The sequence below is a fragment of the Maylandia zebra genome, linkage group LG17 (genome assembly GCF_041146795.1).
Source record: "Maylandia zebra isolate NMK-2024a linkage group LG17, Mzebra_GT3a, whole genome shotgun sequence".
NCBI lineage: Eukaryota > Metazoa > Chordata > Actinopteri > Cichliformes > Cichlidae > Maylandia > Maylandia zebra.
In genome coordinates, this window is record NC_135183.1 from 30,455,117 (window position 1) to 30,704,186 (window position 249,070).

At 40.1% G+C, this 249,070-nt stretch overlaps 6 protein-coding genes and 3 long non-coding RNA genes across 12 annotated transcripts; 3 read left to right on the forward strand and 6 right to left on the reverse strand.

The window, feature by feature from the left end:
- Positions 1 to 1,196: 1,196 nt before the first annotated feature.
- Positions 1,197 to 29,260, forward strand: adipor2 (adiponectin receptor 2). The gene is made up of 8 exons (XM_004548193.6): positions 1,197 to 1,338; positions 14,552 to 14,855; positions 24,418 to 24,597; positions 25,315 to 25,486; positions 26,162 to 26,348; positions 26,430 to 26,617; positions 27,079 to 27,272; positions 27,357 to 29,260. The coding sequence occupies exons 2-8, from the start codon at positions 14,769 to 14,771 to the stop codon at positions 27,483 to 27,485; spliced, it is 1,137 nt and encodes a 378-aa protein (XP_004548250.1). The 5' UTR covers positions 1,197 to 1,338; positions 14,552 to 14,768; the 3' UTR covers positions 27,486 to 29,260.
- A 585-nt stretch (positions 29,261 to 29,845) lies between these two features.
- On the reverse strand, positions 29,846 to 88,392 carry LOC101479985 (protein PHTF2). 4 transcript variants are annotated; one of them, XM_014409600.4, is made up of 22 exons: positions 88,225 to 88,392; positions 77,174 to 77,221; positions 63,927 to 64,007; positions 50,811 to 50,867; positions 50,523 to 50,534; positions 47,046 to 47,115; positions 46,381 to 46,539; positions 44,459 to 44,624; positions 43,003 to 43,164; positions 41,815 to 42,043; positions 41,586 to 41,732; positions 41,331 to 41,487; positions 40,219 to 40,286; positions 39,329 to 39,457; positions 39,168 to 39,253; positions 37,946 to 38,138; positions 37,730 to 37,861; positions 37,557 to 37,643; positions 35,475 to 35,630; positions 35,290 to 35,385; positions 35,060 to 35,185; positions 29,846 to 33,354 (listed from the first exon to the last, which is right to left on the reverse strand). In XM_014409600.4, the coding sequence occupies exons 3-22, from the start codon at positions 63,969 to 63,971 to the stop codon at positions 33,334 to 33,336; spliced, it is 2,298 nt and encodes a 765-aa protein (XP_014265086.2). In that variant the 5' UTR covers positions 63,972 to 64,007; positions 77,174 to 77,221; positions 88,225 to 88,392; the 3' UTR covers positions 29,846 to 33,333. The 4 variants fall into 4 exon arrangements, with proteins under 4 accessions (XP_014265086.2, XP_014265087.2, XP_014265089.1 ...); XM_014409601.4 differs by lacking the exon at positions 77,174 to 77,221; XM_014409603.4 differs by lacking the exon at positions 43,003 to 43,164.
- Positions 88,393 to 88,774: 382 nt separating this feature from the next.
- LOC101486292 (transmembrane protein 60) lies at positions 88,775 to 91,567 on the forward strand. The gene is made up of 3 exons (XM_004548192.4): positions 88,775 to 88,940; positions 89,247 to 89,368; positions 89,477 to 91,567. Exons 2-3 carry the CDS (start codon positions 89,285 to 89,287, stop codon positions 89,792 to 89,794), a joined length of 402 nt encoding a protein of 133 aa, XP_004548249.1. The 5' UTR covers positions 88,775 to 88,940; positions 89,247 to 89,284; the 3' UTR covers positions 89,795 to 91,567.
- A 3,512-nt stretch (positions 91,568 to 95,079) lies between these two features.
- Positions 95,080 to 135,228, reverse strand: LOC101485987 (uncharacterized). The gene is made up of 9 exons (XM_004548191.3): positions 134,481 to 135,228; positions 126,526 to 126,678; positions 119,254 to 119,828; positions 118,279 to 118,437; positions 107,985 to 108,122; positions 106,735 to 106,877; positions 99,818 to 99,988; positions 99,550 to 99,658; positions 95,080 to 97,991 (listed from the first exon to the last, which is right to left on the reverse strand). Exons 1-9 carry the CDS (start codon positions 135,127 to 135,129, stop codon positions 96,165 to 96,167), a joined length of 3,924 nt encoding a protein of 1,307 aa, XP_004548248.3. The 5' UTR covers positions 135,130 to 135,228; the 3' UTR covers positions 95,080 to 96,164.
- A 2,351-nt stretch (positions 135,229 to 137,579) lies between these two features.
- On the reverse strand, positions 137,580 to 196,769 carry LOC101485157 (protein tyrosine phosphatase non-receptor type 12). Its single transcript, XM_004548187.3, is given in 19 exon segments — positions 137,580 to 140,855; positions 140,857 to 140,894; positions 141,210 to 141,293; positions 143,104 to 143,154; positions 144,106 to 144,177; positions 147,498 to 148,455; positions 149,575 to 149,764; positions 158,186 to 158,271; positions 160,897 to 160,995; positions 162,694 to 162,771; positions 162,857 to 162,923; positions 163,701 to 163,843; positions 164,666 to 164,725; positions 164,868 to 164,939; positions 165,240 to 165,278; positions 166,836 to 166,931; positions 167,078 to 167,154; positions 168,683 to 168,791; positions 196,174 to 196,769. Coding segments are annotated over 19 exon segments (2,445 nt in total). The 5' UTR covers positions 196,276 to 196,769; the 3' UTR covers positions 137,580 to 140,831.
- Positions 196,770 to 204,972: 8,203 nt separating this feature from the next.
- zgc:113263 (uncharacterized) lies at positions 204,973 to 226,366 on the reverse strand. Its single transcript, XM_004548186.4, has 24 exons — positions 226,137 to 226,366; positions 224,991 to 225,193; positions 224,801 to 224,905; positions 223,516 to 223,611; positions 219,624 to 219,734; positions 218,810 to 218,933; positions 217,677 to 218,133; positions 215,885 to 215,952; positions 215,552 to 215,795; positions 215,280 to 215,446; positions 212,873 to 213,095; positions 212,635 to 212,783; positions 210,939 to 211,030; positions 210,637 to 210,794; positions 210,417 to 210,562; positions 209,229 to 209,481; positions 209,025 to 209,140; positions 208,715 to 208,946; positions 208,483 to 208,616; positions 208,132 to 208,381; positions 207,740 to 207,870; positions 207,294 to 207,546; positions 207,020 to 207,126; positions 204,973 to 205,751 (listed from the first exon to the last, which is right to left on the reverse strand). Exons 1-24 carry the CDS (start codon positions 226,174 to 226,176, stop codon positions 205,744 to 205,746), a joined length of 3,867 nt encoding a protein of 1,288 aa, XP_004548243.1. The 5' UTR covers positions 226,177 to 226,366; the 3' UTR covers positions 204,973 to 205,743.
- A 5,108-nt stretch (positions 226,367 to 231,474) lies between these two features.
- LOC101484669 (uncharacterized) lies at positions 231,475 to 233,127 on the reverse strand. The gene is made up of 4 exons (XR_191106.2): positions 232,993 to 233,127; positions 232,541 to 232,618; positions 232,286 to 232,415; positions 231,475 to 232,139 (listed from the first exon to the last, which is right to left on the reverse strand). It is a non-coding gene; the product is annotated as an uncharacterized LOC101484669 (long non-coding RNA).
- Positions 233,128 to 234,966: 1,839 nt separating this feature from the next.
- LOC143413211 (uncharacterized) lies at positions 234,967 to 237,054 on the reverse strand. The gene is made up of 3 exons (XR_013093833.1): positions 236,476 to 237,054; positions 235,463 to 235,843; positions 234,967 to 235,266 (listed from the first exon to the last, which is right to left on the reverse strand). It is a non-coding gene; the product is annotated as an uncharacterized LOC143413211 (long non-coding RNA).
- On the forward strand, positions 236,300 to 239,374 carry LOC143413212 (uncharacterized). Its single transcript, XR_013093834.1, has 3 exons — positions 236,300 to 236,364; positions 238,488 to 238,657; positions 238,749 to 239,374. It is a non-coding gene; the product is annotated as an uncharacterized LOC143413212 (long non-coding RNA).
- The last annotated feature ends 9,696 nt before the right edge of the window (positions 239,375 to 249,070 follow it).

Here is a 249,070-nt window from a genome sequence, read left to right on the forward strand (position 1 = left end):
GCAGAGAGTTGGTGTAACAGAAGAGACAACCAATAACTGAATAGTTTATTGGTATATCAACATAACAATTTGCCTGTAGTTAGCAACTGTGATCAGTAATACACTGTTTAAGTCCTATAATCTGCAAAAGCAAACCAAAGAAACTCGCATGTAAACATGTTTTTATTGATTTATTGATTAGCATTCAAATATCTCAGTGAATACAGAATAAAGATTACCACAAAGCACGAGACAAGGCTAATCAAAAGGTATTGGCTGAAGCATTTGCTTATTACGCCAACCCTTTTAACAAAAGATCTTTTGCATGCAGCTCCTGTACACAGGGCTCGAAGCAAAGAATAAAGCAAAGCAAAGCAAAAACAAACAAACAAACAAAAGAAAAGAAAAAAACTTTCCACCTTAGATAAGTAACTACATCAAAGCAAAACCATCAAGAGTTTCAGTATTATTATTTTTGCTCTTTTCATTCTTGATTTATATATTTCTCTATTTTTAAACATGTTTTTAAACAAGGAAAATGAACTACACCTTTTTAAATCACTGTCATAACTATTCCACAGGTTAACTCCTCTAACAGAAACACATCTCTGCTTTATATATATATTTGTCCTTATCTTGTTTTTTTTAAAAAAAGAAATCTGTTCCCCTTAAGTCATATTGACTCTCTCTGACTTTAAACAGCTTCTGAGTACTTGTTTTAGATCAGAGACTGACACTTTCATAAAATAAACAAAATGATGTCTCAAAAATACTTGATAGCTTAATCAATATTTTAATTAATGATTAGTTGCAGACCAAATACACGAACACTGGATTGTTTAGCTAATGTGGTTTGGCAGGTGATTGCTCAATTTCCACATAGCAGCTGCTTGCCAAACAAGTTTTGGCAAAGATGAACTGCTGGTTTAGGGCATTGAAGAACACTGTAGTGCACAGATACCTAGCTCACATTATATAAATCTAACTATAACATATATTCGTCTCAAGTGCGGAATATGGTTATAATGTGATTTAATTCTTGATCATTTACGATTATAAACTCGGCCTATGAATAAAAACTACAAAAACGCTTCTTCGTTTATGGAATGTACCTTTCTGTTCCTGATAGTCTCTGATTGGTGAGTTTTCATAAAGTGCGATGTGATTGGCTAATGCAAGCTCATGCGAGCGGCGTCACTCAGTGAATGCCTGCCTCCCGTCGTTTCTGGGTCCAGTCTAGTCCAGAGACTGTGAGAAGCTGCTTATAGTGGAGAGAGCAGAGCAGAGTACCCACCACAACTCTCCCTCAGCTGTAGTATCTATAGCCAGACTACGGACAGACCAGGTCATCCGGAGCAGGTGAGTACTACAATTCTCATTTGTTTCTGTTAATTCTTATTGTTGTTGTTCTGTCTTGTTTAGAGCTGTTTTATTTCTTGTCGGACTTTCCTGGCGTAACGTTAGCGCCACCCTGAATGTAACCTGCCAGCTAGCAGCTTTGCTATTCAGCTAATTCTGGGCTGTCAAAACAACGGCATAGTCTGCTAGCCAGCTAGAAAGCACAGCTTTGCTTTCTTTTTCCAAGTCATTTTTATTCTTGTGAGAGCATATTTGGCATATTTGGAGGTAGATAGGTGGCTCTGGGAGGCTGTCAAAAGAAAAAGAAGCTTTCTTAAAGAGTTATCTGGGTTCTTTCGGAGGTGTCAGCTCTTGTTAGCGGACTAGCCAGCCCGCTAGCTCGGTGTAAACAAACCATCATCGCTGCCTGTCGCTGAGCAGCAGTCTGCTTCTTATTACAGCTCGTGTCAAACGTAAGAAATATTTTTTCGTCAACGTAATGTTATACAAATAAAAACGCCCCTTGGTGTATGTCTTGTAGTAAAAGTAAACGAATTGTCGCTGTCAACAAAAACGTAGTGCAGCTAGAGTTTTAGGTTTCTTTGTCTTGCTTGCTCCCGTGTTGTGTTGACTCCGGGTACTGTGAGTTTACTCTGAGTGGCTCTTCAGTGTATTCGAAGCTTGTCATCTAAAATAAAAGAAGCGGGAAGCTGCTGTTTAGGCTGATTCATTTAATCACTTGACAGTCTTTTGTAGAGTCAGTTTTGTTCATCTTAAATGCATACTGTGCTTTCCACCTTCTTCCTTTGTTAGTCATTGATGACTTGTTAAATCTGATAAACTGCCTGGAAATGGCATCATATTTTTTTTTCTGATTCTTTAGCTCAAAACATTCATGTTATTTCATGAACAAATTGTGTTCCTATTTTTTTTTAAATTTTTTTTTTAAAAAAGGTGTAAGCTGAGCTCCTGTTAACAATCCTAAAAGAGGTGATTTTGTGTAAGTCAGTGTGACCTGTAACTTTTTTTTTTTCAGAAAGCTATAGTCATTTCTTTCATGTGTGAGGAATAGTTGATTCATCTTATCTGCTAACATTCATTAAAAATACTTAACTTTATGGAAATATGATTGTTACATTATGACACTCATCACCAGGAGACAACACTGAAGGCCGGTTCAAAATGGTCACTGTACTTCCTCAGCTAAATTTTCTGTACATTTACAACTGTAAGTAAATTATGATATTTGATAATAATAGTCTTGAATGCCTACAAGTTATTGTAGTAACAACCAAGCCTGTGTTAATTATTGGGTTAATATTAGTTAAGAGCATTTGCACCAATCAGAGATGAGGTAAATGCTGATTTTGGAGCACATTGGCCCATGATGCCTTATGTATACCTCTTTGGAACTAAAAAAGCCCATCATCAGCTTGTGAGATTGTTTTTAAAGAATGATCTCACTTAAAACTTCCAAAAAAAAGTTGAGCATACCAGTACCCCGTGTTAACGTTTGTTGCCCACTCAATCCATCAGTCCTGGTGCTGACCCTGATTAGCAAACTGTAAGTCAGGAGATCTCAATCTCAATAAAACCTGTGGGAGATCTTGGACTTTGCATCTTGTACAACACACTCTATAGAAGAATATCTTCTGGACATCCCTTTAGAAGTTGTCTGGAAACTTGTAGAAATAGCACAAAGACACTTTTTTTTTTTTTTTTTTTCCGCTGAACACCCTATGAGGGCACTTAGTTGTGTTCTTTCACTAATTTCCCACCCTTGTGTATGTACTCTTTGGATTGTTATGCTACCTAATATTTCCTTTTAGCTGAATATTATATGAATGCCCATCCCATTTCAGTATTTTAACAGTTCGGTTTGCCACAAAACATGAAGTCATCTCATACATTTTTTATTGGCTGGGGTAGCTTATAACACATTTGTCCTGAATCCAAACTTTATATGCACAGAAACACTTCCAGCTCTGCCCTAAATTGAGATTAGCTTATGGATATTTCATGGAGCATCTTTTTTTTTTAAATTGGATATTTTATGCATTTCTTTATGTTTGAATTTCTTTTATTCTTGTCTTTCCAGTAGGGCCCTGCCCTTACTTTGCTCTGTCATTATTTCCAAGTTCAAGTTTAGCTTTTGTTGACCTTAACAGCACCAGAAAGAACCTTAAAACCGTTGCCTGTAAACAGAATTACATACACCCACACTACCTACTTCAATTCTCAAGTACCTGTATGTGTCTTCTATTTGAAAATCCACACAAGGATGCAAAGCAGATGCATGCATTGGGTTTTACATAAAGTCCATGGCCTGTAGAAAAGTCAAGTTGTGCATAGAGCAGGGTTCTCACAGGACCACGCCATAAGTTTTTGTAGTAATTTCTTGTTGGAGGATATTGATTTGTTGTTATAGAAAAACTGAATCTGTTGCGTAGGTTATGTTTGTACCACACCAGCTAGACATGGTTATTGAGCAATACGTCATATTTCTCCAGGAAGTTCAACTCTCTGGAGAACTTAATGTATAATGAAGTCAGCCTTTGACAGCGTGCCAGGCAGGAGAGCAGCTAAACATAGCTTCTAAGAATAGTAGAGATCTGTCATTGCTAAGTTGATTGATCATAACACAGAGTAGCTGATCTCTCTTTCTCTTATATTTCCCTTCTCTTTAGTCCTTTTTTTCTTTTTCATGCACAACAGGGGTGTGTGTGTGTTTGTCTCTGTTTGTGTTGTTGTGTGCCAAACAAAACAAAAAAACTCAGGCCTTTGTTTAAAATGGTTTGTTCAAATGCTGTTGCCTAAATAGGCCTGGAGAGACACACAATACTCCCAGCTTGTACTCTAAACAGTGTAAACTATGTTAAAATGTGTCTGCATGTGTGTGAGTTTGTACTTTGAAGACTAGCAGATGAGTCACTAGATTTGCAGTAAAACTAATTTCAGTCGTAAAGTTCAATTGTGTATAACCAAAACAATTAATTGATTAGTAGATCAACAGAAAGTAAATTAGCAAAGAATCAGTTGATTAGCAGTGCTAAAAGTGTACTCCTTCTAGTCTCTCATATCTGTATTTGTGGTATTGTCTGTGAGTCACAAAACCCCCCAAAAAACAAGTTTTTCTGACATTTCATTGGATAACATGGCAAGTGGTCTGAAAGAAATCAGCAGTGGTAATTTTAACTGTTTAACTATTATTTTTAAAACCTTTAGTTATCTTCATGCACATGCCTTGTGTAAAGAACACGTGTTGCAGAATCTGAAAAAGATTTTTAATTACAAAAAAACATAACCTGAGCTAATCAGTCAACTTTATTGCTTGACTCCCCATTAAAATATCTTACTGTAATCCTTAGAAAACAAAAAGTAAACTTGTGTTTTATCCAGTCTGCTCCACATGACACAGAATAACAAGTTTGTGTTTAGTGGCTTTAGGTTCCCTCTTTCATTTTCAGGTCTCATTTCTGTTCATTTGACCTACTTTTAGATTACCACCTAGTGTCTGAAAACATTTGGTTGTGCTGTTTCTCCAGCAGAGCCAGCAGCACAGTGACCTTGATGTGGTCACGTGGTTGATGGGTTATGGGCTTTTTTCTTTGGTTCCAGTTAGAGACTAAAAGCTTCATCTTCTAATATTTTCCCTCCACTAGTAATTTGCTCAGGATGTGGTCTCAGTATTGTTTACTTCGGGCCTTGAGATGTTTATGTAATTTCAAGGACAGTTTGTTAAGTGATTTTTCTGTATCATGTTCGATATTTTAGCCTTCATCACCAGTCTGCGACTCAAAGTAACAGGCAGAACCATGTGGCTGTTTCATGTTATTTTCTCCATCTGGAGCACGTGCTCCAAACCCTTTCAGCGTATTGAATTACTTCCACACAAATCACAGGTGATGAGCTCTTCAGCTATAGAGAAGATTTCCCCTTTAGACTGCATCATTTGAAGGATATTAAGAGTATTACAATAAAACCAGCATGGCGTCTGGTGCCTGGACCCACCAGTTTATAGCACAACTCTGTGTTTACTGGTCTGACCACAGGGTTCTCCTTTGGTAATCAGGTCAATGCATTATTGGTTAGTGAAAATGTTTTTGTACATGCTGTCCTCAGTAAATGTCATTTTACAATATCTTTAATATATAATATCTTTTTGGGGGGAGGTCACTATTTGAGCAAAAACTGTGGCGCGGCATATTCACCTACAACCATGTCTGTCAAGCATGGGGGGGAACTGTACTGTGTGTGTGCTGCAAAGCTGAGAACAAAAGTGTGTGTGTGTGTGTGTGTGTGTAGATTACATCACACTGGTTGCCTTTGTTTAGCTTTCCATCATAAGACTCCAGCATCAGAAAGTCACTGTTTCATCAGGACTTATCAGGTCACCAGTAGAGACACGCTCAGCAACTGTTTTAGAACAAAAGCTCTAAAACTGGGATTGTGTTTGATGTAGAAAAACATGCTAAACTGGCTGTCAAGTAGTCTGACGTGTGCTAATTTACTCCAGAAGCTGACCCCACCCGTGTGAAGCTGCAAGTAGGTAAAAGCAAACACTTATTCACTCTATCCAATCTCTTAACTTTAGGTGTGTGGATAAAGAGTGTAGGAGGGTGTGTATAGGTTTGTTAAATTTAAAGGATGTCTCAGGGGAGCCATATAGTCCCCGAGAACAGTAAAGGCAGCCATGTGGTCTCTAAACATCAGGTTTAAATCACTACGAGGCAGCTACACATACAAAGAGTGGCTTGTTCGATGCGTGTAGGAACATGCACATGTTATAAAGCACAATTAGGTAAATGCAGTTTTGAGGACAGCGTAAAACTGCGTAGGACCTTACCTAAGTTTAACTTTCTCAAACATAGCTGATAAATGCACACGAATAATTGCTTTGTAGGAACAGAACCAAAGGTGCACAGAAAGCAAAAAATAGATGTAAGGTATTGACGTCAAAACCATTTTTCTCAGTGTCTGCATAAACAAGGTCAGGGGCTTAAGATATTGACAGTTTAATGAGACAAGAGTCTTCACCAACAATGGAAAATTCCTGCACTAATTAAAATACTCCCACATAAACCTAACTGCATTCACTGTTATCTCACAATTCCCTGCCTTTCCGAGGCAAAGATTTTTTTGTTTTTGTTTGTTTTGACTGGTACTAATATATGCATAGTGAAAGGAGATAGCCAAAATCTGACAAAACATGACAGCAGGTCTGTAGTAAATTTTATGACGTTGTTGAAATGTCACTGAACAAAGTGTGTTGTTGCGCAGTTTTTATCTTATGCAACAAGTTTGTGGCTCTTAAATTTATGTCAATTTAAAAAGAGCTTACACATATCAGAGGCCAGTGTCTGTTTTAATCTCCATTTAAATCAGTTGGTTTTTTGTTTTTTGTTTATAAAAAAAGCTGACATAGAAGATCTAAATGGCGGTATTAAATAACAGTCCTTATGTAAACATACTGCGACCTACTTTCTGTTCATTGGCTATTTTTACATTAAGAAAGTCTGCTAATGTACTTTGATATAGACTTAGCAAGTTTAGATGCTCAATAAGTGGACTTATTTGTTTCACCTTTATTTTGTGTTAAAACTTCTATATTATGTGTATATTTACAAGAAGGGAGAAAATTCAGATCTGTGTAAACCTGTTCTGCTTGACATAAGACAGACAAACTTGTGCAACCTGTTTGGTCATGAAAAAATTGATTGTCATGCCCAGGCTGGATATTAAGCAACATTGGGTAGATTATTTTACTTCAATGATCCCTGCTTTGGGCCTGTGTCATGCTAAATGTGTGTTATTGCTTTGGTTAAAAAATGCGTTATGTTGATTAAGTAGCAGTCCAGAAGGTGACTAAAAAGTGACTCGAGCAGCTTGACTTTTGTTCCTTTAGAATGTACTTCCTTCTGACAACATTAACAACTTAACAGTCAGTACCTGTAGAGATAAAGCAGGGACGCAGTTATTAAAGTTTTCCGGTTGCAATACAACACCATTAAACTAGGTTTGAGTGTCTTCTTTTACAGAACACTCTGAGAATCAGACTTCAGACATTATCCCATCTCAACTTAGAAGGAAAAAGAATAGTAAATAGGAAAAACAGTGCAAAAATATGTTCGACATAGGCTTGACTTAAAGATTGCCAAGTTAAAAAATATATATATATTTACCACAATTATTTGCTCTAGTTTTTGCAAGCCATTGTATTGCTGTCCCTCCCAGTCAAGCTGGTTCCTCCTTTTCCTCTCAGTTTCACTGTGAGTCACACACAAGAGACACACACAAGTAAAATAATATTAATCGATTTGATGAAAACACCTTATGTTACAGTAGGTGCAATAAAAGATTCACAACAGCTGCTGTACCACGGTGACAAAAGCTACGTTCACACTGCAGGTGAAAGCGCATCAAATCTGACTTTTTTGACCCTATGCGACCCAATCCGATCATGGTCTGACAGTGTGACTGGCACAAATCCGATATTTTCAAATCCGATCTGGGTCACTTTCGTATGATGTTTTAGAAAGCGACTGCTGTTTGAATGGTCATGTCGCATTAAATCCGTCTTTTACATCACTGACACAAGACAGACGCCAATTATCAGCGCCGGAGAAGCGCCTGAGAATGCATCGCGAACGCTTCCTGGCCATCCAGCGTAGATGTTAGTGAAACTTTTGGGAAGACAGCATTGGAGAAACGTGAACATTTTATTTGTACTGTATAATCTGCAGATTCTGACAGAAATCTGCAACTATTCTTTGAAGCACTGCTCCTCTCTAAAAAAGCAATAAGGATAATTATTAGGCCATATGTAAATAACAAAATAACTTTATAACTTAAAGCAAAATTGGGAAACGTAAAGTCCGAAACAAGTCTTTATATTATACCCATTGTTTGGTCTGGGTCTAAACAGAGCGCGTTGTGTGTGACGTCTTTTTTTGTGCATACAGGCCGCTTTGAGGGTTCACACTAGAGCGTGTTTGCTGTTACATTTTATTTGTAGTGTGAACAAGCAGACAAAAAAAATCAGATTTGATCAAAAAATCAGAATTGAGCATTAAGACCTGCAGTGTGAACGTAGCCTAAGTGAAGGAGGCCAATGGAGGATGCGTCATGCATTAGAGCTCTTCAGTCATGTCAACTGGTAGAAAAACCTTTAGACTGCTTACCTTTTGCTGCTATTATCCTCCGTCCTACAGTATGTTACCCACTGACACCCAATCCAGGCAGTGGTTAGATATTGGTTTATCATGATTTTTAGATTTTAGTTGGTTACATTTATTTTTATTTATTTTTATTTTTTTATTTTTTACAGCATCTTAAGTGAATATGTATTATCTCCCCCAAAATTTGCAAGGTAAAGCACTACTAAGTACCAGTAACACAAGAGTACCGCAGACACACAAATGTTGAATCTGTAAATTATTTTAATAATAACAGAACCAATAATAATATATAAACTCATAATCAGTCAATACAAGAGAACATTTTTGCACCAAAGGGGGAGCAGGAAAAAAGACATCTTTTCCTGGTCTCTCTCTGGAATTTGAAACGGTTATCCGTCTCTATGTTTGAACACAGTTTTTTTTTTTTTTTGTTTTATTTCTGCAGCAGGAAGAGCAACACTACTTGTACTATGCTGACCTTTGTCCTACATTTGCTTTTCACTAAATCAAAGTAAAGCAAACTCTGTTTAATTTGCACTAGTCTATGACCTACAACTGTGTGTCATTACACAAACACCCACACACTGATGCAGTCCACAGGCATAGTTGCCTGTCTGCCAAGCAGATGATGCTGCAAAGGATGAGTTTAATGAGTCATACTTTCTGCCCTTCACTCACATTTATTTCTTGCATCTCTCTATTCTCTCTGTCTGCTTTATTTTGCAGAAGTGAGGTTTTCACCTGCTTCTGTCCACTGCTTTCACCTATAATGAAGGTCCTCACATTTTTTTCCCCTCGGCTATCTGGAGAGACATTAAGGCACCCACCACACCTATGTCCTCTATTACAGGTCATTTGTACATATTGCTTGGCAATAAAATGATAACGGTCATTATTGTGAAACTATCTTTCCGTGATGGAAATATAAGACATGGTTAATATAACCTCAGTAGAACTATTTGGATTCATGTGTTTAAATGAAATTTAACAGCACAGCTCCAAATAGGAGTAAAAAACAGAAATTTTAAGCATGAGCCATTTGATCTGTTTTGTATCTATTTATCATGATGAGATATTATTTTTATAATATTTTCCAGCTTTATTTTTACATATGATAATTGTGGCAGCTGTGATTTAGAGCAAAAATGGTCACAGCCATCATGAGCGATCGTCCTGTCGACCTAAAATCGTTGTCAGTGCACGTTTTAAGAAGCAGAAATGGGTAATTCTGCTTTTTGGCTTTTTCCCCCGCTATACTTCCACTTTCTGCAGCTGCCAGATGTTCACCACTCCTAGTTTTCCTTCAGGAGGAATAAAGAAATCGAGAGCAAATCAATCCGCATTGATGTTTCCGCTCAGCCTTCAGTTGTTCTTATTGTCTTTCTTTCCTCGGTGGCTTTCTTTCCCCACTTTTATCCGAGTTTGCTGTTAGTGTCCTGGATTGATTTCTTGGGTTTTTGAAGCCTCTTCTATACTCCTGACGGACTACTGCTTGTGGCTTCATACCCCTGACACACACGTCTTATCAGTCTTTATATTTATTGCCAAAAATATCCAGCTATTGTTCTAAAATATTATCTATAAGATGGAGAAGAGTAAATATGTGTTTGTCGTCCATGTGCCTTTGATTTTGAGGGTTTAGTGAGCGAATGCAATGACTTGGAAAACTGCACAATGTGAAGCAAGAGATACTGATTTGGAGGGCACAGTGAACTCTGTGTGACAATCTGAACACTTTACTTCTGGATAAAAGCAAACCAACCAGCCTTCTGTCTGCTGTTTTGTAAAGTGATTTTAAATTGGTGCCTTTGGATTTAGTACATCAGACAGAACATGCAGCGGGAGGCGGTGCAGATAAGATGTGCTCGGTGATGATATACTAAAAATAAACACTCTTAAGCAGTAAGTCAGAGCTGTGGAGGTTTTTTTTTTTGTTTTTTTTTGTTTTTTTTTCCATCTTCGATGTAGTGGTTTTAACAAAAATATGTGCACCTCGTCCTTTCACCGCAACTTGTTTTCTTTCATTTTCAAGGCTGGTAAGCACTTTTAAACTTGTTTTCATTCTTTCAAACTGAAGACCGGAGCTGAGTGACATCAGTAATGTAATCTTTAAACATGCGTGCTCATACCATGCTATCACAGCCTGCATGAAGTGGATACATGCACTCATTGTACTGTGGATATTGACCTTTGAGTCGGATCAATAGCATCAATGTTAAAAGCTCAATAGTGTCCATCATTAAAGTAATGTGTAATAATGTGACCTCAAGGTTGTTGTGATATCAATACATTTTTAGTGATTTTTTTTTTTTAAACTGATATTAAGGTTTAGTGAGGTGGGGGTTTTTTGTTTGTTTGTTTTTCTTTCCATATATGGTGCAAAATACTGTGCAACTTCCTAAAATGAAAACTAAACAGTCCCCCAGAAAATTTCAATAAAGGTTAAGCTCGTGCACATGAAAGGAGGTGCACCCAATATTTCAAAATATGGATTGCTTTCTATTTTAAAATATTGCTGACAGCATGCATTCTGGATTGCTTGCGCTGTTGTATTTTTTTTCAATTCTTTTTAGGACATAGTTGAAAAGCACTAGAGGAGTTTATTTTCAGTAAAGGGAAGCATTACTCAGGGGCTCTCCAGGAGAGATTTTGAGTGGGAGCGTCAGTTAATTCCAGTTAGTTCCAGCGGGTCATCCACCTGGCTCCTTTTTGTCCAGCCCTCTGTCTCTCCCCGAGTACCACTCAGGGTTAGGTAAATGGCATTTAGTGAGTGGCTATAATTAGCAGAAGAACAGAGCAGATGGTAAAGTTGTCTGTGTTATTGGTTTGTTTCATAGGTGATGAGTGTGGAAAATTATTGGACGTCACAGCAGGACGTTAATAGGGAACAATAAGCGTGTACATGACATTCACAAGCCTTTTATGAGCCAAGAAAATTGTGATCATAGATTTACCCAGCATGAAGCATCTTGATGGTGAGTCATTTCACATCCTGTCGACAGACATTGTGTGTCAGCTGGTCTCTCAGAAATGAAACCTCTTTGGGCTTTGGCTCAGACCCTGGGAAGCCCCATTTGGTTTGGTGTCTAAAAATGATAATTTTTTTTCTCTCTTTTTATCTCATGTTCCCTGATAGCGTGCCTTTTTATCTCAGTATGGGGTCAGAACTGTGGCGCTTGTGTCTTTCCCTTTAAGTAGTGCCAATCATTGTGTTTTGACTTTGACTTCCCAGGCAGCTGGACACAGACAAGTGAAAAGACTCAACTTTGTAAAGCTTTTTAGTGAGTCTGTTCTCAAACCTGCAAATTTATTGTTTTGCTTTACAGAGTTGAAGCTTTCTGTTGTTTCTTCTTCTTCTTCTTCTTCTTCCTCCTTCCTCTTATTTTTCTTATTGGTTTTTATTTCATTTTATGATTTTTTTTATTTTTTAATTTTTTAATTTTTTCCAGTTCAGTTTCAGTTAGTTTCTGGAGTGGGTTTGCACATCTCAGTTTTGTTTCTATTAGCTCATCTGGCTGAAGGACCGATGAGCTCATGCCGTGGCCAGACGTCCATCGTCTGTCTGTCCACAGGTCATAAGAATCTCTACTCCTCCCAGAGTATTTGTCCAATTTCAGTGGAACTTGGACACAATGATCACCTAATGGGAATGTGGGACTTCACCCAAACTGTGGTCAAGGTCAAGTTCATATTTATCATTCTCGGTGATTTTAATTCACATTAGTTTGTGCAATATAGCCAGTCAGCTTGTTTCTGACCTGACATATATCGTGACACATGTTTTATAATGTTTACTTCGAGTTGTTTTAATAGCATGTGTGGTGTTTGTCAGGGGTAATTTACTAGTTGTTTAAGTTATTTGACTAACCAGGGGAAAGATTAAAGACTTTCTGAGCATAAATCACAATATATTTGACTTACAATCATGTAAACATCCCAGTCTCAAAAAACAAACGCACCAAAACTTCCTCATAATTATTGTATTTGATCAGCATAAGGCTAAAGACCTTTCCTTCCTATTTTCTATTTTGTTACACTGTAATGCTTTTTCACATCTATTTTTTGGTGTTATTTACATGTATAACTTTGTGGTTATTCTCATAATATTGTTGTTTTTGTCACAACCACACAGAACAAAACTTGTCTGCGACTTGAATCATCTGGAGAGCTGTTTGCGCCTGTGTAGCAATCAGACCACAAGACTATTGTCCTGGGAATCCACTATTATAGCTGCCAAAATACCCTTCAAGAATACTTTATTCCCCTTTTTTTCTAGTTAATAGGGACCCTCCATGAAATCTAACTTTTCATCATGACAGAAAATAACAGCGCAACTAGAGTGGGAAAGAGTGTAATTTTCGTAAATGGTCGATTGGGGAGAAGCTGAAAGGAAAGGGGGAGAGATTGATTGGACAGTCTTTAGATGTAGAAGTGCTTCGATTTGGGAACTTGCCCACTGGCCAGTCATCTCAGTTCAGCTAAAATAGTCGCCATCATCTTCTCTGCGTATAATAGAGCGTGCTGGTCAATGTCACAGGGTTTGACGCTCAGCATTTTTCCTGCGGCTCTAAGGATTTTCTTTGTTCTTAGCTTTGGATAGTTTTTTCCTTTCTTGTTTACTTTCTTTTTACCCTTCGCCGCCACACTTATGGGAGTATGTAACAATTGCTTTACATACATACTTGCATCACCCTAATACAAATGGTACGTTAAGTGGTTCGTGTTTGTACGCACATGCTTTGTGTTCCTCTTTTACCCTTGAGTGTACAGAATCCCCTAATGCTTGTTTGGTAGCACAGAGAGATGGTTTAAATGAAGTGGTCCAATGCTCGAGGGCGTACTCACATCAACTTGGCCTCTCGGGAGCAAATGTGTGTGTGCTGGAGAGGCACAGTGAATAAACAGTATGCCGATATGTGTGTGTAGGTGTATTTCTCATTATGTACAGAGCATTAAAGCTTCAGTGAATGTTTAAAAACATGCTGCAGACAGTATAAACATACAAATATGAGCATGCTGTACTGCTGTTGATATTGTGAGGCTACCTTATGAATTTTGTTCATTAGCTACATTATGAATGTCTCTTTGCATTGCGATTGAATTGTTCAACCATGCTGCCCACACTGTTTATCTAACTTAAACAACGTGATATATTTGCCTGTAAAATCCAACGAAGAACTGTTCTGAGAAATAGTGACGTATTTTGTGAACGATAAAGGAAATTGATTGTAAGTTCTGAACCTCCGTGTCTTTTTCCTGTGTGTGTGAAACACTTGTCTCTGTCCTTGACACTTCTTGTCACTAAGCAACTCAACATGACAGCAATTTGGCAGCGCCTAGCTGGCTTTGAGTGTTTGTAGGTGCAGTAGTTTAAGGCCTCGATGCCATGAGCAACTTTTTTTGAAGTGACAGAGAATGCAGTAATCAATGGTAGCTGTTTGGCTGTGGTGATATTTCTGCAGGACACTTTGTGTGTCAGGAGAACACAAACGTGTGACCTTTTCAGGCCATGCTGCCACTGAATTTATTTTTAGTCTGGGCGGCCAAGCCAAAAACCAAACACGAAGCCTCACTAATGCACTGGCTGTTACGGGTGTGTGCAGGATCATGTATTTATTTTATAATATATATTTTGTTTCTTATTGCATTCTGTTTTTCAGTTACTTGGAGACTGTTATTGTGAATGATTGTATTAGGTTAATGTTATAAACTTGTGGTTTCAGGGTTTTTTCTGCTTAAAATGGTCCTTTGGAGTTTGTCACATAATCATTGGTCCAGATTTAGTTTGCCAAAGAATCTGTGGTACTCTTTGTAGCACAAGTTCATATATTTTGCTGTTATTTCTGGCCTTCTAATACACCAAAATGTATTTTATGTTTGAATAAATGAAACCCCACTTAGAAAAAAATTGTTTCTTTTGAAAGATCCTGGACATTTTAACAGTTGTGAAGTAGATTTGTTTTGATCACATGTTATGACTATGTATTTAAATTTGAGAATAAACAAATAACTTTGGTTTTTCCTGTTTGTTTCTTTGTCTTCCTCAAAAAATGTAGTTGGTTGGTCACCCATCTCACCAACCAGATTTCATCAACATCTGCAAGTCTGTCCGCTGCCCGCTGAGTTCACCTCAGTCTTCGTTGGAGGCCAGTCCAGCACTTCAAGCTGGACGGAGGAGAGAAGAGTGGGGCCGAGGGCCCAACATTTGTGTTGCGACATAGAACTTCAAATCTCATAGCACAACACACCACAGAGTCTACGCCTACAGGTCCCATGAGTCCACGGGAGAAAGCAGACTTGCCCACCTCAGGTTCTTCAACCAGTCACCTCAGCACCGCAGAGTGCCCCTCGCACAGTGGGGTAAGTATCACACGCACACACACACAATTTGCTGTGGTTGGTTCAGAGCAGTGAGGCGTGATGTGGGTCAGCTGGTTACACTGTAAAAGTATCCCACCAAAACACACACCCTCAAGTTCATAAATAAACAGGTGTTGTTAACAGGAAAGTATAATATAGTGTAACTGATGCTGACCAGTCTGTTGACCTAATAATAAAATAAAAAAACATGAGCTGGAGGATTTTTTTTAAGTTTAATTAAAGAAATGAATGTCAATTTTCTTTTATATTTTATATCAGTTTATTAGCAAAGTGCAAACTCGCTGGGGGCTCTTGTGTACATAAATACAAAGTAGATTTGAAGCACACACACCACACACATCGATTAAAAACAGTAATTGGCACTGAGGGTTAATCACTTGGTCATAGTCTGGCCTCAGTTTGTGTCCTTTGGAGTTTATTGAACGGCATATTTAATTTAACATAAAAAGGCTGCGAGGCTTTTCTTTATTAATGAGCATTATAAAGTTAGAAATGCCAATAACTGTTTAGGAACATTTTGGACCTACTTTGTTGTTAGTTCTGCGAGTGAGCTTTTGTTAGGGAATTATCCTTTAATCATTTAACATTAAACCATTAAAAATAAAACAAATAAAGCACAGTACATAAAACATGAGTTGAAGTAACACATTAACACTCTTCTCAGTGGGAAGTTTCCTGGAGACAGAAAAGTTGTGAAGTATTTTACATAAAGCATATCCAGTACAAAAAGCACAATCTATGCCATTAGCAGTTTGACAAAGCTGTGCGTATAAAACTTCAAATGCAGTCTGCTGCTATACCTGAGCAGCTTAGAAAGAGTTGCTGGAGAATTAAATTTTGCACGTTTTCATCACGAACCTCCTCCTCAGCTTTTCCAACCTCAACTTATTATTGACACCCTCACCACCTTCTAGGCTGCTCAGACTCAATGATGAGTCATTCTGGGGTGTAGTAATTAGCAGTGCATTTTGATGAGGTTGCCTCAGGGACTGCCTGATGTTCACTTTTGGTTCCTCTCTAAAATCTCAAGCAATGTGGATAGTGAATAAGGCCAAAACTCACAGCTCCTGAAATAAGCCTGTTAGTACTATATAGAGTTGTCTTCGTGGAAGGAAAGCAAATGTTACTAAAAATCAGTGTGTTTAGCACCATATGAAGGTAACCTATCACACAAATGTGCCAGACACTCACCCTCAGAGGCACCATTTGTCCTTTTTCAGACTGAACGTGTGTGTGTATACAGTCGGAGCTGCTGTTCTATTGTTCGCTGTGAAAGACGATCAGCAGTGGGACACTGAGCTGAAACACAATAGTATTTGTGTGTCTGCTTGTGTTTGGCCTTTTTACCCGCTGTAACAGAACACAGACACCTGAGACAGCATCGGGGCTCCCTGCCCCAGTCAGCAGGGACACGCTGTGTTAACACCCCACAGGCCACATTTGAATTTTTAAGTGTTTTGCTCAGGTGTTAGCTTCTCTCAGATGTGTTGTTTGTGCTTGTGCGGTTTGGTTTTGGGGGTGGTATTACACTTCCTGTTTTCCGTGAAACTGGAACTTTTTTTTTTTCTTTGTCAGTGTGACCTATATATTTCATATGTTTGATTTACATTTGATTTTATGGTAGGGAGATGATCTCCTGTTCAGAAAAATGTACACGTGTCTGTTTTTCTGATAGTTTTGAACTTGTCCCTGTGGGATTCTGGCATTTGAGTGCTTTCCTGGTCACACCCCTCTGTTGCAGAGCCGAATTTTGAAACAATAGTTTCACATCCCAAAGTCATCAGCCTGCTATCTTTGCATGAACTATGTGTTATAGGGAATTTGGTGCTCATAACTGTTTTAGAAATAGCATAAAAGTTAGAGATTGTCATGAAAGATGCCTGTAAGGGCTAAAAACACAACATCATTAAAGTCAAATTATGGGTCTTTTTACAGGTCATTTAATTTACTGAAAGTAATTAAGATGTTGAAGAATTTAAGGTGGTAATATCTGTTACATGAGTCCAGTCCAGTTTAAAGTTTTTCATAATGGAGATAATGGAAAATAATTTGAGTAGGAATAAGAAAATATCCCACATAGGAACAAAAATATCCGCAGAACCCAATAAACTCAGTCAACATTATGTCCTCTGTTTTGTTTTTTTTGTTTGTTTTTTAAAAAAAAAAAAAGCTGTTTATCCTAAGATAACAAATAATGACAAACTCTCATAACACATGTAGTACACACAGCGCTGAATGAGACACAGCTAAGGAATTTGTTTTCAGTCACGTACACACAACAACGTAAAAGGAAAATGCCAACAGACGAATGACGTCTTCAAACATCCTGACTTCGTCAGGGTGTTTTTTTTAATTTTTTTTTTATTAAACTTTTATCCATCTCAGGTTAATGTAACATCACTTTTTACTTCCTTTTCTTGTACCTGTCATCCACAATCACAGTCATTAAGTAATTCTAGCATCCTTCTTAGTCATTATTCATTAAACCCTCAAACATTGTGGGGAACAAATTAGCACTTACAGTCACCAGTTAGTATATTGGTTATACCTTGCCGGTGCCAGGTTGGGCCTCCTTTTTCCTTCAGATCCACTTTAACTCTTTGTTACACAGATTCAACCAGATGCTGGAAACATTGCTCAGAGATTTTGGTCCATGTTGACACGAAAGCATCACAGTGGCTGCACATCCATGATGTGAATCTTTTCTTCTGCATACTTTGGTTGTAGCCATTTTTCTCTGACCTCTGACATCAATAAGGCATTTTGTCACAGAAACTTCAGTTCACTGGATGTTTTTATCTATTTTAGACCATTTCTGTAAAGCTTAGAGATAATAAATCCCAGTTGATCAGCAGTTTCTGAAATGCCAACAATGTAATTTCGAAGTTTCCCTAAATGTTTCCCTAAATGCCTTAAGTTGCTGCCATTTGATTGGCTGATTGAGTATTTGAACAAAGTGGCCAGTGAGGGTTTTCTATTTTGAAGTAACCCACCAGCATTGTTTGTGAAAATATCAGCAAGAAGGCAAATAAAATCCCCTGCTTTTAAAAATCTCCCAGCTTGGTAAGGCTTTCAGAGCTTCCATTCTTTATCCAGTGAAGCAAGGAAGGAAAAAAACTTGCTTCAAGGTCTTTAACTGTGAACAGCTTGATAAAAATCTAGGACTTTGTTGCTGGACTTGCAAATTCATGCCTACTTGCGTTCATTTGCACAAACAGTTTGTCTTGTGACCACTGGAGGGGTGTGTGTGTGTGTGTGTGTGTTTACCCTTACTGCCCCAAGAGAGCAGCTGTACATGTGTGAGTCACATGTCTGTTGTGCTGTGCAAGGGTTAGCGTGTATAAGTGTGAGCACTTCCCTCCAACACCAGTTCAAGTTCCAACTCTTGTGTCATTGGTCCTCAGAGTTGGACCATGTAGTTTAAAGTTCACTGGAGGATGTTGAACCTCTTTTGCTCACCCCTGACCAAGCTAGAGAAGCTAATCATTCATTACAAACAGTATGTGTATGTAGGTGTGTGTAAGTGCATGTGCGCCATCATTAGTCAGGAGAAAGTCATTAGCCAGGTATACATATAGGGTAGTTAATGAGCCTGAGGGGAGCTGGATATGTTTCTTTTTTTGTGTGTGTGTGTGTGTGTGTGTGTGTGTGTGTGTGTGTGTGTGTGTGTGTGTGTGTGTGTGTGTGTGTGTGTGTGTGTGTGTGTGTGTGTGTGTGTGTGTGTGTGAGGCATTGGGCAATATTGCTGTTTTGGGACTTTTGAGAAAAAGTGCCTCATTTAATCTTGAGCAGACCGATACCTTGAGGGATTTCCTCTTCTTGTGTCTATATATCATCCAAGACCAACTTTTTAGCTCATGCTCAGAGGAAAAGTGTTGCGAGTCTTTCTGCTGTCATGCTCTGACATTCATTTTTCTTTCTTTCTTTTTTTAGGTTTTATTCAGTATCTTAAGAGATCCCAGATACAGCACATTTTGATTCATTTTCACAAACGTTCTTGCAATAAATAACTGTGCAATCCCTTCATCTCTTTGTTTAGTCTTTAAAAAATGTAACACATCCAAAATGAACAACCACTCCCACTTTAATCATGCCATATTATAACAGACTGATAAATTGAAATCACAACAGAATATATAACCTTTTTATTTCACTCTTAAACTACTGCCACGTTAAAAAAAGAATAATTAAAATGGCTTAAGGCAGAACTTCCCAAAGTGTGGGGCTCGCCAAACCAACTTCATTCTAAGCCAAAGACTAGAAAATATGGTGAAGCATATCTTCCCTTTGGTTTCACCTGCACAAGTGCCAAGGTAGGTCTCGCCTGCATAATTGATTTTCCCTGTGTCGGGAGCAGCGCTGGGCTCTCCAAGTCACGACAAACAGTATCCCACAGCTGTTTATGTTGTCAAACCCATTTTGCACAGAGAGGCATTTTTTGAAAAATGTATTGATAGCAATGTTGAATATTATTACACAGGAAAAAAACAACTACAGTAAAATAATCACACCGTGACGCCTCTGCCTTTCTAAATGGAGGGACAGTAACTGCGTGTGTATCTGCAAGCATTTAAAAACTGAAGGTAGAGGCAAAATACTGTTAATCTGACTATCTGCCATTCTGCAATTCATCTCATGTAAACAATAACGTGGCGCACAGCATGACGTGAAAAAAGGCACATACCTTTGACGTTGCGTGACCAACTTTGTATTCCTCGTCCACGCGTAAACGGAAAAAAGGAGTTTTAAAAAATCTCAGTTTTCGGTGATTCAAAACGCCGTTTACATGTGGACGAAACAGCTGCGTTTTCAAAAATGCCCGTGTAGGTGCGGACGTAGCGTAAAAGAGTTAGTAGAGTATTTTATTACTACCTGTAATTTATTGCAGATTACTTGTATTTGCTTAATTGTTTACTAAATGTTTGAGGTGTGAAAGAAACCGCAATGGAGCAAAATATGGGTGTGTGTGGCTGGAGGATGTGTTTGCATGCACGCATCAGAAGGGGGGTGGGGCGCGAACATTTTTCTTATAAAACAAAGGGGGGCCTAGCAAAAAAAGTTTGGGAACCACTGACTTAAGGCATTAAAACAACCCATCACTTAACAAAGCTGGTGAAAGTCAGCGTGCCTGCACTGCACTGATAAGGTTATTTACCTTGTGTGTCAGATACAGATGCATTTTGCTACAATATGAGATAAAAAAAAAAATTTTTTTAAAATGTATATTTGTGGTATTTCTATTTTCAGTAAACACATGTACCAGGCTTAGCTTTGCAAATGTGAACACTGTGTTTGCTGTTTCCGGCTAATCTTTGAGTTTTGGACTGTTGGGCAGGAAGAATGAGCCATATGAATAAGTCCGTTTCAGCTTTGGGCTGCAAGTTGAACATGCTATCAATTCTTTTTAATTCAGTGTTTGGGAAGAGGCTCCCAACTGTCCTTCGGGAATTTGTTTTCCACCCCCCAAAAAATGGAGAGGAGAAGTGTTCAGCTTATACATGACACCAACTGTGACACGTTTACACAAAATACACGTGACTGTGCCAGACGAGCAACGATCTGGGCCTCGCTGACCTCCGGACTGCGTTGTTACTCATACACGATGAGCTGGTGCATGGTGACCTCACCGAGATAAGAATGAATGGTTTTTGGATAGATGGGATCATATCAGTAGACATGCACTCTCTCCTATACAGAGCGAAATCTGACTCTGTAACCTCTGCCATAATACCTTGTTGACAACCATGCAGCTGAGTCACATGTTCAGGCTTTTTCACAGGCGTGTTTATCTCTGAATGTAAGCACAAGTGTGTGAGGGGTAGCCCAGAGTTCCAGGAAAATTGTCCTGCTTCGCTGTGACAGACCACCTCCTGTCCTCTCAGTTTTTAGGTCTGATTACAGCAGCTTCAGCTGAGCAGCTGGCAGCTCGGCTATTTGCGTCGCCTGCTGCTAAACCTCAGCACTGTGGCTGATTTCAAATGAACTGATGTTTCACAAGAAAAGCAAAAAAAAAGTTTCTGTGCCTGCATCACTGGCAGTCGGTCATTTTCAGTTTCTCTGTATTTTTCTTCCTGAGAATATGCGCAGACACCCATAGCTTCCTCTTTGCAATCAGCCTCTTTCATCAGCTTTTACGTGGCAGAGAAAGACGAAAGCTGCTAACTACCAGCTACAGAATACCCATATTAAACCCGCTTCTCACGATCAGAGCAGGAAAGCACTCTGGCAGGATTTAACAGCTGTTTTTGCAGATTTTAATAACAACATCTCTACGGTCGTGTGAAAACAGCCTCCAAAATGTCAGCTTCACACCAGGTAACAGAAACGGCCTTTTCAGTCATTTATTATTTGTAATCAAACCTTTTGTGTAGGGGGAAAAAAAGTTTACTAAGCTAGCATACTGTAGCTCAGAGCAGGAGAGCAGGTTGTCTACTAATCGGAAGGTTCGTGGTTTGATCTCTGGCTGCTCCAGTCTGTATGCAGAATATCCTTGGGCAAGATAGTAACCCAAGTTGCTCTCTAATGCATCCATCGAAGTGTGAATGTGTGGATGTTGGATAGAAAGCACTAGAGCATAGAAAAAGTGCTTGTATTAATGGGTGTGACTAGGAGAACAAGGCATGTTTTATAAAGCAAGTATGTGACTGTGACTTGTCACAGTGCATGTACTATTATTTTTAGCTGGTAGCCATATACTTGAATACTATTCCACTCATGCACATCAAAGAACTTTTTACCTGCTATTGTCTTAACATACTTGGTCTGCAACTTGCAGTTTTCATTTCTGATTATTTTTCAAGAGGCTAATTTTGGTTTATTTAAAAAAAAAAAAAGTGTTAAAAATGAGGTCAATTGTACTAAATCACTATTTTTCTGACAAACACACTAACAGATTATGTCCCACGGTGTTATGTGCGGGCGTTACTTCAGGGCTTCAGCGTTGTCGTACATATAGATTGTTTGGTGAAGTTTTGTTGATAAAACTCAGTCACAAGATTCAGTCTTGTTTTCACATGATGTTAGCATAATTTTATTCTGATATTCACATGGATTCAAATTACAGCAAGACAGGTTAGGCGAGTAGCTTGTTGCTAGGATAAATTATAAATAAACTGTGCGCTTTGCATCCAAAACTAATCGGGGATTTTAGTCTGGTCGTGAGATGACAGTAGTTGTATTGATAACTGCAGTAGATGCTGTGCTGCTTATGTGTCATACACTTTCTACATCAGCGAAGAGCACCACACGTGTCTCAAAAGCCGACGAGGATATAATATCGCAAGAACAGCTACTCGTCCGTCTGTGCATCTGCAACCGAGCATAATCCTGACCTTAGAGGACATGCTGTTGTTCCTGCTGTGCACAGACACGTGTGCACACACAGAGTTACTCAAGAATCTCACAATCCACAACCAGACTGGCAGCACCTGAAGTTAAGGCCACACCTGTATTACTTGCATGCATGGACACACATGAGAGGTTATCCATGAGAGATGCAAAGACCGGAGGGCACACGTGATTGTTTGGCAGTCACCCAGATACCCTCTGCTGACATAGTGCACTAGGTCCTTTGCACATAAGTACACCGAGAATCATCGTTAGGTGAAACAGCAGATTCATGAAAATATTGCCCTCAAGTGTGATGGAAGCTTTTGTCCCTTCCTTGCATTTTTGCGGCCTCTGATTTGTTCTCATGTGTGGTTAAACACTGTGTGCACACAGATTCAAGGAAAAATAAACTTCGGAGACGTTCACTTTCAGTTCCTAAACGGCATGTCATGGTCAGTAGGCACACGTGCACGAGCAGAGACCTTGCTGTTGCAGTGTATTTTGCTGGTGGGTCTTTAAAAACGGGGTTAGTCATGCATTATATATAAAACAGGACTCTCATTCTCCCTCTTTCTGCAACCCACTTGTTCTCGTGTCCCTCTCTGTCTTGCCACTTTTCCCCTAATTTCCTCACTTGGCCTTTTCCTGTTCCTCTGGAGTATTAAAAAGAACAAGAGGGATGCCATTTCTAATCATCTCCTATTAAACATAAATAAATCTGTGGCTTGTTAAGAGGAATAAAAAATAACAATAATCATCAGTGTATGTGTTTTGATGCATGTGTGGCCTTAATACTTATCAGCTTTCCCACCTGAAACCGCACACATCATCGGTGTGTCGGCGAGCGCTTAACTGTGTGCGACTGTTTGTTTGCGTGTCAGTAATGATGAATGACTGTGTATTTATCACAAAGCGCTAGCCATATTAATTCTGCCACAGACTACCCAGCGGTGACAGCTATTGTGTTGGATTGAATTCACACTGTCTGTTTAAGCCTCTATTTATAAATGATAGCTCAGACAAACAGGGACTGCAGCGATTTAATAATAAAATGGCTTTGTTTTCTTTACACAATAGCTTTAATTTTCTTCCTTTTACAGTTTTGTTAATCTGATTTGTTTGTGTATGCAGTCAGATAGGGATGATAAAATGTGTATTTTTACATGCGCGTATTCTCTTATAGTTTTTGTGCACCACATGCTGGGATATGGGACAGTTTAAAAGCTTTGCACGGACTGTCTGAGGAGTTGTCAGTAACAGCGTTAAAGGTAGAACGAAAAGAAAAACGATGGAGCTAAATTCTCGAGTTGTAAATTTATGAATGTAAATAAGTTGTTATGTTTCCTGGTTTGAATAGTGAAGTAGATTAAAGGGAGGTCAGTTTATTTTACATTTTGGCTTATTTTTAAACACTTCATCGTCTTGCTTCAGTAGACTTGTCTCGCGTGCTGACAGCGTATGAATCAGCGCGGCGCCTCAGCTGCACGGGCACAAATCTGCAAGGAGGCTTTCAGCTGTTTGAGTCTGACAGCAGCTGGAAGTGTCGAAACCCTGTTTTTATTTACTTTGTTTGAACTAATATTAGCTTTTATTGCTGGTTTATTCATCTGGATTTTTACTTACCACTACAATATTTTATTATATATTAATAATTATATACCTTGAACTGCAATACTTGCACAAAAGGTGCTATATAAAAAAAATAGTTTTGTTTTTTTTTTTTAACATAGCACATTTAAACACAGTTATGAGTTTGACATTGACTGAAGTGTTGCACATGAAGCCACTCATGTATATAAGATTTGAACAAGTTACAACTTTTAGAAAATAAGAAACTTAAAATATTTAATTAAAAAGCTGTTCACTGGTAAAAAAAAAACAAAAAAACAAACACTCTAATTTGCTACAGTTAGCTTCAGATGAAAGTGGTCTTAAATATCCTCAGTGTATGATCACATTGTACAGTGTGTGCTCTTCCAGTCACTGGTCAGCAGTAGGTTTAAGAAAGGATCTATGATGAGTCTTGTCACTCATGTTGAATGTAATTTGCATGTGAGAGGAGGATTGCACAAGCTTAGATCGATGATAGCTCCCACATGTTTGAACTGGGTAGCATGCAGCCAGAGCAGGTTCATGGTAAAGGTGTCAGAAAACAGCTGGTCCTCTTCGACTAAGTGTGTGTGTGTGTGTGTGTGTGTGTGTTTCTTTGCAGAGCGTCCCAGAGTGCGACGACAAGAAAAGGGTAAGCGAAGAGGATGACAGAGGAAGAAAAGAAGAGGAAACGGAGGAGGAGGAGGAGGATGAGAGGAACGGTGATGAAGGCTTCATGGGAATGACTCCACTCCTGCAAGCACACCACGCCATGGAGAGGATGGAGGAGTTTGTACACAAGGTGCAAAAAACAAAACAAAAAAAAACAACCCAACCCCCCCACACTCACAAACACACTTCAGACCTTCGTCTTAACTTATCTGAAAAGATTGTTGGGGAGCGCTCCACCTTTTAATTCCACCGCCCACTAAATTAGGTACTTCTCCCTTGGGGTATGTTTGCTTTACTGAGGAGGTTTTATAACAACACTCAATAAAGCCACATAGTAAACGACAGCAATAAACCCATAAAAACAGCTACGGTAGAGTTCTGTGTTTGCTTAGTTTTTTTTTATTTTTTTTATCGCTTATACAGAATGTGTTTCAAAAGACGGAGAGTTAAAAAAAAGAGTTCAGTAATTTAGTGCAGTTTAAGAGCATAAAGCTAAAAAAGGCCAGCACTGTTACGCCGCAGGAAGCTCTTCAGATGTGGTTCTTGATACATACAGATGCAAACAGTTATGACACTGTGATGTAAAGACGCGTCACTGTGTCGAAATAAAAATAATCACGCGACTATAAGAATTAGAGTGTGTGCTTTTGAAACAGCACAGCCTGGACGAGTGTCCTGTAGCTAAAAATAGCTGTATGTAAATTGGTGGAGTCAGTATATTTATTTACATAATAGTTGTCATTTGACACTCCTGATCTGCACTCCAGTCCAGTAAACTGCAGCAGTTTTCCATTCATACCAGATCATGATGTAGATGTTTCCTCTTTTTCCCTTATTAACCAATCAGATGTGGGAGGGTCGGTGGCGCGTCATTCCTCACGATGTACTCCCCGATTGGCTGAAGGACAACGACTTCCTGCTTCACGGCCACAGGCCTCCCATGCCTTCGTTTCGCGCCTGCTTCAAGAGCATCTTTAGAATCCACACAGAGACGGGAAACATCTGGACACACCTGCTAGGTAAGACACACACACACACACACGCGCACACACTGAGAGAGTTTTCTAAAACTCAATACTTTTGTGCATCTTTAACTTTCTGTATTCTTCATTTTAACCTTTTTATCCTAATCTTAAATTGTCTCTGCAAAAATGTTGAGGCATGATGAGATGGCAGATGTACTGGAGCACACATGCACACACGCACACACACCACGAGAACAGGATTAGGGTTAACGGCTGGAAATAACAGGAGTGGGATTGTTTTTTCCTGTGTGTATTTCTGAAATATATTACTCCACTCCTTATTTTATTCTTCAGCTAATCTGCATATTTATCCAGACTTCATTAGGTAACAGAGAATCTTGTGCAAACCTGCTAACTTGTTACGTTGCATAAAAACGTGTGTGTCGAAAGCCAAGCGACTGCCGTCAGTAGATGGGTCCAGGAAATCCAGTGTGTTATTTTTCTGCTTGAGTGGAAGAGTTGTAGTTGATCCCAGGTTTTTAAAACTCTTTATTTATCCTTCCTTCTACACCTCTATAAACAAGTTTTGTTCTTCTCTCTGCTGCCACCTTGTGGCGTGTGAGAGTGTGCACCTCGGCGTCATTGTAGTGGAGAAATTGTGAGTCCTGATACTTTTTCATTTTAATATCACTGATATCCATCTTACCCTGTCATCTCATCTCTCTGCAGGCTGTTTGTTTTTCCTCTGTCTGGGCCTGATGTACATGTTCAGACCCAACATGTCTTTTGTGGCTCCGGTCCAAGAGAAGGTGGTGATCGGGATGTTTTTCCTGGGAGCCATCCTCTGCCTTTCATTCTCCTGGCTCTTCCACACAGTCTACTGCCACTCTGAGGGCGTGTCCAGAGTCTTCTCCAAGTAAGAAATGTCTCGGTCTTCATGCTGTATTGGGGACGTCTTTTCTTCAGCAGTAAGCTCACGATGTTGTTGTGTCTCCAGGTTGGACTACAGTGGGATCGCCTTCCTGATCATGGGCTCCTTCGTCCCCTGGTTGTATTATTCCTTCTACTGCTCCCCTCAGCCCTGCTTCATCTACCTGATAGTGGTCTGTGTACTAGGACTGGCTGCCATCACCGTATCACAGTGCGACTTCTTTGCCACTCCGCAGTACAGAGGAGTCAGAGCAGGTAGATTGGGATAAGTGAGGATGGGTTGGGTTTGTGGTCATGTGGCTTCAGGCCTGTTATTTACAATAGAGGACACCATATTCGGTCCATAAACTGCATATTTCGCTGCTAAGGTGTGGCACTAAGTTTTGCCTCAACGTAACCCTGATTGATTTGGTGTAAAAATATTTAAAAATATATAAAAGCATTTTAATTTAAAATAAGGGGCAGCTGGAGTCTATGGCAGCTGTTGTAGCTAAGGAAGCTGGATTACCCATAGAGATCAAACTCAACACTGGTTAAAATCTTTTCAGTAAAAAAAATTAAGATTGGTGTTACTTGCTTGGTTGTCTAATCTAATAATCCATGAGTCAAAAAATCTGTTATTACAGGTTTAAGTTGGTTGACAGTCGATGTTCTTAAAGCGGCCCTTGCTATATCTGCTCACTCGTGTATTCACTTTGTGTCCATTCTTTGTTCAGGCGTGTTTGTGGGCCTTGGTCTGAGTGGTGTGGTTCCCACCCTGCACTTTGTCATCAGTGAGGGTCTGATCAAGGCGACCACCATTGGCCAGATGGGCTGGCTGTTCCTCATGGCCACGCTCTACATCACCGGAGCCTGTCTGTACGCCGCCCGAATCCCCGAGAGGTTCTTCCCCGGCAAGTGTGACATCTGGGTGAGTGTCTGTCGCCGGTAAGGAAACATGTTTGGATTAGAAACTCTTCACCGTGATTCTTATGTCCTGCTGTTCCCTCCGCAGTTTCACTCCCATCAGTTGTTCCACATCTTGGTGGTCGCCGGGGCTTTCGTTCACTTCCACGGCGTCTCCAACCTGCAGGAGTTTCGCTTCACGGCAGGAGGAGGCTGCACTGAGGATGGCAATCTCTAACACACATACAAACATACACTGACCCTTTCATCATTTACTGACACAGTGAAAACTGTGTCAGGCACTGGTTCTTACATCCACAGATATACACGAACAGACACATACACACTCACTTCACCCCCAAACTGAAGACCGAAGTGGCTTGTCCTTCTCATAGGACGCGATTAAATCCAACTCTGTCTGCCTGTCTGTCCCCATTTCCTCTGGCTCCGTTTGCTTTGACTATAAAACCACTTCTGTGACAGCGTGTTTTATAAAAGCAGTTTCTGAGACTCTTTCCAGGAAGTAATCCTTTTGTCCGGGAGGATACCAGACATTCAAACCTCCCTACGTTCTCTTCTTGGATTAATGGTTTGGTTTCCAGCAGAAGCGTGATTCATGCTTTAAAAAGGAAAAAAAACCAAACATTTTTTTTTTGTTTTGGTTTTTTTTTTTTACTACTTTTTTTTCTTTTTTGCTGAATGCTGTTTTCCAAGTTGCCTCTTTAGAGGATGCAAACAAATGAAAGTATGGGGGGGGGGAAAAGAATTGAGTGCAAAATTGATTCTTTCTCTCATTGTGAAGCTTTGCAAATGCGGACAAAAGGGTTAATAGTCACTTTTAAAATTTAAAAAACAACAAAAACCAAACAAAAATAACAACTTTTCCATGTAAATAAGATTTCTAAACTTTGGGTTATAGATTTGTAAGAAATATATATTTAAAAAATGACAAAAAATGATTGCAAGAATAAATATGATAGATGGTAAACCAATTAGAGCCGAGGGGGAGAGGTGTCAATTCTACACTTGTTCCAGTGTTCGGTGGGAGGCGCTTCAAGTAACTTTTTTTTGTGTAAGGACACAAGGTGGGGGAGGTTTTAGAGAAAATTTATTGGCACAACATCCAAATCCTATCAAAACATAGTACGCCGTCTCCAGTGGCGACACGGGAGTCACTTACAGGCGTGAAAACCTTACAAACGGCGAGCAACACAGATTTCGTCTTAACATCAAAAACTATGATTATATATTTATGAGTTATCTAAATATGTAGCATCTTCTTTCTCTGATTGAATTCAACCTAAAGCTTATTTTTGCTCCACCACTATATGTTTATTTTTTCTAATATTTCCTTAAATGATTTATTGAAACGCATAAATGATACTTTTCACAATATTTTTGTAAACACGGCCCCAGAATTAGATAAACTGGAATCATTAGTTTCTGCTCCTCCTACATGATTCTTGATGAGATTCATGTCCACAGACCACAAATATTTAAAACTAAAATTAAAACAATTTTCTTTCTTTCTTTTCTTTTTTTTGGATTGCATTTTCATTTGTTCACTGCTGTTATTGCATTTCAAGCTTTAATTTTACGTGTTTCTTTTCTTTCGTTTGCTTCGTTGTTTCGTTTCGTTTGGCGAGGGCCAAAACGTTCCTCCCTCCAAACGTTCCGACTTAAAGGGCTCATGATTAATTAACACGAGATGAACTTTCAAGTTTATACCAAAATCTTACAACTTGCACAATAAAACACTTCTGAGCTTGTGTTTCTGGGGATGTGTAAACTTTTTAGGTGTGCAAGTAAAATGAAAGTTGATCGATCGTCTTTGCATCGCAAGAAGAATTTTTTGTTTTCATCTCCATTTTTTTTCTTTTCTCTAGTTTATATTAAATTATTTCTCTCGGGGAGGGCATACTGTCTGAAGCACACAGTTCGCTCTGGTGGTGTTTGATTGCAATAGACCTTTATATCTGCTGTATTGTTCTAATAAAAAGGTTTTTGAAGCAGTCACTTTGTTTTGGAAGTGTTATTATATACACAACACTGAGATTGCATCACATAATCTCCTTGTTTTCTGTGTTAGTTAACACTTTACTTAAGCTGCAGCTGAGTTCCAAGTTTTAAAATATTAGGTTGTAGATGATTTACAATCCTTCTTCTACCCACACTTGGGTGTTGGGTATGAAAGATTCCATACATGTCAATACAAAGTAACTGCTCATGTAACCCTCTGCTCTGGGGTTCCTTGTCTAGTGGCATTCAACAACGTCCTATCACCTGATGCAGGCTTTGCTGACACCTTACTGGATAGAGATGCCAGCATGTGGGAATTGAACTTGAGACACCGTCTCCAGAGGCGTGTAGTTGTACCACTATGCTATCCAGCTTGCTCAGACAGAAAACCTGCAGTTGCAAATTTTTTCTTATTGATAATTTTCCTTATTTTTTTTTAATTTAATGTGTGTTTAAAATGCATTTTAAGTATAAAAGTGCAAAAGTCTTGATGGATCCATCATTTCTCTATATTTTGTTAGGAAAATAGGAAATGGGTGCTGTGATTTCTTGAAATGTGCAAAAATGGAATTGACAAGCTTGAAGGTGAATATTTGGTATGAGCACCTTTATTCTTCAACACCGTCTGAACTCTTAGGCAGTTTTTTTTCCTTGTAATTTCTTTAAGAGTCTGGAAACATTCAGAGATGACTGATCTGTTTGATTAGATATTTTTGCTGTAAGAAGCAGTTGATCAAGTGCAACTATAAATATTTAAACAACTGAAGGAAAAGGATAACACAAACAGTTAACAAAAGAATAAAGGATTTAACATCCATTTTTTTTAATTATTCATATAAAAACAGATCTTATTGAAAGACCAGTTCACAAGAAAAACCAGTAAATAGACTTTTGGAAAACAGCATCATAACACAGTCCTTTCCTCAGATTCACTATCATATACGTGATTCAAAAGTCTCGTTGCTAAAAAACAAAAACAGTCGAGCATGCCTTTTCTAAAGAGGTGAGGAACAAACATCCTGTACAAATAAATGATGAAAGAACAAAAAGGAAATATTCTTAAAACCAGAACGCTATAAATACATTCTTTAACCAGAAGAGACAAACAAATACAGTTAAATTAAAAGCACTTTGGTCTTCCTCCTCAAACACACTGAAGATGATTATGCTCGCATTTTTATGAATGAAGCTTGTTCCAGTGAACCGAGGCAACCATTTGTTTCTTTTCCGTGGGCATCATTACTTCACGTACCGTTTCGGATTTAATTCACACAAATCATCAGTACACACGCTGAACTAGCATTCGCTATAACACCAGACACACACAAACTGTATCACACAGAGTGATGTAAAAAATATTGTTGATACAAAGTAACTTTTCTTCCATTGAGAACGTGTTTTTAAAGTGCATGTCTTTGTTCACACACAAGAAAGACTTCACTGAAGTGTCGTGTACACCAACGTCTAAAGGAGCTCCGAGCGTTCAACAGCATTTTATGTGAAGTCCTGTCAGTTTATAAAATATCTGAGTTGATTGTGATTGCCTTTATTTAGGGTTCAGTTTTATTATTTGAATGAACTTCTAATTGAGATTTGACCTGGTGGAGTGAAGAGAGAGGCAGAGATCTCCAGTACGAGTTTCCGTTTCATTTATCCAACATTTTGCTTTTTGGGGATTGTCTCCTTCATGCTAGGACAGCTGAAACTGTTTGATCTGGGACTGGGAGTCGATAATGAAACCATCTGCTATGCAGGTGCGCTGCTTAACGAGCTGTTGGACACATTACATTTTGGCAACCTATTTTTATGCTGTTATATGACGTATCCAGAGAAGTTGCAGTTATCAGTTCACATTTTAACATTAAAACTTCAGTTTGAGATTTACCAAAAATCTTTGTCGGTCCAGTCATCTGTGTATTTAAAGGGCATCCACACAGGAAGCAGCTAGTGGTGGGGCCCAAGGTAAGCTTTCCTCAACTTAGAGATGAATTGATACTGGCTGTTGTTAATCGACACGTTAGCGGGTTGAAGATACATTAGAGCAGATGTGGGCATTATCTGACCATTGGTGGCCCATGATAATTAAAAAATTTTTTTACTCATGTGTGTGCAACTAAATACAGTGGTAATAAAATTATGTTTTATGAGATGTGGCTGTTTATCATTGTCTAAATATGAACTTAAGTCCGAGGTAAAGCTGTGTGGTCATTTGGTATGTTTGAATCGCTATTACAAGACTAATCATAAAGAGAAATACATTAAATGACTGAAATGAACCCAGACCTGAAAGTGGTATTTCTGTCAGTTATTTTTTGTTGATGTTGCAACTAAAATGGTTTGTTCTACTTTCAGAGGAGCGTGAGACTGAAGATGGTGACATAGCTACCACACAGCTGCCAGGTGGCTCAGTCTGGGCAAAGTGTTAAAATAAATATCAGATACTGAATCTGACTTTAATGCACTTGTTTAGGCCCAAAACCGACTGGATCTCTCTCACTGAACAAGAAACAAGAACTGAAAAGCTCCATTAAACTACCAGCAAAGTAGCAGTAGCACTTTGTATAACTTTAGACTTATTTTCAGTTTTGGGGAATGTTGAAATCAAACAACAATAAAATGTTGGCCTACTATCCCCAGTTCACATTTTTATTGCCTAATTGTAACATCTACTCTTATCAGTTGCAGCTTAAAGAGAGAAAATACTGAGCAGACTTGAGTTCAGCTTATTGGTGCAGCCCTCCACGACAGTGTTTCTCATGTGGCCCTTTGGGAAATAAAGCACACGTGGCTTTGCGTGTGTTCTGAACAAAGAAAGCTGACGGGTGACACCGTCGAGCCGTTTGAAACCAGTTTACCTGCAAATTTCATGGACACAGTAGATGCTGTGTCAGCTCTCTGAGGGAAGTGTTACCATCTACTCGCGTATTGCTGGAAATGCTCCTGAAACCACTGATGGGGCTCGTAATATTAAACTGGAGCAAAAATTGAAAGGTCTTGCTTCAGGTCACGCCGTCTAATAGTGAAGAATAACTGTAGACATGTTCAGTCTTCTTTCTGTTCACACGTGTCACTTTTCTCCCTTTTGGTTTTGGTAAATGTCATCTGCTCTCTAGTTTTGTTTTGCTTTTAAATACCTGGAGAATGGAACTGTTAACTTCCCTTAAGAGATATTTGCATGTGGCCTGAGTGTGAACAGGTGCAAGACACCAGCAATGTTTTTAACCAAACCAGTTAGCAGCTTGATCTAAAGGTGTCCGTGTGGAGCGTTTATCTATCTTAAAGAACATGTTACACCTTCAGTATTTGTTTGTAATAAAATTAAAAAATGTTTGACGAACTCAGTTTGTTTGAATAAAACCACTGGACTAACGTTTGCTTTTTTAAAATCTGTTTTGTTTTGAAACTCAACATATAAATAACATTCAGTTTAAGCAAAAAAAAAAAAGGGAAAAAATACAATAAAATATTTTTGCCTGCAAATGAGTTAAAATGAAAAGCTGCAGATCGAGCTGAGAACCTCAACCATCACTTAATAATAATTTATGTTCACACAGCGTTCCCCCTACCAACAACTCAGGGGGGGCGAGAGGGAAAAAAAGCACACTACTGTGTTTTTGTTTGTGAAGTGAAGATAACGTTACTCCTGTTGAAGCCAACTTCATGTGTGTAAATGCAAAAAGCATCCCAACAAGTCTTGATCCGTCTAAAACGACAGGGGAGATTTGCTTTAGAGCAGGGGGGAGGAAAAAACAAACAAGCGAGAAGTCTCCCCTCCAAAGCGGTAACCTAGGGGAAACACTCATAACACTTTTGTTGACAGGTAAAAACCGAACTTTGTGTCACAAAACACAAAAACATGAAAGAAACTAGAATTCAAATAAAGCCTAGGTATAAACACTGAATGGGTAAATAAATAGTCTGTGAATTGCACAAAGTGGAAACGTTGAAGGTCAAAGCACTCTGATATGTCGAGGCTGAGGCTCGGTCTCTCGGTGGGTCGGGCCAGTCGGACGAGCGTTCAGCCAGTCAGTGAGAGTGAAGTGTTGACGCCGTTTCTCAGTCCACTGTCATGATTTGATCTTCCACAGCTGTGAACGGGAACAAACGAACACACGTCAGACACTCGAATCGGAGAATTCAGCCAATGAGCAGCTACAGTTTAACAACAAAACGCAGGAAAGGTATCAAAGGTAAAATCAACAGTGCTGCAGGAGGAGCCAGATTAGGTGTCAGCTTATTAGACATTTGGTCTACTTCGTTTATATCTCTGCTAAATACTGGAAACTGTACCCAATAGTATGAAGCCAGGTAAATCCATTTTATTTAAATCTGCCTCGATCACCACGGTAACTTACAGTAGTGTGCAAAAGTCTTCATTTTTTATAGTTTGCTGGGGAAATGGGTGGAACAGTTTATTGAAATGTGCAAACATACATGGAAATACGGAAAACAGGCAAAGGCAAAAACAGAGTTTCTATAATTCTAATGAGCTTGAAAGTCTACATTTGCACACATTTATTCCTCAACACAACCTGAACTCTCTTAGGCAGCTTTCTTCTAATTTCTTTAAGCGGTGTCCAGGAATAGTTCTCCATGTTTCTCGAAGGACATTCGAAGCTCTTCTTTGGATGTTGACAGCATTTTGTTTTGTTCTCTGTCAAGTTGGGTTCATATCAAACTGTGTTATCTTTATCATTTTTGTAGATTCAGCTAAAGTGTTTTTCCAACATGGCGAAACACTTTTGCACAGTACTGTACGCCCTGCTAATACTGAGCTGGACCTTTTCTGTTGAAGGAAAACATTTTGCAAAAGAAACCTGGATCAGCTGTGTCTCACGAGTATCACAGGAGGCTGTGAAGTTACAGCAGTGAAAAATGCAAAAATGCATGATCACAGGAACTTTTCGTGCATTCAGCTGGCCATGCACATGTTTTCATGCCTAATCGTAATCTGCAACCACAGCTAATATATAACACAGAATAGAAAAGAGTAATTTTGCTTTAATTTGGGTAGAAACTAACATGATTTCAACATCTGTCATTAGGTTTAGAGACACGGTCAGTCCTGAATGCACCAGTGTTTAAATCCATCAGCTCTAATATGCTAGAATATGTGACAGACAAATGGCAGCACTAAGAGCCACTGAAAAAACAAATATTAAGTTATGAATTCACATTTTCTACAACACAGATCTCTTATTTGCAGCATCATTGGCTTTTACAATTAGAATTTTTATAGCCTGTCTTTTGTGAATATCTGTCACCTGTTTCCGTGATAATATCTCTAAAGTAGGCAGCAATTAATCCATTTTTGTGAGGAAGACGAGTGAAATCACACGCCAAGCACCCCCTGTTACACGAGCTCGTCCTGAGCTGCCTCAATCAGAAACGCTGCTGTGACACCCGTCATCTCTGCCTGGATTTCAGGTTTTTGTTGAACCAGCTAATGCAAAGAAAGCCTGTCTACGACTGCCTTTGATTTTAAATTAGTGCTCATCTGCTCCCTCATAGGTCAGAATTCAGCACACGTACTTCTCCATCACAAACTCATCTTCCAGGGATTTGATTTACACTGCAAGATTATGACGTGTTTTAACCCAACAAATCTTGAAAATTCATTTTTGGTGCTAAAAAAGGATTTTCAGTCCACATTGTCTGTTTTGCACCTTTACTGTTTTACTTCCTCAAAGGACAGAGGTTTTTTTTTGGGGGGGGGGGGGGGGGGGGGGTTTCCACCACAGGACAGACGTGAACAGATACATGTGACTAAAGAGCGTTCACGCATAAAATTACCTTCAGGTTAAATCCTAACAGGTCAGATATGACTCCCGACACAGCAGACAGGATGACCACCTGGGTGATGTTGTAGAGCAGAGGGTTCATCGTCAAACCGTACAACCTGAACGGAGTATCCAACTCCTGGAGAAAAGGAAAAGAAAAAAAAAAAAAGAGTCAGATTGTAAAAGCAGGGGCAGTTGGTGCCAGATGACCAACAAGAAAGGATATTGAGACAGTGTGTGTACCTTGAGTAGTTTGGTTGCCAGTTTTAAAACATTGTTGACCAGTGTCAGCTCCTCCTTCTTGTTTGGCTTCTTCTCCATCTTCAGATACAGGTTAATCTGTGAGAAACGCAGTGGATCAGGGTCAGAGTTTGGACACGACACTGATCATACTTGTATATTGTGTGTGTGTGTGTGTGTGTGTGTACCTGTTCAGTGAGCAGGATGGAGGTGTTGCTATACTTCTTGCTGGTCTCCGAGCCCAGAGTGACGAACCGGAGCAGGAACAGAGTCAGACTGGAGCACCAGATCACCAGCTCCCAGTTATAGTGACAGTCCAGGAACGTTTCATGGACATGGAGCAACTGGAGGAAGAGAGATAAACACACTGTTCAGTTTCTAAAACCAAAAATAAAACAGACTTGCTGATACTGTAATTACATTTTTTTTAATGTATATGAAACGCCACATTTGTAACAAGCTGCAGTGTCTTTCAACTCATTTTCCCTTTTTTTTACAGCACAAGTACTGTAAATGTCCCAAAATAATTATTCTGAAGGTCGATGCATTCACATATTTGCTCTTTATCAGTTTTACTTGAGCTGACTGTTCTGCTAATTGTATGACTGACCCCTGGTGGCAGAAACTGTGCAACACATGTAAGACTCGTCTGCATCATGTGCAGGTTTAGGCTCTGCAGCCAATAAAAACTTGTTTTACTGGCTAATGTGGAAAAAGCTGTTATGTAACATCTTGAGGCCTCACAGCTTTTCAGGTAAAGATAAAATCTTTTTGATTACAACATCTTTAAAGTGACTATAACGGGCACAGCCGGATTACCCTGCAGTGCTATCTGCTTGATCACTTTTATAAACAGAGCTGATGATGTCAAACACTCCTTCAGTTCCTAAGTGCAAACGAGCATGGCGGCGCCACTGAAAGTTAAAACACTAATTCTTTCAGTGCCAAAAAACAAACAAACAGTGAAAAGTAAAATAGCAGCAAAGTTTAGTGGGTTAGTGAAACTGGGCTACATGATATATACTGATGAGCTACCTGGTGGGTAGCTATAGTGTGATTAGGCTTATGCAGGCTGTTTTTTCCCCGGAAGTTCACATGAGGGTCCAGACTTCCCATGGACGAGAGGATTCTACACTTTGAATAGCAAGAATTGATGGTGCATAGTAGTTGCAAGCTGCTTTGATGAGACATATAGTCTCAGTCTCAGGAAGTGTGCTTCAGGTTACGCTGTAGAGCTGCAGGGGGGTTTGTGATTACGACGTAGCTACAGTGCAGGTGTCCTGCTGAAGCATAAATTCCTAGTTAGAAGGGATTTTTTTTCCCTTGAAGTGTTGAAATAATTAGTACCCAGGTCACTGTGAGTCCATGAGCTGTAGTTTAGAGTTTTTAAAAAAAAAAGTAGATTAAAGACAACTAACCGAAGAATGACAATTTAATATACTCTGAGAACCGTGTAGAGGAATCTTCCCATTGAACTTTTTGTGATTTCCTGCCTCTTTGGAGCAAAAAGAGCCCATACAAACACATGAGATATCAGTGAAAAACCCACGATGTTCTCTATTTAGTACATCAGGACTTGGTCAAAAGATAGACAGGGGTGCACATAAGTGGTCTGCAGGTGCGCATTCGCTGTCAAAATAAAAGACGTGCACCAGATAAGAAGTTGCAACGCGCGTTTGCGTACATACGATTTTCTGAAGGAGGACAGACATTTGTTTAGAACTCTTAAAGATGTCGAAGAAGCGAGCTCCTTTAAGCAATTACTTTGGTGTTCCTCCACCTCCAAAGAAATGTCAGAAGGAGTCCAAACCTCAAAAGAAGCGCGTATTCTCAGAAAAGTGGTTTCAGGAGGTGAGCTGGCTGCAAACAAATGATGAACGCACAGAGATGTGGTGCAGAATGTGCCGTGAAAATCCCACTCTAGCTGACAAAAACAGTGCCTTTTATATGTACGCAAACGCGCGTTGCAACTTCTTATCTGGTGCGCGTCTTTTATTTTGACAGCGAATGCACACCTGTGGACCACTTATGTGCACCCCTGGATATAGACCAAAAACAAATGTCCATCACAGAGGACATAAATGAATCGGCTGGTTCTCATTTTAGGAGACTTGAGTATTTAAAAAAACATAAACAAAAGAAAAAAACCTGCAGAAAGTTGAAAGGGCAAGAGCAACACTTTTTGTAACATTTCTCTCCATGATTTATCCACTTTGTAACTTAAAACAAAAACTTGTATATTTTGCTGATTTGACACCTTCAGAAGTTACCTGAGCACAACAGATGAAGACGACTGACAACGTGAGCAGGAAAGCAGACGATACAATGACATCCACCGAACGCTGAGGACCCCGTCTCTGCAAATGCAACAGTTTCTCCATTTGTGTCTTTACTTAACATTTAATTTTTTCCAGTTGTACATTTAAGACTTTTACTTTTGTACCTTGAGGTAGGAGCGTAGCGACAGCCACATCTTGATGTTCTGAACTTTCTTCAGCCTAAAATGTGGGACCTCAGACTTCCTCGCTCTGCGGGCCGAAGTCAGGTGACCAAAAAGTTTGGCAAACAGAAGTCTCTGAAACATCGACGTGATTGTAAGTACAGGGACCGTTTATCCGACTTGCAAACGATCAGCAGACAACAGTTTTTATCTGTGCACCTGTTTGTATGTCCTCTCTGCTACGCTGAGCAGGAAGAAGAAGAGCCAGATAAGGCAAACGCGCACCAGGAAGCTGAGCGTTACCATGGTGATTACCAGGACATCTGAACCAGACCCACACCCCAGCGCCACAGACAGAAGCTCATTGGCTGAGAGAGTGGTCAACTGATCCAAGTCACGGTACTGAGCCAGTCTGCATAGGAAAGAAGGATATAGGTCGGAAAATAATAAATCCACACATTTAAATTCTTAAGTTACTATATTTTTTTAAAAATGACACCTTGCCAAACTGTTTCAGATACATGTAACAATATTAAACACACAGGCATTAACATGATCATTCAAACTGAATTTTAACTTCAAAAAACACAGTTAAAAAAAATGAAAACTGCTATTATGACGAGTAAACATTACAGTTTTGCATAATCATGGTTAGAATTCCTACCAGTAACAATGCTGCTGTGGAAACTAGGGCTGCTCAATTAATCGAATTTTAATCACGATTACGATCTGGGCTTTCAACGATCATCAAAAATGACTAAGCCGATTATTAGCCCCTCCCTCGTGCTTTACTCTCGCGCTGCTCCGTGTGGCAAATCGAGCGTACCTCTCTGCATTTCGAACACGCGTCACAACAATTAAGAGGACACGAGGGAAGCTCAGAAAGCTAAGCAGAAGTTATTTGGAGAGGAGAGTGACTGCCGTTGGTTGAAAAGAGAGGTAAAAAAACTTCAGTGGTGTGGAAACATTATGGGTTCGCGGAGTCAGACGTGGATCAAGTAGACATAGTGTGTAAACTTTGCTACAGTGTCGTAGCTGCACCACAGAGCAACACTGCAAAGTTCACTAAACATAGATGTTTACATTTTTCATTTATTTTTTATATTTGCACACTATTTTATATTATTTTTTGACAATCTTTAAAGTCATTTTCAATACATTGTTATTGTTAAATAAATATCGTCAAATAATCGAGATCTCAATTTCAGTGAAAATAATCGTGATTATCATTTTTGCCATAATCGAGCAGCCCTAGTGGAAACCACCACATAGGTAGGCGAGTTGGCGTTCTCAAATAAAATTATTCACAGATATGTTCTGGATATTTACTTTTGTCCTGGTCAAAACCATTCTTAACATTCATAACAGCTGATTGTCACTGTTCAAAAGACTTCAGTTGGATCACTATTCAAATACTGACCACACGTGTAGTATGGATTACCTGTAAGCAAAGGGTGTGAGCCCAAGCGCTACTGAAACTAGGTTCCCAAAGACCTGGTAACCGATTCCAGGAGTGTAAAGATTCACCTGTGAAAACATACAAACTACATGAGTATGGTGCCCTCGTTAGTGTTTTTTGCTTGTATGGAAAGCGTCACTCACTCTGTTCATAATCATGCCGCTGATCTCCAGGACAGACATGTCTGCTTTCTTGCACTCGTTTCCCTCCCACACGATGGCGCTCACCCTTTCCAGGCCTGGGTTGGAGCTGTGCAGCCAGGGAAGGTGACCCTGCAGGGAAACCAAACACCATTAAATACTGACACCTCTCCTCACGGCAACTACTACTACTACTTCAGATCATCCCACCCCATCCCCATTATCCTCCTCTGTATGTCCTCTTCCACTATGTCCACAAAGCTTCTCTTTCTCTATCCCTTCTGTGTGACAGCTCCATATTCGACATCCTTTCTCCAATATATCCACCCTCTCTCCTCTTCGCATCTCTCTCATATAATCCTGTATAATCGTACTCAGGTCTCACTACCACCTTGTAAACCTTCCCCTTCACTCTTGCTGCCATCCTTTTGTCAGAAATCACCCCTGACACTCGTCTCCACCCATCGTCTTCTCTTTTGTGCACCGTCTGATGTTTTGGATTATTGACTCTAGTTGTTTCTACCTTCACCTTCTCTACTCTATTTAGTGAAACTACTCTGCTTTATTACTGCTAAAAGTGGAGGTAAAAGTAGGGTGACCAAAATTCCTGTTAAACTTCAAGTCATCCTAGTGACATATGTGACGTTTCCTCCCATGAATTTGTCATAACTGTTATGCACGTCGTGGCTCACTGTTTTCTTCTAATTGTGATATTGTAACGATTTGGTCTAAAGAATAGCAAACAGACAGAGTAGCAAGATTCCTCTATTCCCGTGTGAAATACAATAGAGTATGAATAACCTCCCTCAGTCATTGAAAAAGTTTGGTTACTCAAGTTTTAAGTACTTTAATCCACAAATCCTCAAACTCCAAGTGTGAGAGCATTTACAGACCTGATGGAAAGGGTCGTCTCTGTATTCCTTCTTGGCCGGACACACAGGCGTTCCTCCTCCTTCTCCCTCTGTGAGGAAGAGCAGCGATAGTGCTTATTTACACGCAGTCATCGGAAGGTATGCCAGGGTTCATATGCATTTTTCAGAGTCAACTTCAAGCACTCTTTAAGCACTTTCAAGCTTTTCCAGCACATTACCAAAAAAATCCCAAAACTATCGCCTCAGTAAGACCATGTAAAAATTAAAACAAATCATCTCAGGTCGACCTAAATGTCCTTTGTTCCCCTATTGTTAAAACAGAGAAAAATGCACCACACAAAAACACTGAAAAAGGAAATGGTTGCCATATACGCATATAGTGTACAAACTCAAAAAACACATTTCTCTTAAAATTTAAGATGCGCAAATGTAAACAAACCAACTTGTTAGAGACATTCCTCTCCACTTGAAAAAAAACAACAACCCCACAAAACAAGAAAACTTCACCAAACGCCACAATAATACACAGCAAGGCCAAATTAAGTTTTTTCATCAGATATTGATGATTCTTTCCTGTGTGACACAAAAATAGGAGACAGATGTTTGTTTGTTTTTAACTAGTTAAACACCCACGCCCAGAAAAATGGGGGCTAAATGGAGGAGATCACGTTTAATCGGTTCCTAAATATAAGTGCCGACATGAGTAGTGTCACAGGTAATATCCATATTTTGTTATATGATTTAAATATGAACCAAAGCATATTTTATGCTATAAAATACTTTAAAAAATTAGGTGAAGGAAATAAAAAAAATCAAATGTTTCTATGTTTGAGTCACAGTAACTTTGACATAGTAACATCTGCAGTAATATTTACACCTCTGATGACATCTCACAAGTGTTAGCTGTATTTTGTTACCAAGACTGTTTACACACAGTTTGTAGTGGGAGAGAAATGCTCCATTTATTTTGGTCAGAAAGCTCAGAAAACGCCCGCCTGAGGATCTAACAGCTTAAAGTTAATATTAAAACTCAAGATTTTTCAAGGATGTCAAGCACCCGTATGAACCCTGGTATGCGTCTGAGTTTAAATGACTTTAGTACCCAGCAGATGATTTCTACATCTTCCTCTCACCTGTCTCTGACGTGCAGGACGATCGGCACTCAGTGCAGTGCAGGAAGTCCTCCCACATCAGGTCCTCGGTCTCAGACTCGTGTCGAGTACTCTCTGAATCCTGAGTCCTCAGACTTGAACATCTGGAGCTGCAGCTGGTACCAGACTTGGGGACATCCTGACAGAAAGGAGAAAATGACTGTCATTTGTTTGAATTTGTCCAGTATAAATGAATGAATGAGCTTCCTGCGAAGGAGTTAATGTGTCCATGCTAACCTCCACAGTGTAGTGTTTCTTATAGTGGTGCGTATTCTTGCGATTTCGGAGTGCACAGTCACTGTTCATTCTTTCCACTCCCCTGCGGAGGGCGCTGTAGGACGCTTCAGGGTCCTCCTCACTGGAAGCCTCATCTGACGCCGGCTCCTTAAAAACAAAGTGACATGAGAGTCAAATCCAGGACAATATTAGGGTTAAAATATTGAAATAATGAACACTGATAGGTTACCTTATTACCACCGGCCAACAGCAGTCCATTGTTGCGGGCAGCGTGACCGTGTGCAGGCTGTGTGTGCGGGTTCCAGCACACCTCGTCAGCCCTATTTAACAAATCGCATCGCTGCTCGTGGAGCTGGAGCCCCTCCTCGCTACTGCGATTGGTCACGCGGCCATCCAGCGACACGTAGCCGTTGTCCGTTTCTGTGGATTTATCGATGGAAAGCTTGGACTTCTTGGACCTTTGGTAGGAAGCAAAGGAGAGGAAGAACAGAAAGAAAACCAGACCGGAGGTCGATGGGGGGGGGGGGGGAAAGTGCAGAAACAGACATATTTAGATAAGCAGAGAAGTGGCAGGGCTGTGATTATCTTAAACTAGTAAATAATTACAGTTAGAAAATTAGACATGCAATAGCAAACTCACAACAGGATGCATTCAACACAGTAATGTGGAACATTCACACAAAATAAACGCTTGTAATGGCAGCTAAGTCGACATCGAGTAAGATACCTGCATTTTAAAATACAGTGTTTTATCTGTAGTACAATTGGTGATACTGCTTTCTGATACTTTCTAAAACTATTTTTGGAATAAAAGAGCCTGAATCAGATAGAAGAAAGTGTTTTGGAGCTAAAGTGAGTGTGGCAGATAATCAGTGGATGGATTTCCCAAATAAAGAGCTACTTGGATCTCAAAAAGGTTCCACACTGTTGCGGTCTGCTGAAAGCTTGTTCAAGTAGAAGCATGGGGGTTAGGGCTTTACTCACCACAGACATGCACGCCTCTTGCCCCAGTGCTTCTTTTAAACATAGCTTTATCAGCAAATTACTGGCATAAAATTTAGCTGCAAAATCCACCTGCACCTCATTAATGAGGGAAAGATTTGGCACTACAGGAAGCAGAATTTACGCAGGCGTTAAACTGCAGAACTGACTTTACATTTCAGCACCAAGCTTGCCTGTTTAGTTGACCAATGAGGGGGACGGTGTTCTCCATCCCTTCCTAAATAAACGTTAGGTTATGATGTTGCAGCTAAAGAAGCCCAGGTTAGGCTCTGAGGCAAGGCTGGGTTTTTGTTTTCAAAAAACCCAACGTTTGAAATTCAGAGATCTCTTTGCAAATTAATGGATTCAAACTGTAGCCCAGCCCTGCCTATGTTCATCATCTCATTGTAGGAAGATGGAAAATGAAAATACACACCCAGCTTTACAGATATCATGCCAGAAATCGTGGAAGAAAGCGCCCAGGCTGTATGTGGTGCTGGCTGAGTGGGAGTGTGGCGCCCCCTCCTGTGTGTTATCGGTAGTGCTAGACCCGTCGCCTTCCCTATGCACCTCCATCTGAGATGCCTTCCTCAACTTCCTTCGGTTTGGAAAAAAGTGGAGAGACACTTAGAGCGGACCTGGAGACTCCTGACACCACAGCCGTGTGTCCACCGGGAGTCTGGCTGCACCTTCATCGCAACACTGATGATACGGTTCAACTAACACAGGAAGCTAAACTCAAAAAAGGTGCTGTGACTCAGCCGGCACCTGCTGGACACACAGGCTGAAACAGATCAAAGGCAAATTCTCCCAAAATCATCATCTAGGCTGTTACTCTGCAAAAGTAGATTCATGAAATAATACAACCTAAAATTTAACTATAATAGCATCAAAACAAAAAAATGATAAAATAGGGATTTAGGATGCTTCCAGTTTCACTGGTGTTCTTTGGGTTGTGAATGTGATAAACTGAAATTCTGTGTTTATTTTTGCAGGACATTAACATAAAAAATTATTATCAAGAACTTGATTATCATTATTTTAATATAGGACACACAGGAGAGGTGCAGGACAGAGCTTCTTAAAATTTAAAAGCAAAGAGTTCATTATGATGATCACTGGGTTAAAAAAAAAAAAAAAAAGTTAATTTAAATATTTTGCTGCTGTCAATTGATATGACGACATGTCTCCAAAGGTAGGATAAAGAAAAGAGAGAAAGGTCACAACAAACTCCTCTTTGATCAAATGTGATTGTTTTCTGTCGCCTGAAAATCACAAGAAGTACAAAGATTGATTCAGTATTGAGGCACACTATTTCTGTATCCCCAGAAAACCTTTCCAAAACAGTGGCATGGTCCAATTTTCTTCCCAGGAGTTTGAAAATTGTCTTTATGTTACTGTGAGCCAGAAAAGCAGCCACACACCAAAAAGCCTTGAACCAAAAACAAAAAACAAAAAACAAAACACAAAGGGAAACTCACAGACTGCAAATCTAAACACTACAAAACACAGCAGCAATAAGCAAACTACTCTACTTTCTCACACACACACAGAGCTCATTTCATCTTTAAGAAGTGACAGCACATTCATCCAGGGTGTGTTTTAGTACAGATTTGAGTGTTTTACGCTTTACATTAACTGAGGTCAGATACACCCCAGCAACAAAAGAGGTTTTCATTCATTTTTCTTTCCATCACTCTTTTGGTATCTCGTGGTTTGTATATCAACTAAATACTGCCTTTGTTATTTCACATCTTCCTCTTTATCTCTTCCTGACTCTCTCTTTTGTCCCTGAAGGGCTTTATCTCATGTGATGCCTTCACCTCCTCCCCATCTAGTCTTCCTAAAAGCTTTCACTCAGCAATACTTCTCAGCCCTTCTCCCTTCCTCACCTGCGTCTCTTCCCCCCACTGCTGGAGGCAGGTTTCGGGGTCCTGGTGGAGACAATCTGACAGTGGACGGTGCCCAGCAGCAACATGAGCAAGATGGCTTCAAACACCTCGGTGGCCGGTATCCCATGAGGCTGCGGGATGGTCACATACAGGAATGCTGCAGCGACTGTGAGAAATATGAACAAACAGGATTCATTAGAGCAGAAACAGACATTAAATTAAAGTAACAGTAGCAGCTTGAAGACAAAACTGCAGGTCTACACATTACATACAGCTTGTTTTAATCTACAAGTTTAACAAATGAGTAGAAAAGTCTGAATGTGACTCAAGTGAGTAAAAGCTCCTCTAATGTTAATGTTTTGCAACAGAAAAACACACCAACTCAAATATGCAAAAAGAACTGATGAGTTTTAATATCTTCCCCTGGATTGGCCAACTGCTCTCCATCCCATTCCTCCATGTTACTATTTTATTTGTTGCTTCTCTGCTTGTTTCTTCTTTTTTTTTTCTCCAGTGTATGCTCAACAATTTAAAAAAAAAAAAAAAAGCTTGACACTTCAAGTTATTTTCATTGTAGTGTCAGCAAGAAGGCGTGTGGTGTTTTATGTGGTCTGTAGACGAGGTCGGCAGGAAGGGTGGAGGGAGAGATGAAAAACAACAGTGTTTTCTTCAGGGTAGAAAAGGTCAACGTGATGTAGGTGGTGGAAAATACCGTTCAGTGCTCGTGAAAGTGTTTGTGCAGAGAGCGCGAGTGAGCGTGTGCATCTGTGGGTGCAACCTGGAGGTGCTTCTTATAGAAGTCTGTGCATTTTAGGAAAAACATTATTTTACAAGCGCTTTGGCAGCTGTTCAAGCAGTTTGTGAACCTCGTTTTAAACTGAAGACTAAAGAAGAGGAATAAATTACCCTTATAGTCAGCTCCATGTTTTTATTCTGGGAGTCTGCTGGAGTACCTTTGCATGATTCACAGTTCAGAACATTTGCGTCTTATAAGAGGCCTTGGTTTATCCTCCAGACTGTTGTAGCTCCTACCACTTTAAAACCACTTTCTTCTGATTGGCAACCCTTCAAAGGTTTTCAATAACAGAGAGCTGGGGCTTCTCTGTAGAAATGTGTGTGCCTATTCTCCTGAACCATAGGTGTCACCACTCAGACAAAACTAGAGGCAAAGACTTTGAAAACATGAGACTTGTGGAAAAACGCTCTGCAAACTATCGCAACTTCTCCCTCTCTATATCTGCATATCTCTGAGCCTCTGTCCCAGAATCTCTTTCAAATGGCAGTAAAAACCAATACAATCATACACGCGTGGCTTCAACCCAGCTGCGACATCAATGTTGCAACACGGCAGATCAGGAGCCGTAGAACCGATCAAAGCGGAACAATCTGCTAGACCAAAGTAATCATGAGGTTCTTGTGCAGCACCCTTTGTGACTGACAGCTGGCAACCACTTGCAAACCAATTGGAGAATACATTTTCTCTAGTAACAGCAGATTGCCAGGGAGTCGTCTAAGTCTGTGCGACTGATACATAAGATGACCATATAAGGAGACTTCTCCTCTGATGTTGTGCATATCCAAGAATAAAATAAAAAAAATAAATTAAAAAAAAATCAGGATTATTGTACATACACTAACCTCATTCTTTGAAAGTTTGGTCATGTTTAATATGATCAAATCTAAATGTAAAGAGCAAATATATGACAGGAGATAAAGACAAAGCAATAGGTCACTCACTCAACAAATAATCAGGATTTATTTATTTGTACACCCACTACAGATGTTGAGAGTGTTCACCCTGACATCTTACTAAACAAACAACTCGTCCCACAGTTTACTTAGGAGTTGCATTTCCACTCCACTGAGAGCACCAAGATTGTGGGTTGTGAGAAAAGAAAAAAGAAACACACTCTCACACCAACCTTGCAGCAGATAGAGTGCCAGCAGTAAGAGGAAAATGGCCCTGGAGGTGACTTGGATCCACCATCTGTAAAAAAACGGGAAGAAGACGACTCGAACGATGCCCTTCCGGGTCAGTGACGTCCATGGACTCTCAGGTTTGGCCTTGGCAAACGCAGACCCTGAGGATAAGAAAACAGAAACAAACACACACACATTCTCAAGTTTAATGAGAGCTAATTAAAGCAAATGACTCTGCTGTGAGCAGAAAGGCACATCAGTTAATACATCCAGGAGTCACATTAGAGCTCAGCTAATCTTTTAATCTTCGCTTCTTCCTTTTTAGGCTCCCTCTCCCTCCTCATCTATCTTTTTTATCTCACCAGATCCCTCCCCCCTCCCCCCGACTCAGTTTATCTTTTCCCTGCCTGCGTTTCTGCCTTGATTATGTCCCTAACCAAGGGGGATTAAACTGACTCTTCTGATGAATAATTGAAAATGTGATGAATATGAGACGGATGGATCGAGGCAGAAAGAAAGAGCGGACATTAACAGCGACGGGAGGTTGGCACGGCCATGCTGCCCGTCTCATGTTCACATGTGTATCTTTTATGCACATGTGGAAATGTTGCAGTCGGTCTATTGGATTTTCCTTAAGCAGAAAGCCCCCATTTTTTTACCCCCTCACCTCTAACCAAGTCCACATCGATGAGATCTGGTTTAACGTGTCCCGTCTTCTTTGGCTTGTTCCTCAAGCCCTGCAGGGGGAGAGAGACGCAGAGTGAGTGCAACACAAAGAGACATCATTAATATGCAAATACTCACAGGGATACACGCTGCTCGTGCACTTTATGCCTTCATAAACACACGTGTGGTCAGTGTCTGATGAGGCACACCGTGCACTCACACAGCTACGGCTTCTACTCTAAGAGTTTATGCATCTACACACATCAAGCAGATTTACATGTACAAGAATCCATTAATTCGTGGAGAACTGCATCTACACTTTAATGTTTATTTTGATTCTTGTGCTGTGGTGCAGCTTTTTTTGATGAATATACCCTCTCAGACCCTGAAGCCAGCCCTGTCATTACAAACTGTGTAATAGCGCTTACTCATTTTGACTGCTGTAGTTAAATACGGTGCTTTGTTCAGTTTATGACCCTGGGAATAACGCTCCCCTGTGGCATGCCAACTTCCTGTGCCAGCCTGTCACATCCTCCTATGATGCATACGCTCCATTTGTGTGTGTGTGTGTCTGTTTTTGTGTGTTATCTGTTAGCTCAGATAACAAACTGTACCGAAACATTATGAGCGACTATAAATTATAAAATTCGCATGAATCTCTTGTTTGACCTTTCTGTCACAGAGGCAGCAAATTAACACAGCTCAAAGCTCCCTGTGTGTGTGCGTGTGTGTGCGTGTGTGTGTGTGTGCGCGTGCGTGTGAGAGAGAAAGAGATTAAGTACAATGCCTGAATTAGTGTGTAAGCAGCCCGACAATAGTTTGGATTAAATTATTATGATCTATAAACACAGCCGAGGTCACAGTGCTGTGTACACATGTGTGCACCTCTGTGTGCACGGCCTTTTTCTTGGCTCACCGTTGGGCTCCTTATGGCTTTACTGCAGCAGTTCTGACTAATTTCATGGAAAGCCACTCATCTCACAGGACCAATAATTGCATTTCTGTCATGGTCTTTAGGAAAGTTGAGGCTTGTAGTTTTTCAAACTTAGGACTCCACAAGTTTATGAAATATCCTCAGGCCTGTCTGAGGTGACACTGAGGCTCCGATTTCCTGGGAAGAACCAGCCTGTTCACAGAAAAGGTGTCTGGAAACATGTTTGGAAACAGGTTCTTCAGCTCTTGAATACTCTTGCACGTTTCCACTTAACACTAGAGTTAAGTGGAAACGTGCAAGAGTATCTAGATTTACTGTATCCTTTTACATCTTTCCTGGCAAGCACTCGTCCGTTTGGTTTTTCAGGGCTAGATTGTGCACATCGCAAAATCTCTGGAAACATTTTTAGGAAGACGGCCGCAGAAGCTCCGATTACTCTACATCATAATTACTGCTGAAACATTAAACTTATTTTTAGTCAGTCACCAGATTCCTGCATCTTTTTCCACTTTTGTGGAGTCTCAGTTTTCTGGCAGCTCCTTTCCAAACGTAGCCATAATCCAGACATGCTGCTAGAAAAAGCCCATAAGTTTAAAAATAAGGGAGGTATGGTGTTGGTCTTTATATAACCATGTTCATGCAGTTCGGAAATCACAGGTAATCACTTCATACTGAATGTATTCCTCGTCTATACTTGCAGCTGGATCTAAGTTTGGGCTTTCTGAGAGTACAATTTTTAGTCTTGGTATCACCTGAAACCTGGTTTTCTATCAACACTAGTACTGTCCTTAAGTCCTTAAGTAAGTCCATTCAAATTCTGCACATTTCAATGTGAGACATATCCAAGAGTACTGTGAAATACCACATAAAGCGGTGCACCTGAATCTGCTCAGCTCATGCTAATATTTACATAGCAGCCAATCAAGTTCTGTTATCAGCGAATGGTCTGATATGGAGCCTCGGTGAAGGTTCTTATCTTTAAATAGCACTATTTACATGCTAATATAGTGTGTGTGTGCGCGCGCATGTGTGTAAGAGAGTAAAGTAGATGCAGGTAGAGTCTTTACTGCAGCAGTAAAGTCCTTCACGAGCATCTCGCCTGGCCTCAGCTCACTTATCTCCATGCTGTGAAAAGCCTTTTATCTTCACAAGCTAAACATTGCTTCTGTGACTGACTGTGAAATATGTACAAAACAAAAGTTTATTTAAATCTAACATTTACAAACACTCTTTGCATTCAGTAATCACCACTTCTCTCACTGCTTTTCATCTGTTCTTTTGTTGCTGATGCTTGGCTGCATTTCAAGTTGTTTTTAGCCCTCAAACAGTAGTAACAGTAGTTTCCTGCCTGCACAGCAGGGGGCAGCTTGGGTTCTTCTCCAGACATTTCTACTATTAACAAACTCACGCTAGGTTTGGTTAAGTTTAATAACCAACCCCAACTGAGACGTAAAGTCTTTCTAATCCTAATTTTATTTTGTTAATAAGAGTTTACATTGTTTAAAAAAAACAACAAAAACAAAAAAATTTCAGCTCCTGTATCTGATGTTTTATTGTGTATGAACAGATTGTGCTCATGAGTGACAAATGGCATTTATTGTTTGTGTTGTAACAATAAGGCTTAACACCAATTAAATAAAATGGCATTGGTCTTTAAATCATTAAGTAATCCAAAAATACACTTTCTTTCCAGTTTGTAAATAAACTGCAGCTATGATCAGGGTTGTGATAAGAATAAAAGTAGTTCTCCTCTCTAGTGAGATAAGCTGTCGTCTTCTGCTAAAAATAGAATGAAGAGACTCGTTTCTCTAGATTTATGATGCCGATTGGTTGAGTTTATATGAGCCAATAAACGGTATAATTAACACTTAGCAGGAGTTAGAGCATCTTGTGTCAGTACCACACTAAGATGCGCTCTGTACTTCCTGCTGCAGCTGCAGACTCTGGGAAACCATTGCTTAACAGACATAAACCAAGGTCAGTGGTGTGCATGTGCGCGCGTGTGTGCGCGTGCGTGCGTATGTGCGCGTACTGAGCTGATTAAAAAGTCTATTTCTCTAAGAAGTACTATATGAGGGATGGAGGGTGATAGAAGCACAGATCTGTCAGATAGCAAAACTCTCATCTGAGGCCGATTCAATGCATATGAAATTTTAATAACTCCTTCAATAAAAAAAAATAAAACTACAGGAAGTTTAAATGCAAGAAAACTTTTCTGATTTAAAAAAGGTCAAAAGATCAGAGGTTGAACTTGCTATGTTGGTATAGTAATTTCTGCACTAAGGTGTCATCTTTTGGTTGTTACGGTAACTGAGGTCACATGTGCACATTGCTACTGTGAACTAGATGTTGAGGATGCACATTGTTAGGTCTGTGATGAGAGAAACACACCACACTGACTGGTCACAGGAATGCAGCTGTGACCCTGAAAACTACGTGATAACAAACCAGTAACCAATAAGAGTCTATTTTGTCTACAGCGTACGATGAGCAGACATGCACTGTGGGAAAACAGGAGGAACATCCTCCCTGCTGTGTACTCACCAGAGAAATAAACTGAAGAGAGGAAGAGAAAAAGATGATAGGAGGAGGAGGATGGAGGTGAAGTGAGGACAAATGGGCAGATGACACACAGCCAGGAGGACAGAAAGGAAAGAGTGAAAAGAAAACATAGGAAAAGTGACGGCAGAATAAAAACTGAAGCGATAATGCAAAAGGAACCACAAGACATGAAGGATGAATAAGCAGAGACCAGAAGGAGAAAAACAGGAAAATGAAAATGGCAAAAAGCAAAAAACCAAACCAAAACATGGAAGTGTGGAGGAAACAGACCTTTATTTCTCTCTGCTCCACTGATTTCTCCCATATCTGTTGGTCATAGGCGCCAATCTGGAAAAATAAAAACAAACAAGGTATTAATTATGAAATCCAGTGAAGAAACCAGCAGTAAACACAAACCTAGTACAAGCTTTAATCTTACAAGATGCTCTGCAGACTTTACAGAAAAAAAGTAGTAATGATTGAAAACCACAACAGGTTTCTTTTACACACAACAAAGTTTCTGTTCTGATAAAGACTGCAGAGCAAATAAAAGGTTAGTGTCAGACCATCTGCCTCTGAACAATCAAACTTATGAATAAAGCTTGATCTACTTTCATTCTCTGCATGAAATCCGCCCTTCATCTGCTAGCTGCATCATCCCCATTACCTACAGCCTCATTATATCTCATAACAACAGGAAGCCTGCAGAGACACACGATTATGGTTAGAGCTTTGTTTTGTTTTGTGTGGGAGTTCAAGATTTCAGGCTCTTGCTTCACAACTGGAACTGTCACGGTCTCATAAAACTAGCTGGAATTTATTGAAAATACAACAGATATGGACGGATCTGAAAGTGAGCCATTAAAACACAGTAAATCAGACCCATAAGGAGAAATCCACTCCAGTAATGGGATTGTAAAGATGTCTGAACCTGGTGAATCGATGTTTTCTCCTCTAATGCTTTAAGAACTTTTGGTTTCAGCTGGTTGTATTTTAGTTATACTCCGATATAAAAGCAAGGTTGCCGAGCGCCTGTGTCATTTTGTGGTTAAATCTCCATCTTTCACAAATAGTAACTATGTCACTCAGTTGTTAATGTGAATTTCTGTTTAATATGGATTTCTGGGCATGTAGAGAAGAATAGATTTGCCATTTATAGCAATTTATCAGTTAATATTTGCAGTATAACAAACGTTTCCTTGGTATCTGAATGCACTGAAGTCACGTTCAAGACACCAAGTGACTGAATGGTCACAGAACTAGTCTCCATCTTTATAGCAACCACTTCAGTTTTCTTGGTGTTGCTGTAGCATAGAGTCCCAAACAGAGGAGCAGTTCAGCCATTATGTTGGAGGATAAATTATTGCACTGAGCAATCTACTTTAATAAAGTGCTGCTGTGCCCCGACTCTCAGTCTGCAGACTTTTTGGATGTTTTAATAACAGATAGAACTACAGCAAGTTAACAGGGATGTAAACACTTAATGCACTGAAATGTACAGATCACATAAAACCAGCAACAAGAACACATTACACCTACAGTACGTCCTGTCTGTTCTTTTCCTTGATTACCTCTTAACTGGAGTACAGCTAACAAAAACCCCTGATAGGATAATATGCACCAGCAGCTAGTATTTACCAATATTACACACAGGAGGAAGGGCAGGGCGAAATGAAGGGTGCACCACTTGTTACTGTCACAGGGATCAGAGGGATCAATAGACCTGCAGAGTGTTGGTGCGTGTCGAGGACTAATCGTGTTTATCAGGGTGTGCGTGAGGTCAGAGGAGTGGATAAGCCATTATATGCTATTATGTGCCAAGCAATGTGGTCTGTATGAGCCAAGCACAGCAGACACCAGAAAGAAAATATATCAGACAATGATAGAGAGTGCTGTTACTGTAAGAACAAGATATATTTGTATCTGATCTGGGAACACAGATCAAAACAAACGCACTCCAAGGTCAGACTGCACCAATTTCACAGGGTTGCTGGTTTCTTATGTCACCTGCTTTTAGATTTCACAATTAGAAGATACAATTCTACTAGAATTGCACTATTAAGCAGCTTCTTTAAAAAAACAAAACAAAAAAAACCCCATCTCCTGGTAGAGGTGTCAGCAGATCAGGTTTTTCTTGCGAGCTTATATGCCTCCATGGCATCGAGTCTGGGTCACCCCATGAGCACGCCAGTGGAAACTATGCATATTTAATGCAGTTTCATTAATGATGAATGGAGAGAGAGAGAGAGAAAGAGGTCAAAGACGACGAAGGAAGAGCACCAAGAGAGACTGAAACAGAGAGGAATCAAATTTAGGAACTCAAGAAGAGAAAGTGTGTGCCATGTAGTTACAAAAAAACCAAAAACAAACCCTGTCTTATTACTAATATCACTTTACAAGTCCTCTAAAGTTAATTTTATTAACAAAACAACGATCACATTAGTGAAATGATTTGTTCTTTTATGTGGTGCAGACAGCACCTCAGTCTGGTGACATCTCCATGTCAACGATCACATATAGCAGTAAAAGATGTGGGTCAGGCAAGGTGTCACATCGTGGCCGTCCCACATAACACACTTTGACACCAGCTTCAGCACGTGCCTGTTGTGACACCGCCCTCCCGCAGGTCACACTATGGTACAACTATTGAGTACACATCAATCCCAAATTCTAATCAATTGGTTTTGTCTGGAGGTAGCTGGGTACTGTGAGGTTAATCATGCGGTTTCATGGACAGTTTTCAAATTATATTGTCCGGAACTAGCAGTCAGATTGTGATGCACTTGTTTCCTCTTTATGAAGAAGCAACATTTGATAATATTCTGTGTATAGTGATACCAATCTTTAGAACCAGGGTGCTGCTCTGATCGCATCTATTCCAGAGGTTCCAGATGTGTTTAATGCTGTAAAGACTTGTTCAAATACAAACAAACTAATTCTTCTATCAAGAAGTCTGCTGTTTTGATTATTTCAATATAAAATTTGTCAGTAAAAGGTCATTTATTCGCTTTTCCAACCTTTGCTAATGAATAACCTTATAAAATGAATAAATCCTAATTACAAATGACAAATGTTTATTGATAATAAAGCAACAAGCCGGGCCAGACAACGCAGTCTCTGGAAAGGCCTCATTGAGGAGCAGTGGTTGTGAGCGTATTTTGAACAAAGTTTGTTGTTAATTTCTGATGTTTTCTTCGCCTTTACAACATCAGAGAGCTCATAACAGGTAGAAACAGCTAAGTGTGGAGGGAGGATGACAGTACACGACCGTACAGTGTTTTTATTTACCGGAGTAGCTCGGAATGGGAACTAAACAAATTTGGAAATGCATGCTGAAGCTGGAATGAAAGGAATTGTCTGCCTAGGTTCCAAGTCTTAAAGTTAAGATAAACAGTCTCCAAAATATCAGTTTATTGATATTTATAATGACCTGGCCTTCTGTTATTGTGCTAAAAGTAGACCATAGCAAAGCAAGTTCAGTATTTCTAGTTTTATGGGCTAGAGATACTGAACTTGAGCTGACAAGACACCAGGACTAACTGTAAACAGATACATTTTACAAGCAAGTTTAATGCATTACAAATAAGTATGGACAATAATAATAGAAAAACTTGAGAAATCTTTGGCTATGCAGCTATAATTATGTATTAACATACAAGTATGCAGATGTGAGAAGGGAAAAAGTCTTTAATTGCGTGTTTTAAAGGGTTTGGCTGCACGCGAGCAAAACACAAAAGAATGACTTTATTTGGTGAATTACAAACAATTCAGCTTTTTATAATTAAACTGCATTCATGAACAACAGCTGGCAGGCAAAAGGAAATCTTGACCTTGGCATTTTCTTTTTAAGCTGAAAGTCCAGGAAAACTGGCAGCTACCCACCGAGGCCAAATCGGTAAACATGGTGACAGATTAACAGACTGTACAGTGAGTGTCAAAATCTACCTGCTGCTGAAGATCATGCAATTAAAGCACCTCCAACAGCACTAAGTTATAAACAGAGATAAAGGCAGACTTAAGGCCACCTTAATTTTTTCCTTCCCTGTCTCATTATAAATCTAACTAACTATAGGAAGGGGGAAAAAAAAAAGACCATTTTTTCAACGGGTGCAACTTGAGACCTCCGTCTAATTTTAAACTCCTATTTAAACATTTATGACTTGGCAGACTCTTTGTCCGAGGCGACGTACAAATAAGGAAAGAATCCACGCTGGAGTGGACTGAGAAGCCTTTTAAGCAGGTGAATAAACACTCATCTCAGTGTTCAGCTTCATAAGCATATAACGAAGAACTTATACTTGAAGCTAGAATTGAATATTACCTTTTACCACTGCTTTAAAACATTATAGATGCTTTTCAAAATAAATCCTTCATGTGTTATATAGTAAAAGGGTTGTAACTTATCGACTAGGGACAGATGAGGATCTCGAGGCTCCACCAGTAAGGTAAAACCAGCCGAGTTCTGGACGTCTGACTGACTGCATGACATTTAGACTGACAGCTAATTTTCCACTCCACTCGGCCCATTAAAACACACACACTCACACGCGAGGATGTTTGACTGTCCTCCACATATGCTCCAGAGGACAAACATGACCAGACTACTAAGTAGGAAGATAAAAGTGGAAGGGGGATAGATAAGAGTGAAAGTTGGTATGGAAAGTGGAGGCACACGCACACACGCTCATCTGTTGTTACATCATAGAGTCGCGAGGTAACTGTGATTTGACAAAGAGGCATTTACAGCACTGTAAATCCTCTTATCACCACACTCACACACCGTTACATCACTATCTATTTACCTCATCAACCACTCATGATCAGCCAGCTGGTTTTGACCATTTTGCAAAAAACTGCTTTAATAAATCTCAAATACTTAAATTCTCAGTTTTAATGTAAGGATTTGGACCAGGGAAGAACAAAAAAAAAATTCAAAGTTCAGCAATTTGACAAGCAAATCAAGAGCTGAGAGCGAAGAGGCCGAGTGTGCCGCTGCAGCAATGCTGGAGTCGTCATGACAACAGAGAGGGACGATGCACCGAGGGGAGTCGGAGGAGGAGAAGAGCAGAGTTACATAACTGCCTCTGCAATTGAGGGGGTATCAGAGACAAAGACAGATGCTGACTTTCAGAGGAATGTTGTTGACGTGAAGTTTAACATATTAACAGAAACGTCAGCCGCGAATGATTTACACTCTTCAGTGCGCGATGTCGTCATTCATCCGTCGTCTGCTTGGGGTTTAGTCGGCTTAAAAATAACGAGTACTCAAATGTCAATCCTGGTCACAGACTTTACTGCATTGACTTTAAATCTGCTGTAATCAATATTTCTGCATTAACCATGCCTTCGAGGACTATCTCACATGATTTATCCCCTCATACCTATGAATCCTATAAAGGCCTTAATTACTGTTCAACCGTAAACTTCAACTCTAGCGTCCAGAAACCACAACATTTCCCTTGGGAATTAGTGTACACCAAAAACAGAACAACAAAAGAGCAAACACGATTCCACATAAATGGTAATGTTGCTCTATTTGTTGTGGGTTGCATGTGTAAACTGTTAACACGTTTGTCATATAAACTTTACAGGGGGACAACCTGTCAGTGGACATTATGTAACAATCCTGAACAGTGCAGCTTCAAACGAAATGGGCCGCTGAGGTTTAAGAGGGTTGGGTGAGTCCGCTACTAATGACAGGGCCGAGAGTTCAATTCCCTACTCAACTGCAGGTTTTGCAGAAGCCAGGTAAACAGTACTGTGCAAAAGACTTTAGCCTACCGCGTTTTCTTCATATTTTACCAGGAAAATGCAAAAATAGGTGCAGTGATTTATTGAATGGCAATGCAAAAACAGTTTGCACTATTCTAACGAGTTTCATTCAAGGGGTTTTCATAGAGTCAGCAAAAGGGCATTCAAAGCTCTTTTTTTTGGTTCTCCATCAAGATGATCAAACACTGCTTCAATAATGTTAAAGTCTGGGCTCTGGGGAGGCCAATCCATGGTGTGGTATGGTATGCTTTTACTGTATTGGCACTTTGCTTGAGATCAAATACAGGTGAATCAAAATCTGACATTACTTCTCTCTGGTCATACTTCCAGCATATTTGAAGATTTTCAACACCAATGGCTAAACCCCCCCCCCCCCAAAAAAACCCCAAAACCCCTCAAAACCATGGCCAAGCCTTCACCTCCACTGTTTACAGATAGCTTTATATACACTCACTGTTTAACCTCTCTGTATATACCGACAAGATCAATCAAATCTCAAATTTGGATTCATCACTCCACCAGACCTGTGGCCACTGAATTTCAGTCCAGTTGTGTAAACTGGCATCCCTCAGCTTTTTCTCCCCATTTCCTTTCCCCAAGAATGGCCTCTTGACAGCGAACTTTCTACTCAGACCATTTCTAAAGAGGCTTGCGTCAACAGTAGATTGATCACCTGAAGGCCTAGATGCATCTTTCAGTTCCTGTGCCAGGTTTTTACTGATTCCCCCCAGTTTCTTAAGGATATGACTTTCAGATACTGTTGATCTGCTGCAGACTACCCCCCCCCCTTTCTTTTAGGCCCCCACTACTTGTTTTATGCTCCACTTGTTCCAGTTTTCTCAAACTTCAAAGACATGCTTAAACACCATGCTGAGATATGCCAAGTTTTCAGTCAATTGCTCTTTATTTTATCAACAAGGTGATTCCCAAACAAACACTTATGCCTGTCAAACTGTTATACTGTTTTGGTTTGTTTTGTTTTTTCCACAAGCAAAAGAAATGCATATACTACCAGGTTATCACAAAAACACATATGCAACATAGTACCTAATGATACAATGTAAAACGGGTTCTTTGCTAATGTGCCTGTTATGTGTAAACAACACTGGGTCATCCTTTGAGTTGGGTCTATTTTTATGCTTGAATGATTCATAGGTCAGTACTAAGAGGCTCAAAAACATTCCTCTGAACATTTGTCAAAAAGTCACCATCCTGGAAAAGCATTAAAAAAAAAATCTTCTCTGAATAACCTACTATTATTAAGCACCCGATTGCCTGAGCTGTTGAGGGAAAATGATTTTATTTATTGTTTTTTGTTTTGTTTTTTTGTTTTTTTAAAATCAAGATTTGCACCAAGATTAGACAAAACAAGCAACAATGAGGATGTCACCTTTCCAGCAGTAGCTTCACAGACTAAACTATTAACACTGCAAAAAATAAATAAAAAATAAATATAATTGGCAAAGATTTAGTGATTACAATGTGTAGCAGTCAAATTTATACCAGGATTTTAACAATGTGTGAAGCTGCTGACAGTGTAGTTTGTCAGATGTTTGTGTCAACTTTTCATCCAGTTTTTCCTCGTTCCTTCCAGTTTGAAAACATCTCTTCTCTCTGAGCCAGACTTTGGTGGTTAATCAGCGCGTGAGAGCTAACCACACCCAGCGTCCCACAAAGAGGGGAGGGATTTTTCCATCAGTGTGTCTCTAGGGCATCACTACTGTGTAAATATAGGAATACATTCAACCCAGGTTCAAACACACAAAAGACTGCAGCTACCACTAATAATTATCAACTTAAAATTAGTCTAAATAAATAGTGAAATCCTACAATGCCACAGTCATAATAAAGTCTTAAAATTGTTCTGTGTATATTTAAGCTACAGTGATAAAAACATGAAGCTTCCACCTTCTAATAACCTCCAAGAATCTCTTAATAAATAAGTGACTTTGTACAAGAAGAAGAAATCCGTAAAGGGGCAAAAACAAAAGAAACAAACTAAAGAAAAGAATCAGCAAAAAAAAAAAAAATTAAAAAAAAAAACCCATTTAAAAAGAAGTTTTTCGTGGTGTCCACGAACCCCTGAGATGTGAGACTACAGCGACTCAGACTACAACAACAGCTCTCCCTGTAGTCTGTGTGTAAGGTTTATTTTCTGCTCAGACAGGTGTGTACGTGCATGCGTGTGTCAGATAAGAAAACTTTAATTTGGCTGCCAGAAACACATGAAGGACATCTCAAAAGAACAATATGCTTGTTAGATTTGTATAGTTGGATTGCCATTTATGCCTAGAAATATATATTTATATATGCTTAGAAGTATATAACCATTTGTAGATTGAAAGAATGTCTCATCCTAGGAGGTCTGTAACAACTCTGTAGCATGAAGAGGGGAGTGCGTTCACTCCTCTTCAGAGGGTTCTGGCATAGATCACACACCTAGGAGAGGTCGTGTCTTCTCTTGCTGATATATGGTATAGCAAACACACGTATATCTGTCTAAGTGTAAGAGCCTTTTGTTCAGATGGACCGCTAGACTCCTGGCACCAGCTTTGGGGAGTCTTCACACCCACACCCACACACACTATTCGTTGTCCACATGTATACCTATACGAAACGTCATATGTTAATGAACCTATGCATATTCATGTAACCACAATAAAAGGAGTGCTATGGGGAACCTGGCTGAGAGTCTGACGGAGGTCAAGTGGGTGGAACGACACTTGGCTCCAGGCAGGTCTCCCTCATGCATGAGTAACACAAAGAACTTTGCCTACTTGTGTCTTGCTTTCTGCTGTGTAGTAAATTGTCTTGAACGTTCCAGCGAATAGGTTTATGCTACAAACCTATCAATGCTTCTTTTTTTTTTTTTTGCTTTGGGGCAAATGAAGGAAAAGAAATGAAGATTATCATTACTTAAGCCAACCCAAAATAACAAATGCCGTTATTTATTTAGCAAAAACTAAGCCCAGAAGCAGTATGTGGAAAAACTAAGTACAATCTATGATGCAAAAACCAGTAGTATCACCTTCAGCAGTGATAACTTGAAGTCAATCTTTTCTGTATGACTTTTGATGAATTTTGGCCCGCTCTTCTTCACAGTCCGAACTTTAACTGAGTCATTGCGTTACCTTGCTTCTTTTCTCTTTCAGCTGTTCTTGGGATCATCGTCCTGTTGCAGGACCCAATTCTGACCCAAGCTTGTTAGACAGACGAATACTTTGGTATACAGAGGAGTTCATGGTCAACTCAAAGAGCAGCTGGTATGAGGTGTTTGTGCTGAAATGCTGGGTTTGGTTTTCCCCAAACATAGTGCTGTACATTATGGGCTCATCTGTTCAAAGGACATTGTTTCAGAAGTCTCATGATTTTTTCAGATGAAACTTTGCAAACCTAAGCTGTGCTATCATGTTCTTTTTACAGAGAACAAGCTTTTTTGCAGTAGCTGCCATTCCAAACTCAGTGACTTGTTCTTTTTTAAAATATTGTACTGTCATGAACTTCAATATTTAACCTCCTAACCGAGGCCTGCAGAGTCCAAGATGGAGCTCTTGGGTTTTAAACATTGCACAGTGTGACCTCAGGGTGAATCTGCTGGAACAAGCTGGAGTCTCGGATGTTTTCCACTTGTGAATAATCTTTCTCAATGCACAGTGATGGGCTTGGAATTGTTTTGGAAATGGCCTTATAACCACAGCAACAATCACTTTTGAGATCATTGCTGATGTCCTCCTCTGTGTTATGTTAACAGACAGCAGACAAACAATTAAAACTGCTTCTGCTTTTACAGATTTGCTGATGATAACTTAATCGGGTGTATTTGACTTAGCATAATAACGGCTACTTATCCTCTTAATTCCTACGCAAACAGTGAGGGTGAACTTAGTTTTTCACACACTTTCTGCATTTTGGCTCAATACACCATGCCATTATTTGCCAAGTCATGCCTCGTTTCAGAACCCAGTAAAGGTCAGATGATTTTTATTATATTCTGAGATGTAAACGTCCAAGGAGTTGCACCAAGAAACTACAACAGGGAAGCGACAAGATAATCCACAAAAATTCTCATCTCCTAAATTTAGACCTGTGACTGCTAAGTGTGGTCACAGTGAATCTTCACACGAGACTTTCTGATCTCAAGAAGTCAACAACAAACACCCTCCGAAAATACACACTGCGTCACATCTCAAAATACACACACGCAAGCTACAATTAAATTTGTTACAGTTAAACATTTTCAGCTCAAACATAAACCAACATGCATGGCACATTTAAAATGTTCAAGACATTAAAAGCTGAATAATTTCTACATGGAACCGCTTTCTATCTGGTAACAACAAACAAACTGTCAGAGAGAAAAAGTAAGTATGGCTGGCGCTGTGGCCGATATAGCCTGCTCCGGTGCATGTGCCTTCACTGTGATATGGGCTTGGCATGGCACGGCAGTGAGGAAAAAGAACAGACTCGACACAAACAAGGCACCGAGTCTATTTACAGCTGGTCTCCCAGCACAGCAGTCAGAAATACACTGCGACTCTGACATAAGCCTGAAGGGCTTAGAGGCCGAAGAGCCCGAGTTGTGAAACACACCTTAACAGACCGGTTTGACAATCTCGAACTTTCTCTGCAACATAAAATATAACTTCATGTGAATACACTGAATAAGCTTTGTGAGACTCAACAGTTACTGGACCCTGTCTTTTATTGCATTGTGAACCATTTTTTGCAGTTTTACACATTTAAAAGTAGGCAAAAATATAGCACAAAAAACTAAACCAAATAAAACAAAACACACCTGGAAAGCATAAATGTGCACTTTTATATCATCTCGGCTGAATTTAATCAGATTTATGGAGCTCACAGCATTAAAAAAGGAAACATTTAAAGAATTTAACACCAATGCAGGCTGAATACTAAATATCTCTCAGCGATTTCTTTAGAAGTAGCTCTACTGAAAACAGCCCAAACCTAAATCTGTGACTTGTTTGTTGACATTTTAACTATACTGTGACGGATCAGAAATGTCAAACATTTATAATGAAACTGCAGAATCTGCAGTGCTAAAAGCCATCAGAGGCAAGTGAACAAATACATTTTCTTTTCACTTGGAAACAACAAATTATTCAACTGTGTGAAGCTGGATCTGAGAAGTATGAATCTTCTCTGCCCTCAGGGAAGATATGATTAGCAAGATTGGTGGTTACATAATGCTGCTGATATCAAACCCTTTCCTGACAAGCTAGACATTATAATAAGGTGCAGTGGACCCTTCTATGCCTCTCAAGACTCATCTATCTGGTGTGCTGTTGTCCAATTTTACAGAACACTTAAGAGATTTAACCCTCTCAGGCTCAAATTAAACTTTTTGTTGCTAATGTACAACCAAGTCCTGCAGTGGTACTTCTGAGTAAAAAAAACTCACAAAATATGTATGCGGGGTAATCAGGTTGTTAGTTTTTATTAACTGTTGCAAATGGGCAACGCCTGCCTTGAGAGGGTTAATGCAGACGAATGAAACTGTCTCTTGTGAGACACTGAAATCCTGGTCACGGCTTGCAGAAAAGTTCAACCTAATCTCTTGTTTAATTTCTCAACTGAGTGAGAAAACGCACAACCACTTAACTTGTCTAAATGAGACACGCTAGATAAAGAAGTCCCCTGAGGACAGGTGTGAGGGCACTAAAAAAAAAAAAAAAGTTTAGTCATTCGTGACTCAGCGGCTGTCGTCACTGGTGTGCCTTTGCCCAGACAAGCTTTGCTAGACACACAAAACACAGACGTATGATGAACAAATACCCAAGAAATGCATCGAGCTTAATGCTTTTTTGAAGAAAACATTCTGCGTTTAACTCAGATTAATCAGCTAAAGCCAAGACAACGGTTTGAAAACAACCCAAGTAGGGTTTGTGCAAGCTTTACCGTTTCCTATATTTACGACACAAAAGAATTTAACTTAAAGTAATAAAACAACATTTTTAAAAATGCAGTTTTGATTGAAAATGTATATATTTACACATGCAAGTGTTTTCAATGTTGTTCTTTCATTAAAGTTACTTCTGATGGGTCATATTCTGTGAGCTCTCATTCCAGCTTCTGATCTCTACATCTGGAAGGTGTGAGCAGAAAGAGAAAAAGGCAAAAGAAAAAAAGGCCAGCAGTGAGGGCAGAGAAAAGAAAAACAGGCAGTCAGGTTTGTGAGAGCAGATGAGTGCGTAAGCTGAGAGCTGCAGGGGGACCGGGGCTGGAGTCCAACAGAGGATCTGATATCTGAGACTATGGAACAACAGGACACACAACACCAGCCGGGCTGAAGGCAGTGCTGAACGGCTCGACCCCGATGTCGCTGCTGACAGCAGCAAGGAAGTCATTATCAAAATGGTTTACTGAAGGAGTCTGCTCGCTTCAGTGTCAGAAGTCTTGTAAAACTATCTTTCTTTTTAAAAAAAAGAAATTAAATGATTTAGCGACTTCTCCCTCAGTGTGCCACAGAGCAAGAACAATGTATGATCACCTATTGAGTATATACATATACTGCAGTCTGTATATAAAGTAAGAAATCACTGCAGCAAAAGGAGCAAATATGTCTTAATTAACACTGTTACTGGGTCAGAGTCAGGATGACTGCAAATACAAGCAAAACTGGTCAGCGTTACCAGATCTCTGTGCATTTCTCTGTAAAAGATGATCAGTTTGCTCTTCTGTACTTGCTAAACTCAGAAAATCATGGACAAGATGCATCATTATCAATAAAAGCAAGTAAAGAAATAAAAAGGAGGGAACTACACTCATTTTTTGTGTTATTAACATTTACATTACTAATTCTAAACTACAAAATTTAGAATAGATGTCAAGTGATGAGAGTAGAATTAGAGGAAAGTGAATGAAACTGCATTTCCCAAGTGCAGTAAAAGCATGTAAGAGAAAAAAGAAAAAAGATGAAACCATGTGTAGGAGATTATTCAAAGTATAGAATAAAGCAAAGACTTTATAAAGAGTCTTACAGAAAAGGAGGTCCACCCGACAGATCATAATATTGAGCATTATAATCAGCTATGCCTCAGCTATGGTTTAAAGACCATAGCTGAGGCACACAAGTATAAAATATCAATACAATTTAATATGCACAGACGATGCCTTAATCAGACACTTCTACAATGCAAAGGGAAAGCATGATTGATGTCTATAAAATGCAAATTGCAACATAGTCCCCAATCATTACAATAATAGTAATCAAACTGGGCAAAAATTAGTCTTCTGTATAAGCTACAAAGTAGTGCAAAGATAATAGGAATCTTTAAAAAGTGTCATTTAGAGAAATAAAAGGAAAAAAAATTAATGTAATGGGCCTATAAAAGGTCAAAGCCTTTTTCTTCTCTTTTTTTTTTTTTTTTTATAAATAAGACGCTATGAAAAGCAGACTTGTAAAACTAGTATTAGTAAGAGTGCATAAAAAGGTTAATGGTGCTATCAAAGCATAGTTTCAGAGGTAGTCATAAGTCAAAATATCATATTAAATACACGTTTTCATTTTAATATTATAGTTAAATACTTAAAAACAAAAGCACAGCAATAGTGTGAAACCCACACAAATTTTTTTTTAAATTTTATAAAAGATTTTAAAATGCAGCGCCTTACCTTTTTCTGGTACCACACCACAGCATCTTTTACTTTGGAAGCCATTTACATTTCCTTCCTCACCGCCTAGGGCATCTTAGACTGAAAACACACAGCGAGAGAGAGAAGAGAGCGCAGCGTGAGTGACTGAGTACTGGGGACAGGGAGAGGAGGACTGGGGTCTATACCTGGTAGGCAGGTGTGTCGTGACAAATAAAAGAGGGAGGGGACTAAACACACCCCTCCCACAATCAATTTTTAAAGCAAATCTCACTGACACGTCTAATAGAACCAGGTCACTCTTAAAAAGCAGTGTTTTAATCTCAGTGAGGCTTTTAAGAGGGTAAATAAGGGATGGACAGTGATGTGATGGATTCTCCTTGTACACAAATCTGAACATGAAGTCTAACCTGTACTAATCAATGTGAAACGTGTCCAAACATAAGACATGTACGCACTGAACAACACACCTTAGTAATAAGCCTAGTCACTTTTATTTTTTTAATGTTGTTTCCCTTGACACCCATCTTACAATACAAACAAACACTTGTTTAGAGCTGGTTATTCCTTTTGAATCCTCACCTGAACCCCCCCCCCCCCCACACACACACACACACACACACAAAAAACAAGACTTCTGTGGAAGCGGTTTGGTTATGTCTGTCTGATTTCTTGCAGTGGTTTGGGTGTGTATGAAAGGAAAAATAGGCGCAAACACCCATTACACACACCCATATGCACAGGCATGCAATCCAATGGACACTTATGTCACCTTAACGCAATGCACGCACACATGAATACACACTGATGGTTACAAAATGTCAACATGTCATTAAGTTGGATTTATGAATGTGTTTGTCATTAATGTGCGTGTGAGTATTTGGACAAAGACACATCTTTGGTGTGGTTAACTTTGCCTGAACACAGCACCACACTGAATTTGAAATGAGTTTAAAGTCTTACTGGATACAGTGTGATGATTATTCTGTGCGCAGTAGAGTCAAAGCAAGTTGATAAAGCTTTACCCTTATGCGTCAGGGTGTTCCCTTCAGTTTCTCCTTCACTTGTCATGTCCAGTTTAAAACAAAAACAAAAAACACAACAACACAGATGGGAAACTGTGTTGAGGCTTTAATACAAGACTTCACAAACAATGGGTTACTATGTTCATCTTTTAACTACATCCATCCATCTTCTACCATCTCTCTGGTATGGATCACAGGGGAAAGCATCTCAGCAGAGATGCCCAGACTGTTCTCTCCCCAGCCACCTCCTTCTGCTCTTCCATGCGGAAACCATGTTCTAGGTCTTCACTGGGGTCTCCAACCCCCCCCCAGTAGGAAATGCCCAAAACACTTAGGAGGCGCCTGGGAGGGCTCCTAGTCAGATGCAAGAATCATCACAGCTGGTTCTGATTTTTGATACAGAGTGGCAGTTCTACTTTGAGCTCCTCACCTCATCCCTAAGGGACGCTGCATACGCTCTTCAGATGACTCATTTCCACCACTTTTATCTATGATGTCATTTTCTCGGATTGTACCCAAAGCTCATGGGCGGAGACCAAAATACAAACTATGGAACTGGACATTTTTCCTGCACAGCCCACCACTTTCAGAGGCACAAAGGAAACCTGACATCATGCCTTGTTATTTTTCTGACACGTTTGCACCCACAATCTTAATTAGCCGATGCAAAATGTGAAAGAAATCGCAAATCAGAAATCAGAGAAGGAACCGACAGCTCTGTTTTCAATAACACAATCCAATAAGCAACAAACTTTATCCTTGTGGAGGCAATGGAGAATTTTGGGGGGGCGGTTGCTGACAATTTATCCAGATAGGAAATTATGGATGTGTGATTTAAGTCCTCCTGTTCTGGGCTCCAGCCATTTTTTGTCTGAATAAATAAAGGGACAAAAAGAATGACATCAAAGTTTTAGCATTTAGTTGACTTTTTAAAATCAAGGTCCAAAGAAATTATATTATTATAGCCTGACGTTACTGTTTTTGTGATTTGGTGCTTTATGAAACTGCATTGACTGCTCTATTCAAGACACTCTACCTCAGCAACAAACCATTCATTTTACAACTCTGAGTTGATCATCAGTATTTGAGTCACTGATGGGAAGAGCATACAACCATGACAGTTTCCTGGCTGTAGTTTCACTGTGCACTCTGCCAATATTACAGGAAGCCGTCACTGAAACACGCTCCACAGATGGGTGGAGGTGATGAGAACATGCTAGCTGTGGTTAAAGCAGAGTAGTACTGGATCTGCTTCAATAAGCCTGAGCTTCAGAGTCATTTGACACTTGATATAACAAAAAGATGTAATTGCACATGCCGATGCATGCTGCACAAGATTACAGACACATTTTCATTAAAAGTTATTCCATTTTAAATCAGCTTACTGTGGGTTTCTGACTTCTCTCTATAAAGATTTGTTAATCAAATTTTCATGACGATTTTATTAATATGACAAGTGCAAGTGCTTTAATAATAAGTAAATAACTCATGGAGATGAAGGGGAAGACGAGGACAAAATGTGGTTAATGCAAAGCTGTCAAGCGGAAAACATGGAGGCATGCGGTTAGCCGCTCTCCTCTCTTTCTTGCCCTCTCTCTTTTAGCCTCTCTTCCTTCCTCTATCCTAAGTCTCCTTGTATCCCTTTTCTACTTCTCTGTTACATAAGCACAGCGTTGTCCTGCTGTGTGAGTGGGAGGGACAGAGGGCATCGGCTGCAGGCCAGGCTGACTCACAGGGTAGCAGTTGCTCTCAGCTTTTCTTAAGTCGTGGATTATATCATAATTCAATCAAACACGGCTGCAGACATATGCTTTTCAGCTTTTTGAGAAAGCTAACTAAGGGCTGCCATTTCTCCCGTTTTTCTAGCAAAAGCTTTTCTCACTCGTCTCAAGATTCGCACATGAGACGGAACGTTTAATTTCAACGCAGCCAAGTGAAAACATCCTGCTTTGCATGTGAAGGGTTGTCTGTGCTGTCAGCCTCAGTCAGCAGGGTAATCAATTCCTGACATTTTCCAGTGAGTGTTTTGGTCATCGTTTCCAGTGTGGTTATGTTCCGCGCATGTTCTGATGTGCACCTGCTTTTTAGAGATATAATGACAATTATAATACATGGAACTAATGATTCAATTTTGTGAGACATGCATGTTGGAGACCATAGTACATAGTGTTTGATAGCGCCATAGCCTATCTGTCATCTGCGAAACCACAACACAAATGCTGAATGCATGATAAAAGTGCCACTTTAAAGAGAAGAGTATTGGCTTGACTGTGTGCGTCAAAGTCTATGCCGTTCAAGCAGCCATTGTTAGGTGAACCCAGACTTGTGTGTGAAAATGTAAGCGTCCAAAGTTCAAAAGCAAGAAGGTGAGAAAATGTTATACTTGAGCCAACTGTGAAAGGTTTCAAGCTCACACAGAAATACTGCAAAACCACCAGCTGACTAATACTCAAAGCTAAACAAGTTCCTGCACCACAACTGCTGCATGCACACTGCTTATACTGTTGGAAAGATATGCGCGCATGTGTGTGTGCGTGCGTGCAGCAGAGGGCTGAAGACATTTTTAGACACAGGAAGAAAGGTTTCTGTTTTTGCAATGTCTATACTTACAATCTAGACTCCTCCCTCTTACTGCTGCACCAGACTGTATTTGATATAAATTGCATTTAATAAATAAATGCATGCTTTGCCTTTAACTTAAGCAGCAACAAAGCATGCTCTATGCTCATTTATCTATTTTATTCCCTGTGGTTACACATGACATTTCGATTAAAACTTAAATTAAAAGCAGAGAGATCGCGATAGAAGTGGTAAAAGGACAAATGAAACTAAGGATTTAAACAGAAGAGTAAGCTTGAAATTCGCACGTGCACATTTTAAAGTGAGCGTGAGGATTAAACAGAAAAAGCATCATGTCCAGTTTGGGAAAACTGCAGATCATTTTTGTATAAGTGAAATGACATTCAAAGGTTTAGCTAATAATAAATTAATTAATCAGAAGCAGAGATTTCCATTAGCAGCATTATAACTCTATCAACTGCATCAAAAATCACAACGTAAAATGAGATCTACAATAATAATACTGTATGTTGTTGGAATGTCTGTCTGTTGATTCTTTGGAACATCAAAGGTCTTCACACTTTAAATATTCTAGTTACACCAACATAAAAACAGACAAAACAGGAAATCCTTGCAGAAGCAGCAAATGTTTTTCAGTTTCTGCATGATAGGTATCGTCACAACTTGGAGTGAAAAACAAACAGGCTATACAGTAAAAAAAACCCAATAAGGTTCTTCTGCATGCAGAAGCTTCTTGGACGAGAGGTGAAATGTCTTCAAGCAACTTAAAGAAGTCCAGACTCTTTTCTTTCCAAGCTCCTTAGACCAGCGGTCCTCAACCTTTTTTGAGCCACGGACCGGTTTATGCCCGACAATATTTTCACAGACCGGCCTTTAAGGTGTCGCGGATAAATACAACAAAATAAAACTAATACCGGTACCGAAAAAAAAAGAAGATTTATTCATAACACACTTGAAAAGACCCAGGGACACCGAGTTAACGATAAAAACGATAACAAAATAACGCTGAAAACCGATAAAAACCATACATTTCACACCTGAGCCTCAACTCTCGCGGCCTGGTACCAAACGACTCACGAACCGGTCCGAGGCCCGGGGGTTGGGGACCCCTGCCTTAGACTACAATGACTTGGTTGACTGAGAACCTTCACAGTCAATAAGTTTGGGTTTCTGAAATCGAGCATGTCAGCTGTATATTCTGTTTAATTTTACCAGGAATACACTCAATTCAACTTTGCTCATACCAGGTTGACCTCCTTCTGCTTTTAAAAATGGCTTTATGCTTTGTGACAGAGATTCAACAAAGTGTTGGAAACAGTCCTTGGAGATTTGGTCCATATTAACATGACAGCATCACACAGGTGCTTGTTTGGCTACACATTCATGATATGAAACTCCCGTGTTCACTAGATGGAAAATAGCGAGCAAACCGTACACTGTAGCCATAAAGGGATGGACATTGTCAGCAATAATTAGACCACCACCACCAGCAGCCTGAATTGTCGATACAAGGACTTGGGAGTGCCCATTTTTCTGTTGATGTAGAGCAATGGGCACTGAAGGTTATTCAACTGATTTTTGCAGCACTACTTTTAAATGCACAAGCAAACTTCTGCAATTTGATGTTACATAATAAACGAATTTCTGAGACCACATCACTCAAGTATGCTATTAAAAAAACAAAACAAAAAATGCCTTGTTGCTGTGGTCTGGGTCAACAAGAACCACTAACAATTTCTGCGATGAGAAACTTTCAAAATGCACAACATAAAATGACGATGGTAAGCATGAGCAGAGAGACAAAAACAGACTAACCTAACGGGCAGACACCTGTCATTACTGGAGCTGGGCACAAACAGCGGTGTGACGGCTTTAACGCCACAAATCCTCCCCATGTTGAGGCAGCGATAAGAAAAGCAGGCACTTGAGGCCAGCACCAATCCACAAACAGCATCAGACAAAAAACACCAGCAGAGACGCATATTATTGCCTAACACAGCTTCATACAGAGGATTATGTGTGAGCTGCATGGTTGTTATTCTGGCTGGAAAACACAGCAAGAAGAAACAGTTCTTTCCTAACACGCTTTTTTCCAAACTACACATTAGCAGCGTTCCCAAAATACACTGTGGTTTCCTGAAGGGTATTTAGGGAACAGAGCCCAGACAACAGAAACACATGCAATCATTACACATATATGGTCACAAGAGGCTGCATTTGTAGATGTTCAAAAAAACCCAAAAACAAACAAAGAAACAAACAGGGCTTCGTTGGGTCGGGTAAACATCTTAGATATTTCAGGGTTTTAATTTTTCCTGATTGGAAATTTTAACAGTAAAGACACACAGTGCATGCAGCAGTGACTCTTGCGAAATCTGTCTGGGCACCAGTCTGTCTGAACTGACCCATTTAGAAAAAGAAAGAGGGAGAGTGCAGTCAAGTTAGAAAGAGTGCATTATGTAGGCCACGGTTTATAGGAGGCTCTTGTGCTGAGGACACGGCTGTGTGTGTGTTTGTGCATCTCTTTGTGAGCAGGAAATGGTTGAATGCAGTTTGATGTATGTTAAAGCGGAGCATCAGTGCCAGAGTGTGCATCTGTGTGCGTTTGTTTTGTTTGTTTGTGGTAGTATAACTGACCAACAAGGAAGTGACACCAGCTACTGTAATTTCACAGCGAGACTGTGTCTGTATATTTGGGTGTGATTTGGATTATGTTTGCCCTGCAAAGTTTCTACTTTTAATATTAACAACAGACAGTAATAGATAGTTAAATCATAAAGTTGATTTGTGGTCAGTAAGTCTCCATCCACACATCTGCTGCTTATCTGGGGCTGGGTCATGAAGGCAGCCATTTAAGCGAAGCCTAATCTTTCCTCTCTGCCGCCACATCCACTCCAGTGTGTTCTGACCTCCTCCTATTTGATCTCAGGAGGTATCATAGTCAGATCCCCAACTCACCTCTTTTTGAAGCAGAGGACTAGCAGCTCTACCTAGAATCCCTCCCAAATGACCAAACTCTTCACCCCCATCTCTGAGGGAGAGCTCAGACACCCTTCGGAGGAAGGTCATTTCCACTATTTGTATCCATGATCTCATTTTCTGTCACTACCCAGAACTTGTGAGGATGTGAATACAGATCTACCAGTAAATCAACAGCTTTGCTTTTACACTCAATTAAAACAATCAACGATTAATGCAAGCTGGCCAGATCAAAAATATGCAGACTTAAAAACGGGATGCAACCTACTAGTAAGCACAAACATAGTAGGCAATTGATTTAACTGTGTATAACTGTAGTTATCTGCTGGTTCTGCCATGTTATGACTCCACCTGCTACTAGCCCTACTACACGGCAGCACCCCGCTCTCTTTCTGTGATGGAAACTTGCAAACATGCAAGGTAAAAAAAGTAAGACAAGACTGCTGCACCATGCAGTACTCTTTGATGTAGAAGTGAGCAGGTGTATGTGTTCAGCGAACACTGGTATATAGCCACAAAAGCAAATGTGTAACCACGTTGTGCACAAGGCTGAGGACACTGGCCTGACAGGAAGGAAGGCTGCGGGTGATAGCGCTTCTAATGTTAGCCACACTGGGCAAAGTATGACATCATTTGTACGTATCAGCACAGTGCAAAGGGAAGCATTTCTCACAGACATTTAAAACATCATTTGGTTTTTAAATAATGGTAATCTTAAATACACAAGCACTATTTGTATGGCAAATGTTTAACCCTGACCATTGGTTGTTTAAATACTCATAAAACATTCAAAACCAATGTTAACTAGTCACCACTTGCAACAGAGAGCAGCGTCTCCAGTAACGTGCCTGTCGAAATGTGAAACAAAGTCACAATTTCTACTTCTAAGACCATGAAGTCACAATGAAAGTTGACCTTTGAGACAAAATGTTATGCATTCATCCAGTTAGCATGTGTGTTAAATTCCGTCCTAGCTGCTAATGGGGTTGCTAAATTATGGCCGAACATGTGTTTTATGGTGCAGACCTTTTATTACCAACTTGTAATCATGACATGGAAATATCATGACGTAAACCTAGATAATCTAATCAGTTCATTCTTGAGTCCAAGTTATATCTGAAATACTTAAAAGAAACTTCCTCAAGGTTTATATGATCAGGGTCAAAAAACAAACCCACCACCCACAGCTGTCTTTGACCCAGAGGCATAAAAACATCTCTCTCAAAACAATTTGTTTTTTGGCATTTTCCAAGAAAACATGAGCTCCATAAGTTCTGAGTGAGGGTGAGGGTGAGGTGACTACAAGTGGTGTGAGGCAGATTTTTTTTTAAATAATAGTTCTCATTACATTTTACATAATTGGTTACACAACCTGCCACCCTCTGACTTTTTAATCTGGCACCTCACAGTTACACTCATTTGCTCTGCAAGACACAGAGACAACCACACACAGAAAATTTCACATTATTGGAAGTAACTTATAATGTTCAAATTAAAAACAAAACATTATTCATCACATTTTTCTCAGTTAATAATTTAGCTAGAAATTTAGGTTCTTTCAATGCAACCCATTCATCTCATTTGTTGGGCAGCTCAGTGGAGCTGACGCTTACTGCAAATAATAATGCAAGTTGCGGGCTTTGGTTTGTGTAGGTAACCCTTTAATGTCTAATGTATCAGTCCGACAGATGTAAGTAAACGTAGAGTGAGAGAGTCCACATAAAAAGCAGGTTGTGAAAGGATCAAACACGAAACCTTCACCTACAAGAGTGTGGTTTGTGTCTCGTGTAAGTAAATGTGGTCCAGCAACTCTGTTACTGTCTATCACTGCCTATTACAGTAAATCAGCACTATTTAAGTCTGTTATTTTTAGACCGACTACACTATTTTCACATTTAAAAACACTGGTTAGGCTGAGGCAAAAAAACAAAACAACAAACAAGGCCCAGTCTTGCCTGAATTTTAGAGCACATCCTTTTATTTTTAAAGACATATACGATAAGCTTATGCCAAAAGAAGCAGTGACACTACAAGACTGAAAATAGAGGACTATTAACTCGTTTGAACTTTGAGCTCACAGCTTTATTTGAAACAGGATGCAACAGTGCAGCAGGTGCCTGGCAGCAATGACGCACACATGCACTTTTCTTATTCACAGTATTTGAAAGTGTTTAAACCAATGAAAGACACTTTTCAACACTGGGGGGAAAATAGCAAAGTAAAACTTTACCAACAGGCAATGGAAGCCAGATTCAAGAGTCCAATATTGGGCAAAACTGACATGCTGTTTAATGTTTTGTTCCCTAAATTTCCTCTAGAAAAAAAACAAAAAAAACAAAAAACAAAACAAAACACAGCTACGGTCAGTAAGTGCAGTGTATGCTTGCCTAATCCTTGTCATATACAAGTGTATACATTGTTTCACTTCCTCATCAAACCAAATTAACATCGGAGGTTTTGGATGCTGGCTGAAATGAGTCACTTTAGGTTTTACATTTGTAGCAGTAAGAGTTCACGAAACAGGTTTTATCTGCATATAAGGAAAGCTTACATAGCTAAAATGATGAGCTTAAAACGATGGGCTGTTAGACTAAACAGGTTAGAGGCCTTCAATGCTGTTCAAACTTCAAAAAGAGATGGAAAAGACAAGAAATTCCGCTTCTTTTTCCCCAATTTTGCTACTTGAAAACAAACCTACACATGACTGAAAGAGTCAGGTAGGGTTAGAAGAAGGTGCCTCATCATGGTGCGATCTTTAGCAAAGCAGTTCCCAGAGCTTGTTTTACAATATCATAACTAGACATGTCTTCAGTCAAGACAGAAAACTGCATTATAAAACAAACTTCTTCATTTTTCCATCCTACTCACTTCTAATACAAACTGACAGTCGGATCATGTGTCTTTGGGATCTCTAATGAAAACATGAGCACAGGAGGAGACCTCCTTCACAAGTCTCGTATCTTGTGATGTGTAACACTAGCTGCTCTCCTCCTATCTGGGTGCTTCATGTTTCATGATGGGAGTAGGTTACCTCTCTGGGCTGGGTGAGAGGGCACATGTGTGCATGCCTGCAGGAAACATGAGGCTGCACGGACGGCAATAGAGAGTCAAAGGTGTTCTAGGGTGATTTCCTGACTATCTCAAGTCACACCAAACAACCTTACAGTTGATCTACCGTAAACCCTTATAAACAGACAGCAAATTGGACATTTAACTGTGATGTTTGTTTAAGCTGAACAGTTTGTTAGACAAGACAAATCAAATGAGCAAGACTTTCCAAAAAAACAAAAAAAAACAAAAAACACAACAGCTTCTTGGTTGTCTGTAGCAGTTTCACTTAAATACAGGCTTTAAATGAAGTTATATTTACAACTCTAAACATAGAAAAGGGCCTTTGTGGTTGGAGGACGCAGCCAGTGTCATCTGTTTTTAAGTTTTACAACTAGGCTTCAACAACATGCAAAACACAAGTTAATTTTATCAAAACAACCACACGCTAAACTTCAGTCCCTTCATGTGAGAAAAACTCAAAACTGCAAGCCAGTCAATTCAGAAATCCATCCATCTGTCAAGCCTCACATCTCATTATTTGGACAAATAATTGAGTGTAATGATGCCCATTAAACTGATCAGAGCAATCAGGAATGCATTCAGATACTAAAAGCCATGAAGTTAAAATCTGGCTTAAACTGTGTCTGCCAAATTTGAGATCTGCCACAAAATATTCCATGTTTATGACACATCCATCTAGAGTAACTCATAAGCAGGAGTCAGGTTAATTTTCAGTAGTGGAAAGCCTTCAGTGCTGCTCTACATCCCAGTAAGTATTGAGGTATAAACTACAAATACCTCAATGAGAGACCAAAGCGAGCAATAATCATAAAACACACCTGTCTTCCATCTCATAGGCCTGATTCTACAGCCACAGGAAGAATGTAACGTGTGCATGTAGATCATTCGTGTGTTCATAATTTAGGACCAAGCATCTGCACGTTTCCCTTGTACAATTTTCACTGAGCATTATTATTACTACGCTTCAATAAATAAATATATTCATACAAAATGCCTCAGGTAAGCAGCTTTTCTGCCTTAGGCACAACTTGAAAGCAAACTCGAATCATCTCATATGCATGTCCAACATTTGGATGCTTCATCAAATTTGCACTGAAACAAACAAAAACAGAATATAACAATGCATACATACATCTACTACTACTACTAATAATAATAATAATAAATTCATAATGCCTATAAACAAAACAAAAATTGTAATGTTATTAGTTCACTTTGCCTTTTACGTGTCTTTTTGTGGACAGCGGGTTTCATTAAAATACAAGTGCAAAGAGCTGGAGAAACTATTCAAAGAAAGATTATGTCCATTGACTTAAGTTTGTACAGCAGTTGTAGCTACACTAGATAATTAGTTATTACTGCAGCTTGTTTTGATTGTATGATTGGTGGCTACTGGCATAGTTACTATACTGCACATAAAAAGGAAAAGTGTAGCCACTGTGATTTCATGCCTCTCTGTTGAGGCAGATGATGTTTCACTGTCAGCTGACACCATGTTTTGGACCCAGAGGAGACCATATTTGTACATGTGAGTGGAGACTGTACAGCTGAAATGCAGACCTGCATGTGTGGTACTTATTGCTAACAGGTTAACGTGTGTTTTATGGCATCATGTTTGTGTATTTGCAACCAATGCAAACGTACTAGCGTGCATTCTTCCAACAACTCAGCAGCATGTAGTTCGACATTTAAGCTGTAAAGTAAGCTTAAACAAGGAAGGGAGAGGCAGGGGAGTTTACCACAAAAGTGACAGGGGCTAAAAAACATCAAAGACTAGAAATAAAAACAAATAAAAATAAAATAAAACAGCATGAGAAGCACAGATACATTGCTCAAGTTCATCAGAAAGTAGACATGTCTGTGCAAACGATGCTCCGCCCCCTCCTCCCCCACTAACATGTAGCAGGTGAGAAAGACGACCATGTGTAGAGCTACTTTACAGCTGTAAATGAAAACACTGCTAACACTGACACGGGTTGGAAGGAGACTCTCTACCGTGGCAACAACTTAAATAAAGACATGAAAGACCACAAAAAAGAAAAACCCTTTATCCCAGAACAAACAGAAAAAGAAACGAAGCGAGGAGGAAGGAAATTAATCACACAGACCCAGACCCCAGCACAGACACAGCTCACCGTTACACTTCTTTCAGAGAGGCAATGAGTAACCAGGTACATAAGATCTTCAGCATTAGTTAATGTTAGTTTAGACTGATTACTACAGACTATATTCAGACATTAAAATAATAACAGTATGACAATATGTAAATTATTCGATTTTAAACAAAAAATGTATATATATTTTTACCTGAAACCTGATTTATGAAGAATGTCTGATTATAATAACCTTTAACTGTAACCTACAAGTCTTTAGGCACTACTGTCCTGTATTTACTTTTGGTATCGGATTGATACCGAAAGACTCAGACGGACTGCAAGTCACAGACACCAACATCCTTTGTCAGATAATTACAGTGAAAATATTTGAAATGGCACTGAAACAAACAAACATTGCTCACAGGTCCAGTTCAGTGCGTCGAATTAATAAAGGTGAGGCCTCGCAAGTAACTAAGGTTACAGCTCCTTTGTCACGGTAGCTGCCAATCAAAACAGGCACATCCCTAAATTTAAGCCTTCAGATGAGTGTTGCACAGGGTAGTATTCTAGAGAAAAATACTTTTGTTTAATTTGGGGTCTTACTCACTTTTGGAACCTGTGGCCATTAGAGGAACTGGAATTTTTGACACTACCATGATGGCTTTAATTTCATTTTTTTAAGTTGCTGATGGATATGAAAGCCCGTTTCCGCCACACAAAGAAAAAAATTTCGAGAAAATAACTCAAAATTTCAAGTTATTAACTACACATTTCGAGAAAAGTAGCTCGAAATTTTGACTTTTCTCCAAATTTTTAGTTAATGACTCAAAATTTCGAGTTAGCGCTGCCAATCAGTAATCTACGTGAATGACGTCATTTCCTTGTTACCCGGAAACTGAAGCCCTCAGCTACAAATGCTACAGCTAAGCTACCAATATTACAGCCAGTCATGAATGCACAAATTGCTGATTATTTTCAGCATGGCTTCACAAATGATGAAATCCTTGTGTTATTAGCTGAACAACATGGCGTTACTATCAGCAAACGTACTCTCAAAAGCGCCAATTTGTTGCGATCCAGTTTTGAGGGTGCATACCACGTAGATTACTGATTGGCAGAGCCAACTCGAAATTGCCCCAAAAATGTGTATTTTTTGGGCAATTTTGTGTCACCCCTAGTCAGTGGCAACTTGTTGGACTGGAAAACACAGTCCAACAAACACACACACCACGAATACCAACCACAGACTTTGTTCACTTGACGCGCGCACACACAAACACCAAGTGTTTGCTACTTGTCTGACCTTCTCAAAAGGGAAGTATTGCTTTTTTCACAGTCTCATTTTTCCATCTGTCTCTCTTTTTCAGACAGTGAACAGAACTCATGAACTGCTGTTGCCATCTGAGCAGAGCAGCTCTGTGTGTAAGCTTGACTAAAGACACCCTCATAACCGTCTGTGTGAGGTTTCAAGAATCTCCTCCATTTCATTCAGAGGGCACTCAGACACAGGACTCACCTCTGTTTGGGCCGTGTAGCTTGACTGGAGACTGTTGAAACCAGACGACTGTAAAACAGAAAGAGTGTCGTTTCAGACTACTTGCAATGAAACGATCGCATTTGAGGTTCAAAGCAACAGCAGGTGTTTGTGTGCATCTCAGGCTCTCACGTACTATACTGGCTTTCTGGTCACTAGGGTTGCAAAATTCCCGGAATTTTCAAAGATGGAATCTTTCCATGGGAATTAACGGGAATTAACGGGAATTTATGGGAATAAACGGGAATTAACGGGAATTTATGGGAATAAAGTGGGAATTTTCAAAATTGAAGGTTGGCTCTTCTTAGGGAACTTAAATATAGTTGAGGAAAGTATATTTTAGCATAATATTGACAAAAACAAACAAATGCAATTCAAATACACTTGAATATCCATGCCATTCCTTAATCACATGTACAGAGCACAAGCTTGCTGCATGGCTATTGAGACCACCTACTGGCACTGTGCATGCCTCCATCACATGTACACATGGACCACACTTTTGAGCCTGAAGGACAAAGAGTATTAAAGGCACACATTTGAGCCTATGGACTTAACAAGTGAGGTAAGTTTTGATGATATTATGGGAAAATATATTCATTAAATGTTTAAATTGTGAATATCACATAAAATGTATTAATCTGGTAGATAGCAATCTGATAAGATGCTAAATAAAATGCTAGCATCTGATCAGATGCTAAATAAAATGCTAGCATCTAATCAGATGCTAAATAAAATGCTAGCATCTAATCAGATGCTAAATAAAATGCTAGCATCTAATCAGATGCTAAATAAAATGCTAGCATCTAATCAGATGCTAAATAAAATGCTAGCATCTAATCAGATGCTAAATAAAATGCTAGCATCTAATCAGATGCTAAATAAAATGCTAGCATCTAATCAGATGCTAAATAAAATGCTAGCATCTAATCAGATGCTAAATAAAATGCTAGCATCTGTTAGATGCTAAATAAAATGCTAGCATCTGTTAGATGCTAAATAAAATGCTAGCATCTGTTAGATGCTAAATAAGCCATAGCTAGTATAACATAAAGAAGATGCTAGCTTCCTCATTTGGTTGTTTTGTTTTGAAGATCATTCCAGTTGTTTAGCTAGCCTTACTATTTATATCTGTTTATTATCATATTGCAATTGTATTATTACGATCTCTTGCATTGCATTAGCATTTTTACAAGCTCTTGTTTTATTTTACAGAAAAATGCCACGTGCGCTATCTGATGTGTGGAGACATTTTACACCAGCTAATGTACAAGGGAAATCTGTATATATGTGTAAGTATTGTGATAAGACGTACGTGAAGAATGCCACAAAAATGCAGCAGCACATTGCAAAGTGCAAAAAAATTCCTCAAGGCCCAACACATGCAGCAGCCAGGAGTTCCACTCAAGGGGAAAATGAATCTGTTTCAGCTGTATCAGAGTCAGATACCCACTCATCAGCTCCTGGTCCCTCTGGCATCAGAGGATTCTTTGATTTTATGGATGACACTAGCCAGAAAAACGCAGATGAGTGTTTCGCTCGTGCAATCTATGCAACTGGCTCACCCCTGATGCTGACATCCAATGTGTACTGGAAGAGATTTTTGAATGTTCTCCGACCAGCATACATTCCCCCAACCAGACATGCATTGTCTACTCATCTACTGGATGAAGAGTTCAGTCGAGTTCAAGCAAAGGTGAAACAGACCATTGACCAAGCTGACTGTATTTCAGTCATCTCTGATGGATGGTCCAATATCAGGGGACAAGGAATTATTAACTACATAATCACCACTCCTCAGCCTGTGTTCTACAAGAGTGTAGACATAAAGGAAAACAGACACACAGGCCAATACATTGCAGATGAGCTAAAAGTGATCATCAATGACCTTGGACCAGATAAGGTTTTTGCACTGGTCACTGACAATGCAGCCAACATGAAGGTTGCCTGGGCACATGTGGAGGAGACCTACCCTCATATAACTACTATTGGCTGTGCAGCCCATACACTAAACCTTCTCCTAAAAGACATAATGGCACTAAAAACAATGGACACTCTGAATAAGAGAGTGAAGCAAGTTCTGAAATATGTTAAAGGCAAACAAGTAACTTCCGCTACATTTCTGTCAAAGCAAAAGGAAAAGAACAAGAGTACTACACTGAAGCTTCCCAGCATAACGCGATGGGGTGGTGTTGTTATCATGTTTGACAGCCTTCTGGAGGGAAAGGAGTCTCTGCAAGAGATGGCCATATCCCAGTCTGTAGGCATCGACAGTGACATCAAGAAGGTCATCTTGGATGATGTGTTCTGGGAAAGAGTATCTAGCAGTCAGAAAATCCTCAAACCTATTGCAGCAGCAATAGCGAAGATAGAGGGGGATGGTGCCATCTTGTCAGATGTCCAGTGCCTTTTTGCAGAACTCAAAGAAGAAATCCAGACAATTCTGCCCACTTCCCTACTACTGAAAGCAGAGGAAACGGCTGTGGTCAAGTCATTGGAACAGCGGAGGGAGTTCTGCATGAAGCCAGTGCATGCAGCAGCATACATGCTGGACCCCAAATATGACAAGGGCATACTTTCCGGGGAAGAGATCAACGGTGCCTATGCGGTCATTACAGCCATGTCTGACCACCTGGGTCTCGATAAAGGCAAAGTTCTAGGCAGTTTGGCAAAGTATCGAACAAAGCAAGGCCTTTGGAAAGGGGATGGAATATGGCAGTCATGCCAGCACATATCTGCAGCCACCTGGTGGAAGGGACTATGTGAATCTGAGGCCCTTGCACCTGTAGCCTCCATCCTCCTCCAAATCCCACCATCATCAGCCGCCTCCGAGCGCAACTGGTCACTGTTTGGGAACACCCACACAAAGGTTCGCAACAGGCTCACAAATGTGAGAGTGGAAAAGCTGGTCGGCATTCGGGCAAACCTACGGCTCTTTGAGCCTGACACAGATCCATCCTCAACAAAGCTGGAAAGTGACACTGAAGAGGAAGACTCAGAGTTGGATGCTGAGGAAGTGGACATGTTGTTGGATGATGATGATGAGGTCCAGGAAGAGTCTATTGACTGAGCAAAAATGAGAAAAGAGGATTGCTTGAAGGAAGATTTGAATGTTTAATGGGACGTTTTGGAGGATAAGTGGCATTTTTCATTTAACCTTTTGAATGGGACTTTGTGGAGATTTTTGGACAGGGGGCATTTTTGAATGAGCGGGGTTAGGGGATGGTAATATTGAACTCAACATTTCTGTTTTTATTCATCCATAAAACAAGTTATTGAAACGTGTTCTATTCTACTGTACTTACAAATAAATCTGTTTAAATATCTGTTGAAAACATTTTGCATGGAGGTTTTCTTATGATTTCTGTTTATATTTATGCTTGGAAATAATATATTCCCAGTTAGTTCTCCTAAATTCCCATTAATTTCCATAATTCCCATTATTTCCATGGACAGTTTCCAATATGGAATATTTCCAAAATTCCCAAGCTTAACTTACCATGGAAATTTACCGGAAACTTTTCGGAAATTTACCGGAAATTTTCCGCCCCTTTGCAACCCTACTGGTCACTCACTAAAATGGGGCTCTAATGCATGTGCAAGTGCCTCCTGAGCACTGTGTAATTGGACTTTGGCATGGGTCCATGTCACGAGACTCCACAGGGGGGGTTAAAAAGCAGCGTGTATCATTTGCTGAACTTCAAATGAACACAAACACAGAAAGTCTGCCTGCAGACAGTATGAATTCTCAGAAACTGTAATGATTAACAACAGGCAGCAAGGGACCCAAATATTCAACCTAACAGGGCAGCTCTTGTTTAAAGTCAAGAGAAGGATTGGAATAATCACAATCATCCTCACAATTCTTCCTTCATCATCGACATGCTGTCGTTATTGCCATCAATTTACCCTCAACAATAACCTTCCAGGTAATAACAGGGCAGGCAGTCCCAGCATGTCCTGAAGTAATTCCTAAAACGCCACACTTTCCCCCTAGAATCAGAGTTTTACGACTCAGAAAATTATGAGAAAATTGCATTTACATTTAAACCAATCAGACTCAGATAAAAATAAACAAACAAACAAACTCAGGTAATTTGTGCTAGTAAATGATCAGATATGATTAGCATTATTACATTATTGTAATGTCATACTGAAGTGATGGACAACAGTAAAAACCCTTCGCAATTACCCAAGTTAAAGAATGACTTGTAACCTCAGGGAGTCATGAAATGATCTCCTTATCGCATTAAGAGAGATAAGACAGGATGCTTATTTAAAAAAAAAAGTTTGCAACACAGCTGAGACCTTATGACTTTAGATATGAGGCTTTGTGGTAAGTTTCACTTATAGTCCAGTATTTTGTTTCACAGTGATGAAGATGTATCCCAAATGGGGGAAGAAGAAGCACGAAACAATCACGCTGGTTGGTTACCTTAGCTTAGATGTGTAAAAGAGGGGAACCTGCCCTTTGCTGCCAAAAAGCCAATCTAAGATCTCAATCACTTTGAATTGCAAAACCTTGCAAGAGGCGTCCGATGCTCCTGTCAGTTTGGCTGCACTTCCTGTTCACAATAATATTCTTATCAGCTCGTGATGTGTGACCAGTTTGCAGAACTTTCATACAGAGAGCTCTTTTCTGAGAAAAATTATTAAAAGCACCTGTGTGTGTACATCAGCTGGCACCAGTAGGATAATGCACAGAGCTGTATCAATCCAAGCAGAACTACAGCGTTTAGCACGGATCCTCATCGGGTCCAGAGTCAAAATGCTCCCACTGGTAAAACCTGATGTACTGAAATGCCTACCAGCTCTCAGGACATAACCTCTTGATCCACCACTAAATATTAAACATTTGATTTTATTTCTTTTATGTAGGTGGATTTTCTTCCATTTAACATGTGCTCATTAGAGACCTCCAGCTGTCAAGAGGAGACTATATTGAGCTTTAATTACACACAGTTCTCATAAACTTTATAGAGTCTTTGACAAGTGGCATTTATAACCAGAGCATTAATGAGATCTAGCTCACAATTCACAAGCTACTGCCTGTAAAAACAGCAAATGTAACCTTGACCTTGAGCACAACTTGGGTAAAGATCCGTTTGATAAGGTCACTGGTCCTTCACCAAATTGAGGACAAGTCCTCAGACCCCATTAAGTCTTAGGGGAGATGGTTTTGCAGTGATTTGAGTTTGTGCCACACAGCAAGGAGCTGCTGGGCTCAAACACCTTTTCTGAGGAGTCTGGCTGCTCTGTTTGGCTTTCCTGTCCAACTACTGCTTAAACAGGTGAGTCTAAACTGGTTGACGGTCTATTAGCAGTCTGATGGACTGTTGACCTGTCCATGATGTAACCCACCTTTCACCCTATATCTAAAACTGCCCATTTTTCTTCTTTAATGTTGCTGTGCATTTTGACTGCTGATTTAGTATATCACAAAAAAAAGTTATCTTTTTACCCAGACTATTTTGTCCTCATAATCACTGAAAGCTATAATCGCCACTGAGATTAAGCTCAGAATAAATGGCCCAGTCCTAGTGGATTCGGGACGTTTATAGAACAAGAATTTCCAGAGGCATTACTAAGTGTTTCCTTGTTCTTATTTTGTATTAAAGCAGCATTCAGACTTAACAGGATGCGTGCATTTCTGTGACTTCCTGTGTAAACTGTTGGAGTCCCAACTGCAGCTTCTGGTCACTGCCACCTTGTTACTGACTGCTCTTTTAGCTGCAGTACAGCTAAGGTGATAACAAAGAAATGGTTAAGTGATTATGAGGTCAACTGACCTTTCTGCTCACAATCACCACTGCAGTGACTTTATTTCTACGCATGATATCACTTCCATGCAGGCCAAGCTGCAGCCGTAGCATAAAATAATATAGCAGATGAGTGTGTGATATAACCATGTTGCAGCTGATGATATAACAAGCTCTGCAGGCAGATTCACGCTCCACAAAACAAAATGCAATCCATCGTCTCAGAGCTCCTCAAAGAGACAAATAAATGAAGGGGGAATGCAACAAGGAGACAACTAAGGCGACTAGGTGAGGATGAGATTGAGATGCAGAGAATGCACTCTCACGTGTGCAAAAGTAGAAACTATTTACAGAAACACTGCTTTTATTTTAAATTACTTTAATTACTAAAGCTAGAAATAACAGCCCAGAGAACATATGCAAGAAGTGGGATCTCTCTTTAGCCAGCCTTGGGCATGCCTTCATCCACACTTTGTCAGGTGAAGACAAATGACAATTAAGGCCTTGCAGGACCAAGAGACTCTTGCAATGTCCAAAGGGTGTAAAAATATACAGAAGGCCACTCAACGAGGGAGTCACTCTCTACAAGTCACATTTGTGTGTGCACACAACGATGCGGTGCAGATACATGGTCTGACTTGTAGTAGTGGACCAGCAGATGATTAATCAGTGTTTTAAAGGCACACGAGCTGCCGAGTCCTACCCTGTTTGTGTGTCTGGGCATTAACAGGAATCCCATGTGTGTGCAACACCACAGTGAATATGCAACATAACACAAAAGTGAGCTATTTTCTGTCAGGAAGAAAACAAACAAACTGCACTTCTGAACCACAGCTTCCTGCAGCGAGGCAGGAAAACGAGCACTGATCTGCCTTGCTCAAAGGCACTTCATAATGGATTTAAGTGAGATCTCTGATATCATTCCCAGTTTTTTTCTTGTTAAACAGGTAGTTCCTAGTAGCTCCTTTTGGGGAAAACCCATTCCTGTTGATGATCATATGACTAACACAACCCTACTGAGTCTAAGAAAACTATATTTCTCTACCCCGAATACAAGGCCCTACAGTATAAGCTGTACATGGGGTTCACAGCAAGCGAGATTAAAGGTTTGCTTAGCTGTTGCACAAGTCACATACTTGCAGTTTGATTAAAAAAATAAAAATAAAAATAAAAATGTTCCACTCCTGGCTGAATTGCAAACACAGTCAGGTATAACTGCTCCAACAGCGGAAAAAACTCAGCAGCTGATCATTTTTACTGCTGTTGTCACCGTGTTTGTAAGGATAATCAGGATAATCTGATCTGCTTCTTCAGCGTGTACGGCTTAATAGGAAAAAGTGATTTTTAGGCTTAAAAGCAACTCAACCGGTGCGACACAGCGGACTAATTTAGAGGTCGAATTATGACTGCAGATAGAAATCTGGGTGAGCGATGACTTTGTTGGTCAGACATTGGAGCAGACAGACAGGCTCAACGATAAACTTGTTGGATAATCAGTAGGCCTGCCAAACTGAGAGCCTGACCCCCTGCAGAAGCCTGCAGCAGTTTCACTTCTCTGACACAGTCACTAACAGGTTTTAAAGCAGAGTAAAATAGAGTAGAAGAGACAGATAAAGATTTGAATAATGTAGATGAGCACGAGGCGAACTGCTGTTACTGGCCTATCACATATATTGGCACATCTGTTAGTCGAGATACACAGATATGAAGGACATGCACGGACATTTGTATTGTTGTTTTTTTTTAAATAGAGTGGCTGTAGCCCTCAGCAATATCTGCAGCACATGCAGCAGAGTACATCACAGCTTAGCAGACTATGGGCACCCTGATGGCTTCCGATTACCTGTATGCCTGCAAGCAGTTGGCTGGTTAAAAGAAATGCAATGTTTATGGACAGCCACAAAAAACAGACAAAATTATAGCTGCTTAGATGCATGTTTTAATTGATTTAAAAGACTGTGTAGGAGGGCACTAATATTTTTTGTGCCATTTTATGTCCTATACGCTACCTTTCACTGTATTTGCTGCTTTTTTAAATATTGTGTTTGTATAGCTTGAACCAGATTTGATATAAATGGGTCTTCGTAGTTAAATAAAGTGAAAAAGCATTTGCCTCCTTCTAGACTTCTTCCTGTTTTTGCTTGATACGTGTGCATGTTTCAGCTCAAATACATTTTACATATCAGGCAAAGATAAACCTAGTAAAGAAAAATCTGATTTTAAATCATTTGTTATGCGTTTCACGTTACTGTGGAGGAATTTTGGCTCATTCTTCTTTGCAGAGTTGTTTTAAATCAACCACACTGGAGAGTTTTCCCAAGTATGAACAGCCTGTTTAAGGTCAAAGCATCTCAATCAGATTCAAGTCTATTTGGAGGTGGACTTGGTGTGTTTTGGAAAATTTGCATAACCAAAGCGAGCTTGAGACACAAACTGATGGCCGGACATTCTCCTTCAGGATTTTCCAGTATAGAGCAGAATCCATAATTACATCAATCACGGGACGCTGTCCAGGTCCTGAAGAAGCAAAGCAGCCCCAGACCATCACAGTACCATGTTTGAATGTTGATCATGTTTACACAGGAAGTCACAGAAACACACATCATGACGTTCATTTTGTGAAATGCTGTGTTAGTTTTATGCTGGATGTAACAGGACTCAGACATTTCAAAGCGTTCAGCTGGTGTTCAACTGGTGCACTCTTGGAGTATTTTTTTTATTTTTTTTTTAAAATAGGCTGGCCACTCCTGGGAAGGGTCAACACCATTTCAGGTTCTCTCCATTTTTGGATAATGGTTCTCACTGTCCTTCGCTGAAGTCTCAAATCCTTAGAAATAACCTTTTCCAGACTGAAGATGTCAACAACTTTGCTTCGCATCAGTTCTTCAGTTTCACTTTAGATTGTGAGACGAAGAGTTTCTTTTTGAGATCTTTTAGCCTTCTTCATGTTGTCAGACAGGTTCTAGAGAAGCGATTTCACGAGTCAACAGACCTGGCAGTAGGGCTGGGCCATATTATACCGTTCACGGTAATACCGGTATAATGTTAGGCAACGATAGGAAAATGAAATATCGCGATAGAATGGGAGTAAAACGCGCATGCGCAGTGCCTTTGTTTTCATACGCACATGGCCGATTGTTGAGTGAAACAGATGAACCAGAATTGGTTTGTAAAAATGGTGCAACTTCCGTGATGTGGAACTGGTTTGGTTGTTGTCCGTCAGATACACGACAAAGCACATTTTTTTGCAGAACATGCAAGCGGCCGTCATTATTGTCGTATTTGTCGGACTAAGATGCTCTTATATGTGGGAGTAATCTGGGTCCTAAACTCCGTATGTTTCAGGTCAAACAACACTGCAGCATCACTGAGAGTTAAAAACTGTCAAAATTCTTTCATCTTTAATAAAACGATCAACATTGCTGCTTTACCAGGTGTAACTATAAAGTTTAACTTCCAGGCATCCATGAAAACAAGTTATTACATTTAACGGAGTTAGAAGTTAGCAGGAAGCTAGCGGAAGTTAGCTCGCTAGTTTCGCTAGTTACCTAAACATGATATAGCATGTTCTGACGGAGAGATTTCTGAAAAAAATCAAACGTACAGCTCTGCTATCACTTCCAACACAAATGAAGACAGGAAACTAAACAGCATTGACGTTTGTAGGGTTACTGAAGTTGGGCTAGCTGCTATATAATGATGTGCTACGTGATCGCTAGCGACACAGCTATGTTAGCATAACATAAACAGTGAAGCTGGAGGACGAACACTAACACTTTTCCACTTATAAAAGTTAACATGAAGGTTCCTCATGGTTAGAGACAAATGCAATCGCATGGCAGGATGCTGTACACGGACCAAACTTCAGTCAGGAGAACAACTGAGATAATCCATCCACAATACGAGGTTAGTCATTAATATACTGCAACAACATGGGAATAGAGCAGCTGCCAGAGAATTCAACATTAATGAATCAATGGTACAGAAGTGGAGGAAGCAAGAAGAATGAGTTTAATAAAGTTTGATTTATCTGACTGCTTTGTTTCGCTTAATGTGCCTTATAATCCCGTGCACCTTATGGTCCGAAAAATGCGTACTGCACACTGCAGTTTAATGTTGCAAAGCACCTCTTTTTAACTTCAGTGGATATTATACATGGTTATGCTCAGGATATGTCAGCCCATTTCTACTGGAAATGTCTTTTGGTTAAACTTTCAGCAAGGAATTTGCATTTGCACTGTTACATTTTTATAAAGCTTTAATGTACATAAAAACCAGCTTCTTGTTTAAGTGAAAATAAATGGAAGGTTGTCTTTTTGCGCTAGTAATGTTGTGGAGTTGTATTTTGTCTCGCATCAATTATATCGTCAGTTATATCGTTATCGCAAATTTTCAAATATATATCGTGATAAATATTTTTGGCCATATCGCCCTGCTCTACCTGACAGTAATTAGGCCTGGGTGTGGCTAGTTAAATTGAACTCAGCTGGCCAAAAAAAAAGTGGTTAATCACATGGGGGCAATTATTTTTTTACATAACTTCAGGTAGATTTGGATAGCTTTTTCTCTTAATAAATGATACCATGACTTAAAAACTGTATTTTGTTTTCACTCAGCTTATCACTGTCTAATATAAAAATTTGTTGACCTGAAACATGCAAGTGTGACAAATGTGCAAATAAATAAAATAAAATAAAAAAGCAGGCAAATACTTTCACACAGCAGTTTAGCTTGAATAGTAAATCAGTCAGAGCCTAACAAAATGCCATGCAATAAACGGTATTACTATAAAGGTGATAGTTAAGAGCAACCCTACTTGCCTATTTTATTTTTTATACAAGTTTGATTGCTTTCTCAGTTGATTTTTTATCTTTTTACTTGCTATAGAAATACTGTTAGAAAAGATTGTACTAAAAATCTTATTCTTAATAACATTGATGTGGAAGATTTAAAAATAGCAAAGAGGTAGAGGAAGTAAAACACAGGCTAAAAATGTCAACGTTTGCATTACTGTGAAGTAAAGCTCGGTCCACTATGAGTGGGGAAACACATGCAGCTAATTTTGATGCTAGCTGGCATGTAGCTGGAAGCAGCCACTGTGCTTTCGGGCAGTCTTCGTGGTTATCTTGGTTCATATACAGACAGTCCTCCTCCCTTCTGCCAGGCTATATGTTAGCTGAGCCACCGGCAGGCATAACAGCCCACACAGCTGTCTTTAACCCCGAAACCCTGATTACTGCCGTCTAAACGCGCCGTGCAGTCGCTCAGTCTTACCTCTTTGACTGCGAAGGCGGCTCCAAGTCCACAGACAGAGCTCAGGCGCGCTTTCTAAGCGTAGTTTATAATGAACTTGAGCTAGCCAGCCTTGTCCATTGTCTGGAGGAGATGCTGAGTATCTGCTCGCCAGTGTTTCAAGCATTAGCCTTTCCCTTTCTGTCTCTCACTGTAAAAATACTACTTCGGCCCCCTTACCGTAAACCGCCGCATAAAGGCGCAGTTATATTTTCAGCAAATAATCGCCATCGATGGTTGGCAAATAGGAAAGAAGACTAGGGTCACACATGAATACAATAAGTATTTCGAAAGTCAAAAAACGAAAAAATACAGGGTTAAAATTTTAAATACCATCACGACGAATAGGATATAATCAGAAACGCCGGGGGGGGGAATAAAAAGAACTTTACTTACCTCTAGTGGACGTGAAAACTCACTACAGGAAAACCCAACAACTGCTTTGCGCATTCGTGAACACTTTACGGTTACAACGCAGCGTGACGGACATTAAAACAAACGTGAGGAGCACCAATCGGCTCCCAGGAGAGGCGGGACCCGTATGGATAACGGACCTAAAAAAATCTCCCAGTCTATTTTTATTAACGGACACGTTTGCTGATAATTACATGACTGGCTATAAGAAACGATATGAGAATATGAATGCGTAGGACACATTGGAAGGAAGATGCTGTCTGCCGAGCTGGAAACACACTAAAGTAAGTCACAGCCAGCGATTAGCACAATGCTATTAGGCTGTAACAGCTAGCTCTAATTGCAGTGTTTTTAATCTGACAATGAATACAATTATGGCATTAAATTATTATTTCAAAGCGGCCATCAGCGAAATGTTGTTTGATGCTGCAACGGAGAGCATAGCTGACACCAAATAATCCAGTTAGTTCTGATTCCTGCCTTGCTGTCAGTTTTTAAATCCACGTTTTATGCTACAAAAGCATGCATTTATCATTATTTAACATATTTTCTGATTATAACACGTGCACATGTGGTCTGTCTGTGTGCAGCTTCTGTCTGTCTCCTCCTCTGGTCTCCACTGAGTGAGATGTCTCTGGCTCAGAGGGTTTTGTTGACCTGGGTCTTCACCCTGGTTTTCCTCATTATGCTGGTGCTCAAATTGGATGGAAAGGTAACAGTTTTCATAGCTTCATCAGCAATCTCCACCCAGTCTCCATCCAGTGACACATTCCTCCCAACAACCTCAACTATTAGCATCTTCTCCCTTTCCTCTCTACAGGTGCAGTGGAACTGGTTCCTCATCTTTCTCCCTGTCTGGGTTTTTGATGGCATCCTCATCCTCATGCTCGCCATCAAGATGGCAGGCCGCTGCAAGCCGGGATACGACCCGCGCAACGGCTCTCCAGACCTGCGCCTGCGTAGCTGGTACCTGACAGCCATGCTGCTGAAGCTCGGCTTCTGCCTGACGCTGTGCGCCAAGCTGGAAAGGCTGGCCGACGTGAAGCTGACGTTTGTGTGCATACCACTGTGGACCATGTTAATGGGGGCGCTGGTGGAACTGGGGTTGAATATCTTTCCTGAAAGGAGAGAGGCTTAGTAGCCGCCTAAGATCTCAGCGTGATTTGCATCACCCTCGACAAACCTGTGTAAAAACACGAAGGCAGACATTGGGAGGAGATTTGTGTTTATCTGGTCTCGGCTTTGTGAAATAGGAGCTTAGCCTGATTATGTTTCCAGAGAAGAATCAAATCTCCACATCAGCTATCAGTATTACTGTTAAGAACAAGAGACTTTGTGTAGGCAGATCACACAGTTGGAAGTGCACAGATTTCGTCATAACTTACTCGGAAAATGTGGCCTGACCTTCATCACACTCACAACTGCAGAGAAACACAATCTGGCTAAACTAATGAAGCACAAACTGGATTTTGCATGATGTTATAAAAGATGAAATAACTCCCATGCCCAGGCTGGAGAATGGACGTGAATCTGAAAAAGCACCTCAATGAGATCAGAGAGCAAACAAAGCCTGGTTCTTGATAAAAATCTGCCTTTTTAAAGAAAACCTGGAAGGGGTGAACCACGCTTTCGTTTCGGTGACTTTCCCAGGAACTTAGAAGCATTTGCAGGTTCACAAAACTGGAAAAATGTTTTTCGAGTCACACTAAGAAGAACTCTCAGAGGATATTCAGGAAAGCTGCCACCTTGCCAGGGAGGTGAAAAAGAAACCAAGGGTAATGACAAAAACACCTCCAAACAGCTGAATAAAGTTTACCATAAGAAAAACACTTAAGAATGATGTTATTGGAAGAACTTGAGGAAGAAAAGCACACTACAATACATGCCATATTTGGAAAAGACTATATCTGAGCACTCAGTCTTTTGGACAACAGTAAATAAAAGCTCACCCCAACAGCGAAGCACGGTGGAGGTACCATCATGGTTTGGAGCTGCTTTGCTACCTCACAGCCTGGACACCTGTCAGAATTTATCACCTTAACCCGAGTGGACATTGTTGGTGCTAAAGGAAGTGCAATGGGCCTGGACTGTGAGCGATCACGCTGTGTTTTTTATACAAATATATACATGCTAGTTTAGTCATATTATAATCTTAAACCTTTCTTGCAGCTGTGGGTGTTCAGGCCTCATCAGTGTTCATCAGTAGAGCTGGGACTCTACTGAGCTGCTACTAAGTCATGTAAACATGGCAAAAATAGCTGAAAGAGGGCCATATGGGAACAGCTGTATCTGTAAAACTACTGTGAAGCCAACACTGGAAGCAAAAAACCCAAAACATCCTCTGATGCTTTGGGTTTTTATGGATTGAAAATGTCCAGTATTGTTTTTCTAAAGTTTCTTTTTGCTGAATGTAAATGACGGCAGCTGCACAGGCAGGAACTGAATCTACTTCCTGTGTAACTATCACGCTCGCTACAAACTACGGTGTAAATTTTTGACTTGTTTTCCAGGTTTATTTTTTAAAACCTTTAAAAGACAGCAGCGAGCTTAGCTGCAAACACAGAAGTGGGGGATTTAAGAAGCATCTGATGTGCCATTTTCCACAGGCTGCCCTCTCTGCCTTATACAAGTTCTCTTTTGTACTTTCATCATCATGTGTTCTATTTAACTCAGTCTCTGCACTCAAGTCCAAAACTCTGATCACAAATAAACCTTTGTGTGGTTAAAAAAAAATTACAGTTTTAGCCACGAGAGCACCGAGCTGATTCCAGTTTCATAGTTTCATAGTCGGTTGACTCTGTGCATGGGTGAAAATGTATTTAGCGCCATCGGTTGTTTCCTTGTGTTATTTTGCATTGAAATTTTGAAATTGCATGCATGTGTTATAATAATAAACTAGTGATTTACACTACACTGTGTGTCTCAAAACGATGCTTAAAAAGTGGTTCCAAATTGAAGGTTGGCATCAGTTAGAGCTTGTTGAAAACAAAGTATTGTGGTTGGGAAAATCCCTCTGGGACGTAACCTGAAATGAACCGTGAGGCAGCCAATCAGCTAACAGCAGGGTGTGCGTGCACGCTCTTACACATTAGCTCCTCTGAAACGCGCGCACGAGTTTATCTGGCGTTACGTAACACTCTAATTTAATGGTTTATGACAGGATTTTAAAGTTTAGATGTATTTGTATTGTGAAAAAAAACTAACTATGAGAAACTATCCAAAAACACCTTTAAAGAAGATGGAAAAGGCAAGTATCTCATTTTATTTTATGCGACTAAATGTTATAGCACCTTTTTTTTTGCTTCACTTAATGAGCAGCTATGTTTGCAGGTTAATTTAGCTCTTGAATGCTTTATCTTCACAGCAGTTAAGCTCTGATTAAATAAAAGGTTATCTAAGAAACAAATGTATCCAAATGTATTTTGTTTGACATTAATCAGCACACAACTTCTCATCTTTATCTTGTAGGAGGGGGGCGCACATCAAAGCACTTGCTGCTGCGTGAGAAAGAACATTTTCACATGGCTCTCTGCAGTTCTCTGAAAAACGAAATACGCCCAGTAATAACTTGAAGTCATCATTTCCTGTATGACTTTATCAGTGTCTCACATCATTGTGGAGGAATTTCGGTCCAGTCTTCTTCAATCTCGCTGCAGTATTTTAGTTCGGTTGAGTTCTGGACTTTGACTTGCTCCGGTCCTGTGGATGCAAAAGGAGCTCAAATCAACATCCCTCCAATCTTGTGGTGTAATATGTAACAATATCACTCTTTAATGCCATTTGGCAGTTTTTGCTTTACTAGTTTTGTTGTTTTCACTTGTATTTGTGTATTATATTCAGCATTCTACATGCAGTTCTATTGAATTAAATCTATTTCTTGACTTATTGAGCTCCTTTAATGTATTTTTCCTATTGAATTAACTCATTTTAGTATCATTTGTGTTTTAACTGTTCCACTTTATTCTAATAAACCATTTATTTAGTTTATGTTTAATATTTTGGCTGTTACAACACAGGAAATTCCCAACTTTTGCAATAAATATAGTACATCTTATCCTATCTGCAGAGTACATAAGGATTATTTCACATTTCATGCTACATAAAAAAGCAATGAACAGAATAAAATTAATAGCACCCGCAGTAATTTACTAAATGAAAGAATACCATGTGCTCACTGACTGAGTGCATTCACAGTTGAGTGAGTTGGTTTATCATGAATGATCCAAAACTAATTTCACTGTCTCTGCAACAACTTCCTGCCTCGATCCTGCACTTTAAAGGTCAGCTGAGCTCCTCTGGCAGGAAAGGATGAAGAGAGGAGGGAGGAAAGGCTCTTCTTAGCTGGATTTGACCCGACACACAGCAGCCTTGAATCACAGAGCTACTGCATTGTGTATGTGTCGTCTACTCAAATCTGGACCGTTAAAAACTGCTGAGCTCACTGCCGTAGACTGCAGTGAGGGGGCGGCTTGCATAACAGGGAAACAGAAGCCGAAAACACAGGCAGGTGTATGCTGGACAGAGGTGGAGGAATGGCTTTGAAAATAAGAAAGATGCTTTCAGTAAATTTCAAAGTCAGATGAGTGTCTGTAGGTTTTAAGCACATTCACAAAGCCTTATAAAGGACTCGCATGGCTAAAGTGTAAAGTTACACTTAACACATGAGTGATGCTTTAAGTAGTATTTTTTTTCTTTACAGTGGCTGCTACTATTTGAAAAGAGTTGCAGATATTCTAAGGATGTGACTTCACTTCTAAGGAGCTTTAAAGTGTCTTTTGGGCCCGTTGAATTGATTATTTTTTAGCATCAGGCCTCCCACTGTTTGCAAACACTTTTAACATATCATCTTCAGAGTATGTCAGGGTAGTGTTGACGGTTTTATATTTCTGCCCCCAAGTGGACAAAAAAAAAAATTCAGTTAATGCAGGAAGTTTTGTGGAAGCTTACTAAAAAATGCAATTATTGACATAAACTGTATATAAAAGATGGTTGCACCTATAGTGAACACTCATTTAAAAGCTAAATTACAGATTCATAATATTTCACTCAAAACTGAAGAACAAATGGCTGTTAGTGAAATCATCCACACAGAAAGACATTAACTGTTAAAAATTCTTCAATACTGTCGGCGCACACCTGACGATTAAAGCGGCAACCTTTAATGGATCGACTCCCACCTGCACTAAAGTCTTGCAAGAGTGTCATGCACGGTGGAGAAAACACAACCAGACCAACGAGAATCAAGTCAAACATTGAACCTTTTATTAGCTAGGCTCATATTTAAAGTAGAAACCACACTACAAGTATTTCTTTCCCCTTTACAAAACTCATTATGTACACTACAGTGCTGACAGTTAAAAAGAACAGAAAACAAACAAACAAAGAAAAACTGGAGATAAATGAACTCTGTGAAAACAATTCTAGCCCCTGAAGACTTTTTGTTTTCAGCCATAACTTTTTTGTCACATTTCTACAAAAAAATAGAGAAGTTCCTGTCGTGTTTCTGTAACATCCAAAAGCCAAAAAGCGTATAAAGAGCGGCATAGCGCCTCACAACTGTTATCAAGTGCTTAATTATCACCTCGCTCTCCCCCAGAGCCATACAGTGAAGAGTTCTCACTGTGAACGTTGAGGAAAACTGACGACAAAAAGCTAAGGCGTTATCTGTCATTTTCCAAAATTTTTCAGGCTTGTGGTGAAACGAATCATTAAGGAAAAGAAACCCAAAAAACCTTCTGAACACTGCTGAACCCTCCGACCTCAGATGTTTGGAGAGCTTCCAGCGGCTTTAGACACCAATTTAAGGCTTTGCTCTGATTTTCCAGTTAAAACTAAGACCCCTTCACTGTATGTCTCTGGACCATCTAGTATTTCACAGTTAAGGACAGGCACTGGGGAAATGTGGGCTACATTAGCAATATCGATAGTAAAAAACAAAAAAGACAAAACAAAATCAAGACACCAACAAAGATACACAACTCTGTGACATGCACCGAGACAGACGAGTTTGACTCTCATGATCAGATATTTGGAGAAACATATATTCTTCATAGGCGCTGCTAAAAATTCCACATAAAATAATTTACTGTACTTTTAAACACTTCAGTCTGTGGTTCATAAATAAAACATTTCATAGACTCCACACTGTAGAGAAAGCAGACTTCAGGTAAATAGATAAATAGTGCTTTGGAAACGAGCTCTTGACAGCGTACCGTCTGTTTTCGAAGTGTAAATAAAAAAAATAAATAAAAAGTGAGCCTGAATGCACTGAAGTTACAGTCTTGGAAGAACCTGAAATTGCCCTGTGGATAATCTAATGGAATCTGCAAGTCTCGACTCAAAGTTTCCACAATAATACCAACTGCATTTTCACACGCACTAAAACTGCTGTGATGAGTCACGTTTGGGATGTCTTGGCTGTATGATATTGCTCTTTGAATCCTAGCTCACAGTGAGCTGTCATCGTAGCTGCTTGTTAATAAAACACAGATCCGGTTAAGGGGATAAAAATCGAGGTTCAGGATGTGCCCTGAATGCGTTTTCCTGAGACTTCTGGAGGCCCTGGGTCGAGTTTGTTCACAAAACTTGTTCTCAAAATTAAGAAACCCTGGCACACATCCAGGAGACGGGCGAAAAACAAAAAGAAAAGCAGCAAAATTACACAAAGAGCCCACTGTGGCGTTAAGGGCAGCCAGCACAGGACAACCTCAGTACTTTGAAAAATGTGACTCTTAGTGGCCTGACTGAATGCAGTTCTACTGCATGCTGGAGCTCAGATAATGTTGAGTAGCATTAAAAAACTACAGCAACATTATAGCATTATAGCTCTAAATACAATATTAGGGAAAAGTACTGTGATAGACTGTATAGTGCAGTACAGTAATGAAGTGTAGGAACATTAAATCAATACACCAGCGGTGATCCATCATTATTTCAGAAACAGTCTTGGGCACGGAGAACATACGAGAAAAAAAAAGCCACAAAAATGGAAGCATTAGCTGCAAGTTTCACAAAAAGGCCACACTTACAACCTTTATTCTATATTTATATAAATATCTGACACAAGTCTGGAGAAATCTTCACTTCCTACATCTGACAGGCTCACAGATAATCTGATGTTTGAAAGGACTTATGCTCACTTCACTTAAAAACAAAACAAAAAAAACAGAGCCAGACAGCAGTTTGGCAGACGACAGGGCTCATTTGAGCCTGAATAATCTCTCCTTCAGAGTTCAGATGGCTAAAGGCCAAAGCTACCTGTAAATGAAAGGAATTCTCCATCACACTTTTTAACCTGTGCACGACCAAAGCATCTGTACAATCTAAGCCAGTTCAGTCCAGAGGTCTGGGTTATATCGAGTCCAACGCTGCTTGATAAACTATGATACTGTGTCTGCTTTCTCCCTCTTTAGTTATTTATTTTACATTGTTTTACAACAGCACAACCAAAATGAAACCTTATACGTATACAGTCATTTAAAAAGAGTTTCATTACGTACAAAAAACTACTATAAAATCTGCTTCGGCTCCTCTTCGTGGTTTGGGGGTGGGGGGAAAACAGCAGGGCGAGGTTGAGGTGGTGGGTGAGGAGGAAGAGGGGGGGGAGGGGGGTGTGGGGAGGAGGATGGCGGTGGAGGAGGAGGTGGGTAAGGGAAAGACTGTGACAGGGAGAGCTGAACCTGCATGGATGCTGAGGTCTGGTATTGCGGTTGTAGGGGGTAAGCACCCGGCGGCTGCGAGAGGAAAGGCTGAGGGGGGAGGAAGGGGTGGGAGGTGAAGCCGGGATGCTGGGTGGGGAAGAAGGTTTTGGCGAACTGGTGTGGATGGGAAAGGTGAGGGGAGAGAGACTGGGTGTTAGTGAGGGGAGAGCTTAGAGGAGGGGAGGCCATTAGTGGGGGCTGGAAGTACGGCTGGGACTGTGTGGTGATATTTGGTTGGTGATGCAGGTGAAGCGGGCTCAGGTGGACCGAATGTGGCGGTGCTTTCTGGGTGAGAAAAGAGTTTAGCGTTTGAGGCTGTGTGGGAAGGGAAGGACTGGAGAGGGTGTTTTGGGGGAGCCCTGGAGGTCTGTGAGGGATGTGGGAATGCGGCAGGAGAGGGGAGAAAGAGAGGGGAAGCATCTGAGGGAGGGGAGGAGGTGGGAGATGCTGGGGTCTGTATTGCTGCATGTAGTTTCCTTGCCTCGAGGCGTCCTGTGGTGGATGTACTGGCAAATCCACGGATGTCCTGGAGTCTGAGTCTAAAGTGTGAGTCTGTGCCTCTGGGCGTGTTTGTGTCCGCATGTCGATCCCTGTGTAAGTCCATGTGTTGATTTCGGAGGGGTGTGTTTTTACATCCACAGTGGGCGACCCCTGTGACCACCCCTGTGTCTGTGTGTCTGTGACCGGGAGCGAGTCTTTGTCCTTCGGTTGATCTGACTCCGAGGAAGGAAGAGGCTGAGAAGAAGGAGGAAGCGTGGAGAGAAGAGATTCCACTGCAGGCTTGAGACTAGTCAGGGATGAAGAGGAAGCTGGCAGAGGGGAAGATGTGGACACCACAGCAGAGGAGGAGGAAGAAGAAGAGGTAGAAGATGGATGGGAAGCTGCAAAAGTCGAATGCAAGCTTGCGACAGGTGAAGGTGAAAACACTGACGAGGTGGAAGGCTTTGGGGATGATTTCGGAGAAGCTGAAGAGGAGGAACTTCTACTGGAAGACGTTGTTCTGCTGTCTAAGAGATGGTGGTGGTGGTGATGAGGTTTAGATAATATTTTGGGTTCTGTGTCCCGATCAAGAGGAAGGAAAGCAGGAGGGGACATAGTGCGAGGTGGAGGAGATTTATTCTTGCAGGCAGGGGCTGGAGATTCTGCCTTCACCTTTGCAGGAGGTGAATCCTGCCGTTTAGGCCCTCTTTCTTCAGCTGCCCTCTCCATCACCTCCTGTTTGTCTGAGTGTGCTGAGAGAGCAGGCTGGGACGGGGGAGGTGGATGCTGAAGGCAATCACTGTCCTCCTCCTTTCTGCCAGTTGGCAATGTCCTGCTTTCTGCCACCTCAACCTCAACATCCTCATCCTTTATCCTCTTCTTCTCATCCTCCTTTTCCCCCTCAAAAACCGATTCAGTCTCTTCCACTTTCAGCTCAACCTTCTCCTTCTGCTCCTCCTCCCCCCCTTCTCCCTTGTGGTACTGCAGGAGGCGGACATGCCATGCCAGGCTGCAGACAGCAGAAACTGTCTTGAACTGGTGGACCACATTGCGGGGGATGAAGTAGATGTCATCGTGGCACAGGCGGATGCGAGCATAACGAATGCCTTCCCGCCGCAGCTGGTTTAGTTTGGCGTCGTCCACCCACTGCACACACTGTACAGAGAGAGGGCGGGAAGACGGTTAAAAACGGAGGAGAGGAAGAAAATAGATGTCATAATACCATGAGAATAAGAATTTGAGCAGCAGAGGGCCATGCTGACTTAGATAAAGTAAACAAAAGGACATGCATCGCAAAACTGATTGAAAACACAGTTACACGTCAGAATGAAAGTATTACTAACATTAGAAAACAAATTTATTTAAATTCTTTATTAAGATTTAAATTAGCCTACATCCTTCCAGTTGTCTGATATGCACTGCTTCACAGGACACTGAGAAAACCGGCTGCATGAAGTTAAAAGGCAGCAGCCTCTTGCTAACAATTCGAGAGTTGTTTTGGTTTCCTTTAAGGATGCCGAGCTGCATTGAAATGGTCTGCAGGCTTGTTCCAATCCCCGGGGGGGACATTTTGCTGACGCACGATTCAAAACTCACAGATTAAATAAATTCAAAATAGAATTCCTTTGCATAACGAGTCAGAACAGCAGCAGCAAGACAAAATCTTGTTCTCTGAAGTTGCTTTTGATCTCCTTGAGTGCAGGTTGTACTTATGCAGTCTGCACAAGGGGAGCTGGAGTCTCTTTATCTCAAAAAGGAAAAGAAGCTACACAGACTGCAAAATCAAAGCTGGCAGAAAGGACTAGAGGAACTTTAATGTGTTTTTTTAAATAATTTGTATTTTTGTCATTTTTTAAAAATAGGTAAAAAAAAAAAAAAAAGAGCAGTGTGTTTGTTGTTTTTGGTGAAGTTAGATTGTTTTGGCAGTAATTCATTAACTATACTGCTCAAATATTTATTTCACTTTAAATAAACATTTATCTTATGGGGGATTTTTCTGAAATTTAAATAAAATTCACATGATACATAAATAAATATGAAAAAACAGTTGGTGATCACAGAGTACGTCTGGCAGGGACCTGGATCGAGACTAGTGATATTTAACATTTAATTCTTCCTCCACGGAAAGATGTCTGCGGGTGCAGATGGACACAACAAGAAGCCTGGTTATTAATCACTTGGTGTGAGTTTCCTTCATTGATTTTGAGAAAAACAAATACCAGCAGCCAAAAAACAATCTGCATTTACAAGCAGCTAACTGTGAGGTGCAAAAGATCAGCATGGAAACAAACTAATCGAAAACTTCAAATGGCATCTGTGAACAGACTGACTATTAAAGCTTGTTGCTCGTTACTCGTTACTTAATAATCTACGTAACAAGGATTGCTAAGCAGATTAACCCGGAGAAATAAACTAAACTACATAAGCAAAAAATAAATACAGAAGAACTATAACTATAATTATTTACTATAGTAACACTTGTCTTTTCTTGTCTTAAGACAAACCTCTAGCTGAGGTTAAAATTGTCCACCGGGTGGCAGCATCCATCATCAGGTTTACACTCAGTTGATATTTTGGTAACACTTTATCCAATATGAGTTATTATAAAGGTCAATTTACTGGGAGTAATAGGAGTGAGTGAGCACAGGTGTGTGTGTGTGTGTGTGTGTGTGTGTGTGTGTGTGTGTGTGTGTGTGTGTGTGTAATGTAACACCTGAGACAGCGGGGGTTCATGTAAGTCCAACTGCAGCCTCTGAACTACATAAGGGAAATCACCAGCGTGGAAACACACAACATCTTTGGTTACACGAGGAGGCTCCAAGCTGAAAACGAGCAAGGGGGGAGGGAAGAGAGAAGGATTATATGATATCCGTCAGTGACTAAGCTGTGTAAATACAGAGCGTGTGTCACTTCCACACAGACGGCTGCTTACCAAACTGTCTGACATTTACAGCGTGCGCTACTGTCGCTTCAACGCCTACCTTTCTACGGAGCATACGGCCTTCAGCACCCCCACGGCCGCCGTGGTTTGGCGCTCGAAACCCTGTCCGATGTGATCGGCGTGGGCTCGCGTCCGATCCTCGAACAGCATCTCTCTGGGCTCGCTGGTCCTGGGCAGGGACTGAAGCAGGTTCTTCACCTCATTTGCGGAGCTAAGAGAAAAAGCAGAGTGAAAAAGTAGAAAAACACAGCGTGCCCACACAGTTTGTGTTTCTCACCCGTCTGCTTCCCTGCTGTCTAAATAAAGAAGGAAATGACTAAAGGTGAGTGGGATGCTCACTCTCCTAGGCTCTTTCTTTCCCGTCTGCTTTATAACAGCACAAAGAGACCTGCTGCTGTTGCTGTTGTATTATCAGCATCAGCTAAGACAGAGACAGAAGCATCTACAATAACAAATCAATCAGCCATAGGGATACACAGAGCGATACTGCCTTTAAATGATTTGTAAATAAGATGGATTTTACCACAATCAGCAACCAGTATTTATCTCGTCTAGTCTAAATTTTAAATGTTCAAATCCTGCCTGTCAAAGCGTTTACAACATATAATAAAGTAATAAAGACTGCTTTGTTTTTGGCTTTAAGGGGAAATAAATACAACAAAAATAATGAAATAAATAGATAAACGATTCAAACATTGACATTGAACCACAATTTTGCAATTGCCGCCTCTGTAACAGCCAGCGCTGATGTCATGTTATACTTTGTTCCTTATTAGTTGGCAAAGCTATGACTTGGCCTAGATGCTTGCAGGTCAAATTTAAGACCTTTTTAATAACACTTAGAACAAAATTTTACACCAAGCTTCACATCAGAAGTGAAAAATATGTTCTCTCCAAGTAAACACATTAATGTCAGTTCAAACAATTGTTATTCGTGAGCCATTTGTCATGAAAGTCACATCTTCCCTTTTCTAATGAGCACGCTGGCTAACAAAGCCGTCATCATAGTCGTCCCCAGTGTTTCCATCAGTGTGTGCAAGACGGGCAGCAGGCCAGGCCTAAGCACTGGGGGAATTTTTGTTTATTTTGGTTTGCATTTATTTTCTGGGGAAAATCTTTAATTGGCATCAGCACAAACTGTCCGTACACATATAAAAATATTCTGAAAGCTTTAGGTGAACAGGTGATCAATTACATTATGCTATCTAATTCTTTAGAGACCAAATAAATACATAAATAAATAAATAAATAAATAAAAGTGAAATATTTAAGATCCAATCAAATTTAAGATATTTTAAGGACCCATAGACATCTTGTCTTTACTTTTCCCTCATCTTATCCAGTGTAGCTGGATCTAATCTAAAAATCCTTATCCTTGATCCACATGCTGGAATTTTTGTCATAAATGAAAAGGTCATTTGTGTACGAGTATGGACACTTTTGCACTCGGCTTATTATTTTTCATATTGTTTCCTGTTAGAGATTTGTTTGTTTTTCAATTGAACTATACAGGTTACAGGTCACATTAAATGTGGGACACATTTTGAAATGATTTATTGTAGTCTCATTTTTAATAATCACAAAAATCTGGCATTTTAACAGGGTTGTCTACACTTTTCACATCCACTGTATACCTCAACTATTAAGCCAGAACGTGGAAACTTCACAGCCTGAGGGTAAGCCGATGTAAACTTAACGAACAAGCAGGCATGTTTGTTTTAAAAAGACTTACAAGAACAAACAGATCCCTAAAAACTGCGCGTTATTTAATGAAAGTGTCAGCGCTCACAGTTAAGTAGTCGATACGTTTAATGTTTGATAGAAGCAGGATGAAAAAGGCGTGTTTCAGCCTGTGGCTTCAGTGAGAGTTTCTGAAACATTTGTGGGTGTAACCCTCATCAAAGCACCATTCATGCTCAGTCTGGTTTCCACACCACACAGAATTTACCCATGTATTAATAACTCCTCCACTTTGATACATAACACACATATTAACAGTATAAAATACTGCAGATAATTTACATATTTGAGGTCATTTTATAAATGTAAGAATTTATTGCACTTCTCTGATTCACATGCAAGATGTAGTATGAACCAAAAGATGAAAGATAAAACAACAAACCCACAATGCGTCTACACAATTACTGCAGGCCTTCAACAGATATGTCAGATTTTCTAGCTCCGGATGCCCCCCCCACTCCCAAATCTAATCATTTTATTCAATTCAGTTTTATTTATATAGCGCCAGATCACAACAATAGTTGCCTCATGGTGCTTTATGGTTCCGTGTTTGCTGCCGGCATAATGCGTGTTTACAAATAAGTGTGAACAATTGTAGATCTACAACATTCTCTCGCATTTTAAAAAAAAAAAAGAGAGAGAGAGAAAAAGCCCAAAAAACACAAGCTGCGTTTCAAGCAGTGTAACGGCAAAAGCTAGACGATGTACACATACGAAGTCTGCGCTTGGCTTCATGTGTGCAGACTGAAGAGCTGTGAAGGAAAAGCATAGGAATGAGCCGTGCTGCCAAACAATAGAAGTACTGCAGTCAGCTCACTGCTGGATCAGTGACTCACACTGGAGCTGCAGTCAAATTCAAACAAGAGTATAAACACACGCACAGAGTTTGCGAGAGAGTCCTTCGAGAGAGTAACACACACACACACACACACACACAGACAAGCTTCGAAACTACCCGTGCTGAATGCTGAATTGTGCGTTCATTCATTCAGAGATAAGAAGAGAGAGGCATGAGCTGGTGGAAGAGGAAGAAAGAAGCAGGGGAAAATAGTGCAGAGAGTGGATGGGGGTAGATGAAAAACACACACACACACACACACACACACACACACACACACACACACACACACACACACACACACACACACACACACACACACACACACACACACACACACAGAGCTCAGTGTGTCTGAGCTGACTGCAGGCTGACAGTAATAAATGTAAAACCAGGAAAGCTGGTAAGTGAAACTGTGAAAAGGGAGAGCGTAAAGGGAAGAGTGCTGAATGTGCACATCTTTGAAGCCTACCATCCGCTGCAAATCTTTAACTACATGTGAGGTCGTGTTATTCTCCCACCGTGTCTGCTGGTAGTGTGCACCAAAATGTCAGGAGAGATTCCTGCGCCTTTATTGCCAGTTAAAGCAGGACTGAGGGGTAGATGAGTAGAAGAGGGCGCAAGGAGATAATAGGGCTGGTGGGATAAAGAAGGAGGGAGGTGGGGAGTATGTGGATATAAAGGGAGAAAGCAATGGAGGAAAGCAATGCTCTCTGAACATACAAAAGCTGTTTTTTGTGTGTGTTAATTATATTGATTTTTGGCCAGGTTCTGCATTTAAAACTCAATTTAGCCCCAAAGTAATATGTGCCAAATGAAATTCATCAACAAAAGCACACAAATGTTGTTAATGGTTGTGTAACTCTATTCCGTAATATTTTGAAAAATGTAGATAATACCAGAATATATGATATATTAATAATTGGGATACCATTAGGGCTGAACGATATATCGCATTTGCGATAATATCGCGACATGATCAAGTGCAATTTTCTAACCGCAAAGGCTGCGATTATACTCTGGACATGTCCAAATTCATGGGCTGCATCCTCCTGAGGCCGCATTTGTAGACCGATTACGTCACAGCGACGCGCCGAAGGCTGTCCAAATTACTACCATATCCCAGAATTCATAGCGCGGCCCAGCCAAACTCCAGTTTCCAGCAATGGCGGCCGCTACTGAGTTTTAAAATTACTCATACTAATCTTTCAGGGTCACAAAATAAACTTTTAACATATTTTCAGGCGAGAAAGTAGTTGTGTAAACATCAAATATCTGCTCGGTTTATCAAGATATCCCATATTTGCAAAAGTGCTTCGACGTTTTCAGAGGCGTCTGCTACCCACCAGCTCGACAGCTAGCCGGGAGCTCGAGGGTTACTGATGCGGCCGAGAACGGCACAACTCCCGGCACATCATTTTCAGATCACCGCGGAGTTTCGCTGCTCAGGTTAAACGTAATATATAAGTCACTTAGACAACCTAAAAATGTTATTGTTGGGCTTTTTTCAGTGTTTTGTTTGTTCGTGAGTAAATCGGTTTGGCTGAGATTAAAGTTATTAGATTAGATAAAATAAAACTTTATTAATCCCCCGGGTGGGTTCCTCCTTGGTTTTCACACAGCTGACTAAACGTCAAACAGAAAACTTATTAAACAGAAGTATGAGACAGTCGAGAATTTACACCAGTGTCTGGTTATATTTTAGATAGCAAGAAGCAGACGGCCGAGTTTATTAAACTCCACCGAGACAGCGGTGACGCTAATCAGAAGGCTAGACCGTCCAATTTCACGCCTTTAAATTTTAAAGGCGTGTTTGTGTGTGTGTGTTTATACAATTGCTATTATGTTTGCACTTTATGTGTAATGTTACTGACTGCAGAGATCAGTAAGATGTGTGTATTTTTTATTTATTAGTTTTATTTATTTTATATTATTTTTTAATTGAATGACTGTCTAGTAGTTCACAGATGTCGAAAAACTGAGTGTGGTAAAGCCACTGATTTTTTTTATGTATATTTCTGCAATCTGCACATTGTACTGACTTTCATTTTAATGTTTACACCAGGGTTCCTTGTCAGCACTTTATGCTCAGATGTTTGTAAGCTAAAAATAAACTATTGTGTATGTTCAAATATACTGTTGTGATTGAAGAAGTTAAATAAAAATGTCAGTCATCAATTCATGCATCACCTCATGTCATCATAACAGAGGTCTGTCTTCCAGGAAAGAACAGTTTAAAATTAATGTAATATAGTATTGGCCATACTATATGATGTATTGCTTGTCTTTGTTTAATAATACAGAAGACAAAGACCTTAAAAAATAATCGCATATCGCATCGCAATCGCAATATTGGGGCAAAAAAATCGCAATTAGATTATTTTCCATAATCGTTCAGCCCTAGATACCATGTTTGAAAACTGATCATTTGTTATATTCTCTAGTGGTTTATTTATTTGGAGCATTTTAAGCCTTTATTTGACAGGAAAGTGAAGGGAAATGAAGGGACTGGTGGGTTGCCTTGTCAACCAGGTGAGGTTGACAAAGCAAAACCGATCAGGAACATGTATACAAAATCTAATAAAATATGAAAAAACAAAGGTAAAAGTTAATCTGGAGTAAAATGCAATTAAAAAAAAACTAATAAAACAATTTCAACTACACAACAAAAGCACAAATACAGATCAAAATGCAGTAAATGTGGTACTAAATGTAGTAAAAACAGCTCAGTAAATATCAGTGTAAGTATAGTAGACAGTGCAGAGCACATAAAGTGTGAAGTGCTTGAAATAAAAGGTTAACGTCACGTTAACATCCTTTTTTCTTTCAGAAGCGTTCCACCTCTGTCTCTTCGTTGCTAAGCTTTGCGGGTTTGATCAGCTCACGCTGGCTGTCACGCTCACATCACATTCTTCGTCAATCCTCTGTCTTTCTTCAAAATGGTGCTGGCCCCGGCTGCTGCTGCCGCTTCTACTATGCAATTACAGTAAATCTGTGTGAGCGTGGCGCCCTTTCACCAAGAGCTGAAATATTTTGGTTTATTTTCATCATCTGACCACTATAATCAAGCTGAATTCTCAGACTGAGAGTCTCAGCGCTGTCAGAAAGGCACAACAGTTTGACCTTTCCACTGAAACTACTGAGAAATAAAAAGCAGCGCCGCAAAGAGACAAGGACTCGCTGCAAACATCACGTCCTCCTCTCCTCCTCACTACTTCTCCATATTTCTTTTGACATGCTTTCTTTTTTGATGTCTCTTTTCTTATTCACACACTGACAGACATGAAAAACACCTGAGCTCCTGAGAACAGCAGCATGTGAAGTCCTCAATAAATCAACTTCAAGCAGAAAACAGAAGTCAAGAAGAAGCGGAAAACAGACTGTAATAGAAACTATCTGTGGAGGTAGCAAGGACAGAGAAATGAGGCCGGAGCTGCAAGGCGGGTGAAAGATTGAGAAATTTCCTACATGCAAGTCTGGTTTTATTTTTTATTTCCGTTAACTGAAAGGTTTCATTTGCCCCCCTCCAACATGTACTTTTAGTTTTACTAACTTTGGTCTAAACCCAGTGGACCATGAAAAGACAAAACACATTAATGTGTACCATAATATAGGAAATTTGGTGCACACAAATTGAAAAGCAGGCACACTTAACCTAATAATTAAAAATAGGACATCTCCTATGAACTAAAGGACTAAAGCTGCTAATAAAAGTGTGCTTAGTTGAAATCGGCGTGAAATCACAGACTTCTTCCAATAAAGAATCATCATCTTATCAACTGACTCATCTCTTAAGCTAAAAATCAACCAACCAACCGATGCCACCACTAATGACCTGAGACATGAGAGAGAAATAAATGAAGCGAGGCAGGAATGTGTGTGATGTGCATTGTCCCACGTTTGGCTGGCTGCCATGTGAAGTGGTGTCTGATGTAACGATGATCTCATCCTAGCGGTGAGCCACATACCGCTCCCATTCTCACACACACACACACACACACACACACACACACGTTCTCTCTCATGGTCTCGCTCGCAGACATCATGCATTATGAGGCAGAGGCCGTGTTTGAGCAGCAGCGGCACAGGCAAGCAGAGAGGAGGGTAATCGTCTCATCTGGAGCAGCTCGGCTTCAACAAAGCTGCACGCTGCTTCAGATTGGAACGCTTTTTTAGCCTATAATCAGTCCTCATGGGCAGAACGGAGGGTACAGAGGCAAGCTGGCTCAATAAGTTACACAAACACACACCACCGAGGCTTGTAAACAACATTCATAAAGAGCGAAATCCCTCCTAATTCCATCTGTCTCACTGAACTGGAAACGTGAGTTGGCCTTATTTGTGCGCATCTGCAGTCTGCCGTTCACCGTTGGACTCACCGTTTTCTTTTAAAAGGAGACTTTGGTATATCAGCTACAGGTATCATCTGCTCTCCTGGTCTGACCCACATTATAGGACCGTCGTCGCTCTCTGTGGGACTCATCAGCCTCAGACTGGAAAACGTTCCCCATGGAAGAGTCCTCTGGAGCCAGACAGACAAGGAGGAAAAGAAGGAGGAGGGAAAGTGAAGACACAAGGGAATAAAAATCAAAGCATCGCCTTTTTAGTCGGCAACCAATTCATCAAGTGTTTTATTTAGCTCGTGTGCAAAAACTGCTCCCCTGGCAAAACTTGTCACTGGCACCCAGGATGATTCGGAGGGTGCTGAATCTGAGCCAAAGCCGTTCATAGACAGGAAACGCCAGAGGATGTGCGTCTTTTGATATTCAGCGTGCGACACCACTCCTCCGCAGCGCGAGCAGGAGATTTGAAGTCTCAACATAGAACAGCAAACAGAAGACGAGCCTGTCACTCATGCATTTAAGGGACAGCAGTGAGTAAACGCAGCGTTTCGTGGTCTGCTCCTGCAGACAGAAACAACTTCCTGGACTAAAACAGGGAGCTGCGTCAATCGCTTGACATGCCTCTCATTTGCCAGCCACTGCTGAGAGTCTTAGGTGTTTTGTCTTGCAGTATTCTCCATCTGCTCGGTTTGGTGTTTCCAAATGATCAGCGGTGCAAATGCGTCAAAATAGTCTAGTTATTGAATGCAATATGAAACCATACATGTGGTACTAGGAAGTAAATAAGTAGAGTAAATAAATCCTACTTTAGAGTTCAGGGATGACACTATGTCAGCCAGCTGAACATCGTCACACAACAGCTTGACTAAGCGTGCACAATTTTACTAGAACAGATGATGTTTTCTTGGAACAAATAGTAGCACATTATGAAAATGAATGCTTTTAGAGCATGAGGCAATGAGCGATTAATAAGGATGTCTCAAGAGGATACTAAGGATGAGTATCTGGGCCGACCCAGCAAAGTTTTAATGGCTCTCTTCTGGCTAAAACAAAGAAGATTAAAATCCAGTTCCTAAGGTATTATTATTTTCTGTCGGCTACTTTTTTCTAAAAGGCATTTCACTGCATTCAGTTCAGGTCGGAGACAAACATTTTGCGGACTCACTTCCATATCCAGTTCAAGCTCAAATCTTATCTGTTTGTTTGAATCCTTCTGTCACGTTTTCCATTCAGTCATTCTGTCTTTGTCAGGATTACTGCCACGCTGCTGTCCCACCCAGACTCACCTTGAGGAAAGGTGACTCTTCCAGCATGCTGAGGAATTCTGGGAAATAATTGCCGACCTCCTCGTCCACAGCTCCCACCAGGCTAATCTGTCTCATGGCCCCAGCTCTGTATGTGCCATGACTGTAGGTTTTCTTCACCTGCAGCGGGAATATAACAAACACACGCACATACTCTGTGTTATGGTGAAGTGAGGTTGATTCCTGCTGCATAATTAATCATAAAGTGGGAGTTCAGTTCAGTGTTTAGCTAGAAGCATGCAAACGCTAATATTTAACATTCTCTTTCGTGTTGTGCACAGACACAGAGGTATTATAACGATAATCGAATTTTAAAACAAGTTTCCCTGGCAAACTGTAAATCACAGCTTTATTATTTCTCATCCAAAGGAGTGCAGTTCAAACAAACCATTTTCAATGTGATACACACCCACTGTTTATCATTTCACTCTCAAATCCAACTCAGAAGAAAACACATTCTCTCACTCTAACAATAAACATATCATGCAAAGTGATAAATGGAAACTAATAGTCAATAATCATCATCTGGGAAAGTTGTAGCACCTTCAACAAGCTCATTAAAGACCTCCCACTGTTGTAACAGGGGCTAGAGCAGCGTTCCCCAACCCCCGGATCACAGACCGGTACCGGTCCATGAGTCGTTTGGTACTGGGGCACGAGAGTTGAGGCTCGGGTGTGAAATTTATGGTTTTTAGGGTTTTTTTTTTTATCAGTTTTTATCTTTTTTTAAATCATTTTTATTATTAAATCTGTTTCCCTGCATCGTTTCCCGTGTGCTATTATTAAGTCCTTTTATTTTTGGTACAGGTTTGTCAGACATAAACCGGTCCATGGTGCAAAAAAGGTTGGGGACCGCTGGTCTAGAGGATCTGAGTTCCTTTTTAACATACAACAGTTACCTGGTGACCAGTCCTACTAAAGAGCATTTCACCCACTTGTTTTGTTTTAATACCTTTTTTTAACACCTAAAATCATCTAACAATTTTTATGGAGGGAATTAATTGTGGTTATTTCCAGCTTAGTATAGTTGCCTGCTGGACTCTACTAGAGTAACTCTGTATAGTCTATAGTTAAAACAAACATGAATGGGTGCCAGTTTAGCTCACAGGTGGAGCAGGTGACCATATGCCACAAGCCTAAATGCTTCAAATCCAAGGCCCTGTGCTACGTGTCTTCCCCCAGTCATCCTCTCTCCCTACTTTCCAGTCTGCTCTCCACTGCACTCTGATAAAAGCATAAAGCTCCAAAAACTACTTGTTCATCATAAACTGGGTATTAGTTCATCCACTACGTGAAATAAACAATTTAATTTCCTTTAAGCCAGCTTTTCCCTGATTGGTTGCCCCTTGCAAACAGAAGGTGTGAAGAACAGGTGGGTGGGATTTATGTGCTCAAAGACAGACCATTTGCCAGACACTATATTAGGCATTTAGTGTCTGGCAAAGACATCATAAACAGCTAAAAGTGATAAACAAATGACAGGAAGCAAAATAATATAATGGTCCCTTTCTCCCTCCTACAGCAAGTGTTATATGATGATATTATTTATATTAAATATAATATTATTCATGCCAATTTGGAAACACACGAAAATCTGAATTGGAGGCAGAGATCCGCATAGAAGCTGTGCATCATTACTGGGTATCAAAATAGACACTGTGTGTGTGTTGGTGCCTTCTTTTGATGTTTCTGCTCCAGTGATGTGACTCAACGCTGTTTGCTGCTTTTCACTTGGCTGACAGAGCATCGCGCCTGTGTGACTGTGTGTCTCTAACCCGCCTCTCATACCCTTGGCCCTCAGCAGTGCCTTTTGTGTGTGCATGTGCGCGCAGTACGTGCAGCATGTGGCCTGCATGCGGTACTCTTGGCTGATCGCGATGCATGTGTGTCTGTGCGCACGCCAAATCCTTGGCTGCACGCCTCCAGTGAGTCACCACTTGACAACGAGGCAGAGATAAAGGGAGAGAGAAGGGAAGAGAGGCAGACCAGAGGGAGGAAAGAGACCGAGAGAGAGCGAGAGAGGATACACAAGAGAGAAAGGATGAGGGGAAGAGAGACAGATGGAGAGAAAAATGTGTAAAGAAGAGGAAGAGAAAGTTTGGGAAGACAAGCTGTGAAATGCAAGTGAGACAAAAATGAGAAAAATATCTAACTGTGACTCAGATGAAGATCAGAGCACATTGTAGGATTAATAAATGCAGAAATCCTCGTAATTTCAAAGGGTCGAAGAAAAAAAAAAAGGAGGGAGGGGTGTTGATGAGGAGAGATGAGTGAAGGTTTGAAAAGATGGGAGGAGGGAAGTGAAGGGGAAGTAATGAAGATGTAAACACTAAATTGTAAAAGGACTGAAGGGGAGGGTGTTTAGCAGCTCCCAGGTGCCTTTTTATATGTAAGGTACCAGATCCCCAACAGTAGCTTAGAAGACTGTGAATGCTGGCAGCTTCAGTATGTAGAACATGTTTTTTACTCAGTAAAGGAAACAACATGTCTACCTTAATAATTCCTTGTAAATTGGTCCAAACACTTGATGAACAGATGTTTACAGCTTTTAATTCTATATTAAACTAGCAAAAATAAATCAGTGTATCATCCATAGTCATGCCGAGCCACGTGGCTGTTTGTTCACGGTTTAATATCCTCATAAGATGACACTGGCTAAAAGCTTGACATACTGACTCCATAAAGACATATAAAGACAACTTTAAATAGTCTCACTGAGTCAGTGACCTAGTTACACAGAGGGGGATGTGTTGATTCCAACACCATCGGGCTTACAAGTAATTCCTGGCTTCCACAATGTTTCTTAGCCACAGTGTGTGCATGTATTTTTGTAGTGTGTGTGTGTTCTTTTTTTCTACATGATTATAAGTGTTTGCGCTTATGAGTCTCTATTTTTGTGCGCGTGTGTTTACACGTGCGTAACTTAACACCTGACTAAACCCCCATGTTGTTTGCAAAGACAATATTCTCTCACTATCACAAGAGGATTATTAGGAAACGCGACCTGTGACTCAAATGAACGGATAAATTTAACACCCACTGGTACTGACACACACACACACACACACCTTTTCTATTTCAAGTGAAGGCAAACAGAAGGAAACAGGAAATTTGACAGACTTCCTCTGAGCTACAGTGTTCAAGATGCTCCATTCCTTTCTCTTCTCTGCGTACGTGCTTGTAAACACTGACTTCACTTGGTGTTTTACTCGCCTTACCCATTTTTTTCCCCCCTCTCATCTCCGTCAGCCTCTCCATCTCCTCCTCTGCCTCCTTCCTTCATAATGCTAACATCCCTGGTGGGAAGCCTATTAGATCAATCCTCTCTCCTTCCTGCTCTCCTTTCCGCCTCTGGTTCCCTCACTTGTTAATTCTGTAACAAGCTTCTCTTTCCTTCATCAACTCATCTTTGACCTTCTCCTGCTGAGTTCATGTCATACCATCATCTCACTAATCTGTCCAACCTCTCCCTCACCCCTGCATATCTCTTAAATTCTTTTCTCCCTCTCATCCAATTCTCTCGCTGATCATTATGTCCAGCCAGACTGCAGAGTGCTAAGTTTATTAGTCTATTTCCGTACATGCGTCACAACAAAGCTTCTGGCTGCTGACTGGTGCCTCAAACACAATTGGACATGCTTCTCTTTAACAATCTCCCACTTGGCTCGGCTACAAAGAGAGAGACGTGAATGAATGCACATCCACACTTCAATTAAAAATAATGTAATGGTCCCTTTCCGCCTCCTTTGTTATTGCTGATGAATTCTTGTAAGTTAAAGCGACACCACACTGATGCTAAGCCAACTTCTAGGTACACTGTGGAGGCTGAGCGTGGCAGCGTTTCCTTCAGGTCAGTGAGCGTCAAAAGCCTGGAGCAAGGTGCCTACACAGGATGAGGCTTTAGCTAGAATCAGATGAGCTACACATGCCGATAACCGGCATTCGATGTAGCTATAGGATTCTCAATTTAGAGATTTGAATAATCAGGGGTTTTTTGTTTTGTTTGTTTGTTATTTTTAATATGAGAAAAATTAACCATCTTAGCCTAGGGGCACAACATCTCTCAAAAAGAAAGCACCTAGAGAAATATCTATGTTAGTCTAAGCACAGCAGCTGGACTCAAAATTATAGGCAAAAATAACAAACAAAAAAATTTGTTTGTGGTGTTTTTTACGAGACTAAATGATCTCAGCTCGTTTGTTTACCATCCTTCTCACTCACAGCAGTTCTTATCGTGCTTCACCTATTTATTGCAGGTTTAGCAAATTTGTCACAACTTTTCATACTAAATTGTCACCTAATTTATTCACGCCAGTCTCAATTTCGCCTACTGTGGAGGTCAGAGGACTTCAGCAAATAGAGAGAAGAAAACGCACTGTCATCCTGTCTTTTCAGTTACGATGACTCATTTTACTGAAGTCTGTGGCTAAGTCAAGAAGCTATTGAAATATAGTAAAAAGATGATGGTGTAGTCAATGTGAAATACCTACAAACTGCTGTTAACCTCCTCTATGCAATATTGGGTCCCAGGCAGGTCCAGAGAGTCACATGGGAAAAATGTGCATTACCCAACTAGTTGGGAGCTACGGGCAGAGTGGTAGTAAAACTTCAAAAAGTGTGACATAAACCAGAAACAACTAAAAGTTGTGCCTTGACTCTACTCCCAGCACATATCAAAAGGAGCAATGTTTACTTTGAAAACAAACAGTTTCTGGTTTGTGTCATACTTTTCAGTTTTACTACAGCTCTGAGAGTACCTGGTGAGTAATAGCGGTAGAACAGAGACTACCAGCAGCCTCCTGCAACTACTCACCAGCGGGTTGGGGAATACGTCTTAGAGAGCCAGCTAAATGGTAGTATTGTCCTGAAAGACTGGGCTCGCCACTCAGACAAACCCTCAGCACTGATATAGGATTTTTGACCCCCCCACCACAAAGTCTCATCTTTTCAAACTGTTGCAACATCTTCCTCTGTACAATCGGAATTTCTGAGCTTTTGACCAGTATTTGCTTTGAACTATACAGTATTTGTTTGCATTAAGTTGTAAGCTGCCCTTACTTACTTACTGTACAGTCTCTTATTTTATATATTCTTTACTTTTGTGTGAATCTGCAAGCTCCATCTGCCTGTCACTTTGATGCTGAATTTCCCTAATGAAGGACAATAAAGGATATTTCTATTCTAGTCAATGAGTTTACACATTTATAAAGTACTGGGCTTCTTTTCCCCACACTCTGACCCATAAACCTGCTGGCTTTTACTTCATTTACATGAGGCATTGCTGTGAATGTTTTTCTGCAGTGATAAAGCATTAACACAAGCACATTATGAGCACAGAATAATAAAATATTAAAAAGCTGCATTGTGCTGTTTCGCCTCGTTTTAATCTTTTGACGACGTACCGACATCATTGCTCTCAGTGACTAAAAGGAGAAAGACCAAATTACCTCAGCGTCCTAGCACACCACGTATTGACTGTTGGGCTGTACTTGCCCTGAGAAAGTGGAGAGCTGTAATCTTCCATAATTCTTACCGGTACTGAAAATGGCTTTAGACAGGTGCTGAATACAAAATACAGGCACACAGCCTGAGCAGCAGCAAAGCAACTTCAGTGCCTGCGGTCACATTGTGAGCATAACAAACATCCTCTCTTACACGCTATTCATTATCAATTGCTATAGGTACGCAAGTAACTTCGTGGAGAAGTGTATGGGTGATTGTGTCTCATACTGTGGGAGATAAATTTGAGCACAAACAAAGAAGAAAAGATTGCAAGCGGTGGCAATTTGCTTTGCTCTCCTTTCTGCACACACCAAACAAAAAGCAGCGGTCCAGTCATTTATGGCTCGATAACAGAAACATGGAGGAGAGAGATAAAAGAGAGACAGACTAACACAGCGGGAGGGAGAGAAATGGGGATGATACAACATTAATCTCTGTATATATATATATATATATATATATATATATATATATATATATATATATATATATATATATATGTGTGTGTGTGTGTGTGTGTGTGTGTGTGTGTGTGTGTGTGTGTGTGTGTGTGTGTACTTGTTCCTGTGTATTTACTATCAGTATGCATGCTCACATCTGTCTGTCTGTGTGTGTGTGTGTGTGTGTGTGTGTGTGTGTGTGTGTGTGTGTGTGTGTGTGTGTGTGTGTGTGTGTGTGTGTGTGGGGACTGTAAGTGTACTTCCCAAGGTCACTGCCGAGAGCTTGGAGGGAGGGGGAAAAAAAAATTAACAAGACCAGTGGACAATGACGTTAGCCCTGCAAGGAACATTACTCTTAAAGGGACAGCACGGGACACATGTTTGCAGGGAAATTTAGACAAAAATTACACATTAAGGATGTTTCATGCTTTCATTTCAACTGGATTTAATTGATTCACAGTCATGCTGAGATCAAGGTGTTCCTGTGGAGGCAAAACTGTCCAAAAACAGAAGGAAATACAGGGAGAAAACATTATGAATATTCCACACAAAAGAAGAAAACAGCCAGAAGGAGAGCATTAGAACGCACAAACTGATCTACCCCCTGTAGTACACCACACACACTCTTTACAAGAGTATGGTAACCAATCCTGGCTGTACTCACATTGAAAAAGAGCAGGCGGTATCTCAGTACAAAGCCACTCAGGAGGTTTGAGGCAACAAAAAGCTTTTCATTAGTGAACTATAGAGATGGGACAACTTGAAATGAAAAGGTCTAGCTTTGTCACTGTGCCCAGAGGAGACAATCCATCCCAGCAACACACCTACATAAACAGTTCTAGTTTTTCCCGCTGTCCTCAAAAGTGTTGTGGGTCGAAAAGTGGTCAGGTGGTTTGAGAAGAAAAGCACCTTTTTGTTGATGGAGGTGAGTCTTCAACCTGCTTTACCGTGAAGCCACCACCTGGCTGACAGCAGTCATTTCTCAGAGTCTTTAACTCGACTTCTTCCCTCTCATCCCTTCGCTGCCATTTCTGTCACATTTCTTATATAAAATCCTCTCTTTCTCATCTATTTTAGACTATGCTTCATGCAGCCTCTTGTGTTATATGCTTTTAATAGTCTCTTCCCTCTCTAACAAGTATGTCCACTTGCTTTGAACGTTGATATCTCAAGATTAAGAAGCGTCAGAGTAACAGCCACGTCCAAACGTGTGCTGCACACAACGCTGATGTCGTTGATAATGTTGTCATTAAGTCTGCGAAATCAGACATCAGTTTAATGCCAAAAGCCGTTTTAATTCTGAACAGATGGAAGCAGATGACTCGACCAGATGGTTAAAGCCACAACAATACAACTTTTTCATGTTCACAGCAGCCATCCAGTCTTTTCATTTAATCATTACGTTTCCCTCCAAATCATCACATCACCTTCTTCCCTTACTTTCTATATTTACCACCAGGGAGAACTGGAACAAGTTGACGACAAATATCTGAAAACTTGGCAGTTTTTTTTTTTTTAATCGTTTTTTTTTTTTAAAGGTACTGGGAAACAATATGTGGAAACATAGCAGCAAGTGTAGCGGCATAATACTTAAAGACAATTAAAGCCAGCATTTTTTAAAAACAGATGCAATACTTCAAGCTTCTCTAAGCACCTCAAATCCAGTCAACTTACTCTTTACACTAAACTCAAGATGAATGAATTTCACTTGTCAACTCTGCATTGAAAATGTCTTCAGAATGTTAATTCTGAGCCTGAAAAGTTATCTTTGCAAATTGTGACAGCTGCCAACTGCTCTAGCAAAGCTAATCACCCAAAATCCACAAACGCTGACGCGTTCGTCTTTAGGCTAGCATTAGGGGTTGTTGATAAAAAGAGCTGGGAGCTGCCTGTAGCCTTAGTAGGCCATATTCTAAATGGGTGAAATGGTTAGCACCGTCATCCTGGTCGCAAGAAGGCTCTGGGTTCAGTCCACCTGGCATGCAATGGCCTTTCTGTGTGGAGTCACGTGTTTTCCAGGTACTCCAGCTCCCTTTCACAGTAAAGACATGCACGATAGGTTAATATCTGGTGATTCTAAACTGGCAGCAGGTTTGGATGTGTCTGTGTGTTTTTCCCAGTGACATCTGGGAGAGGCTCCAGTCCCCCGACCCATGACACCAAGGTGGATAAGGAGTTAGGAAAAATCAGTGGAATGTAAATAAATTTAATATTCATCTGAGGGGAAAAGAAAAGTGGAACTCTGCGCAGTTGATGCGTACAGCTGGGTTTCCACTAGGAAGGTTTTTAGTGCAGAGGGGTAGTGGATGTTAATAGAGAACTATGCATCTATAACTGTGCTGCCTGACTGATAAAAGCTTCATGCACCACAGGTCTCTGACAGTCTGATAATTCCCCATTTAAAGCTGAATAAGAGAGAAGTGTTGTTCCATTCTTTTCAAAGCAGCGCCCACTCAGTGTTAAATGTCCATTTTATACATCTCAACCTTAATATTTTATTTAAAAATTAAGGTGTACTGTGATTAAAGTGCAGACTTTCAGCTTTAATTAAAGGGGTTTAACAAAAATGTTCACATTAACAGCTTAAGGAATTACATTCATTTTTAAACACAGTATCCCATTTTCAAGAGAAGCTTCATGGCAAAGCAGGGCCAGTTCCTGTTCCCTTGTTATCATAAGCTGAATGCATAAAAGCTCTGGAGCTGATTCCAAGTGTTGAACTTGCATTCATGTCAGAAGGAGCCCATCATTGAGTTGCGGGGGGAAAAAAAACCCAAACTTGAGCAGCTGCCAAATCAACAATATGGTGCACTCTTAAAAAAAAATAAAACAAAACACTGCACCGGTCAGCTCAGCAACACCCAAAGGCCTGAACATACTGCACACCACAAGTGCTATCTGTCAACCTAGTAGACACACCGATGGTATCACTTTCAAAATCTTCCATTAGCTTGTTCTTGAGTTATCACAGTCAAGTTTTCATTTCAGTTTTCAATTTAAAAATCCCAGGTGATTTCCTTCTTGAATTATTGTATTCACAAGATTATAAATCTCTAAGTTTTGATCTCCCGAGATTTTAGTTGACACCCTTACTAACTGAACTTAGGTGCCCTAGCAGGGTGACAACAATACCCCATCAGCCTTTTTACAGCAAAGAAAAAAAATCAAGAGACAAAAAAGAATATGTTCTTTTTTCCCTGGTGTGGATGTGATATAACAGTAAAATGCTTTGGATCTGTGTTTTGTTTTGTTTTTCTTCAGGGTTTTTTTTGTTTTGTTTTTTTTCCAAAAATAATTTAATAATTTCCTTTTTTTTCAGTTTTCAGAGTCTAAGTTGGTTCAGAAATTTCTGGTATCATAACTTCTCTAATTCCTGTCTTCAAATCTTTAGATCAATAGAGGTACCTGTATAAAAAACCCCAACAACAACAACAACAACAAAAAATTGCTGCATTTGAGGACTGTAACACCAACTTGGTCCATTTCAGTTTCCTGAAGTTGGTATAAAGTGAACTAATGAATAATTCAGACTGAACTGCACACGGCATTACTTCTGAAAGCCATCTCGCTTAACTTTTAAGTGTAAAACTTCACACACTACCGTATATCTGTTAAAGACATTATACTAAAAATAATTCCTACAATTCTTATTGAATTTTACTCGCACTCGTGAAACAAAAAAGGTTGAGCCTTCATAAACAGCCCTTGTATTTACTTCTACAGTGACAGAAAAATTGCTATTACTGCTAAGAAAATGTTTTATGCAAACCTTGAGGAAAACAATATTTATACAAAAGTCACTTCAAGATTAACTCCGATTAAGAAAAGCAAAGCACTGAAGTGTAGAGGAAACACAGAGCTGCATATACAACATGACAAAAGGCCTCCACCTCTTCTTGCAACTGTTGCATGGACAGTCCTAGCATGACATCATCTATCCTGGCCTTCACATTGCATCCTCAATTTACCCTGCATCACACAACCTTCTAAGTGTATACTACATATCCCTTATTTCCTGTCTTCATAGACGGTTGTAACACCCAGACTGATGCAAACGACAGACAGTAACATGGAAGCATGTGGCCTTTTCCATTTGATGCTTTTGAGCTTTTATTTTTCATGTTTGAAAGCTTGACATTTGTTTTTTGCTCTCTGGGGAAACTGCTTCAAAACTGCACAAGCAGCAGCAAAAACGGTGTAAATCAGAAAAGCAACTAGTCAGCATGGTTGCAGAACTGTCTGTATCAGTTCCAATAATATCCAAGCCACAGCACACATACAGCACCACATCTATGACACCACTCTTCCCCTTTATGTGCCTGTGTTCGACTGACCTGAGAGTAGAAATTAGCCATAGTCGTGGTTTCTATGTCTTTCTTTCCAATTATTTCCATTTTCACCGGAGCCGACGGAAACTTGGTTGAGAAGTAGTCCAAAAAGTCCGGCAGGTACTTGGCTTCTCCGTGGACGATTCCCATGACATAACGAGCAGCCTGCAAAACAGTCAGCAGTTTTAATTTAGATCAAGATGATGGTTTAGGAAAAGGATTTTAAATTACTAGTCTAAGAGTTTAAGTATAAATGAGGGATGCACCAATCCAATTCATTTGATCACAGATATGCTACAAATACCCACAGTACTGATCTGATACCATTATGAAATTAATAATGTTGAGTCGTCACTATAGGAAAAGATTGCAATTTATTCTTTTATGGTTAAAGATATGGGAGTAGTTGGCAACCCCCTGGCAACTAAAAATCCTATAACAACCACTAAATGACTGAAAGTGGTATCAAGGATAACAGATTTTTCCCTAGCAACCAGTGGCTGTCAGGAGATAACTGACTGGTCTCTGAGCATCTGTGACGGTTTTAGGCAACAAGTCTAAACTACAAACTCACGAAAAAATAAATACATAAATTAATAAATCCAAGACTATATATTAACTGAACTGCTATTTATTAGTGAAATAACAGCTTTTCTGTCATGTGAAATCCCTTGACAAAGTTCAGTTTGTAGTCAAGTAAAAAAACTTTTGCAATCAAAGAAGAGAAAAGCTGTAAACACACAAAAAGGTCAAGCTTCAAGCTCTCACTTTTCATTCACATTATGAAAATATCTGACTGAATCCTGCCTAACCCATCTGAATAGCAGATCAGTGCATCCCCCGTCTACATAACTTAAAGGGTAAAGAAAAACAGTGTTTTTAATGAAACATAGTCAGCAGCAGGTGCTACACTGCAGCTGCAAACAACACTGCACTGAACTCAACATTCAAAGATCAATCTGATCAATACACATGCTGCACCTGGGACGCGTCCTCACTGAACACCAACGTGACAAACTCCTGAGCAAACCTTTCCCTCTGGTCCACTGAGAGAGAGGAGAGCTGCGACGTGTAGGCGTGAGCCACTAAGGCGCCTCCGTTAGGCTGGTTTTCTATGTGAATGTACGAGGCAAACTCCAGATCCGCCATACCGGGATACGAGCATTGCGGTTGGTGTTTGGTTGGGGAGGAAAGAGGTGACGTGGTGGACGACAACGGAGAGTTAAGTGAGTTGTGAAGAGAGTTCAGGTGAGATTTCGAAGGAGAGGAGGGCGGGAGATGGGAGCTTTTGTTGTTAGGTGGAGGATAAACAGGTAGAGGGGACTTAAATAAAGATAGGGAGGAGTCGTGTTTTATTTCAGAGGGGGAGGAAGACGAGGTGGGGGACGTGGAGGAGGGAGGGAGGAGAAGCAGGCCAGCACAGATGGTTTGGCAGGACCGGTGGTACATCTTCACATGCTTGTGCTTCTCCCCTTCTTTGTGTTTCTTCTTCTTTTTCTTCTTCACTTTTTTGATTTGCAGCTCCTCTGAGTTGATCTTGGCTTTCTCTTTGTCATCTGGACAGAGCAACAGAAAGAGAGAGAGAGAGAGGGGAGAAAGGCACTATTGAAGGATTTTTGTGCAATACCACAAAATAAGAAGAAACCCAGCTCTGAAGAGGCTTTCATGACAGATTTGTTAGAATCCATCATGTGTTATTTGATGCACAGTGGATCAACAAACTCTCTCAGCTCCCTGCTGTGAGAATAGATTTCTCCAAAGTCCTTCTAGAAGCAAGTCTTGCAAGTTAGCAGCAATCTTAAAATGCCAGGAGGCACGTTTATTGATGCATCATCTGAATTAACTTTAATTTCAGTGGTCACTGAGAAATAAATGCGCGAGTTATCAGTCAAACGTGATAAAACCCACATCAAAACTTGGCTGACTTTGCCCCAAAACCCCTTTCTCCTGAAGTTATACTTCTATTGCCATCTGCGCCATTGCAGAGTCCTCCTATAGTTTTCCTATCCAAGCTTTGAGTGCCGTGTGTCTCTTATGTCACTAAATAAGTGAAATCAGTCTTCTTGCAATAACTGCAGCTCTGAAAATGCAAGTAAAATAAAGTGAAGGGGTGGAAAAATGGAGGCTAGAAGGAGTGAGCTTCTGAAAACAGGTTAAAAAAAGAAAGACAGTAAAATTAAAAGCTTTACTCAGATTTTTGTTATTATTGATTTTAAAGTGTCTAATAATAAACACATTCAGGTACACATTTAATGCCCTACAAACAAAACAACTGAGAATAATGAGTACTAACTGTTTTAAGCAGATGACTCACTGCAAGTTTTCCCCCAGTTGGCATATCTCCTGAGGTGTATGCATAAAATAAAGTGAAGAACATTGAAACTAAATCCCTTGAGAAAAGCAGATATGACTAAGCCAGGAAGCACACTCTCCAGTGGCATATTTGCAAAGACATAATACCGTACATGGCAGTCCATCTCTTCAACGCCTCAGGCAGGACAACATGGAACATGCAAATTTATGCAAAGTGCTACTGTATCTGTTTGTCTATGTGTGTGTGTGTGTGTGTGTGTGTGTGTGTGTGTGTGTGTGTGTGTGTGTGTGTGTGTGTGTGCGTGTGTGTGTGTCAAAGCATGACAATTTGGATACATGTTGCTTTCTAGTTTCTGATTCCACAGTTATTGTGTAAACACATGGACACGTATGCATTTACAGTAAATATATACGTGCACTTCAGTCATGATGACAGTGGTGCTGCTGCCCTCACCTCACTAACGCACATGCACAAATACACAGCTTTAGTCTAGTGTGTACCCCACACAAGTTCAATGCCACACAAGAAAGGAGGGAGACAGAAGAAAGCACAGTGGGGGTGGGGGTATTTGCAGTACAATAGCTGAGCTACTAATCCAAAAGCGCTTTAACCCATAGTCACCCTCCCCCAATTCCCTGTACACCCAAACAGACGTTTATTCCTTCAACCTCCATCAAATCACAGATGAAGCAAGTTCAACATACCCAGGATCTCTTTCTGTGATCTGGCTTCACTTACCCCGATGTCAGGCTAAGCAGTCACACAAAGGCGGTTATCAACTGGATAACTGAACCCAGGGTTTCCCAATCTAGCTACACATGAACGAGGCGGTGTTGGCAGCGTGTGACCAATCACAAACATGGAGAGGCCAACCGGCAGCACAGCGGAATATTTTACCTATAACATTAAAACAAGTGTGAAGTGATTGCTGAAGGCAGCAAAGCTGCTATTACCTAAACAGCAGTGTGATTGATAGAAAAAGCACTGTACAGTAAGTGTAGTACTACAAAGCTCTGTCTGAATGTGTGCACTCTAAAAGCTTTAGTCAACAAGACTTAAAGTGCTATGCCAGCTATGTAAGTTTACCAGTTTCACTGGGTCTATCTTTAATACGCCAGAGAATGTGACAGTTATGATCATGTCATAACACTGTATACAAGGTTACAGTAATATGAAACCATTTTAAAATTGCTTACAGCCAATAGTAAGAAAAAAAGCAAAACTATATTAATGCTCTTTAGTGAGACACAAAAACGTCCACGGTCAAAAGGTCCCAGAGATCATCCAGGAAATAGCCTATTATTTTCCAGACAACTGATTGGTCATTAGGTGGTGATTTTGTACCTTTCAGTCTTTTATCTGGAATATAGCCTGCTTTGAAGCACATTCAGTGTGCTTCATTGTTTATCGTACCAACGCTGAAAGTGTCTATTAATGAATATAACCTATTTTTCTGAAAAATTATAATATATACTTGATTTAAATAAATAAATAAATAAAATAAGGCCTTAAAAAAATGAAAATCATAATAGACAAATGGAGTTGCTGCAACATGTTGCCACTTGAAAACATGTTTTGTCTGGTTTTAAATCTTCTCTGGATTATAAAACTCAATTCAATACTGTTTTATTTTACAACAGTTGCCTCAAGGTCCTCTGTATAACAAGGAAAGAGCCTACAAATTTTCCAAAGAAAAAAGCCCAACAATCACATTGGAGTAAACACTTGGCAATAATGGGAAGGAAAAAACTCCCTTTTAACAGGAAGAGCAACAAATATCTTGTTAAAGGAATACAGTTCACAGCATTTCTATTTGTGATCTGTAAAGGGGAACAAGGATCTACACTTCTATCAGAAACCAATAAAAAACTGTTTCAACTGTATAATGTTTACTTGATGGTACAAACAGTTGATGGCCTAACTGTCTTTTGTTCATTTTATGTGTACCCTGATGAAGGCTACAGGTCAAACACATTGGTAAAGTAATAAAGTTGTTCTTCAAACTACAAGTGTTGTTCGACCTTCAACCCAGAAAGTTGGAAGCAGGTGAATTTCTGCCATAAACATCTACTCTACACAACAGTCTATGTTACCAAGTCAGCCGCCTATTTCTGCAAATTTTACAAAGAACAAGTTATTGTGCTCCTTCTTTCTATTTGGCTTAAAACAAACATGCTCCCACTGGTGATGTTTTGGCTTAACAGCTAAATCCATGCTGTTAATTCTCAACAGCTGCTTATTGCAGTGCAGCCGGCGCAATAGTTTAACTTGATCACCTTGAAGTGCCATTAATAGAAGAGGGCAAAACTGGTGAAAAACAACATGAAAATAGTGATGTCATTTCATCCAGCTGTGTTTAAAGAGGTACAATTAGTCAGCTGAAATTATTATGATCAGGTGATTGTGAAGTAAATGTGACAGGCTTATTATTACGTGCCAAACATAAAAAAAAAATCTTGTATCAGTCAGGCTTGTTGCATTCATTACTGTAGAAAATCACATTATATCTAGGGTAAAATACATTTTCCTAAAATAACCAATGAACTAAATCATTAGACTTAATTTGATCTGCTAACAACCAGTTTTAATTATCCGTTATAATAGGTCTACTTGCTCAGCCATTGGCAGCTGCTCTAAAAAAATTAAAATTGTAACTTAATATTGCACATACATGTTCACTCTGCTGATGACTTTTCCTGGGCAAAAACTGCAACTTCCCTTTTGTTTATACACAAACAAATGCATAGTTGGACCATTTGGCTGGATGGTCATGATCAGTTTATGGTCAGATAAATTCCCACTCAAATAAACACACACACAGACCCACTATCAAACAGCCTCACTGGCAGTAAAGCAGACTTACTGTCAGAATGGTCATTTGCTGCTTATTGATTTCCTATACACGTTTCCACTGGCTGCCCCTCTCTCTCCTGGTCGTCCTTTTCAATTGTAAACTTAACACTCTCTCACTGATTAAATTTCTAACTTTCACTCCCGGTCTCTCTGTCACTGTAATACCCTCTGATTAAATGCCACACTCACTATTACAGAAAACCTTCTCTCTGGTGGGGAGAGCCCCCCCTGCCCCGCCTCAAAAATCTAATCGCAGGTTTCAGTGCGTCCCTTAAACAAGTGATTAAATAGCGGACTCTCTCACACGACGGCTGCAGGATTAACACATGCCTCTTGCTCTCAGTCCAGTCTTTTCTTAACTCTACCCTCATAATGAGGGAATGAACCAGCATTACTAGGAAGTGTGGCCTTTTGACAGAAAATGGGAAGATTGAAATAGTGCACCAATTTATCCGTCTGTAATTTCCATCTGCAGCCACTGGTCACACTATCTGCCCAAAGCACAGCTAACTCCTTGAAATGTCACAGCGGGGTCGTGACATACCATAACAAACTCCCCCAGAGCTCTCCAGCAAATCAAATCAATTGAAGTAAAATTGGCATTCACACGTGTCAATAAGTGGTTTGTGCGTATGAGCCTGTGTCACTCTTTATTAAAAAAAAAAAAAAAAGAGTGGGATGGGGTGGATCTTAAAAAGCAAAACATCCCTGTTGATAAACGGCTGAACTCAGATTACTCGCGCACAGTTAGGTGGAGATTATGATCACAGCGCTCTGCAAATAATTCACTACTGTCAAAAGGTTAACAATGAAAGTCGCCGCTGCACCGCATTGATAAGGTGTGCACGCACACGCACACAGGTGAGCCTGACTTCATCACCAGCAGGGTTGCATCAATAATGGATGCAGACAAGTGTTCAAAGAAAACCGCCATCTTAACGTATACAAAACTGAACAACAAAAGAAATGTGTTTAAGGGCAAAAATATATTTTTCTCATCATTCTAAGAAGATCTGTGACAAGAATATTTAAAAGTTTGATCTAGATAATCACCCATCAGTCACACTCTAATAAACAGGAAGTTAAAACCATGCCTGACAACAGAAACAAGCACAGAAAGGCAATTACATGAGAGAGTAACAAAGCTAAACATATTTAGGGTTGCAACTATTAATCATATTAAAATGAGTTGGGGGTTTTGTCAATTGTTTTAATTAACTATAATATAAAAAGACAACCACTTTAAGTTTTCTATTTCTGGGACAAGAAAACGGATTTTGAAGAGGGCCAATCACACTCAAGTTTTGCTTGAGCTGCTTATAATTTTTGCTTTGATCTTATACCAGGCCTGTGTGAGACCAATCAGTTCATCTACTGTCAGAAACTAACCATTTTGGCTCCCTTTCTTCCCCCTTTAAGCCATCTTTCTTTTCATTGGCTGCCTATCCCAAACTGAAATTTATATTGGCTATATATAATAATGATAATAGATTACATTTATATAGCGCTTTTCTAGACACTCAAAGCGCTATATATACACATCAAAATATGTTTACAGGAGATGGGATTTAATATAATCTGGTATTTAGCTGTGCTGATGCATCTAATCAAACAACTGTGTGACATGCGTATAGTAACGAATAGGTCATACACTCGCCTTCGTGATCACCATCTAATCCTTTATGACCATCTCCCTGAAGATGATCATCTTCAGACCATCTGCTGCTCAACACAGAAGCTACCATTAATGTGCTGCTCTTATTTCTTTGGTGTTTGTATTTTTTTTTTTAATTCAATATAAAATAAGGTCAATACAGCATGTAAGCTGCTGGCTTTGGGAACGTGGAAAAGCATTAAAAGTAGCATGAACACAGTCAGGTAATTGCATATTTAAAAAAAAACAACAACAAAGTGATTTTGGCCTTCCACAAAAGAACCAACATTTTTTTCAATATTTAATAAAGTTTAATCAAACTTGATATACATTTTTGTTTATCAAATGGGTAGTTAACAGGAAAATGTATGCAAAACTACATGAGGACTTGTGTTTACACACAGCCTTCCCCTCAAAGGCTCATTTAACCCAGGAAAAGCCCTGATCAATGACATTAAAAAAAAGAGGATTTTCAAACTGAAATTACAGTCAGGACCTTTATATGGAACAATATTTGGAGCATTTTTATTCTGTTTGGACTTTTAAAAACACAAAAATAAGACTGCACATAAACAGAGCTACTGTAAAACATGTACTCTAATGGTCAAACATTAAAGAATCCCATCAGAAATACTTATTTAAACCAACCTGAGAACAAGAGCAGGCAGAAATAAACACCAATAAAGCTACAAAGATTATAAAAGACGACGAACTAGCAGAGACAAAGGGAGCAAGAAATGGGAACAGGAGGGGATGACAGACTGTGAAGACTCTCAGCTTCTCCTATTACAACCACTGCTGCCTTAATTCAATAAACCATAAGGGCTAAATAAACCATAGGCACCAACTCTACATGTGAGGAGCAGCAAAGTGCAAAGGTCAACCTAACACCAGGGATCAAGTTCTCAGTGAAAATAAAAGGTTGTAACTCTGGTCACACTTGAAGAGTTCAGCCATGACAGCTAAAGTGCTAAACTGGACCTTTTCTAGCACACTGGTAGAATTCTTTTTCTGTTTTTACCCTAACACCCACTGGGATGCTGAGCAGTTGTGTATGCAGCTTGTACATTGGAAACATAATGATGATTTACTGTACAGCGCACTGTGGAAGTGGGTCATGTTTGGTTACCTTAGCAGCAGATCTGAGCTCCATTTGTATATGGAAAAAAACAGTATTTATGACTCAATGCTATGCTACTGCAACATGTGTGATGTGTTTTATTTGCATGGTTTTTGTTTCATTTATTGCACACAACACACTTACGTTTGTAGTTGTAGTTTACTTTTATTTTAGTAGTTATATTTTCTGCCAGCAGCAGCAAATTAAACGCTGATCCATTTTAATGTGCAACTTTCTCTAATAATAGAAAGAATCATTTAATTCATCTCTATAAAAGTCACTTAGTATGCATGTGTGCAAGTTTCCACCAACCTTTAATCGGCTGCTTGACTTCTCCATTCTCCCTCTTGATCTCATTCATAACTTTGTGCTTCTTCTTCTCCTTTTCTTTCTCTCGCTCTTTGACCTTCTTCTTCTCCCTCTCCTCTCGCTCCCTCTCCTTCGCCTTGTCCTTGGTGGAGTGATCTGTGGAAGCAGTGAGCAACGTTTCATGTCTCGATGGTGAAAGCACATTAGCATAAGATCTCAGATGTACCCCCACGCAAGCATGTACACAGATGTTTGAGTGCACTTTGCTCGCTCCGATTTGCTTCTCTAACAGCTCACCTGTTCTCTTGCCAAGCCCTTCACCTCTGCTATCACTCTTGACTTTTAATTTTGTTGATCTTTCCTCTACAAATGTTTTTTCCCTACTGCGAAAGGAAAAAAAAAAATCATCCCATCGCCAAACCCATACTTTTATCTAAGCCCTGCAATGACCTTCCCTTTGAGAATGCAGCAGCCGCTCTGCAACTTCACTCAAAACAGCACAGTTTCATCAAGACACACCTCATCCCCAAAAAACGTAACCCTCTACTATCATTAATATGTTCCCATTTAATTTTAAAAGTCCTAAAATCCTCTCTTTGCTTTTCAGCTTATTTTCTTTTCCTTTTCCTGCACGTCTCCATCCAAGTGTTGAGCAAGTGTAGCACATTGAGGAATTGGAGTGCGCTCTAATGCAACGCTCAGTGCAAATCGCTGCGGATGAGAGCATCAGTTTTAAAATGTCAGTATCACATGCACACACCTTTTCAGCTGGATTGTTGGAAAGCTTTCGGAAAGGTGTGTTTAAGTGTGAGGCACCCCGACAAACAGACATTTATTCTTTAAATCTGCACGTCTCCCCTCCAGCTGAGCTAAAAACCCTTACCCATCTTCAAATAACCCTCGTTTTATACATTTTTGTATTCCTTGATTTGCTTTATATTTTTTAATTTCCTCATGAAAAAAAATCCTTTGTGTTTTCCATAGTGTTATTTTGTCCATTCCTTCTTTTCCTTCCCAGAGAACTTTTTTCCCCCCTTTGAACTCAGTCGGATCCATCTTTGAAAGGAAGCCGTGTTTTCAGACTGTTCACTCTTCTGTGGATGTAGGGAGTGGGAAAGTGAACACAGTGTGGTTGCACTCCCTGTTTGTGGGATCAAAGGAGAAAAAAAGCTTTCAAAGTAAAAAGGCTTATAGGAGCATTAGGAGAATTAGATGTACATTGATACATTTTTCCATCATAGTACTTAAATACACTTCAGCAGACTGTTTTGCTTTTACTACTTAAGACGCAGGTGATCGTGCTCCTCATAGCTTGTGGTGAATAGTGGAATGCCAAGGATGTCAACGTTCCCTATGCAAAAGAAATGCTGCTAAATTACTAGACAGTGTAAGCTGCCTAGTGGAAAAAAACAGCACGTCTCAAAACGACAATTTAGCTCCACAGGAAACAGCCTACAAAGGAGCGCTCACTCAGATCTGTTGCCAGATTTATAAAAACATGTAAGGCCATGCCAGAGCAGTAACATTCATAAGCCTTAACTTTAGAGGAAATGGCAGTAAATTAGTCCAGGTGGCTGATGTGAACTGAAAATATACAGTGAAGCATGTTGATTTCTCTCACCTCGAGAGAAGGGGCTTTCCCGTGAAATAAAGAAAATAACAGGGTGAAACCAGGGTTTTAACTGATGACACGATCCGAGAAAAGATGTCAAGGCTTCGATGGTCACAAGTTCTAAAGCTAAGTTCATATTTCCAGGGCAAAACAGCACAAAACTAGAGATCTGAATGAATTTGAAATGAACGGTATCCATGTGACTGAAGCATGTTTTCTTCCCCCTCTTCATTCCGTTTTCTGATTTTCTAGCAGCAGCCAGTTAGGAAGGGAAACACAGCAGGTAGTTTTCACGGTTTGGATGATCACAGGAGAGATAAAACTTTGAAAGACAGAGAGCCAGAGGCCGGCAGTTAGTAAACTTCAACGACGCAACCACTCATCTATATCTCATTTCTTCTTATCAAGAAAAATTACGCCAAAATAAAAATTATCAGAAAATGTAAAAAATGTGCATTCTGACATTTTAAAGTTGTTACATTTCAAAGGGAACCCCAGATCCCTCCAATTGTCTGCCATTAAAAATTAAGTAGCAATAACAAAGCATAATTTATAGTTTCAACATCAAAAGTGCATCAGCTTAATGCCCATATTTACCCGCTAGCTGCTAATTCACATGATAAAAAGTGCATTTTGGGTAAATTTTAAACAGTCATATCACCATTAGTGATAGGTGGCTTATTATGTTAAAGGTCTGCTTTATACTGCCATTATGATACCAGGCTTATCCTCTAGCCAAGGTTTCTCTTGTGGCAAAATCATTTTCGAATACAGGCCAAAGTTTCATTTGAGGTTCTATTTACTTGGTAAAGGTGTCACAGTGGTCCAGTGGTAAGTAATGTCACTTCACAGCAAGAAGGTTCCACCCAGCTGCAGACTTTCCACGCATGCATGTTTTTTGCTCATTTGTCGGCTCGTCTCCCTGTGCCTGTGTGGGCTCCCTAAGGATACCCCAGCTTCCTTTCAGAGTCCAAAGACATGCTTGTTAGGTTAACTGGTGATTCTGGGATTGGATATCAGTGTAACAGTGAGGCTGCGTCCACACAAGAAACTATCGGCAGCAACCTGGCAACCCCAAGAAGTCAATGACTTCAACAACATATGGGAGGGGAAAAAAGAAAAAGAAAAAAAGAAGATCATTCTAGATATAAAACTTTTCTCAACAGAAACTACCAGTGAGACTGCAGGATACTGCTGATTGACATATGACATGGTAGTAAATACATTAGAGGCTTACCTAGGCAACGAGTGGCCATTGCCCAAGGATACGCTACCATTGGTGTCACTATCTAAAGCCTGGAATGTCTACATATCTACCAGCCGGTAACTTAGAGGGATGGGCTTCTTCTTCATCTGTTCATTGTGCTTTTTTCTTTGTTGGGGGGGGATGGGGGTGGTAATTAACAAGACCATGCAAATCTTGTTTTTTCTGGAAGAATCTGAGGCCTTCAAAGATTAGACACACTGAGCTCTCCACTGTGAACAACACAGTTTGAGCAGAATTTTCATGTGAAAATGTGCTGGATACTTGCAAGCTCACATTTTCAGCAGTAAACATGCTCTCTGTGAGATGCTGAGCATAATGGGAAGAAGAAAAAAACTTGCCCAAGGCCAAGCATGTGTTCATATTTTAAGGAGAAAAAAAATCAAAATGCAAAACACTGTAACAGGGAGCTCAGCATTTTATCAGTTTCCCATCAGTATATACATGTACTGCAACTGTAAATACGGTTGCAGTACATGTTAAAATGAAGGCGATTTTAATAGAAAAAATACATGATATGTGTGAAACTAGCTGTTAAATCTAAGCATGATCAAAAAACATTAAAGAAAAAAAATCACTGCAGGGCTGCAGGTACACTCGTCTCTCAGGAAAATCCTGCTACTCCAGATGGTCAGTCCACCCCTGCTGGTGTGGCAAATCCATGCTTCACCAACCAAAATGATTTAGCAATAGAACTCATACAGTGTTTGTCATTGTATTGGCAATGCACACGCTGTGCTAAGGATCTTGCCATTTTTTTCAGAGGAAAAAATACAAATTAAAAAAAAAATAGCCAAGAGAAACTTAATTGGGCGATAATGGTAGTTAAGCTTCATTTTCTCCTCAGTGTAATTCAGATGTGCAGCTCCAGACATATTTGGTGGTTCTTTAAGCATGGTAAATTTACATCCACACAATAAACTAATTATTGGCTTTTAACAGTAGATAGAAATGCAGAGAAGTCAAAGCTACAACACAAAACAACCGTAACACTTGCCAAAAACAGAACTGGTTACATGAATTTTAATCTCTGCATTATGCAGCACAAGTGTCTGAATGGGCATAATATTAGGCTTTTGCACAAACAGCTACACTTAAGGACTTGATAATATTCTTGCTTCTGCATATTAAAAATGGAAACAGACCGGAATTATGCTTTTAATATCACTATAAAATTGCAAAAGGTAATGACGAATTAATATCTACAGAATCTGCTCTCAAATTTGTTGACTGTAAGCATTGATGGTCTAAAGCTCCCACTAAATGAAGCTTCAATTATTCAATCAATAGAAAGAGAACAGCACTTTTGCTTTTTCCGTTAACAATGGTTAGTATTAACAAAGGCAAGTTTGGAGACTCTAGCTGGTAAAAAAAAACAAAAACAAAAAAACGAGTAAACAGCAACTACATGATCTGAGATAAGCAGCAAGCAAAGCCTGTCTGGTTATAAGCCCAATAAAACCAAGGTAAAACATCAGCTACTGCTACTTGAGAGAGGCTCGCTGACAAATCATGGCTGGTGGTAACATTTTGTGCAGCACTACAGTAAACTTCATTTATCAACAGTTCATGTCATCCTGTGATATAGCAGTGCAGAACAAGAATTTCAATTCAGTTAGTGGCGGGCAATGTACTCGATGATTAAATAACATACAAGTACCAGCTAATATACCTACTATAGCTTCTCAAAGGCTTCTTAATGTACAGTTTGTTTGGCTGCAAATACCTCCTGGCATAAAGTGCTGGAAAGATGAAGCCTTTCAACTTCTTATCCTCGTTGCTTGTGGTATTAATTATGTGACACAACAATTAATGAAAGTAACCCTCTATAGTAGGTCTTGGAACTGAGCAGAGAGACTGAGAATGAAGAGAGGAGACTGGAAGCACATCTGAAGAGGAGAGCTACGTCTGCTGTTTGGAGGTTTTTAAAAATAAAAATTGGTATTGACGTCATTTTTGTGCAACATTTTCTTTGTATACTGGAATGCTTTCACTGGAACTTGGTCTGAGAACCTCTGATTATGGCTAAATGTATTCGACAAACTGCATTTGCAATATCAAACTGTGTGTAAATATAACAACAGCTCAGAAGGCTGCATAAATACTTTACACAAGGTCAAACTTGATTTGCAACTAGCTCAACTTCCCAATTATACCTACAGCTTAAAAATTCCCTTTTCTTGGTCTACTGCTCACTGCACTTTGTCTGACTCATGTATCCTATTTCAGCATCAAATGTAACTGGCAGTCACAGCTCCCTGGCACTTGCTTTTGCCACTAATAATATTACCATGATGATGTGATACTCTTTGGATCCCTGTAGGAAAGATTCTTTCCTTGCAGGAAGATCAGAGCATAAATTTGCCTCAAATACATGTCCTTCCGCAGAACAGCAATCTTGTCAATTTTCTCATTTTGTTTAGAATTAATGTACATTTTGAGCTCCACATTCACATTCACACACTTCCTCATCTTCGACTTAATATAATTACAGTCTCCTACTGCTGGCCATTGAGCAACTCACTAAAGCAATTAGAGGTTCAGTGCTTTACTGAAGAGCACCTCAGTGAAACTGTTGCAGGAGCGGTTTTAGTTATCACTACTAAAGGCTGCATCTATATTTAGCCAGTCAGGTCCAGAAATGAAAATCATAAGCTGCACTAAGTGACTTTAAGTGTTATAACTGCCTAATGGAAAATATTCATTACAGAGTTTGGGGTGAAAATGACACATTATCTGCAAAGCAAATCATGTGATGTTTTGTGGGTAATCGTTAAAGCCACATCTATGTGTTTTAAATAAAACGCTGCCACCAGCCACATATTTACATGAACATATTAAAGTTGCACTCAGCGCAGCCTGTTTACAAGACTGCGTGTCTCAAAGTGTTTAGGGCTACAGGCCAACAACACGTTTCCTTCTGGTACCCTAATTGTTTGCGGTGACTGTTCAGAGTATGTCATGATCTCTTAAACTACCCAACTGGAAAAGGGTGACATCATGCAATCACATGTGCCCACCCTTTCTAGTGTCTAAACATTTAACAAGTGAATACATGTCCACACATTGGCAAGCACAAATGTGCATATGCATGGGTTTTGGCACGATGCTTTGGTGTGACAAAAGGACGCTGATAATAAGTATTTGCATCCTTACTGACTTCTTGGTGTTTTTTGCATATTTGTCAAACTTATGTTTGAGATCATTAAACAAATTTTAAATGTTAGACAATGATAACCTGAGAAAATACAAAATTAAGTTTTATAATAATTTCACTGATTAGAGGAAACCAACAACAATAAAAAAAATAAATTAAAAAGAAACAATCAAACACAAAAAAATGCCCAAAAAGCTAACAACTCTCCAAACCTACCTGTGGAAGAAAATAATGCCTTGTGAACTTAATAACGGGTTATGTCACCTGCCGCAGCAAGAACTGCGATCAAGTATTTACAATAACCAGCAATGAGTGTTTTACATCGCTGTGGGGAAATTTTGGCTCACTCTTTGCAGAATTTTTCTTTTTTTTAATTCAGCCACAATGGAGGGGTTTTTTGTTTTGTTTTTGTTTTTTTTATTTTTACCATGAACGACCTGTTTAAGGTCATTCCAAAGATTCTTAAACTGATTTTCTTTACAACTGAATGAGCTTATCACCGATCAATTATGGGATGTCACCCAGGTCCTGAAGCAACAAAGCAGCTCCAGACCATCACCATCATTTAAGTGATTTCTTGTTTTCAAAGCTCTGGAAGTGATCGAGCCTGCTTTTAATTATGATTTAACAAGGAGAGGCAGTTACTTTTTCACACGGGGCCGGGTAGATTTAGAAAGCTATTCTCCTTTAATACATTAAACCATCATTTAAAAATCTGTTTTTGTATTTACTCAGGTTAACTTTGTGTAATAGCAAATGTGTGTGATGAACCGAAACAAATGTGCAAAAAAGAAATGAGAAATCAGGAAAGGGGAAAATACTTTCACAACACCATGCACCATATTAAAGGACGCAATCGAGAAAATAAGACTATTTATCTCCCTCTCCCACCCAACCATCTAAATGGCATTTAACAAGTGCAGTGGCCACGCTCAAAACAAAATATTCTCATTAAAGTCCAAGTGTAATTACAACATTGTAGCAATAAAGATGTCTGTGTAGAAATGAATGCTTTGGGGGTGTGAAGGTTGAATTTCTGCATGTACAACTGTAGATGATGCAGTATCAACAAGCCACGGAGCTCTGTGTCTGTTTCCCCTTACAGCCTGGGGTTACAGAGGGGGGCGTGGTGCTCTACCAAAACAACACTTACCCTATAATGGCGGGCGGTTTTTATATTGTTATGACAGCACACATGTAACGCCAGGACATACACAGTTCCCAAGGAAAATAAATACTTGCACGCGCAGGGATGTCATTGATTAACGAGTCTCAACTATAACACTGGTGTGACAAATGACAGCTCGTTTTTATAAACGTTTTTAAGATGCCGTTATTTATTAATTTGTTTATCTTTTAACTGTACTGGGTCAGTGGTTAACGTAGACAAACAAGGGTGGATATGTTTAGTCAATGCGACGTTAATATGTTTAAAAAAAAATTACCGCAGGACGAGCGCGGCTGGTTGCGATAACGGCCAGGTCGCGCGACTATACTGCTCTGGAACGCGGCTCCAGTAGAGCTCGAGGGTTCACAAGCGGGTGAACAAGCGACGGAAAGCTGGCAGCCATACTCCGCAGAGACTCCATCGATTAAAACTGCTGCGCTTTCACACGCTCCAAACTCGACGCGAACACGTTCCCGAGCGACCAAATATCAATTAATGCAACGCTCGAGGATTTTTTTCGGGCATCTTGCACGACGTTAAGGGGCGCCCTTTTCAACAGCAGCCATTCCGAAAAACGGGACCGTTTACAGGCAGATGAGAAAGCAGAGAAACTGTACACTCCGGGGCACATGTTCGTATCCCGAGCGGCTAGCCAAGTCACTATAAAAGGGCAGAACTCTAGCCTGCTTATAATAAACACAAAGTTTATTAATGCCACTAACTAACTCACAAAATAGATGAAAACATAATGGCTTACCTTTTGGTGGCAACGTGACATCTCCATTTTCTTTCTTCGCCGTAGAAATGTTATTAAATTTACCGACGTCGTTATTAACAGTAGTCCCAGATCCGGAGGTCAACAACAGTTTATGTTTCTTTTTCTCCTCTCCGCCTCCTTTCCCTTTTCCCCTCTCTTTCTCTCGCTGTTTATCCTTACTTAGTTTCTTGGATTTGGAGGAAGAAGGTGCCTTATGGAGGAAGAAATCGCTCTGTTTAAAGACTTTGTGATGGGTTATCGGTGTCTGGGACCCACCAGTAGCACCCACCGGAGACCGGTTGTTGTTGCTGCTGCTGGTGGCCGTCTTAACCGGACTACAGCTCCACAAGCCCGAGCTGCTGCCATAACTCTGCAGCTTCGTGTGCTGCTGGAGTTTCTCTTTACCGCTACCGTTGCCTCCCACTCCTCCGTCCCTGTTGAGTTTCTTGGGTTTAACGCTCCTCTCTTCGACTCGGACCTTCTTGGGCGGCGGCGGCTGGTTGAAATCACGGGAAGACTGGGAGTCGTTACCAAGGGTTCCTTTCGCCTCGGTCGGCTTGCCGAGCGCGCTTTGAACGGAGGCTACAGTAGGAGTAGTAGCAAGGGAGGCAGCTCCAGAGAGGTGAATACTGCCCTGCGAGTCAGCCATCTTGAGGCTTCTCTCTCTATTTACTCTCTTCCCCCAACGGCAGCCGATGCTGCTTTTTTTCCGCGACGTTCAGACAGGCGATGAAGGGGCGGGGCCGAACTTGAATTGACAGCCAGGCAGCGAGGAGGCGGGACTCAGGCTCGACTGACAGGTAGCGAGGGGAAAAAATAGAGGCGGGGCTTAAGTATCTGTGCCTTAGCAGCATGTGTTGTATTTTACGTACGATCTATGGCATTTTGTGTTTATGAAACAAGGAAAGGTGTAGATTTTAACTATGAGGAGCCAAATATTTCTAAAGCTCAACAACTTTTTGAGTACTGAAATGCAGCCCTTAGATTTTTAAGATTAAATTTAAATCATATGCCAACTTTCATTGCTCCAAATCGCAACAAAGTTATATTTTTAAAGGTAGAGATCCTACAGCATTATGGACCAAAACCATAAAATCCAACAGTTTTCTCTTGCATAATATTTGGGGACAGTCCCAAAGCAAAACTTACAAATAGGTTCAAATAAGACGTATGTTTGCATGCTTAATGTCTGTGGCTGACCTGATCATTTGAACACTACCGCTAAACCTCAGGTATGAGGGTGTTTTAAACAGTGGACCTTGTTTCTGCTGAAAAACAAAAAGAATCAGTAATTAAAAAAAAAAAAACTTGCCATCCCTAAGTAAAAATTAAATTTTCAGTGATATTAAATCACTTTGAAGTTTTCAGACATGTCATTAAAAAGACTGCATTAATCCAACATCTTAAAAGGTCCTGCACAGACGTCACTGTAGTCTATGTGCTTATATTTTGGAAGAATGTCCATAAGCTGACTGGCAGAACTTGTGGACTCCCATTAAAGAGATAAATATGCCCTCTTTAATCTTTACAACTGAATGCGCTTATCACTCTCCCTCGCACAACACATCATTAGACCGTGTCATGAATCCTCTGGCGTTGTTTACACTTTGATTTACTGAGATGAAAACATTTTCTTCAATCAGACTGGCAGAGTTCTCAGTACAAGGCCTGTCAGCGTGTGACAATCAACCATGAATAGCAAACATGATTAGCAGCTGCACGAGGGGAATTGTAAAGTTACAGCTGGTTATAAATATTGTGACAAGATTATTGCATGATGCAAGTCACGAGCAGAGATTTGATGTCTGTGCATGCAGTGACAGAAGAGATGTGTGTAAGCATGTGCTGAGTCCAGCATCGACTTTATGTGACTCATATAGCTACAGTAAATCTGTATTTTAATATTACAGGCTTTAAAAGAGAGCTGACACAGTTTCTTCTGTGCAGCCTGCTGCTCACATATCCAACACTGACTGGCTATATTTATAAGCCATTACATAACATGTTAAACTGCTCATTGGGAAAACTGAGGTGACCCAGTTAAGACAGCAACCTGGCTTAATATTAATACTCAGAGAAACAGAGAGAGAAAGAAGGGTGCATGGTGCATTCATACTGTGTTAGTGTGCAGCCGAGAGGAAAACTTTGCACAGATAATCAGGTGGTAGTAGAAAGTGTGCATAAAGTAAATAACCACTGGGGGTGAGAGGCATGTGCACTTTATTATGCTGTGTATACAAATATCGTGCACGTGAGCCACAAACATTTAAAAAGGGTGAAGGACGTACTTGTATGCTGTGCTGTGTAATCTTTTCAAAGTAACTTTTTAAATATGTGAATGGAAGTCAAGGTGGAACCGAAAGCTACTTGTTTATTTACATTTCTATTCTATGAAAATATACAGGAAACATCCTCATTCTTCCGGACTGAAGAACTCAGAACTGAAGAAGCTTCTCGGATGAGAGGTGAAACGTCTTCAAGCAACTTAAAGAAGTCCAGACGCTTTTCTTTGCAAGCTCCTTTGACTATCAATGTAAAGTGTTTTTAACCCTAACCCAGGATAACTTTAAAAACCCATCAGTGCCTGAACCACGGTAGTTGTACTGTCCATGATTGCATAATTAATTTGAAATGAGCATTGACTACCTGTGAGCACCAGCGAATAATTATAGTACGAGTGCCCTCCTGCTGTGCTTCTCTGTGTGTAAAGTGAATACAAATGCAAAGCCCTCAAGGTCTCTGAGAAAGCCAGTGTGTGTTTATGACCCCTGCTGTGATTAATTGTCATATTAGTCTGTGTGCGTGCTTGAGTGAATACAGTCGTCTTGGCAGCTCCACAAGGTGTGTGAGCATTTCCTGGTGTGACAGCGTACACACAGACACACAAAACTCACACTGACTGAAAGTTCACGAGTTCATTTTGAAGTCAGTCACGTCTGAAAACATCAGATTACAAGTCAGCAGGCGACTAAGTCAAAGTGATGCATTAGCCATTTGACTGGTCTATAGTATAAAATAATGCTTCCTGCTGAGACGCACACATTCAAACTCACAATTATTCAGGAATATTTACATGAATGAAGGCGAAAGAGGCACATCTTTACTTAAGGTCATTTTTACTGATTGATTTCTGCAACATACAAACGTGTGTGTGTGACAGGATGGGGCTGAGGGGGCGTGGCTGAATGAGAGTCCCACAGGAGGCGATGAGCAAGCAGCAGCGAATCACATCGCTTATGGTCATGCCGCTAATGATGATTGGAGGGCAGAGGGAAAGGGTGAGTGCGGGCAGGCAGGCTCTCTCTTAAAGGCACAGGTGGGCTCTTTACTGAGATCGAGGCGTGTGCATGAGAGTGTGTGTGTGTGTGTGTGTGGGGGGAGTGGAAGTAAACAGAAAAATGAGGATAACGAATTATAAGAGAATCAATAAAGTTAAAGACAGTCTCTTCTGTTGTGCGTGGGCATACAGATGTGTTGGAAATGACAGCCTTTCTCAAAAAAAATGGGAAAAGGCAGAAAGGAGGGCAGGAGTGGGCGAAGATTAAAGAAGCAAAAACAAAATGGGAAGTAAGTAGGAAACGACAGATGCTCCTTGTAGAGGACAGGACATTCATCTCAGTTGCGCCTTTTAAAAAAAAGAAAAAAAAAGTTCAAAAAGAATAAGAAATGATGGAGAGGAGAGTGAGTGAGAAACGTTGATGTTTGGGTGGGGAGGGGGGGGGCAGTGGACTTGTGTCACAACAAACAACTGCATATACAAAAATAACTTTTCAAATACCATTTACAAAAACAAACAACCAATATTATCATCATTATTAATATTATTATTACAATCTTGTTCAGAGCCCGTTGTAGTTATCTCAAAGAGGGCTGGGCTGGCAACCTCTGCTTTTCCTCTGCCAACCAATTAAAAACTTTGTTTTTAATCTAAGCATATAATTCCAAAAAAAACAAAGAAAAAAAACAAAAACCAAACCCCTGAAATATTTGCCAGAAGCAAAAACAAGAGGGTAGCAGAATAATTTACAGTTTAAAGAAAAACATTGTGTAGAGGGAGGATTCATCATCATGCACTGATTTTCTTACATCTTCTGTTAATAGGAACATTTAGGAGATAGAAAAAAAGGAAATCTGAAGTATTTTATACCTAAACTGTTCTGTACAGCTCTTTATAAAACAATGCATATACTGTATAGTTATGGCAGCTAATGAAAGAGAACAAAAAAAGAAGGAAAAAAAAAGAGAAAAAAAAAAAGGAGTAAACAGTAGTAGTCCTGGGTCCCTGGCTGCTGTTGTCCTATTGGATCATTGTCTCAGAAGCAGGTAAAGAACAACACGCCGTCAGATGAGAAACCAAACAAGTCTGACTTATAGAGAAGGCTTGGAGGTTTAATTTCAATCTGTCGAGTCAAAGGTTCAAGCGTTTCAGGCGATGTGTAACATTCAGACTCCGAAACACCGGGGTTTGTCGTGAGCAAACTGGCAGCTGAAAGGAAAGAAACTTTCATGGTCGATCAGCTGAGGTTTGGCAGAAGGAAAGAAACCCGACAGAAGAACAGCAAATAAACGGAAGAAATATGAGTCCCGAGCAGACGAGCCAGAAACACCGAAAGAAGAAAAGAGCAAATAAAGGAGGGCTGCCATCAGCTGTCTTCTCTGAAAGGTGGACTAAGGCAGGCTCATGGTCCCAGTTGTGAGAGTCAGAGTCACAGAGCTAACAAGTTCGGCTTTTTCTGTGTTTAATGTCATTTTATCTCAAACGTGGGTAGCTTAGAAAAAAAAATTCTCCAATTCATTAATTTAAGGTGGGACTGTACTCTTTGGTTCAGCTGCTTGGAGCTCACACATATATACTACACTTTACACAAATTCATTGGCTTTAATCTTACCGTTTTTGCTTTCAGACTATAGACTGTATATAGAAGATGTAACCACCATCTGTTTTTGATTTCCGTTTTTAAAACCTCAACTTTTCTTTTTCTTTTTTTTGACAGGTCATATGATCCGTAAGTGCTTAGTATTAGATTAATAAAATGCTAGAATTTCACTCACTGACACTGAAGCACAAACTTCTTTGATATGTCTGTGCAACAAGTCAGATACAAAAATGCCCCATAAATCACCAGCATCGCAAAAATGCTTCCTGTTTGGGTAAACCTGTCAATCAAAACAACGCCCCCCCACCCCAGCTTTAAGCCTCACCAGTACCCATGTGAATAAGTAATGTAAAAATCCACCCACCATATTCTTTATATAAAGAGGCAAATAAGTTATAGAGCCCAAAAAAATGCTGGAAATTCAGAGATTTTAATATGGGACTATGGACTCTATGAAGCCTCAAGTGGCCACTACAGAAACTGCAGTTTTTGCTAGTTCGTTCTCATTTTTTTTATTTATTTATTTTTTAAAGCTCAGTTAGTTGCCACTGAGACATTGACACAACTATTACTGCCCGCTGCCATAAAATCACCAGCTGCACTTTAATGAACACCACAATGGCCAAACTTTGTTAACCTGTCACTCTGGCAGAGAAGCATGGACGTGTAAAATAGCAGAGCTAACAACAGCAGTGAGAAACTGGTAACAGTGAGCTCTAGCGCTTTCGTTTCCGTGACGATCCTTTGTAATGTAGCACCAGCACTTTGAAACAGGGAGAGAGAGACAAAGAGAGAGCACCCTGGCAACCTGTGCATACCCAACAGAAATGGGTAACAGATTATCGAAGTTCGCTTTCAAGATTGTTGTTCGTTCAGTAGGAGGCAACAGACAACTTCTGGGAGTTCAGCCTCCCACAGTAGTTTTTCTAATTTAAGGTAATTCCTGATATAGGAGGAAAAAAAAAATTCTCATTTGGCTTTAAACAAAGCGCTCAGCCTGAACACTTATTATTTATATTTGACATGTAACAGCCTTAAAAGTGAGGTGTCTACAGCTCATGGAGGAAAAACATGCCCGCTCTTAGTCTTCTCTCCAGTCACCCCCCCCCCCCCCAAAAAAAAAAACAAAGGTGAGAAAACCCCCCCACAGGAATTATCCTTTATTAAAACAGGGAAATAACTGATCCCAGGTCAGCATCTAGAGTAGTCAAACCTGCCAACATCAGCAAGCTGAGGAGGAGAACATTCTAGCCTCTTGACTGTCCCTGCTCGGCACAGTGGCACTTTGCAGGGAGGACTGAGGAGGAGGAGGAGGAGGAAGAGGAGGGTACTGGCAGACAGTCACTCAGAAGGTTTTTCTATGAAATGCGTAGCATCTATCATCTTGGTTTTTGGACCAGCCAGGTGAGGTTGGTAGACCCCATCTCCTGACAAGGGAGGACAGTGGTGGTGGACGGGCAGCTGGACTGTTCCATCATGTCCACTCCAGGGGGGGGTCGTCGAGGACCTTTGGGCTGAATGCAGCGGTTACCGAACCCTGGAAGGAGAAAATGTCTTAGCTCAGTTTGTTTTACCTCAACACCAGAGGGAAAACCTGCCTGTTCTCAAGAACCATCAAACGTTTTCTGCACATGTAGGCCAAAGCGAGCTTTCTGATCAGCAAAATCAGTGGCACAAATCAAAAAATGATGACCTTAATAGAAACCGTGTTTGTCAGCAATATTTCCTGCACAGATTCACCATTGATGTTCCTTCAAAGGCTCAACTAGTAGAGACTTGAACAACAACAGTATCCAATCACAATTACAAAATAAAAGCCGTCTACAACAAATGAGACAGTAGACTTACCCACCCAGCTCTGGCTTGCTGTTGTTGCTTGTTGTGGTGTCAGCAGATGGAAGGTCGGCTGGAGAGGTCGTCACACAGTCAGACGCATCTACACATAATCAAATGCAACAAGAAAGACAGATTAATGGGGTGGAAGTATTCTTGAAATAACAGTGGTGTATATGCTACTCATAATTCAAGTCAATTACATTATAAAGCAGATTTTAAAATGAGTTCGTTAGAGTGATATAGGATCATGTGAGAAAATATAAAAAAAACATGAAGTCAAGAAGACAGAAAACATGCTTAACAAGACAGTACAGGATAAACATACAAGACTCTTAAAATAACTGAAAACAAAATGAATTACAGTGAAACCTTAAATGTTAAAATAGTGTAATCATTAAAAACTACCAACAGCTGTAGAAAGCGTATGTAACAAGTAGATATATGATAGCTTACAGCATTTATTGCTCAAGTCAAAAGTATACTAGTCAAAATAAAGAAACTCAAGTTTTGTGTTTTAAATAGATTTTAGTTAAAAAAAAATTTATTTTTTTTTTGGGAGATATGGCCTCTGGACGTGATTCAAGCAGTCACTTGTCTGCTCACGGACCACACAAGTATTTTGATTTGCTGTTGAGGAGCTGCTCTCCATTCCTGAATGAGTGCAGCCACCTGCTGTGCAAAGATCATTGATTGTGGATGCCTCTCATGAACACATTAACCCAGCATCCAAACACTTGTATTGTATGTTCTGAGACCACCGGCTTGAGAATACAGAAAATTTAACAAACACTACAAGAGAGGTTATTTGTATCTGGTAAACAATCATGACCAACAAAAGTAAATGCAGTAAGAAGATGTTGTGTTCTGGTCTAGTGGAGAATCTACATTATTGTTACAGCTAGCTGCTAGCCCATTATAACCGTTTGTGCACTTTGCACATCTGTGGTACCCAGCTGTATCCCAGAATGCAAAGCACACCTGACCACATGAAGGACTTAGCTCAAACCTGCAGCATACACGTAGATGCAGTTTGCTCGGATTGCGTTCACACCACAAACAAAGTGCTCTGGCGTTCTGAGACCACCTCAGGGTCTCGGTGGGGTTGCTTTGGTATGCACCCGAGTCTGAATACTGCATTCACACCTGCATACCAAGAGGGGGAGGGACCGAACCAGAGAATAATTTAAACACACCAAATACCACAGGTGCAAAAAACAGCCTACCAGGTTTAAAATGTTGTAGAGAGAAATAGATTTAAGACAAAGACGAACACACAAAATGTGTGTTTTTTGGTTTTTTTTGACGAGGGCTTTAAATGTTTATGTATCAACACGTCCCATGAGACAACATCTGGTTCACTAGGTAGTGTTACTGTGCAAAAATTCAAACATTTCTCTCCCATGAAAGTTTGATGCTAAAAGCCCGGCTTGCAAAGCAGCCTTTTTATACTTAAGAAATGCTCCTAGTGAGTTATACTCATAAAAAGGTAAAAAAAATATCCCCACTGAATTAAAGTCAAATAAGCTGTCATAGCCACAGTAAAACTACTGAAGCAATAAATTGGCATTAACCATCATCACACAATCCTCATAGCACAGATAAGCATATGCACTCATAATTGCAGCTCTCTCTAGACATGTTTTATCTTTTTCACTCCCTTTTCCCCCTCCTCCTGTATCTCTGTTACTCTCTCATCCTCGCAGCGGTTTTTCTGACCAACGCTGTCAGTGTTAGCATCGGCAGGCTAATTTGTAAATCACCAAAGGTCCCTTTCCTGCTCCGCTCTGCTGGCCAACTACTGTGAGCACAAAAAAAAATATCGGGGAACATGCAGAGAGGCAGGGACGGAGAGTTCAAACAGAGGTGAGAGATGAAGAGAATTAGTGGACTAATGATTTGTGCGTTCGCACCTTTATGTGAACTCCACTCGGCTGAAGCTGATGTTTTCGCTTCCAAAGGGTCTGGCGGAGAGGAAGACAATCGGTGAATTTAACACAGGATGGGCGTTTGAGGACAAATGATCAAAAGACACACAATACAGCACAAATGCACACACATTCCCACATTCAGACACGCTTAAAAATCACAGTCAATCCTCAAAAAGGTGCTCCCAAGTTGTGCCTGCATTTATGTAAAACATTTGAAATAATTAATTGAACCATAATGATCCGGGCGCACACAGCGGACAGCCTCTTAAACTGCTTTCTTTAAATTAACCTCATCTTTCTGCCCTCTTGTATCCATGTTTCTATTTGTAACTCGCTTCCCAAAGCTGTAACTATGACCGTCTCCATCTCTGCATGGCTGAAATAAGCAATGCTGACCTCTAGTGTTTCAAAACTGCCAAAGTACCTCTCAGCAGTGGTTTAATTCTTAACACAAACACCTCCTTTTCATCTCATGTGCTCCCTCGTGGCGGAATATTTTTAATACTGTTTTCTTCCACTATCAGAGGAGCTGTGCAGGGAGGAAGGAAAAAAAGAAGAAGAACAGCAGAAGGCAGCAGGATGGTCGCGCTAATGGCGAGTCAATCCTGTGAACGAGAGGCCTCCTACCTGCAATATGCGAGTCCATCTGGTTGTTTGAAGTGAGGATGACAGAGACTGAGGCCCCTACCTGTTCATACGCTGTACTAGGCAAGAGAAGCAGAACACAGAAAACCAGTTTCCTCCTGTTTCAGCTCACATCAGAGGCTGCCGACTGCATCAAACAACCACTGCTGCCTGGCTTTACTCTCACTACCAAGTTCGCGAAAATATGGCTAAACCACACAGCAGCACATGAATCTTTGATCCAACTGCCTCTTTCCCTCCCCCCCTTTTGTTAAAAGAAGGACAACACAATAACGTGGCCGCCCAGTCAATCCACACCACTGGGTACACACCTGTGGAACTTGACCAATGCAAACGCACCTGTGGCCAGTATGAAGGACTCAGGGGTTCGCTCGGGGAGAGGGGGAGGGGAGTCGTCGCTGTCCCAGCAGTCTGGGTTAAAAAGGTCAGAGGTCAAATGAGAAGCAAGGTTAACTACTGGCCGAGAAGAAGGGCAAAAAGATCGGCAGTCATATGGAGACAAAAAGGCAAGAATGTTAAATGTTATATAATTTGTCTGCATATTGTTACTTTTTTATACAGATATTCACTGGTTCTATTTGGTGTATATCGTGTTATCATTACTTCATTTTAGGGATCAGAGAAATGTCCGTATAGTCTCATGTTTGCCATGCTGGCTGCCACTGGACTACTGGCAGATAAGATGACATTGACCCTTAGTAGTGTCGCTTAGTGATCTGCTCATTTTGTCCTTAAAAGATCTGGGATCCAGTTTTTTGTTCAGCAAAGTTCCATTTGTGCTTAAAGATTTTAAAACCGTTAATAATCTGTTAATTTCTCTGTCTGGCAAGAAACAATGAATAAATGAAAATAAAAACAATATCCACAATGGCCAATCTGTTATTTTTAGCGATGTTTTCAGTTTGTGGAACCGCCACACTTAAGTCATAGCTACAGTTTCTTAAAAATCTCTTCTTCAAAATTCAGCATCATCGTTACCCGGTTATAGTTAAGTTAGTGTGACATATGAAGGGGAAAATATGACACTTTAAAGTTTGGCTGGTTAAGATACTTCTGCTTTACACAAAGCCAGCAGTTATCCTTGCTATGAATTATAAATTAAACCCTTCTCATATGCCAACCAAGAAAGTTAAAAAAGAAATCAGCTGACTTTCTTGGTTGGCAAAAAGAGTCAAAGTCAAAATCTTAAGTTAAATATTAGGTGATGTCCCCTTCATCTAATATTCCACCATCTGGCCAAGGCCCACTGCCTTTCTGTGGATACTCCGGATGCTCGAGCTTCCTCCCAGAGTCCAAAGACATGCAATTAGTGTGATTAGGTTAACTGGTGATTCTAAATTGCCTATAGGTAGGGCTGTTCGATATAACGATATATATCGGATGACGATATAAAAACGTCTATCGTTTCATTTTACGCTATCGTTTGTTTCGTGGTGTCGTAAAATAAACCGTTTACAGCAATATTTTTTCATCATTTTGATGGTCACTGTAGTGGCTATATTCATTTCTTAAAGTTCTCTCTTTCTCTTATATTTAATATAACCACACTACTGACGGACAAGCGGCTGTTTTTATGCGTTGTCGTTAGCAACAACAACAACGGTAAAACCATCGCGTGTCCGCTTGTTTATTTTCCACACAAACCTTTCACAATAAAGCTCAAGATCCTGTTGAGACTTTTCAAAATAAACTGAATCACGTGAAAGAGCAGATTATTTACGGATGAGAAGTAAAAAAGAGCCGCCAGGTGCTAAAAAATAAACCTTAGACTCAAACGTTAGAGCAGGCTTTTCCCCGCAGCACGCCGTGTAATAAATACTCACAAAGAAAACGGCGGCCGTTACAACTTATGTCTAAAAATGTATCGTTTCATGCATCGGTTAAAATACTCGACTCCAGGTACACGATGCGCAGCTGTAAACACTTCACGCAAGTCGAGCTGCCTGAGATTCACAGAATTTACATAAAATGTTACAATTTTGTGATTTATATGTTATCAGATGATAGATGTATTATATCGGGATATGAGATTTTGGTCATATCGCACAGCCCTACCTATAGGTGTGAATGTGAGTGCAAATGGTTTGTCTCTCTGTGTTAACCCTGCATTCCTGCAGGTGACCTGTCTAAATTTTAAAAAAATCCCAAATGTTGTCTGAAAGTTTTTAGGTGTAGATGGGACACAACACCACCTCAGCATAAACTGTATGCTCTGGTAAATGTCATCTTGTTTGCAGACAGTCCAATCACAATCAAAAACGCAAAAGCTTAAGAAATGTATTAGACCACCTGTGTTAAAAACAAGAAAAACATTTTGTATTAGAAATGGATCAAAAACTGATTTTTTCTGTAAACTGTACATATAAAAACTCATGAATAACGTGATAATTATATTTCAGAATTAAAAACACTGTTTTGATTATTTTTATAATTATAAACTAAAACATTAGCTGTATATATTTGATCCCTCCATAATTTCCTGCTCATTTTGCTTAATTCTTCTTTGTTTGTTACAGGCTTGTAAAGCACTGTGAGCTGCACTAATCTCTCTAAAATGGGCAATTACAAAAGGTGTGAGTGATTCATTGGCAATGCAGTCAGCAAAACAGGCAGCCACCAGCTTTCTATTGACCAACCACAAAGCAGCAATTTGCTCAGTGCAACTCCTCAACAAAGCAGCCATTAGATGCTTGCAACCAATCAAACAGCAGCTGTTAGCTTTTCATAACTGAAGCACTGCTGCAGCCCAGACAGAGTGTGAGAGAAAGCCAAGCAGACTGAAACAGTCGACGTCAAAACAGACACATTTTCACATCCGATTTTAAATATTGGAAATACTCGAGGAGAGCGTGACATCAGGTATAATGCCAGAGATTCAATGGCATGTCAGTATATTTTGAATTTAAACTGCACAGACGATTTAAGCCCAGTCCACTCAATTTCACGTGAGCTCAGATCAAAGAAAGAAGAGCAGCAGAAGTCTCAGTCCTCACACCCCACCAGGAGATTAAAACCCACTTCTCCTTGTCACAATCACATCAATCCCAAACAGCGTGACACTGTCTGTTTGACCCAACGTGCACCAAAGTGGCGTAAGTGCATTCATCAGTATCATGCAGTGTTGATCTTTCCCCATCCAACATGCACACAGTTTTCTGCTCGCAAACACACAAAACAATTTCATTCATCCTTTCTCCCATTCACAAATTCCCTCACTTAGACAAACACACATAAACAAGCTGAAGGAGGAAGAGTTGTTTCCACACATGTCCATATTTGCAGCATTCCTCCCAAACCAACCAATTAGTCAAACAGTCATGCTTTGTGTGAGACTCACTGGAAACTATCTCTCTCCGATTTTCTTGTCATTTCCTCTTATTCCTTTCTTCCATTCCTCCTGTTTTGCCCTCTCCTGGCCTCTAACTCCTCAGCAGTGAGAACACAGTGTGTGTGTTGACAGATATAGCTTGTCATTAGATTGTTGTTTGAGACCTCTGGCTCCTTACCGACCCAGAAAATTACTCTACAGTGTGATTTTTTTTATTTCCTGAGTGTACAGTAGTTGAGTGCAAGCTTACTTGGTGCCTTCATGTGCATTTCAGGGAGATTGTTCTTGACTATTTGCCTGCTAAACCTCATTGTTTAGTGTTTAGTTTTCATAATTTCTTAATTAATTTCACATATTTTAAAGAATTGAGAAGGAAAGCAGTTCAAGCAACTGATCGACCTACTTGCTAAGGATGGAGAGACCGTTGGTGTGATCTGCCCTGCAATTGACATCGGCGACACCTTTCTGACCGGCTGCTGGTCTCCATGTTGAGAGGATGCCGTTACGGTGGCAGTCGCTGTGGATACGCTTGTACGAAAAGCTTCCTTTCCTCCTCCGGACATCTCCTCGGACACCTTCCCCTCCTCGTCCGAGTTGTCAGAGTGCAGGGGGTTGGTGAAACTCAGGGCAGTCCTAACAGGTGTGGAGGAGGAGGAGGAGGAGGAAGAGGAGAGGTGGGAGGAGGAGGATGAGGATGGAGCCACACGGTCTGAGGAGGAAGAAGAGGAGGTGGTCTTGGGGTACTGTTTGTCCGGGCTGTTGCTGTGTTGAGTCCACGCTGCATGGCCGGCTTTCAAATCCCCTCCCTGCTTCTCCACCTTCTCTCCACTCTTCACAGGAAGGTGGTTCGGCCTGGCGAGGCTGCCTCCATCTGCTTGACTCTCTCCACATCCACAAGCTCCTCCCTCTGTGCCAGAGTCCTCTGACAGAGAGGAGCTGGATGTCAGAAGGGACTGACCAGTGCGAGCTTTAAATGCGTGACTTCTTTGCAGTGCGCAGCTGTTGTTACTAGAACTGGAGCCTTGTCCGCCGGCTACTCCCATCGACGAGGAGGTGTCAAAGCTGCGAGGTCCTTCTTGCAGTGGCACCTTTTTAATCTCAATGCTGAGCTTCCTCTCGATTCGAGGAGCACCAGAACAATCAACAGCTGGGGAGAGGGGCGAGGATGGGGTCTGAGTCTGGCTTTGGCCTGATTCTGACTTTGAAGACATTTTGTTGTTGTAGTTGTCATTGAGATCCAGACTTGAGACCTGACTCTGCTGTTTTCGGCTTAGTTGCTCTTGATCTTTCTGCTCTGAGGGACTGGTCTGTTTGTTTGGACTGGGCTCTAGCTGATTCTGCTGCTGGTCTGTGTTCTTATCCTGAAATAAACATAAAGTAGAACAAATGAGACATGTAATCTCCCCCCCTTCACAAAAAGCAAAACATTCACACGCCACCAGAAATCTTTGATGTTTAAGTTAGAGTTCAGAAAAAGCTGATTAAGCAGGCCCCACACACAAAAAACAAACATGAGCTGTAGGAGAACAAAACAACCTTATTTATATTCATGCATTTTCATACTTCTGCTGTTATTATAGACTGTGAGCCGGTTGTTTTCCCTTCTAGACTGAAACTTAATTCTTCTGAAATAATAATTTACTACATTTTACTTGCACAAAAACAAAAGAAATCATCATAACAGACACATGGATCATGGAATCAGCTGCAGTTCTTTAGTGATGTTACGGTTTGTTTAGAACATAAATAATGTCAAAAGACAAAAATGCAACTTTTTCCACTGCTAAAAGATAAAGATTTCCTTTTTACAGCATCTCATTTTGATACTTCCTGTAAAGTTACACCTATACCTACATGATGGGAACTTTTCATTGGAACAAAAACAACTTAAACAACTCAACTTGGTAATGAACTTAATTTTCCACTTAAATGTGTAATTACGTGCTCCTAAACCAGGACCACTGTAATAACAGGGAGTACCCATGTCAGAGGGCTAACTCCTACTTTATGGTCTACGTACTGGCTGCGTCCTGCCCCATCTGTGATATCTTCACAACTATGTAACTGATGCCCCGTGAGCATGAACGAGTGGCACAACACACACACACAAAAAACCCCAAAGCAAACAAAAGCGATGGATCAACGACAGAAAAAGCTCGAGTAGCCCACAGACAGGATGTACCACATATTTTTAACACTGCCCCTCTATCAGCCGTCCCTGCAAGTATATGGACATCTATAGCTGCCAACAGACTGCCCACGCACTATCGTTGCTAAATCACAGCTTCCCCATCATTCAGTCTAGGAAATTCCATAACCATTAGCTGACTTAATATATAACAGGTTTTACCAGACCAATTACTATTCTTATATCCGTGCAACTTCCCATGTACAATAAAAACCCTTTAGATACATACCATGTAGTTCTATACACAATAGTATCCTATAAGTTGCCAATTTTTAGTTTATGTCCAGCTCACCTCTGTCACGTTGTGCTGCGCAGTAGCGAGGACATGGATGACGGGTTTGGGATGGTAGCGGTCATTGTCCTGTCGCACGTTCGTGACAGTCGGGAAGGCTGACGGAGGAGATGGGGTCAGAATGGGTGGTACGGGGTGAGCCTCTGGGGGTTGGAGGATCTCTTCCTTTACGTCGCCTTCTACCTGCGTACTAGACCGAGAGAAAGAGAGGGAGAGGAAAAAAAGAAAAGCCCACAAGAGTTTGTTACTGAATAAATATTACAGTTGACAGTGAGAGTGACAGGCTTTTGATGATCTTTAATGAGACATTCCTACAGAGGCCAAAATTCATAAAAATAATTTTTTTACTGTTAAACTAAACCCTGGATTTTCTAGCCTGGATAAAAAGTTAAAGTTTTGTGCTGCGGGTAAGAAAATCAAAATGATGCAATGGCAAGAAATTCATCCTGCTGATCAGGAAACGCCCAGAAATTCTGACATCCTAAGAAGGGCGAATTACAAGGCTTATATGACGAAATTAACTTTTAATCTCATGTACGTATAAAACTAAAAGTAGGTCTGTGCTATGTTTTGTTCACCACTAGATGGCAGAATTTGAAAAAAAGTCTATACTTTTAGCCCTGTAGAGACAAATTCCATTTCTTATGTGATATTTTAAGACTTCTGCTCTCACCCATATTATGTGGCTTTAACAGTGACATAACCTGCCAATGTGACAAAGTGAAAACGGATCAGTGCTAAAGAGTTTCATTTCTCAAAATATAAATGGTGCTGTAACCAACAGTCTAAGACAGCTTTCTTCTTAAAGTATCGAAAGTATTTTATTCTCTTCCGTGCAGCTTCCTCAGAGCACAGAAGCAGAAAAAGACAAGTGTCAGTAACATGACAGCATCTATGGCTATTCAAGATAAGTTGTGAATGATTACTTCACCGGCCCACATAACTTTACCACATGTACAGTATTTTAGTAATGTAGCCTACTAATAAATAGTTCTGTAAAGCTCGCAGTGTAGGTGTGTGAGTTGCATACAGGATACAGTGGTTATGACAAAGCTAGCCACAGAGAGATGGAAAGTGACACAAGCAAATATTGTTCAATACATTTATATGGTGTACGCATGCAAAAATATAGATACAGAAAAGCAGTCAAAGGAAGTGGTGGTGTACCAATTTAGGAGCACATGACCAAGACAAGAGCCAGCATACAGGCTGACAGCACATGATGCTGTGTGTGGATCAGAGGCAGGCAGACACAAAGTCAGACACTGAAGTCGCAAGCTAGAAGCTCGGGGGATTTCCTTTCATTGAGCAACTTTGGAGTTGCAGTCAAACCATAAAAGCCTTCCTCATTAAGCCTCAGAATTGCAGCACAGAAGACGTTCTTCTTTCACAGAGGCTTAGATCTGCCGTGTGTATTCTTGTTTACTTGCTCTTCCAGACAAACATTTGTTCACATTTTTTAATAACAACAGGCTAGGATGCACACTAGATTAAAGAGCCCAGCTGATAATGGATTCTTAAGGCCGGTGCAGTTTTGATGTTCTCCAGAAATGTACACTTCCCAACCCAAAGAGTCTCACACACTAGTATTTCAGTGGACTGCCTTTAGCTGTGATGTGGCATTGTTTCTACAAACTTAGGGAGTGTTAGAGGATTTGGACCACTGTGTAAAGTCTTTTGCAGCACATCCCAAAGGATTCTCAGACAGGTTCAGTTCTGAACTCTGATGATCGATTCATGTGCAAAAATTATGTCTCATGCTCCCATGTGAACCCAATGAATCCTGGCATTGTCATCTTGGCCTATGCCCGTACTACCAAAACAAGACAAGAAAACAAACAAACAAAAAAAAAAAAACACTGATGCAAAATGTAAGCAGTGTATTCAAATAATCAGCTGACCAATAGAAGCAACCCAAGAATCATAAAACTGACCTCACAACCTCAGTAGGCACTAGGCACGCCCGTGATGTGCGTCTAGAATCCATGCTTTACATTGCCAAGCAAACTGACAGCTACACAGCTGTTTAGTCCCAATCTCTTGGGTTCTCTTCATATTTTGCATTTAGAAATGATCTTATTTTCACTAATAAACATAGTAATACTAAACACAGTAATCTCAAACCACTTTCCTTATAGATTTATTCCTGACCACACCTGACACTTTAATTGAACACTTCATAACGTAGCATCAGTAGTTTCTGCTTCTTTTGCTTGATGCAAAATAATGTAACCTTTCTGAAACATCTTTTCCACGATCCCGGGACATGTCTTCTGACATGTTTTAAGCAATTATCCATTGGAAGACTGTTTGCATTTGCTTCCTTAAATTAAGTAGCCTTTTTGGCTAAATTGTGTATTTCACAAACTAGTTAGAAACTTGGGCTCGTGTCAAAATGACCACATCCACAAAAATATGACTACTTGACATTTCCTAACAAGAAGGCTATGGACATACAAACCTCCAGTATCCCAATATGACGGGCTAATATCAGCTAATAATATAGGCCACTGAATAAAGCCAAACTAAGTTGATTGTATTGTAAAACTAGAACTCGTGTGCATAACTTTTCCTCCAATTCTTGGAAGGGTGGGCTGTTCCAGAACAACAGCATATTTAGCTTTCAGGCTCAACATAACTTAAACTAGACACCACTATCTCTTTGTTTTCTTTAATGAAAACTTTAATTACCCATGAGAATTTCTTCTTCTATGTCATCTTTGTTGCCTGAGCAAGCATGAGATATTTAACAACACAGATTCCCAACTGGATCCGGTTATTTCCACGGGGGATTATAGACATTCGGATGCCACAAAGATTTTTTTTTTTGGGCCCTATAAGATGAGATGAGATGAAATTTTAATGATTCCTAAGGGGAGGTTGAGCTGTTACAGGAGCAAACACTAATAAGTCACTGAAAAACAAACAAGGCGTAAAGAGAGGAGAATAAAGAAAAAATGAAGCTGCAGGCAACTCAGTGACAACTGCAGCATGTGTGACGAAATGTAAACATGTATTACAAAAATATAAGAGTTTAAATCAAATGCAGAAAGTACTAGTACTGCTGCTTTCCTGAGGGATCTAATGATTAAATAAAAAAGCCCAAATTATTCTGTTTAATGATAAAAGATGAAAAAGATCCAAGATTTCTCTCGTTTTGTTCAACAGAAGCAACAACACTTCAATTCAGCTCACTCCAACTTTTGCTAAAAACTGCTAAAACTATCCTGCAACAATGTCAGCATACAAAAAATGTATTAGTGTCATGTTGTCAACCAGCACAATGTCAAAAATCAGTCCTATCATGTTAGGACACTGGTGACACAATCCAGAAGAGTTCATTGTGACTATACCAGGATCTGCCCACAGTGTTCTTCATATTGTGTAGGTAGTAGGGGTGGGGGGGAAAATCAATACTGTGTAGTATCGTGATATTTTGTTTGCTAATAATGTATCGATACAGGGACAGCAGAAATCGATATTTTGTTACAAAAAAAAAGTTTGTGGAATGGAACATGCTCTGACTTCAGAGCATTTTGATCCTTTTTCTGAGCAAGAATCCTGACATTCCTTCACTGTCCAAATGTGTTTAACTTTTTTTTTTTGGCAGCAATAAACATGACAGTTTACTTATTTTAATTTAAGACATGTTTTATTTTAATTAAGTTTAAAACTTTTTTATTTAATGTAAAATTATATTTTGTTTTAATTTACTTTCAAATTCTTCAGTTGCTGAAGGGGCTGCATAGTTTTCATAAATTTCAAAGTTCAGAATAGCTATAATTGTACCAGATGGTTGCATTCAGTTAAGTTGGACTAGACTGTAATACAAACCGTTCAGTTTGTCAACAATAAAACTGACTGAAATGAGAGACTGAGTGTGAGACTTTGATATTAGATAAAATGAATATTGATAAAGTTTACCTTTATGGACAGAATCTGAAGATCGCAAAATATTAAAAAAAAATTGCAATAATATCGTATCGTGCGTTAAGTATTGTGATAATATCGTATCGTAGGATGTATGGTGATTCCCACCTCTAGTAGGTAGCTCCCTTTTCGCCTGCTAAACAACCGCTTCCCCATTGTGTCCTTTAAAGATGTCCTATAGTGACTGGCACCGACACATGAGCAGCAGATCCAGTCGTGCAGGGTGTAAAGTGGGAGGGTCAATGGATCAGACTTGTTTTTCCAGCACATCCCAGGGATGCTTGATCAGAATGAGATCTGGGGAATTTGAAGGCCATTTCAACACCCTGAACTCTTTGTCATGGATCTCAAACATTCCTGCTGAAGACTAAGGATTGTATGTAGCATGTTTGCAAGTTTAGGTAGGTGTAACAGTCACATCAGTGCCACAGCTGCTTCCACTGGCTTGTGTTCTTTCTATTATCTTTTGCCATCTTTCCCCCAACATGCACCTAGCCACAGAGACAAGGTAAAAGCGGAAGTCTGATGTGTTTTAGCAACCAGCAGTAGAGTTTTCAGAACTTTGGTTTAGACTCCCTTCAGGTCTTGTGGCATCATTGAGTCATGCTCAGTTCTCCTGTTTTGGTAAGTACTAATCATTGCTTACTGGGAACACATGACATAATGTGTTGGAGATGCTCTAATCTAGTTGTCTTGTCACTACCTTGACAAAGTCACTCACTTTAGTTTCCAAGTTCAGCACATCAACTTCAAGAACTCTTCACTTGTTGGTTAATAGTGATTATCGTGGCCAGTGTTGGGAAGGTTACTTTTAAAATGTATTCCATTACAGATTACATGCCCCAAAATGTATTCTGTAACGTATTCCGTTTCTACTTTGGCAGCTTCTTACTCGATGAGAGTAACGTATTCTGAATACTTTGGATTACTTAATATATTATCATGCTGTTTACAACTACGTGAATGTACTATTGCTGTGATTTATTACCGTTACCGAACCATAGTAAAGGGACCTCTGGCTAATACGTGGGGTTCGTGTCGGGCTCGTAGCCGAAAAAAAGCTTTACTTTGTTGTCTGGGTCAACTTTTCTTGCAAGAGACAGAGAGAGGCGTTGAAAGGCTGCTCCAACGGAACTTATTGTTTCGGAGGAAAACACAAACACAGCGTACAGTCTTAATAGCTTACTTACACCTGGGCTCGTCAGGCACTCTTCTTGGCTGCAGTGGTTATTATTATATTTACATGCTTCCAGCTCCTGTTTTTGCTCGATGACAACTCGTACTTTTCCTTTTTCTCCCTCCCTCGCTCACAGACACATAACGGGTATGACAGTCCATTCTCCCTGCAGCACGGACTACACTGCCTATGATGCTACATTCTTTAGAGCATTCTTTAGAACATCTGCGGTACATGTATTCCGTTACTCCCCAACACTGATCGTGGCTCATAGGTGCACACACAAGATTATTCGCTAATGCATACATTTCTCCTGTAAACCTTAAAATCCTTCATTTTTCACTCATAAATCAATCCACAGACACGCAAAAACAAGTTTGGAGCAGCAGGTGGTTGCGGCTTTGGTGGTCACAGCCAGAGCTCTGTGCCTGCCTCACCTTCCTCAGCAGAAAATAGAAGGTAGAGGATGCTTTGTAAAATTAAAAGCAATTATAGGAGTCACTATACAGCATCACCCATCTTTTGTTCCACTGGGACAACTAAAAATGTGTATGATATAATGTTTAACACTTGAGTATCATACTATTGCTCACATTTTACTACCTCAAAAACACAGATGTCAGTTTTGTTACGTCATAGGTTACATCACCAAGATGCTACTGACACATTTTAGCCAGAAGCCCAGAAGTATTGAGGTTTTAAACCCATCCCTAATGGCAGAGCATGAGTAAAAGCCATGACTCCCTCGAGTTCCTGCAGCATCTCCCCTCCACCCTTCTCTCTCTCCCTCTCTCACAACCAAAGATTCTTCTACACATTTACACCACTGCAGGACCCACTGGGAGTGTGGCCGGCAGAGTGTGGTTTATGTCTGTAAAAATAGCTCTCGCCATCAATAGAACACTCTCAGGCTTAAACTAGGCCTTGACATCATTTCTTTATAAACACAGGGATGATGCAGAGAAAGAAAGGAACATACTGATAAGAAAAAGAGAGGGAGACAGCATACACTCCTCACAGGGTGTCCTGCTTCAAGGAAGTGTTTCTACTTTGGCAGCTTCTGCAAGTTCCCATTTGTATGTTTTACTAAGAACAGGAAAGAAACCGTCCAGTAAACAGATAACTTGTAGGTACACACTAAGATTAGAATGAGCTAAAAATGTCTGCTCTCTCATAAAACTGCCTTGTGCAGGAGACGAATTAAAGAAAATGAGAAATTTAGTGCAGTAAAAAGGATACATTGGCTCTTAAAAAAATGTAATAACCCCAAATGAGTACTTTCCTCGAGGTGCAGCTCAATCTGCATAATGTCTAGAGGGGCTTTGGTGGATCCTTTTTCATGTGCTTTAGCTCAGGTATTTTGTTAGGCTGTCTAGAGGATACTCTGCAGGCATAGCAGCTCTTCTTTGGGCTTGTTCTGTGCCCTTCAAATGGCATATTTTCTTTATCTAAAAATCATCCTGTAGTAGAGCTGCTTTAATGTTTACTTACAGTCATAGTTCTGCTCCATCACCCCTAAAGAAAACTTAACTTGGGAAATTATGTCACTATCAGTGAGAGAGCAGATGTCCATAAACATCATCAAGATTCACTTTGATGATATCTCCACTATGCATCAGGCTTGAATACGCCTATTTAATGACATGGTAACACAGATGGAGACCAGTTCATTTATGCTGGGGGACTGATTACTGGAGAAGGGAAATTCCTTCTCTCCAACCCTACCCATTCTAAGGAGACATGGGTAGCCACTGTGTGGTGCCCAGGGATTAATTCCAGCTGTAAGCCAGTGCGCTTCAATCAAGGACACTGTGACAGGAGAATTATCCTAGCATGTCATTTCTTTAGAAAGAGAGAGAGCACTAAATCATCTTCACATGCATTAAGGCTTACGTACCTACTAACTGATGCATGATTTGAGAACCCACTTCAGCTTTATGCAAATTATGTGTTCACAAAGACAACCCTTTGAGGTTTGATTTTTATCATCTTTAGCAAAATATTTGTGTGTTTTGAAAAAGATAGCTCAACCAGTTCCTCAGTGTAATAAAATGCCTGATAAATTGTTGATATCATTAGCCTATGGGTAGGTACACTTTCCCCCCCCCCAATCTTTGCTGTGAATGTTTAAATTATATATTGTCCGCAGAAAAGAACAGTAGCATCAGCCGTGTTATTAAAGTGGAGTTTGTCAGCTGATAATTATTTATTCAGGACAAAGAGTAGCAGATCACTTTACATCTTCTTGCCACTATAAATGTAATCACGCTGATAATCACAGAGCCATTGTTTCTTACATTAGCACAAAAAATATGCTGTCAAAACAGCAAATCTTTAGAAAATGCTTCCATCCATCCATTCGCTTCCGCTTATCCTTTTCAGGGTTGCGGGGGGCGCTGGAACCTATCCCAGCTGTCATAGGGCGAGACAGGGGTACACCCTGGACAGGTCGCCAGTCTGTCGCAGGGCTAACACACAGGGACAGACATCCATTCGCGCTCACATTAATTAGACGGTGGGAGGAAACCGGAGTACCCGGAGGGAACCCACGCAAACACGGGGAGAACATACAAAGTCCACACAGGCAGACCCCGGCCTGATGGTGGAATTGAACTCAGGACCTTCTTGCTGTGCAGCAACAGTGCTAACCACTGTGCCACCGTGCTGCTATAAAGTGCAGTTATAAAGTGTTTTGCTGTGTTAACGGGGAGAGGATATTTTCAGGTGTGGATACATCATGAGTAGAAAGAAAGAGGGCTGTAAGAAAAGTGTACACCCCTGCAGGCCCGAAAGGAAGAGACAAAAGACAGCAGAGAGAAGCAAGATTTAAAATAATAATAATAAAATAATTGAGTAATAAGATGGAGGAAAAATGTATAAGACTGAATGACAAAGAATAAGAGAAAAGAAATCTGTATTTATGAATGCGGCAGATAAAGTGTGTGTATGTGTTTGAAATAAATTCCCTGCATTTGCATAAAGGACTGTTTGTTCTCAAAGAGAAGGAGATGAAAAATGTAACAGTTCTACTTTAACTAGCCTTGGGTTGTGGTGTGTTCAATGCCATGTCGTGTTGCAGAGCATTGCAAAGTGTTGCAAAATGATCTATAAATACAGCTCCTCCTCCAGTAGGAGCAGCAGCCAAACAGAAGTTAACTTTGGTAAAGTGGAGGCTGTTTGTAACTTTGGGCTGATGGGGACCTACACTGTAACAAAATACTGGGATATTATTTCTTTTTTTTCTTTTTTTTTTTTTTTTAAATATGTTTTCTGTGTGTTTTGTGTGTTCACAGTGTTCTCCAACAAGCCACCTCTCGCCTGGCGTGAACGCCTGTGTGGGCTTGTTAACTAATCTGTGTTGAGGACGAGGTAAAGCAGGTGAAAACTAAAACGCAGAGTCGACCAGTTGCAAACATCCCTAATGAAAAACAGGCCGGAACGATTTAACGATATAAGGAGATAAACTGAAAAAATAAATAAATAAATGTCAGACAAATGTCCTACCTGCGAATGCGGGGAGGTTTTGGAGGTGGAGTGTCCCATGTATCATCCGATAATTGGTTGCTTGCTTTGTCAGGACTGCTTTCATCCTGGACACACACACACAAGAGTAACAAAATAGTTGGACACGACATTTGTGAAAAGTGGAAAATAAGGGAAACCCTCTTATTTTTCCTTCCTGTCATATTTAGATGCTGGAAAGCAACTACAATCACCCCTACTTTTAGTTAATCAATATATTTAATTTTTTGTATACCTGTTTGCATATTTACATGAAAGATGAAGCTTATTTTTCATCAAGGCCTCTGGACTAACCCTCTTTCTTCTCACCTAAATGTTCCTGAAGCAGAGGTAACAAGTTGCTACAAAGTTGCTTCACCAAACGATGAAAGACTTATTCTGAAAGAAGCCCTCCCCCAAACAACAATTTTTCTCTCTCTTCCTCTCAGCTCTCATCTTTCCTCTTCTCCCCTGTGACTCATTAGTTTGACTCCCTCCCCACTCTGACAACTGAAGTTGGCCTGTCATCTTCTCATTATCAAACTCATGACATAGGGGCAAACCGGGCCATTTGAACGCTCTAGTCTGCCGAGGAACTAAATTCTGATCTAAGAAAAGAGGGCAGGAACACAGCTTCTTTAGCTCCGTATGTCCACGTATGTTGTGAGAACCGATCTAGTGGGACGGTTTCCTGTGAACAAAGGCGGGCGTGAGCGTGCGGAGAAACATGTGGGATGCGTGTATGTGGAGGCTTATTGTTCCCAATGCCACAGAGATCACCTATGTGGGTGTTTTAGTCACCAACAATGGCTGACTGGACATGAGTCAATGCATGTATGGACTGAGTCAGTACAGCACAGCAATACTGATGTGCTGTTTGTGCGTGCAGCGTTCTTCTTGGACTTGCAACTAAGTGAGATAACAACAGGGTCACGATCAGCAGCTACAGACTTGTGCTGCAGTTTATGTCACGCTTGGTGCAAACCACACCTTATCCTTAAATGATTAATAGCATAAATTTTAAAACAAGGGAAGTAGTGATAAAGTTTGTCCACATTTTAGAGCCGCTCAAAGATATATTGAGCTCCACTTTACAAAGTATGTCAGCAGATTCTTTTCTAATGTCAAAAACAGTTGTGTCCGTCTGTGTGACCGTGTCTTGCGAGGGTCGCCCTTTCCCAACGGATGTGTTTTTCTATTCTCAGACTCAGAGTGCATTATGGGAGAGAAGTGATGTCACCAAAGCTTCCTAAGCAGGAAGTGAGCTTCTGGATTACTGCCAGCACACTGTCTCATCAGCTCTGTATCCCCCCCTCCCCCCACACCTCCCACAGTCTTAAGATTTGCCAGTCTTAAAAGCTCTCTCATTGATTCCCATTTCCACCATGTCTATGTTTTCACAGGTCAGGTGGAGCACTCATTTCTTGATGTTACCTCACCTGATGCTGCTTTGCATCATTTTAATTTCTCTTTAGGATTAAAAGGCTGTGAAATGGCACCACCTCAACACAGCTAGCACCTAAAGCTTCCCATCTTCTTCAGGCAGAAACGTTTGACACAGAAACTGGTTGCATTACTTCAGAGGCCACTGGTGTAAAATGCTGATGGGTATTTGTATAGCATGTTGCATATGCTGCACTTAAACTTGCATTTGTGAGCTTGTTTCTCTTAAAAAGCAACTGAAGCAAACATGCCTCAGAAAGAGGCAGCAGATTTATGGTCTGGTATTTTATCTGCTCACAATACATTTATTATTACTTGCAATTATTCTTCACTTACAGTAACAGCAGTTTCTGTTTATATCACTTAATGTGCTCTACTGATTTCAACCTCTTACAGTGAAGCTTGTGCAGTCCTTCTATGGTCTAGCTCTCTAAATATAGAGCAGCTTGTAGTCTCTTTAAGGCTGCTTGATGGGATGACAGGAAGAATCTATAGTTAAATGATAATTTGTGTTCCAAAACGAGATTAGAGCGTGAATATTTAAAAACACAAAGTTTTGGTGTCTTTCAAGTTTGGGAAATAATATTTGTCCCTCTTTTTTTGTGTTGTTTTGTTCTTTAGGCTGGGTATATGCTGTGCACTGTCCTAAATGAAAGGTCATTGTGAAAAAAACTGGTGGCATCGGGTCATATCAAAGTGTCCATATCTATGAGCCATCCATTCCCAGTTGTAGCAGCCCTATTCAAACTTGAGGACGAAACACAGAAGAAGAAATTCTCATACAGTCTACATACATCAAGCTTTAGTTTCAGTTTATTAGACCTACGTTGTACAGTGTCATTTGCAACAAACTTTGATCATATGAGAAAAATTTTTTTGGCCATGGGAGGAGGACCAGAGACAATTCAGGACACTTTGTATAGAGCGCTTGTGTATTTGGGGGCAATAGAGGATAATGTAAAGCAATTTAAAATGAGGTCAGTGGTAAGTGACAGAGCAAAGCGCTTCCAGTTGTTTTTAAATAGCTGAAATTGTCTGCAGTCCTCAGAGTACTCTGTACAGAGATATCTCTCGTTTTAAGCACAATCACAATGACTCTTCTTTTTCTGTCTGTAAACAAAAGTTTTCTTTAGACCTCTCCACACCATCTTCTCCCCTGTGACTAATTATCTGTATTTTTTTCCCCTCCACTCCCAGTAAGTTACTCAGCGACATCCTGTCTTGCTTTAACACTACAGAGCATGCACAGTGTGTGTGTGTGTGTGTCATACCATGCCATCATGGATCTGTGTGCTGGTGGGACTCTCCAGCTGCTGTAGCTGTTTCTCAAACAGTTGAGCGATGGCTCTATGAACCAGCTCATACTGCTCCTATAGATAGAAAGAAAACAGACACATGATGAGGCAGGAGGGAGAGAAAAAAAAACTGGTGCATGAAGAAAGAGATAAGGGTTAAATGCACAAGATGTGAGAGGAAAGAGAGAAGTAGAGGAGGGGGAAAAAACAAGTTTCAGCAAATCAATATCAAATCAAATATACTTTCCACTCTATCAAAACAGATTTCATTAGTTACAAGCTTCCTACAGGATGGCGGTCTGAGACTTTGAACTCAAACCTGTGTCAGCGTTTGGCAAATCAATTCTGTAATTCAATTAACCGAGCTCATTTTCACTCCTGGGAGAGAAAAAGAAACAGCTCGGACTAAAGGTACAAATTTGACTCTATGTCAAAGTGCAAAATGCCTCCTGGCGAAAATCACACATTAACTACAGGAAGTAAACATGAAAACACACCCATGTTAAAAATTGTGGCAAAACAACCTCAACCAGTTACACGCAGCGATGGGAACGCGAGACAATGAAAGAACCTTTTCAACCAGGTATGTAGCAAAACGAGATGAGAATGAAGGGGCGACCTTTAGCAGGAAATAAGCTTATTATTACAGCTGTGCATTCGAACATTATACCCTTAAAAGAACAGAAGGTTAACAATATCTCTTTTCCAAATCTTGCAGAAATACAGTTTAACACTTCAGTTATATGATAACATGCCTTTTTTTTTTTTTAATTACAATGAAGGAAATGAAAATCTACTTGGCAGCCATTACCACACATACATTACAGCCAGGCGATCAAGGTTCACATCAACATTAAACAAACTTTATCCTGCAGACACAGAACAAACTGTGTAGTGTCTGTCTGATTGAACCCATGTGACAAAGGAGCAGAAGACTGTCCAAAGAATTCCCACTGAGGGAGTGTTCGTGCTGATTTTAATTACCTCCTGCCTGTGGCACGCTACCTAAGTGCCACTTCTCATCTAAACCGAACAGATTATTTCCCACAACCGAGTATTAGGGCCACATTAAGAAAAATATTTAAAAATTGTGTGCATTTTGAGAAAAAAGTCAAAATGTGGAGATTACAGTTGCCAATGCCACGGCTCATATACATTCTACAAAACGCCTTGTGTAGACGAGTCAGTGAAACTAACTGATCAGCTGTCCTATCGCCTCTTGTGATTCCACTAGTATCCTTTCACCTGCCCATTTCATTTTGGACAAATCTGGCCAAGTCCTCCAACTTTGTGTTTGCTTTTTTTTTTTCTTCAGTGTTCTTTTACTTATCACACCACTGTGTTTATGTGCTAAAAGAGAAATTACTTCCTTTTAAATGAAACCAAGTACGATCTCACTAACTCAGCGACACAAGGCATTTTGTAGAGGGTATAGCAGCCGTGGCAGTTTGTCTTGAAACACCTGTAATCTCCATATTTTGACTTTATTTTCAAAATGTAAATGTTTTTCTATAAGTGGCTCTAATACTCCTACATAATTTCCAGTAACGAGAACACATCTAATACAGAAAAACCCTATATATAAAAAGGGTGTTATATATGACGACGTCTCGAGTTCGTGACCTCAGGGCCATGGTTGTGCGTGGCAGCAGTAAAGCTTCTGAGGACTGATTAGCATTTCTGTGCTGGTATGGAACAAGTAAATAAATGATCGCTCTGCATAAACATCCGTTTCATTAATTTACATCTGTAATGAAAGCTAAGGCAACAAACCTTGGTTTGAACAGCCGAGTGTCGCTGTGTCCTCATCTCTTGGATCAACCGGAATACATTAAAATCTTCTGGAATTTTCTTTACAACGTTAAAAGAGAATTAAAAGAAATGTTAAAATCGATCTAATGTGTACATTTGCACAGGTAAGTGTGTGTTGACATACCCCGGCTTTGAGGAGGTTCCATGTGTAGTCAATAGCACAGATAGCTCCTGTCCTCCCACAGCCTGCACTGTGATTAGTGGAAACACACACATATACACAAATAAGCTTTTGTTGTATCGGTGCACTAGATAACTAGATTTCTATTACTGAGAAGCATCTGCTCTTTTTGTATGTTGTTTGCATGTGTGTAATAACACCTCATCCAGACAGGAAGGAGACAGGAGCCTCACAGAAGCACACACACACAAAAAAAAAAAAAAAAAAAAAAAAAAAAAAAAAAAAAAAAAAAAAAAAAAAAAAAATCATAAAAAGTGATCTCACGCTGTCAGCAAGCATTCTGCTACTATAAAGAGTACCGTTTCTCCACACAAACAGCGCACATCAACCCACACAAAGCATCTTAACAGATGCAGAGATGCAGCTTTAAGTCCTGCTGTGTAACAGAGGAACCAGGAAATGTCCTCAGGCTGCTCATTATAGCTCATTACACACACATGGAGACGAGTGTGTGCATTGTGTGTACACCCATGCATGTGCGCAGCAGAAAGCTAGAAACTGTGGGCTTGTAATTATTCTGCTTTTGTTTACACTCAAGTTGATAACTTTACCATTTAAGCTTCTTACTGTACTATACTGATAATATTTACATTTGTAGCCTAGAACTTTCTGTCAAGTCTCCAGCTTCAGTAAATTGGGTAAAACCTGCTTTGTTTAAGGCAATTAAGCATTTTACATGAATCCATTTTTAGAAATTTCATATATTTCACATATTAGCTGAATTTCACCAAAACAACAAAAACATTAAAACTCAATTTCAGCTAAGAGTAGATGCATGCATAACTACCTGCAGTGTACACATATTGGGACATCATTGTTCTCTTGGTATTCTCTCATCAGCCCAATCATATCCAAAATGGAATCAAATGATGAGGGGACGTCATGATCTGGCCAGTTCATATAATGGAACTGCGTTATCCTACGGGATTCCTGCAGGAAAACAAACGTTGATAACTGAGTGGAGAGTCAGATGAAAGCTGGTTCAGTGGTGAAGGAGTGAAACTATGATATGCCATGAACAATGTTGCCAAACTGAATCTTTAAAAAAAAAAAAAAAAAACTTTATTGACACACAGTTTAAGTATAATCCCACCCCATGGACCTCCAACTTGTACACAAAGGAAATCGTTTTTCACACTAACCCAAACAGCTCTCTCCAGATGCATCTGTAGTCTGCAGTATTCAAGCCTGAAGACGGTGCATCAGATCTGGAGCATGACCAGTTGTTTTATTTTTGTTTGGATGTTTTAAAAAAAAAAAAAAAAAAAAAAAAAAAAAAATCCCTCACACACACAAAAAACCCTAAACAAACAAATAGAAAAAAAACAAGAGTGCAGCGTGACTGTCTGACTGTCTATGCAGACCTGTCAGGATATTGCACTGCAACAGCCTGAGACGTCTGAAGGATGTTTGTGGTCATTCAGCACAAACGGGAATTTTTTAATGCACCAATCGTCCTGCGTGCAACATTTGGCTCCTGGTCAAATGGCTCCTTTTTCCTCAAACTCAAATTTAAAGGTTGGCGTTTAGATGCATGCAAGCAGTTGAAGGGGGACTTTGGGTTTATGGCTGCAAAAAGAAAGCCTAATTGTATTTGTTGGAAAACATGTGGATATGAAGTTTATTTGTAGGCAATCTTGTCGCTATTGTGATAGGCTGTAGCGTTATCTGAAAGTTAACACTTACTTTAGACTGGTTTCTTGATAAACTACATTAGGTATTAATGAAGAGGTCTCGAGAGAAAGCACTTACATTTTCATACTGTGCTGTCAAAGTCCTGATGAAGTAGTCTGTTCTGGCCTGCTCCGATTCCTAGAAAACAAAAACATGTGAGAAAAGAGGCAGTCCCAAAACGCAGACCTGCTACGTGCACTCGTCTCACACTCACACACACACACACACACACACACACACACACACACAGAGCTGTATCATCACAGATTTGTCTACTTACATAGGAGATTCTGAAAGGGCCAAAGCTCATAGGCTGCTCCCCCTGCATCGGGAAATACCGCTCACACTTTTTCTAACCAGAGAAGAAAAGTTAGCTTTGGCTGAGAACAAAATACGAGACAGACACCACAGCTTCCTGTGAACACACACTTTCAGATTCAAAATAAACAATTAATGTGACATGTAGAACATAGATGGTGACAAATATAAGTGACTAATTATGTGCTTACTATAGCCATACGTGCAAGCAATATAGAGCTCAAAATAAGTGATCAGTGTGAATTCACATCGTCTCTTTCCACAAACATTTTTTTTTTATTAGAAAAAAGAAAAGCAGTTGTGATTTTACATGTGCAAAAATGTGCACACTTACTCTTCCCATCTCAAACTCTCGACAAGCCATCACAATAACCTGCGAAGACACAAAAAGGAAGGATTACAATATAAACATTTAAGCTCTCAAAACTAAAAACGCAGATTTTTATTCATTCCTGCGTGCTTAGATTTAAAAGAGTTAGAGAAACTAAGCAGAGCATCCTTCACGTTTGATCACACATTTCCATGCAGCTGCATTTCAGGTCATTCCTTTGATCCTACAGGAGTAATTATCAAAGCTGCAGACTCATCCCTCTTCATAGCACTAGTTAAACCTAATCATAGCCCTCCTCCCTCTTCTCATCTTTGTCCATCTGGTTACAGCATAAGCACTCTCCATCTGCCTCTTAATTCCTGACGACACAATTAAATATTTATTTTGAGTATCTTCATTATTACAGTCTTACTTCGTACACTTAATTTATTTAACCGCCACTAATGTCAACATTTTTTCTCCAATTTGTGTGATGACGCAAACCTTTTGTTCTTCCAAATCGGCACTCTTGGAAAGAGTAAGCGCTCATTTAAAAGAAAAATAAACAAAAAAAGGAGAATTACATTTTACATTAAAAAAAAGAAAAAAAAAGTCTTCTGTTAGCTGCGGCTAGTTCTTGCAGCATTTTGCAAAAACACATTAGGTAATAAACCCTCTCTTCCTCTTCAGCCACCCTGCTAACAAAAGATCCCCCGGCAGCACAGCAGTTTTTATGCTTTTTGTGGCTAGCTTGCCAAATACTTGCACTGTTAAGGTGCCATTTCCAGCTCTTGCAGCACCACCTCTCCCTTGCTATTGTGCTCTTCTAGTGGTCACTCGCAGTACTGCAACAAAACAGTCAACGCAACACCCCGAAGCGTTTTTCCCCCCCTCATAGAGCTCGATTACTAAAAAGACATCTTTAAACTATTGAACTGAACTGCTTTACCATTCCCGTTATAGAATATAACCTAACCTTAACCTTATATATTGTAACCCTTACAGAGCCTAGAAAGGTTTGTTTCGAGCAAGCCGACTCGCTCAGAGACTAGTATAGCATCATAATCGACAGTACTATTTACTGATTTAAGAATCCAACATTCTGATATATCAGCTGATATTTTGTATTTATGTGTGACATGTGTAGTTATTTTTTTGCTTGTTTATGCTCTGCTCAGACAACTTCGCCCTCTGGTGGACAAACTTCAACAAGAAGGTTGAAGGGTGTTTCTTTGATCTCTTCATCACTTTTTAAAATATTTTATTTATTATATATTATAAATACCATTATTTATAAATTGGCAAATAACCAGGTTCTAGTTTTAAAGACTTTTTAATTCCATTTAAATCCTCAGTAGATAAAAGTTTACATTGCTGAAATTGGATCAAATCACTGCAAAGAAGCCAATAATCAGATATCCAGTCTATTAATGAAGACGGGAAGAAAAAACCCCCATCAAGTGCATCCAAACTGTACATCAGACTTTTCCTGCTCTCTTTACCTTCAACGTTTTAGCTCAAAAACAGCACTTAGATACACGATTCAATTGTTCACAATGAGAAAAACAAAAAAAATATCCCCATCCATTGACTTCCAGTCTTCTAGTAAGGAAAACTCACAGCAACATTGTATTCCCAGATCATCCTCCAGAAGTCGATGACAGTGTTCGGCAGTGGACCCTGAGTTGCAATATAGGCCTCTGGGCCATCCATACCCTGAAAGCAGAGAAAACATGTTCACCGATCAATTATATTAACACATTCAGCGAGGATTAATCACATGACTCAGTACACTATAAGAACTTTTCCACTAAACTGTAAACAACATGCCAGAGAACATGGTAAAGTAACCTGACATTTACCTTAATGAAGTTAGCATTGATGTAATCTGTGTCCTGATTGGTTGTTTTTAGCTTCAGCTTCACTCTACTGTGATCAACTGGGGAGGAAATGGAAAGAAATATTTTCTCTATTAAAACATTTTCTTCTTATTGAAACAAAAATAAACAAAAAATGAATGAGGATATAAGTGGGAACAAGTAAAATATGTGATATAATGGACACAGTATTATCCTCCATTTTTATGTACAGTGCGTGTGTGTGCATACACATCTGTCACAGATGAACCAGTTTTTCCTTTGCCTTGTCAGCAACCCATTCACTAAAAGCCTTAATGAATGAATGGACAGAGGAGAAAAGCAGGATAAAGGTATAAAAAGTAGGACAGATGTTGGATCACGTAAGCTTCCCCCGAGGTTATTATTAAGTACCGCAAGACCTCTGTGTAGGAAACCATTGCATGACCTACGGCAGCTGTAGCTGCTATAAATGGATCTCTAAATATACTTTGTTATTTCCTAAATTTCATTCATTTAACCAAGTAGTTAGAATAAAACCCTCAAAGTAAACACGAGCAGGTGACAATATCTAAAAAGATATTTGACATTTGTTGGGGCTGTTACCAGCTTTAACTGAACACCGTTTTCTCTGGTGTACAGTGACCTTTAAAGCTGAGCTGATATGTGCATGACGCTTATAAGCTGCTCGTCATGCAGGGAGCAAAGTTTCATATAGATTATATTGTCAGGCAACACTTCTGATCAAAACGCCAAGTGAAAGCAGGTGCGTTTATTGCTGTGAATCAACTACAGTCATGAAAAAGATGCAGAATGATAAGCTAGTGCAGCACATTTGGCCTTGATCTATGCATATATGTGCGCATACATAAAGGCCAGATGTGCATTTTGATAAACAAGATGCCAACCGGAAGGAGTAAAGCAAAAATCGTCCACAGATATTTTTACCTACTCATAGGCAGCACACAACCACCAAAACCTACAACAATGCTAAACATTATGCTCCATTTAAATCCTTGTTTATAGCAGCATTGTAGCGTAGCAAGGAGGCACATTAATGCAAAGGCCAGGTGTGACCAAAAAGTTCCCATAAAAATCAAAAGTTAATTTCTTGTGCACCTCCAATTCTCCTCCCACTTTTCAGAGTTAACTAGGTAAGTAGCATCTGAAGGTTTGGGCATACCAAATTACCAGAATTTGCCCATTTTGTCCCCTTTGTCCTCCCCATGTCTTCTTAGTATGAAGAAGCCTTGTCTATTAATTTTTGATTGAATACATTGAAAGTTGAAAAAAAAAAAAAAAAAAAAAAAAAAAAAACAAGAGAAATTTGAACTAACTAAATCACGTGGAAGCTATGAGATAAATTATGCCACTCTAAGCTAAAGAAAAAAAGTTGGCATCTTTACATACCAACCCCAACTTTTATCCTGTTTTCTTAAAAGAAAGTGGATAAATCAGCAGTGGCTCCATTCACCGAGTTGCCAGTATAACATACAAGAAAGGTACATCGAAAAGTAACATGGTCATAAATTTTTATTAGTTTCACCTGTTTCTGATAAGTTCAAATGTGTCCTGTGGGAAAGAATCTTTCATCTGTGGAACATGACTTACATGGCAGTATATCTTTATATCTGTTCTTCTTCACATTCTCCTCTCTCTCCCCTATGTTGGTCGGGTAGATCTTCTCTGTCCGGTACTTGGTAGATAACCGTCGTAACCGCTAAAAACAAACAAGAGAACAGGACATAGACTGTAAAACACTGCTTTTCTCTTTAGCAGTTAGACATTTACCATGTGAAGTGGTTAAAAGTATAAACTGGTCTTCAAATAGAAGAACTCAAACATTGATTATTGTATTATTATATGATAAGACAGCAGGGTCAATCAGTGATACAAGTCAGACACAAATCAGCCTATCAACATCAGTATCACTCAAGAGAGAAAACTGGTGAGCTCGAATGAGAAAGCAAGCACTAGACAACAGCGCTAAAACCCCCAACACAAAACAAAAAAATAGAACTTACAGATGATGGTTAATAGACAGTGTTCAGTGCTCCCAACATACTCTTTCTTTAGACTGTCAACCGGGGTATATACCCGGCAACTCATTTCAGCATTTTCATTTTTAGTTTTTATCTGTCTGAGAGAAGACCACCCACAATTCACATATTCGTGGGAAATAACCTCGCTCTTGTTGTGAAAGTTTAATTGTTGATAACCAGCCCACATTCCAGATCAAGGCACCAAAAACTGGTTTGCTAGCACGTTGCCTGTAGATCGTATGGAAGATGCTGAACTGTCTGCCAATGCTTGCCTTCTACCTGCCTACTAATACTAACCAGGCCTTCAAAGTAAAAAAGTCTCGATTTAACGCTGCAATCAACACATTTCATTCTTATTCTGAAGGCCACCCGTCACGTGTCACACTTTTCACATTCTCACCACCACTTGACGAGTAGTTGCCAAGTCACTGAGGACAAGTCTGCATTTTTCATGCAAACTACAGGCAACGGCAGCAACCACAGCAATTGCAAAGAGGTTCTCAGTGTACCAGCATTTCTCTTTGTGACCAATTTTACATAGTGACTGCGAGTTCCCCAGGTGTTCACCAGTAATGATCAAGGCACATACTTTTCCAAAGAAGGGATTCGTGAGATTCCCGTGGTTGCCGGTAGGTAGCATAACAACAGCAGTGGCTGCAATGACTTTAGACATGCTCGCAAAAGTATGGGTCGACTATCGCAGGACATATACCATGCGTCCAGAGGGGTACACATCAAGCACTTGTAAACACTGCAATATATTCAGCCACATATTTTAACCTTTACTGCAAGCTTTTAGGTCCACAACTTGTTTCCGTCAGCTCCACTCCAAGCCCGAGTGCGTGCAAGGAGCTGAAAAGGTTGGATCCGTGCATCCTTGTTCATTTAAGAAAGCATGTTTGCCTCCTTTCGTTGCATCCACTCGCGCCAGACGGAAACTAAATCGGTGGGAAACATGTTTCACTTCAGTGTTTGTCTTAGCTTAGATACAAGCAGGTTATTCCCATTTATAAACACAGAAATGCCATTTTATCAGTCCTTCTACGCTGACATCACTATTAATACCATTACACCACAGTCTAACACACGAACTCCCAGTCCTCTCTGTGTGACAGTGCATAAAGTTAAGTGTGTCCAAATCTAATAGTGGCTGACACTGATGAAGACACACTCAGTTAATGGGAAATGGGAAGAGCACAAGTACGTGGGTCTCTTGTGTGACAGCAGGCCAGAGCTTAGCTAGCTGTCCTTGAACACTGCAGGCAAGGATGAGGATATCTTTACAAAAGGAGAACACTATATTTTCTTCTGTTTACTCGTGTAACTACAGTCATTATGTGTTGGGCTTCGGGCGTTTACAAAATGAAGGTGACCTACACTCAACACCGAAAGCGCCATTTGTGGCCACAGAAGACTGAGCTAAAAAAAAAAAAAAAAAAAAAAGCAGCTTAATACACTATAAAATGACTTTTCAATGAGTCTTTATTGTCAAGACAACTGCTACTGTGATAGAAAATGACATCAGGAAGAGGAAAAAATTTTAATTTAAAGAACCACATTTTATTAAGCCTATTCTGAATCCTTTGTTTTTTTTTAATCTTCATTCTGGTCTTGAGTTTAACAGTGAAAGTCTAAAGAAACTTCAAAAGCACAGCAAAACTTTTGTACCATTATAAAACTCTTGCTGCTGAAGTTAGATAGCATTCGCATGGTGTCACTCTCAAGGGCCTTAAAAAAAAGAAGATATTTCTGAAGTCTGTTTAATCTCTTTCCTCTTGGTTATTCAGACATTGAGGAAATTAGGAATCTCTCTCTCTCTAAGTCTGAGAAAGTCGGCGTGGGCGTTCAGGCTTCTGGAGCCTCGTGTGAAAAATGGTCCCACCTCTTCTCTCTGGCTTTCCTCCTGTTACTGTAGCACGGCACTGCACACCCCAACTCCTTGTGTTTCTTCCTCGTTTCACTTTTGTAACAACTACAGTGCTAGTGGACATATTAGCATTGAATAAATGTGACATTTCAACAAAAAAAAAAAAAAAAGACTATACTTGATTTTTCAAAATCTACAATGCTTACAGAAGTATTAGATAGTGGTTTCTGTGCATCAGTTCTTTCTTCACTCGTAAATAATTAAAGCATTTCTGACTTCCAGAAAGTTGTCTTTTGAATCTTTTTATATTTTCTGAGCACAGCACACAAGAATCCCCCCAATGACATGATCAGTTTTTCAAAATTAAATTTTACGAACTGACGGAGAGAAAAGGAGCGCGAAACAGAGACCGTGGGCGGCAACACAGCTGTGCATGTGTGTGAGAGTGTGTGTGTGTGTGGTAATAGCGTTAGAGCTCCTCTGGCCTCATGTGAATTACATTTGCAACAGAGGTCTGCTTCTGTGTTGGGCCACAGCCCGGGCAGACATGCACAGAAACACACTCTCACATAGACACATACACAAAACGAGTAGAGAAGTCAGGCAGTAATGATGATAAGTAGCTTCCCTTTGTAGCCCCTTTTGTTTCATTTACAGGAAACCCGGGGAATCAAATTCATTTTCCCATTAAATCCTGTGGATTTAGACATTCGGTGGCACCTGGCGTACAGATTTTTGCCCCCTTAATCACCCATTTTAATCTTGAATGACAGAATATATTATCTGCCAGTTAGGACAAACCAAGCAGTAACAGCAGCTACACTCAAAATTTCTGCAAAATTAACTCTAGGGCAGGGGTGTGCAGCATAAGGCCTAAGGGCCAGAATCAGCCTGACACAGACTCAATATCGGCCCACTGTATGACTTTGGAAAATGTATTTTTTAGGTGGATAGTTCTGGTATCTTCTGTTTTACAGTTACAAGACAGTCTGGGCAATGAGCTACTTACTCTATAAGCCCAGGGAGACAAGCTGATAGATTTTTTTAATTTACTACAGCAGTATTTCTTTATCATGTAGAAAAACTGAGATGTAATGTTGAAATTACAAGTCTTCTTTTTCTTTAAATATATCTGAGGGATAGAATGTGTAGTTAAACTTTGAGTTTTTACTCCAGTGAATAGCTTTGCATCGTTCACAGTTCGATGTAACTCAATCTTATTCTGTGAGATGATAAAAGGTCCTTAGTTCACTCACTGTCTACCATGCTGCTATAAGGCAACCCTATCGTTAAGCAATCTTCTTATGATAGACACAAAAAAGGTGTTTTTTGGACAGCAAGTGGGCGGGGCTTCTTGATTAGATTTTAAGGATACCTGTTCAATGACATAACGCAGAGCCAAAAGTAGTAAAACCTGCCTGAAACTAAGTGTCAAGAGCAATCTGAAACTTGAGCTTTTAGCTAACAAGGATTAGCAACACACAAATGTACTATAATAACAATCATAAACATTTGTAACTGATACGTTTTAGTATCCCAGGTTTCACACAGTCACTGATAACAAATCTGTAAATTATACTGATGTTCTTAAATATAATTAAAAGCATGTATGCAAAACCAGTAGTTTTAAGTCATGAATTCACCATAGAGCGCTATCTTCAGCATCACTGACAGCGCCTTTATTTATCACTTGTTAATCTGCTGATAGAGCAGGGCTGACTTGTCTGTGGAGTGTCACTTACAACAATTACAGGAATGGCAACTAGGAACTGCTTCCAAATTGTCTACTCCATCAAAATATATGCCTTTAAATGTATCAGTTCCTTTAATCAACGCTAGCATATTTTCTGAGAAGTTGTGCAACAATGGATGTAAACTCAGCATGGCCTTTTTTTTTTTTTCCTGTCTTGACCACAGAGACAACTGAAAAGGAATTAATGAAACAACCAACAAAAGATCAACCCTATAAAGGCACTTGTTTCAATATCAGTCCTTAGTTATAATTACTAATATTATTACCAGTTAAAACCACTTGTTTAATTGAAAGCCTATGTGATTTAAGGTAGAGTAAAAAGATACCTCTATAATATTAGAAGATTAGATGAAGAAAATGTTAACAGTACTCCAATCAGTCCTGTGAAAAGCTGAGCTCACACCCGCACGGCTTCCATAGTAATTAAGAAGTTAAGTAGCAGCTATGTGTTGCTAATCAAATATACCTGATTAATTGACAAACTTGTCAATTAAGGCAAAAGTTTCATTTGCAGTTTGTAGGTCTGGGGCATTCTGGTGGGTTAACATCTTGCCACAATCTTCTTAGGAGGAGATGTTCCAGAAAATTCCCCACAAGATTAGACAATGCTCAGAGAAATTGGAAAAAACAAAACAAACAAACAAAAAGCCCCAAGTGCTACATCTCACACTCACACTCTGCAGGCCTCGATTAGCTTGTTAAATGTTGAAGTTCACCCCAGTATAATTAAAAACAGCTTGAACAAGAATAGCTTGTTCGGAAGGGTTGAAAAGGGGAAGTCTCTTCTTATTATAAAAACAAAACGAAACATAGCAACACAGTTTAGGTTTGCAAAGTTGCATCTGAACAAACCACAAGACTCCTGGAACAATGACCTTTTACAGACCAGACCAAAGTGGAGATGTTTGGTCATACTGCGCAGCACCATGTTTGGTAAAAACCAAACAGCATATCTGCACAAACAACTCATACCAACTATAGAGCACGGTGGTGGAGGGGAGATTTGGGCTTATTTTTCCAGCCACAGGACGTGCGCACCTCGCAGTCACACTGTCGACCGTGAACTCCTCTGTAAACTATTCTAGAGTCTAGACTGAGAACACCAGTTCAAAAGCTAAAGCTTAAATCAAGATTGTATCATGCCACAGGACAACGTTCTCAAGCACATCAACAAATCTACAACAGAACGGCTGACGAAGAAAAGAATCAGGATGTTTCAATGGTCCAGTCAAAGTCAAGACTTCAACCTGACTGAAATGCTGTGGTGGGACCTTAAGAGAGCTGTGCATAAATAAATGGCTGTAAACCTCAATGAACTACAACACAGTAAAAAAGCGTGAGCCAAACTTCTTCCACCAATGATGTGAGACACTCATAAAATCATATGATTATTGTTTCAATCAATTTCAATCAAAAGGCAATTTGTGCAAAATATTTAAGCTCAGAAAACGGAGTAAGCTGAAAAAAACAAAAACAAAACAACTCTTGAGCTTTTTGTTTCTTTTACACATAAACTACAGATGTGGCAGTTTAGGAAATTTCAAAACAGCCATAACTCTCCATGATTTATGTTTACTGTGAGAGATATGTGTTTGCACCGTTTACATATTTCTTTTGTCGTTCAAACTAAGCATGTTTCTTTCACTGTCATTTATCACTCAGTATCATTACAGATTAACAAAAAAAATACTGCTTTACCTTTACTTGTCCTAAATTTTATTTCCAATTATTCTTACATAAAACACAGAGATACACCAAAGCATGTGTGTCCTCTCACAAATAATTTCAATGTCTGAAGAATTGAAGAGTGTGACGTTTATAAAACAAACTAACAAGAGAAGTGAAGTGTAAGAAAATTCGAGTGAAAAAAAGAGGAGATCAGAGCTTGCGTATTTCAGATAAAGGAGAAAAAGTGATCTGAGGTCAAATATAAAAAGAAAGCGGAGGCAGCAGGAAAAGATGGGGGGAGAAAGGGGAAGCAAAGGACAAGGAGAGAGTCGAGGCTTTCAAGAGGCTCATGATAACTAAGCTAATGGGTTCTTTTATTGTTGTGTCCGACGTTTATTCACAAGCTCCCGTTGTACTCCGTCGCTTCATACTAGCGTCTGTTCTGAATGGAGAAGGTGGGGGCGAAGAAAAGTAAATATCCCTGTTTCTATTGGGATTCAAGTGCACTCCTCTATTCAAGTCTTGTTTGTTATCTAGCAGACGGTGGATGTATCGTTTCTGCCAAAGAGCACCTCTGGGTGGGAGAAATTAAGCAGGAAAAAATAAATAAAGAGAATTTTGATTTATTGTAACAGTAATAAATATAAATTCAACAGAGAATAATCCATTTACTACCACATTTAAAGAAATGAGAACCAGGATTCAGCGCTATTTGATATATCCCTTAAAATGAATCAGCTGTTAAATAAACTTCATGCAAACTTAAGAGTTTCAGCAGTTCTGTACTGATTTCATCCCAGCTGATCACAACAATGACTGGTGGCAATTTTAAACCAAGAAATACAACTGCCTATAACTCTTCTACCCTCAGGAAAGATGTCAGCACAATGAAAAACACAGGTACCCAACACCACAGGAAACTGCTGTGTTCTCGGAAAAACTTGTGACAGGTCCTGTGGTTTTCACACCCTTAAAGTCATCACATCATTCTCGTGTACAAAGTTGAAATTTTAAAATCACGTAATGCTTTCAATACATTTCTGTTTTAGCTTCTGCCTTTTTCTTAAAAAAAAAAAAAAAAAAATTAAAATAAATTGATCACCTACTATGACATTTACGTGCTCTGATTGTTTAGCCGCCACTCACCAAGAGGTGCCAGCTAGCAAAACCTTCACCTGCAGATGTTCGAAGCAGAAGAAAGCGAGGCTACGTTTTGACAGTACATGCTTCATCATCGTTCACAAGCTGGGTTGCATTTGTCAAGATTACTCAAAAGCTTCTAATTTGATCCTAATGAAACTGAGAAGCGGTGCATGCACAAGTAACATAGTAACCCACACTCAGTGCATGTTTAATGGTTTCTATAACTGACACTCGGGTTTATGCACAACTCCGGCCAAAGCTAACAGTAATTTTATAGCAATCTACTTTAGTGGGATTGCCATGAAAAATAACAGTAGTAGACTTCTCAAAAGCTCGAGATGCATGGAAACGTGTGTTTCCTCTTGCAGCCAACAACAGAACATCTGATGTACTTTGGTTTACAGTTAGAAAAGCACCTCTGGCCTTGAAGTGCCACATTGTTGTTTGTTAAACTAATTGGGGATGAAGCACATCTGTTAAGAAATGATGTAGATCAGTCACATGAGAAAAGAGCACTGCAAATGGGGCAATTCAGCTGCATTTCAAAGTAATTAAACCGTAATTGCACCTCTTGAATCGAAGTTATTAGTTTGCACTCTAATCACATGTTTATTGTTTCATTTTAAATTTACTGTGGTGGTGTACAGAGGCAAAAATTGCATCAGTGTCCACACACTTATGGCCCTAACCACCAAAAAATAAATTATCCCCCCCAAACCACTTATACAGGAAAGAAAACCACAGGCAGAATACATGTGAGTAATATGAACAATTTCTAGGCAAGACCACATTGAAACCACTGGATGGTTGTGGCTCTGACTGCAAATGGATGTATCTTGAAACCTTACCTAACAAAAGCTCATTAGCATTTATTTGAAGACAACTGTCGAATTGCTCCAATATCTACAGGGCTCCAATTTCCTCCATTTTATCATGTTCTTTTGGTGCAATAAAATAAACTTCAGAGCAATAAATGTTTTTTTTTCTTTTTTTGCACATTTATCATTGTTACCATACTACTCATTATTTTTCTAGTTTTCCCAGCATTCACATGTCTCCCGTTGCTCAGTTTCCTTACGTACTCTGTTTCTACCTTCTGTTACCGGTAATGTCCGTTTCTATCACTTTCTTATTTCCCATCAGTCTGAGAAGTTAAACAGTGTGAATGAGCTGGCCAATTTCCTGTGAACGCTTGACTTCCACTGCCATGCACACGCAGGGCGATGCCCCCAGCAGCCCAGGGCTGACTTCACAGACCCTCTTGAGGGTGTGACTGAATCACATGTGCTCAGAGACACATTTCTTCACAATGACTTGGCCTAAATGGCTTAAAGATGCCAGGGCAGTTACTGGGATGAGAAGCAGACTGAGGAAGTATAAATATTAAGAAAATGATGTTTTTTAAAAAAATGCCAACAGAGATCATGATGGAGACGGAAAGAGTGCTTTAGATGTAGTTGTTAGTGGATCTAACCTACTTTCTGTTTCCTGGCTGAACAAGTCAGCATCAATGTACTTCCCTGGTACACTGAATAATTCACACACATACAGTGGGGCAAAAAAGTATTTAGTCAGCCACCGATTGTGCAAGTTCCCCCACTTAAAATGATGACAGAGGTCAGTAATTTGCACCAGAGGTACACTTCAACTGTGAGAGACAGAATGTTTAAAAAAAATCCATGAATTCACATGGTAGGATTTGTAAAGAATTTATTCGTAAATTAGGGTGGAAAATAAGTATTTGGTCACCTCAAACAAGGAAAATCTCTGGCTCTCACAGACCTGTAACGTCTTCTGTAAGAAGCTTTTCTGTCCCCCACTCGTTACCTGTATGAATGGCACCTGTTTGAACTCATCATCTGTATAAAAGACACCTGTCCACAGCCTCAAACAGTCAGACTCCAAACTCCGCCATGGCCAAGACCAAAGAGCTTTCGAAGGACATCAGGAAAAGTATTGTAGACCTGCACCAGACTGGGAAGAGTGAATCTACAATAGGCAAGCAGCTTGGTGTGAAAAAATCAACTGTGGGAGCAATCATCAGAAAATGGAAGACATACAAGACCACTGATAATCTCCCTCGATCTAGGGCTCCACGCAAGATCTCATCCCGTGGGGTCAAAATGATCATGAGAACGGTGAGCAAAGATCCCAGAACCACACGGGGGGACCTGGTGAATGACCTGCAGAGAGCTGGGACCAAAGTAACAAAGGTCACCATCAGTAACACACTACAACGGCAGGGAATCAAATCCCGCAGTGCCAGACGTGTTCCGCTGCTGAAGCCAGTGCATGTCCAGGCCCGTCTGAAGTTTGCCAGAGAGCACATGGATGATACAGCAGAGGATTGGGAGAATGTCATGTGGTCAGATGAAACCAAAGTAGAACTTTTTGGTATAAACTCAACTCGTCATGTTTGGAGGAAGAAGAATACTGAGTTGCATCCCAAGAACACCATACCTACTGTGAAGCATGGGGGTGGAAACATCATGCTATGGGGCTGTTTTTCTGCCAAGGGGACAGGACGACTGATCCGTGTTAAGGACAGAATGAATGGGGCCATGTATCGTGAGATTTTGAGCCAAAACCTCCTTCCATCAGTGAGAACTTTGAAGATGAAACGAGGCTGGGTCTTCCAACATGACAATGATCCAAAACACACCGCCCGGGCAACAAAGGAGTGGCTCCGTAAGAAGCATTTGAAAGTCCTGGAGTGGCCTAGCCAGTCTCCAGACCTCAACCCCATAGAAAATCTGTGGCGGGAGTTGAAAGTCCGTGTTGCTCGGCGACAGCCCCAAAACATCACTGCTCTCGAGAAGATCTGCATGGAGGAATGGGCCAAAATACCAGCTACTGTGTGTGCAAACCTGGTAAAGACCTATAGTAAACGTTTGACCTCTGTTATTGCCAACAAAGGTTATGTTACAAAGTATTGAGTTGTATTTTTGTTATTGACCAAATACTTATTTTCCACCCTGATTTACGAATAAATTCTTTACAAATCCTACCATGTGGATTCATGGATATTTTTTTCACATTCTGTCTCTCACAGTTGAAGTGTACCTCTGGTGCAAATTACTGACCTCTGTCATCATTTTAAGTGGGGGAACTTGCACAATCGGTGGCTGACTAAATACTTTTTTGCCCCACTGTACATAGAGGCAAGCACATTCTGTTTCTTCAACTCTTCTTCAGCTGACTGGCAGAAAATAAGCTCTTCCTGCTACAGCAAAGGGGAGAAGGTTTTTGAATGTGTGTGGCCAGGAAATGCGGTTATTGAGCGCTACTGGCAGAGAGGCAGCACTGACGGTCACCTTCCATGCAGACACACATACACACACGCCAAAATAGGTCACTCCTCACAATGTTCTCAGAAAACTCCATCTCCCGCGTTGCGAGCATGCAGGGAAAAGATGCACTGCTACAGCATGGAGACTAAAAGGGTCTGTGTGAGTTTGTTGCTGTGCTTCCCTCACTCAGACAATTCAATCAGCCTGATCTGTGTGCTCTGCCTTTCTTTCACTGTGGCATTAATGTCCCCGATCAGTAAAAGGCTGCACAAGTGCAAAGTCATATTCAGTTATAAAGAAAGATGTGGCTAAGACAAAGCAACAACCGCAGAAATATTAAAGGAACAGCTTGACATTTTGTGAAAATATACCGTCTCCGTCTCACTGACTTTCTTACCAAGAAGATCATTACTAAGCTAATGGCTTTAGCCGAAGCTAAAAGCCAACCCCTAATATAAAACAGCATGTTGATGTTTTATTAAACAAGCTTTTATATTCAAGTTTTTCTTTGAATAAAAAAAAAAAATGAATAGAAAACACTTTGTGAGTTTTGCCCCAACTTTTTTTCATGTTAATAATAGTGCTGTCAAAATTAACACTTTAACGCGGATTAAGCCGTCATCACGATTAACTCGATACAAAAAACTTTTCACGGTATTGGCGCATCTTGGGTGCAGAATGACTCAAAATTCCTGAAATGTTTCTGTCAACGCATTTCGGGCAGTTTGTCCAAGTAGAGTTACCTTTCCACATGCGCAAATGGGCAGTTGATCTAGTAGTGACGGGCAGCTGAACCAATCAACTCAATTTGGAGGATAAACGCAGATTGGCCCTCCAGGGCTCTAGAGTGCGACCAATTTGGTCGCAAATGCGACCAAATTTTTCAGTGGTGCGACTAAAAAAAAATAAAAAATATTTGGTTGCACCTGTGCGACCAACTGTTCGGGTAGCAAAAAAAAAAAAAAAAAAAAAAAAAAAAAAATCTGCAACATTCCCTGTGGTCAACAACAGACACACATTATGCCCCTATCGTGGACTAAACCAATCTGAGATAGTCAGGGGCGGGACCTCTCTGATTGGCCTTGGTCCAATTGAAAGTGCAGGTGGAAGTGGGAGGTGAGTAGCTTGAATAAAGCGATATCAATTCATTAAATCCTGAATCGACTTTTAAACATAACTGTGTTTTGCCAGAAACGCCAGATTCTCAGATTAAAGCTCACAAAACCATTTCAACAACAACCAAACAGCAAATGAGAGCAGGTACACGGATTCCACACAAAGACGTAAACACAGAGGACCGACGCATCAGAATCAGCTTTGTCTTTCTCGGCTTTCTCAACCGACGGCCCGTAGACGGACACGCTGTCGGAGCTTAGCGATCCTGATGCGTCCGGTCCACGCTGTGATTACGTCTTTTTGCGCTGATTCTGAGCTGCAGGTTTTGTCTCTCTCCAACCAAAATCCACCGAGCCAGCAGCAAAAGAAGCAGCAAACTGCGCTTCACATTTGATCAATGTCGTCATGAATTTTGCTGTTTTGCTTCCACGACTATTAAAATCACACTTCATGCACAGCTAGCTCTCTCTCTCTCTCTCTGTACTTCAAGAACAGTTTTCCGTCTCCAATCTCCGTCTCCGTCCATTCTGGCCCGTCTCCGTCTCCGGGACTTTGAAAACCAGAATCGAATGGATTATAGAAATCAGTGATGATACCCAGCCCTAGTGAGCAGCCTAGGCACGACAGAAGTGGATGTAGCTGTAATAGGAAAAGAACTATTGCTAACTTTTCTGTTAAGTTAAGGCCTGATCCTTCTGAAATTAATAGCCAGTGCTCTGACACTGTGTCATCAATCTTTGAATGCTGAAAAAGCACAGTGTATCCAGAAAAACACATTATATTATATAAATTATTATAAAATTTGTGTACGCCTAACTTTTGTGCCGTACCGGTACGCCCATGGCAAAAAGTTAGTCTAGAGCCCTGCCCTCTCTATGGGAAATTTGAGCATTAAAAAAAAAAAAAATAAGACGGAACAGTTGACCGACAAAGTATTATGCACATTGTGCAGGAAGGAATTTTCTTTTCACCGAAGCACTTCCAGCTTAAAATATCACATTGACACGATGTATAGGTTAGCCGGGGATGCTGCTAGCACTTTGGCTAACGCGTCACCCAGCTTGCAACCAGCCACTCACGGAGCATCAGTAAGTCTACCTCGGACATATTGACTGACACAGTGCCAAGTGGATTGCAACAACCTGCGACCTATTAATATTGTTGAGAACACGCGCTTTACATAGCTTTGGTTCCTCGTTTCAAGGACTTGAAGTGCCCATTATTCTGTTAACACTACATTAATAAAAAAGCAGCAGTAATTATAATGTTTGCTACTCATGTCCAACATGAACATTATCAATCATTATTAGCCACAGCTGCTAGCTGCTACCTTAATGACAACTTAACAAAAAGGCTAATGTGGCTATCAGGTTGCTGTTAACTGTTAAATGGCTGGCTAACGTTTATTTCACTGTTGTTGAGATAAGACCTTTGCTGGCTTCTCAAAATATCTCACATTGAGATGTTTAGTGTTGAAAATGACAACTTCAGCTGGAAGTGAGGGGAGTGGCTGCCTATCTGCAGTGCTACTATGTGTTGTGCATCTACTGTGGGAGGCAAAGACGGCACTGTTGACACAGTTACAAATGAGTGTCTAATCCTTTATTAATTTGTTAGTATTGATTAGTATAAGAGTATTGATTTTTTTTTGTTGATTTTTTTTTTTTTTTTTTTTTTAAACAAACCTTGTCAAGATAAGTATTTTTGCCATTGCCATTTTCAAACCAGATGAATGGCTGAGAAGCTGCAAGCTCACTGTCTAAAGATTTGTGACTGACAAGTCATTAGCCAACAAGCATACTCTGGACAGCCCCCCTTATTCCTTGAGTGACTATAATTTACACAGTGGCCATTATGTTGTATTCAGCATTACTTGAAATTAGTGAATGAGCGCATCAAGTAATCAGCAGTCTTTTTCCAAGCACAGGAGTCACCATTAAAAGGATGACTTCAGTGCTGGTTTCACTTTTCAGACCCAGAACCAATTTCTGTTTGTTATGCTACTATGAGATGAGCTCATTTCAAAACTGCAACAATTAAATTATTAACTGTGTGGTTGATCAGATATAACAATTTCTTCATTTCAAAGGCAAAAACATCTATTATTCCCTGGTTTCATCGTCTTAAAATTGACAATATACAGCTTTTGTTTTAAAAAGCTCAAATAGGCTTATTCAACCACCACCTTTATCTCAGAAACTATCTATTGGTATTTTTTAACATTTTATACTCTAGGCCAGGGGTCGGCAACCTGCGACTCCGGAGCCGCATGCGGCTCTTTAGTCCTTATAGTGCGGCTCCGCGTGGTTTGGGAAAATAAATTAGAAGTATTTAGCTGAAGTGTATTTTACTTATGTTAGTTCTTTTTTAACTTGAAAAAAAAAAATTATATTCTATTATTTTTTCATCGCTCAAAATAAGCGCCACACTCGCGGAAGCCAGTGTACCACAACGGCTCACAACAGTTTTTGTTTGCTACATGGATCATTTTAGTTCTGCTGGGTGTCTTTCCTTTTGTTATATTTCTTAAAGAGTTCAAAATGTGTTAATTACATAAATAAAATTTAATTTTCTCTGTAGCACTTCATGGATTTCATAAGCAACACACCTTAGTTGTTCACACAAAGCATAAAGGTAAAAAAAAAAACAATATATACAGTGTTATCTTCATTTTAGATGTCAAAAAGTATTTGTGGCTCCAGTGTTTTCTTTTACGTGGAAACTGGGTCCAAATGGCTCTTTGGGTGTTAAAGGTTGCTGACCCCTGCTCTAGGCAATTCACAGAGGAAAATAAGTAGATTAAAACAACATTTCAAAAGCCAAAATACTAGTTGTCACCATTTCCCATATTAATAATGGGGAATGGCAGCAAAAACCACATCACCTAACTATTCAGCTGCTACTTAAAACTAAATACAGTGGTCCCTCACTATAACGCGGTTCACCTTTCGTGGGGGTTTACACAATTTTTTTTTTAGACCATTATCAATCAATCAATCTTGTTCCGTGTCTCCTGTACAGTACAGAATGCGTTAGGCTTGTCAAATTTACATAAATCTTTGATCGCAGTGTGACTCTGAAGTGCTGTACTGTATGTTTGTAAGTTTTCTCCCCAACAAACACAACAATGTCAATGAACCGTTTTGCACAGTCAGAAGGCACCTGCGGGTGCCTTTGGTTTGATTATACAAGAGAGAAAAGTGTGAAAATGTTCATGCCTGTCTGAGAAAAGCATATAAAGTGTGTAGTGAGGGGCTTTACAGTCTTAAAACATCTATAATAATTGTAAAAAATAAAGTTGGCTACTTTGCGGATTTCACATATCGTGGGTTAGTTTTAGAACGCAACTCCCGCGATAAACAATTTTTGTTGATCTCAAAAAGGCCTTCGACACAATCAATCACTCAATTTTACTGGATAAATTGGAAAGATATGGTATTCGAGGGAAAGCTGGTAACTGGTTAAAAAGTTACCTAACGGGTCGGGAACAATATGTTAGCATAGGGCATTACCATTCAGAGAAACTTGGTATTACATGTGGTGTTCCCCAAGGGTCAGTGTTGGGACCAAAACTTTTCAATGTATACATAAATGATATTTTTGATGTTTCTCAAGTACTTAAACTCATACTGTTCGCAGATGACACCAACATATTTTTCAGTAGCGATGATTATACTGATCTTGTAATGACCGTAAACAGGGAGCTACAATTAATAAAAAAATGGATGGACATAAATAAATTATCATTAAATATAAATAAAACTAAAGCAATGTTTTTTGGTAATTTAAAATATAATATAGAATTACCAGTTATCATTGAAGGTGTACCAATTGATAATGTGAGTGAAAACAAATTTTTGGGAGTTATAATTGATAACAAAATTTCATGGAAACCCCACGTCAGACACATAAAAACCAAAATTTCTAGAAGCCTCGCAGTTTTGAACAAAGTGAAACAATTCCTTGATAAAGATGCACTTCGTACTCTGTACTGTACCCTGGTTCTTCCATATCTTACATATTGTGTGGAAGTGTGGGGAAATACATATAAAAATACAACTAATCCATTAGTCACAGTACAGAAACGAGCACTGCGTATTATTCACAAGGCTGGTTATCTAGATCATACTCACAAATTCTTTCTTCAGGCAAAGTTACTTAAATTCCAGGATCTGGTTAATTACAATACATCCATAATTTTTTATAAAGCTTTTACTAAACTTTTACCGGCAAATTTACAAACTAGATTTGAAATTCGAGAAAAGGTTTATAATGTGAGAGGCTTTGGAGAATTCAAATTACCCAGAACTCGAACAACCTGTAAAGGCTTTTGCGTGTCTGTATGTGGTGTGAAAATCTGGAACAGTCTGAGTTTACAATTGAAACAATGCAAAAATATTCATAGATTTAAATTTCTCTACAAACAGTTGGTCTGGTCACAGTATACTCAATGATGGGTTTTAGTGTGCTCTGTAATGTCTGTTCTCTTACCATTGCTGGTATGGATTCCAAAATAAAAAATAAATAAATAAAGTGTGCGTATGTATGTACATATATGTACTTGTGTGTGTAGATATATATGTATGTATATGTATGTGTGTTTGTTACTTGTAGTTATTACTGCCTGTTACCTGTGGTAATGCAATTTATAATTTATATATTCTGTATTCAGTTATGAAGGCTCTAATTGTTGGTTGCGAGCTGCCGCTTAGATGCTTGTATGTGCCCGGAGCTGTTGATGGGTCTGTATGCAATGATGGGCGTAGCTGCGGGAAGTTTATTGTTTTTTTTGTTGATGAGTGAGTATAGGGGTGGGATTTAATAAGTTTTCTTCGTCCCACTCCTTTTTCAGGCAATTTTTGTTTTTTGTTTTGTGTATTTTATGTTCAATATAGGTATTTGTTGTGCCTGAAAATGAATAAATAAATGAAAAAATGAAATGAAACAAGGGACCACTGTAACTGAATTTCTGTGGATGTTTTGCAGTCAAAGTAATAAAAACTCAGCTTTCAGAGAATAAGTGAGCATGTCAGGTCCCTGCTATTAGTTGTATAGTTAAACAGAGCTTATAAATCATGCTCATTAACAGAGGAAATAACATCAAACCACACCCTGAGCACTGGAATGAGTCAGGGGTTCGGACCTCAATGTCAAAGATCTCAACAAAGATAACGTCAAACAACTTAGCATGAGAAACCAAGTTCAACATACGCGCTCATATGCACAGTGCACTCATTTACACTTGAAGGCAACTGGCCAATATAGGTCAGTGGAGCACTGACAGAATCAGTGCATAAACAATCACACAATGAAAAACAGTGGTGCGACAAGAGTGACTTTTAGTGACACAAAGCAGAATGATTTTTTTCAGTTGCCATTGGGCCTTCCTTTTTTCCTGTCACACTTTCATTTTCAGTTCTAATGTATCTGACTGAATAAGTGGGGTATACCGTGCTTTTGCAAAGGTCCATCATGACGATGCACAAGCATCATGTAATGTTAAAGGAATCTCAAGTAAATATTTTGTAACCATATATGCGATTCTAACTTGTACATGCAGTTAAAATGATTGAAATGGACTGCGGGAAGCACCTGTGCTGAACTGAGCACACATTTAAAACCACCATTACTCCTGAGTGCCCACTTCCTTTGGGACCGCGAATGCCACCCATGCATGTACAGTACAGAGATCATTGTAGACAGACATGCACCAAAACAAACTCACACTTCTTCCTCCAATTTAATGAGTCACCGTGTTAGTGGCTTTGTGATGTCAAAAGACAAAACAAAAGTGACCAAACAAAATAAAAGTAGAAGCGGAAGGAAAAGAGACTGGAATACAGTTGGACAACCCAATGAAGGAAGTGGAAAATTAAATAGTCGAAAGACAACTTTTGAATGTAGAAAGATTTCCTGAACAAGTGTTTAGATGTTTAGCTGGTTCATGCACATTTTAATGGCAAAAAAAACCCTGGGAGACAAACCTTCAATAAATATGTAATTAAAGGAAAAAACAGAATGAACAGAATGGTTAAATTACAACTTTCAGCTCTTGGTTAAGTGTATTCAAAATGAACACTTAATGGCCCCCTCAGCTCATATTCTGTCCTGAACAGGGTCTTTTAGCTCCTCCATCCTTTCTTCTTATTGGCTGCCCCTCACAAACAAGATTTGAACAGGAGATGGGTGGGGCTTTGTGCTCACAGCCACAGTTTTGTGCCTGACATATATGACCATATTAGGGTCTGAAGCTGAGTGAGAGTGAACTTAATTATCAGCATGACCTCTCCTCTGCCTTTAATCTATTCTGTTTCTCTAAAAGTAATCTGAAATTTAACCAAATTCTTAAGATTATTAGATAATAAAAAATTAAAAGAAAAAAAAAACCCCACATCATTGTGAAGGAAAGTGATAATGAAATAATTCACACCAAAAAGCAATGAGATCAGGTACATTTGTAGAGTCCAAACACAACCACATGCACGCATAAATGGTTTGCATTTACCGGTATCGGCTTGTTGGTAGTTTCCCACCCTGGATCAAAGCTTACAGCAGGAAGCAGATGTGAACAGACCTCATAATCCCAATCATCTGGGACAGGGGCTCATTGTGTGTTTCGTGTGTGCTTGGTGCCTATGTGCACGTATTAATCAGCTCCCTGCTCAGATACTGTATTCACTCTCTATATTAAAGGTCAAGGTGCTGACCAAATCTGCACTTTGCTGTGCGATTCTGTGGATTAAGATGACATTTTGGATATGATATTAATAACGATAATGAAATGCAGGATTATTTTCTTCCATAACACACTATACATCAGCAGGGCAGAAGCAGGATAGGTGTGAGTGCAGGTAAACGAATGTGGGTGAGGCGCTATGAACGATATGACTCGTCCCCATTTCCTTTCACGTTAGTCACACATTGCACACACAGGTCATCATTTCCTGAGTATTTCACTGTGTTGGTCCCTTATCTTGATCATTTAAGATGTTCTGGGTTGTTGGTGGGTAAGCTAGCTTTTACACACACACACACACACACACACACACACACAGCAAAAATATTGCGTTACATCTTCTGAGAAACACCCAACTTAGAGGCAAAAGGCTCTTTTTTGGGTTAAGCCACGGAAAAAGGGCGGTTGAGAACGAAGGAGGCTTGTGACACGACAAGAAATTGGGAAGTCTTGTTTCTTAGTGTAGTAACATAAGGCGGGCTGATGGCGATTGCCACACAGACAAAAACAGCAGCAGACCCCTGCTGTGTAACCCTCTTTGACCCATTCGCACAAACAGGCTTATAAAAGTTAATTTACAGCAGCCATTTGAAAACTTCTTACCAAGAAAGTGCAAACAAATCAATTTAAATGTGTTAATTACCTTTTTTACAATATTGTTAAATGATTACTTAAATATTTGAGATTTTTGTGACATTTCTCTCCAAGTACCTGTAACTTTTAATTATTTAATATTTTCAACTATTTGTTCATTAAAAATAAACACCAGTGTGCAGTTGTAGATTTGCAGTAGCCAGTTGTGGACTTAAAATATTATGCATGTTCTGTCATTCAGTGCTGTGCTATAATTATTATGTTTACAGCTCAGTTGCTCCAGTGGCATTTTATTTATATTCAAGTTAAAATAGCACAGCTGTAACACTATAAGCGACACAGGACAGTTGGGTTAGGGATCTTGGTGGAGAATTTGCATGGCTGATGCTCAAGCCCAAGTAATCACTCACTTGTATTTCTAATGCAAGAGTAATGTTTTAACCTTCAGCATTGTGTGTGGACTTCACTAGTGCCTACTATGCCTGGTGTATTATTGGTTAGTTATGTCACCCGCCTGTTAGTATATTTTATTTGCATTTTGTGCTTTATATTTGTATTTATTATTGCTCTTAACTCATTCTGTGAAGCACTTTGGCATACCTGTGGTTTTTTAAATGTGCTATATAAATAAAATTTTATTGTAATGAATGATTGTTTCAGTATTAACATTAAGATTGTAAAACTTAAAAAAAATAATCAGCTTCCTTAATTTCTGAGTTCTCTAAACTTGGGATTTACAGTGTACATGCACTCTGTGGATTAAAAGAAAATTGCCTTGGCTTTGGCAGAGAATATGTGTACTGGATTGTGTAGACATATCTATAAGGTAATCAAGTCAGGTTATCAGTTAATGGTGAGACAACATTGGCAAAAAAATGCCTTTTGACAATATAATCAAAGCAAAAAACAGACCACATGTCAAATAACAAAGAAGCTCTTTTACGCAAGTTTAAGAAACCACTGCTAAACAGCCGTCGTAAACAACAGCATCGGAAAGTAGCACCTGATAAGATAAACCAGTTGTATCACTCATTCTTTTCTGCTATAAATGGTAGAAAGACCATTTAAAATTATCTGTACCTACATGATGGAGCCCAGCAGACTCTACATTGAACCGGCAGTAGACTGGTACAAAAAGGAGACTGGTTAATGGCCTCACTTCCAAAAGTTTTCCAGGAGAAAAAAATATATATTTTGGTATTCAACAAATTTTTAAAAAAGGAAGAAAAGCATTTTATCACACAGGGTTGAGTAGGCAACCCACATGCCATAAAGTTGAGGCCTGGCTTTGATTCGGCCCCATAGCCATTTACTGCATGTCTGCCCCCAGGGCTTTCTCCCAGATTTCCCATCTTCTCTACATCATCTGATCAAACAAAAGCTGCAAATAACCCCCAAAATGTATATATAAATATTTAAAATATTGACACCAGTCTTAAACCTTGGGTTAAGGCCACAGACGACATAAAAGATGGACATAGACATTGTGATGTCACCTGCCAGTGTTTCCACCACAATCACCAATGATCACTTTCTAGAAGCCAGATGTTACCTTAAATGGATAAAATGGAGTGCTAATTTATCAGCTAACACTAGTTAGCTTGGTGTATTCATACATAACCCAGGTGCAACAGAGAGACATGCATATTGACTAAATAGTGCTACGTAACAGACTAATAAAATACCTGAATTTCACTCAATAAAACTAAAGCAAATTTCTTGGATGTTCTGTACCACACAACAACCCATAATAATGAGATACTCCATTAAAAATGCTTCCAAAGGCTTCAACAAAACACACTTAGTGAAATGTTTAATGTCTAATAGTTGTGGATGAGGTCTTGCAGACTGAGCAGGACACCTGGCAATCAGCATAGCCATACTCCTAACACAATTATCCAGGTGGATTAGCTTTAAAAAATTAATTTAAAAAAAATCCACCCCACTTGGATATTGGATCCAGTTGGATATTTTATTAATAGGAGAGTCTGTGGAGACTGAATAAGTGTTGCCAGTCTCAGGATGGCACCTTAAGGAAACAGAGTTTCTGCCATTTTCACCGAGGTAACCCCTTTGTTAAGACTGATGGGCCATTTGTTGTTAACATTTATATAACTTATCAGGCCAGTGTTTTCTCTCTCTCTCTCAAAAAGAAGTCACACTGTGCAAATACCTGCTGAAGAATTTGTGTGTTTGTGTGTGGGGGTTATACATAAGCAAAAAAGGCTTTCAGATTCTACACTTAATATGCGAACACACACAAACAGACATATACACACTTCACATAAGGGAAAGCCCCCTCGGTGACACTGGAAATTGTTGCCACACACAATCATAAACCCACACAAACACACACGCATTGTCACATCTCCTTTTTTTCGTCTCCTTGCTGAGCGTTTAATGTCTGTGGCCTGATGAGCACTATAGAGAAGCATGTGTGTCTGCACTTTTTCACTTTCTTTGATGTGCTCCTTCAGAGTAATCTGCTTGCAGGAAAGAAAACACACACAGAGAGAGGCTGAACTCCAATTTCTAAACCCCGTCTAGACTACAAAATTAAGTCCAGTGTTCCCAAAACAGGTACATGTGTTTTTATGAGAGTGTATTTAGAAATAATATCACCCCAACACAGTCCATAACTCACACTTCAACTTTTTCCTTGTACTGAGAGGAGACTAACAGACTTCCAGTAGTGTAAGAAGCTCTGGTTTAATTCTGCACAACTGATGTCTGACAGCATTTGGAGACGCAATGTTACTGAGGACAGCTCTGCAAAAATCCATGCATATGACCCCATGAGGCATTTGGATCAAACTGTTCACTAAATGTTTTATCAGGCTGCATGATGGCCCAGTGCCCTATAACACGGAGGTCACAAGCTAAACCCCTGTAGCTTCTATGACAATCAACCTGCCTTGAGCTAAACTCTATATTCTATAATCAGACTTTCTCACCAAGTGTAGTCAAAGTGCAACTGTTGTCTGTACAGAGGTCACGTAATGGGTAAATGCGCTTGGGAAAAAAAAAAAAAAAAAAGCTACTCACAGCAAAGCCCATTCAAATGTCTTCCTTTCCCTTTAAACCCAAATGAAAAATACTTTCAATTAGAATTTTTGATTGGCTGATTAAAAAGGAAGTAAAGTGGAGGCACTACTTTAAATAGGATCCTTCCTCTGCCCACAGGAAGTTACATATAAAAACTAAATCGTCTCCAGGAAACCAGTGAGAGCTTACCATGTAGAAGTTGAGCTCATTTCACCACGCCAGATTGTGAGTCAGTGATGCAACTTTAGTCACAGCATTATTTATGACACAGCTATTTCCAGGTAACTGACTGATTATTACAATCTAAGGATCAAGTCATAGCAGCAAAACAGAAGCGATCTGATTTTAAATGTGAATACTAAAACATTGACCTTGTCAAGGGGGCGGTCATGGGGTAAAATAAATAACTAAGTAAATAAATAAATAAATATTAAATTAATTAAATTAAGGTGCTCTTCAATTCACTTTTAGTTCAACAGATGAGCAGCTTGCTAGCATTGTGTGATATTAAGCCTTGAGTTAAAGCAAGGCCAAAGCAGGTCTGTGATCTTCTCCAGCCTATGCAGCCAAAACATTTTGCCATATGTTTAACATATATGCAACATATTCGTTGCAATAATTTGTTAATTTTAAGGTACAAGGTGATGGGTAACATAGGTGCTGCCAAACATAGATTGTATAAAGAAGATGGTAGTAGGTCTGAAAAGTGAAAGCAATAATAACTGCTTTTTAATAGTCAGCAGAGGGAGATCTGCTGGTTTCAAAAATACTTCCAAAATTACAGACGTTTATGGGAAAGTGGTCCATGCTTCCTTGCTTTTTGACCTCTAAGCTGTAAGCACTTTCCTGATGACTTTATGGGCTTAATCTCAAGTTCTGGGTCATACTGACTAAAACACGAGGCACCATCATGGGTCATGGGACTTCACTAACCAATTGGTAACATTATTTTAATCTTTTATTTACAGTCTATGTCATCAGCGTGTGAATGGGTTGTGAAATTAAGTTAGACATGTTAAAGGGATTTTTTCCCATTTCTCTTTCAAAGCCTTTTCTGCATTGTAGTTAAAATGAATTTTATTCCTGGGAAAATCCAAAGTACTGCTTCCCACACAGAAACTTTACTTAGGCACACTACGCAATAATAATAATACCTGCTCAAAGAAATCTGAAGACTCATTGTGGCATTTTACATTTTGCAATCTGTATGAGAGAACTATGCCACTCCATGATCACTTTACATCCCTGCTTTCTTATTTTGAATGGTCACTGCTAACCAGCTAGGCTGCCTGATGATTGTGCTGATCGATACTGATCGCCGGACTCCCCAGAGACATGCGTCCATGGCTGAACGTACCCATTCACCCATCTTTGATTGTAGCTGGCAACTGCAGTCTCTGTTACTCTGAAGATCAGGTCTGGTCCGTAACTCTAAGGAGAAGCAGGTGGAAAACGACTTTGTGTTCCCAAACAGAGCTCACAAGAACTGCCAATTTCAGTAGAAAAGGGTGGAGCTGAAGAGCACCGGTGAGCTGGTACAGGTGGCTTTTAAAAATATTTAGTCATTTATATGGCACAAAAGGTTTGTAATGATATATTATATATATATTTTTTTTTTTTTAATTTAGAGCTGTGAATCACGCAAAGCTTTTTAAGTAGATGCCAAGGGAAAAAAATATTGAGCTGCAATTGATGAGAACAGGTCAACTTTAACAACAAGGCTTTTCAGAAATTTGCACAGAGAAACTTTAAATCATAATTTATGCCCACATAAAGCCTATACTTTAAAAATAAATGAATTTCAATATTTTTTCTCTTTTTTTAAGTAAACTCGATGGTTCATCTTAATTCCTCCCCTTCGTGTCTGGTTGACCAGGCTATTAAAAAAGTAAATAAATAAATAAATCTGGCTCTCTTACATAAGCACTAATAGCTGGTTTGAAAAGTCGTGGGTTGAGAGAAACAGCTGATAACCCCCCTTTTTCTGAAACAATTACAATTGCCATTGTTGCATCTGCACAGATGGTCCAAATAACAGCACATATTTGACCTTTTTTGCATGTGTACTTTTTGGATTAAGTCACCATTACAAAGCAAGAGTGTTTACAGTAAAAATGCATCTACCTTTTACTGATGACATTGCTTAACCTTAAAATGGACCAATCATGCTCATTTCCACCTCCATATTTTTTTTTCCCCTTGGGCTCTAGTAGAGTAGCTTTCCATGACTCAAAAGAACCCCAAACTTGTTTATCCTATACTTGGTCTCAGCTTATTACCTGGCTCCTCTCCCTTTAAGCCAACAGTCTTCTGATTGGCTACCTCAGCAAACAGATGGTTTGAACACCAGATAGGTGGAGCTTCTGTGCTACTTCTTTCACATCATACAAAGCCAAAAGTAGGGTATTCACCATTGCAATAGTTTATATATGACAGATGGAAGGTGAATCACTTCAGAGCTGACATAAAATGCTCTTCAAGAGCTCAGTCATATCTATAAATAATGTAGGTCCTTGGAGCAAACATTCAATTCTCAATGTACATCTTTATCCTCCACTTCATAAGTATGCAGACATACATCCCATGTAATCTGCCTCTATATGACTGCCACTGAAACAGCTCACTGTCAAGTTTTCTAATAAGGTCAAACATGGCCAGATACCCCACGATACTTTCCAATTAGCGTCCCAGGTGGAAGAAAAACCTGAAGTTTCCCCACTGCATCAAACAGCAAAACAACTACTGAAATAAACGTATAATCTCTGACTCTTTGGCCCACTAGAGCCTGTAATTATGTCAATAAAACACATTCTATATATAAACAACAATAGGCAGTTAAAGTGGGTGTTATGTCAGGGTGTTCTGGTGACTCACTTCATAGTGAAGCACACCCCATGTGCTTGTGGTATTGCGAGCTTGACTCCAGCAATTGAAAGCCTCACACAAGACTTGAAATCAACGCCACAGGCTAGCAGCAACTGGCTAAGACACTTACTTACATGTTTGCTGCGGCTTGTGAGCGTCAACAATGCTCTGTACACTGGCACACAAGCCACATGTGCTCAATCAGGACAAATTTTCTTGACTGCTAGCTGGTGCGTTTGCTAAATAATTTAGCTGAATCTCAACATTCACAAGCTGCTGCCAGCTGTTAAGAAAATTTAGCTTGAAGCCCAATTTTTATAAGCCTCATTCAGTAACTTTGCATGTACAAAAATAACCCCGATTACCATGACTAACGAGATAAAGGATAATTGATTTAATGGAAGCACTTGAATGCCCCAGCGATTAAGTTTATATGAGCTGCATGATTGTCAAGGGACTGTCTAGAGACATGTGCGATAGCCTAAGGCTAACGGGAAATATATTGTATTTCATGCCAATGAAGTTCATTTGAAAGGAAACCACAGACATCACACAAATAATCAAGAGTTAAAGCCTGACAAGCAGTCAGTAGTGTCCTACAACTTCTTAAAAACACCACATTTAATAGCCTAAAAACGCTTGGTGGGGTGTTTTGCTGGAAAAACTGACAGGAAGAAACACTTTCCGCTTTAAAAGCTTTAAAATTGTTCTCTTCCCATACAACGTGTGGTTGTTGTAGGCAGTTTGACAAGGCGTGGACGTGTGTAATCTATGAATGGCAAGTATAGTGGTGCTAAAAGAAGAACCTGCATTTAACCAGTTGAGTCTAGAAACAGAATTTAAGGGCGAGAGAAAACGGGCAGGCAATAAAATCACAAACATATGGACACTGTACTGAGTCTACCGTGTAAAAATTCATCTAAAGAGGGCATGCATGGTGAAATGAATCTTCTGTAAATAAGCCAAAAGCAGACTAGTTCCAGCTCCGTAGCTCTCGTCCACCATGCACTTCCTTAATGCCTCTCACATAGCTGAGAACAAATTTTTTTTTTTTTGCCGAACATCTCCCAGCTCTTTGTTTTCTGCAACTCTCACTCAAAAGACAAGACAGAAGGCTAAGTCATGAGCACAAAATTAGACACAGATTCGCTTATTATAGAAACTGTTATGTACTTAATCTGAACGAGAAAGAGAGCCCTCGATCCAAAGTGTGCCAAAGAGTTGCATTTTTATAGCCAGGACAAAATGTTATGAAATGGGCCAAGAAAGAATGTTGCAAGCTCCAGCAAGCAGCTTGCATGAAGTAGGGAAGTGAGGAGAGTCTGTGTGTGGGGGAAAAAGTTAACCATTCTGGTGCTGAGGAGCTTAATTCCCACATAATCAAACTGCAACATGATTAACATGAAACTAGGCTGGATGATAAGGCTGCTCATGAAGGAAAGTCTAAACCTGTTAAACTGTAAACTTGCTGTAAATTAAGATAGTAAATCAATTTCCACCGAACATTTCTAAACATATCTAAATTAAAGTGGACTCAACGACAGAAATGTTTTTATAGGAGTGACATTCCTGTTGTGGCATTTTAAACCATTTCACAAGCCTTGGTCCTATTTTGAGTCCAGACTTTCAACACAGTGACATCCAGTTATGTAGTGAAGGCAAACTAATGGACTGTGGGTCAGCAGTCACCGCAAAATATGTAATCAAAATCACTTCAACAGCAAGCATCTCTAATCTCAAAAGATCCTCTCCACATGTAAGAAAGTTGCCAGATTAAAACTAATGCTGTTGTAAGGTTTAGTTTAAATCAGGGATGTCAAACTCATTTTAACATTGGGGGCCAGATACAGCCCACTTTGACCTAACTACATGTTTGAACTGAATGATAGAAAAATAATTTTGTCTGTCAGCGTGACTCTTAAATTGTAAGAAAAAAACCTGTAAAATTACATGCTACAATTAGGTGTATCCATTGCACACATAAATGACCTAAAAATAATCAAATATAGCAACCATACATTTCTATAATAGACAAAAAACTGGAACCTTTCAAACATTTAATTTTTAAAATCTTTGGTGTAGCTTGAATCTCCATGTGGGTGCCTTTAGAAGTAAAGATAAAGCTGTAAAACATTTGAAAATACTGTTAAAAGTCCAAAATTTATACCCTCAATCATGTCTTCCAAACTTTGTAGTAGGGTCTGATTGGAGTCTTTGCCTGGCCTCCAAGCCTTAGGTTTGACAACCCTTGTTTAAACGGTCTTTTTTTTTTTTTTTTTTTTTTTTAAATATATGGGTCCAGTGTATGGGGAGCTCTTTGCAATTTGCTTTCCTTAAACTGGAAATGTAAATAAAAGTTTGCAAGTGGCCAGATTTATCAATGACCACAATAGATACCTGCTAAAACTTCTACTAAAATTGAAGTCATTTTATAAATAGTTGACAGGATTTTTTTTATTACTGGAACACAGAGAAAACCACAGGAAATAAAGCATGCAATCAAGCTTAGGTTTGTGGATATTTAGTGCTTATGAGGACAATGAATCACTGCACTGTCTCAATCAAGCATATAGCCACAATAAAAGATATACCTACAAGCTGCTCCAGCAACGTCATTAAAATAAATAAATAAATAAATAACCAAGAGCTAGAGAGACAATAATATATCTTGTCTTTATCATTTGCCCTTTTTAAAATTTTTTTAAAGAAACCGGAATCGGCTGTATTTCTGTGGCATGGGAGACAATGCTAGGCCGCCATGTAAAGCCTGGAAATGGGAGGAAAAAGGAAGAGGGCAGTGTGGCCACCCCTGCCTCACCTCCTGGGGGATACACAGAGAACCAGGAGACGGGGGGGGAGGCTGGGTATGATATGAAGGGTCAGTATGGAGGAAAAGGTGGAGGTTATAAAGGGAAGAGGGTACATGTGAGACAGATATAGGATACAAGAGGCTAGGTGGAGGCGCCTGTTAATTTTGACCCACCATAAAGTCGCTGCCGAAGTTATCCTCTCCCCTCTCATCGTTCCCTTCGCTCATGGCCTTCACCCCCTGGATAAACTTTCTCAGGATGCCGGCTTGGTCCATTTCTTCAATCTTCTTGTTGCCTTTTCCTTTAAAAAATCTCCCAAACTGGCAGGGGGGTAGGGGAAATGTTACAAAATAATAAAACAAAAGCGGACACAGGGAAAGAGGGAAGAAGGAAGGGAGGGGAATAAATAAAAATAAATAAGCTTCACGGGTCCTCCCAGAGAGTCATCGTCCGCTCACAACACAACACCTTTTTTTTAAATTATCGCCCCATGTTGTTTCTCCCTTTCCTTCTTTCTTTCTTCTGGACTGTTTTCACAACGACAGCGGTTAGTCCCAGAGAAAAGCAGCAGCGGCCGGATTTTCTGCCCCGTAAACAACTTCACAACCGCGGCGGTGCACGAACTGTAAACACTTGGCTATGCGAGAAAAGAAAAATAAAGGAAAAAAGACAAGAGCCTGGGTCTGGCCAGCTTATGTACCCCTCCCTGTCTACCTCGGTTGCCACATTCACACACTGCTGCTCGTTATTCGCTACTGGGGAACATCCGGACTGGGTAAAGCCAAGGAACAATTAGGCCCGCCCCTTCCAGGATATACTTATATCTGATTGACTAACGCTGACCAGGAATTAAAATCCAAGTGGCTAAACTGGGTGTCGCTCCACCCAATAGCGTGTTCTCATTGGATAGAATCTGTGCCTGTCGTTTTGACGCTATTCGTCATTGGTGAGCTAAATTACGATCCAAAAACGTAAGGTTTAAATAAACGGCGTTACTGTTTTGCTGTAATTTTTATCGATACTTTAAAAAATTATTTGTTTTTATTCGATGATATGCTGCTTCACATAAAAATGTTTTTTCTTACAGTCTGATAATTATATATCTAAATAGGTCATCAGTATTATTACATTTAATTGGGAAAACAAACACATTTATATCTTCGTGAACGATATAGTCCTACTCTACTGTACATTTTACATAATTTCATTTGTCTAAAACTTTAGTAACCAAATTATTTCTCAATCCTATCTTAGTATTGTAATACTTCGCACTTTACGAGTATAGGTATATATTGCAATTCACTCTGCGTGTCAGCGCTACTTAACAAATACTAATTTAATGGGAACTGTTTATCAGAATGTACAGATACACCTTTCTAGATCTGTCCTGGTAATTTGAATTACTATAACCTTCTCTATAACCTGCTCTCAGAAAATGCCACTCACTGAATATTTTTCTTTCTTTTAGACCATTCTCCATAAACCCCATTTAAAAAACTCAGTAGATCATCAGTTTCTGAAATACTCAAACCAGCTCATGTGACACCAGCAACAATTCAGAGTCACTGGAATCAAACTTCCTCCCAATTCTAATGCACAGTTTGAACTTTTGCAGGTCGTCCTGACTATGTCTATATGTCTATGTCATGCGTTAAGTTGATGCCAAATGAGTGGCTAATTAGATATTTGTATTATAACAGGTGTACCTAATAAAGTGGAGGTGAGTGTGTATATATGCATGCATTTCTGTTTCTTCACATCGGTGGAAAAACATTGTTGGATGATTTTTTTATTTGTCACTTTCTTAAATCAGTGATCACATTCATTATTAGAAAAATAGAGGACATCAGTAAACGTTTGCATACATTTGCATACATGTATTGTAATGAAATCTATTGGCCTTCAATATCTAACTATCCGTGGTCTAAAATCAGAAAGAATAACTATAACAAATAATCCTAAAACTAAGATAGATAGATAGATAGATAGATAGATAGATAGATAGATAGATAGATAGATAGATAGATAGATAGATAGATAGATAGATAGATAGATAGATAGATAGATAGATAGATAGATAGATAGATAGATAGATAGATAGATAGATAGATAGATAGATAGATAGATAGATAGATAGATAGATAGGAAGAAGCAACTATAACAGCTAAGAGATTAATGGGTCAGATATATAATCTGGATTAAAATGTGACAGAAATAGAGACAAAGAAACGTATCATGTATCACGCACATATTTAATTCTCCAGTGTGACTGAGTGTGTGTGTGTTTAGGTGATGTGTTTTGTCACATACTCACTTTTGCAGTGATAATGCTGATCTTAATTTTGTTGTAAGTTTTTTTTTCAAAGACAATAAAGGCCTTCTAATTCTAATTAGGCATGCAGACAGTGTAAAATTGTCACTATTGTGGTAGCAAAAGTAATAGCAGTTATTAGTACTATAGCAGAAAATGTATTAGCATTGAAAGTACATGGTATATAGCAGAAGATTGGTATTATGTATGTGTTATGTAATAATGCTAAGAGGTTCTAATTTGAACATCCAGTTCATTTAAATTTGATGTAACTGACAAACTGAGGAGAAAGTGCGAATGACAAACGGAGAAAAAAAGAGAGGAACCAAATTGGTATTCAGGATAAAGCTGTCTGGGGACGAGAACTCAATAGACACTTATGCACGACGAACTGTCTTCCAATAAACACAGAGGGGAATCAAGTCACTTTGTTTTCCTTTAGTTCTAGCACTGACAACAAACAAACCCATCTATTCAGCTAGAGTAAGAGGGAGAAGGAGAGGGGACGCTGTCACAGAGCCAACAAGCCTTTCCTCACACAAACTGCTTTTTGTTCCTCTTGTCTTTAAACTTATTTGCTTGTTATCCCAGTAAATATTCACTGTTTTCTTTGCTGTCCCAGTTTCATGTCCTTCTCTCTTTCCTACATTTTCTCTCTCGTTGTTTAATTTTATTTCTGAGCTGAGTCAAACTTTCTTGCCCTTAGCTGTGCCCTGAATGGAATCTATAGTTGTTACTGTATTTAAGAGATGCATTATCTACTAATCCAATAACTGAATTCTGAACATTTTTGGGGGATTAAAGAGCCTAAGAAAGTAGAACCCAAAGATATTCAGCCAAAAAAAAAAAAAAAGACTCTCATACACACTGGTGAGGGTTAACTATATAAATGAAGACAGATTGCTAACACGCTGCAGTCAAGCTAAGTCAGTTTGCACTTTTCAGTGCAACTTGTCTACGATGCACCTCTTTGACTCAGCTGGTCGGGTTGCTAACTGGTTGTACTCTGGTTATATTCCTATATAAAAGCATTTTGGAGTTAAATTGCTGCCCTGCACCGACTACATCAGAGGTTGTGGAAGAATTTCTCTTACAAATCTGTTAGGTTCTCTCTGGACTCTGAATGTAAGTAGTCAATGTTAATTTCTGTGTATGTAGATGGCAACAGTTTCCCCAGTTTTTCACAGATAACTGCTGTAATATCACAAACAGATTGCATGTAATTGCCAACTTGACCCCATTTAATTATAAATTATTGCAGACTGACTCCAGCTTTTCACCATCTTAACCCAACAAGGTTTCTTTAAAGAGAGCACCTGACCCCGCCTTCGAAAAGACTACTTCGAAGACAATAAGACTGCAAGTTCATTGCACAAAGTTACCACAACTGGTACCCAACCACTGCTTTCCCTAATGTGACTGTAGCATACGGTAGCTTTGTCCTTCTTTATAAAAAAAATTCTTACTCATTATCATGTATCAGCTTGTTTCCCTCTAAGACCACTTCCTTTAACCCATGTTTCTTCTGATTGGCTGCCCCTCTCAAGCACAAGGTGTGAATACAGGTGGGATGGAGAGCAGGAAAAGCATACTGTGTCAGTTTTAAGGTACATAAATAATGATTTCTTTGTGAGTCTGTGCAGAAGGATGTAATTGTGTAGCTGGATTATTCTGTTTCCTCCCAGCATAGTTCATTAGAAACAGGTCAAGCAGACTGAGGAGATAAACACACATCAAAGAGCACTGTGGTCTACTGTACTCTGTGTGTGTGCGCGCATGTGCATGACTTCTCTCATGGCTGTATGATGAGGAATATTTTAGGAAAGAGCTTGTGGCCTTCTCTCTTTTCTCAGCACTGGCTCTGGTTGCACTGCATCTGACCCTGACCTCTGATCTCCATGCAGAGAAGATGGGAGTCAAAATTTCACAAGAGAGGAGGGGAGGATCAGTTACACATGATATTTTTATGACCCTTTTCCCTTCCTTTACCAATTTCCTCTGCCAGTGCATCTCCACTCTCTTTACCCCTCCTTCTCCACAGATACGTCTACAGCTCTCAAACATATACACACTCCCCCCCCCTCCTTTTTTCACTGACTCTTCATTTCCAGTCCTTCCTCATTCTATACTCACTCTCTTCTTTTTCCTTCCTCCCTCTCTTTGTGGAATGTGCTGTTCAGAAGCAGCTGAGTGGAGGAATGTTGCTGTAACAAGCCCATACAACAACCCCAAGGTAGGGAGGTTCCCCCCCCCCACACACACAGTCATGTATTTACACCTTAATTTTCTGCATGTCACATACTTGCCTGCAGTAGAAGAAGAGCATTAAGATGCACAGTTGCGGGCGTGATAGGATGACTGTGACAGTATCTAGTCTGGACACACACATGCACATAGAAAAAGGCGTAGAGAGTGAGACAGAGAGACAGAATGTGAGCCTGCCTGTTGGAGCAAGGTGAAAATGTCTGCCCTCCGGGTAGAGGAATGACTCAGTGGCATGTTACAAAACTACACCATGCCCCCTTCTGTTATGTGCTTCGAAAACACTGGTATACATGCGGTAGCATGCAGATGCTTCCCTGCATGTGACATTAATATCATGCTCTGTGACATGATCTGCCCCATGATCACAGTGTCACAGCCAAAAGACATGAGGCGTTACTAAAGAGCATGAAAACAATGCCAACCATAAGCCATAAGGCCTTCACAGCCAGGATATCTCAGCTTAATTGAATACCCATAAATCAAAGCATCAAGCCCCAGCAGCAGCATCCAAATATCTAATGATGAAATCTCTCCCGGGTGAGTAATGTTGGGGACCCACAGAGCGAGTGTCATAGTCTTTTGGTTGTAACACTTCATTCTTGTTCTCTTATTTCACGTGCCTCCTGCGTTTTCTCATTCTCTGCGTGTCATTGCTATCTGTGAGTTTATTCCTGCTCCCTCTTTTGCTTTGGTTCCTGCTTTTATTTTGACAGTTAGTTCCTTGTGTAGTTTTCTGTATTTTTAGCTCCCTCCATTGTTCTTTTTGGTCTCGACTTAGTTCACCCGGGCCTTACTGCCTCTCTTCGTGTTGTGTGTCTTTAGTCTTTAGTCGAGCAACCAGGCGTGTGCCCTCGAGCACCCCTCCAGTTTTGTTCCAGGGTTGGGCCAGGGCAGAATAAAGTCGTCCTTTGATCTCCTCTGCATCAGGATTTACTGAGAGTTAAGAAAGTTGAGAACTTCTGCTATGCAGAGGAGATCAAACTGACATGGGTGGATGACATAACAAGAGCATTATAACCTGAAACAGCCAGACATCATTGTCTTTCAGTTCCTCATAAACTGGTCATCTGTTCCTGCAGTCATGAGGGGCTGGCTAGTTGTGGTTCTTGGCTTTGCCTCTGAACAAGAGAAATACAGTGAAGGGAATCTTCAAGCACAAAAAAACTATTGTCGCGAGCCCATGTACAGTGCTTCTGGCATTAACAGAGATGTTAATGTCACACCGTGAGAGAAGCGCCACTATACTTTTTATTTCCTTGATGAAGGGTTTCCAGCTGAAGCCTGAGATCTATGAGAAATATGAAAGTAAAGAGTTTAGACAAATGGAGGGGATCCACATGGGCAAACCGCTGCCATCCAACAGCCAGATCAAAGCGGGTTAGAAGAAGGGGGGTGGACCCAGTTAGCATCTTGGTATTTAAGATTTACTCAAATGGTTGCTTTTTAAATCTCCCTCTTGTTCCTTTATCATTTCTGTGTCTACATGCATTTCTTATGTTCTTGTTGTTGTTTTGGTTTTTGTCCATCTTCTTTTTGGTTTTATGACACTTGAGTCTATCACATGAAATAGCAGGGCCACACTAAAAGGGCTCAATGTTCTCTGAGATCATGGTGAGGGAAACTGAAGTGTTTTACAATGTATCCAATTGTTATGGAGCTATTTCAGATTTAACCCCAGCCCCCACCCCCAAATGTGACACATTAATGACATCAGCGAAAACAAAAGTCATCAAAATTTCAGTTACAGTCAGAATAATATGAAACAGGTTCAGTGAACCTGGAAACGAGGGTGTAAGTGACATGTGTGTTAGTGTGTGCAAAGTGGACATAGCAATGTGGTGGGTGATGTGGCACTGCTCAGCACTTGTGTGTATATATAAATGTGTTCTTGAATGCAGTGACACCCTCAGCATAGGTCCTCCCTCAGCAGATTCCAGCCAGCCTGTCTCTGTCTCTACCAAAGACGGACACACAACCACACACACACACACACACACACACACACACACACACACACACACACACACACACACACACACACACACACACACACACACACACACTGCATTGACTACCATTCATTTCACTACTGTGTCTATGGTTATCATCTCTGTTTTCCTAAACTTACCTCAATGATAAACTCTCCAACCCCTTCCCTCACTTCAAGCTAATTGTTCATACTAAAACTGTAATTGTTTTGATGGGGACTTGCTTTTTGTCCACAAAAGAGAGGCAAGTGTGACATTGCAAACAGAGTTATGTCCTCAGAACATAAGTAATACACACACACACACACTGGCAGGCAGCCAGAGAGTGGCGGTTGGACGCTCTGTCAGATTTAGACATGTAATTACTGTCCTGACTCTTGAGAGCTGTGTATTTGTGTGTGTAAGTGTTTGCTTCTCAGTCTGTGTGAACTGACCTATTTCAACGCACTATATGAGTTTTACATGAAGCACATTTGTGACAGTGACAGACCTGTATAGTTTCCTTGCTTGCATATTCGTACAGACTGACACCGCAGAATACTTTCAGTAATACAAGAATGATCAGAAAGGAAAACACTGAAAACAAAGATGAGATTAAAGCATGCAATCATAAATGTGTATTTTTGAGTTGTTGTTGTTTTGTTTTTTTCAAATTCAGCACTGAAAAACCCACTAAATTGGCTTCAAAATACACTTGAAAATCAATTTTAATGACTGGAAGGAGATTTCTGTTGTCCACTGGTCCACTGGCGCCGTCAAGTGGGCAACACGAGCAAGCTACAAATCACATGTTGCTTGGTGCTTTAAGCTAGCGGGCCCCAACCCCCGGGCCTCGGACCGGTACCGGGCCGCGAGAGTTGAGGCTCAGGTGTTAATGGTTTTCAGGGTTTTTATCGGTTTTCAGCGTTATTTTGTTATCGTTTTTATCGTTTACTCGGTTTTCCTTGGTCTTTTCACGTGTGTTATGAAATCTTCTTTTTTTCGGTACCGGTACTAGTTTTATTTTGTTGTATTTATCCGCGACACCTTAAAGGCCGGTCCATGAATATATTGTCGGGCATAAACCGGTCCGTGGCGCAAAAAAGGTTGGGGACCGCTGCTTTAAGCAATCATATGACCACGATAACATGACACGATAGCATGTGGTGGCATGTGCGACCCTAAAATGATCTCTTGCCACCCCTAGTGCCACCCTAGTTTTTCATATGACAATGACAATTGTGTTTATTGAATAAAGATAGCATTAACACTTTGAGCCTAGCTACAGTTAAAACTGAATATATTGCCCCCACCCCCCAATTAACAAATGGTTCAAGCCCATAGCGCCGACCGGCTTCACTTTTTGTTTTCAGTAGCAAGCGACACCTATGATTGTGTCAGAGCACATTTTAAATCAACACCATGGGCATTTCAGATTTCACACAGGTGATTTCACAAGCTACAAGCTGCAGCCACTCTCTATTTCAGCTTGTGTTGAACGTTCAGACTTCAAAGTATACACAAGTTTTAAAATTTTAATGACTGGCTATCACAGTTATGATATCTATCTATCTATCTATCTATCTATCTATCTATCTATCTATCTATATACACACATATATATATACACACACATATATATACACACACACATATATATACACACACACACATACACATATACACACACACACATATATATATATATATATATATATATGTGTATATATATATGTATGTATATATACACACATATATATATATATATATGTGTGTATATATATATGTATATATATATATATGTGTGTGTATATATATATATATGTATATATATATATATATACATATATACATATATATATATACATATATATATATATACATATATATATATACACACACACATATACATACACATATACAATGTTCAACTCATGCACAGAAAACACTGTTGCACTGACATATTAAGCTAAAAAAAATGTTGAATGAGTTGTGAAGTGGAGTGTGTAACAACTTACTTGAAGTCAAGAAGCGCAGCCAAACACCCTGGTCAAACACAGAAAGATAAAAGATCTGCAAAAAATATCTTGTTGTACTGAGGTCCATGCTTTCTTGTCTGTGACCACAGAAAACATTTTCCTGATAAATTTACAGCTCCTTACAGTTAAGCTTGACCGTTGTTTCTGTTGACCAGTTTTTATTGCTTGGAGTAAGCCCGTCTGTTATCTTTGTGCTGTGCTTAAGTACAATATGACAAAACTAAAGATTTGATGGTCAAATATAAACATAATTTCTAATATAATTCCTGTTAAACAACCACCTAACAAACAGCATTTTCCACGAGTTCTTAGGGATCTAATAAAATATTCAACGACCATCCGAGCTGAAAAATCAGCAGGAGAAATGAAAGAAAAACTCCACAACGACACGTCTCATGTTTCTTTTAATGGATATGAAAAAACCCCTTCTACATGTACTTCAGTAAGGTTGAAGTGTTAACATATTTAAAGTGTAAAACTTTGGAATATACATGTAAATAATTTAAATAAATAAAATTCTGGACAACATTAACTCCTACTGAGTACTTAAGAGCTCAACTTTCACTACACAGACTTTAAAAAACAAGTGTAAATACACAAGATTTCAGAAGTGAGACATAAATTAAGGGCAAACAGTGAGGCTATAACAAAGGCCTCACTTGTATTTTCTTCTTTTTTTATTTATTGTTGTTGTTGTGCTTCGATTCACTCACTTAAATTTCAAGTACAAAATAATAAATTTACTAGGAAAACATGTTTTTGGAGGTTCAGAGCATTTCGTGTGAATTCAAATGGGTCAAAGATTCATTTCTGTCCCTCGAATCCTGAGTATCACTGTTTTTGTTCCATGGCTATGTTAAATAATAAGACACTCAAGCTGAGGGACACACACACACACACACACACACACACACACACACACACACACACACACACACACACACACACACACACACACACACACACACACTGAATTGCTACCTGAAGTAGGTCTTTGTGTCTGCAGAAGGTAACAGAGGGAAATGTACATTTGAGTGAGACAGGACAGACCCTCTTTTGTCATGTAAACAACACAGCAGTAAGGATCAGTTTCTTGTTCTTGCTCTGGATGTTCCTCTTTGTCCTTCTGCTGCTGCTGCGTCATCGTCACCGTGGATGATTTCATGCCTCTGGATCAGAGAGGAACATTTTAGATATTAAACTGAGACTGACAAATATCCCAGTTAACAAGTTTCCAAAAGAAGAACGTGTAAATGAGCTGGTTTGCTGCTCTAAGAAGTAAATACTATGTGTACTGTTTTAAATTAACTCACTAACGCTCTTACTATTCTCATGTTTATGAGTTAAGTAGCTAAACACAGCCAGAGGAGACTGGGAACAGGTGATGTTGGCAGTCCTGCTGTTGATCTTATATTTAGTAAATTCATGAATGAACACTTTTCTCAAAATGTGGAGCTACAGTTAGGATCAAAAGTTTTTGGACAAAGACACAGTTTTTGTAGTTTTGCCTCTGCACACTACCAGAGTGGATTTTACATAAATCAGGATGTGATTGATGTGCAGACCTTCAGCTTTAATTCCTTGGGTTTTACAAAAAGATTTCATCAGCTATTTAGAAGATGTAGCCATATTCATGCACAGAGGCCTAACAATAATCGAACAAGCAGCCGACAAGGAGGTGAACCTTGTTTCTTCATTGCTTCGTTAAAAACCAAGAAGATAAAAGATCTGGAGTCGCTTCCATGTGTTGAACCTTCATTTGGTAACTATTTACTGGAACTCTTAGTGAGGTCCAAAGTTGTAAGTAAAAGTGAAGGAAGCCATCATTAGGCTGAAAAAGTCAAATAAACCGATCAGAGAGAGACAGGGGAGAAGATTCAGGAGTGCCCAAATCAAAATTCTGGTGCATTGACTGAAGGCAGAGAGAGACCCACAAACAAGCATCAACTGAAGGGGGCTGCAGTAAAAGCCTGGGAGGCAGCCTTTGGTGAGATCTCTGAGATTTCAGAGACTCACTGACTGCAAAGGAATTTCATCAAAGTATGAAAAAGAAATCCTCAAATTTAAAATTATGTTAGTTTATTTCATTCATTTTGAGCCTCTGAAAACAGGTGACAGTTAAAGTTTGAACCTCATAGACATCTTTATTATTTCGCTTAAATTGCACTGTGGTGGTAATACAGAGGCAAAACTACAAACACTGCCTCACTGTCTCAATACTTATGGACCAAGACCTTAATTGATCAATGAAGCAATATCTGTGCAACATCTAGATTTAAAAAAGCAAAAACAATAATGAAGTTTAAACACCGGAAACAGGAAACAGACTTATAACTTGTTTCCATCGGTGTAAAAATGAAGTAAACCCTACAAACAGTATGCGTTTTTAAAGCTGCTGTATCTGTGCTAAAATAACAGATACCTTTGTCAGACTTACCTATGACTTCAGCTGTATCGTCAGCCAGTGGGTCTGAGTTTATTATGTACTTGTTGCCAAATATCTGCACCAGCTTCTCAAAAAACTTGCATTCTTGTTTCTCTCCTCTGAAAACATGACACAGAACATCAGGACTGATGAGAAGACAAAAAGCTACAATCTGATAACTCTGAGGTGTGAATATGCTCAGAAGATAAAAACACGTTTACATTATGGATGATCCCACCACCTCACGGTGCCCTGTAACCTCTCAACAATGAACTGCTGAGCTTACTTTCTGCCTTCTAGGAAGTGCCTGAAATTAGCCCTCAGCCTCTTTATCCTGGACTGACATTGTTCAGGAGTGCGCAGGTAGCCCTGGCTGGTCATGACCTGAGAGATCTGGAGGAAGATCTGTTTGTTTTTGGCGCTGCCCTTTAAGTTCTCCTGGATCTCCTCGCTCCCCCAAATGTCCAGTAGGGCCTCGGTCTCTCCGTCGCTCCAGGGCAGCTTAGCGCTGTCGGGCACCCACTGGTTACCTGAGGGGACTGTGAGAAAAGAAACATTGATTTTTGTCCTCATGCATTGCCACACTTCTCTTAGCACCCAGTCATATGGTTTCTCTAGCTCCACAAAGAAACAGTGCCCTTCTCTATACTCCTTCATCAACACTTTCAAAGCACACATCACATCTGTGCAGCTCCCCCCACACACACTGTGACATACTCCATATAGTTACACCTTTTTTTGGGCCCAGTTCGAGTATGTAGTCATCTGGCTCATCTGCAGCCGACGTGTCTGCGGCCACGTCGTCGACTTTCAGTTCCTTCCTGAAGATTTTTTCCATCTCATTGAAGAATTTAAACTCTCCCCTACATTTGTAAAAAAAACCTCACCGTTACAACCAGAACTCTAATTACAGTTTTTATGCTAATTACTGTAAACGACAAAGAGCATCTTTATGCTCTGTTGAGTTCTTTCTTGAAATCTTTTGAGATTGTCATGACTTCACATGGACCTTCACCCGTGATCGTGTCAAATGTAAAAATTTTAAAAGCAAAACCAATACTAAAACCAATAAACATCTAAACAAGTTTAGAATAAGTGAGAATCAAAATCTTGTCGTTACTGACTTTTCATGGAGGAAGCCATATTTAAGACGCTTAATGCGGGTGTAGCACTGCTCCGAGGTCCTTATAAATCCTCGGTCGTTCATCTTCTCTGAGATGTAGTCAAACACATGTCGGTTCTTCAGGCAGCCCTTCAGAGTGAGCTGAACGCCGTCCTCACCCCAGATCTCCAGCAGTGTGCGAGTCTCCTGATCCGACCAGGGCATCTTTCGGCTCAGGTCGACCAGGAGCCGGCTGGTCGAGGGCTGCTCATCTAAAACGAGGAAACGCCTTTATTATTGTGTTCATCTTTGGCAGTTTAGTTCATATATGCACAGTAACCCTGTGTATTACTGACTGGCTGTGTAAACCCACATAAGACAGGCTCATTGTCCATCAAAGGTTGTAAGGTGGCATCGGTACTGTCCACAGGGGCAAAAATAGACTCGTCGCCAAGCACCGGAGCAAGGAGGTTGAAGTATCGGAACGCCGTGGGCCGCCCTCCATTTCTGGAAAACATAAATCCACGGTCAGCTGGCCAACAACATTCGAGCCTGGATCATCTCAAAAAGCATAAAGCATGTATTGTTGTTTGTTTGTTTTTTACCTGCGGCTGTTGCAGTAACGCCTGTAAGTCTTCTTCAACCTTTTAATCCGGGAGTGGCACTGCTCCGCTGTCCTCAGGTAGCCTATTGCAGCCATTTTCTCAGATATCTCGGCGAATATGTGACTATTGCGGACGCATATTTTCAGGCCATGCTGCACATCATCTGCGGCCCACACCTCGATGAGAGCAACCGTCTCCTGCTCTGTCCACGTTGTGTTCAAACCATCGGCACCTGTTACAGGTAGACACACATGTAAGATATCTGACTTGTAGCTGATTTTTAATCTAATGCAGAGCGCGTGTTCTGTACCTGAATCCTGCTCCTCTTGTTCATCCCTTTCATCATACTCATCAAGAGAAACTGCTTCCTGTCCCAGTATTTGTTCCAGTTGGCTGTAGAACTTGTAATCAACTTTTCTTCCAGATCTAGCGGGAATGAAAACGGCAGTTACGGAGGCATCACTCAGAGAGAGCGATACAAAAACAGGTAAACCGATGGAAAGACTGAGCTCACTTCTTCCTTTCGTAGCACTGTCGAAAGTTGTTCCTCAGAGACTTCACCTTCCAGCGGCACTGCTCCGAGGATTTCGAAAAACCGAGGTCCTGCATTCTTTCGGAAATGTCTGCGTAAACGTGGCCGTTGTGGACGAAACCCCTCAGGGCCTTCTGGAGATCTTCTTCACCCCAGATATCGACAAGTACCAGGGTCTCCTCGTCTGTCCAAGAGCTGGTTGCTGGCTTTTCAGCTGACATGTTGATTTCTGGGTCTTGTGATTGAGACACAGAAATTTAACATGAGTATAAAACATCCAAAATGGGAAAAATGGGATTAGGAATACTTTTTTAACTGTGTTGAATTCATTTTTACTTTCACTTCACTTTAGTCTAAAGTCATCATAATCATCCGCACATACAGTACATGGCTTAAATTATGTAGTTACTGAAAGCATTTGGGGCTCACTATTTTTTGAGGCCAATTAGCATGGGTCTAGTATTACATAGGGACCTCTGGTGATTTGTTATACACTAATTGGATTGAAGAAGTTGTTATTGATCTTACCCCTGTGTGAACCCAGCAGTTTTGTTCTGTGTAAAATAAAAACTCCGACACAAACTGAACACAAAGGTTCTGTGATGATAGTGGCTGCATGCTAATCAGTATTTAAGTGATTTTTGCGCAATTTTTTTGTTGCTTATTTCATTCTCAAGAGTTATTTAGGCGTTTATGGAGATTTCTGGGTGCATATTCAGCAGGCTTATGTTCTATGCAGTCTGGAGAAAGACAAAGGAGAAAACAGGTGGAGAACAAGGAGCCTGCAGTGCAAAAACTGAGCCTGCAGTGCATGAGGTGTTTACGCTTTCCTTTACTTTCTCACATGCAGCATGCAGGAGTAGATACTCTGTGTCAGGCAAGCTCTGGTTTCTGGAAATTTTATGTTTTGCTAAGGCGAGGGTGTCATCTGTGTGTGCAGGAGGTAGGAGACATGATTCACACTCACTTGCAGTGTATTGAAAAGGCATTCGCCTGCAAGATTCTCACATCACATGGACTTTGTACCAGGAACTTGGCAAATTAAAGCCCATTCATAATAGATATGAATAGGTCTTAAGAAGTTCAGAGCTGTGGTGCATGAAAAAGCATTAAAACAATCTTCCATTCTGAGTTAACATTAAGGGGGTGGGTAGAAGACAGAAATTTTACCTCTTTCTGTTACCGATTCACTGTTGGAGTCTTCTGATATTTCGATGGAGTCTGTTACCATGGTAGACGACGTTGATGGCTGTTTATCCAAAATTTGTTCCAGCAGATCATAGAATTTAAAGTCGACTCTGTCAGTCCCAGATGAGCTAGAGGCAGAAAGACAGGTGCGTTAAAACAAAGTCACTCCAACGGTGCGGGACTCCAGATGTGCAGTTTTTACCTCATGTTTTCCCGACACTGGCGATAGTTCCCCTTCAGACGTTTGATCCTCGTGTGGCACTGCTCGGGGCTGCGGGAGTAGCCGTTAGCGGCAAGCTTCTCTGAAATTTCAGTGAAAATGTGACCGTTGTGTGGGTAGCGTCTAAGGCACTGCTGGACCTGAAGGAAGGTAGAATTCCGTGTAAAAGTAGTAAAGTGAAGTAATACAGAATGAAGCAGCAATAAAGTGAGATTATCAGGAAATTTATGGACATTTCCGAAAGATTTTTTGGGGAGTGCATGGATTGTGACATTGTGCTTTACCTGTGGGTCTCCCCAGATCTCCAGAAGGATGATCGTCTCTTTGTCTGACCAAGGGACTTTCCTCCTGTCCTCCTGAATTTCCACAGCAGACTCTGAAGAGGCAGAAATAAAAAAGGAAACACATCAATACACAATCCCTTATTTCACTTTTTTTTTTTTAGATAACTACAATACCGTACAAAAGTCTTGAGCTACCTCTCATTTCTTTACATTTTGCTCAGAAGATTGGAACAGCGATTTATTGAAATGTGAAAATATAAATTGAAATACACCATAGAAGCCACGAGCTTCTTTATTCTTCATGACTTTCAGATACTGTTCATCTGATGATAGTTTTTACATTCACCACTTCTTTTGTCCTTCACTTGTCCTCTTTCCTCATTTTTTAAAAAGAAAACACTGCAAACCATGCAAAGTTTTCAGCAAAAGGCTCTTTGAGAATCACCTTGTAGGTGCAAAAATACTACTTTATATCTGTCAAACTATCTTATGGCATTTTTGGCATTTTTCATAGAATCAACTAAAAAAAAAAAAAAAGGTAACAAATGATATCTTTTGCAACACACTGCTAGTAACAAAGTGCCCAAAGATATCCTTCATTTTTTATTATATTTATTCTTTTGCCAAGTTGTCTGTTATGTGTTAATACTGTACTGGTTCATCCTGCAAGAAGATAGATGTTGTCTTATGCTTGAATGATTCGTAGGTCTGAGTTAAGTATCTTTCATTTCTCTGAAAACAATAAGATACAAGAACTGCATTAAAAATGAGTGAAAAAGCTTCTATGCTCAAAGAAAAACTATGAAAGACCTTGAGAACTATAGCTTAAGAACACTTGGAATATAAGGAAATGATGAGTGGCTCAAGGCTTGGGCACAGCACTGTGCTTTACATCGATTCTGCTGCCATGTACTCTACTGATGGATTATGTGAAAGAAAAGGTTACATTATGTTATAGTGAGATGATTATGATCTGAAGGCAGATATCCATTCTGTATATCTCAGTCAGTTAGTTATAAACACAAAAGTTTATGCTGTTAAATATAATTTCTGGTTTTCAAATTGAACCACAAATAAAGAAAACAGTTACTAAATACAACAAACTGACAACAGAAATAATAATAAATATACACAAAGTCATGGAAGAAGTGTGGGTGCAAAATTTAGAAAAACAAGCATTCACTTCTAACTTTAGATATCTGTTACATGTCCACAGCGCCCCCCAGAGGGCAAAATCAGAAAGTACAAAAACAAATGGTGATTTTTATAATGTGGAGCTTTGCTCATGTATCTTGTACTTCCCTACATTTAACTGCCTCGACGTAGTACTTCATCTGGCTCATGATCACAATTGTAATGTGGGAAGCAGAGAAAGAAAGTTCCAAGTTTTGCTGTCATTGCTTGGCAGTACTGCACAAACAAATGAGAAATCCAGGAGGCTCACAAACAGTGAAATCCACTACAAATGAATCTAGTTTTACTAAAACCTTACCAACACTCACTGAAGAGTAGCAATTGCTCCTGCTATGCCATGCCATAGCAGGAGCTCATTGGCTCTTTGCCCAAAAGGAGCAATGAGCTCAATAGATTCCTTGTCAGCTGATGTCTCGACCAAGCAATAGCCAATCAGTGCAAACAAATTGGGAAGCAGGCTGTTTATCTAAACGGTCCTCCTGAGCAGAGAAACTGAGCTTACCCATGTCTGGATGAGTGTAGGCAGGAAAGTTGCGTTCTTCGGGCTCTCCTGGTATTTCTTCCAGCTGTGGAACTGAAGGGAAGTCTTTCACTAGAATTCTTCCCAGCTCGTTGTAAAACTTGCACCGAACTTGCTCCTGTCCTTTCAGGCTACAGTGCAGGGACAACAAAAGAGCAGAGATATTAGGTTTACAAATCGAAAACTTTTCTTTTACTCTTTCCACTCCGAGCACACATACTTGTTTTGGTAGCACTGCCTGAAGTTCGATTTCAGCCTTTTTAACCTCGTCTGGCACTGCTCTGGCGTCCGGGAGAAACCCTGTGTGGCCATTTTGTTGGATATGATGGAAAAAATGTGCCCGGTTCTGTGCATTCCCCTCAGCTCCTGCTGCATCTTATCTTCACCCCATGTGTTGATCAGGGCCAAGGTCTCCAAGTCTGTCCAGGGAACGCTTCTCGTTCCTAAAATAACAAATCACAGAATTTTGTCAGAAGTATTAATTCCATTTTGAGCAAAACAATACTGTGTCCAAAAAAATGGACACATCTCTACGTATGATGTGGACAAAAAGTACTGGACCACCTCCACATTGCACCTGCAGGGGCTAACCATTTATGGAAACCCAAGCCATGAAGCTCCCATACACAGTTCCTGTGCTGATGTTAATGGACTATGCAGACATTAAGTTAGCAGAGTATGGGCGACTATTACGGACTCAGCACTCAACAACCCCACTCTGTTACCTCACATGCTCTGCCACTTTGTGGTTGATTTGCTACTGTTAATAAATGCTTTCACTTTGAAATAATACCACTAATAGCTGAGTGTGGAATATCTAGGAGGGAAGAAATTTCAACAAAGGCAACAGAGGCATCCTATTACACCATCACGCTCGAATTACGTAATATTAACCGACTCTGGTTATTTATGGAAACCCAAGCCGTCCCTTCCTTACTCCCCATGCTGCTGCCATCCTTGTCCATAGTCTTATTGCGTCCCGTATCGATTACTTCCTAATTTGGTCTCCCTATAAGGTCCCTTCATAAACTCCAACTTCTTCAAAATTCTGCAGCTCGGGTCATAACTCGCACTCCGTCAAGAGCTCATATTACCCCAGTTCTTCAGCAGCTTCACTGGTTACCCATAGACATCAGGATAAATCTTACTTGTGTATCCATAAATCTCCTCCTTCCTATTTGTGTGACCTGCTTCAGATCACCACTGTTTCCCACCCTCTCAGATCCTCATCTGCTATTCATCTTACTGTCCCGTCTGCACGTCTTATCAACAAAGCTTACATACACAACACAGACATCACATGGGGAGACAGGTCGGAGACCGGTAGTATTACGGAAAAACACTGAAATGTACAACACAATGAGCAAGTCACAAAGAGCACACAAATGTCCACATCACAATATCACGAAGCACGTGACAAGCAGCAGGGGTGAGAAGTAAGCCGATGCAGACACAGCCATCCTGCCCTGCCGCTATTTTTCCAGCGCTGGGCCCAGACCCGCCGTCCGACTCGACCTTGGAGATAAGCGTACGAGGGCGTTTGGAATGAAGAGTCTAAACACAGTTTGTTATCAGGGGAGAAACTGTTTGTTACATTCAGCTCCAGCCTTGAGACCACAGCTGGCGCCGATATGGTAGCCGCATGAAATAATGGTGGAGTTCTTGCTTTAGTGCGAACCACTGCATGACAATTTTACAGTCGGTCTAATGTCCATTACCGGTTCCTCACTATTCCCGTTGGAGAGCCGTGAGCCTCTCCGCGATGTTGTCGGAGTACTCACAGCACCCGCAAGCTTCTCCAAGTTAAACTTAAGTACAAGCTCCAACATCGTTGCAATCAACATAGCGGGCAGCCTTGTGGGGATTTGAACAGCTGTTTCCGCTTTCTTTATTCTTCGATAAGCCAGGGCCAAGCCAGCGCCGATCAGCAAGAACCCTGTTGTCATGGTTCCAAAAAGGTAGATATCTTCAATGGGCTCTCCTGAATCCAGGCTTCTCGTCGAGAAGAGGTTGTCAATTCCATTCAGGGAGCAGTTGATCAAATCCATAATTCCTCTTTTAGGTTTTAGAGAACAGACTGTGAGACTCTTCCAGGGCAGAGGGAGAGAAGCAGACAAGACTAGACAGAAACATGAGAAAGCCAAGCAGGAAAGATAAGGGAAGGGAGAGGGAGAAAGTGTGACCGCCTTCGTCAAGAGCCAGAGAAGTGAACTCATTTTATGTATTTTATGACTATTGCTCCATTTATTAATTTTGTTCTTTTGTAAGGTGACCTTGGGTTTCTTGAAGGCGCCCTTGAGTAAAATGTATTATTATTATTATTATTATTATTGAATTCTTTGAGCTCTTTAGATCAACCCACTCTTTCACAAATGTTTGCAATGGCAGCCTGCACGGCTTTGTGCATGATTTTATACGACTGTAGCAATGAGACTTAAACATCTGGATTCAAAGACTGGACGGACAAACAGCATTACGAGTCAGAGGGAAAATAGTAAATTCTGTAATCCTTAGCATTTCTTTCAGATGCAAAATTGTATGAAGCCTTAAAAGACAGAAAAGCTTTTAATGTCACTAACAATTGTGCTGCAAGAGTTAAACTTAAGTACAAATATGTGACCTCCTACCAATTTCCAGGTGGCCCGTTTGTCCGACAAACTGCAAGTCATCATCACCGTCTCGGGACTCGTCTTCATCGATAATTTCCTCAACGTCGTAGGTGATCTCAGGAACGGCCAAGGAAGCCGATGAGCCGAGGACCTGATCCAGCTGTGTGTAAAATTTATGCTCCAGCCTGGAGTTCCCTCCGGCGACAGATCAGGGAGAAAACAACAGGATCAGTGAACATATCTGACAAACGTCAGCGAGAGCTTCAAAATCTGTGTCGTTAAATGCCCACTTGTTCTGACGGAAGCACTTCTTCAGTCGTTTGATCCTCGTCTGGCACTGCTCCACTGTCCTCATGTAGCCCCTCTCTGCCATCTTTTGTGCAATTTGGGTGAATATGTGGCGGTTTTTCAAGCAGCCCTTCAGAGCTCGCTGCACGGAGTCCTTCCCCCAGATGTCGAGAAGATGGAGCGTCTCCTCATCCGACCAGGGAACTTTTGTGTCCGTTACAACTGGAAAAGAGCCCTCCTGAGAGTCTGAAATGAAACACGAAGACTCAGTTAAAGCAATGCTTAGAAATACAAAACCAAATATTAGATTGAGACCATGTATAAACTGCACACACCTGTATAATCTCCCCATATGGAGATGAGAGGAGATTCACCTGAATTCTCATCATCCACTGAGGACTCCCTGCAAAGGTTAAAAAACTACGATTGGAGTTGCTCGCTTACAAACCGTTTTCTCATCAAATGTAATTATTTATTTAACGCTGTTCTAACTGAAATACAGGAGTGTGTAAAAAATGAATTGCACTCTATGATCAACCACCATTACCAACAACACCGTGTGACTTTATCAATGTTTCACATTACTGTGGAGGAATTTTGGCCCATTTTTTTTATAGCTTTGCTGCAATTCATTCATTTATGCACAGCTTTCTGTGAAAAGAAATGAAACAAAAAACATGCCTAAAACGTTTTCCACTAATAAATAATCTTCCTCACTTTAGATCGATGGCTTCAAATTGTTTGGAAATTGCTTTATTACCCTTTGCAGATTGACAGCTAGCTGCTATTCTTCTCTAAGATCACTGCTGATGATCAGTTATTTAAGTGCATTTGATGAGCAGCAACTGGATGCTACTGACCCAAGCAAGTGGTAAAGGTGTACAGTGCTCCCTCGCTATAACGCGGTTCACCTTTCACGGCCTCGCTGTTGCGTGGATTTTTTCTGTGCAAATTTTTTTTACGGCACATTGTGTTCCGCGTCCTGATCGGCTGTAGACCACTGTCTCCAAGAGGCACTGTCTCCTGTACAGTACAGAATGTGTTCAGGTTGTCAAATGTACCAAGATCTTCGATCGCTAGCAGTGTGACTCTGAAGTGCTGTACTGTTTGTTTGTAAGTTTTCTCCCCAACAAGCACAACAATGTCGACGAAACGTTTTGCACCGTCAAAGGCACCTGCGGTTGCACCCAAAACGCAGAGGAAGATGCTAACCATCGCACAAAAAGTTGGACTTCTGGACATGCTAAAGGAAGGTAGAAGTTTTCGGACCATAAAGGCACACCAAATTATAAGGAGCATTAAGCGAAACAAAACAGTCAGATAAACTTTACTCAACTCATTCTTCTTGCTTCCTCTACTTCCGTAACATTGATCCATTAATGTTGAATTCTCTGGCAGCTGCTCTATTCCCATGTTCTGGCCCTGAAAACAGGGTTTGATCTTTGGTTTCATTTTATAAACTGAACTTATTTTTCCACGAAGGTTTGAACTTTGAGAGTGTTTAAACAAGAGAGAAAGAGAGAAAATGTTCATGCCTGTCTGAGAAAAGCGTATAAAGTGTGTAGTGAGGGGCTTTACAGCTTTAAAAGATCTATAATAATTGGAAAAAATAAAGTTGGCCCCTTCATGGACTTCACCTAACGCTGGTTATTTTTAGAACGCAACTACCGCGATAAACAAGGGATCACTGTACTTTTTTTACACACTGCTTATTCTTCTAGTTTGGCTCTTTTTTTTTGTTAAATAAATAATGACTCTGTGAAATATGTCACGCCTTGTTGTTCATCTGAGGTTGTATTTCCATAATTTTAAGTCCTGCTAAGGACCAGATGATTTTTATAAACAAACCTCGTGAATGAGAGAACCTGTACTTTCTATTTCGCATGACTCTATATTAGCATTCACGCTCTCTGCAGTGTAGACATCTGCTGAAAATTTAATAGGAAATCATTTACGTCCTGGGGAGAGATTTCAGTCTGAACCAAACATTAAAGGCGGACCAGTAGACCTACATCCTAGCATGACTTTGATCAAACAGATAAAGTTATGGACAGACGCAAACATGTGATGTCGACCGTTTGTTAGCAACAAATGAATAAAACATATATTAACATATGGAAACCTTACAAGAAAGCTGAAGTCTCCTGCTGCTTTGTGGGAATGTCCACACCTCCGCTCAGCTTCCTCTTCCTGAGAATGCGAGCTGCCCTCAAGCTTTGGTTGTTCTCACTGGCTTCTGAATCCGTGTCTGCAGTCTCGTTGGATGTAGTGAGGTCTATGGTTTCGTCGCATGGCAGTGTGCTAATTATGTTTTGTACTTTCCTCTCCTGAGAAATGTTTCCAGCTCTAGCCTGCAGCTGCCAACTGCCAGAGTCCCTCGTCTCCCTCGGTCCTTGCCTAATCGGCTCAGAGCTCCTCCTTGACTTCTCCGTGCTGCTTGCGTTGACGGGAGCGCTGAGAAGTCCTTTGTGGTCGGAGTCTTTGAGAGCAGGTGAGCAGGAGGCTGTTTCCATGACAGTTTTGGTCCCAGGAGGCAGTGACAGGGAGGTGAGGATGCAGTCATCCATGGGTAATAATCTGGGATCTACAATTGAGCGATTAGACTGTTATTAAAGCTCTGGTTCAACTTAAACACAAATAAAACAGCTGTCAGACATGTCCAAACTCCAACTGAAATAAACATAAACAGGCTGTCTAGGCATTTCTTTGTGATCTCTTTTTGCTCTACTTTTCTCTCCTGGCTTTCCCTCCCCAACAGCTGATGGCGACAGATGGCTGTCCTCTCAGGGCCTGGTTCTGCCGGAGGTTTCTTCCTGTTGAAGAGACGTTTTTTCTCTCCATTGTTGTCAAATGCTTGCTCACAAAGGGACTGGATGTCTGTCTATAATAGTGTAAAGCCTTTACCGCAGACTCTAAAGCGCCTTGAGAATAACTACGTCTTGCATAAATAAAACTGAATGACACAAACTCCAGTGAGCTTTTTTTTTTATGACAAGGCTTTGGGATTCATAATTTAGGAAGTATGGGGAATTAAGTAGCAAAATTAATGGAGAGAAAAACATAGCACTCCTGTGACAACAACACAACAAGAGTTCAAAGTAAGCATGAATATTTTACCTGCAAATAACATTTTCAATTTATGAATCTCAGAACGCCCTCGCGCCACATTTCCAGTGCCGCTGAGCTACGAGCCTTTCTCTCGACACATTTCAGGACACGGTGAAGTGCAATTATCTCCCACCAGTGCGTGCCCGCAGTACCTTTCTCTTTAAAATGGCCGAGGTTTCTGTGGTGTTCAAGTACAGCCTTCATGTCCTCCGGGGGGAAAAGGGTTTGCAAACAGTCGTCTAGGAATGACGGCGTGTCTCTGAGCAAGGCGGCCAACTGAAAGAAAAATCAAGGTATTATTTTTGGTAATTCTGCAATTATTTATTATATTAGTTAAATTAATTGTTTATACAGCCAAAATGATCTATATCATAGAATTAAATAAAGAATTTAAATTCATTTGAAGAGACTTAATGCTAGAATATGTGATCCATGTAATTAAATATAGTTGATGTGAACACGTGTATTTCTAATACTCTGGACTGCTTCTAATTTAGCTTTGCTCTAGTGTTTCTCTCTAGTGGCTCAGTACTAAAAAGGGAATGAGCCTTTTGGGAGGCCCTGGTGAGCGTGCACCCTGTTAACCCTCCTTTCTCCACAGCGGTACAGACAGCTGAGCCCCAGCTGAGTCTTTGTGCTCCAGTCAGCCTTTGATGGCTGTTCAGTTTGGAAACGTGCCAGTGGAGACAGATAAGGTGCACTGTGTTAATATGATGCACAACTACAACAGGTTTTAAAAAAAAAAGAAGAAACAAGCAAAACTAATCAACAATAAATTCACATGTTCACGTGTTGCTGTCTCCACAGTAGCGCTAAATGTCTCTTAATGTAATTCCAATCTGGACATGTTAACATTTATACAGTTAAGCGGGACAGACAAAACAGAGCTGAAGTGTCATGTAACAATCATTATCAGGCAACAGGCTAGTGATGCCTGGCACGGATGAGCACAAAGATACACAGCACCTGTGTGAAGTCTGGGACGGGCAGCAGCTCCTCCAGTCTGGATATGAACTCCCACACCAGCATCTCTAGTGCTGCGTCGTACTTTGAACCAAAATATACCGGGAAGATTTCCTGCAAGTGAGAAAGAAAGGCACAGAATGATTAAGAGCCTAAGTCACCAATAGACGGACCACAGAAAAAAGTGGATGGATAGACTACACATTTTCATTATTTTTTAATTGAAACTTCTCAAAAACTTTTTTTTGGTGTAATTTTTCAATGCAAACTCAATTGATTGATAATACTTTATTCATCCCGAGGGAAATTGGGTTAAGGCTGCCAGCCGTGCCAGCTCCATCTTACCCTTCCGACCATACATACATTACACAAACATCACATGGGGTAGACAGGCCAGAGAGATATAACAATGGAAAATGCACAACACGAGCAAAGACAAGGAGAAAAAAATAACTCCCCCCAGACTGAGCTCCAACGGGGAGATCAGTTTAAGAACAGAAAAAAACATCTCAGCACATGAATCAGCACATCTCACAACATAGAAGACATAAGCTTCGAAGGCGTTTGGAGGGGGGGGTGAGTGCAGGGTCCCTTCACCCAGTTAGGCAAAAGTCAACAGTCCTCGGTCGACGCGAGTGGCCTTGAATGAGGAGGGAGAAAGTCACAACACGGTCTTGTTAGCTAAGGGAGAATTGTTATTCCTGTCAGTTTTTGCCTTGAGCATCCAGCTGGCGCCAGGGGGCCGCATGAGATGAAGATGGTAGCTGTTTTGGTTAGTGCAAACAAACTGCTTCCAATTTTACAGTTGTCTAACGTCCGTCACTGGTCACAGGTTTTCGTTGGAGAGCTGCGAGCCTCTCCACGATGTTATCCATCCATACCGAGATGTTATCCAGTTTGCTCATAGAGCATGAGCGTTTACGACAGCCGTGAGCCTCTCCGAGATGTTGTCAGATGTTGTCGGTCAGTCTCAGTACTCACAGCACCCGCAAGCGTCTCCAAGATGTCATCCGTGCTGCATCTGAGCCCATTCTGAGAAGCCACAGCTCGCTCCATCGTTCCAATCAACATAGCGGGCAGCCTTGTGGGGATTTGAACAGCCGTTTCAGCTTTCTTTATTCTTTGATAAGCCAGGGCCAAGCCCAGGGCCGATCAGCAAGAACCCTGTTATCATGGTTCCGGAAAGGTGTCTTCAATGTCTTGTCACGGGCTCTCCCGAACTCAGGCTTCTCGTCGAGAGGAGGGTGTCAATTGCATTTAGGGACCAGTTGATCAAATCCATAATTCTTCTTTAGGTTTTTAGAGAACAAGTCTGGGAGACTCTCTTAGGGTTAGAGAATAAGCGAGACTATACAAAAGACATGAGAAGCCAAGCAGGAAAGATAAGGGAGAAAGTGTGACTGCCTCCGTCCAGAGCCAAGAAGCTCTTGCCACCAAATTGTAAACTATATACAGATACTGTTACAAATATTAGGTTACTTCAAAATATATTGCATTTAGTTATAATGAATTTATTCAACTTTGTTTGAGGAACTTTTCTCTAACTGGACTTCCTTAAATTTTAACTGAATGCCCTTGGTTAAGAGAGGTACAGCTATAAAGGGGTGCTGTCAGGAAACATTAGGACTGTTCGATATAAAGATATATATCGGATGACGATATAAAAACGTCTATGTTTCATTTTAGCTATCGTTTGTTTCGTGGTGTCACAAAATAAACTGTTTACGACAGTATTTTTTCATCGTCTTGATGGTCACTGTAGTGGCTATATTCATTTCTTAAAGTTCTCTCTTTCTCTTATATTTTATATAACCACACTATGGACGGACAAGCGCATGTTTTTATGAGTTGTGGTTAGCAACAATGACGGTAACAGCATCGCGTGTCCGCTTGTTCATGTTCCACATTAACCTTTCACAATAAAGCTCAAGATCCTGTTGAGACTTTTCAAAATAAACAGAATCACGTGAAAGATGCAGATTATTTACGGATCAGAAGTAAAAAAGAGCCGCCAGGTGCTAAAAAATAAACCTTAGACTCAAACGTTAGAACAGGCTTTTCCCTGCACCAAACTTAGAGCTGTCTTCTTATTTATCATCTGTGCCTTATGTTATAGAGACCCGTAATTAAAGCACCTCCTAATGCATATACAGCCTCATCTCTTTCGTGGATTTCACGTGCTGACATGTCTAACATCAGTCAACTTCACAGTTGTACCACATCCCAAAGGTGTCTGGGGAGGCCACTGAACTCACTGTGATGTCTCATAAAGCCACTTTAAGGCCACTTTTACTTGAAGTAGCCATTGGAAAATGTAAAGTTGTTGCCGCCTCCATCTCATAGTGATATTTAAACCATGATTAACCTTTTAAAACCCCAGGGACTTTCTGAGGCTCCTGCTTGAAAATGTCATGCCCAAAATGATTCGATTAGTTCTCTACAATTACAAAATCTGTGTAAACCATCTTGATATGAAAATAAAGCTTACACTTGTGAGAATTACTCTTAGGTGTAACCATCACAGCAAATGCCATTGTGTCAAAGGTACTGAGGATTGAACAAAGCAAAATATGAAGAAGTCTTTCCTGGACTCCTTTTTTGTGTCTCTTATAGCACATAACCCCTGTGAAAATCTGCTGCAGTAGACCAAAAACTAAAGAAAGCCATGAATCAGCATTTAGACAAAGATGGACGCTGCTGAAGTGACACAGAGCAAAGTCACTTCAGAGGTTTTATTGGAAGCATAGCTAAGCTTTTGGCAATTTGGCACCATCTACGAAAGCTTAAATTTCTTAGGTGTTGAATAGCAGAAATTAGGCTTTTATTGTCAGAGGTCTTTTCTGCAAAACAAAGCAATAAAAACACGGACAGCCGCAAAGTACGCAGAGTGGTGTGTATTGCATCTGTGTGTAAATAAGTGAATAAGACAAAATAGCGATGGGAAGCTGCTCTTGAAGCACACTGGGAGATGGAAGTGTGCGGCAGGAGCGGTTTTATCGTGGTGGAATTTTTAGAAGCAAGGGAGCAAAGGTAATTGTGTGTTTAGTTTAGTGTGGTAAATTTTGTTTGGAGTGTGATGAAACTTGGAGTTTTGGAATCTGTGAGTTCTGCGCTTTCAGCAGAGACGTTGCTTGTCCGCGTACATGCTGGCAGGTGACTCGACACTTTGCGTTTACATCTTTTCGTGCTATCTTTGATTGTTTGTCGTTTGAGCTGTGTTTGGCAGTCATAGAAATAATTTTGGGAGCTTTTAGCTGAGATTCTGAAGTTTCTGTCGATACCACACATGTCTATATTTAAACAACAGACCAGGCGGCACAGCCTGTGAAACCAGATGTTCCGCCTGTGTCACCAGGAATTAGAGTTCAACAAGTTAAAGGACCAAAAATATCTGGGTGCTGGTGAGTAATCTAGAACCAGTACTATACATTTCTGATCAAGAAAGCCACAAAAGCCACAAACTGAGAGGCATCATAACAGCTTCATACCAGCAACGGTGTCCTAATGGTTCAAAAGAGGCAAAAATGTGCCAAGAAACCATCCCCATATGACTACACCGCTACCAGCAGCCTTTACAGTTGACACACTTTTGATGCCAAATTGTAACTCTACCATCTGTGTGCCTCAGCAGAAACCAAGACACATCAGACCAGGCTACACCCTCCCCCACCCCCAATCTTCAGCAGCTCAGTTTTGGTGAGCCCACTTCAGCCTCACGTTTCTGGTGTTGGCTGACAAAAGTGAATCCTCATTTAGTCTTTTGATACTGTACTCCATCTACCCTTAAGGTCGGGCATGATGTGAATTCTGAGATGACTCTGAGAGTGTTATCAGAGTTACTGAAGTCTTCCTGAAAGCTTGAATGTGTCTGGTTTGTCTCTGCAAGATGTCTCACCTGGAAAAAATATTTTCTTTCAGAGGGATCCTCCAGTAACGAATGCACCAGCTCCACAAAGTTCACCTCCGATTCCTCCACGTGGTTGATGGTGACCTGATATAAACACACACACGAAAAAAAAGAGGAATATATTCTTACAGCTCATGAAAATCAGAAGTCCAGTGTCTCAAATAGTTAAAATATTTCCTAAAATAAATCTCAAAACTATTTCCTGTGGATTTAAACACTAAGTAGGCTCCTAGTCGAGGTTCCTTTACCACATCAGTGGCACTGCTGAGGTGACACTGAAGCCCAGGTTGCTTTGAAAGTAGCCTTCAGTTCATCTTTGGGTGTTATTGGGTTGGGTGTTTCTCACCTTCCTCTTCCTCTAATAGATTAGCCAAGTTATCTGGCCAATCAAGTACAGGAATAACATAGTTTGCAAACCATGTAATAGTCACAGTAGGCAGTGGTAAGTCCTGCTGAAAAAGTAGATTGGCATGAGCTTCACAGCAGGTGAACGCAGACGTGCTGTAACATCACCAACCACCACCAACACCAGCAGATGAATTGGCACCCTGATATCCTCACAGGCAGCAGGAACTTCACACGGCACTTCAAACATTTTAGATTAGTGACTCCACTCTTTCCTCTAAGATCTTGATTTCCAGATGAAATGCCCGGAAATAATACTGAAACCAACCCCAGTCCGCTCCTTCCTCAAATTCTTTGAATCAACTTTTACTGACAATCCTCTCAAAGCTGCGCCCTGTTGTCCAAGCACAGTTTCCCACCGCACTATTCCCTTCCAGCAAACTTTCAGTTAATGTGCTTCGATACAGAACTCTGAGAACAGGCAGCCTTTTCAGCAGTGACCTTCTGTGGATTAACCTCCTTGTGAAGGGTGTCGATGATCATCATCTGGACAACTGTCAAGTCAGCAGGTTGAACTGGTATTTATACCATTTCAGTATCAATTTAATCAATTCTTTTAAAATGTGGCCATAATTATCTAAACAAACACAAAGAAAGGCCTTAATTATTTTACTACGTATAATGAATCTTGAATATATGAAAGTTCTTTTTTAAATTAAATAGCACCCCCCCCCCCAAATGTTTAAATGACACTATATATTTTTAAGATGTACTAGTATAATAACTCACTCTAGTTTTACTTAATGAGAACCCCCCCCCCCCCAAACAAAACAAGGAGGGCTTCTTCACTGCATAGCAGGTATGTGCTAAGTCAACCTAGCGCTCAGCTTTTACACAGCTGTGCATTTTCCTGCTAAAGTTCACTTACGTGGTGATCCTTGGCAGTACTGACAGGGGCTTTTATTCTGTCCAGATGTGGCTGAATGATCTGCATATCCACTGGATGCTCCCCTCGACACAGCTCCAGAACCAGCTGGTTATACACAAAAATCAGATATTTTTAAATGACTACAGCTTTAGCTTCCTCTCAGTATGACCAAAACGTAAACACTACTGACCCTGGCCCTGAGTCCCAGGATGAGCTGAGCCCTCTGACTGTAGCTCATCAGCTCTGGGACCAGCTCCGTCACCATGGTAACAAACTCTTCCAGCATCCCGTAGTGATCCACAAGTCCCTGCTGCACAACTTGCCACACTCCAGCTGATAAAAGCTGCAAGGGTGGGGCCAGGAGCCGAAGATAACGGAGGGGAAGGTCATTACCTGAAGAGTAGGAGAGAAGAAGCAAAACCACAACAGAGACAAATGTCTTATTGTTTTGTTACAGGCCTACAACACCGTGTGTCCTACAGCAGCAGCGATTTATATCAAGCTGGCTTCACACTTTGTGAGAACTTCTTAGGTAATCAGCAAGCAGGTCAAGCTTTACAGAAAATTTTAGAAAGGTTTTTCATTCATTTTCTTATCTGAATGTCCGCCTCGCAATGATGTTTCGCTCCTAACTTTCAAGAAAGTCACTAAATCACCTCTGTTATGTTGGATTTCTTTGTGATGTGAGCCTGTCTGCCTGAAAAGAGGATGTAATTTAAGTAAATACGCTAAGAAAGACAAAAAACAAAATCAAAACAAAAGGGAAACTACCTCAGAATAAGTGCAAACAAGCTGCGACAGCCTTTCTTTGAGGATCCTGAGTGAACAGCATCCACCTGACGGCTGACGCTTTATATGCTGGCACAGGATGCATAAGTTAATTTGACGTGTAGTGGCAAAGTGCTGCGTAAAATAATGACATGACAGCGCTGCTCCGAGGTGCACTGACAGCGGCATCCATCAAACTCCCCCACAAACTCACAACACGGATTACACGACTTATTGCTGACCTTTTTAATGCAGGATGCACAAGCTATTGGATTTCTGGCAGAGGTAATACGGCTAGTAAGTAGAAATAATGCTCTGATAGCACAGATGTTTAGCCCAAACCACTGACGGAGTGAAGGAAAACAACCATCACTTTCTAATGAGATCAACTGTGGATTAAGTGAGTCCTTCTCCAAATACTGCAGGAATATCAACAGAGAACAGAAGCAGGCAATCGCCGTTATCGTTGAGGTCACTGTAAAAATCATTGTTACCAACACAAAGATCGGGGATCATATAAGATAAGATACCGTGATTTTTTCCCCCCTGTTTATTCTGATACACGCACCTCGGTTGCTTCCACTTTCAGTTCCGCGTTTTATTTCCATTTCGCAGCTGACAGAAAAAAAATGGCCAGTTGTCCCCCTCGGGTTGTAGCTATCGGGAAAAAAATGTATGTATAAAGCCTAATGAATGAATTCTGCAAATGTTTGATTAATAAAATGACCATCTGCGATCGCCAAGCAGCAAAATACGAGCGCAGTGTTGTTGGAGGTATGAACGTTCTCTAGGTTTTACTCGGTACTGGGAGGAAAAGGCAGAACAAAGGTTTCTGGTCTCATCCGCCTCAGTCCAGATCACGGCAAGCCCTCTTTCCTGGTTGGTTGATGAAGACCGGATCGACCAGGAAATTTTGATTTCATAACACTAGATGGCGCCAGACCGCCATCAGGTCCGACCAGGTTTTCCTCTGGCTCAGTGTTGTGTTTGTTTCTATGGAGGGATGCTGTCAGGGCCGTAACCGGAGCGTAGACTTTACTGAGGCCCGCAATTTCTACTGCTGGATAGCATGTAAGCCTATTCGCCTATAACTGATCACATGGCTGATCACAGTTTCATGCTCATCTCTGCCTGTTTGAACAACTCTGCTCCACGTTTCCTTTCTCTGATTTCAGATCAGCTGCACTGACTTCTCATATTCTTCAAGCTGCTGGACGCCTTGCAGTTTGCTTACCAGGAGAAGGTGGGTGTGGAAGATGCCGTTCCTTTTGTGCTGCACATCTGGTGCTGTGAGGATCAGGTGTTTTCTATTTCAACAATATCCAACCACTCCTAGAGACAAACTAACTGAGATGGAGTGGACCCAGACCTCTTCTGAAACAGTGACCAGCACAGGACACAGTGTGCTCTCCTGCCTCTTTCACCTTGTACTCTTCAGACCTCAAATACAAATCACAGTCATGGAGAAGGTTCAGATGGGCAAAGAAATGTCATGGTCCATGGTTGATCACACCTCTTAGTATCTTTATCTTTAGTTTCTTTCAGTTAATGTTTTTATTCTGTTTAGTTTCTTGCTATTTCCTTAGTCTTTCCTCCGTGCCCATCTGTGTCAAGCTTGTATGTTTAGCTTTCAGTTTTACTTTCTCTGGTCTCATTTACCCTGTCTACTTTTATTGGCTCTGTGCATTGTTTCTCAGCTCTGATCACTTCCAGTTCAGTAGTTATTCTTTGTCAGTGTCAGTGTTTTTCTGCCAGTTAGTTTTCTGTCTGTTTTCCTGCTCTTTTGTTACCCTTCGGACAGTTTCTTCGTTTGGGGATCCTCTTTCACAACTCATGATAAGCATCCCTGGACCATCACGCTACAACCACCATGTTTGATTGTTGGTGTAATGTTCCTTTAACCTCCTAAGACCCGAACTCTTCCACTGCATGCATTTTTAATTTCTCTTTGATATTTGGTCACATTGGGGCCTGATGAATGTAAAAACAAAGAATTACCAGATTTTTTTTAAAACTTATTTTTGTTTTTAAGAAAAATGAGAGCCACAAATGAGGATATTCGTTTAAAATTTTGATAGAACAGTAGCACTATAATGTCCTCGTAAGTGGATATCAGGCCCTTGTAGAGCAAAACTGAGTATTTAGGTCATTTATTATTTAGGTTATTTATTTAATCAGGTCCTAGGAGGTTATTGAAATGCTGTGTTAGTTTTATGTAACAGGACTCAAAAGTTCCAAAAAGTTCAACTTTTGTCTCGTCGTTCCACAGGTTATTTTCGCAAACGTCTTGGGGCTCATCAGGAAGTCTTTTAGCAAATATGAGATCAGCCTCTGTGTTCTTTTTGATCAGAAGTGTCTTCTCTTCAGCTACCTCTCCTCCTTCAGAATTACAGCATCCACTTCTGGCTGCTTTGTTTGAACATTAAGAGAATTGACACAAAGTCAAAACAAAGCTGGGAGCTAGCCAGAAGCTGTACACAAACAGTACCAGACCTGCAGTGCTGGAGCAAATCTGCCTCTTTTAATAATAAAGTTACTTATGTCCTTTTTTCATATTAAATCTACATGTGACTTTTTCCATCACCAGGATCTCTTCAACCAGCAACCCAAGTCTATAGCTCAGTGTTTCAGTCCTTAGCAAGTTTTTAGTTACATTTTTCTTTGCCTCTGCCAGAGGATTCTTAAACAGGTCTTTTGGATGCACATGTCCTTGCACACGATCGTGAAATCGTATAACTAAATATTCCACTCTTGAACTTTATCTGTTTACTTTTAATTTGAGATCTTACAAAATACTCAACCTGGTTCTTTCAGCTAAATTGCATCAGTTTCAGTGATTGCAGTGCCTTGTTGCAGACAGGGCAATGTTGCATTGATATCATACTGCATCTCTTCTGGGATTTCTTCTTCCAGCCACCGTTCCCATTTTATTTGTTTACATATAAAGTCGAATATTCTCTAGAGTCTATCAAACTACAGTACATAGTAGACACAACTCTGGGAACTGCCTATGATAAGATAATGCACATGTCTTTATAATAGGATGTATTTTATCCTCATTTCTCTTGTATCTGTATCTGTAAATATCTAAAGAAATCCTGGTTTGTAAGATCATATGTGATTTTCATATCTTGAAAACTCTGCCTTTGACCCTTTTTAGTAAGTGTACACATGGCGGTAATACCTTTTCCCACAAACTGTTTAAAGCTGGCGTCAAACATCCCCGGTTTGAATTCATCTTCATGGGTGATCCATCTTAGAGGTCCAAGTCCTTATCCCAATTACAACTGCTTTACAACTGAGTACCATTTATCTAAAGTAAACATTATTATTAGAGGCTTTATTAATCCCTAGGGGAATTATATAGGTTACAGTTGCTCCTGTACCTTAATATTAACAAAAACAGACGAAACTATTTAACAATACAATATGTTAAGATATAAGGAACAGCACAATATATACAAATCATCAAATAATAAATATCCAGGTTTGACAGATGTGATTATAAATAAAAAAAATTGACAGCAGCATTACCGAGTAAGAAAGAGTGTGTGCAAAAAGGATGCAACTATTTCAGTGTTTACAGTGTTTAGATGGAGGAGTTTTTAGTAATCTCAGTCTCTCACTGAACGTGCTCCTATAGCTAGCCAGCATGTCATGGAGTGTGTGGGAGGTATTATCCAACATTGTCTTTATCTTGGACAACATTCACTTCTCCGACACCACCTTAAGAGAGTCCAGCTCCATACCCAAAACATTACTGGCCTTGCGGATCAGTTTATCGTGTCTGTATAGACATACAGAGTCCTTATCCCAATTACTGTAGAGACATACAGACTCAGACTCAACATACAGACATGCATGATAGACAAGTTGTTGTAGTTGAGCTTGAAAATCCTCTTATATTTGGAAGTACCATCCATCATTTTCTTCCTATTATCCGGGGCGGGGTCATGGGGTTTGCAGCCTAAGCAGAGAAGCCCAAACCTCCCTATCCCCAGCCACCTCCTCTAGCCACCGTCGACCTCTGAGATGCTCCTCATGTAATCTCTCCAGAGTGTCTTTGGTCTGCCCCGAGGCCTCTTCCCGGTCAGACATGCCCAGAACATCTCACCCAGGCTCAGAAGTACCATTAGATCTTTATTTTTAGGTAGTTGTAGTATAGTGTGACAGATGGTCTCTTTCTATCCCATATACATCTAGAAATGAGCTTATCCCATCTATAGAAATTGAATTGGTGTTATATCTGCTGGCACTGATTAAAATAGACATAGTAATAAATAACTAGAAATAAATTAACAAACAAAGAAACAATAGAAGATGTGGCATATATCCAACTTTGTTACAGTTAATTCTAACATTTAATCCCAAAGGGTGGTTAAACCATCGTTCAAAGTCTTTTCTTATGTTGGTATCAATATAGTCATGATTGCTTTGGTATAGTTTTGACAGATTTCTTTTTTTTAGTTACATTCATTTATTTGAGAGCTTTATCTTCTTTTGATCTGTTAAAGGGCTGGGTACTTGCTAAATATATCTAATATTTGGATCAACTGAGTACAGGGGTAAAGAAATCATAACACTGTCTATGAACGAGCTAATGGTGTGTATTTGATTGTTATCTGTTATTCCAGTTATGAGTTTACTTTGCTGGATCATTTGGGCAAGTTGTTCAATATCCAGAGAAACAGCGAAGGACTGAGACAACAGGCCCATCTAATCCCCTCTCTACTACAAAGCTCTTTATAAAGGATCCTTTGACTTTTATGCTGGCTGTGGGTTTGTTACAGAGAGACCTAATGCACCGAATTGATTTTAATCTCGCCTGCTTTCAAGCATAGAGACACAGGAATATCGACTGAAGATGGTTCGCATCACATTGACACCTACCCCAGCCTTCCAGAAGCCACAGTTATTTCAGGCTGGAGAAATGATCCTCATGAGATGTAATGAATTGGTGAAGTGCAATTATTGTTGCAGAAAAGAAGAGCAATAAAAACTCACTGGATGCTTGTTCCTGGACTTCAAGCAGAGCTTGGGTTTAAGACCTTCATAAAGAGGTGCCAGTGAGCAAGCGGCCACATACTACAGGGCTGGCCTTTTACTGCAAGCTCACCTCACCTTCCTGTCTCTCTTTGCTTTCACTATTCAATGAAGGCAAAAATGCCCCCCAAAATAATATAAAAGATCATCATCGCACAGCATTTCCCACAAGGGAGCCTACGGTCAGTAATAAAGCTCAATCAAAGCGAATCTTCTGTCTTCATATAGTTTCTAAAACTGACTGCAGACAGAATCTTGGGACTGATAAAGCACTACATGTCTGACATAGACTGGACAAAAAGGACCTGTATTGTGCATAATCTATCATTTAGGATGACCGCCCAAATGAACGTGTTTTATAATGAAGAGTTGTGTATTTCTGAAATTTTAGAAAGTAATATTTTACTTGTGTTGAAACATCATGTTGTATTTAAAGAAATTGCCTTTTGGAAATAAAGTTCCATCACCCAATCCTCAGTGGAAACTTTCAAACTAAAGTCTTAAAAATACACAATTGTTCAGGATGAGAGTTGTATGGAGGTGCACCTGAATCCTTGTTTCAAACAAATGTGTTGATGAATAGTAGATAAGCTTCAGTTAATATCCTGGTCAAGCTATAAGAGCTGTTGTCGAGTACACTGTGAAGACTCACATCTGTAGGTGCCTGCTTGACCTTACTTGGTTAAGCAAGCACCCACAGATGCAGAGACCAGGCTTTGAACCTGCCCCAAATCCATTTTAAGCGTGTTTTCCCCTGGTCTGTGTCTCGGCTTACCAGCATTCTCTCCACTGTCCTATCAAAATAAAGACTAAAAAGCTCAAAACACATATTAACATATACATAGGCAAGTGATTTAGGTGTATCATGTTTAATATGCATTTAAAAACGCATTTCTGTAGTGATTTTTTAATTCTTTTGTTTTTCCATCTACTGCACCATCATCAGCATTAAATGATGCTCGCTGACTTGTTACAGTGGACCGGATGGAAACTTTTAATGCAGAAAACAACAGACTAGGCATCACAACAGAGGCTGGTAAAAACATTAGGAAACTAAGCTTTCTTTCATTCCATTAATTCCATAAAAATGCAAATATTACATCTTTCTAGTGCATTTATCAAGTGACGACCATTCTCACAGCACCAACAGCTCATATATAAGTGTTTGGGTGACAGGACAGTCTAACTCAAAATTCCTTATGTCCATGAATTAGGACATGGGCACCTTAATTTGGGTCATCCAGAACACCCGTTTACAGTAACGTGCAATATTAGCACACAAATTCAACACAGGACAGCACAGGAAAAATCCACATTTTAATGCACTATATGTCCAAATGCAAATTATTATTTTTAAGCATCAAAACTTGTCCTGACACTCAAATGAACCATATCTGTAGCAAACTGCGTCTCCAAAAGCTCCCACAGCCACTTTGCTAGATGTTCTTGTGGACTTTGAGATGTATTTTCAGGTTGGATTTCTGAGCAAACGTCTTGTGACATGTTACACAGCTGTGAGGCTTCTCTCCTGTTTGCATAAACATGTGTTTTTTCAGTCCTGTACAACTACTGAACATTTTGTCGCATTGTGAGTCAGGGTTTTTTTTAAATAACTGAACAGCATTTGCATTAAAGTACACCTCTTTTCTTCTTTTTCATTACCCCGCAGCATACCTGAGACACTTGGCACTGGGCACAACTCTTCCAGTCGATAGAAGAACTCCCAATGACTGATCTCGAAGTAGCATTTGAATGAGATCCACCAATGGTGACTTTGAAATCTCCACCTCTTCATCTTGTTACTCTCACAAAGCCAAAAGGTATATTTACATACAATAAACAGTAATATCAGCATCTAAATTTGACAGCAAAATCACTTTTATAGTGCAAAACATGTCAAACTAAGATGCTTAGTACACTGCATCTTACTTCTGCATCCACGTGGTTTGTTGTATTCTGCTGGAAACTGTCACCATCATTCGTCTTCTTCACTATTTCAAGAATGAGCTGAAAGACATAAATTGGTACATTTATACTCGAGTCTTTACTTTACCCAATACTGGTGACTCACCGGCCTGCAGCTGAACTATAGTCAAAATTAAATACACACTGGCTTAAAGTGATTAACTAATTGCGCTTCCTGAAGTTACCAACAAGCTGCTGTAGGTTTGCCTTGAAGGATTAATTTAGAACTTTTCAAGGCTAAATAAATGAATTAAATGCATTTATTTGGTTTGGTCCTTCTTCATTCTGACCAAATGCTGTAAAATGTACCCAAAACAATTATAGATGCTCCTCAAAAATGTAATAGTACTTTTTTAAGATATAAAAAGAAAAGCCACAGATGCACACAATGAGTTCTGATAACCACAGTCACTCACCTGGGCCCTCAGTCCAAGGATCAGCTGAGTCTTACGTTTGTAGCCCAGGAGGTCTGGGATCATCTCTGACACCAGTGAGATGAATTTGGACAGTTTTCATACTCCCCTACTTTTCTCTCCTGAGCAACCTGCCACATACACTCTGACATCAGCCTGAAAGGCGGAACCAAGAGGTTCAGGGAGGACAGGGGAAGACGGAAATCTGACAAACACCACATTATCACCTTACAGCACTATACTGAGAGTTCTGCAATAATGAATACTGCGATTTATCACCTTTTTTTCCAACTGCAAATTATGCCCTCAAAACTTCGTCAATATGCATTTTATCCAATAAGATAATGTTTTCTTACTTTAATCATTACGCTGCAAAATGATAAGATAAGATAACCTTTATTAGTCCCACACGTGGGAAATTTGTTGGGTTAGGCTGCTGACCTTTGCCAGCGCCATCTTACCCTTCCGACCATACATACATACATTACTACATCACATGGGGAAGACAGGTCAGAGAAGTATAACAATGGAAAATGCACAACATGAGGAAAGACGAGGAGAAAATAATTACTCCCCCCCCCCCCCCCAGACTGAGCTCCAACAGGGTGTAGGTCTGTGTCAGTGTACATGCATATTTGTGTTGGCAAAAGTCAACAGTCTTCGGTCGACGCGCGTGGCCTTGAATGAGGAGGGAGAAAGTCACAACACAGTCTTCTTATCTAAGGGAGAATTGTTATTCCCATCAGCTTTTGCCTTGAGCATCCAGCTGGCGCCAGAGGGCCGCATGAGATGAAGATGGTAGCTGTTTTGGTTAGTGCGAACAAACTGCATCCAATTTTACTCTTGGTCTAATGTCCGTCACTGGTCACCAGGTCTCTCAATTCCTGTTGTTCTTCTTCAAGATGTTATCCATATAGCAGAGCCACGAGCTTCTCCATGATCTTATCCATGTTGCGTTCAAAAACACAGTCTGAGTACTCACAGCCCTGCCCATCGCCTATCATGTTGGCCAGCCTTGTGGGATTTTGAACAGCTGTAGCCGCTTCTTGTTCTTTGATAAGCCAGGTCCAAGCTCCAATCAGCCAGAACTCTGTTATCGTGGTTCCGAATTGGTAGATGTCGTTCAATGTCCTCCATCGAGAGTGTCGCCACTGACCATCGAGTATCCAGCAGCAAACGTCTCTGAGGGACAATCAGGCTCTCCCAAGCCCAGGAGGGTGTCAGTTGCATTAAGGGGCCAGTTGATCAAATTCATAATTCTTCTTTAGGTTTTTAGAGAACAAGTCTGGGAGACTCTCTTAGAATCAGAATCAGAAGGGTTAGAGAATAAGCGAGACTATACAAAAGACATGAGATGCCAAGCAGGAAAGATAAGGGAGAGGGAGAAAGTGCGACGCCTCCGTCAAGAGCCAAACATAACCAACACTGTCATAAATTCTTGACATCAGCAGTTAAATGGAATGAAATCGGCGACTCAGTATTGGGTGATTTTTCAGTTCCGACGATTTAATCCAAGTTTGCTCGGCTAACGCTATCCTAGGATATTGGTGCACTTGTGCTCTTTTCACTGTATTTCCACAGTATTCTAATTTATTTAATGAAATATTGATATCTGGTGTCCCTGTATTGATACAATATTGCAAATTAACACAATACGATGGCTGTATTGATATGCCACAAAAATTTCACCATGTAGTGGCACAGATTTGTAGAAGCTTCTTCCCACATGTTAAACCACACAGACGCAGCTATACAAACATGTTCCACTTATGGTGCAAGAGCTCAATTGTGACCACGCTTTTAAATGTTTATGGACACTGCAGTTGTTACTGTCAGCACAGTCTGTGTGTCAAAAGCTACATCAGAGTTGCCCTTGTTCATTGCACACAGGCCTCGAGGGAGAATTCAGCCGAGACAGAAATGGTAAGATAAATTCATGAAATAATAACAATACAAAATATATATTTATATCCTTATTTATCAAATTACATGAGCAGAACCAGCAATGTTGAAGCTCATTAATACTACAGTTCAAACAAATGCACCCCTTGGACCTTTGGCCTTCTTAATAATCTTCTTAATCTCCTGGAGATCGTTTTGAATAAAATCCTCAGTGGCTGTGGATGAGGATTTTTTCACGACAGTTGTTGATGCTGAGAAGGAGGGATTGAGTGGAGATGGCAACCCCTCTGTAGGCAATGCTGTTGAGCAGTGCGGTGAATCGCTGAGATCAACAGTTTTCTGGAGCAGGGTGACTGTATTGCTGCCTTCCTCTTCCTGCAACAAATAAGAGCTTGTTATAATTTCATGTACATTTGCACATCAGATGTAAAAGAAAATGTTCTTAAACCACCGATCTTTTCAGGTCAGCTATTCATTGAATGCTTGTTCAGCATCCTCATCAATAAGGGTCTCAGTGGAAGGGTGTATGTGTGTTTGCATATTGCTCAACGCTTTGGTACTAATACGGTACCTTCAAAGATAATTGACATTGCCTCTTCTGCAGACTTGGCATTTAACTCCCAGTGGCTCACAAAGTCGGAGAGCCAGCCCATCAAGGAATATATATGGGGAGCAGAAGCAAGGTTGCACAGTTTCTTCTCTTCAGCTGCAGCCTCTTCCTCATCTTCACGAATTTGTCTCTTAAAGATTTCCACTTTATCCAACAAACACTTTCACTCACTCCCAAATTCTTTGCAATTTCCCTCCACAAATTGCTGTCCTTTTCCACGTCTCTATTATGTGTTAAGGACCCATCGTAAAGACACGGGCAACGTTGCACCTCTTCACACAATCTCATAACGTCTATTTGAATTTTTGCAGGTTGGGTTAAAGACATCCTCTGAATTTCTGCCTATAATGAAGACAAAAGAAAGAAAAAGACATTAAACAAACAACCTAAAGGTTTCTCACATGACATCACATGCACTCAGGAGCTGTGTGCCATTTTGACACAACCACTCCATTCCCCGACTGCCTTTTTTGCTAGCGCACATCTTCTTCACAGGATCCACAGGAATCATTTTTTCAGTTGAACCATACATTGAATTTTAAAAGGTCATTTCTTTAGCTTTGGGCACAAATGACCAAATTCCTTTTTCTGTCCAGGTTCCTAGAAACAATGATTTTATTTTGGAAAGAATATTTATTATTCCAAAGAGGTCTATTAGGCAAAGTAGTGCAATCACTTGCAACACAATGCTTATTTCTGTGAGTTAAAAATGATAACAGAATTTTTATTTTTCGCAAATACACAACAATGGCTGTATAAATTACACGTTTCACATTAGTGGGTGGGTCGCTGTCAGAAGTCGCTGTGCACGTGCAGTTGCCAGTCACACGCGCTCCTTCTTCTTTAAATACAAGACGACGGAGGTGAGAAACACGACAAAAGCCCGTTTTTGTTTTTTCTTTGTGTTTTTTTATGTAAACCTAAGTCCTTTAATAATATTATTAAAAACGTCAGTAAAGCTGCGTTCAATTTACCTCGAATGTCCGAGGTGGGAGTGTCATTGCTCAAGGTGAGCGCGTTCCAGTAGTAAAGTCAGAAAAGCAAAGAAAATGAGTATTTCTTTTGCACCATAGCAAATTAGAACCATTCGTACATCGCTTGTAATACAGTACAGTGCTTTGTTTGTCGCACTTAAAAACAAAGCCCACCAGCCATGACAGCGACTCTAACAACAGTGATGTGTTCGAGGAACCGCATTCCGCCTTTTTCCTGGCTCGGATAAAACGGTTCCACAAGCTTGTTTGCGATTTCTCGCCACGATAACAAGCGTTAATCCGTTTGTTCTTGTAAAACTCATGACCGTACAGGTTGGGATAAAGGGCAACCTGCTCAGCCAACTACTTGTCAAAGCCATTGTGTGATGGTCCCGTTTGGGAATTTGTTATCACTCGTTCGTCGAGATTTTTCCTCTTTGCGATGAACTCTGGCAGTAGGTTTCTTTTCCGGTTTAACGCGGCGTCTTTTACCAATCAGCGTTCGACCTGGGCATAGCGTCATCCAAGTCGAGCGACTGTAGGGGAGGATGACAGGTAAGTATTAAAATTTTATTAACGTTTTTAATGTCTTTCTTCATTGTTACCGTCGTTCTCTCATTGTTTGTTGGGTTACTTAATTATTTATTCTTCTTCTTCTTCTTCTTCTTTTTTTTTTTTTAATTTTACGGCATTTTTCTCTTTCCCCTATATGTTTGTGTATTTGTACATATACATACCATAATTTATTTACATAGCACTTTAAAAAACAACACATGGCCGACCAAAGTGCTGTACAGCAGAAATACGAGAGAATACAAGAATTCTTGTATTATTACAAGCATAATAAATACAATAAATAAATAATAATACTTTTGTCTTAATTCAGGGGCGATTCTAGGTTTCAAACTTTGGGGGGGCTCAGCCCCCAGTCATAATGTCATGCATGTAGTAGTTGTATTTAATATTAATCAAATGTGCTGTCTGCAAATGGAATCATCCCTTTTCAAATTTGCAAACCTCTATTCCATTGGACTATTGAATACCTTCTGTCTAAGAATAATTCAGTGTGAATAATCAGAGATTTCAATACACCTGTTTTAGGGTGGAGCCTTTTGTTGCCAAACCCAAGGCAAAGGCTCAGTCATTAAAGAAGTCCAAGAACTCCCCAAAAGTTGGGGATTTACTTACCTGGATGACTGAGCATCAAGAAGTTAAAGAACTATTTGTGGCAAAGCACATCATTTCAGTCTCAGTCTTCAGTTAACCACATAGAGGCAGTCCTCCAAATCATCATGCACTTAAAGTAGCATTATTCAGTATAAACACTGAAAAATCATAGACAAAGGAAACTAGTAATAGAGTTGTTTTATTATGTTTTTAAACTTAAAATACAAATCCTCCTTTTGTCATGTAGTCTCAGCACAGAACATCATGTACGATAATTTCAAGAGTGGAGAATAGATTTGTAGTCCATCACATTAATGTAGTGGCAGTTATCATTTTCAGCCATGTTTAGAATGATATGAATCCTGCAAAATGCTATTAGTATCAATATACTCTGTTTATGCTTTGTTTACCAGCATTTTTACAGTGTGCTACTGGAAAGACAGCAAAACATCCATGAAATACCATGGCTCAGTGTCTGAGTGTCTAAATGAGTCTCACAGTCCTCCCCAACCCCCCAGAAATGACCTCTGACAAGAAAACCCAATTCCTGCTATTCAACACTGAAGAAATGTCAACATTCACAAATTCTGCCAAATTGCAAAACACTAATAAAACCTCTGTAACTTTGTGAAAAACACAAAAGTCCAAAGAGTCGTGCTGACAAATTTGTTTCTTTGTCACAGCAGCTTTTTCTTTATCATGTAGACAAATAGATAAATATATAACTGCTTTACGCTTGAGATCAAAGTAGGCTGTATGTGGCTGTCGATGTAAAATGAGTTTGACACCCTTTCTTTACCCTGGAACAGTAGGGAATACTGACATTAATGTTCCCTTCCTCCCAGATGGAGTTAAAAAATCATGTGTCTTTGGGAATGAACAATCTCCTCAGTCTGGAGCAGGAAAATGACATCAGCGTTTCTCTGAAGCTGCTCCTCTGTCTGGAGATGATGCTGTGGAGTGAGTGTAGTGGATTGACAGGAGTCTGCTTAGCACCCATCACGCTGCCACAATTGTCAGTCTATCCAGCTCCATACCAACAACAAAGCTTGCCTTCCTCTGCATTTTTCCAGATGTGAAACACTTCTTTATGCTTCCGCCCCCAGGCTCCAACCGGAGACCCTAAAGTCCACCATTAACTCCTTGGTTTTGCTGCTGTTAAGATGGAATTGTCTGGATTCACACCATTCAACAAAGCCTGCGATCAGTTTTCTGTACTCCTCGTCCTGTCCACTCCTGATACAGCCCACGACTGCAGTAGTGTCAGTGACCTTCTGCTTGTGACAGCACTCCGAGTCGTATATGAAGTCTGATTTGTACAGGGTGAGCAGGAACAGAGAAAGCACAGTCCCCTGCGGCACTCACACGTTACTGACCATAGTCACCCACCCATACTGAGGTCTGCCCACAGCGAAAAGCAAACAACAGTTTGAAAGCAAACAACTATTCGTAATCACTGATAAATTAGGTTTTTTGTGTCTGGCATTTATGTTTTGGGGTTTGGTATCCAAACTTTTCAGTACCACTGCTGAGGTTTAGCTAGGTTTTGCAGTTTATGCATTATTACAACTGGAAATATAAAAGTAAAGACTGACAGCAGACAAGATGAATCTGCACCATCAAACTCAGGTGTGGGACTGTGGGCTGTCACCTCTGACTTCCTCTACCAGAGAAGAAGCTGATGCAATTTAAAGTGCCAAGTCATCCAAATTATCAAAGCTGACTGGATACTGGAGGCTTCTTATATTTCCATTTTCCCCTGGGCAGCTCAAGACGATGGTTTGTTTGTAAGGCATCTTATATTGAGAAAAGTGGTAATAAAAATGTGGTATTGTTTCTTTTTTAATTTCACAGGCAGGTAAGCAAGCGACCGGAGTTTATGCTAGCTGGTAAAGCAGCTTACACACTGGGCATATTGCCAGTCAGTTATGAGGATAATGCAGACAACTACACACTCAAACCCACACTTATGGCCTACTTAGAACCACCAACTGAACACACACACACACACACACACACACACACACACACACACACACACACACACACACACACACACACACACACACACACACACACACACACACAAACGTCACACTAGTAATCCCTCTTTAAATAACACCAGTCTTTATGAAGCTTTCGGTCACTGATCAAATGGTAAATGGCCTGTATTTGTATAGCGCTTTACTAGTCCCTAAGGACCCCAAAGCGCTTTACACATCCAGTCATCCACCCATTCACATACTGGTTATGGCAAGCTACATGGTAGCCACAGCCACCCTGACAGAGGCGAGGCTGCCGAACACTGGCACCACCTGGCCCTCTGACCACCACCAGTAAGCAACGGGTGAAGTGGGGGTCGAACCAGCAGCCTTCCGATTACAAGGCAAACTCCCAACTCTTGAGTCAATGTGAAGCTAAACTGGTGAAATTGGACTAAATGAAATTTAAAGTGAGTTTTGGATCCATGTTGCAGATAGTGTGATGTCAGTATGATACTGAACACTGAAATATGTCCATGTATTGAAATGCAATACAATAGATAAAGCTGAGCCTTTGAATCTTTGTACTTTCTATACAACAGATCTGGAAATTTAAGTTTGAAATGATCAACATGAGTCTTGCTGGACTGAGTTAATATCAAATATCCACAGGTAACCTATCTTCTCTGTTTGATCCATACTTCTAATCATATTTTTTTGTTGTCATTTACTTTTTGTCCTTTCCAGTTTACAGAATGAATAATCTTATTTTGGGCAAATTACAAGTGAATGGTCAGCAAATTAAATTACTCTTTCCAGTGTTTTTAAGATAAACCTCACAAATAGGGGCATATTCATATTCATATTCAACTGAATTAAAATGTAGGCTCTATTTTTCTATATGATGCTCCATTACAAACAGTTTATTCATTCATCAATTTTCATCCCTGCTTCTATCCAAAAACAACGATTGGACGTGAAGCCAAGCAGTCGTCGTTATTACTGTATCTTCCACTACAATCTCATGTGCACGTGTACAGCTTTTACCACCAGAGGGAGACACATACCTTTTTATATCACAACTAAATGCGGACAAAACACAGATAAAGGGGCCTGTAAGAAATTCACTTCCCTAATGGCATTCCTCCCAGGAAACAGAACTCAATCATTTTTAACAGGCACTCATAAATTTCAATGAGTTTTTAATTAGGAGGAGCTCAGAGTAATTGTCTCCCAGGCAGTTTTAACAGGAGGAAGATCATGCTGACAGATTGACAGAGTCTGTGTGGCAGATTGCTGCAAATCACCTAATTATGAGAAGAAGTCAAACTTTCAGCTTTTGATCATGATTATTTTGGCTTTATTGGATAATTTCACCATCAACAGAGAAAGGAAGGGCTGCCGAGTGTCTGCATCAGAGAATCATGTGTGACGAAAGTCTCAGACTCATCTTCAGGGCACTGTAAATTTGTTTTTCTTGCCTTTTGTTCAGTTGTTTGTTAAAAAAACGCACAGTTAGAAACTTATATATGTTTAAAACTCAAAGGTTTGTTGAGTATTATACTATTTTTTTGTTAATGTTGCTTGCATATGATCTAAAAACCTTCCCCCGGGCCATGATTAAAATCATAGAAACCCTTGCTGAATTTTTCCATAAATAAGCTGAATTTCCTGCTGAGAAGTCTTTGAAATGACATCTGCGAAAAATCCAAAATCTATGAATATGGAAATATTATCAAATGAAAATTTTGAATTCTTAAATACTTCACTGAAATAGCCCCATTCCCAGCACTTTGTAGTTTGGATTTTAGTTTCCCAAGTTGTCCACTTAAGCAGTATCGGTCCAAATTTAGTTGAGAAAAATGGTGCTTACAGGTAAATGCTCCGGTTTTGGGTGAGCTGGATTTGAAAACAAGGTGAACCAATGTTTTCTTTTGCAGAGTTACTCAGCCATGAGAAGTAACGTCACACATTTTTGAGTGGATTTGAACATTAATTAGAATTCATTATGCAGATGTTCTGCAGGCTCAAGCCCAATTTCTGTTTTACTTATAATTGGAAGAGCAGTTTTAGTTGTACCTCTAAGATTAAAAAAAAAAATCCCACAGGTTTCCAGCATCACCTGTGTTCATTATGTCTGTATGGTAGGTCACAGACATTATTATGCTTGCGGCCTACCCTGTATATCCTAGTGCTCAAATATATAGTGACCAGATTCTCTTTGGACTCAAGCATCAGAGCTGTTTTAAGATATTGTGTGTGTTCTGATTTCTTTGTGTTTGATTAGAATTATTTATTTTGCTTCGATGACTATACTCTCCTTTCAAGCCTGGTCACAAAGATTTGGCTTTAGGAGTTGACATTTGTTTGGACAATATCTGTGAACTTCTATATTTAGGATATTTTGTTGTTCACGTCTATAAGAGTGAAAGAAAAATAACAGGCTATATTTCCAGGATCGAAATAAGACGCTTTTAGAGTCACTGCAGCTAGAGAAAGCACAACAAAATTAGCTGTGTACAGTTAAAAATCACATTTCACACACTCAGACTTGCTAACAATGCACACAGATAGCAATTAGACATCCTCACATGCTTGTGGAATCATGCCAAATAATATGCATTTACACTCATTTGTAGAGGCAATATGCGAGTAATTGTGTCTACAAATCATCCACTCATTCACAGAGGGGTGAGTTCCAGCTTTCTGGATGCATCTGACTTCACGGGTGGAGTGTGTCCTGAAGATGTCCTCCAGTGTGAGTACATCCGATGATTTTTTATAAGTTGCTTATGACTTTCTGGACACTTTTCCTTTCAGCCTTTGTACTGTAGTGTATGGTTGTATGTTAGAACACTTTCATTAGTGCAGTGATAAAAGGTCTTGAACAGCTCTGTGGACACATTGGTCTTCCTAAGTGTCTTTAGTTAATAGAGCTGCTGTTGGGTCTTCTTTATCAGAGCAGTGGATTTGGCTGTCTGTGTGTGGTCCAAAAATGTAATAGCAGAAGATCCTCTCCTCTATCCCTGTCTTTGAAAATTAGTCAAGAGAGGAACCTCCTATCCATTTCTTTTTACAGATCTAGAGATGATCTTTTAATTCTTCAAAAAGAATTAGACTTCTGTATTTTTGTGGCAAAAACACTGACATGTAATTCTTCTTTAGCCAAGTGGTTTTAAGAGTCTGTCATTTTGATATGAATATAAATTAGATGAAAATCCTTAGTGAACTTTTGTATGACCATTATGAAGATTGAGTAAGAAGCCAGTTAGCTTATCTTAGATCGTATATGTGGAAAAGGCCGCCCTGTCTCTGTTCAAAGTATAGACTATATAAAAAAGATGGACAGAGCCTCCAGGTTTGCAATATGAAACCAATGCAGAAGTACTTTAAACCTGCATTTCTTCTAATGGACGTAAGGGGGAGTCTTCCCCGATTTCAAAAACAAGTGCAATAGTAAAAGACTCTATAAATGCTTTCCAAATGATTAAACAGCTTAAACCCCAGACATGCAGACGTGCAAACCAGTTGGCTACTGCCTGGTAACCACTGGTCGCTAGGGAAAAGTGAAAACTCAACCAGCTGTGAATGATTGCTGGAGGTTGTTTGCCGTTGCTAGGTAAAATTGGTTACAAAGAGGCCTGCAGTATATGGTGTATGGGGCTGCTGAAAACCTCCTTCCGAGAGCAGATTGCCTCATTTGCATGGAAGGTGTCTGTAAACAGAGTGAAAGGCAAAAATGAAAACAGAGAATGTTCACCTTCAAAGTAAAAGTCGGTCCTTTTTGAAATATGTTGGCTTCAGCAATAATTCAAACTTTTAATTTGAAGGAGAACATTCTCCACTTCCAGTTTGAGTTTCCCTTTCTGACCTTTCACTGCATTGCTGGCTTGTTAGTGAGTGTTGCAGACAAGCTTGCAACCAAAACAATCACAAGTAGGTTTTTGCAGCAGCACCCCCTTTAAATCTGATGCTGCATTCCAAACACCTCAGAAGTTAAAAATCACGTTGGAAAAACAGGAATTAGTTTTGGTTCTTAGCGAGGTAGAGCCATTAATGTATCGCTATCAATACAGCATAATTCTTAAAAGCACCGCTGCACCACATTCATGGACAGAGCTTGGTCAGTGCTCTGCATATGGCTTATTCAGTGAGTCACAAATACACAAATGTAACAGTACAGATGAACAGTCTTACAATTTTACTGCTGCCACCATGGCTTGTTAATTCAGGGTTGGTGGGGCTGTTCTGGTTCTCTGGGTAGCAAGTTAACATGGCCTTCCAAATTAAAATTCTGACTGGTACTTGAAAATGCTGACTTAATCTGGAGCGTAGCATGATTTCACCCAGCAACAGCCAGCAACCTCCAACACCCATTTGGGGAAGACACATTCTTCCTTAGCATTTAGAGGTTGCCAGGGGATTACTGACTGTGTGACTGAGACCTAAATTACAAAATTACGTTTTATATCAGGGTTTCTGTTTGGGTGTAGCCAACGACAAATGAGTTGTAGGAGATCACTGTAGGCTTGAGTGTTAGGACTAGCTTGTTCTTGTCTTTATGTTAGAAAATAAATGACTTCTGGATCCAGATGCATGCTGGCATCAACCCTTGGATGATAAACTAGGCCTTCAAGAATATTACTAAAACAAGATAACCTTGGACCGAAAAAAATATGGATAACAGGCTGCCAAGTACATTTGCTTGACTGAATTGCTGCTAATACAGCAGGGAGATGAATAACATTGAGGTGCACTAAAGCGGACAGTGTAATAACAGTAATCACTTTGTGGGGTTCAATTACAGCAGTAAAACAAAGGTCACTGACATCTCTTTTCAGGACTCATGGATATTAGGAAGTATTTACTGTTGGTAGATAATTTAGTGAGATAACCCTGAAGGACTGTAGCTGGTGGCTGTGCAGGGACATCCAGAGGTATTTTGTATGTGTGCGAGCACATGAGCTTTGACTTGGCAGGAGACACTGGACAGGTGGATGCTCAGCCAGCCAAAGTCCCATTACTTGCTCAGGGGGCAGCAAGTGTGTATGTCCCTGAGTGTGTGTGTGCGTGCATGCATGTGGTAATTACTTTTTCTCTCTATGTGTGTCTGTTTGTGTGTGTGTGCAGACAGAGTGATTAGAGATGGGTGGCGGGTGGAGGGCTTGTCAGAAGTTATCTTCCCATCTCATCTCATCATAGGCAGTCTGGCGGATTCCCTCGATGGCTCAACAGCCCGACGCCGCAGTGCTGCTGTCAATCGGGCCGTCAACGCCTGCAGAAATCGATGCCAATCTCCCTCGGTTTCTATTTTTAACCGAGGCTTAGCACCCAGGCCTTTGATAAGGATGCTGCCTTCTTTTGGCTCTCCTCCTCACCTCGGATGAGCAGCCCCACTTCCGACCTCGTTCTCGTCCCCTGCTGATGAGGGGTGATAAGAAACAGACAAGATAGAGCGAAATGCACACACCGACCTGACACTCTGAAAGAGCCTTTCATGATGGAGAAAATGATTATTGTTAGCACAGTTATTGATAATCAGGCTGTAATAATGCAATGTGTGGGAGAGGCATGATTGCATTTAAATTGTTACCTTTATCAACTAAAGTTAGCCACAGGTAGTACCGCTGCTACTGATGGATCTGCTACAACCTTAAAGAAAAAAACCTTTTCATCTTTTATTGGAAAATATACAGGACAGGAAAGAAACCTGATTAAAATTATACCTCATACAGAGATGAATCAGCCTAAGTGCAACAATAAAGAGCATGAATTAAATGAAAATTAAAGAGCTCCAGATTTTTTGATGAAGTGGTATTAGACATGTTTTAACTGTTTCAGAAAAAGGAAAGCTTAACATTTGCATTCATGAGTCTCTAGGCAGAATCCATTTGTATATATGGATAATGTAATATGATGGAAAGCTCCAGAACACACTGAATGGATCTTAAAAGGAGCCAGCTTTGCTAAATGTACTATAACAGTGTATTTTGAATATGCTGTCTCTTTATTGAGGAATTTGGTGATGCATTATGCTACATGAGTTCAGACTTCCTTGAGTTTTCAGGATCACGTCTTTGCTATTTGACAATGGTGCTGCCCTCCTGGCTTTAAGTGGTACTTCCAGCTTTCACTGAGGCGTTTGGATCAGAGTGTGAAGCAGTGAGGATGTGAATTAGCACCTCCATGTCTGAAGCTACAATTCTCACCCGAAAAAGGGTGGCGTGCCGACTCTGGGTGCTTGACAGAAGAGGTGAAAAGAGAGCTGAGCGTAAAAGGGAAAAACTATTGATTTACCGGTCAATCAATGTTCCTACACTCACCTGCGCTCAAAGGCTGTTAGTATAGTGATAGAAAATAAATGTTGTGATTACACGAGATACATGGAACCTTAAGAGCTTCCGCTGATAAGTGTCGGCGCCCGGCCTTTTTTGCTAACTGTGAGGATCATTAAAAAAGAGCCAGCTATGACTGACTTGGATACCTCGTGAACGAGGTGCTTCAGGCATATCTTACTTGGTTGGACACCCCGGGGCAGAACCTGGACATGCTTGGGAGACTATGTCTCCTGGCTGGCATGGATGGTGGTTGGTGGTTGTTTACATATGTATTCGTAGAAATGACAAATAAAATGGAAGTTGTTTGTTTCAGGGTAACCATAACCTCATCCACTGATTTTAGGAAAGATTGCCTGATAGGCAAAACAACTGTCTCAGGGTCTCAGACTTTATACTGTAACACTCAGTGGAAATGTCTTGGAGAAGTGACCTAATTATAATATTAATATTTTAAATAAATGCCCTTACACAGTGCTTGGACATCAGAAAACCTAGGAAGAGCCTGTGATCCAGTAAATTAATGTAGCTGCTATCAGTATACTCTGTATTCAGTTGGAACTGGAGGCTTAAGAAGGACATTTTTGACCTCCAACAATATTATATTTTGTTTATAACCTTTATTATATATAAAAATTTTACTGTCTTTAATGTTTGATTCTGTTTGTCTTGCTTCTAGTGGTGGATGTCAGCCAGCTGAGGTTGCTCCTTATGCTCAAATGACCCACATCTATTCACTTCTTGCACTGCTGATATTGCTGTCTTTCACACGCTACTGTTAGTTCATTTTTCAGTTTTTCTTTCATTTCAAGTAATCTCATTCTAGAGAGCAAACACGTTTAGTTTAATCTTGGCTTCTTTTGGCACTCACAGCTTGGTTATGGTACTGGCAAATGTTTTGTGGGCCAGATGATGTCCAAATGTCACCACACCTGACATCTGGCCCATATAAGGTGGAACTGTGGCTGAGTCGAGGCAGCCAGACTCTCCCCAGGTTGCTGCCATCAGTCAAAGCCAAATGCTGTCAATAGAAAACTGCACATGTGGACTACACGCTGTATGGGCCAGATGCTCGGGGTTACTGTCTTTGAGCCAGTTTGTAATAAATCCGATGTAAACTTATATAATATTGAACTATTTGCCATAAATACGCACCATTAATTATTATACAACCTTCACGTCTCATGTTTTTGAATGGTCATAGCAGAAGAGGCACAACAAGGTTTTGTATCCCAGGCGTCCACTACCTCTATTAAAAAAGGAAAAACCCTGCTTGAAGTTTAAGTGCCTTGTGGAATCTATGCCAACAAGGACCAAGGATGTGGAGGTGTTTAATGCTGAGTATTTTCCCCCTTTACTACACTATATATCTATATATACACTGGAGTAGCATACCCTAGTGTCAGCAACTCAAAACTCTTATTAAGAACAGAACAAGACAGAATGTACCACCTGTCTACTGTTTCTCCTCCTCCTACACTGCTCAAACTTGTGTTGTGTGTGTTTTGTAGCCGGCTGGGGATCTCCTCCCCTCTGTGGACTTGGAGGTACTTTGTCACAGCTCATTGTAGGAACTCCTGGAAAATTAATTCCCCCCTCAAGAGTTTGACTTCAGATGTTGCACATTAATAATCACTATTGCCTCGCAAGAGTCTACGTCGACAGCAATCATGTGCTGACAAGAGGGAAGTTGTGCTGGGAGTTGTTGGAAATGTATCATGGATTAAACGTATCTGGCACAATGGTAATGCTGAGGAATGAAAAGTGTTTGCGGTTTTTAAATCAATATCTCGCATTAATTCAGAGGACTGGTTTCAGAAGCGGAGGATGTTGTTGCTTTGATGATATCTAGAGTTTCTCTACACTTCATCTTACTAATTTGGCCATAACTTATGATTATGTTGAGATCCCTTTCATGGTTTTAATTAGAACAAAAATACAACATGCACCTAATTAGTGCAAGTTGGGTTAGATGTTTTAAAAGCCTCTTTCTTTTTGATGCAAAAACAGCAGCAGCAGTGTGTAGGCAAGGCAGCTTGCTGGTTCGACAGAGCCTTATGTAACCGAGAGGTCACAGGTTTGACCCTCACCACAACAAGTGTGCGCTAACAGCTGTGCGCTTTTGCATTGTGCCCTTGAGCAAAGTAACCTCGCCTCTCCTGAAGTCATGTTAAAAAAGAATTATTGAAATGCAGTAAACAACGTTGTGTTTTAAATGTAAAACAGGAAGGAATTGAATTTAAAGCTTCAGTTATTCACTTTTTGTTGAAAATCTGTTGTAGAATTTCTTTTTGTGCATGCCCCATTTTGCTCTGAAGTTGTTGGCAAAACTCTATTCAAACATTTTCCCTCTAATTGGGTGTTTTTGTGGATGCAGGATTAATCAGCCGCGGGGTATTTAATGTTGTTTGGGCAGCTGAGAGGTAATACAGCCAAGCCATTAACATATCATTAAAGAGTCCTAAGCACTGTAATTGCAGCCAGAACGCTGACGCTACACTCTCATTAAGTGGACTCTAAGAGGAGACGTCTCGTTGTGATGGGTTTTAGTGAGATGTTGGGGAAAAAATCTGTGTAACTCAGCATGCTGCTGTCACAATGAGAAGTCCAGTGAGCAAAGATTGTTTCCAAAATGGCATGCAGGCTGATGAAAGGCACCCAACTTTCACCAATCGGCTGCTACAAACAGGTTTTTAGCCATTTTAGCTGCATGACTCCATGTATTGCAATGCTGGTCCTCTGGTCAGTCCATCGCTTGAGTCCAGGTGGAAACACCGCATAAAACTGTCAGTGTTTCAAACACGATGAAACCCACTGACTGATAATTCACTAGCTGAAATGAAAACACATCAAATCACCATAAAACCAAGTAGAATACTCAAAGGACTACAGCCAAGTCGGTGATCGACTCCAGCCTGACGAAAAAGAACAAATATTTCATGTTCATGGACACAAATTGCAAATTTTTTTTCATGTCAGTGAATTAGAAAGCCATGTATCTCAAAAGGAAGTATAGGCTATTTCTTGTGTAGAGAAAATGGAAAGGTGTGACCAAGGCAACCAAGAAACAGAGCTTTTAAAGCACCAACATCTACCATGAAAAGCGTCATT

Coding starts and splice junctions, on each gene's coding strand:
- adipor2 (XM_004548193.6), top strand. CDS start 14,769: ATGAGTCCACGGGAGAAAGCAGACTTGCCCACCTCAGGTTCTTCAACC. Junction 14,856..24,417: donor AGTGCCCCTCGCACAGTGGG/GTAAGTATCACA, acceptor GTTTCTTTGCAG/AGCGTCCCAGAGTGCGACGA. Junction 25,487..26,161: donor CATCTGGACACACCTGCTAG/GTAAGACACACA, acceptor ATCTCTCTGCAG/GCTGTTTGTTTTTCCTCTGT.
- LOC101479985 (XM_014409601.4), bottom strand. CDS start 63,971: ATGGCTTCCAAAGTAAAAGATGCTGTGGTGTGGTACCAGAAAAAG. Junction 43,165..44,458: donor AGTGGGGGGAAGAGACGCAG/GTGAGGAAGGGA, acceptor TCCAAACCGAAG/GAAGTTGAGGAAGGCATCTC. Junction 40,287..41,330: donor GTCCTGCACGTCAGAGACAG/GTGAGAGGAAGA, acceptor TCTTCCTCACAG/AGGGAGAAGGAGGAGGAACG.
- LOC101486292 (XM_004548192.4), top strand. CDS start 89,285: ATGTCTCTGGCTCAGAGGGTTTTGTTGACCTGGGTCTTCACCCTGGTT. Junction 89,369..89,476: donor TGCTCAAATTGGATGGAAAG/GTAACAGTTTTC, acceptor TCCTCTCTACAG/GTGCAGTGGAACTGGTTCCT.
- LOC101485987 (XM_004548191.3), bottom strand. CDS start 135,129: ATGGCTGACTCGCAGGGCAGTATTCACCTCTCTGGAGCTGCCTCCCTT. Junction 118,438..119,253: donor TCAGTGAGGACGCGTCCCAG/GTGCAGCATGTG, acceptor ACTGTTTTGCAG/GCTGCTCGTTATGTCATGGG. Junction 99,659..99,817: donor GCCGTATGCTCCGTAGAAAG/GTAGGCGTTGAA, acceptor GCTCGTTTTCAG/CTTGGAGCCTCCTCGTGTAA.
- zgc:113263 (XM_004548186.4), bottom strand. CDS start 226,176: ATGGAAATAAAACGCGGAACTGAAAGTGGAAGCAACCGAG. Junction 223,612..224,800: donor GTACTGCCAAGGATCACCAC/GTAAGTGAACTT, acceptor TGTTTATATCAG/GTCACCATCAACCACGTGGA. Junction 218,134..218,809: donor CGGCCATTTTAAAGAGAAAG/GTACTGCGGGCA, acceptor GCTCAATTGTAG/ATCCCAGATTATTACCCATG.